The 287,422-nt window shown below is 51.4% G+C and overlaps 3 protein-coding genes and 1 long non-coding RNA gene across 6 annotated transcripts; 2 read left to right on the forward strand and 2 right to left on the reverse strand.

The window, feature by feature from the left end:
- Positions 1 to 16,775: 16,775 nt before the first annotated feature.
- B4GALT1 (beta-1,4-galactosyltransferase 1) lies at positions 16,776 to 74,194 on the reverse strand. The gene is made up of 6 exons (XM_048849746.2): positions 73,846 to 74,194; positions 39,500 to 39,735; positions 26,770 to 26,957; positions 25,213 to 25,335; positions 21,043 to 21,147; positions 16,776 to 20,300 (listed from the first exon to the last, which is right to left on the reverse strand). Exons 1-6 carry the CDS (start codon positions 74,105 to 74,107, stop codon positions 20,165 to 20,167), a joined length of 1,050 nt encoding a protein of 349 aa, XP_048705703.2. The 5' UTR covers positions 74,108 to 74,194; the 3' UTR covers positions 16,776 to 20,164.
- Positions 74,195 to 74,538: 344 nt separating this feature from the next.
- LOC142072247 (uncharacterized) lies at positions 74,539 to 124,268 on the forward strand. Of its 2 annotated transcripts, XR_012668695.1 has the most exons (4): positions 74,539 to 75,075; positions 121,870 to 121,907; positions 122,447 to 122,557; positions 124,083 to 124,268. It is a non-coding gene; the product is annotated as an uncharacterized LOC142072247 (long non-coding RNA). The 2 variants fall into 2 exon arrangements; XR_012668694.1 differs by lacking the exon at positions 121,870 to 121,907.
- Positions 124,269 to 139,631: 15,363 nt separating this feature from the next.
- HEMGN (hemogen) lies at positions 139,632 to 149,317 on the forward strand. Of its 2 annotated transcripts, none has more exons than XM_048849755.2 (4): positions 139,632 to 139,873; positions 143,985 to 144,075; positions 146,772 to 147,025; positions 149,110 to 149,317. In XM_048849755.2, the coding sequence occupies exons 1-4, from the start codon at positions 139,792 to 139,794 to the stop codon at positions 149,217 to 149,219; spliced, it is 537 nt and encodes a 178-aa protein (XP_048705712.2). In that variant the 5' UTR covers positions 139,632 to 139,791; the 3' UTR covers positions 149,220 to 149,317. The 2 variants fall into 2 exon arrangements, with proteins under 2 accessions (XP_048705712.2, XP_048705713.2); XM_048849756.2 differs by having other exon boundaries at positions 139,636 to 139,873; positions 143,985 to 144,063.
- A 44,349-nt stretch (positions 149,318 to 193,666) lies between these two features.
- Positions 193,667 to 195,244, reverse strand: FOXE1 (forkhead box E1). Its single transcript, XM_048849748.2, has one exon. It carries the CDS (start codon positions 195,149 to 195,151, stop codon positions 194,189 to 194,191), a length of 963 nt encoding a protein of 320 aa, XP_048705705.1. The 5' UTR covers positions 195,152 to 195,244; the 3' UTR covers positions 193,667 to 194,188.
- Between the last annotated feature and the right edge of the window lie 92,178 nt (positions 195,245 to 287,422).

The following is a 287,422-nucleotide window of genomic DNA, read 5'->3' on the forward strand; positions in this document are numbered from 1 at the left end:
TCCTTTTCTTTTTGTGGAGGCTCACAGTGAGCCTCTGAGGCTAGCGAAATCTGCCAGGAAACACGGGACCCACGGAGGCAAAGACAGAGCTTTGTCACACCCTACATTGGCCTGTTTACATAGCTGGACAGGTCTACCACAGCGTATTACACAATCCAAGCTCTTTTACAAACACAGATTAGTGACTCAGGTTGTATTGGCTGGTGTTTGTATTTTCTTTGATCTTGCATGAATGTCTAAGAAACGCGGAGAAGAGTGGTCATGCAGACAAAGCAACATACAAGACAGATGGAGTGACAGGATGACCAGGTGTCCGGTTTTCGACCGGCACACCTGGTCAAAAAGGGACCCTGGTGGCTCTGGTCAGTCGGTGGTGCTGCCCAGCTAGGACTGGCTAATCCCTACCTATTCTGAGACCGCGCTGCACCCCGGAAATGGCCAGCAGGTCCGGCCCCTAGGCAGGGGGTGGGGTGGTGGGTGGAGCCCACAGGGCTCTGCGCGCTGCCCTGCCCCAAGCACTGGCTCTGCACCGGTTCCCGGCCAATGGGGCATGAGGGGGGGGTACGGCGGGGGAGGTGGTGCCTGCGGGCGAGAGCAGAGTGCGACTCCCAGCCCAGAGCCCATTCCCTCCTGCACCCCAAACCCCTCAGCCCCAGCCCCACCCCAGAGCCCGCACCGCCAGCCCCAGGGGTGAACGTAAGTCTAGGGATTTACCGGTACGGGGCTGGGCTGGGGCTGGCTCTGGCCCTGGAAAGGGGTGGGGCCTCAGGCAGAAGGGGCGGGGCTGGGGGGGGTCAGAGCCATCCCCGGCCCACCCTGTACTGGTAAGTGCCTCCTTCTCCCTCCCCTCCTTCCCCCACTGAGGTAACAGCGGCAGCCGGGGGCTCTGGCAGCAGTTTAAAGGGCCTGGGGCTGTCGCGGCGGCCGGACCCCTGGGCCCTTTAAATCGTCCCTGGAGCCTCCTGGAGCCCTGGGGAAGCGGGGGCGGGGCTCCGGGGACGATTTAAAGGGCCCAGGGCTCAGCCACCACTTCCACCCTGGGCCCTTTAAATCGCCTCCCCAGCCCCGCCGCCGCTACCCCAGGGCTCTGGCAGCAACTTAAAGGGCCGGGGGTTCCAGCCGCTGCTGGGAGCCGCAGGCCCTTTAAATTGCACCGGGGGAAGCTGATCCACCCCGGTACGGCACACCGGCTCTTGCCGGTACGCCGTACCGAGGTGTACTGGCTTACTTTCACCTCTGGCCAGCCCTGAAACCCTCATTTCTGGCCCCATCCCGGAGTCCGTACCCCCACTTAGAGCCCTCCCTCCCTCCCACACCCTGCCCCAGCCCAGTGAAAGTGAGTGAGGGTAGGGGAGAGCAAGCCACTGAGGGAGGGGGAATGTAGTGGGGGGGGGCGGGCCTTGGGGAAGGGGCAGGGCTAGGGTGTTTGGTTTTGTGCAATTAGAAAGTTGGCAAGTGTGACACCCACACACTGAGAAGTTGGAATAAACATGGGAAACATGCTGGCCCAGTCACTTCTGAACAGGAAATTAGAAATGTACTTCGATCTGCCTGAAATGTGCTTTCATTTACTCCTTGGCCAAAGATCCCCATGACTTTGCCAAAAGGCTCATGGGCTTAGTTCGTGCTAGGTAAGATATATAGGCAGCTGGCACCAAAGCCTACTGAGTCCCTGCCAACTTGTGTGCTGGAAAATGTGATTAGTGAGACCTTGCACCTACATTTCCATTTGTGGATTCGCTGGCGCGTGCTCTGCGACTTTTGCAAATGCTGATCGTGTGCAACTGGGCAAATAAGGTTCCTGCTGTGTGCCATGACAAGCCTAGAGCGCTGCTACTCGAATCATTCGTTCTGTCTGAAGGTAGAACATATCCCACCTGCGTGTGCACGCCCTCCCTCTCCTCCCAGGACATGCTGCCATACAGAACTTATGAAAGCAAGAGGAAAGATTCCCACACCACTTGTGTAACCAAGCCGCACACACACCGAATGCTGAGTTTGGAATCTTAGTCCTGACCAGCACTGCCAGCCCCAGAGACATGCATCACAGCAGAGGGGAGCCTGCCTCTTGGGCCTGCCAGTGAGCAGTGCAAGGGCCCAGGGGGAAAGGGCCAGAGCCCTGCACCGAGAGCAACGAGAGGCTACAGGGAGCATCAATGGCAACACGCCTGGAGCCAGAAGCAGCAGCACCAGCAATCTCGTTGGGTGCATTGGAGCAGGGGGAGCTTGGTGCGGGGGAGGAGGGCAAGTCCCGTTGCAATGGGATTTGCAATGGACCCTGGAAGGCATTCAGCTACTAAGGTGATGGGCACAGAGTAAGAACCAGAACAGACTGGGCCCAGGCAAAGCTCTTGTTTGGGTCAGTGGGAGCAGGTGATTGGCGCTAGGGATGAGGATATTGCATCATTGGGGGCAGGCACCTCTCATCCCTGTGGAAAAGGCCAACCAAGATCTTAAGAGAGCTGTAAACACTGATGGATTAACAGGTCATAAAAAATGTATGAGGGGCCAGGAACCCAGCATGTGGACAGGAGCTAACTGAGATCTGCATTACCACTCCTGGGGTCTGGAAGAGTTCAGCCCTCTGGGTTAGGCATGGGAGACAGGAAAAGTTTTGTTCTTAACTGTGGGAGGAAAGCAGTGCTGGTAGCAACTCTGAATGTATGAAATAGTTGTTAAGGATCCCACAGTTGCAGTCCAGGGGGATCTGACCTAGGCCTGGTCTACACTATGGGGTTAGGTCGAATTTAGCCATCTTAGGTCGATTTAAAAATGACTGCGTCCACACAACCAACTCCGTTCCATTGACCTAAAGGGCTCTTAAAATTGACTTCTGAACTCCTCCCCGAGTACGAGGGGAGTAGCGCTAAATCGATCTTGCTGGGTCAAATTTGAGGTAGTGCAGACGCAAATCGATGGTATTGGCCTCCGGGAGCTATCCCAGAGTGCTCCATTGTGACCGCTCTGGACAGCACTTTGAACTCCAATGCACTAGCCAGGTACACAGGAAAAGCTCCGGGAACTTCTGAATTTCATTTCCTGTTTGGTCAGCGTGGTGAGCTCAGCAGCACAGGTGACCATGCCGTCCCCCCAGAATCGTAGCACGTAGAATGTTTCTAGGCTCCCCCTATCATCTCTGTCTCTGAGGTTATCGCAGATTACAAGGCGGAAAAAACGCACTCGCGATGACATGTTTTCCGAGCTCATGCAGTCCTCCCGCACGGATAGGGCACAGCTTAAAGCATGGAGGCATTCAGTGGCAAGGGCCAAGGAAAAAATTAAGTGAGCGCAAAAAGCGGAGGCAGGACACGATGCTGAGGCTAATGGGGGAGCAAAGGGACATGACAAAGCGTGTGTTGGAGATGCAGGAAAGCCAACAAGAGCACAGACCCCTGCTCTATCCACCGTATAACTGCCTACCCTCCTCCCCATGTTCCATAGTCCAAGAAAGCGTCACGGGGGAGGCTCCCAGCACCCAGCCACTCCACTTCAGAGGATGGCCCACGCATCACAAGGCTGTCAGCCTATAGTTGAACTGCTCCTCACTACTGTCCAGGCTTCATGAGCCGTGGGAGCAAGGGGTAGGCTGGGGTAGGTGCGACCACGTGGTGCTGCCGGCTGGGAGAGCATCCTGAGGCAGAAGCCTCCAGCTCACAAGATATTCCAGGCGGGCCTGAATCTCCATGAGACGAAACTTAAAGAAGAGAATGACCTGGAGTCTCTAGCTCCCATTCGGTGCTCTAAGAGGAGGATAGCCATGTCTGTCCAGGTGCCCCTGATCGACCTCACCGAGGTCTGCCAGGAGCACCCAGGAGACGTACGACAGCTATCAGTCCTACTGCACTGTCTGCCGTGAAGGCAAGGAGCTGCTGCTGTGTAGCAATGCAGTACCGCGTCTGCCAGCACCACCCAGGAGGTGTACGGTGAGCTGAGCGGGCTCCATGCTTGCCGTGATATGTCATTTGCACAGGTAACCCAAGAAAAAAGGCACGAAATGACTGTCTGCCGGTGCTTTCACGGAAGGAAGGAGGGAGGGGGGCCTGACAACATGTACCCAAAACCACCTGTGACAATGTTTTTGCCCTATCAGGCATTGGGAGCTTAACCCAGAATTCCAATGGGCAGCAGAGACTGCGGGAACTGTGGGATAGCTACCCACAGTGCAACACTCCTTAAGTCAATGCTAGCCACAGTAGTGAGGACACACTCTGCCGACTTAATTCGCTTAGTAGGGACACACACAATTGTCTGTATAAAATTGAATTTTAAAAATCGACTTCTATAAAATCAACCTAATTTCGTAGACATACCCCTAGATACTCATCTACAGTAAACTGCAAAACAATGGCTAGTGCTGCATAGAGTGGCCCAGTGGTTTGCCTGGTAGATTTCTCACAAAATGTATCCTCTTATGGACACTGAACGAACACTTGGGGGTTAAATAAAGGAGCAGGAGTGCGGTTTGTTCAATCTCTCTTCATAGGGGAGCGTGTCCAGGCCCTTGATCCGTCACCCCTCTCTGACCCCCTGTAACTCTGCACTGTGGAGAAGGGGTGCCCAAGCAGTGCTGCACACAATCCCCAGCCAAGGCCATATTGTTGATTGATGTGAAGACATTAGAACATTCGCGGGAGTATTCTCCAGCCCAGCCTAACCGAGCTGCCCCCAGTGACAGCCAGCTCCTTCCCCAGAGTGGACACGGACAAATAGATGCCAAGAGGGGTAGGGGGAGATCACCACTGTGCTGCTCCAGTTCCATGCCGGTGCCACTCCACTGACAGAACAGCTGCGTGGGGAGGGCGCCAGCCACCCAGCCTGCTGGCCCGGTACTAGGCATTGGCTGGCTGTGGGTTTGTCGTGACAACAATTGCTAACAGCACTTAATTACTAATAATTCTTACGAGGGGAGATCCGCCCAGGCTGCAGTATTTGAATGCTGGAGGCCAGGGCTGCCCTGAACTGGGGGACTGGTTTGAACCCCTTCTCTGGTTAGAATCAGAACTGGCCACAATTTTTAAAATTTCAGAATTTTAACATTTAGAAATTCAAAAAGAAATGGGATTTTTTGGGGGCAAAATTGTCACAATTTCCCCAAACCAACTTTACAGTGGGCTGGAAATTTACAGAGTTTTGATCTTTGAACACCTTCCCCAGGCCCTCAGACATTTTTCAGGGTGGGTTTTTTTTTGTTTTTGCAGCCTCCCTTCCCCTTTTGACACCCACCTCCAACCCAGCTCTGCTCCCCCCCAGCCATGCCACTGCCAAAACAAACATTGTTATCTGCACTACCAACCCGCCCACAGCAGAGGCCAACCTGTGCACATGACCAGTCTCTCCTTTCATTGAGTGCAACCCTCCCCACAGGCCCATGCCTGACCTTGGCTTGCCCTCCCTTGCTGTCCTGTGTCGGCGGCTATCAGGGTTGCCGGGGGAGAGGGTAGCTGGACAGCTGGTGTGGGACTCTCTGGGAGCTAACAGGACTTCTGTGGGGTAGCTGAATAGGGGTTATTAGGGGTTATTATTATTATGGAGGTACCAGGCTACAAAAAGAAAAGGAGGACTTGTGGCACCTTAGAGACTAACCAATTTGTTTGAGCATAAGCTTTCGTGAGCTACAGCTCACTTCATCAGATGCATGTAGTGGAAAATACAGTAGGAAGATTGTATATATATATATATATATATACACACACACACACACACAGAGAACACTGTAATGAGAGTGATCAGGTAAGGTGAGCTATTGCCAGCAGGAAACAAAAAAAAACATTTTGTAGTGATAATCAAGATGGGCCATTTCCAGCAGTTGACAAGAACCTGTGCGGAACAGTAGGGGGGAAAATAAACATGGGGAAATAGTTTTACTTTTTGTAATAACTCATCCACTCCCAGTCTTTATTCAAGCCTAAGTTAATTGTATCCAGTTTGCAAATTAACTCCAATTCAGCAGTCTCTCGTTGGAGCCTGTTTTTGAAGGTTTTTTGTTGTAATATTGCGACTTTTAGGTCTGTAATTGAGTGACCAGAGAGATTGAAGTGTTCTCCGACTGGTTTTTGAATGTTATAATTCTTGACATCTGATTTGTGTCCATTTATTCTTTTACGTAGAGACTGTCCAGTTTGCCCAGTGTACATGGCAGAGGGGCATTGCTGGCACATGATGGCATAGATCACATTGGTAGATGTGCAGGTGAACGAGCCTCTGATAGTGTGGCTGATGTTATTAGGCCCTATGATGGTGTCCCCTGAATAGATATGTGGACACAGTTGGCAACGGGCTTTGTTGCAAGGATAGGTTCCTGGGTTAGTGGTTCTGGTGTGTGGTATGTGGTTGCTGGTGAGTATTTGCTTAAGGTTGGGGGGCTGTCTGTAAGCAAGGATTGGCCTGTCTCCCAAGATCTGTGAGAGTGATGGGTCATCCTTCAGGATAGGTTGTAGATCCTTGATGATGCGTTGGAGAGGTTTTAGTTGGGGGCTGAAGGTGACGGCTAGTGGCGTTCTGTTATTTTCTTTGTTGGGCCTGTCCTGTAGTAGGTGACTTCTGGGAACTCTTCTGGCTCTGGCTCTGTCAATCTGTTTCTTCACTTCCGCAGGGGGTATTGTAGTTGTAAGAACGCTTGATAGAGATCTTGTAGGTGTTTGTCTCTGTCTGAGGGGTTGGAGCAAATGCGATTGTATCGTAGAGCTTGGCTGTAGACAATAGATCGTGTGGTGTGGTCTGGGAGTGGATGTGTCATTACACAAAGTAAAACTATTTACCTGTGTTTATTCCTCCCCCCTCCCCCCCCCCCCAACTGTTCCTCACACGTTCTTGTCAACTGCTGGAAATGGCCCACCTTGATTATCACTACCAAAGTTTTTTTTTTTCTCCTCTCCTGCTGGTAATAGCTCACCTTACCTGATCACTCTCATTACAGTGTGTATGGTAACACCCATTGTTTCATGTTCTCAATGTATATAAAATCCCCCTACTGTATTTTCCACTTTTATGCATCAGATGAAGTGAGCTCTAGCTCACGAAAGCTTATGCTCAAATACATTTGTTAGTCTCTGAGGTGCCAAAAGTCCTCCTTTTCTTTTTGTGGATACAGACTAACATGGCTGCTACTCTGAAACTTGTCATTATGTAAGGTGTACCTAGGGGCCTAAGCCTGGGTCGGGGGGGGGGGGGGTATCAGCATCACTAAGTCATAGCTGCTGCAGGGGGATTGGATCTATGGGAGGTACCAAAGCAGCTAGGAGAATGTTGGATCTGAGGCGGGGGTACCAAAGCAGCTGGGGGGTGTTGGGTCTGTCTGGGGGCTACCAAGGCTAAAAGGAATCACATGGCACACAGGTCTTGTGCAGGCCCCTGCCCAAAGAGCAGTCTGGACGTGAATCCTGGGTTCATGTACCAGGAGCCGCACACTCCCTGCATCACCTCACACATGAAACGCTCATGTCTGCACAAGCCCTGCCCTGCACGGTAGCCACCTAACCAATCCCTCAGCCACCTATACCGCTCTGTTCATCGATGCGCGGTATGGGGTACACATTGAATGGGGATACTTCGTTCAGTCGGCGAAAGTCATTACCGAATCTCGTGGTACCGTCAGGTTTAGGCTCTAGAACGATTGGACTGGACCACGGACCGTAAGATTCTTCAATAACCCCTAATTCTAACATTTTCTTTACTTCAGCCTTGATTTCTTCTCTTTTGGCTGCTGGGATTCGGTAGGGTCTCAATGTTACCTTGGCTCCGGGGATCGTGTGGATATGGTGATAGGTCTCAGTCATCCGCCCCGGTTTTGTAGAGAACACATCTCGGTTGTGATTAATCATGTCGTCTGCCTCAATCTTTGGATCGGCGTCAAGTCGGATGATATCCTCACTTGCTCGTGTAAGTTATCCTCCTGGGGAAGGGTCTCCTTCATGACTAAGCATGCCTCTCCATTGTGCCAAGGTTGTAGAAGATTGATGTGGTAAATTTGCTCTGGTTTCCGGCAGCCTCGCTGCTGCACCTTATAGTTCACCTCTCCCACGGCTTCGATCACTTCGTAGGGTCCTTGTCACTGGGCCAACAGTTTACTTTCTGCTGTGGGCACCAGGACCATCACCCGATCCCCTGGTTCGACCTGTCGAAGCTTTGCTTGGTGGTTATAATGGGTTTGTTGGGTCTCCTGTGCCTTCTCCAAGTGTTCCCATACAGTGGCCGTAACTCGGGCTATCCAATCCCTCATCTGCAGTACATGCTTGACTATGTTCCTTCTGGGATTTGGCTCCTCTTCCTATGCTTCTCCAGCTATATCCAATATGCCCCGGGGGTGGCGCCTGTATAGGAGTTCGAATGGAGAGAAACTCGTGGAGGCTTGCAGAACCTCCTGGATGGTGAACATGGGGTAAGGCAATAGGGTATCCCAATCTTTCCCATCCTGGCTCACCACTTTCCTGATCATGCCCTTGAGGGTCCTATTGAACCTTTCCACAAGGCCGTCTGTTTGCGGGTGGTATACTGAGGTCTTGTAGGGCTTGTACACGGAGCCATGAACAGAGATCTTTCATCAACTTGGACACTAAAGGTGTCCCTTGATCAGTCAATATCTCCTTGAGTAATCCAACCCGGCAAAGATCTGTACTAGCTCCTTAGCTATTGTCTTGGAAGCTGTGTTGCGTAGGGGAATGTCTTCCGGGTACTGGGTTGCATAGTCCAGTACAACAAGCACATGTTGGTGGCCCTGAGCGTCTTCTCTAGGGGCCCTACCAGGTCCATGGCTATGCATTCAAAAGGTCCCACCCGAAAGTCTCTCTCCTGGGACTAACCTGCCCGAGCTCCCAGAAGCTGGCTTGTGCTTCTTCCAATGGCTCGCTGCCGTCACAGCTGGGGATGGCCTCCAGCTCACCTTCTGGGGTGGAAGTTTCTCTGTTGGCTGCTTGCGTCCATCTGCCTACTAGGGCAGTCTTCTGACCCTGGGTCAGGATCCAGGTTCCCAAGGCCTTCACGGCCTTCCTCTCTTTTTTTGTCTTCTGGGTCTTTCGGGGGGCTGAGAACAGATCCTGAGAAATCTCAGCGAACATTGGGGGTTGACATTCCCCCGGTGATGATTCGCTGTCCTCAGAGTCCCCACCTCCCTTTAGCCTCTCCGAGGGGAGTAAATTATCAAACCCTGGATAGTCCCTCCCAATGACTACAGGATATGGGAGTTTAGGAACTACGCCCACGGTCACCTCAATGGGGTTCCACTGGGATGGTGGGGTAATGGCTCACGGCCCCATGCACGCACGTCACTGCTATGCGTTTGGCTTGTAGCAGCTGACTACTTTTTACCAGCTTACCCGATATGAGGGTGATAGCACTCCCAGAGTCCACAAGCACTGTAGTCTCTGCTCCGTTTATCCTCACTAGCCTGGTGTAATTATGCGGGGCTAAAGTGACCCCCGCGAGGTGGATAAGGGAGCACGGGACCTCCCAATCCCCCAAGTTACATTGCATAGGCTCCTCGGTGCTGGGACACTGTGCTGCTATGTGTCCCCACTGCCCACATGCATAACATCTATAATTGCTTCTAATCACTCCCCTATCCTGAGGGTTAGGGGGTTTAGTCCCAGGGTTCCCCCTACTCAGGCCAATCCCTTCCTTCTGGGGTCCCTGCTGGTTTTCACCCCCCCTTCCACCTAGGACTCCCTGGGGGTTTGGCTGCCCAACCTTCTAGGGTTGAGATCAGGTGCTTGCTTTGAAAGGGGCCTTCCTTGGGTAGTCGGGTCAGTTCCCTGGCTGTCATCTGTCTTTCTACCAGCATGATCATCTCATCGTAGGTGGATGGATCGTTCTGGCCTACCCATTTATGGAGATCTGGTGGCAGTCCCCGCATGTAACGGTCTATGACCAGCATCTCCAAAATCTCCTCCGGACAGCATGCCTCGGCCTGTAACCACTTTTGTGCAAGGTGTATGAGGTCGAATAGCTGGGACCTTGGGGGTTTGTTCTCCTGGTATTTCCACTCATGGAACCTCTGGGCCCGTAACACTGCCGTCACCCCTGATCGTGCTAGAATCTCTCCCTTCAGCCGGGTATAGTCAATGGCATCTGTGGCAGGCAAGTCAAAGTAGGCCTTCTGGGCCTCTCTGCACAAAAAAGGGGCGAGAATGCTGGCCCACTGCTCCTGGGGCCACGCCTCATGCTGAGCAGTCCTTTTGAATTAGAGGAGATATGCCTCTACGTCATCTTCTGACGTCATCTTTGGCAGACAACCAGTGGCCCTCAGAGTTCGCGTCCCGTCAGACCCCTGGGCCTGGGTGGTGAGGATCTTCAGCTGATCCACTACTTCTTGCAAGAGGGCACAGTCTTGGGTCACCTGGCCCATTAATAATTGATTGGTTTCCTGGTGTAGCTGCATAGACTCCTGTTGCGCCATTGCCTGAACCCGGGTGGCCTCCTGCTGGGCTGCCGTGGCTTGTACCAGAGCTCGGACCACCTCCTCCATTGTGGTACAAAACAAACAAAAAACCCAAAACCCCAGTGCACTTTTATTTTTCAAACCTCTTTCTTCCACCATGCTGTGAATGATGATCCCACTCCTGACACCAGTTGTGACAAAGCTCTGTCCTTGTCTCAGTGTGTCCCATGCTTCCTGGCAGATTTCACTAGCCTCAGAGGCTCACTGTGACTCTCCACGTAACCCTTCTCTCTCGAGAGGCAAGGGTCACAGCCTACTGAGCCAATTTCATCATAAGCCAGCAAGGGAGGTGAGGAGAAGCCACCCTCCCTCACACAGTCTCTGTTCTCTCTGAGTCTCAGTGATTAATTGGGGAGGGGAGGGGGGAGCCTGGGCCCGCCCTCTACTCCGGGCTCCAGCCCAGGAACCCTAATAGTAGCAGCTATGGTAGTTGACTTTTTGGAAATAGAACGTGTACAATTACCTGGGCCACTTCCCCACAGCAGCCCCCACTCAATATCTCCTTCACCGTTACCTCAGGGCCTCCTTTCTTTTGCCTGCTATGGTTTAAACTGCTTAGTTCTTCCAACAGCGCAACTTCCTCCTACAGCTCCTGACACACGCACCCAACTGACTAACTGGGAGGCTTTTAACTAGTTTCAGCCAGCCCCTAATTGGCTTCAGGTGTCCCAATGAACCTAGCTATTTTCCCTGCCTTCGGTAAAGATCTTAATTGGCCCCAGGTGTCTTAATTGACCTGGAGTAGCTACCATTTACTTATCCTGGTAACAGGGATTTTTTTAACCTGGGGCTAATATATCTGTCTCCCACTACTTTTCTATAGCCATCTGGGCTTGCCCCATCACAGTGGATAGAAAGCTCGCTAGATCATTGGGCTCAACAGGTAGTGTCAATGGCTCCATGTCTAGTTGGCAGCCGGTATCAAGTGGAGTACCCCAGAGGTCGGTTCTGGGGCTGTTTTTGTTCAACATCTTCATTAATGATCTGGATGATGAGCTGGATTGCACCCTCAGCAAGTTTGTGCATGACACTAAGCTGGGGGGAGAGGTAGATACGCTGGAGGGTAGGGATAGGGTCCAGAGTGACCTAGACAAATTGGAGGATTGGGCCAAAAGAAATCTGATGAGGTTCAACAAGGACAAGTGCAAGGTCCTGCACTTAAGACGGAAGAATCCCAGGCACTGCTATAAGCTGGGGCCTGACTGGTTAAGAGGCAGTTCTGCAGAAAAGGACCTGGGGATTACAGTGGATGAGAAGCTGGATATGAGTCAACAGTGTGCCCTTTTTGCCAAGAAGACTAATGACATATTGGGCTGCATTAGTAGGAGCATTGCCAGCAGATCAAGGGAAGTGATTATTCCCCTCTATTAGGCACTGGTAAGCCCACATCTGGAGTACTGCATCCAGTTTTGGTCCCGCCACTACGGAAAGGATGTGGACAAAATGTAGAGTGTCCAGCAGAGGGCAACAAAAATGATTAGGGGGCTGGGGCACATGACTTATGTGGAGAGGCTGAGGGAACTGGGCTTATTTAGTCTGCAGAAGAGAAGAGTGAGGAGAGATTTGATAGCTGCTTTCAACTACCTGAAAGGGGGTTCCAAAGAGGATGGAGCTCGGCTGTTCTCAGTGGTGGGAGATGACAGAACAAGAAGCAATGGTTTCAAGTTGCAGTGGGGAGGTCTAGGTTGGATATTAGGAAACATTATTTCACTAGGATGGTGGTGAAGCACTGGAATGGGTTACCTGGGGAGGTGGTGGAATCTCCATCCTGAGAGGTTTTTAAGCCCTGGCTTGACAAAGCCCTGGCTGGGATGATTTAGTTGGGGTTGGTCCTGCTTTGAGCAGGGGGTTGGACTAGATGACCTCTTGAGGTCTCTTTCAACCCTAATCTTCTATGACTCTATGCATGTCCGGTTGGAACTCCACTTAGCTGCCTTGCAAATGTCAAGTAGAGGTACTTCCTGAAGCAATGCCCCTGATGTCGCTTGTGCTCTTAGAGAATGAGCCCTCACCCCAGGAAGGGGAGGAACATGTGACAGCTGGTAGCAGTGTATATATTCCCAAGGAGTGGAGGGTAGCTGGAGTCCTTCAGAATGTGTAAGAACTCATCTGTCCACTCACTGAAAAGATGAGCTTCATAAGTCCTCTATGGTGTTTTGGACCGCCATGGGAAACCCTGAAGCATGTAGCCATGACTTACGGTGCATTACAATGGCCATTGCCATTGATCTTGATTATGCGTCCGCTGCATCAACAGCTGATTGAACTGCTGTTCTGGCTAGCAGGTTACCTTCAATGAGAGCTTGGAATTGGGCTCTGTCTTGCTGTGGCAGCACGTCTACAAAAATTGGTGAACTTGGAATAGTTCAGATAATTGTACTTAGCCAACAGCGCTTGATCGGTCGTTATACGTAACTGAAAGCTCGTGGATGTGAAGACCTTTCTTCCAAACAAGTCTTGTCAGAAAGGGTGGATTTTGATGGTTGTTGTCTAGATCTCTCCGTGGCAGTCTGGACAATCAGAAAGAGAGCGGTGTGGGATCGGTAAAAAGAAATTCTGCTCCCTTGGCTGGAACAAAATAGCATTTCTCTGCTCTCTTGGGATAGGGGACGTATGTGACGGGTGTATGCCAGACTGTTCTAGCAGGTTCCAGAACAGCTTCATTAACTGGAAGTGCTATTTGCCTGGATCAGAAATGACTGCCTAGGAAGGAGTACAGTGGAAAGGGATCTGGGGGTCATAGTGGATCACAAACTGAATAGTGGAACACTATTGCAAGAAAAAGCAAACATTATTCTGGGATGTATTAGCAGACGCATTGTAAGCAAGACATGAGAAGTAATTATTCCGCTCTACTCAGTGCTGATTAGGCCTCAGCTGGAGTATTGTGTCCACTTCTGGGTGCCACATTTCAGGAAAGATGTGAACAAATCGGAGAAAGTCCAAAGAAGAGCAACAAAAATGATTAAAGGTCCAGAAATCATGACCGATGAGGGAAGATTGAAAAAATTGGATTTGTTTAATCTGGAGAAGAGAACACTGAGGGGGGACAGGATAACCGTTTTCAAGTACATAAAAAGTTGTTACAAGGAGGAGGGAGAAAAATTGTTCTCAACTCTGAGGATAGGACAAGAAGCAATGGGCTTAAATTGCAGCAAGGGAGGTTTAGATTGGACATTAGAAAAAAACTTCCTGTCAGGGTGGTTAAGCACTGGAATAAATTGCCTAGGGAGGTTGTGAAATCTCCATCACTGGAAGTTTTTAAGAGCAGGTTGGACAAACACCAGGGATGGTCTAGATAATACTTAGTCCCGCCAAGAGTGCAGGGGACTGGACTAGATGACCTCTCGAGTTCCCTTCCAGTCCTATGGTTCTCTCCTTGGTGCAATCAGATGTTTTAACTGATCTGTGAAATCCTACACAGCTAGGATCCTGGCTGCAGGAGAACGTACCTCTCCCCTAGGGCATGTAAGATACTTGAACTACCAGGCCCAGCATTCTGTTTAGGGCTGTCAATTAATCGCAGTCAACTCTCATGATTAACTTAAAAATATCACGATTTAAAAAATTTAATTGCAATTAATCACATTGTTAACTAATAGAATACCAATTAACATTTATTAAATATTTTTGGATTTTTTTCTACCTTTTCAAATATATCGATTTCAGTTATAACACAGAATACAAAGTGTATGCTGCTCACTTTATAGAATTTATGATTTCAAATATTTTCACTGTAAAAGTGATAAACAAAAGAAATAGTATTTTTCAATTCACCTCATACAAGTACTGGAATGCAATCTCTATCATGAAAGTGCAGATTACAAACGTAGGTATTTTTGTTACATAACTGCACTCAAAAACAAACCAATGTAAAACTTTCGAGCCCACAAGTCCACTCAGTCCTACATCTTGTTCAGCCAGTCGCTCAGATAAACAAGTTTGTTTACATTTGCAGAAGATAATCCTGCCTGCTTCTGAATTGCAATGCACCTGAAAGCAAGAACAGGCGTTCACATGGCACTGTTGTAGCTAGAGTCACAAGATATTTACATGCTAGATATGCTAAAGATTCATATGCCTCTTCATACTTCATCCATTGTTCCAGAGGACATATTTTTTTAACAAGCAACGTAAGTATGGAAGTAACACATTCATTAAATTTGTGACTGAACTCCTTGGGGGGGGGGGGGGAGAATTATCTGTCCCCGGCTGTTTTACCCGCATTCTGCCATGTATTTCATGTTATAGCAGTCTCTGATGATGACCCAGCACATGTTGTTTGTTTTAAGAACACTTTCACTGCAAATTTGACAAAATTCAAAGAAGATACCAATGTGAAATTTGTAAGATAGCTACTGCACTCGCCCAAGGTTTAAGAATCTGAAGTGCCTTCCAAAATCCGAGAGGGACGAGGTGTGAAGCATGCTTTCAGAAATCTTAAAAGAGCAAGACTCTAATGCGGAAACTACAGAACCCAAACCGCTGAAAAAGAAAAATCAAGCTTCTGCTGGTGGCATCTGACTCAGATGATGAAAATGAACCTGCGTTGGTCCGCACTGCTTTGGATCATTACCAAGCAGAACCCGTCATCAGCATAGAAGCATGTCCTCTGGAATGGTGGTTGAAGCATGAAGGGACGTATGAATCTTTAGCGCATCTGGCATGCAAATATCTTGCAACACTGGCTACAACAGTGCCATGCAAACACCTGTTCTCGCTTTCAGGTGAAGTAATCAAGAAGCAGGCAGCATTATCTTCTGCAAATGTAAAGAAACTTGTTTATCTGAGCGATTGGCTGACCACGAAGTAGGACTGAGTGGACTTGCAGGCTCTAAAGTTTTATATTGTTTTATTTTTGAATGCAGGGTTTTTTGTACATAATTCTACATTTGTAAGTTCAGCTTTCATAGAATCATAGAATCATAGAATATAAGGGTTGGAAGGGACCCCAGAAGGTCATCTAGTCCAACCCCCTGCTCGAAGCAGGACCAATTCCCAGTTAAATCATCCCAGCCAGGGCTTTGTCAAGCCTGACCTTAAAAACCTCTAAGGAAGGAGATTCTACCACCTCCCTAGGTAACGCATTCCAGTGTTTCACCACCCTCTTAGTGAAAAAGTTTTTCCTAATATCCAATCTAAACCTCCCCCACTGCAACTTGAGACCATTACTCCTCGTTCTGTCATCTGCTACCATTGAGAACAGTCTAGAGCCATCCTCTTTGGAACCCCCTTTCAGGTAGTTGAAAGCAGCTATCAAATCCCCCCTCATTCTTCTCTTCTGCAGGCTAAACAATCCCAGCTCCCTCAGCCTCTCCTCATAACTCATGTGTTCCAGACCCCTAATCATTTTTGTTGCCCTTCGCTGGACTCTCTCCAATTTATCCACATCCTTCTTGAAGTGTGGGGCCCAAAACTGGACACAGTACTCCAGATGAGGCCTCACCAATGTCGAATAGAGGGGAACGATCACGTCCCTCGATCTGCTTGCTATGCCCCTACTTATACATCCCAAAATGCCATTGGCCTTCTTGGCAACAAGGGCACACTGCTGACTCATATCCAGCTTCTCGTCCACTGTCACCCCTAGGTCCTTTTCCGCAGAACTGCTGCCTAGCCATTCGGTCCCTAGTCTGTAGCTGTGCATTGGGTTCTTCCGTCCTAAGTGCAGGACCCTGCACTTATCCTTATTGAACCTCATCAGATTTCTTTTGGCCCAATCCTCCAATTTGTCTAGGTCCTTCTGTATCCTATCCCTCCCCTCCAGCGTATCTACCACTCCTCCCAGTTTAGTATCATCCGCAAATTTGCTGAGAGTGCAATCCACACCATCCTCCAGATCATTTATGAAGATATTGAACATGATAAAGAGATTGCCCTACAGTACTTGTTTGAGGTGAATTGAAAAATATTATTTCTTTTGTTTTTTACAGTGCAAATATTTGTAATAAAAATATAAAGTGAGCACTGTACACTTTGTATTCTGTGTTGTCACTGAAATCAATATATTTGAAAAGGTAGAAAATATCCAAAATATTTAAATAAATGGTATCTATTATTGTTTAATTGCACGATTAATTTTTTTTAATCGCTTGACAACCCTAATTCTGACTCCCAAACCTCCTCAGTGGAAGACCCTGCTTATAGGCCCAACAGAGCCCACAATAGGGTGCTGAAGGCTGCAAGGCCCATCCCTCACTCAGTCCATTACTGTTGGCAGGAGGAAGGGGGTAGAACCTGTGCAGAGGAGTTTAAACTGGAAACCCGGGGTGGCCTGCAACTGGACAGAGTAGCTATGGAAGAGACAGACAAAATACATTTCTTCAAGTAATATCACTACCTGTAAAGACTGAAAATACTTTATTTGACGTGGACGTGAACATGAACATAGGGACCTCAGCTTTTACATGTGGAAATAATACGAGTGATAAAAGTGCAAAGCAAAATCATTTATGGAAAACATTCTGAAAACCTCTACACAGTCCAGCAAATGAGCAAAGGCCACATGATAAAAGGCCACATAACAGAATGCTTAGTATTCTAAAAAACAATTGTTATGATGAAATTAGGTATCTGCATTTGTTTTATATCCGGTTATGTGTTTTAAATTTTGCCCATTTTACAGATGATCACTTCAGTGAGCGTTACCATCGACATCTGAATAGGACCCACCACAAACTAAGATTCAGTCAAAATTCATTTCTGAGTTACATATTTGTTTACTGCTAAGGTCCCTGAAAATCCTAGAGAGAATAATGACTGGATTTCATGGACTGGTCAAATTGAGAAGAAATTTCACAGTTAGATAGATGTACTTTGCATGAGAACTCACCCTGGTGAAATCCTGGCCCAGCACCACAGGGTTACACATATTAAGAAAGGAGGGGGAAGATTCTGTCTTTTAAAAACTTTTCTTAAATAGTTTACCGTTTTAAATATTAGTAAAGGAAAAGTAAATCAGCAGCCCATGGGAACTCGTAAGTGTCTGATATGATACATGCTGTTCTGTTTGTTCAAGGTTTCCTTCCCCTTTTCCTTTTAAGGCACATTTGTAGAAATCTCTAATGCTAACAGCCAGAACGTTACTACTTACATTAATTCCATTCTTTGAGATTTAAAATATGAAAGCTTTCTGTAGAAATTTTCCTGATCTTCATATATTAGTAAGGCAAAACAATCAAATGCAATATATTGTGTCTTTGCAAAGGTTGGGCAGCTAGAGGATTAAACAAATCTCTGAAGATTCAGATGTTTCAGTTGACAGGAGAAGGGGGCAGATGGGGGGTGTGTGTGTGGCGGGGGGAGAGACGCACAAAGATTCTGGGATTTTCCGAAGAGCCTCAGCTGAGTTTGGTTCCCATACTACCCTGGCATTCAGTGGGAGCTGAGGGCCACACTCCTTAGACTCCTCTGAAAATCCCAGGCCACGTTTGGCTACTAATCAATGCTGCTGCATGTGTGTGGGTTTTGCAGAGAGAAAATTAACCCAGATTCTGGAAGGGATCTAAGCTACATGCTACTGCATCTCTGCCAAGACATCAGTAACTTTGTAATGCAATTCCTAGCATGAGTACAATTACACCCAAGAGCAGGTGTTTGCAGGCTGGCTCTTAGGTGAGGATCCTGCAATGGCAGATCAGGTCTTAGTTCCAAACAATGCTGCCAAGAAGTGGTTCTCCCTCGTACTGATCAGAAGCCAGAGCTGTCCTGGTTAACTAAAGGTGTGATCGTATACAGATTTGGTGCACCTTGGTGTGTGGACACTCTCACATAGGTTTGGCTTGTGTTGGTAGGTGTACAGGTGTAAACTAAACCAACAGAGCCAGTTCCAAACAGGTAAGAGAGTGTCCACACTGGCTTCACTTTAACTTGTGTTGGTAGACAAGCCCTTACAAATCAGACTGAAGGGCAGGCACCCCCCCCAGGCACCCCATGGGGTTACTGGGGCTTCTGTCCATGACTTCAGCCATAGCCAGTGGCCAAAAAGCACATTTAAATAAAACAGCCCTCCCCCCCATCTTTAGATCAGCCCCTTCCTTCCTTGTGTAAAACAAATGGGACTTAAGCTCCACTTCTACTCTCCAGGTAAACACACCTAGATGCAGGAGTAACCCCGCAGGCCTGATCCAGAGCTCCTACTAACCCTCACACTGACTCCTGAGAGTTTTGGATCAGGCCCAATTAGCATAAGTCATTTTAGATTGAGCTGGCGGAAAGGTGGCAAAAAGTTCACAAACAATGCTGAGATGTCCATGCTTTGAGGTGAAATTCTGACCTGCTCTAAATGCCATAATGCTGAAGGGGTTTTCATCATGTCATAAAGCGGAAAGGCAAGGTATATAGGATGGCACTGTTGCCTATCTGCAGTTTAAAAATGCTGTGAACAAGAAAGTGTACACTCCTCAGTGGCTGCGGAAGTTACAAACGCGTAGGGACCTGGAACACTTTCTCACATCTTAGACACACTTTTAGCATAGGCTTCAGATCAGCAAAGTAAGCCTGATCTTTACTGTCCTGTCAGTATTAAAGCATTAAAGAACGCAAGAGATTTCATGGACAAATACGTAGCGCAAACTTAATCCATGGCTCACACATCATGAAGCACCATAAGAACCTGTCATTGTGATAACAGACTATTTTTAAGCCTCATTTAACAATTATGCTACATCCTAGTTTAATCAAGGTATTAACATACGTCTCTTTTAAAAACCAAATTTCTCTCACTGCATCTTAAAATATCACAAAACAAAAGGAACAGTGAATTCAAGTTTTATGTACAACAGTAAGAAAAATGCATTTTGTTTTTGTGAAATTTATATGGTATTTAAATGGTGCGAAAAGCTCTTACGAAAGTAAACAAATGTCAGTAAATTTTAATTAAAAAGACTATAGTTTCAGCCCATAATTACAACCAATTTGCCTTTATTAAAAATAGAATGCATCTGGCACTGCTCTATCGAGCAAGAGACATCTTTCCATGCAGGTCACCTGGAGACAGCACTTCTTGCACCAATCATCATATTTACACCGTCCTGGGCAGCTCCCACCAAGCCTAAATGTCCTGTCTATACAGCGCTCGCTGGAGGGCTGGGGCCTTATTAAAATCTCCTCTGAAATAATAAAAGCTGTTGCTGTTACAGATTTTGTAAGATCAATTTTTCCAAAACTTGCTCTGCATAAAATTAAAGAAAAAAGTGTTTGTTTTGGTTGACATGAGACAAGACTAAATGATACTGGCCTCCACTAACAAAAAGTCGAAGACGAAGTATAAACGTGTACAATTTTAGCAGCATTTTCCAGTCCTTCATAAAGTAACAACAGCGAAGAATTTAACGCGGTGTTCTCGTCTACCTAATTTAACATATGGAAGAAATAATACGGGTAGTAATTGCTGATTCATCATTTGTTTGTGAACAATAACATTTGAATAAAATATTTGTGTGGGGAGCACTGCAGCGAATACATAATATCCAGAGTTTTCTGGCAATGTAAATATTTACAACTCTTATTTACAGTTTCCAAACTTACAAAAATACCGTAGAGCTAGAAAGTTGTGTAAAGCCGAGTTTGGGATTAAGAAGTCTCACTTGTCCAGCAGACCGGGAAAAACTTTGCATAGCTGAATGCGGCCTTCTTGTTCATTCTGACTGTAGTAAAAAACAGTACATATAAAAATCCTACGGATCAGATATCCCTGGTAGCTTCTAAGTCTTCACGTCTGCCTCTTCAACACTATTTCTTTGGTGAGCCAACATCCACTGTGATTTTTGTATACAGTGGGTATTTATCCGTTTTCACTACCTTGTATGACAGCGTATTTAAGCCATCAGAATTCATGGTCTCCCTTGTGTGAGCAATTCTGTCAAACCTGTGAAAATAAAAGGATGCAATATTGTAATATTAACGTTGTAATGACTTTGAATTGCAAGCAGTATATTGCACCCACCCGCATCACAGCTCAATGGCCACAAGAAAGGATTAAAACAGGGGTGACCAAACTTTATGGCTTGCGAGCCACATGCAGCTCTTTTAGAATTAAAGTGCAGCTCACAGCGTCCCCTATGCCCCCCCACCCCATTCTCCACCTACCAGACTGGGGGAGGGAAAGCTTGGGGCTTCTGCCCTGCTGTGGTGGGGCTAGAGGCTTCTGCCCAGTGGGGAGAGGGGTCTCAGGGCTTCAGCCCCGCTGGGCACACCTGCCATGGCTCAGGGCTTCAGCAGGAGCAGGGCTGAAACCCTGAGCCCTGGCAGGACCTTTCTGTAGGACTGAAGCCCCAGACCCTCTCCTTCCCACAGGGGTGAAGCCCCGAGCTGGCAGGTGCATCCCGGCACTCGAATTTCTGAAGATGGTCATATGCGGCTTGGAGGGTCAGTAAGTTTGGCCACCCCTGGATTGAAATAATCAAAGTGTACAAAGTTAATCCTGCATCTGGATAGCCCAGCACGTTCCATCAGGTTAGGTACAATAACTGTGTGAACACTCGGCCCACTGAGTAAAGTAACTTATGTGATCAGACCTCTACATAGTAAGGGGAAAGCGGGATAATCCGGAACTATCAGCCTTGAGAGCATGTCTAACGTGTCAAGAAGGTGAAGTGAGATGGACACACCTCTGAGGGTTGGGTTCATTTTTATGGTCTCTTGAATGGCGAATCATTCGGCACTTCCCAATTACAGCATCTGGGCGAGATATTCTCATACCTTTAAAAACCAGCCTGTGAAAGTAAACAAATCAAGAGGCTGCTATTATTCCTAATAAGTACCTGAGTACCCAGTTAAAGCCACTTCTACCTAAAGCTTTCTTTTTTTGGCCCAAAAATGCAGATTCAGGGCAACCAAAACATTTCACAAATTTGTGCCAATTGTTTCAGTCAGAGAAAAAGAAAAACAGTTCTGGAAATGTCAAAATGAATGTCATGAATGGTCACTGGGTGAGAGAGAGAGACCCTAAAGCCCCACAGTGTCCTTGAGCCCAGGCTCCAGCCCGAGGCCAGAATCTACCCAGCAATGAAAGAGCCCCACAGCCTGAGCCCCACGAGCCTGAGTCGGCTGACACGGGCCAGCCACGGGTGTCTAGTTGCTTTGTAGATGTGCCCTCTGAGTACCTTTCCCAGATCTGAAGAGGAGCTCTGTGTGACTCGAAGGCTTGTCTCCCCCCAACAGAAGCTGATCCAATAAAAGATATTCCCTCCCTCTCCTTGTTTGAAATTAAACACTTTGTGTGACCCAATACAAGGTCTTCTGACTGATTCACTTAAAATTCCAAAAAATGTTGGTTTTGGGTTGACCCAAAACAATTTTTTCCCCCAGTTTTTTGGAACTGGCAGTGAACTGAAAAACTCCATCGTCCGCACATTTCTGCTGATCCAATGGTAAAGCTTCCTGAGCCAAAGCAACGGCCCAGGTCACTTCCAACTCTGCCATTTGCAATCCCGCTGATCAGGCAACGCCGTGAGAAAGCGGAAAGGTTTGAACCAAGCTGCAGTGCTGCCTGCTAGATTCACGCAGAAGACGAATTTGCAGTATGGGGTTAACGATACCGTCTCTCTCCTTGCAGAAGGAAGTTAAATTGTGGTGTGTTTGTGTGTGTGTGGGGGGGTCCTTAAATGCCATTTAGCAGGGTCGGCAGCCACACTATTCTTTAGTTTGGGCCACCCACTGACAACTGCCTTCTTAGCTGCCAAAACTACTCCCCGTCCAGATGGCGCAACAGCATCTCTGCAGAAGTGCCCCAGGCGGTCAGTACTGGAACTCTGCTCTTACCCTCTGGCCTCCTATTCTGAACTCCTACACCCGGCTAACGCCTACGGGTTCAATCCTGTAGGGTGCCAAGTGCTGTCAGCTCCCACAGACTCCAGAGGAAGTTGGGGATGCTCAGCACCCCATAGGATCCACCCGTCTCCATTTCTTCCCACCTTAACTGGCTCTCCATTACCTTCCCACAGCACTCTCTCACTTGTCTGTTCCACCCGTACTATTCCGTACACACACACACCTACAGGATGCTCCTGATTTGCCAAAACCCAACTGCCATCTGAACAGAACGCCATTGCGTTATCTGAATCCCATCTTCGGTCCCCAGCGGGGAACAACGCACATCCGGAGAACGGAGCAGAGACCCTGGCTGTGGGGGAGGCCACGCTGCTGAAGAATGATTCTTGCGGCCACTCAGCCCCGCTCTCATGGGAAGGAGTGAGCGGGGCCGTGACTGCAGAGGGGCTCCCTGCTGCTCATGCCCTTTCCATTATCCAAACTCCCAATTACCTGAATAAAATTGGAGTCCCCCGTGCTGCTCGAATAATCGGGAGTGTGCTGCGATTGTTTGAAACTCCCAGAACTAGTGCTCCAGCCTTTAACTCTGCATCTTATGAAATCGGAGCGTGGGACTAAAGCTGGTTTGTTTCTGCCCATCCTTGGGGGCTGGGGGAAGTTTTGTGGTTAGACACTATGTGCAATACGTAGATATAGTTTTACACCTTCTGGTGGAAGATATTCTGTGCTCCTACCAAAATGGTGGGAAAGTGCTTTCAAGCTGTAAAGTGTTCTGGCAACCTAAGTATTACCAGTGTAGCCTAAATGCAGCTCACCTTTACTCGGGTACCATTGAATGTGACAGACAGGGCTCAAATGAATTTATTTATGCTCAGATAAATTGGTTAGTCTCTAAGTGCCACAAGTCCTCCTTTTCTTTTTGTGAATACAGACTAACACGGCTGTTACTCTGAAACCAGACAGGGCTCTTGCCACTCAGGAAATGTGACCCTAGAGCAAGCTTTTCTAACACTGGTCAGCTGGCCCTTTCCTGTGTTCTCTTTGCTGTTCCTACATTGAGTCAAAAGCTACAGAAAATTTTAACTCTCAGGGTAGTTCAGCTCTGGAACAGGCTTCAGAGGGAGGTGGTGGAATCCCCAGCACTGGAAGTGTTTAAGAACAGGCTGGACAAACACCTCTCAGGGTTGGTCCTGCCTCAGTGCAGGGACTGGATTTGGTGACCTCCTGAGGTCCCTTCCGGCCCAATGTTTCCATGATTCTATGATTTCAGATTTTATACCACTGCCTCCCTCTCCCTTTTCTAATGCTCTCTAGCTCTTCTGTAACAGGTTCCAGCCACAGATGTCGGAGCATTTTACAAAGGGAATATAATTTTCCTTTAAGCAGGTGACATCATGCAAAGTTGGTTTTGCTTTTTTTAAACAGGTAAACCCTAACATTTACAGATGTCTCAGCCAACACGTGTGTGAAGTTGTTTCATAAACTCAGGGAAAGTATAAAAGCCTATTACAAGGCCAAGGGGTAGAGAAACATTTCAGATTAAACAGAGATTAGCAAAACCTTTCATGTATGAACTGAAAAATCAAAACACCGGAGATTTCCAAACCCTACTGGTCTGCTCTCAGCGTGGAAAAAAATTGTAAAAAATAAGCACAAGCTGCACTGTGCAAATAGCTCCCTGGGCTGGTTTCCAGGGTATTTTACGCTCATTCCTGGAATTTTTAGGGTTCTATTTTACACTTTACTATTTTGCAGCTGCTTACATTTTGCTGACAGACACCGTTCCCTGTGAACTGGAACTGCAAGATTCCACACTGGGCCGGGTTTCAGATCGACTGTGTTCCTATCATGCAGGTGAGGTTCCTCACTTCTCCCACATGCAGAGAACTTGCCATGGCATGCTGAACAGACCCCCCAAGCCAGTGCCCTGCAGCTCTTCTCCCCACCCCACCTTGAGCTGTAGAGAGTTTCCTGACCGAGTGACTTGGGGGTTGGATTGAGGTGCCTCTCTGCAGGAAGCCTGGCCTTCCCAGCTCCCCTGTCCCCAGCACTGGGTAGGAATCACCGAACATAGCAAGTGAGGAGAAAACAGATTCTGGAAGACAGAAGGAATCTTGCTGCTGCTGACCCATGGCCCTGGCCTCTCTCAGGCCTCACACCGAGATCAGCACCACCAGCAAACTGCTCAGAGAGCTCAGAGCACCCCTCTGCCACTGGGTGCTGGCTGCTCCTCCCTGCCCCAGCTTGCTTTGGCTGGGAGCCAGCACAAACAGTGAGCAGGGCGCCCCATGCTCCAGGGCCTCCCTTGGCTGCAGACCCACACAGCACCAGGTTGGAGCTCTGCATTTGTATCAGCCTGCACCGTGACAGTTCCTCTGGATGAGGAGGGGAAATGAACACGGGCACTGTCAGCGCGGCTATCTGGGTGTGTGCATGAAGGGCAGCTCCAGCTCCCAGCTCACCTTCTCCGACTTGCTGTGAAATCAGAACCCTGCACCAGAGGGGAGACTCCATCACCACCTCCACTTCCCTACGAGGGCTGTGCTGCAGGGGCAGAGATGGCGAAGAGCTAATGGCTGTGGTGGGCAGCAAACACAGCCCTAGCCAGCAAGGAGCTCCGTGCAGCCCCTCAACCCACCCCAACCATAGGACACGGGAGCTGGAATGGACGGATGCTCCCAGCTAGCGTCTCCCCAGGAGGATTCCTGAAGAGCTCTTCCGCTGGAAGTGCTATTTACAGCAGACACACTCCTCACTCCTCTCTGGCCACTCCAATGCACCTCTGGCGAGGCCCTGCCCACAGAGTGAGAGAAGAGGGAAAGCTCTAGCATGCCGGGCTGCAGACACAGCGCCAGCGAAAGCCAGCGGCTTTAAGCATTGCTCGAGGGGGTCATAAGTCCCACACAGACAGGGAGAACAGCGCTGAGGGCCAAGGCTAGCAGAGGCTTCTAGCTGCACAGCAACAGTGGCAGGAAATCTGGCCAAGCACGTTCCAGCTTGGGTCTTACCTGTTATAAATGTCGTCATCTTCGCCACCCCAGCCCCAGTAATTATTAGGAAATCCATTGATTTTTATGAATTGCTCCTTGCTTAAAGCAGACACACCTCCGAAATACTGATTGTAGGGTAAACTGCAAGGGGGAAAAGAGCTTTGTTAGTGCACCAGGCTTGTTACTGAGAAGCCAGGGCCAGACGGTGCCATCAGACACAGCCCTGAGCAAAGGGGTGCATACACGGCACCGCTCGACCTACTCCCACAGACACTGTGACTCCCAGCTTCTGCTTGGTCTCCCAGGGTAGGGCTAGTGATGATGCTGGCCTGGATCAGCAGTAAGTTACTACCCCATGCCTAGCCCTCACTCGACCACCCTGGCCAGTGAGTCTGGCTGTGGGGGTCACGGCCCCATCCCCCCTGCTCCAGGGAGCAGTCAGTGGCTGAGTAGCCTGGCTCACTCCTATGGATCTGGAGAAAAGGTGCAAGAGCCCATGAAGGGTATATTGGCAGCGTTTGTACAGCGTAGCCCAGTCAAAAGCAATGTCCTCTAGGGCCCAGGGGCAGGGCTCCAAATGGGCTTGTTATAACCAAGTTTAGAACAGGCTTCCAAGGGCAGTATTTAAAAACGAGCCTTTGCCCGTTTCCTAACAAGGTCTGCTAAAAGGCACATTCTCCCTGCAGGGTGAATAAGCAGACGGCTGGGGTGATGGTGGCTAGGAAGAGGCATATCCCTGGAATAACTAGCAGGACTGGACTGGGGAGGGGAGGGGAGGGAATGGGGGCTGTCACTGGAATGACTAGCAGGGCTGGATGTGTGTGTGTTCATACATTAGGTGGAGCACAGACAAATTTAGCGTTTCTTTTTTGGTGCCGTCTTCCCTGATCTCACCCACCATAACCACAATGCCTCATCCCATATGTTAATGCCTGAAAATTCTACCATGCAGCCATTTCTAGGTGCAAATATCCACAGGGCTTCCCTGCCACACAGGTCATGATGAATAAGCTGATATGGCCAAGATGATCAGATCCTTGTCCCCAAGAGCAGGCATGGTGACTGCTGGCCTGCGAGGAACACACTCTCCTCACAGCAGAGTGTTACTGAGATTTTCCAATATCCCAGGGGTAGCCATTCTGGAAAACCTCCTGGCCCAGAAATCCTGACAAACTTTGCTACCACAATGCTAAATACAGAGGGCCAAATTCACCCGGGACTTAGGCAGGAGCAATCCCACTGCCTTAAATGGAGGCAGACTGGTGTTTACTGGTTGCTTTAATTGATACGGGATAAGATCAGCAGCTACCGGATGAGTACAAAAAAATCTGAAAAAGATCACCTTCTATTTTTTCTACTCCTGTGACTGATATTTGAAAACTTTTAAGAACAGTTACCTAATCTCTCCTGCAGACAAACCTTTTGTTCCACCTACACTGTGACAAATTGCAGCCAGGAGTGATTTTTCCAGGCCTTCAATATGAGGTTTATACTGGAGATGGTGCCACTCTGCCATAGGCATGGAAGGCTAAAATACAGATGAGTAACAAACGGTCCATTGAAAAGAGCTCTCACCGAAATCCAAACTTATCCATCGATACAGAAAGGTGCCGTGGCTGGCTGTAACACTTGTAGATGTTCCTGTCGTCCATTGGAATTAGGTCTACATCACTAAATACAAAGCAATCATAGTCATATTCTTTCAAAGCTTCTTCAAAGCCTACGTTCAGAAGTTTAGCACGATTAAAGGTTTCTTCTCCATCCTAATTTAAAACAAATAAAAACAATTAAGCACCTTAAGGCGGTTAGTATACACTGTCCATTTCTTACCTGTTACCAAAGCGTCACACTGGACCTCCACTGCCACCAACAGAGTCAAAGTCCCCCTGAGCCCTCACAGCGTGGTTGATGGAATATGACTAGCGCTACAATCCATCTACGGAGCTGGACACTGATGCCCCAAAACTTCTTTGCCCAAATACTGTATTTTCTGGGCAGCTGAATCTAAGTGTAGCAGTTCACAGACATGAGGGAAAGCTGAAATGGTAGACAACAGAATAACCAGAGTTGGACAACACTCCATTCGTCCTACCAGTTACTGATACATGAGCTCCTAGAAGCACAGGTCATCCCCACTTCACTCTCTACACCATCCCATCGCATAGGTGAACCCCATCAACCTTGTGTGGGTATTAGAGGGAAGGTGATCTATGAAATCTCCCTAGCTCTGCACCGGACACTGCCTTCATGTACAGAATGTCACCCAGCAGAGGTATCTTGTGGTATCTCAAATTAAACAAGTGACCTTCCTTTCTGGGGTTCAGCTTGTGCTAAAAACCCTCCTCAGGGGAGAAGTTTGGGCAGAATCTCAGAAAAGCTCCTCTTGGTTTGAGTGGGAGGAGGTGTCTTGGGAAAAGACTAATGGTTCTAGAAGCACATGAAAGAACAACCTACCTAGATAGCTACTAGGGTGTGAAACCTCTCCCCAGGCCTTGGAGGTGCTTCTGCCCTCTGGTGAAGACTGGGTGACCAAAGGGGGTGAGAGGAAGGATGGCTTTGTGGTGAAGACACTGGGTTCTCTCCTGGCTCTCCCCTATGGGACCCTGGGCACATCCCCAAAGCCAACTCAGCCAAGCACTTATTCACGTGCTACCTCTGAGCACACACATGGGCTTGATGAGAGTGAGCCATGCGCGTAAAGCGAAGTGCTCTGCTGGAGAGGGATCAGCACATTCGTAAGTGCTGTGTGACGTGGGGCTGACAGGCCGTGTCTACATAAGGAGCGTGCTGCCAGCCTAGGAATACCGGTATGCTGTGCTGGCCAAATGCCCCTAGCGTGGAGACAGCTATACCGGCAAAGCTACTTTTGTACTGGTTATGGCAAAAGCCAAACAAGCTACGCTGGTTTGCCGGTATAACTGTGTCTGCACATGGGGCTTCTGCTGGCCAGGGATCACTCCCCTTCACATCCCTGACCAATGGATGTGTGCTGGCAGGAGTCGGTAGCGTAGAGCTGGCCTTAGCAAGCACACCCTATCGAGGGGACCAGCAAAGTATCTCCTGACAGTGCCGCTCAGGGGCACCGTCAGGAGAATACCACCAGCGCTTGGCACGATGGCAATTCGCACCTGGCAAAAGCCTGTACAATACAGCAGACAGCTCCTTCAGCGGGGGTCTAAACCTGGACACCAGCTGGGGTGGGAGCCTCTGGCACTGCCCCACACGTTACCTCCATCCATCTCAGAGTCTGGGGAGACGACTGCTTGGCTACACACACAAGCATCACTTCCACAAGAACAGAAGTGACTCAGAAACTGGGACTTGGTTCCTAAGTCACTTAGACACTTTTGAAACTATTATGCACCATTCTTACATATCCCCTGTTTGAGGGTAAGGTTTGTTGTTCCTCATAAAGGGCCTGATCCTGCACCACTGGCTTGGAGCCCAAAACCTGTAAGGGGAACAGGCAAAAGGAGCAATGGGCGGCAGAAGTGACCCACCCCTGAAGACGACTGAAAGTTTTGCCATTCTGGAAAGAGCCTTGGACCCTTAGAATACTATCAGTCAAAGAGGTCCAGACAGTGGCCACACCCCAACCCCTTCTCTCCTGGGTTCCAGTGAATTCCCCCATGCACTTGGCTATTACCGCAAAGCTAAGGGCATCTGCAGCTTTGCTGAAAGTCATTTACCTCCATCTACAGGGCAGCAAGCATCAACCACAGAGCAGCACGTCTGGAACGCAGGTTGAGCCTGTGCTGAGGAACAAGGAACGGAAGCTTAAAGGTTCCCAGTTTACTCTCCGATTGGCCCCTCTGCTTGGCTAATAAATAATCTGCCCGGTAAATCATTAATCCGAACGGGATAATGGATCTGGCTCTTAGGAACCATGTTTCATTCACTAAATCCTGCAGCTACTTTAGTCGTGCAAAACTGAAGGACAGTTACACAGGTACAGGCCTGGGTTTTTCACAAGCATTGGCCTCTCTGAGCTCCCCCTAAAGTCAACGGCGTGCACTGGCCTGCGTGACTGCCGTGGGAGCCGTTACCATCGACTTCGCTGAGGAGCCAACTCAAGCTAAGTCAACGGGAGGCTTCCTGAACCTGAAATACCAGCTGCCGGTTTCACTGATTTCACAAAGTTCGTTTCTAAGCCAGGTTAGTTAAATGCAATTTTCTCACGAAGACAAGGCCTAACAGGTAGACCCCAACCATGCAAAAGTGGTTCTGCCGATCCTTGAGCAACAGAAAGTGAACTGAGCGTGGAGGGTGGGATGGGGTAGGGGAAGGGTAGAGAAGTGCATTAAGCAGCAGTGAGGTACTTCTGTCATCTAATTTAGAGATTAAAAACAAATCAGATACAAATAGGAAATGGAATCCAAATAAATGGAAGGGCTGAGCTCTAGCCACAGACGCAGACATCCTCTTAAAGAGGGACTGCCTGGCCAGGTGAGAGTCAGACACCAGTTCAGAGGGCTGTGTATTTGCCAGGAGGCTGTCACTCCAGTGCTGTGCAAGGAGTTGCTTAGGATCGCTGCAGGATAAAATGCCTAAAAACCACTCCCATCTCGGGGGCCAGCTTATCATTGCTCAAGCTGTTTCTGATGGTTATGTCATAGATGGAGAACTCCATTTTTCCTACACTTTCTTCACTGTTCCAGTAATGAACTAGGTGAAGAAGGCCTCTCACTCGGATTTATGCTCCCTAAGCCTTTATTTTTAGGAGCAACTTCAACCACCAACCTCCAACTTCCTGCAATTCTTACATGGCAGTCCAGTTCGAGGCCTTTTGAGTTAGATTTAGGACCCTTATCAACTCAGGGTGTTTTTTAAGTCACTCTCCAGAGTAAGGGTTTAGGAAACAAGCTGTTGATTGAACTGAAAACAGAGATTGCTGCCTGGCTGGGACACAGAAGTTCTCAACCGGGTCAGACCACCCTCACCACTGCAAGCTTGAACTGCCATCTGCTCAGCTGGACAAGCACATCCATGCCCAGGACACAGACAACAAGCATTTAATCCATTTGGTGTTTTCCCTCTATGCTTTATGCCTAGACCCTCTCGATGTCGATTCAGACGGGTCTGTGGACCCTAGAGGCAGTGGCGGTTTCTCTGATGAGACTGTTATTACAGCCAGACTCCTCCGACTCAGACACAGCCCTTGGCTTTGCTGCAGCTTGGAGGACTGCAGGGGTCCTTGCGGCAGCACGCGCAGGCTGTGATCCACAGAGCCCTAGAAGGCTAAAATGCACTTGTACATGGTCCATGGAGAGTTCTCTAGGCACATGGTGCTGGGTCCTCGTTTCCAGTGGCTAAAATCTACCCAGCCCTTTCCTGGTGGGATGGGTCCCTCCCATAGGCAACTGCTGTACTTGCCACAAGGACGTTGTATGACTGCGAATGGAAGGGGGGCTGTGTGAGCATCAATGGGAGGGGAAGCTGTTCCCAAGACACGATCCCTGGTATGGAAAAGCTTCTGAACCCCTGCCCCAGCAAGGACACAGCCAGGGCGATACAGCTGCGATCAGAACAGGAAGGAGTACACAGAGGTTTTTTGTTTATTTGTTGTTAAAAAGGGCTGTGCGTTTCTTAACTGGTGACAATTTAGAAGCACCGTCAGGGCTGGAGTAACAGATTTAAATTTCCCAGTATCCCATGAGCTGCTGAAGGGTTTAGCCTCAAACTAATCCCAACGCTTTCAAAAGGAAAAATACAGAAGTAGGAAATTCACTGAGTTTTGTACTCTCTCTCCTGATTTATTTTTGGTGATGGTGGTGGGACGAGGCTTGGTAAAAGCAGAATAATAAAAAAAAAAACAGGGCCAGATTCTAATACCCTTTCTCTGGTTTAGTATCCCCTTGCTCTAGGAGTGCTCTCGTTGGCTTCAATGGTACCATTCAGTGTAACAAAGGCTACCAAAGCTGGGCCCTGAATCTGTACTAAATGAATAAATAATATCCTCTTCCTCCTGGCAAAAGAAACCTCCCCCCCAGGGGAATGCTACTGTGCCCTGGGCTCAGCCAGGTGCTGCTGTGTAGCTAGCTTCCACGCACGGTGTGTTTGCAACGTGTCTGTGTGGGGCTCCGTTAGCCCCACTGAGATCTCGCTTCCAGCCGTAGCACGGTCCATTACTTCTGACGTTTCAGCAGGTGGCAAACAGATGGCACTCTTGCTAACGTTACCATTTTTGCTTATTTATTTGCCTGTCCTCTGGGTATGCAAACCCCTTCAGGTCCGAAGGACGACAGGCAGTGAACACCCGTGCAGAATGTGTCACCATGCAAACCTCAAGGGGATTGTCTTTCCCCTTTTCCCTGCATGAGTGAACGGACCATCCCAGCGGGTCTCAGCAGCACACAAGGCAGATTCACAGCCAGGCAGGTGGTAACCCTTCCTATACAGGGCAGAAAGCTGGCAGCCTTATGCAAATAAAGACTTCCCCTTCTTCATCACCCTAGGACTTAGAACTTGCCCAGCCAAACTGAATAAGAAGTGCTGTCCGTGTTAATGGCCCGTCAATTAACACGAGAGAGGCAAATCTGTACCAAGAGAATCCCTCAGACGGTAGAGTGGTCATTCACATGGTGGGGACTGAGGCCACAAACAGAAGAGTTAGAGAAGAAATCCCTTTTGCTTCTGTGACTCAGCTACCCCCAGACAAACCGCTTGACACTTGATCTAGCTGTGGCTTATAGAGACTGCACTGAAGGATCTGTAGCCATTAGTCTCACCCGTGGAGGCTGGAATGCTAATCCTGTGGGGCCTGCCAAATAGCTAACTTCCACAGCAACACACATGCCTCCTGTGCAGGCACTAGGATGGAGACACCATGCCAGAAGAGAACCTGGCGCTTTCACTGGGAAGGAAATATGGCCCAACTGGACCATGTGCATTAGTCTACCACAACCGTTGAGGCTCTACCTTCTACATGGAGACCACTAACAAAGGAGCAGCAGTAAGCTCTCGCTGAGGAAGGGGCAAGTGTAGATAGACCCTAAGGGCCCTGTAGATGTCCAGAGAACACCTTCGCTTCTTTGTCACTTCAGGAAGAAGAGCACCCTGTAATTAACGTGGGCAACTCTGCCATCCCTGTCATAGCAGAGGGAAGGAAAGGAGTCCCCAGAAAACTCCTCTTCCCTGCTCGGCGGCAGGTTGGAAGCCTATCTAGCTCGGAGAGGAGAGTGTAGTCAGACTAGACTCAGCCCGGTAGCGTTCCAAGGGAGCAGCTCTGCTGGAGAAACTGGAGTGACCTGCTCTGAACGTCTTAGAGGCAAGCTGTGATCTGAAGCTCCTGGAGGGGCCCAAGGGCAGGGAGGCCAGCCTCTGTCCCACAGGCTCCGAAGGCTGTTGCCAACTGCGAGCCTGGCGGGAGCCTTCGGAGGAAAGCAACAGGAGGCTTCATTTTGTTTAGAAAAACCTCTTCTAAGCCAGGAGATGCCGACTGCCCGTGACACCGGCCAGCAGCGGCACTGAAAGTATGCAGAGCCATCAGACCCTGGGAAGGAACCAGCAACCCCCTGTGGGAAGTGAACTGAGGCATAATTGCCATCTTCAGCTTCTGATGTCTACTGAAAGTAGGAAGCATATGTACATCCAGGTTCAAGTTTCTGCGCAGAACCCCCTTCTGGGGTACGTCTACACTAGACACTACACCCAGGTTCTGACTCAGGTTTGAGCCCAAGCCCCGACTTCTGTCCACACACCAATCAGTCTGACTCGGGTCAGCAAGCACTCAAGACCCAAGTCCTAGAACCCTGCTGGGGAGGGGCAGGGGTGTCAGTGCCCAAGGACTGCTGTGATTTGGGTCCAAGCCCTGTGCTTTTGCAGCTTGGACACAGCTCAAGCTGCAGACCTGAGTCAGAAGGGCTGCACAACTGAGAGACCTGGGTCTAGCAACTGTAAATGCAGCTTTGCAATGCAGTGGCTCAAGTGCAGGCTTGGAAACACAAGAGCTGTGCAGTGTAGACGTGCTCTAGAGCTCCGAGATGGCAGCACCTCTGGGAGAGGGTAAGGCTCTGGGCACCGGGCTTACTGCAGGGGTGAGAGACCCCCTCAGTGTTGCGGGGGGCTTGCCTGTGTTAAACATTAACGTTGGGGGGTTTAGAGAAGTCTTGGGGATTTGGACATCCAATCCCACTGGCCATCTGTGGCGTTTGGACGCCTAGCCCCTTTGGCACCTCTGGAAATCCAGCCTACCATCTCTGCTGACTCCCCAGGAGCACCCGGCAGGATTCCACAGACCCCCCCACGCAGCAGCTTACTCCTCACACGAAGGGACCAGTGGAAGCCTCCAAACACATCTGAAACCCACCTCCTTTGGGTTTGGAGGCAGGTTTCAGAGGGGGAAGGCTAACATACACTTCACCTACTGCTCCCTTCTCATCGCTCCAAGCCCGAGGTGTCAGCCTGGGGAGTGCAGGATACTCTCGTCCCTGAACACCAAAGCAGAATGATCGCCACGTTACCAAGGGTGCTTCTTCACCAGCCGCACAGGGAGAGACATTCTGGACCGGACTGTGACAGGCCTGCTTGCGTGTAAGCGTCTGTGGGATCAAGGCGTTAATGCTCAGGTAGCCTAACTCCCAAAGAGACATAAGAACGGCCACACTGGGTCAGACCAATAGCCCATCCAGCCCAGTCTCCTGTCTACCAACAGTGGCTGGTGCCAGGTGCCCCAGAGGGAATGAACAGACAGGGAATCATTAAGTGATCCATCCCGTTGCCCATTCCCAGCTTCTGGCAGTCAGAGGCTAGGGACACCCACAGCATGGAGTTGTGTCCCTGCCAATCCTGGCTAATAGCCATTGATGGACCTATCCTCCATGAACTGATCTAGTTCTTTTCTGAACTCTCTTATAGTCTTGGCTTTCATAACATTCTCTGGCAACGAGTTCCGGAGGTTGACTGTGCGTTGTGTGAAGAAATACTTCCTTCTGTTTGTTTTAAATCTGCTGCTAATTAATTTCATTGGGTGACCCCTAGTTCTTGTGTTAAGTGAAGGGGTAAATAACATTTTCTATTCACTTTCTCCACACCAGTCATGATTTTACAGACCTCTGTCATATCCCCCGCTTAGCTGTCTGTTTTCTAAACTGAACGGTCCCAGTCTATTTAATCTCTCCTCATACGGAAGCTGTTCCATATCCTTAATCATTTCTGTTGATTCCCATTCCTGAACCTTTTTCAGTTCCAGTATACCTTTGTTGAGATGGGGCGACCACATCTGCATGCAGTATTCAAGGTGTGGGCGTACCGTGGATCTATATAGAGGGAATATGATATTGTCTGTCTTATTATCTATCCCTTTCTTAATGATTCCCATCATTCTGTTCACTTTGTTGACTGCCGCTGCACACTGAGCTGATGTTTTCAGAGAACTATCCACAGTGACTCCCAGACACTTCTTTGGAAGCCCCAGTCTAAATCTACATGTATTTGATTATTTCTCTAGGAGTACTGAAGCATCCAGCGTGTTTCTAGTCCACACCATATGTTACTCACTAGGAATATCATCTCCTCAGCCCTTGGTGCCAGGCAGCCAGCAGCAGCCACAACATTGCTGCAGTGAGTAAAATAGATTCCTTAACAGAAAAACACCAGGAACAGAGCGTGGCACAGAAATGTCCATTATTTGACTAGCAGCTGAGTGCACCATCGGCAGGATGCAGGGAACGGAGTGCCGTGGACACGTACAGGCCACACAGCTGTCAGCTGCTTTCCAGATCGAAGGTCAGAAGATAAACTCAGTTAAACTGGAATAACCAACTGCCGTGGGTGCCTTACACAACTGCCTTCCAGCACACATTCAAAGGAGAGAAATTGCTGTTGCTCCCAACCACAGGTGATGGCTGTTCTGAGCAGCCTCCTCACAGGAGAGTCTCTTCATTATTTTTCTTCTCGGTACCCATAGGAGAGAACAGAAAGCTCCTTTTCACAACAGCATCTGCCTCTGCTGTACACTAACCCACAAGCAGAGTGACCCAGCAAACTGGCAAACAGGAGCTAGGCAGCATTTCTATTGATTCTTTCTAAAATAGCCCAGCAGCTCCATCCTGCCCTATGAGATAACATGTAAAAACACAACACCCACACACGAGCAGAGTCAGATATCACACAATGTACCACACATGCAGTCACAGGACATAGCCAGAGCCAGTGGGAAATTGCTGGAAAAACAACTTAAATTTGCAGGGAATTTTCTAATCCTCCCCAATCCCTCTACCCACTTTAGGGTGAATGTGTTAGCTCAGTAAAGCAGCAACAAGGGGTAACGGTGGCTGTAGTTACACTCAGCAGCCAAGTCAAGTGAGGGCTCTAGGAGGCGAAGGCTGGTTCAGTGGCTGAGGTGCTAACCTGGGACTCAGGAGACCCAGCTTCAATCCCCTGCTCTGCCACACACTCCTGGTGTGACCACAGGGAAGTTCCTCATCTATAGCAATGGGGATAACAGTACTGCCCTTCCTCCCGGAGGGGGGATAAACTGAGTATACTGACTGGGAGGAGCCAAGTAGTGGGGCAGGAGAATTACATATGGAACAAGTATGCAGAGTTCCCATCCTGGAGAGAGTGACTGAGGTGACACCCAAACTGGTCACTTGAGTTTTACCTGCAAAGAATTTGCCCCAGTGTTTTTAAAGACTGCCTAATCCCAGGAATGTGGGCACCAAAGGAGGAAAGTGCTTTCAGGGGGTTACATGAAATGGATGGTCATCTCACTCACAGGCCTACTGGTGCATTCTACAACTCCTGGAGTGCCTACCCCATAATGCCCCGGGGCTTTCTAAACATGAGGTATGGCATTGTGGGATGTAGTCTGGAGAACCAGATAAGCTGGTGGGGTAATGACACATGTGGCTTCCATTGTTGATTGGGCTAGGTCAGGTAGACCTGACCTGAAGACCTCACCCCAGGTGTTGCAACACACTATGACCAGTGCTTGTAGATTACATGGCAAGACTGTTGTGTGTAGATGCAAAACATCAGACGGACCTTGCAAGCTCCAGCTCTCCTAATCAATTGTTCATTGTAAGATCTTTTTTATCTCCCACAGGCAAGGCACAGCTGCACGTTTATTTATCCATTTTAATAGATGTTGGCATGTGGATGGCCCAAATTAAGTTCACACTTCATTGAGGTGAACAGGCCAAAGGTCAGGGTCACAAGTGTGTTGACGGTATATGTTCCACTGAAGACAGGTAATTGCCTCATTAACTGGGATTGGCAAAAATGTATCCATTTACATTGGGAGCAGTTTAAAAAAAGACGAGATTTAAAAAAAACAATAGACCATAAAACTGCTGCTCTGCATTTTCCATCCCCGCTCCAGTTTTCCACTGGCTCTGGTTATACCCCGGACACTTTACAAATACCGTTTTTCTGACTTCAGTCCAACATTAATCTGGTGCATTTCAGACAGCCAAGAATTGAATGGTGAAGATGCAATGGATTCATGCCTGAATTGCATTGCACTGAAAGGAAGAAGTTTGACATTACCAGTGCAGCAGCAGTAAGGGTCAGCGCTCCTCTCTCTTTCTATGAGATGCAGAGTACAGAAGAGCACGTAGCTGGAGTGCAAGAAGCAGATCACACAGTAATTTTCCTTGCTTCAGTGACTGCTTTGCTATAGACACGATTAACAAGTAAAGATAAAATTTCCTCACTAGAAGGAAAAAAAAAGAAGAAAAAAAAAGGAAGGATGGATGCAAAGGGAAGGACAGACAAGAAAGAGAGAAAAGCAATTGTCAAGACAGCAGAGAAATAAGAACGTTTTTTCCTCCTCTACTTCTGTCAAAGCACCCACATTTCTGTAACCGCCCCCGACACAGCTTTCCCCTCGCCCCCTCGTGGCGTAGTGCACGGACAGTTCTCTGTGTTATGGGCATAATGGTTCAGAGACGTGCAGATCATGTTGAGACTTGTTCACGTTTAGACTTCAGCACAGGAGAAGGCAAACATTTTAGCTGAAAATTAGGTCACGTCAGTTACTACTGCTAATCACTGCCCTGCTGTAAAGGAGAGACTTGCAGAGCATGAACTGCACCTCTCTCGGGTTTGTATACTCAGTATATTGGCACGATGTCTGTTTAACTCTTCGCGAAGGGGGCATATTTTAAAAGACTGACTAGCTAATTTATGTGCAGGTTAATTTTAGAGCATATGTGAAATGCCCTATGGTATAGTTCAGTCCCCATGACCGGGCAGTGCTCGCCTTCGTTGCCAGGGACACTAACCATTGGAGATTAGTTCCAGTGGTGCTATCATCACTGTGATGTGGATATCTGCTCACTAGCAACTAGCCCAAGACCACAAGTCATTTTTCAAAGGCCTCTGAAAAGCTATCATGTGATATAAGATAATTACAATGAGCAGTAACCACTGCTATGTGCGTAGGACTGAAATCCCATATTTTAAACAAGATACTGAACACGCTAATACAAAAAATAAATTAACATATGAAGCTTAGAGCAACCCGTGACCATTTATTAGAAACGACCACACACCACTAACTTATGACTTTCCAAGTTATGCAAATGCACCCAACTTGTGAAACTAACAGGTTGGATGAAAGGAGCATTCTGGCTGATGAAAGTACATAATGCAGAGGCAACCAGCTTCATCCCCACCCCACACTAGTATCACTATATGGGCAAACAAAATATATGCATGTACGCAGTGCATCCTTAGTGCAATAAAATACCAACTTCACGAGCTAGGGATGGCTGGGTATTTACGCCACCATTTGAGAGAGGCGTGTGGTCTTGCACGGCTCAGTCTGGAGAGCTGCACTCTAAACTGCCATTTATGCTATACTGCAAAGGGGATCTGCGGAGCAACTTCAGGGATAACATTTAGTATAGTTAGCTGAGCATGTTATTACCGGTTGTAGAAAAGCTGACTCAGTCACCAGTATGGTCTGATTTTCAAGCATGTTACATATATATACAAAAATGATTTGAGGGGAATTAATGACAGTTCATTATTTTAGCTTGGATCATAATCTGTTATTTGCAGTTGCATAGCAGCTGTAAATAGAACGCTCTGCCATCACAGAAACATGAACAAAGTCATAGCAAGCCCAGCAGGTAAGTATTAACACTCCTTAGGTCAGTATCTATCCTTATTTCAAATGCACAGCAATCCATTGCTTGAGGCATGGAGAAAAGTTCAAACCTTTCTGCTGCACCTGCACACACCAACTGACGTTGACTTTAGAGATCATCCATTGTTTCTTGCAGTGTTGTTGTAGCCAGGTTGGTCCCAGAGTATTAGAGAGACAAGGTGAGTGAGGTAAAGCTGATCCAGCAAAAGATGAAAGCTTATGCTCCAATACGTCTGTTAGTCTATATGGTACCCCAGGACTCTTTGCCGCTTTACAGATCCAAACTAACACAGCGACGCCCTCTGATGCTTCACCCACCTTGTCTCTCTTGACTCTAGAAACAGTTATGCTCCAGGGAGTGTGCTGCCTTTCAGCATCGCACAGGGCTGGGATCAAAAACTAGACAGAGACGCCGTGTTAATATCTATGTGCCAGATCTCAGAGACACTTCACTGGCACCCTTCAGCGCGAGAGAGGTGCCCTTTCATCACAACTAATGCATTTTTCTCAACTTCTTTAAGCTTCTCAATGTGTGCACGATAGCCAATCTATTTTTGAATCATGGCATATGCTCAAGCCAGTCGTGTTGTTTGGAGAGGGACATAGGCAGGGCTAAAAGGCAAATATATTGGAAGTAACACCAGTAATTTTTTTCTATTCCATTTACTTGAAATGGACAATTATTTGTCTACATCTATAAGAGATCTATGTTCTAGCCACACGCAGGACAGTTAGTTCACTGTTCCTATTGCTGTTACTGGAGGTTATCTGGGTATCTGGCTTGCATCATACAGGCAGTCAGACTAGGGATCTAATGATCCCTTCTGGCCTTGGACTCTAAGACTGAAAGTCCTGCACAAGCTGGCGATAAGTGTGTCCTGGTGGAAATAAGATGAGGCTGTATTACTGAAAGTTCTCCTCAAAGAGTCTACTTAAGCAGAAGTTACTCACAAGGCATTTGCCTAACTTGAGAAGTGGATCTCAGTTCACCATGGAGAAGAATTTTACTAAAGCTATAAAAGTAACTAGCACAAGTGTTTGGATTTGTTCGCAGATTATGCAGTAAAGGTTCCTGACTCTTCACTCTTTCATTTTGCGCATTAATCTTCTCAACCAGCAAGCTGGTTACTGGGTATAAGCCAACTGCACCTTTGCACGGGAGTACTGTAGCCATTATTCTGCAAACGTATGCATGTCCCAAGTCCTTACCTGATTGATGACATACACGCCATAGTCAAGCTGTTGCCTTTGAAGGATTGGGTGGAGATAATACAGCCAGTACTTCAGATGCTCATCACGGTTCCTGAATGGTATGATAATTGCTACTTTCTGAAGTGCTTTACAGTCTTTTGGAACATACCGGCCTCCTTCTCTCACTTCAGGGTTTATCTTCTCAACTTCCTCAAGATTCACAGGCTGGGAAAATTCCACACGCAGTGCACCACCTGGAAAGGACCAGGACAGACAGTGAGTTTGCAGATTCCAAAAGGCCCACACAATTCCCTGTAAAGGTTTGAAGAAACACAGTTCTTTTATTACCAAGGATGGGGATATGGTTGGGTTTGGATCTGAATAAAATCCTATGGACATGAAAAACTGCCCCCTTAACCAAGCACATCAAAACCAGCTGCACAATACAGGAGCAGTGTGAGACCCAGCCCCACTCAGGGAAGACTCACACTTCAATGTGCTTTGGATCAGGCCTCAAATTTGTATCTAATATTTACTGGGTCTGAAAGTCCTCAGACCTACCATAGGTCACTGGCTCCTGCATGGAGTAACAACCCAGCATGCACTCTGCAACACTCCACTTAATCGCTACCCCAGTGCGGGTCTTACATGATTTAAAAATAATCTCCTTACTCCAAGGACTAACCATATGCAAAACTAACAAAACCCCCTTTTAGCTTAGAATGCCCACAGAGCAACTGAAAGTACACCCACCTTTAAAGTTCCTGTTCTAGAAACATTAAACAAAGCCATATTTGCATTCAGGCTGGCACCTCCAGCGCATGGTTTCAGTGGAATAGGTTTGGAAAGTGCCATGGTAGTCTGCCCTGAAGCAGGGCTTTCAAACCGAGAGGCTCATAGGCAAACATGGCTATCGTATTAGCATTACTTCAAATAAGGCCACACATGGCTCAGAATGGCAGCTGAACCCCACTATGGCGCAAGCTGAACCCCATGGGAACAAGCCAGTCACAGAGGGCATGACGCCCACGGCAGGGGTTGGTCAAGGGCTTTGAATGAAAGTGAGTGTGTGCGGGGGGGGGAAGAGAGAGAGACACGTGACTGAGACTGGGTAATCGCTAATGAAGAAAAGTATCCCGACGACAAAAGCCAGGCTGCAGGCTCTGCCAGTCGCCCCTTGCCAGGGTATTGTGCCCTCCTCAGCACAGAGGCCCGTCCTGGGACTGAGGCTGACCCCTCAGCCCTGGGGAAAACTCCGTCAGCTCAACTGCTGCAGACCCTGGCCTGCCCTTTTCTGCACTGTGACGTTACCATAGTCCAGCAGGATTTTGAACCATTGGGTTTGCCAGAATGCTGCTCACCAAGACATTGCAGCCAGCGCAGAAAAGGACCCATCATGTTCAGTGTTATGCCAGTTACACCCTAACGTGCGGCCAAGTCTGGGCTACACCTGAGCCCAGACAAGGCCTCAGACACGCAACACAGCAATGGTGTCGTCAAAACGGTGGGGTGGGGGCACCAGCCAAGTCTGCAGCCGCATACTGGAGAAGCATGGATTATTTTTCATCAGGCGGTTTCTCAGTAGCAGCTCTCTGCTCTGAGACAGTCCTGCCCAGTCAAAAACAGATGCAGGAGAAATCCGGGAACCTCTCAAAAGCGTGAGAGCAGCCCAGGGCGTGGGAGCCCCTGGGAACAGAGGCCAAAGTCTCTTGGGGGCTGCCCTGGAACCCTCAGAGCGGTGTTCTTTGACAGGAGCACCTGGCAGTCCTAAACTAAGGCGCAGAGCACTGTGCTCTGAGTGTCAGTAGGGTGTTTGAGTTAAAGGAAGAATTCGGAAAATGTCAGCTCTTCCGTCGGACAGCGTAAACACACCGCGGAATGGGGCTCAGCTTTAGCTAAACACTACTGGCATGTCCTTCAATTTAATCATTTAAAGGCCATCTGCACTTCATCCAAAGCACATAGGTTTTTTTGGAGAGATGTTAGTTTCAATTCACATTTGGATGAGCATAATACCAGACCTATGTACACACACACCCACCCCTTTTTCATCCCAAGATTTAATTTAATAAGTGAGAGCTCCATGCCCACGCTCACCAGCACGTGCTGCCACAGGGGAAAGCCCTCAGCGTGTGCACAGCTGGGGAAATTACTACAGACCAAAGCTCATCCTCACAAAGCATCTTCATTAGATGTATAGAGCATGACTGGTAAGGAGGAAGGGCGTGGTTTTAAGAGATAAATACAGATAAGTAGCTGTTAGAGTGAGTTTTGTCTATCTTTACATTAATGCACCATTCATGTATAGTGATATCATCACAATACGACTTTACTTCTGGCCTGTGGCCTTTTTCTTGCTTATTGAACTAGAAGGAGTTACTTCTGCTTCAGGCTATACTCCTACATCCAGTGCCATGGAAGGGGTGATGGGGTCAGGGTGGGGATTGTCAATACTCTCCATTAGCCAGTAAGGTCTCTGTAATAGGGCATCTCACCCCTTCAGGGCTGGGGTAGCCAACTGTCATTATACAGTGAGCCACACCTGGGAGAGAGCAGGGCACTGCCCTATAACAGAGGTCCCCAAACTGTGGGGTGTGCACCCATAGGAGGGCATGAATGTTCAGGGGGGCGTATCTGGGGCCCAGGCCAGCCCCCATGGGGGGCAGGGAGGGAGCACCACCTAGATCTGCTCTTGGCCCTGGCTGCCAGCCCCGCACTTGCCCCCACCCCCAGCTGTGGCCACAGCCTTGGCCTCCTTACCCCTGCCCCTGTGTGACGTTACACTCCATATTCTTCATAGAAATATTGTTATGATATGAATATGGCATAACTAAGATATGTTTTAGGTAATATGGGTCATGTGAGACATCATTGGAAAGGTTATGATTTACTGAATGTGTTTATCTAATTTGTACGCATGTATCCTTTCTGTATCTAAAATTGGGAATATTGGCTATGTAACAACAACAACAACTACTGTGTGTGTACTTGGGGAACACCCACCAGATAGCAGGCCATCAGCCTCGATGGGCCGTTAGAGAGAAACAATAAGACTTTGAAGATACTAATCTCTCTCCTTCCTGAAAAGCATCCTGGGATGTTGCTTTGATACTAGAAGGTCATGTGGTCATGTCACCTGGTACTAAACACCATCTTGGACTTCTAGTGATTTTCCACTATAAGGAGGGGGAGGTCAAGACTGGGAAATAAAAGGTTCCCGCCTTATGTAAATTCTATTTAAGGCTGGGGAGTTGATCTTGGTTCACTCTTCACTGAATCCCCATCCAAGATGGAAAGATCTGAGAAACAAAGACACGGGGGGGGGGGGGGGGGGAGGCTGGAAAAGGGATCTGGTCTGTGAATATGGTGTCTGAAGATTTAAGCTGCAAGCAGGGTAGCTAACCTTCAAAAATTTCTGCAACCTGCCCAAAAACAACATTTAGGGTGAGAAATTACTTTTTGAAACTAGTCTGTTTAACATTGTAAGCTTAGTATGTTGTTTTGTTCTGTTTGCTATCCCTTATAATCACTTAAAATCTGCCTTTTATAGTTAATAAAAACTTGTTTTTGTTTATTATAAAATCCAGTTTGTGCAATTTATAACGGGGGGGGGGCAAGAAGTTCTGCATATCTTCCTCCACATTAAGGGTGGGGGTGAATTTATGAGCTTAAGTTGCATAGATTTCTCTACAGTGCAAGACAATATTGTTTTGGGTGTACTTCCCAGAGGGGGAGCTGCATTTGAGTGCTGGGCAATTTCCTAGCTGAGTCTTCGCATAGAGGGCTGTTTGCAGACTGTGTGATTCTAGGGCTGGTGTGTCTCTACCTGTGGGTGTGTTGCCAGAGGCTGGAGAGCCTGATTCAGCAAAACAGAGCGAGGGAGTCCAGGCTGGTGGAGCAGGCAGGCTCAGTGAATTCCAAGTACATCAGGTGACACCCTGGAAGGGGGGTCCAACCCATCACACATCCCATCCTGGAGCCACAGCCCTGCTCCTGGCCCCAGTTCTGGAGGGAGGGGGCGGTACAAACAGGGGCAAGGGGACGTGAGGTAAAAAGTTTGGGGACCACTGCTCGCCCCTGCAGCAGGAGGCTGCAATGCAGCGGGGAAGCTCAGGAAATGGTAGAGAGACTACGGAGTGTGAAAGGTTCCTGCAGGAAGACCCTGAGACCAAGGGAGCTCTGAGAGAGGGGCTGCAGTCAATAGGAGGTTCCTGTTAGAGACCCTGACTGAAGTCAGGCCTATGCTACGCATCTACCTCGGTGTACCTACCTCCTTGCTCAGTGCTGTGAAAAATCCACCCCCCAAGCAACGTACTTACATCGACCTAATGCGTCATGCAGACAGTGCTATGTTGGCGGGAGGGCTTTTCCTGCTGATATAGTTACTCCACCTCCACGAAAGACAGTAGCTAAGCCTCTCATGGAGCTCCCCCGTCAGCTTCCAGTGTCTTCATCAAAGCGCTGTGCTGATGCAGCATTAATCGTGCAGACCTGCCCTGAGAGAAGGGGCTGGGCCTGCAAGGGCTGTGGACCAGAGGGCCGAAGAAGGCAGAGCTTCAGCCAGATAAAGCCTGAGAGATTTTGAACTGGGACCTAGGTCTGGGGTGCCCCCAAGTAAAGGGGGAGAGTGACTGAACTGGGTTGTGGCCTGGAGGGCCAGTGTGCAAATACTCAATCCCTGGGAGCCCAGGAGGGCAAAGTTGTAATTACTGTGGACTGAAAGTTAAGGGACCCAGAAGAGGTGAGAAATTGGAACAGGGCACCACAGAGTGACCTCCACCCAGGAGGCAGCTGGCCCCTCTACAGTCTCCTATTAGCAAGATGTCACTTACCTTTACAAAAGATACTACCGACCAACGACTAGAACACTGTGAAGCACGGTATGTAACTAAACTAAACCGTTTAGTGAAGAGCATGTTGTGACGAGAGATGACCTGCTGACAATGGGAGGGCAGGGGGCACAATTTAAAGGTTCAGCCAGTCCCAGAACAAGTCTCACACACACACACACCCCAGTTAGATCCTCCCCCCTTCCCCTCAGCTTCCCCTCCCAGAAAGCAGCGGCCCCTCCCTGCAGCTCCCAGCTGTTGCTCCTGCCTCTATCCACAGGGCGCAGCTCGGGGGCTCCAACAGCTGCAGCACAGAGAGAGGGCCCAGCCCCACCATATGACTGAGGGGGGCCAGCAAACACTGGCAGAAATCTGGGAGGACCCCCCATATTGCCTCTGTTGTGATGGTCTAACTTTGCTTTTTGTGCCTGTTCTCTTGCGCGCTAGTTCACCAAGTCCAGTCATTTACAATGGGTCTCCGAATTCCAAGTGAGGCTAATTGTTATATCACCAGTGCTTCCCACACAGAAAACACCAGCAGGCTTTACCTGTCCTCACCTGTTCGTCTGCAAGAATCAAAAACGGTCTCTACCCAAACCCCATTCTGCATCGTTGTGTTTAATAGAACATGACACACAGGCACGGCTTGATGTTTTCCCTTGCGTTTCCCTAAAATGTCTGGGAGGAGAGGGACAGTTAGTTTTCCAGGTTTAAGCGTGTGATTCTAAGAGCATGTCAGTACCAAAGGGCTCACTGGTATCAGGTAGTGCGTCTCAGCTGGCCTGACCAATTCAGGGTACCCCAACTCACTAGGACTATAATCTGAATTTAAAAAGGTGTCATGTAGTATGTAACTAGAAAAACTAATAACGCACTGATCTTCAATATTCTTGTGTGATATACGTACATGGTGTGTGTGTGTTAAGAGTTATGGACATACGCTGGAATGACGACTAAAGCGTGTTTAAGCCAGGCACGTCAGGGAGTTGGTCAACAGGTCTGCCCTAGACAAAGGAACATGTTTGCTTCTCTGACTAGCCTAGTCACCAGGCAAAGACAATAAAGGTCCACTTAGGTAAACCAAAAGCTATCGAGTTAACAAATGGGGGACCATGGCGTCTACACTCAGCAGTAGAGAGAAGAAAAGGAGTACTTGTGGCACCTTAGAGACTAACCAATTTATTTGAGCATGAGCTTTCGTGAGCTACAGCTCACTTCATCAGATGTATACATCACTTATACATCTGATGAAGTGAGCTGTAGCTCACGAAAGCTCATGCTCAAATAAATTGGTTAGTCTCTAAGGTGCCACAAGTACTCCTTTTCTTTTTGCGAATACAGACTAACACGGCTGTTCCTCTGAAACCTGTCAGTAGAGAGAAGCTTGATCTGAGTTTTACTTTTCAAAGAATCCATTGCAAAGGTTTCCTGATCTATCAAGACAGGGCAGCTGAACCTCAAGTACTAAGCAATTGAGTCAGTTGATTTGTCAGGCACTAATATTGTACACCAAGTGTATTGAGCGAGGCGATTTGTGAAAGCCCATCACACACTGGGATAGCAGTGTGAAATGTCTTTATTTAAACACTGCCTGAGGAATTACGGATACTCACTGGTATTAGGCGTTGCAGTCTATGACCAAACACAGGGAGAAACAGGCTTTCCCCCAGACAGGGAGAAGGCAACTACCTCCAATGAAATTAAGCAAAGAGTGACCAAAAACAAGGGAAGCCCTATTTACATATGAATCAGCAGGGGGATGGGAAGTCCACAGGAGGGGAAGAATAGCATGACATCATCCTGTCTCTTGTAACAAGGTCACTGAACTTTGGAAGATATACACAAGGACAGAAGCCATCTTCGGCATCCCTCACTAGATAGAAACAAGGGTACAGAGCTCTTGCAAGCTGAGAAAGATGGGTCTTTCAACCAAGGGATGGAAGGGTTCGGGTGGAGTCAATCTCTGAAAACTGAATATAGGTGAGAAACCAGCTTAGGCAAAGATCTTTCACCTTGGAAGAAAAGGGAAACCAGCACCTTGTACTTCTGTGGGTGGTCCCGACTGAGGGAAAGTCAGCCATGGCTGGGAAGAAGGAAGATTGGTGAGAGAAATCATCTTGAACAAAGTCTACTGTACCTTGCTAGATTGAGATCTGGTCTACACTACAGACTTACATCAGTATTACTATGTCATTCAGGGGTGAGGAAAATCTACCCCCCCGAATGACATAGTTATACTGACCTAACCCTCGGTGTAGACAGCCCTACGTCAACGGGAGAGCTTCTCCCTCCAACATAACTACTGCCTCACAGGCAGGTGGATTAACTTTGCCAACGGGAGAGAGCTTAGAGCATCGTCATGAAAGTGCGGCGGCTGCACGGGTGCAGCGTTTTAAGTGTAGACCTGCCCTAAGGGTTAGATGCATGCGTTCACTTCTGTTTCCTTGTGACCCTTTCTAACTTTGTTTTTACTTGGCACCACTTAACCTGTGTCTTACTGCTAATCCATTTGTTTTATTTTTACTATATACGAGCTCCGTGCAGTGTTTGCAGGGACGGGTGTATTTACCTCCGCTAAGTTAATAATCTGTAATGTACCTTTGTCTCTTTAAAGGAGTAACAAACTTTATTTTTCTCTAGCTGTCCAGGGCTGGACACTCCAGGTCACACAGTTCTGAGGAAATTCGGGACTGGGAGTGTGTTGGGATCACCCTGCTGGTGGAAGCCAGAGTGAGGCTGTAGACAGACTGCTGGGGTCAGAGCTGCTGAACCAGGGCTGACGAGCACACAGACACTCATGACCTGCACGCTGGTCAGCTGGCGGGGAGTGTCCCAGGCCGTCTGCTACATGAGCATTGCATTGTGAGCCACCAGGGCTGCAGGGCAAGAGGTGACAACATCTCACTGGTCTGGACTGCACTGTGAACTCCGAGACAAAGCAATTAATGATTAAGCTTTCAATATTTTAAGACTCATCTTACTTTGGCTATTTGAGGATCTTCTTATGAATTTCTCCCATTCTTTTCACACCTCTGTTCAGTTTGCCTCTCTATCACCCAGTTTCTCCAGTACATACTGCTGAAGCAAACTCCTTGAGCATGAGTGGAGCCTGCAGACTTGGGCTGGTTTATAGTTAAGCTTCTAGAATGAAAAGCAGCTTGTAACAAGAGTTAAAGAGTCCACCCCCAACAGGAGAAGCAGGAAGAAGGAGAGCAGGTGGCTACATGGCAAGTTTGTGTCAATACATGACAATACCCATGGGTGACTCAGTGACATCTTGGACAGGAGTCACCTTGTATTCTACTGCACCTCTCCTGGGTAAACTGTCTCTCCATATGCTCATAGTCATTCACGCCGAGTCTCTAAACAACGTGTACCCTCACATACTCGATGCATGCAAAATACCCAGATAACACTTACCCAGAAGTGGCTGTATTGCTTAATTGGCAGCTACATTTCCTTTTGTGACATCAGCCACAATGCACAGCTAAGCCTATGGGTAGGGGAAAAGGGGAATTCTAGTACAATCTTCTCATACTGACCGCATTCTCAGAATAGCTTCTGCCTCCAATCTCTTCTGCATAGTTTATTTGAACTCTTTCATTCAGTGTTACATAGAAACCATTTCATACATGATTCATTCTCTCTCTCTCACCCTCCCTCCCCATCTGACTAGCATAGATGCAGAATCCACCTCAGCCAGGGCCCAACCACTTCCCTTTCTCACACACTACTCTTTGTGGGCGTTTTCAGGGTTGCTCTCATGGATTCACCTACTCCACTCGGATGAAATGCGGAGAAATAAAGCAATCACAAGGTCGATACTAAGGAAATACCCAGCTATTTTCACTTAAAACTAGGTGGTATAGCAGGCTACAGATCATCCAGACATTTGGAAGAAGGTGGGGAGGGGAGATAAAACAAAGCCACTTAACCCACCCACTCCACCCCAAGAATCAATGCTGCACTGCGTCTTTCCTCGGTGTTTGGGTGGCCCTAATGCTGTGACGCTCCAGGAGTTGTAACTGGGATCCCCTGGCATTGCGAATCCCCGCAGCATATGGCCTGCTGCTAGGTCTCATCACAGGCCACAGAAGATCATTGTCCTCACCACCAGCACTTTTATTAGAGGTAACCGCATACGCCCCAGCTCTGCAAACCCATGAAGTCCAAATGTAAAACTAAACACACACATGGTGTTTGCAGGACTGGGGCCTTACGTGTGAATACACAGGAACAGCCGCCCACTGCTCATACAGAAAATATGTTTAAGATACAAACAAATCAGCCTCATCATGTAAACGTCCGTATGCATTTTAAGGGCCACCCTGATTTCTTAGTGGACTGATATCATACCTGGGTCTTAACACCTGGCAAGGGCTAAGTTCCCTGTAAGCTGCACATCTGCCAATTACGCCCTGCGCAGGGGCTCAGGGCTGCAGCGGGAAGAGATGCCCCTCCCCCAGCCCAGACCTGCCGCGGTGGGGAGACGCACCCCTCTCCACCGGACGCCAGCCCCAGTGCGGACGTGCCCCGGACTTGCCGTGCACAGGGGAGAGGAGCCCCTCCTTTGGCCCAGCCCAGCCCCACCATGGGTGAGAGGGCTGGGGGGAGTCCTCTCTCCCCACCGCAGCCTGCCCCCCAAACCCCTCATTCCTGGCCCCACCCCAGACCCTGCACCCCAACCCTCTGCCCCAGCCCTGAGCTCCCTCCCACACCCTGAACCTCCCATCCTCAGCCCCACCCCAGAGCCTTCACCCCTAGCTGGAGCCCTCACCCCCCTGCACCCAACTCTCTTCCCCAGCCCTGAGCCCCCTCCCACACCCCAAACCCTCATCACCCCACCCCAGAGCCTGCACCCTCAGCCAGAGCCCTCACTCCCCAACCCTCTGAACCCCTTGGCCCCACCCCCACCACATGAATTTTGTTCTGTGCACGGATATGAAGGTCACGTATCACACCTCACCTCCATATTGGTGCACAGAACAAAATTCATTCTGCACATGGACATAAAAAATTAGAGGAAACACTGGATAAGTGCCATTTCAAAACCCTCCAAACCCTTCTGAACAGTCCAAGGCTTTTAGGGTATGTGATCAAACACTCGTGGCTGGCCCGGGCCAGCCAACTTGGGCTTGTGGGGCTTGGGCTACCAGGCTGTTGAAGTGCGGTGCAGATGCTCAGGATTGAGCCTGGGCCCGAACTTCTGCACTGCAGTTACATAGCCCTGCAGCCTGGGCCAGCCGCGGGCTTTCAAAGGCAGCACAGCCATCCCCATAGACATCTGTGCTCGCCTCACAGACAGTCTGGCCAAGCCGCAAGGCAATGCAGGAAACAAACCTGAGAAGAGAGGCCCCATCAGGAGTGGAGGCACATCCCCTCCACGCGTTTGGGGAAGGGGTTGGAAGAGGCGGGGCAGGGCCTCATGGAAGGGGTGGAGTGGGCACGGGGCTGGGGGCAGCGCTGGGGGACGTCAGTGATGCAGCCCTCGGGCCAATGTACTCGTTCTCACGCGGCCCTTGTGATCATTTGAGTTTGAGACCCCTGGTCTAGGAAGTCTTACCAACTGCCATGCTGAGACCTAAATCCCCCCAGAGACTTCTCCTGGGCATCCTTCCGACTAGGGAATTTTCAGTGATTCCCAGTTCCATTTTTCAGATATTCAGATATTTAGCTAAAGACTTTGATCTCTTAGGCTGCTAAGAATGAGCCAGCTTCTCCCTTCGCATCACCCAGCAAGGCAGAGAAGCCACACCCCTCTTCCGCGAGGCTCCCTCCTCCAGACCATGCAGGGGAGCAGACAGCCCCCAAGGTCAGTGATGCCTGGGCTCTATATTCCTGAATTTCCCAGAGACTCTGTGCAGGCATCTCTTCTGGTTCAACAGTACTCACGTGCTGGGACTCTCAACATTATACGAGGCTTCATGTTAACTTGTCAATATACTGAGAATTATACTCTGTAAAATGCAACAAACACGGTATTTACAAGAGCTGCAGAAAAGGATACCGCTTGACATGAACGAATCACATTAAAACGCCGTGAGGAAGCCGTACAGGAGCAGATGTGGTCTGAAGAGCTGGTTTGGTTGTACTAGTTGCTGAGCAACAGGAAGTGACTTTTCAAATAGGGTGAAAGGTGAGGCTTGTGCAAAAGAACAGAGACATAGTGGCCGAGATGCACTTTGCAAAATACAGCCGGTGTCTACAGGGAGAGTTGTGAATTGCAGCACACACCAAAGAACTGTGTTCTGCCTGCCCAATGTGGATGGTGCTGGTGTGAACTAAGGGATACCTAGCATGCATTAATGTAGTCCTCTTTCCAACCTTTTAGTTCATGCCAGCAGTGTCCACATGGGCAGTCAGTGTGCAATTCTCACCCTGGTAGTTCCTCACTGTGGAGCAGTGTAGAGAAGCCCTAAGTGTGCTGTGCTGACCCAAAGCAGGTGGCATGAACTGCTCACCTGTGTAAGGGAGCTGGGAATGGGTCTGCAATGAGAGGTTGAGGATGTGGGCTGAGCAGGTCTGGGCCAGGAACCCTAGAGCAGGTGGCAGAGGCTTGAGCTAACTCTGTTCTCTTACTGTTCAGGTCTGTACTGTAAAGCCAAACCCCAGGTAGAGGAGTTTGGACTCTACATAGTGTGTAGACCTTGTTCTAAAGCAGACTGGGAAATGCCTTCCCCCAGAACCCATGCCATTTGTATTATCTTTATGACATTCTTAACATTTGTTGATAGCAAGCACTAGAGATTTAAGGTACATTAACCCAGGTGATTAGTGCCAGGTCTAAGTTACACCCTAGCCTTGGTGTGAGTGGCCACACAGCAAAGCCCTGCCCTGGTGCTTTACTCACTTGCGTGTGTCATCAGGACCTCTGGGGGAATCAGTCATGCTGCATTGCTTCCCAATGCATTTTTTGTTTGCTGCACCTTACACTTGGTCATTTTCCATTCAGTTGCGTTTCAAAGGCAGTAGTTTCTAGACAGTAAACTGTACAAGTATCAGCCCCAATGTAGCAAAGATGGTCAAAAGTTACAGACAAGGAAACCAGAAAAAGAAAAGCACAATTGTTATAGGACAAACTAAAACAACCTGTAACCCTAATGAGAAAAAGCAAAGAGTCTGGTATACTATTTCTGAAGAATAATTTGGAACTATTTTTGTTGTTTAAAACATTTACCCACCCCCATCATCCTCAAGGAAAATAAATCCACGATATTTAGGAAAACTGGCAATGCCTGTTTAGGAGGGTCAAGAGTTGTGCGACCTTCAGCTACATATTTTATTCCAGTACCCAAGATAGTTTGTGTCTAGGAAGTTAAGTATATTAGTTGTATCCTAGTGCTCAAAAGATGGATAAAAATCCATCAATCTTCTTTAAAAAAAACTGATTTTAGAAGTTACATTAAATACATTTTTCTTTTTAAAAATAAACCTATTTAAAATTAAAATGATGACAACCTAAGTTAAGGCCTAGGTTTACTATAAACTATTAAAATAATTTAAATAAAAATAATACTCAAGCAGCATATATTTGCTGAGCAAGTTTTAAAGAAAGTCAAAACACTGAACTGATGGACATCACTGGCTCAGCACAATCTGGTTCCAAATGCTTAAGTGCTAAACCAGCTTTTGACAGCAGTATTCTCTCTGCACTTGCAGAAGAGGCTATTTTCATTTCTATTTATTCAGCTAGTTCAGTTCCACAACTCTCTCATTCAAAGTTGAGAAACCAACTGGGAGTTGAAAAAGCAGGAAAGCTGGTTTTCCACTTCCAATCTCTGAAATAAAACATGGTGTGAGAGTATGAGATCAACTAGTTCTAAAACCTTGGAGGACATGGGAACCAAACAAACAGTTCAATTCATTCACTACAGTTAATACTTCCTGTGTTTAATAAATCAGTTAGTTTAAATACAAGACATGTTTTCATACTTACTTATTTTACTTATTTATATTATCCAGCACATTTAAGGTAGTTGTATTTAATAAAAAAGAAACTTAAAATGCTGTTTTTGTGTATTTTGATTGAATTCTAGTGTCTATCCAAATGTAACTTGACACAAATCGCAAGTAAAAGATTATCATCTAGTAAATAAAAAAAAGTGTAGTTCATCATTTTCTAACATGAGTATCTGAATAAAGGCATGTTAAGCTACATAACTACTTCAATAAAATGTGTATAGATATAATATATCCTCTTGGTTAGCACAAGAAAGTACAACATTTAGTGTCAAAGCTATGCTTAGCCGCAAAGGGACTTGTTTTAATCGTTCCCAACCAATGAGAATCAACCTTGCTTCAGGAAAAAGAACTAAAAAGTACAAATGCAATACAAGATTAACAATTTCCTAATTTAAATCCTGATTCAAATTAGTGATTTAAATCAATCCACCCTTATTGCTCAGATACCCAGATGTTTGCTACTTGCAGGAGCTCTTTAGAAAATTAGGGTAGTTTTGTTTCATTATTTAAGTGGCCAATAATCTGTCATGACTTGAAATTCAGCAGGAGACTGGGAATCTAATGCCCCCTTCACTACCCTTTGCTTCCCATTTCTCTTTCCCTGCCACCCACTGATATAGTGGCATAGAGCCCAAAGCTGGGGCTGAACACTGTCTGGAAAAGGCATCTGCCAAAGGATTCTGTCAGACCTGCTCACCCCGGAAGGGGAGACCAGGCTGGACAAAGATCATCACAGAGCGAGCAGCAAGCAGCAAGGGGGCTCCAGACGAAGCCAGAACTAATTCCCAGACCCATCCACAAGGAGGTGCACTAATAGCAAGCAGCAACCCTGTTACACCAACAAGACACCGAAATCCCCGTGGCTCGCTGTCTTACTGACTCCCGCCTGGGGCTGCATCCACGGCTCCCTGCCAACGGCCCCCTAACCTACGCCCTCGCCAGGCTCAGGGAGAAACGGCTCATGCCGACGTAAAATGCAAAAACAGTGAAGCAGATGCACAATTCTTGCTCTTGCCCTTGATGATGCAAGGAAGGTTTCATTTATAGATCTGAAGTATCAGATTCCTCTTTGGTTTGCTGTTCATCTCTAAGGAAGCAGCACGTACGGCAAGTCCTGCTGGAGGGACCTGACCTGCCTGGCAGGCATAGGCCCACTGCGCACGCTTGGACAGATAACCCTTCCCGCTGTAATGCCCCAATACTGCAGCTAGATCCCCGCCCCCACAGGGGCACTGCAGATCTGGTTGCAGGATCAGGGCCTAACACAAGAGCCCCTTTTTGTGCTGCAGTGAGACTGCTGATGTTTAACCTACGCTAAGCCAGCTACATAACTACTTCAATAAAATGTGTATAGATACATACACATCTCCGCTCCGCTGAGAATGCACATGATGTGTTAGGCCACGTCTACACTGCAACTTCCATCGTTAAAACTTCTGTCGCTCAGAGGTGTGAAAAACAGCCCCCCCCCGAACGACAAAAGTTTTAATGACGAAAATGGTGCGGACAGCGCTTCGTTGGCGGAAGATGATCTCCCTCGACGAGGCCACCGCCCCGCACTGGGGGTGGTTTTATTTTGTCTCTAGGAGAGCTCTCTCCCGGCGACAAAGAGCGACTATCCTGCACCCCTTCCAACGGCACACCGTAATGGCACAGCCGGGCCGTCGTAAGGTGCGCAGTGTAGACGTAGCTGTTGTCCTGTGGGAATGCGTGCTGTTTGCTCTCTGCTGGCGAAGGGGCTAGGGGAGGTGGAGTGGCTTATAAGGGAATGAGAGGAAAAAATGCTGAATACGCCAGGGAAATGTGAAAATCCATACTATGTGGAAAAACAACAAAAGGGTATATCTGAGTCGTGGCTAACGTATCTTTGCACATAACTCCCCGTCCACCCTGAACTGTTCCATGAATTGACAGATTAGTCAGTAAACCAGCCTTGCAGACAAACCTGTCAAACCATTTTCAGAAAACAGAGACAGCAGGTGCATTTGAATGCCTTATTTGGACTAGATCATTTCAGGTTAGGTTAAGCGTTCATAGGAGGTTCTCAGAAGCGTCTGAATTTAGAACGCAACAACTGCTGGCTTACAGGTAACAGGGACTAGAGCATGGGGGGAAATCAGAGGGGGGAACCCCCCTTACTGCACAGGAGAGTGGCTGTTACCAGATGCAGAGAAACTCAACTGCTGAAAGGCAGACTCACAGCAGGCAGGCTGAATTCAGGAGACGTCACAGAGGGAAGTCATTTAATGTGTGGGGAAAACAGAAATGGCAGAAGCAAAATGAATTGTGGGTAATTGTCAATATTCTGTTTCGCTGTTTCACAAAATTAGTTGATGGAAAAATAACAAAACACCCATTCAAACAAAAAGCCCGCAACTGGCATGTCGTTCAGTTGGGCTTGAAATACTGACCGCGGTGTTATTTCTATAAGAAGGCGCTTTTGGCAGGAGAAGAAAAGGGTTTCCTCTTCGACCTGCAGCTAGGAGATGCAGGTGGGTCATCCGAAGAGTTCTTGTGTCAGCCTAGCTTCTGCCTCTTGAGGGGCTGGGTTTACTACAGCCCTTACCAAGACCCCTTTCCCCACCGTAGCAAGTGTCTGCTACACCACGGCACTACCGTGGTAGAGGTGCAGCTGCAGCCCCTGCAGTGTAGACATACTGCAGCTCCAGGGCTTCTGCTGCGGCTCTCAGGTCCCACGAGCAGCCGTGGGATTGAAACAGGCCAGAGACAGCCGGTAGGGAGCTCGCAGCCGCTGCTGTGCATCAGTGACAGCCAGCTGCACAGACCTGATAACTCTGAAAACTACTAACTACCTTGTCTCTACTCGGATTGCATCTCCAGTTAGCGGACTCCAGATCAGAGCATGGCTTTTTTTTGTAATGAAGACAAGGTCTCAAAGTAAGCTTGTGGCTGTCAGCTCGTGAAGGCCAGTTCTGGCATTCCCATTTTCTCTACAAAGACATAAGAATCAGAAAGGCCCAAGGGGATTTCACCCCCCTCAAACTGCAGGTCTGGTCACACTGCAAAAAAAACCAAACAAACCCCAAATCAAACAAACAAACAAGAGCAAGTCCCCGTGTCTGCAGACCTGGGCTCATGGGGCTTACGCTACGGGTTTAAAACCAGCAGCGTAGATGCTCCTGTCCGATGTGGGGGTGGGTGTCAGAGCCCAAGCATGAACATTTATCTATACGGCTGTTTTAGATGCAGAGCACAAGCCCGGATTCGCTACCATGGATCTTGTTTTGCGGATTAGATGTACTCTGCAAGACCTGGGTAAATGATTCTGGCCTAGCGCTGCAACAAGCATGTTTGATACTTTTCTGCACTACTTCAGGAAGCTGTGCAGGACACCGAAAAGGGGAATAAGACGCGCACAACACGAGTTATTCTCTCCCTGCGGAGGCCTGAGGATGCACTGCATTTCCTGACTTTACCCTGCCTTTCCCTGACCTCCCAACTTGCAGCCATAAGGACTGGATGAGCCTGGCTTCAGAGCTGGTCAATGCTGCACTCCGTAAGTGGGTGGAGGGGCCTCTGCTGACTGGCAGACAGCCCTGCTCACCAAGGGGCCAGGAATGCTGTTCCCAGCTGGCTTTGTACCCCTTCGTAGGATCACCAGTGTGTTACTAATCGACTCTGTGGCTGGGTCCCATGTGCTTACAAGTCAATGGGTCTGGGTAGAGTCTAGTCACTCTTTCCAGCTCTGGGTCTCTAGGAAGCGCTCCCAGCCTCAGACCTTGTCTGATGCTCTTCCCTGGGACATGGGGTGCCACTGTGAGACCTCTGAAGGCCCTCCACACATTTCCCCAGAGCTCCGCCTAGGCTGTGGGCACTCTGGGCTTCTCATTTAACCCTTCTGGCAGGAAAGCAAGACACACAGGCTTCGCAGAGAATTTCTCAGCCACATTCACTTTACCCTTAAAGCTTTCTAGAGTTACAAATCTTTGAAAACAGCCCACGTCCTGAGATGCCCCCTCCCCTAGTCCGATCTAACCTCTCCTGTGTATTCATGGCTCACCAGCGTTTCAGACTGGGCAGGATCCCTTCTGCATGTGGCGATGGCTCGTCCCCTACACATATAGCAGAACTCTGCTCTTGAACAGGGCCCCCGTCTTTGAGCCACATGCACTAGTCATGCTGGCCCCTTCCTATCCCCCTGTGAGCTCCTGTGTAGAAAACCCATTGTTCCACAAGGCTGGACTAGTAGTTAAGAGACAACTGAAATTCATGGCCCCAGATTGGGGTCTTGATGGCTTCTCAGTGATTGTCCCAAACACCTTTCTGGACAGGGCAGTTGTCTGGAATGCAGCAGTACAATGTGTAGAGGCTTGTGCAGTCAGCATGCCCAGCATTGCCACGTATAATACCAGATGGAATTTGCATTTTGACACAGGCACATCCCACTCTGCCACAGATGCTACCTCTGCAGCACCCGGTTGTATTAATTTAGATGGACTAAAGGGGCCTAGAGTTCACATGACACTGAAATGACCCAGCGTTAAACAAGGTTCTGGGTTTGGTGTACAGAGACCTCAGCTTGCTTAGCAGCATGGCACACACACCATAAACAACCCTTAGCTCTTTTTGAACGATACAGAAAAGAAGGAAAGCGTTAAAGCCTTTGGAATGTAAAGTATTAAATAAAGCTTCCATTTGAGCAACTGGAAAGAGGGTTTTAAAAGGAACTCCCCCACAGCCCCACGTGGCAGTCTCTGAGATGGTATGATGGATGGTAATACGTACACTTTGGAAGGAAAAGAGAAGAAGTTAGCTGAGGAGGGCCGGAACTGTTGCTGTTGAAGTCTGATTCTACTTTTTTACAAGACAAAAGATAAACACACGAAAGGGGAGAGAAAAGAACTCCAAAGAGAGAAGATGCAGCTTGTGTCTCTGGTGCTGACTCACACATGCAACCTCATTGCTGGGAAAACACAGGCATAGCACTCAGTCTTATCAAGGTCTGGCAACACTGCAGTTAAAACTCCGTGGCTGGCCCATGCCCGATGACTGAGGCTTACAGGGCTCCGGCTATGGGGCTGTTTCCCTGCAGCGTAGATTTCTGGCCTCAGAGCACAGCCCCTGCTCTGGGACCCTTCCAGCTTGCAGGGTCCTAGAGTCCAGGCTCCAACCTGAGCCCGGAAGTCTACAGTGCAAGGAAACGGCCCCACAGTCCAAATCAGCTGGCACGGGCCAGTTGCAGGTGTTTAATTGCAGTGTAGACATATCCTCCAAGTCCTGGCAAACTTGTACCAGCATCAGGCTGTTTAGGGGGTTGCTTTTAGCTGCCTCTTTGTGGTCACAGGCTCACAGCACTGTTGCAAACAGGCTTGGCTGACTAAGCCAGACTTTTATTAGACAGAAGGAAAAAGAAGAGGGATAAAAAAGAAGAAATGAAGTGGGAAAGGAGGAGGGCACCTGGGGGAAGTGGAAGAGAAGAGGAGGTTTTGACAAAGTCTCACATCCCAGGTGGTAACTGGGATTTAGCCAGAGCTAGTGGAGGTGGGGATGTTATCTAGGTCCCTCTCTCTGGCCTGCTCAGGTCAGGAGATCTCTCAAGATCAGCTTGATGAAGACTCAGATATGTTACGGTAGAACCCAAGGTCACAGGAGAATACAGAGATCGTGGCCTTCATCCTCCTCCACTCATTTCCTCCTAACATTTATTTTTCTTTTGCTTCTTTTTAAAAAGGCCTGTAGAATGGGAGTGATGGATGGAACAGCGCATCCCCTCATTATTTTGTTGACCAGTGAGACCAACACATCAATTTTGGGTCACTGATTTCCGGTCCCACACTTGTTTTGTTTGTTTGCTGGGCATGATCAGGTGGCTTTTTTTGTTTGCACTCATTTAGTCTGTCTCCCTTTCGCACCTTTCCCCAATACCATTTATTCTAGGTTACGGTGACACTTTATGAAAAGGAAGACTAAGAAAAGGAGGACTTGTGGCACCTTAGAGACTAACCAATTTATTTGAGCATAAGCTTTCGTGAGCTACAGCTCACTTCATCGGAGCTCACAAAAGCTTATGCTCAAACAAATTGGTTAGTCTCTAAGGTGCCACAAGTACTCCTTTTCTTTTTGTAAATACAGACTAACACGGCTGTTACTCTGAAACCTGAGTTTATGAACTTTCACTTTGTCCGTCCGCCCCCACCCCCGCCCCTGCCGAGTTACAATTAGAGGAAATTTGTAGGTCCAATTGTGACAATAACCCCCAGTCATGCCCCCAGAACCAGCCCGCTGGCGGTCATTATGAAAATAACAAAGCCTGTAACTTGCCAATCATCATCAAATTAGGACATTCTGGGATGAAAAAGAAGTCTGAAAACAGGAAAAGCCAAGGATTTAATCAATCAAGAGTCTCCTGTCTCTGAATACAGTATTTGGGACACTGCACAACCTCCATCTGTCTTTAACCATAAACTGGGCATGCAGCCCAGAGAAACCAGCCATTCCCTCATAAAAACTGGCAAGAAGAACAAGTACATTGCAAAGCACTAGATATAGGAGATGGAAAACTTTCCCTTCCTTCCTCTGCTGTGTGTCACAGTCTGCAGTATTGTGTGAGGAATAGCTGGACCCTAGGAACCGACACTAACATTTTCACTTTAGCTTGCAAGTCTAAATATAGTTTGTATTGTTCAAAGAAAAGGAGGACTTGTGGCACCTTAGAGACTAACCAATTTGTTTGAGCATGAGCTTTCGTGAGCTACAGCTCACTTCATCGGATGCATATTATAGCTCACGAAAGCTTATGCTCAAACAAATTGGTTGGTCTCTGGGGTGCCACAAGTACTCCTTTTCTTTTTGCGAATACAGACTAACACGGCTGTTACTCTGAAACCTGTATTGTTCAAGACTCTTATTTTAACCAGATTACAGGGATATAATGACTTATACCAGGCTGCATGTTTTATCACTGACTGGGCTTGCTGACTGCCTGCTCCTAAAGCCTGTGATTTAAAATTAAAACATGTCCCATTAACAAAGCTACACACCGAACAGCAGGTGCCAGCTGAACTCACGCCTTTTCTCCCACTTAAATGACTAACTCTTCAGAGTTGTGGGCTATTAGCGATGGTGATGGTGAGTGGGGGAGGGAGACATATGAGTAAGGCGTAATGTGAAATATACCCTGAGGACAAAATTCTGTCTTCATTTACACCTGTGTAATTCCACGAAAAGGCACAAATCAGAGCAGAAACTGGTCCCAAGCGTCTTTGCGCTTATTGTTACACCCACTGCTGGTTTTCTCTGCCATTCCTACTTTTGCAATGACTACCTTTTACTCTTTTCTAACAGCTAACACACAGGGTGTGTCAGAAAGGCAGAGGCAACCCAGAGCTGCCATGACTCCTAACTTCCTCCTTGTAAAATGACAGGTTTTGTAAAATGAAGTGAGCTGTAGCTCACGAAAGCTCATGCTCAAATAAATTGGTTAGTCTCTAAGGTGCCACAAGTACTCCTTTTCTTTTTCCTCCTTGTAGTCTCACTCAGCCCCATATTCAGCCAGCAGGCCCACTCTGACCCTGCCATAAAGGGAACACGCTGCAATTTGCAAGCTTTGCTTTGTCGCTCTCCTTGTGCACAGGGGGAAGAGACAGGGGGGAATGGAGGCAATGTCCTGTTTGAAAGAAAAAGCAGCGTGCCAGCAAGCTAGAGGTGCCATTTAGTCGGTATTTTACCCAACAAAAGTGCCTTCTTAAACCCTTAAAACCATGGTTTCTGTTTTCACAGGCTGGAGAGCTGGTTTGCCCTAGACGTACTGCTCAGCACCAGCATGGCTACTGCCGGCCACTGACTTTTGTTGCCGTTCCACCGGGGCTCCAACAACGGAAGCTCAGCCAGGACCCACTGGCAGGTTAGCCAGACACCAGAGCACCGACAACATCCCAGCTGCCCTCTAAACTGGAACCCAATTAGGCCTGGTCTGAACGACTGCGGCCAGAGCTGCCCTCAGAGAATGAGTCATCTGGCATTTCTTAGTCCCCAGTTCTGTAACGGAGCGCACCCACTTGCAGGCCCACTGAGGTCAGCGGGGCTCTGCCTGGCACACCAGTGTGTACAGAAACAACCCACTACAGTATCGGGGCCTTCCGCTGTAGGCTCTTCAGGCCATGGCCTGGGTTTTCAGCAGGTATTCGCATAGCGCCTAGCACTATCGGGCCCTGCTCCCCAGCTGGCCCCTCTCGGCACTAGTGCAGTAAAAAGCATGATGAACACCACTACATAACAGTATCCAGTCTGGCTGACTAGTTCATTGTACACATGCATGCCTTCAGTTCCACCACGGCTGCAGCACAAACAAACTCAAGGGCCTTGATGTTGTTTTTATTTATTTTAATTGCAAAGCCTAAAGATGAGTCACTGATTGTCTCTTGTGCAGCCACCACAAATCCCACACACGCATGTCACAAAGCAGAAACTATGTCACAACATGGCTCTCCTCCTGGATCTCAGCCTGGATTCCTCCAACGCACATGGCAGGGTTAGGACTTGTAATGAAATAATCTCTTTTCATCCTGATAACTTTATAACAGAAATGTACTGAAAGTAACAGTTTCTGATGGTGTAAAAATGACTGAATTCCTATCAGCTGATTTACCATGTGGAACAAACAGCTCCTAAGCGCAACTTATCAGCACTAACCTAGAACAATCGCCATTTCTAAACCCAGTTTGGAAGGCAGGTGTAGCCAGAGATAGGAACATTTTAGAGCAAGGGGCCATGGTGCCAACACAACTTCCTCACTACATTATAAACACAGTAAAGTCACATTTTTGGACACAAGGAATTTTCACCTCCCTGTCAATGTAAAAAAACAAGTAACTTTGGCAAATGAGGACTTCCATTGTGCCAGCCATAAATCACCAGAATGCCCAAAGCAAAGTAGGCAGAGATCTTCTAATGTGCGTAATTGTATTAAAGGGCTTTTCATTTATTTATTTTAATCAACGGCTTACGTCGTGGATAGATCGGTAGCATATAAAAGAATAACCTACGTTAGGGACTTCTGGCCCCAAAAGACAAAGTGTCTATTTTATGATGAGTTATCCTAACACAGACTATTCTCCCCAAGGATCTTATCACCCCCTCTGCCCCCTTTCTTTTGAGGGGAGTGGGGAAGGACAAACTCATAATAATCTCACCAAACCATCCAAACACAAGAGTCCTAGAAGGAGAGGAGAGGAGAGGAGAGGAGAGAGCAGGGTGGATAAAAATCAAAGATTTTAAAAAAAAAAAGTTGGAATTTTTAATTTAAATCGGATTTTTTTGATAAAATGCTTTTGGAGGAAAAAACTTCTCTAAAGATAGTTTTAATTAAGATACATTAGAGCTCAAAGATATCTCATCACGGAATAGGGATTATAAATTCTAATTCTATAGTATGAGACAATATATTCATGTAATGTTTAAGAAAAGTTTTGTAAATGAGTTCCAATAGTTTATGGATTAGGGACCCAATCTGATGGGGTACCAGGGGCTTCTGTACAGATTATTTAGGTTAATCTATCTACCCAATAGGACTCAGTGCTCAGTCCAGAAGTTACCATCAGAGATGCTTAATTTCACAGTTCTCAAACTGTGGATTTGTGTCTCCAGAGATAACATGCTTTTTAACAGCAAAAATGTTTTTAAATAAATCAATTAATAATATATAGAGGTGAGAAACAACAGACCTCAACCCTATTGTCCCTCTGCAAATTTGTGTACACAGAGTCAATCCCTTACCTCTCTCTGAAAGTGTAGTTTCAAAAAGTTCAATGAATAGAAGATTGTAGTGGGCGGAATAGATCTGGACAAGGAGAAGAAGTCTGGAGATAAATGTGAGAAGGGAGGGACAGGCAGTAGAAACAAAAGTGAAACTGTTTGAGCAGCATATTCCAGAAGTCTTGAGGTCTTTGTGAGTGTAGCCTTCATTGATCGGAGATCTACCATACCATTCTCTCACTAGAAAGGAAAACCTATAATGGCAGCAGGCCGTAAACGAGACCCAGTTTGGGAATATTTTAATGAAGTTCCCCTACCGGTGGGTAACACAGGCATGCGTGCAAAATGCAAACAGTGCAACAAAGAAACGCAAAAGGCCTCGTTGCCCGAATGAAACAACATCATGAGAAGTGTTCCTTCTCAGGAGGAAGCTGCATTGAAGATGATGAAAGGAACATGTCTGAACATGCAGGATCTTCAACTCGGTAAACTTTTTTATTTCATACTTCTTTCTTAAGGACTGCCTGTCTTCCTTCCGGACTATTCTTGAATTCTCATGTTTGACCAAAAAATATAGTTGTTACTCTATGGTACTGTCATTTCAGATGCAGCTGTGATAAAAAATAAATAGGTGAAATCGTCAGATCTTCCTTTTACAATTTCACCTTTAAAGCACTGCTGAGTGTCAGTGAATGCAATGAGTAATACTAAATGAGTAGTATGGTAATAATAATTAACTGCATTAACTTATTTTGTTTAGGAGAATCCATCCTCAACATACAGGATTCTGAAGACTATCCACCTTCAAGATCACCATCATTTTCTATAGTTTCAGAGTTATCTGCCAATGACAGTGTTTCAGTGACATCATGTATGTCACGTAGCCACAGTGTATCACCTGTAGCAGAAAGAAAAAAAACCCTCCATCATCCAGAAACAACCATAGATAAGTTTGTGATAAGAACCAGCAGATTATGAAAAGAGGTAATTGATGAAAAAATTGCCCGGATTGTTTATGCAACAAACTCTCCTTTCCGTATGATTGAGAACCCACACTTCATTAACATGGTTCAGTCATTAACACCAGGATACAGTCCACCCAACGGAGCAGATGTCGCAGGCAAATCGCTGGATAAAGTGTATGAAAGAGAAATTGAGCAGTGTGCAAAAGGTCTTGAGGGTAAAATTGTTAACCTGAGTCTTGATGGGTTGAGCAATGTCCACAATGATCCTGTTGTATGTGGTTGTGTGACAACAGAAGAAGGGAATGTCTTCCTTACAGAAACAATTGCTATAACAGGAAATGCACACACAGCAGAATACGGACAAGAAGTAGCAGTAAAAGCTATAACAAACTGTGAAAAAAAAATTCAAATGTCTAGTACGCAGCTTGGTCACAAACAATGCTGCACATGTATCCAAGATGAGAGGAAATTATTTAGAAGAGAGTCCCAAGCTAACAACATACGGTTGCATTGCTCATTTGATGCACCTCCTAGCCAAAGACTTCAGTGTTCCAGAAATAAAGGCTAATGTTGTTGAAATTGCAAAATACATCTGTAACAATCACTTTGCAGCAGCAGCTGCTCTGAAAAAAGTGGAAGGAACCAAGTTAACTCTCCCACAAGACGTGAGATGGAACTCAGTAGTGGACTGTTCTGAACATTATATCAAGAACTGGCCTAATCGGATGACAGTTTGTGAACAAAAGCTTGAAAAAACAGATGGCCCTGTCACAGCCAAAGTGCTCAACATTGGGCTTAAGAGAAATGTTGAACACACGCTGAGTATCCTGAAGCCTATTTCTGTAGCCTCGAACAAAATGCAGGGAAATCGCTGGTTTATTGCTGATGCTGTTGAAATCTGGAAGGAACCGAGTGAGATCTTAAAAAGAGAAATCTGCAATGACAGAGTTAAATTACAAGCATTAAAAAACGAATGGGACATGCACTATCTCCAGTTCATTTTCTTGCAAATGAACATCATTACTCAATACTCGGTACCAGGGTCAAACCTGAACTGCTGAAGAAGGGAGTTGGCTATGACATGGACACCCAGCAACCATCCCTCCATAATGCCAACTGTCATAAACATCAGAGCTAAGGGTGAACCATTCAAGAAATATATGTGAACTGGTGGAAGTCACTTAAGCACTTGGATTCAGAGATTGTTGAAGTGATGATCTCACTTTTAACAGCAATAGCTTCTGCTCCTGGTGTAGAAAAAATATTTTCTTCCTTTGTACTAATTCATTCCAAATTGAGAAATCATTTGGGACCTGAAAAAGCAGGAAAGCTTGTTTTCCTTTTCCAGATTATGAACAAACAGGAAAATGAAGGTGAAGATGACTGAGTTAGCTGCAGAAGCCAACATTTTAAGTTTCTCGTGTATATCTGGCTGACAGAGTCGATTTCATTTTTTTTTAAATATTTCATGTAACTATTTTAGTTCAAAGCAATTTTAACAAAAACAAACCTGATTTTAAAAAACTTGAATGTTTAACTAAATTCAAAAATTCATATGCTTGTTTTGTTAAAATATTATATGTTTGCCGTTGAAGAAAAAAATCCAGAATATATAACATTGTTGTTTTAGTTAAATAAAACAATTTAAATGTCTGTCTGGTGATGTTCTCCTCCTAATACAGCATGGCAAGAAAATCCTCCAAATATGAATGATTAACCTGTTGAATTGGAGATCACTCACCTCCCAATGACTTCACAAATATCTGCTTCAATTACCTTTGGTAAATGAAATAACCAAACAATCATTCGTTTTCTGATATAGCTGTAAAACTAAGCTGAAAAGTTTCAAAATAAATCACTTTAAAAATGTATAGTGTGTACCTTCTAAAAATAAAACCTAACATCTCTGAGTTGTGAAGAATATGCATTAAGGTTGTAACCACCAACAAGAAAACACTTTAATGTAGAAATCCATGATTAAATCGAGTCTTCCTGACTAGTGATTTAAATCATGATTCAAATCAAATCCACCCTGGCAGAGAGCAATTTGTTTTTCCTGATTATTGCAAATGGCTATATTGGATCGAGGTCTGGTCGTGCTTATGCTGATGTGCTTATCTCTCAGTTATAGTGACCAAACTTTGCAAATTTGTAGTGATACTCAGCTGCACAGTGAAAGCTTTCCCTAATCCTTGCTTGCCAAATTTAGGTCAGTGATTCTCGCATGCAGCCACCAGGGTCTTTTTTTGTAGCCACAGCTTCCTGGGAAGTGATGCGGGGGGGGAAGGGGCAAAGCAGTGGGCCCTCCCCCAGGGTTGCCGGGGGGGGGTTGTACCCTCCTCCCCGCCAACCCAAAAGCTGGAGGAGCAGGCAGCTGGTGAAGTTCCCCACTTTCCTGGGGACGGTGGGGCTCAGGCTTTAGGCTTCAGCCATGACATGTGGGAGGAAGGGAGGCTCTGGCCACAGGGCTTCAGGCTCTGACCCTGGTCCCTGGCTGTGTGGCTTCCGGCTCTGGCCCCAGACTCACACACACAAAGCATCACCCCCGACCCCCACTGCCTCTTCCGGCCCCCAGCTTTGGTCATGTGGTGGTGGTGGTGGGCTCCAGTCACCAGCTGCAGGGCTTCGGGCTCTGGACCTGGTCCCCAGCTGCATGGCGGTGGGCTCTGCCCCAGGTTAACACCTCTCTCCCCAATATCGCCCTTGCCCCTCCCCCCCCCAACTCCCTTGGCCACTCACCACCCACCCACCCATCGCCCCTGACTCCCATTGCCTCCCTTCCCACCTCCCCATCAGGTCTTAATTTGTCCCTAGGCTTGTGTAAGTCTGCTGTGAAAAGTAATATTAACAAATATCACTTTTCACAACAACAGACGTACTAGTTAGCAAGTCTAAAAAAAAAAAAAGGCAAAAGAAAAAACAAAAAAGGCAAGAACATCCAAAGCACCTTATTTGTGTTCCTATTCTGTTTCAGTCCAGTAAAGAATTTTTTATTATTGAGTCTGCAAAAAAACCAAAAAACCCTACATAAATAAATCAGAATGATTTGGACCTGCATATGTGCATATTTATTTGTTTTTCCTAAAGTTAATTAAGTATTTCAGGAAAAACTGTCATTGCAAGAGCAGGTGGTCGTGCTTGGAGGCCACCAAAACATTTGTTTAGAAACCCTGACTTCAGCTATGTTTAGACAGTGCCCCAGCAGGGGCTACAGGGGGTTTGAATTGCACAGCGTACCCAAGAGTGGCTCTCTTAGGGGAGACCATGCTGCATTGGCACAGCTGCACCGCTTCAGTGAAGATACGTCTACACTGATGGGAGGGCATCTCCCATCCAGGTACTCCACCTCCACGAGAGGCAGTAGCTATATCAACGGGAGATGCCCTCCCTCGACATAGAGCCGTCTACACTGGGGATTAGGTAAGTACAACTGTACAGATCAAGCCTAAGGGTATGTTCACACAAGGATCCCGCCCCCCTGCAATTCACACATGGTAGTCCATGCTGCAGCAAAGTGTAAACATGGCCTAAGTTTGACAAGCAAGAAGTAGGGAAAGCTTTTCACCCTGGCCTCCCTCCTCCAAATACCACAGAACAATGGCTAATTGCTACCAAGTGACCAATATTAGTTGAAACAATAGTAAAGAATAAAATTGTCAGACACAGAAGAACATAAATTGTTGCACAAAAGTCAACATGGTTTCTGTAAAGGGAGATCATGTCTTACTAATCTATTAGAGTTCTTTGAGGGGGTCAACAAACATGTGGACAAGGAGGATCCAGTGGACATAGTGTACTTAGATTTCCAGAAAACCTTTCACAAGGTCCCTCACCAAAGGCTCTTACATAAATTAAGTTGTCATGGGATAACAGGGAAGATCCTTTTATGGATTGAGAACCGGTTAAAAGACAGGGAACAAAGGGTAAATTTTCAGAATGGAGAGGGGTAACTAGTGGTGTTGCCCAATCATAGAATCATAGAATATCAGGGTTGGAAGGGACCTCAGGAGGTCATCTAGTCCAACCCCCTGCTCAAAGCAGGACCAATCCCCAATTAAATCATCCCAGCCAGGGCTTTGTCAAGCCTGACCTTAAAAACTTCTAAGGAAGGAGATTCTACCACCTCCCTAGGTAACGCATTCCAGTGTTTCACCACCCTCCTAGTGAAAAAGTTTTTCCTAATATCCAACCTAAACCTCCCCCACTGCAACTTGAGACCATTACTCCTTGTCCTGTCCTCTTCCACCACTGAGAATAGTCTAGAACCATCCTCTCTGGAACCACCTCTCAGGTAGTTGAAAGCAGCTATCAAATCCCCCCTCATTCTTCTCTTCTGCAGACTAAACAATCCCAGTTCCCTCAGCCTCTCCTCATAAGTCACGTGATCCAGACCCCTAATCATTTTTGTTGCCCTTCGCTGGACTCTCTCCAATTTATCCACGTCCTGCTTGTAGTGTGGGGCCCAAAGCTGGACACAGTACTCCAGATGAGGCCTCACCAATGTCGAATAGAGGGGAACGATCACGTCCCTCGATCTGCTCGCTATGCCCCTACTTATACATCCCAAAATGCCATTGGCTTTCTTGGCAACAAGGGCACACTGCTGACTCATATCCACCATGCCCAAGGGTCAGTCCTAGGACCAATCCTATTCAACTTATTCATAAATGATCTGGAGAAGGGGGTAAACAGTGAGGTGGCAAAGTTTGCAGATGATACTAAACTGCTCAAGATAGTTAAGACCAAAGCAGACTGTGAAGAACTTCAAAAAGATCTCACAAAACTAAGTGATTGGGCAACAAAATGGCAAATTTCTGAGTAGCAGCCATGTTAGTCTGTGGCAAATGAAATTTAATGTGGATAAATGTAAAGTAATGCACATTGGAAAAAATAACCCTAACTATACATACAATATGATGAGGGCTAATTTAGCTACAACTAATCAGGAGAAAGATCTTGGAGTCATCGTGAATAGTTCTCTGAAGACATCCATGCAGTGTGCAGTGGCAGTCAAAAAAGCAAACGGGATGTTAGGAATCATTTAAAAAGGGACAGAGAATAAGACGGAGAATATCTTATTGCCCTTATATAAATCCATGGTACGCACGCATCTTGAATACTGCGTACAGATGTGGTTCCCTCATCTCAAAAAACATATACTGGCATTAGAAAAGGTTCAGAAAAGAGCAATTAAAATGATGAGGGGTTTGGAACGGGTCCCCTATGAGGAGAGATTAAAGAGGCCAGGACTTTTAGCTTGGAAAAGAAGAGACTCGGGGGGATATGATAGAGGTCTATAAAATCATGAGTAGTGTGGAGAAAGTGAATAAGAAAAAGTTATTTACTTGTTCCCATAATATAAGAACTAGGGGCCACCAAATGAAATTAATGGGTAGCAGGTTTAAAAGAAATAAAAGGAAGTTCTTTGTCACTCAGCACACAGTCCACCTGTGGAACTCCTTGCCTGAGGAGGTTGTGAAGGCTAGGACTATAACAGGGTTTAAAAGAGAACTGGATAAATTCATGGAGGTTAAGTCCATTAACGGCTATTAGCCAGGATGGGTAAGGAATGGTGTCCCTAGCCTCTGTTTGTCAGAGGGTGGAGATGGATGGCAGGAGAGAGATCACTTGATCATTACCTGTTAGGTTCACTCCCTCTGGGGCACCTGGCATTGGCCACTGTTGGTAGACAGGATACGGGGCTGGATGGACCTTTGGTCTGACCCAGTCTGGCCTTTCTTATGTTCTTAATATTTAAACAGGTAGGAAGAATTCCAGCCACCCATGAGCCACCAGGATCTTTGGTCTCTGTCCCTGGCTACACTACAGCCTTTAGAGCGGTGGTTCTCCAACTTTTGTACTGGTGACCTCTTTCACATGGCACACCTCTGAGTGCTACCCCCCCCCTTATAAATTAAAAACACTTTTTTATACATTAAACACCATTATAAATGCTGGAGGCAAAGCGGGGTTTGGGGTGGAGGCTGACACCTCGCGACCCCCCATGTAATAGCCCCGTGACCCCCAAGGGGTCCCAACCCCCAGTTTGAGAACCCCTGTAGTAAATAACGGTTTAAAAACATGCAGCCACAGGCCATTGTACATCAGTACCGCACACACTTCAGCTTAAAACTGTGAAGCTGTAGCACGGATAACCCGTACGTCACAACCAGGCAAGTCTTTCCAGGTAATCCCACAATTCACATCACACGCCCTACCGCCCCGCCACACTGTATATATACAAAGTGGCTACTTCCTAAGAGGGAAGCAAGCAGATTTAGTAAGTTGCAGTGAATATGGAGTACAAACTAGTATTTTTAAAAAGTGGACTAAAATGGCTGACAATTCAGCTTCCTGGTTCAGGCAGGGAAAAGAGTGCAACGAATCATGAGGTACTCTCTTTCCTGTCTCAGGATTCGACGCATTTGAAAGCATTTGACCTGCTCCTTCGAGGGGCAATGGAAAGCTCCGATAGTCATGCTAGGTTAAAATGCTTAGCTATGTAGTTCAAATAGTGTAAAGTTAAGCCATTTTCCAGAAGGATTCTGATTTGTGCTTTTTGTGGTGACAGGACATTAGCACAGTACTGGCCACACAACTGGTTTCTATAATGATGAAGAGAAAGTGAAAGACCTGCAACAAAAAACAAAACAAAGCACTGAACACAGTTCCTTTTAGTGACCTCAAAACCACCTCCAAACCAGTCATTTGTTATGCAGATGTGTTGATCCATAAACAGCCTCTCACTTAGCAGGTTTCAGAGGAATAGCCGTGTTAGTCTGTATTCGCAAAAAGAAAAGGAGTACTTGTGGCACCTTAGAGACTAACCAATTTATTTGAGCATGAGCTTTCGTGAGCTACAGCTCACTTCATCAGATGTATACCGTGGAAACTGCAGCAGACTTTATATACACACAGAGAATATGAAACAATACCTCCTCCCACCCCACTGTCCTGCTGGTAATAGCTTATCTAAAGTGATCAACAGGTGGGCCATTTCCAGCACAAATCCAGGTTTTCTCACCCTCCACCCCCCCACACAAATTCACTCTCCTGCTGGTGCTAGCCCATCCAAAGTGACAACTCTTTACATAATCAAGTCGGGCTATTTCCTGCATAGATCCAGGTTTTCTCACATCCCCCCCACCCCCATACACACACAAACTCACTCTCCTGCTGGTAATAGCTCATCTAAACTGACCACTCTCCAAGTTTAAATCCAAGTTAAACCAGAACATCTGGGGGGGGGGGGGTAGGAAAAAACAAGAGGAAACAGGCTACCTTGCATAATGACTTAGCCACTCCCAGTCTCTATTTAAGCCTAAATTAATAGTATCCAATTTGCAAATGAATTCCAATTCAGCAGTTTCTCGCTGGAGTCTGGATTTGAAGTTTTTTTGTTTTAAGATAGCGACCTTCATGTCTGTGATTGCGTGACCAGAGAGATTGAAGTGTTCTCCGACTGGTTTATGAATGTTATAATTCTTGACATCTGATTTGTGTCCATTTATTCTTTTACGTAGAGACTGTCCAGTTTGACCAATGTACATGGCAGAGGGGCATTGCTAGCACATGATGGCATATATCACATTGGTGGATGTGCAGGTGAACGAGCCTCTGATAGTGTGGCTGATGTTATTAGGCCCTGTGATGGTGTCCCCTGAATAGATATGTGGGCACAATTGGCAACGGGCTTTGTTGCAAGGATAAGTTCCTGGGTTAGTGGTTCTGTTGTGTGGTATGTGGTTGTTGGTAAGTATTTGCTTCAGGTTGCGGGGCTGTCTGTAGGCAAGGACTGGCCTGTCTCCCAAGACTTGGTCAGCTCAGAACTTCCCTGAGAGTTGCATATGTTGAAAACCACATGAAGCTTCTCAAAAGCATTTTAAAAAATCTCTCGTTAAAAAGAGCCCTTATGTAAACATAACGCACTAGTAACAGGCCAGGTTCTCTTTCTAATCTTCTCATCCCAAATGCCTATGGTTACCCAGTTGTAATACATAATCATCTAAAAGGCACTACAAGGTCAATGTATCAAGCTTCATTATTTAAGTTTCAAATAGTTTCTGGCCTCTAGCAGCAGCTGTTAACAAATAACAAGTTGCCAGAAACCCAAGGATAGCAGAGAGAATTCAAATTTTTCTTATCTTACACTAATATGCAAAGTAACGGAGACGTACAGCTGTCCCCGAACAACGGGATGTATTAGAACATCACTGGGCCACAATCCTGCAAACCTATAGATACACAAACAACTTTATGGCAGATTAACCAGTATTAGAAGTCAGAGTAGGGTGATCAGACGTCAAGATCTTAGGTGCTTATATAGGCACCTATTCTTCCCCCATCCTTCCGTCTCGGTTTTTCACACTTGCTATCTGGTCACCCTAAGTCAGAGGCACACTAATACTGCCTCACAAGTGTGACTATGTTCATTCTGATCATTGTTGCCTGAATGTATTTATTTATGATAGCACGTCATAACATGTATTTGTAGAATTCCATGCTGCCCACAATGCGGTAAATGCTGTCCAAACAAATACACCAATTATAGAAGTTCCAAAGTCATAGTCATACAAGAACTATTTAATCTTTGCTGAGAAGCTGGGTGAGAACACTGTTTTTTGGTGAAAACTATCAGGTTTTTAATGGATTAGTACAGTGGTTCCCAAACTTATTCCACCGCTTGTGCAGGGAAAGCCCCTGGCGGGCCGGGCCGGTTTGTTTACCTGCCCAGTCTGCAGGTTCAGCCGATCGCGGCTCCCAGGGGCCGCAGTTCGCCGCTCCAGGCCAATGGGAGCTGCTGGAAGCGGCGGCCAGTATGTCCCTCGGCCCGCGCCGCTTCCCGCAGCTCCCTCTGGCCTGGAGCAGCGAATCGTGGCCACTGGGAGCCGCGATCGGCCGAAACTGCGGATGCGGCAGGTAAACAAACCGGCCCGGCCTGCCAGGCGCTTTTCCCTGCACAAGCGGCGGAACAAGTTTGGGAACCGCTGGAATAGTAGATAGAGAATTAGCTAGAATCTACTGAAACTGGTGAAAGGGAACAATCAAGAAATAACACTCTTTTGGAAAACAAACAAACAAACAAGCCACCACGTTCCCCCCCACCCCACCCAAGTCCCCAAACAAAAAACCACAACAGTCCTAAGAATTGTGGCTCTGTAATAGGAAACTGAATAGTAACCCTAGCAGTGTGATGGTGAAACACTAAGTACAAGACTAAGTAAAATATTTATAAGTCTGAGAGGAAAAAATACTCTATTTTTAAAGTCTCTCTCTCTCTCACCAGCATCTCATTAAGACTACCATGAAGAATCCTGGTAACGTATGTATAAATATAAGTCATTCATAATTTTTTTAAATTGCTCTCTTCTCAGCAGCACACAATTGTTACTGAAAGAGTATTTGGAGCCAATGACTTCTCTAATGTGTAAATATTACTTTTTCCAAAATTATTCTATTTTTGTAGTTTTCAATAAAATGCCTGTTCTGACTACAAAGGGCCCCAACTTCCAGGACAGTGGGTAAGACCCTGTCTACACTACAGGTTAGAATGGTGTAAGCAGGTGAGGGGTATAACCCTGTCAGAGCCAGGTGCCCGACAGTTGTATCAGTAGCATAGACAGCTCTTAATCAGAAGGTAAAGAACCAAGAAATGGGTCACGCAAAGCAGGGAAACAATCTTTAGTTCTCCTCAGCACCACCCATAACTTCCTATTATCTGAAAATTAAATAAGCAAGGTAGCATTTAATATGCAATTAGACTAGCCCTAGTAATCTATATTATGATATGCTGCCTTTCTCCAGTGAGATGAAAGAAACGCGATCTCCACTGTGGGTAAACAGCTTTCAATGAGTTTAGGTAACTGAAGTGAGCTAAAATGGTTACAACTAAACTTCAGGGAAGACAGGAATAAATTGGTTAGTCTCTAAGGTGCCACAAGTCCTCCTTTTCTTTTTACAGGAGGAACAGGCACTGGAAGGAACATTTGGGAATAGGCTGCAGCCACTCAGACAAGCTGGGCTCAGGATGGCTCCCAGGACCCAGGGCTTTGTTTGGAGCAGTTAACTTTGGTTTGGGTGGAACAGTGAAAGGCCTAACACGGTTATTTATTCCTTTACATACATGTTCATGAACCCTATTTTAAGGAGTTTTTCCAACATAAGCTTGATATGGATTCATATATTTGTCTTACTGTGCTCTACTGACACTAGTAAATATTTAACGCAAGCTCGGCTCACTTTAGCCTCTGGGATGTTACATTTTAAACACAGACGGAGGACTGGAGAAGGCGATCTGGTGCTCCCCGATTAGGTTTTTGCGTGGCCGCACTGGGGTATTGCGGGAGATGAACAGGACAAGCTGTACCATGGGCAATTTCAGACAACAGAGGCAATAAATGTGGCTCTCAGCGGGTGAAAAACGTGTGTAGACCTCCTGGAACAGACCATGGGCCGTCTCTCCCGCTGGGCGCCCGGAGGCAGGCGGGCGAGACAAGGTGGGCTTTGGGGAGTTTGCTGAACTTCGCCCGGCTCTGCCTGTATGTATAAAAGGGGAACTCCGGCAAGACGGGGTCTGGAGCGGAGACCGGAATGGGGGGGAAGCGGCGCGCTGGGTGATCAGACTAATTCCAAAGCAGATTCCCCCCGTTTCCCCGCTTCGAAGACAAAAGGACTCACGACCCTCGCGCTCCCAGCAGCGGGCACGGCAGCTGGCGGCCAGGGTCGCCGCGCACAGGCTGCCCCCGGCCAGCGCTCTAGCGTTACCCAGGCGGGCCGGGCTGCCGGCGTCCCAGATCCCGGGGCGCGGCAGAGGGGGCGGCAGCTCCCTTGGGACCGGCGGCGGAGACGGGCGAGGCCAGCGAGCGGCGCACGCAGGGCCCCGGGGGGCGCTTACCCAGCAGCGGGGACGGGTCGGGGCAGTCCGGCGGCGGCCCGGGCTGGGCGCGGGAGCGGTTGGCCGGCCCGGGGCTGCGCGGCGGCGGCCCGGGGCTGCGCGGCGGCGGCTCGGGGCTGCGCGGCGGGCGCAGGGCGCTGCTGCCCGCCAGGTAGTAGAGCAGCGTGGCCGAGAGGTGCAGGGCGCAGAAGAAGACGAGCAGGCGGCAGGTCCGCTGCAGCGAGGTGCCGGGCAGGGCCGCGCCGCCCTGCGCCTCCTTCATCCCGGCGCGCTCAGCCGCGCGGGCGCATCCCCGGCTCTGCGCTGCGCTGCGCTGCGCTCCGGCCCGCCTCCCGCGAGTCCCGCTGCTGGGGCCTGGCGGGCCGGGCTCCGCCCCTGCGGCGGAGGAAGGGGCTGGGCTGGGCTGGGGCGGAGCGAGCCGAGCGGCGGGCCGGGCTCGCCCTGGGCGCCTGGCCCCGTCCTGGCCCGGGGGCGGCCGCAGCCCCCAGTGGGAGCTCGGCCCTGGGACCCAGCGCGCCCCGATGCGGAGGGGCTGGGTGGGCCCGGTCTCGGGAGGAGTCTTCCCCGCTTGCTCGGCCCCTACTGTCCACACCGCCCAGCCCGCCCGGGGGGAGGGTTGCAATGGTGCTGGCGGCGATGGGGGGCTGGAACCGGGTGTGACATCTCCGGGGGGGCTGCTGCCGTGTCCGGGGGGGCAGGGGCTAGGCAGTGGCAGAGGTGAAGGGGGGACCTAACCTGAGCAGGCTTGAGGAGATGGTGACAGGCAGGGCATGACCTCCAGGGCTTCTGGGGGCCTGTGCCACCCCTGGCCTCCAGGCGAGAGGCTGGGGGTCAGGAGCGCACTGAGGATGTGGCCAGTGGCAGAGGAGAGGGTCGGAGGTGGAGCTGTGTTTGCCCCTGGCCCCAGAGATGCACTGTTTCCTCTGAGGCCTGCTCCGCGCTGGAAAACTAGTTTGGCTCAGCTCGTCCCCGGGGTGTGAAAAACCCACCCCCCGAGCAGCATAGTTAAACTGACCCAAGTCCCCGTGTAGGCAGCGCTGGGGTGACGGACGGATTCTTCCATCAACCCGGCTGCCGCTCCCTGCGGAGGAGGGTTCCCCAGGCCAGCGGGGCCCCCTCCCCCCCACGCCGGTGGTGCCCGCACTGAAGCACGATGGTCCTGCAGCATCTGAAGGGCAGACCAGTCTGAGACACGGAGGTGGAGCCACCAATGAGGGCATCCAGATACAGGTACAGCGGGATGCCGGCAACAGGGGCATGTGGCACTGACAGTTAAAAGCAGAGAGCTGGGGGCTGGGCGGGGGAAGGCGGGAAGAAGAAGTGGAGAGAGCAGAGTGCTGACCCTTGTGGGCAGGCGAATGGTCAGTGCAGAGGCAGAAGAGACCCCAGGACAGCAGAGAGCCGGATACCTGCTTAGGGATGAAGGCAGCCAGGGTGAGGGAATGGGCCAGTGTCCCCAACCGTGGTGGGAAGGAGTTCGTTCACTGCACACAGACGAGTAGGGTGCAAGTGAAACCCTTCTGGAAATGTATTGGTGGGTGAGAGAGCCCAGTTGCTTTGCCTAGGGTCTTTATTGCATTAATAATGCCTGACCCTGACACAGTGCGTCTCATCAGTGCAGCTCAAATCACTTCACAGAGGAGAGCGGCGTCGCCGTCCCCGTCGCGCAGTCGGGGAAACGGGGGCGCGGAGGAGAGCGGCGTCCCTGTCCCCATCGCGCAGTCGAGGAAACGGGGGCGCGGAGGAGAGCGGCGTCCCTGTCCCCGTCGCGCAGTCGGGGAAACGGGGGCGCGTAGGAGAGCGGCGTCCCCGTCCCCGTCGCGCAGTCGAGGAAACGGGGGCGCGGAGGAGAGCGGCGTCCCCGTCCCCGTCGCGCAGTCGGGGAAACGGGGGCGCGGAGGAGAGCGGCGTCGCCGTCCCCGTCGTGCAGTCGGGGAAACGGGGGTGCGGAGGAGAGCGGCGTCCCCGTCCCCGTCGCGCAGTCGAGGAAACGGGGGCACGGAGGAGAGCGGCGTCGCCGTCCCCGTTATACAGTCGGGGAAACGGGGGCGCGGAGGAGAGCGGCGTCCCCGTCCCCGTCGCGCAGTCGGGGAAACGGGGGCGCGGAGGAGAGCGGCGTCCCCGTCCCCGTCGCGCAGTCGGGGAAACGGGGGCGCGGAGGAGAGCGGCGTCGCCGTCCCCGTCGCGCAGTCGGGGAAACGGGGGTGCGGAGGAGAGCGGCGTCCCCGTCCCCGTCGCGCAGTCGAGGAAACGGGGGCGCGGAGGAGAGCGGCGTCGCCGTCCCCGTTATACAGTCGGGGAAACGGGGGCGCGGAGGAGAGCGGCGTCCCTGTACCCGTCGCGCAGTCGGGGAGACGGGGGCGCGGAGGAGAGCGGCGTCCCCGTCGCGCAGTCGAGGAAACGGGGGCGCGGAGGAGAGTGGCGTCGCCGTCCCCGTCGCGCAGTCGAGGAAACGGGGGCGCGGAGGTGTGACGAAGTGGGACTGTTCTTAATGTTTCCTCTGAATAGTGTGGGGGTGCCTCAGTTTTCCCTAGGCAGTTCTTAAGTATCTAGGGGGTGGAGTAAGGGTGTATGATCATTGCAGAGCCCTAGAGGGCATGTGTGTGCAGGAGTCTGGACACAGAGAATGGCCGACACCCTGTTTCCTGGCAACTAATGGCCTGGGCCCTTCCCCCCCTGCAAGGTGAGAGCTGAAGGGTTGGAGAACAAAGGAATCAGGTGACCACCTGGCCCGGGAAAGGAACAAAGCCCAGAGGAGGAGGGGCTGGAGGGGGTTTCAGTTTGGGGCTGGCTGGGACATGGAGTGAAGTGCAGACGTGGTTGTCTGGCTCACTACCCCCCAAAATGGACCCAGCTGAGGGGTCCCGTTCTCTGCACCTGCAAGCTCTGTTTTAGACCATGTTCCTGTCGTCTAATAAACCTTCTGTTTTACTGGCTGGCTGAGAGTCACGTCTGACTGCGAAGTTGGGGTGCAGGACCCTCTGGCTTCCCCAGGAGCCCCGCCTGAGCGGACTCGCTGTGGGAAGCGCACGGAGGGGCAGAGGATGCTGAATGCTCCGAGGTCAGACCCAGGAAGGTGGAAGCTGTGTGAGCTGCGTGTCCTGAAGACAGGCTGCTCACAGAAAGGCGACTGCCCCAGAGTCCTGACTGGCTTCATGGGGAGCAGTTCCAGAGCATCGCCCAGGGACTCCGTGACAGGAGGAGAGCGGCGTCCCCGTCCCCGTCGCGCAGTCGGGGAAACGGGGGCGCGGAGGAGAGCGGCGTCCCCGTCCCCGTCGCGCAGTCGGGGAAACGGGGGCGCGGAGGAGAGCGGCGTCCCCGTCCCCGTCGCGCAGTCGAGGAAACGGGGGCGCGGAGGAGAGCGGCGTCCCCGTCCCCGTCGCGCAGTCGGGGAAACGGGGGCGCGGAGGAGAGCGGCGTCGCCGTCCCCGTCGCGCAGTCGGGGAAACGGGGGCGCGGAGGAGAGCGGCGTCGCCGTCCCCGTCGCGCAGTCGGGGAAACGGGGGCGCGGAGGAGAGCGGCGTCCCTGTCCCCGTCGCGCAGTCGAGGAAACGGGGGCGCGGAGGAGAGCGGCGTCCCTGTCCCCGTCGCGCAGTCGGGGAAACGGGGGCGCGGAGGAGAGCGGCGTCCCCGTCCCCGTCGCGCAGTCGAGGAAACGGGGGCGCGGAGGAGAGCGGCGTCCCCGTCCCCGTCGCGCAGTCGGGGAAACGGGGGCGCGGAGGAGAGCGGCGTCCCCGTCCCCGTCGCGCAGTCGGGGAAACGGGGGCGCGGAGGAGAGCGGCGTCGCCGTCCCCGTCGTGCAGTCGGGGAAACGGGGGTGCGGAGGAGAGCGGCGTCCCCGTCCCCGTCGCGCAGTCGAGGAAACGGGGGCACGGAGGAGAGCGGCGTCGCCGTCCCCGTTATACAGTCGGGGAAACGGGGGCGCGGAGGAGAGCGGCGTCCCCGTCCCCGTCGCGCAGTCGGGGAAACGGGGGCGCGGAGGAGAGCGGCGTCGCCGTCCCCGTCGCGCAGTCGGGGAAACGGGGGTGCGGAGGAGAGCGGCGTCCCCGTCCCCGTCGCGCAGTCGAGGAAACGGGGGCGCGGAGGAGAGCGGCGTCGCCGTCCCCGTTATACAGTCGGGGAAACGGGGGCGCGGAGGAGAGCGGCGTCCCTGTACCCGTCGCGCAGTCGGGGAAACGGGGGCGCGGAGGAGAGCGGCGTCCCCGTCGCGCAGTCGAGGAAACGGGGGCGCGGAGGAGAGTGGCGTCGCCGTCCCCGTCGCGCAGTCGAGGAAACGGGGGCGCGGAGGAGAGCGGCGTCCCCGTCCCCGTCGCGCAGTCGGGGAAACGGGGGCGCGGAGGAGAGCGGCGTCCCCGTCCCCGTCGCGCAGTCGAGGAAACGGGGGCGCGGAGGAGAGCGGCGTCCCTGTCCCCGTCGCGCAGTCGAGGAAACGGGGGCGCGGAGGAGAGCGGCGTCGCCGTCCCCGTCGCGCAGTCGAGGAAACGGGGGCGCGGAGGAGAGCGGCGTCGCCGTCCCCGTCGCGCAGTCGGGGAAACGGGGGCGCGGAGGAGAGCGGCGTCCCCGTCCCCGTCGCGCAGTCGGGGAAACGGGGGCGCGGAGGAGAGCGGCGTCCCCGTCCCCGTCGCGCAGTCGGGGAAACGGGGGCGCGGAGGAGAGCGGCGTCGCCGTCCCCGTCGCGCAGTCGGGGAAACGGGGGCGCGGAGGAGAGCGGCTTCGCCGTCCCCGTCGCGCAGTCGGGGAAACGGGGGCGCGGAGGAGAGCGGCGTCGCCGTCCCCGTCGCGCAGTCGGGGAAACGGGGGCGCGGAGGAGAGCGGCGTCGCCGTCCCCGTCGCGCAGTCGGGGAAACGGGGGCGCGGAGGAGAGCGGCGTCCCCGTCCCCGTCGCGCAGTCGAGGAAACGGGGGCGCGGAGGAGAGCGGCGTCCCCGTCCCCGTCGCGCAGTCGGGGAAACGGGGGCGCGGAGGAGAGCGGCGTCGCCGTCCCCGTCGCGCAGTCGGGGAAACGGGGGCGCGGAGGAGAGCGGCGTCGCCGTCCCCGTCGCGCAGTCGGGGAAACGGGGGCGCGGAGGAGAGCGGCGTCCCCGTCCCCGTCGCGCAGTCGGGGAAACGGGGGCGCGGAGGAGAGCGGCGTCCCCGTCCCCGTCGCGCAGTCGGGGAAACGGGGGCGCGGAGGAGAGCGGCGTCGCCGTCCCCGTCGCGCAGTCGGGGAAACGGGGGCGCGGAGGAGAGCGGCTTCGCCGTCCCCGTCGCGCAGTCGGGGAAACGGGGGCGCGGAGGAGAGCGGCGTCGCCGTCCCCGTCGCGCAGTCGGGGAAACGGGGGCGCGGAGGAGAGCGGCGTCGCCGTCCCCGTCGCGCAGTCGGGGAAACGGGGGCGCGGAGGAGAGCGGCGTCCCCGTCCCCGTCGCGCAGTCGGGGAAACGGGGGCGCGGAGGAGAGCGGCGTCCCCGTCGCGCAGTCGGGGAAACGGGGGCGCGGAGGAGAGCGGCGTCCCCGTCCCCGTCGCGCAGTCGGGGAAACGGGGGCGCGGAGGAGAGCGGCGTCCCCGTCCCCGTCGCGCAGTCGGGGAAATGGGGGCGCGGAGGAGAGCGGCGTCGCCGTCCCCGTCGCGCAGTCGGGGAAATGGGGGCGCGGAGGAGAGCGGCGTCTCTGTCCCCGTCGCGCAGTCGGGGAAACGGGGGCGCGGAGGAGAGCGGCGTCGCCGTCCCCGTCGCGCAGTCGGGGAAACGGGGGCGCGGAGGAGAGCGGCGTCTCTGTCCCCGTCGCGCAGTCGGGGAAACGGGGGCGCGGAGGAGAGCGGCGTCGCCGTCCCCGTTATACAGTCGGGGAAACGGGGGCGCGGAGGAGAGCGGCGTCTCTGTCCCCGTCGCGCAGTCGGGGAAACGGGGGCGCGGAGGAGAGCGGCGTCCCTGTCCCCGTCGCGCAGTCGGGGAAACGGGGGCGCGGAGGAGAGCGGCGTCCCTGTCCCCGTCGCGCAGTCGGGGAAACGGGGGCGCGGAGGAGAGCGGCGTCCCCGTCCCCGTGGTGCAGTCGGGGAAACGGGGGCGCGGAGGAGAGCGGCGTCCCCGTCCCCGTGGTGCAGTCGGGGAAACGGGAGCGCGGAGGAGAGCGGCGTCCCTGTCCCCGTCGCGCAGTCGAGGAAACGGGGGCGCGGAGGAGAGCGGCGTCCCCGTCCCCGTGGTGCAGTCGGGGAAACGGGGGCGCGGAGGAGAGCGGCGTTCCCGTCCCCGTCGCGCAGTCGAGGAAACGGGGGCGCTGAGGAGAGCGGCGTCGCCGACCCCGTCGTGCAGTTGGGAAAACGGGGGCGCGGAGGAGAGCGGCGTCGCCGTCCCCGTTATACAGTCGGGGAAACGGGGGCGCGGAGGAGAGCGGCGTCTCTGTCCCCGTCGCGCAGTCGGGGAAACGGGGGCGCGGAGGAGAGCGGCGTCGCCGTCCCCGTTATACAGTCGGGGAAACGGGGGCGCGGAGGAGAGCGGCGTCTCTGTCCCCGTCGCGCAGTCGGGGAAACGGGGGCGCGGAGGAGAGCGGCGTCCCCGTCCCCGTCGCGCAGTCGGGGAAACGGGGGCGCGGAGGAGAGCGGCGTCCCCGTCGCGCAGTCGGGGAAACGGGGGCGCGCAGGAGAGCGGCGTCGCCGTCCCCGTCGCGCAGTCGGGGAAACGGGGGCGCGGAGGAGAGCGGCGTCCCCGTCCCCGTGGTGCAGTCGGGGAAACGGGGGCGCGGAGGAGAGCGGCGTCGCCGTCCCCGTGGTGCAGTCGGGGAAACGGGGGCGCGGAGGAGAGCGGCGTCCCCGTCCCCGTGGTGCAGTCGGGGAAACGGGAGCGCGGAGGAGAGCGGCGTCCCTGTCCCCGTCGCGCAGTCGAGGAAACGGGGGCGCGGAGGAGAGCGGCGTCCCCGTCCCCGTGGTGCAGTCGGGGAAACGGGGGCGCGGAGGAGAGCGGCGTCGCCGTCCCCGTCGCGCAGTCGGGGAAACGGGGGCGCGGAGGAGAGCGGCGTCGCCGTCCCCGTCGCGCAGTCGGGGAAACGGGGGCGCGGAGGAGAGCGGCGTCTCTGTCCCCGTCGCGCAGTCGGGGAAACGGGGGCGCGGAGGAGAGCGGCGTCCCCGTCGCGCAGTCGGGGAAACGGGGGCGCGGAGGAGAGCGGCGTCCCTGTCCCCGTCGCGCAGTCGGGGAAACGGGGGCGCGGAGGAGAGCGGCGTCCCCGTCCCCGTGGTGCAGTCGGGGAAACGGGGGCGCGGAGGAGAGCGGCGTCCCCGTCCCCGTGGTGCAGTCGGGGAAACGGGGGCGCGGAGGAGAGCGGCGTCCCCGTCCCCGTCGCGCAGTTGGGGAAACGGGGGCGCGGAGGGGAGGTTGTTTCAGGTGAACAGGGATACATAGTGGCAGGTGAAAGAGAGTTGGGAAAGCGCAGGGAAATCAGATAACAAAGGGCGCAAGGGCGTGGAGATGGGCTCAAGCAATAGGGCAAAGAAGAGGTCAAGAGAGGCAGTGTCTTCCTTAAAGCACTGAGTAAGGTCAGGAAGTGGTAGGAAGGAGGCCAGCGTGGGAGGCGGGTTGCAGTGCTTTGGGGAAGAGAGGTGGTCAGATAGAGCAGGGGTTCTCAGACTTCACTGCACCATGACAACAGATATCACGACCAGACTCCAGAAGGGGGGACTGAAGCCTGAACCTGCCCAAGCCCTCCACCCTAGTCGGGGGTGGGGGGCAAAGCTGATCAGGCAGGAGGCCTGTAATCGGAGTCCCGCTGCCCAGGGCTGAAGCCCTTGGGCTTTGGCCCCAGGTGGTGGGACTCGGGCTTTGGCTTTGGCCCCGGGCCCCAGCAAGTTTAAGTCTGCCCTGGTGATCCCATTAAAATGGGGTTGCGACTCACTTTGGGGTCCTGACCCACAGTTTGAGAGCCACTGATACAGAGTAATAGACCCCAAAGCCAGAAGGGAACCACTGTGATCTGTATTGTTTATTATTGTAGCACCTAGGAGCCCTAGTCATGGCCCAGGACCCCACTGTGCTGGGCACTGCACAAATCCAGAACAGAATGACAGTCCTTGCCCCAAGTCTGATCAGATCGGAGCTCATGTAGACTTGTTTAAACTCTGTAATTTGTAGGTGTTTGTTCCCGAATGGCTGCTTCAGGACATTTCATTTTCTGTGGGGTCCCCCTCCCAAGTCCCCATATTTCTGTCTTTGCACCCCACCCTCAAAGACTCCTTCCAGGTGAGAAGAGCAGATGCAGCTCCTACTGGAACAAGCCAACCCCTTCTTCATCACTTGGAGTAGCTCTGCAACCAGGGCACTCACCTGGCTGGAAAATGGGCGTTTGCAATAAAGCTTGACAATTCTGAAATTTATTTTTGTCTACAAATTTCAAAAATGAATTTTTTTTTAAAGTAGAACTTTTCCAGTGTCAATTCTCTCTCCCCAGTTCTCCATTTGTCCCCCCTTTCTTCTTTCCATTTTGCCATTGAAAAGGGGAAACAGAAGGAAAAGGGGAAAAAGAAAACCAGAATAACAAACTGCACATTTTTAATATTGGGGATTTGTTAAAAGAACAAATTCTTGGAAAAATATTTTTTACATGAAAATTTCAGTTTTAGAAAAAAGATCACTTAAAAATGAGAACAATAATTGTTTGAAATATTTCACCAGCTGTGTTGAGCACGCCAGCCCAGCTAGAGCTGGGTGATTTTTTTTTTTTTGGATGAACAGTTTACTTGCAGTTTCAGTCAAGCTGAAAATTATTGGTTAATTTGATATGAATCCGCTGAATAGTTTTAGCCGGAAAAAAAAAGGGAGTGCCCAACCTACCTGGCACTAGAGTGATTCTCATGCCTTCTGTAGCCAAATGACTATTCACTGTCATTCGTTGTGGCAATTCATAGTCATTCACATTCAAGTACCTGCTCCACCACGGGAAAGCGGATTTAAGATTCTGTGGTCGTTCTTTATTCAAAACCCAGTGCTCAGAACAGTAAGTCATTTTATGCCTTCCATTTTTAGGTAAAAATGGATGGCATGAAATGCCCCAGTGATTGTAAAATGCCTCAACAATTCTCACTTCATGTAGGTTCTCAATATTTTCTCTCCTTGATATTGATGCGTTTCATGTTTACACACTTAGATTTTCATCACAAGTTATATGAACAGATTACTCAGCCTGATCTTCTTTCGCAAGACCCTATGACTTATGATAAATTACCCCTCTGTATCTGTTTTAGGAGGAAGTTGCTTTATGTGACAAAAACAATATTGATGTAGGCTTTCTGAGTCAAATGGGGTCATTTTGTAGCAAAGCTCCACTTTATGGAATCCTCTACAAGTTTTAGACAGCATTGGTGCCTCTTGCTTCACTTTTGACTTGTCTAAGGATCACACAGGAAAAACGAGGAGTCCTTGTGGCACCTTGGAGACTAACATGGCTACCACCCTGAAACCTGGCACCTCTATTGGGCATGGTCAAAGGCAAGGGGAGCTGTGGCATGGGCAGGTCTGACAACTCCTGTGTTTTCTGTCCAAAGGGCATTCACTTACTCCTGACAGCCGTGCTTTGGTGAGCCAGCGTTTCTGCACTGTTTCCTTTATCTCCCTCAAAGCAAAGGAGGCTGTTCGGGGTGCATTCAGGGCCCGGGCCTGTACCCATTGCAGTCAGTGACAATGCTTCCCGATGGCATAGTCCTGCCTGTTCATTTCACTGAGTCTGGAAACTAATGAAATAGAAACACAGACAGCTGACTTCTGAAATTGGACTGTGGCTGTTTTCAGCTAATCCTGTGGAACGGAGAGCTGTGTTACTCAGATGCAGTAAAGATAATGTTACACCCACAACACATAATGTACACTTGGAAGCTGTCTGTGTGATCAGATTTAACCCTTCTAATGTGTTTGGTCTATCTGACCCTAATGCTCACAACAATGTAAAGAAAATGTTTTACGCCAACACCCGTGCCTCTTCTCAGGTAGGATGAAGTCAATCTTTCCCCATTAGTTTTATCATCCTACCTGTTGTGGGTTTTGTGTAAGAAAAAAAAAATCCCTAAAAAGGTCATGGGGTAAATTAGACCCCAAATTAATTATGCAGTATTCCAGCATCAGATTGTTTTTACTTTGAGGCTGCAGTTATGATAGGATCACATGAATCTTTCAGTATGGTCTTTAGCATCATAGTTTCAGTGGGGTTTTTTTTTTAAAGCACCAAAAGTGTCGCGGGGTCTGTAAGATCCCAGATGACATTTGCGTCATGTATCAGCACAACTGTCCAGCAAACAGGGTATCTTTGACAATAACACTGTGAAATTGATTTTCAGGGAAGCTCATGGTTGCTAGGAACAGTTTCTGGATAAGCCATAATTGTCAGATACATTTTCTGACAAGCTCACACTTGACAGACTCTGTTGCTCACTGCATGTCTCAGTGCATAGATTGTTTGGATTTTGTTGAACCGCACATGGCATAATAGTAGTTAAGCACTGGAATAAATTGCCTAGGGAGGTGGTGGAGTCTCTGTCATTGGAGATGTTTAAGAGCAGGTTAGACAAACACCTGTCAGGGACGGTCTAGATAATACTTAGTCCTGCCGTGAGTGCGGAGGGCTGGACTAGATACCTCTCGAGGTCCCTTCCAGCTCTATGATTCCGTGAGTCTATTATTATAAATCTCTGAGTAAGAAATGGATGTTTCTCAGGGGCCTGGGTAGAGAAATGGTGAAACCACTGGTGCAGGAAAGGAACATTGCCGTCTTGCCTCAGGCTTCGAGGGAAGCAGCATCTAGTGTGCTGGGTACTAATCCAGAGCCTAAGAAATGAGCAAGATGTTACATCTGTTCCAAAGAAAGACACAGAAAAACACATGAAAAATATGTGAAGTGTAAAATCTTTGTATGTTTAGAGCAGAGGTGGGCAAACTACGGGCCATGTCCGGCCCACGGGACCATCCTGCCCGGCCCCTGAGCTCCCGGCTGGGGAGGCTCGTCCCTGGCCCCTCCCCTGCTGTCCCCCCGCCACAGGCAGGCAGGGCTCTGGCCCACCGCTCCTGTCGGGCAGTGGGGGGAGCGCAGCTGGCTCCTGCGGGGCTGCGAGCTCCTGCTGCTCTTAACAGCATGATCAGGGAGTGGGGGGTCCCGGGGGGCAGTCAGGGGACGGGGGACGGGGAGGGTTGGGAGTGGAGTCCCGGGGGTGTGGATAGGGGTCAGGGACAGGGAGCAGGGGGGTTGCATAGGGGGTGGGGTCCAGGAAGGGGTGGTCAGGGGGGATAAGGAGCAGGGGGGGTTGGATGGGTTGGGGGTTCTGGGGGGGGCAGTCAGGGGACGGGGAACAGGGAGGGTTGGGAGTGGAGTCCCGGGGGTGTGGATAGGGGTCGGGGACAGGGAGCAGGGGGGTTGCATAGGGGGTGGGGTCCAGGAAGGGGTGGTCAGGGGGGATAAGGAGCAGGGGGGGTTGGATGGGTTGGGGGTTCTGAGGGGGGCAGTCAGGGGACGGGGGACAGGGAGGGTTGGGAGTGGAGTCCCGGGGGTGTGGATAGGGGTCGGGGACAGGGAGCAGGGGGGTTGCATAGGGGGTGGGGTCCAGGAAGGGGTGGTCAGGGGGGATAAGGAGCAGGGGGGGTTGGATGGGTTGGGGGTTCTGAGGGGGGCAGTCAGGGGACGGGGGACGGGGAGGGTTGGGAGTGGAGTCCCGGGGGTGTGGATAGGGGTCGGGGACAGGGAGCAGGGGGGTTGCATAGGGGGTGGGGTCCAGGAAGGGGTGGTCAGGGGGGATAAGGAGCAGGGGGGGTTGGATGGGTTGGGGGTTCTGAGGGGGGCAGTCGGGGGATGGGGAGGGTTGGGAGTGGAGTCCCGGGGGTGTGGATAGGGGTCGGGGACAGGGAGCAGGGGGGGTTGCATAGGGGGTGGGGTCCAGGAAGGGGTGGTCAGGGGGGATAAGGAGCAGGGGGGGTTGGATGGGTTGGGGGTTCTGAGGGGGGCAGTCAGGGGACGGGGGACGGGGAGGGTTGGGAGTGGAGTCCCGGGGGTGTGGATAGGGGTCAGGGACAGGGAGCAGGGGGGTTGCATAGGGGGTGGGGTCCAGGAAGGGGTGGTCAGGGGGGATAAGGAGCAGGGGGGGGTTGGATGGGTTGGGGGTTCTGAGGGGGGCAGTCAGGGGACGGGGAACAGGGAGGGTTGGGAGTGGAGTCCCGGGGGTGTGGATAGGGGTCGGGGACAGGGAGCAGGGGGGGTTGCATAGGGGGTGGGGTCCAGGAAGGGGTGGTCAGGGGGGATAAGGAGCAGGGGGGGTTGGATGGGGTGGGGGTTCTGGGAGGGGCAGTCAGGTGGTGGGAAGTGGGAGGGGGCGGGGTCCAGGCTGTTTGGGAAGGCACAGCCTTTCCTACCTGGCCCTCGATACGGTTTTGCACCCCGATGTGGCCCTCAAGCCAAAAAGTTTGCCCACCCCTGGTTTAGAGCATATCACCTATTCCTCCATTGGTTCAAAGCAGTAAGCCATTTACTGCCGCTTGGCTGCTTCCAGTCTCCGTGACCTCTGAGCGACGGAGTTTACAATTGCGGTCAGAGCGATCAGGGTTGCAGGGAGCGGGCCATCGTGGGACAGCTTCCGGAGGACCGTTAGTGCTGACGCAGGCCATGCAGTGTCTACGCGTGCACTGTGTCAACCTCAGTAGGTCTACACCAGGGGTCTCCAACCTTTATATGCCCAAGATCTCTTTCTGCATCAATCCCAGATCTTCCCCGCCCCTTCCCCGAGGCCCCGCCCCTTCCCCCCTCCTCACTCCATCCCCCCCACCTCCGTCACTCGCTCTCCCCCACCTTCACTCACTTTCACCGGGCTGGGATAGGGGGTTGGGAGTTGGGAGGGGGTGGGCTCTGGGCTGGCGCCGAGGGGTTCACGATGTGGGAGGGGGCTCTGGGCTGAGCCTGGGGCTTGGGGTCGGGGTGCAGGAGGGGGTTTGGGGTGCTGGCTCTGGGAGGGGGCTCAGGGCTGGGGTTGGGGTGCAGGAGGGGGTTTGGGGTGCTGGCTCTGGAAGGGGGCTCAGGGCTGGGGTCGGGGTGCAGGAGGGGGTTTGGGGTGCTGGCTCTGGGAGGGGGCTCAGGGCTGGGGTTGGGGTGCAGGAGGGGGTTGGGGTGCTGGCTCTGGGAGGGGGCTCAGGGCTGGGGTCGGGGTGCAGGAGGGGGTTTGGGGTGCTGGCTCTGGAAGGGGGCTCAGGGCTGGGGTCGGGGTGCAGGAGGGGGTTTGGGGTGCTGGCTCTGGGAGGGGGCTCAGGGCTGGGGTTGGGGTGCAGGAGGGGGTTTGGGGTGCTGGCTCTGGAAGGGGGCTCAGGGCTGGGGTCGGGGTGCAGGAGGGGGTTTGGGGTGCTGGCTCTGGGAGGGGGCTCAGGGCTGGGGGTTGGGGTGCAGGAGAGGGTTGGGGTGCTGGCTCTGGGAGGGGGCTCAGGGCTGGGGTCGGAGTGCAGGAGGGGGTTTGGGGTGCTGGCTCTGGAAGGGGGCTCAGGGCTGGGGTCGGGGTGCAGGAGGGGGTTTGGGGTGCTGGCTCTGGGAGGGGGCTCAGGGCTGGGGGTTGGGGTGCAGGGTGGGTGCTGCTCAGGCTAAGACGGCTCCCTGCCAACCCTGGCTCCACACCGCTCCTGGAAGGGGCCAATGCGCCTCTGCGGGGGTGGGTGGTTCCGCCCACTGCCCCTCTCTTCAAGCACCGCCCCTGCAGCTCTCCCACCCAATGGGAGCCATGGGGGTGGTGCTTGCAGGCAGGAGCAGCACACAGAAGGAGGCACCTGCCCCCCTGCCTGCAGGGCCGCTCTGGCCGCTTCTGGGAGCGGCATGGGGCCGGGGTAGGGAGTCTGCCTTAGCAGCCGCCGATTAAGTGGGAGATCCTCTAGGATCGTCGATTGTGATTGACTGGCTGGTGACCACTGGTCTGCACCATTTAAGAAGGTGGTTTTACTGCATTGCTGTAATAAGGCGCTTATGTCTGCAAATTTTAGTGTAGGCACATTCCCAGATATGTTGACACAAGGCAACTTATGCTGACCTAACTTTGCAGTGCAGACCAGGCCCAAGGTTTAATGATCTGGAAAAACATGATTTGACAGAATGTACTACAGCAAGGAGGCAAAATGTCTCTTAATCAGTATTTCTAAGCTGATTTGATATTTTAAATGTACTCTTAAGCCTTCATAAAGTAATCATTCCAGATTACTACATCTTGAACTCACTGAAACAAAGACATTATTTTAAATTAATCAGTCACAGAGGTTTAGTGTGTTCGTAACAATGTTTACTGCTTTTAAAAAAAGGGGACACTAATTTACTTTGTGTGATCTCCATAACAATAGACATGTTTAAGAAATTTCATCAATTTTAAAAAATATGTTTCCAAAGATTTGAGGCATAACAAAGGATTTTATATCTTACTAGAAACTGATTTTGCTGGAGGGTTCTCTTAAAACTAGTTCATCAGATAGTCAGAAGTAAAGAAAGGGAAACTCTTTGTCCAGCTGTCTGGAAGGAAAGGGGTGTTGTCCCTTTAAGGGCTCTCTTTAACAGGGCAGGAGGGGGTGAAGGGAGAAAGGGATGGACAGAAAGGACACAAAGACTTTGGAAGCAAGTTTTTTCTACTATAATAATTAAAATTAAAATGTGTATTTTAGATGCGGGTGGTCTTTTGAAGGATTTATTTAAAAAATTATATGTCTGAAGATCCAAGCACTACAATAACGCACAACTGTTTTGCAGTAAATTCAGAAACTGACAGTATATACCTGGGGGTTGGCAAATGCCTGTTAAAGGGCTTCATTACCACTTGATAGGTTTCAGAGTAACAGCCGTGTTAGTCTGTATTCGCAAAAAGAAAAGGAGTACTTTTGGCACCTTAGAGACTAACCAATTTATTGCCATTACCACTTGAGTGGCTCTTTAACAGTTTCAATGTTGTGCTAATAGGGCTGGCAGGCTGGAGGCTTTTTCTCTTTTAAGTTATTAGATCCTCTCTGGAGTAAGAGTCACCAGGCTGCAGCAGCCAGCTGTGGGAGCCTGCAGGAAGGGTCAGAACAGGGATAGGAAGAGGCCGGGATGGGTGGGGGGGGAAGGGGGGTGTGGATGTGGACACTAAGACCCAGGGGTGCCCCAAATTTTCTGGTGCCCTATGCAGCTGTGTATGCTGCTTATGCTTAAGGACGGCCCTGTTACCATCCCATTCGTGTCTTACAGGAGGTAGGCGTGTTCCTGTACCGTCTCTTGGGAATGTATTTATGCAGTTACTTGAGAGATCTGGCTGTTCTTGTATCATCCTCTCCAGTCAGAAATGTCTTACTTGGTTAGCCAGTGCCATTGGTGACACTTCTCTGCCAAGGCCAGGCCTAGGCTGATTCACAGCCTTTGGTTCATGCTGTTAGTTATGCCTAGGGATCCAGCAGAGCCTACGTTCTAGTCCCCTGAGTGGCAGAGGTTCTAACAGGTTAGCTATAAATAATACATTAACCCTATATAACCATCTACTCCTGGGGGAATTCCGCACCACAAAATTAAAAGTTCTGTGCACAATATTTTAAAATTCTGCAAAATTTTGAATATTTTATTTGTCAAAATCACACAATATAATCATACCAGTTTCAATTATTTTGGTAGTTTATTTCAAAATACCTGTCAGCAAGTATGTCTGTAATAATACAGACAACGAAAAAGATTCAGCGAATGATTTTGACAAATAAATTCCTTACCAGTCATGTTAATACAGAAATCTGAGACATAGTTCATTTAAACAATATGGAACCGTATTTCCTGCACCCCTTAGAAACAGTACAAAGACTTACGGGAGTCGGGGGGTAATGGAGGAGCTGAGGGAGAGGGAAGTAGTTGCTGGGAAGGACCCTGGGAGTGAACCTGGAGGGTTGTTGGGTGTGGGTGGGAGAAGAATGGAACAGGTTTTTTTGGGGGGAGGGATTGTTAGGGAGTTGGGGAGCCTCCCCCATACAGACCCTGGCTGACCTCTAGCCTCTCCCATTCAGTCAGGCACATCTGCCCCTGTCCCTGTGTGTCCTTGCACCCCCACTCAGCCAACCCCAATTCCCAATCCCATGTGTCCCTGCATCCCTTGTCCCCAGGTGTTCCTGCACCCCCATTCCCATTCATCCCCTGCCCCAGTCTGTCCCCTCCATTAGCCCTTCTGAACCCCAGGCTATGTGACACCCCCCCCCCCCCGCCAGCAACCTTGTGTGCTCCACTCTGTCCCCTCCCATACCCCATGCCTCCTAACCTGGCCCTGCAGACAGGCCACTGTGAGGAACGCAGATGGCTGCTACTGCTGGTGAGCGGTGAGCCAGCTCCTCTCTGTTCTGGTGACACAGCAGCACCTGGTGGATGAAAGGCATAACTGCAGCGCCTCTCCAGCAGAATGTATTTTCTGCAGAGAAAAAATATCTGCAAGGAACATGAATTCTGCACATGCACCATGGTGCAAAATTCCCTCAGGGTAACCTTCACACCACCAAACTACGTACCTGCCTTGCCAGTGGTTCCTTCGGGCAGGTCTGACTTTCCAGACTGTTTTGATGATGGAGAATTTGGGGGGGAATGTTCATCTTGGATAGGAATTAACCTGTCCATAAGGGTCTGCTCTTGTGCCAGCTGGAGCCTCATTGTCCTTCATGCTGCCTCAAGGAGCTGAAATAGCAACAGACAATGTTCTGCTGAGACAACAGGCAGCTTCCCTGTGGTGGCAGGCATGTTCAACCCAGAATAGCCTTGTGGTTTGGATCTGCAGTGCTACAGATGCCAAGGGGGAAGCTGGTACGGAAGTTTGCAGCTGCAGGCTGCAGACTTCCTGTTGTGCATAGACCTGCCAAATATTTGGTGTGTAAGGTGTTTCCAGCCAGTGATATGACATCCACAATATCAGTGGTATCTGACACTGCCCCACACATGTATCAACCCTGTTTGTTTATGGGATAATGTATTAAGTGGTTTCCAGGCTTTCCAGCAAGTGTGTTCCCTGTCCCAAGGAGCTTACACGCCAGCCCTTCTCCTTCCCTCTCAACCCTCGTATCCCAGCCTGCCTCTCCTGCTGCTGATCGCTGAGAGCAGCAGTCCATCCCCTGAGACCAGATTTAGCACCAGGAGCATATAAAACATGCCCGGGAAATGCTTGCACCTAGCTACTATTGCTCAGGACAGGGTTATCTGTAGGACGAGCAGAAAGCATTCAGCTCAGAATGGAGGATTATGGCAATATGGTTCCATAAAGAAACATCGCTTGGGGCTCAAACCTTCTCCAGATAAAACTACCCCATGTCCTTTGTTTGGCTGGGTTACTTGGGCTAACTGGGTCTCTTCATTTTTTCTCTATGGTGTTGGTTTTCAGCCCTGAGGTGAGAGTGTGACAGTGTGAGTGTGAAGAAGGAAACAAGAAATAGATGACAGTACCAGACATAGTTGACAGCTTGAACTCCCAGTCAGACACCTGCCCACCTCTGTTGAAGGGAAATGGGCACTTCCTGAGTAATGAAATGTGCTTTTATGTGGGACTGCTTCTCTGTACGGCTCTCCATAAAAACTCAGTAGTCATTAATAGAAATAGGAATTAAAGTCGGAAAGGAGACTGAAGAGGAATAAGAATTATTTTTTTTATTGATTAAAACTGATAAAGTCAGAACCATTCCCCAGTTCTCTGTCCCTTTAGTGACTGTCCCAGCTCTGTGTTCATGGAGACTGGGGCCCACTCTGACCCCCGTTCTGACTTCTTGGAGCTGCTCTGATGATGGCTAGAGACAGTAAAAGGACAAGGAGAATACCCCAAGCCCAGGAACAATGAAGGCTGACATAAGCAGGAGCTACGCAGTCTCCCACGCAACCAGATTAGAAATAAGGTGCACATTTTACAGCTAGGATGATTAACTATTGGTACAAGGGACAGGGTGGATTCTCTATCACCAAGGCTGGACATCTGTGTAACAGATAACGTCTGGCTGAGCTAGAGGGTAGGGCCTTCATGCAGGAATCACTGGTAAAATTCGCTGTTCTCTTCAAGCCTTCAATTCTATAAAACTATGAAAATATGTTTTTTAGAGGAAAATATGTTGTCTGCTATGAAACCAAACTCCAGAGACAGAGCGGTCTCCTGGTCCATAATGAAAGCCTGCAGCAACTAATGAGGCATGGGCTGTTTCCTGGATCCCTCTGGCTATCTGGAAGTGCTGGTATTTCAGGATGATCTGAACCCACTGTTTATTCAAGTCAAATCCACGATCTCAGCCTGGGTAACTGCAAACAGAGTGCTACTCTGACTTTCCCAACTTGTATCTCTGGCCTGTCTCACCCATGCCAGAGCTAGTGGTCAGTCCATAAAAAGAACAGGAGTCCTTGTGGCACCTTAGAGACTAAGAAATTTATTTGGGCTTAAGCTTTCGTGGGCTAAAACCCACTTCATCGGATGCATGTAGTGGAAAATACAGTAGAATCATAGAATATCAGGGTGGGAAGGGACCTGAGGAGGTCATCTAGTCCAACCCCCTGCTCAAAGCAGGGCCAATCCCCAATATTCACCCCAGATCCCTAAATGGCCCCCTCAAGGATTGAACTCACAACCCTGGGGTTAGCAGGCCAATGCTCAAACCACTGAGCTCTCCCTCCCCCTGGTAGGAAGATATATATATACACAGAGAACATGAAAAAATATATATATATCTTCCTACTGTATTTTCCACTGCATGCATCCGATGAAGTGGGTTATAGCCCATGAAGGCTTATGCCCAAATAAGTTTGTTAGTCTCTAAGGTGCCACAAGGACTCCTCGTTCTTTTTTGCTGATACAGACTAACACGGCTGCCCCTCTAAAATCTGGTCTGTCCATGTGACTCATCAGCCTTGGGGGTAGCTGATAGAAAAAATTACCTAGCAGGTTGTAAAAGTAGGCAAGCACCTTGAACAACCTCTCCTACAGCTGCAGATTTAATAGTTAAGATGTTTTTTAGGTAATTATTAGTGTGGGAGGGAAAGAAACACCTCTGAGTTTTGGAAGACATCATCAGGGACAACACAGTTGGCTTGTTTCATCTCGATCTGCACAAAGGCGAGGCCTTTGTCTCTCTGGGAAAGGTTAGACAAAGCACTTTTTTGGCATGGTGATGATGGGTATTCAACCTGTGTGAATATAGAATTCCTAGGCCTTGTCAGCACTGGAAATTTCCCCAATTTCACTCATCAGCAGCCAGCTGCAGGTTTGCTGCTCTAATTCAAACTCCTGGTGTAGACAGGTAAACCACTATTCGCATCAGCGCAGCGAGAAAACAGGTGCTCTGGTGACTGGAGAAGGCTGGGGGTTCTCAACAGCATGAGGGATTCCTGCCCCTTGAAGGGACCAGTGGGCTTGACATTTTCAAGATGTGCTTTGTTGAGCATAAACTTGGTGAAATTGTTTCTCCACACTTTGTGGTGAAGGCCACAGTGTGGAATCAAAGGACCAGCAGTGGTAGCTCTTGGCAGAAGGCTCTGGTATAAAGAGCCAAATCCTGCTTGCTTTCCCCACTTGAACTGTTCCACCAAGCCGGGAAAGCACTCCGGCGAGGAAGGTGAGCAGGTCTTGGGCCTGTGCAAAGTCAATTGAAATGAATGGGACTGTTTCCACTGACTTCCCTGCAGCGTGGAACATTCCCTTGTTCTGTGCACACGGGGACCCATATGGAAATGTACCTCCTCTTGGCTGTGTCTGTTTCCTTGTCTCCTGGCAATGTTGTGGGGGGGAGTTATTGAAGGGGTTTTAACATCATCTGCTGTACCAGCTGATGGTAGGTTTGTGGGGATGGTCAGGTACTCACAGTGCTGAGCTCACTGTACCCTCAAAGAACAGTGTTGCATGTTAGAGCCACAGTGGAGAAGCATGAGCTCAGGATTTGAGGGGTCAGCTGAATCTCTGTGAACAAAGGAGGAAGTGTGGGGCTGGCAAGCTTGTTGTGTGATTCTCCGACAATGTATGTGAAACACCTCTGAACACACATTTCTGGTCTGTGTGGGAGGCCTTTGCTGAGCATCCTGGGGACACTATGGTACAGATTTCCCCCTGGTGTAAACTATTCCCCCCCCACTATTACAGCCCCACTATTTTCTTGCTTCCCCCGGGGCTGACCCTGACCCCGGGAGCCCCAGCTGAACAAAACCAATCAACCAACATTTTCATGTGGGTTTTGTGGTTATTTAGGGTTTTAGTTCCTGTTGCAACAAAAAGAAAACAAGGCGGCTAAGTCTCTGGCCAGAGTTCCCTTCAGATAGCTTAATAGCCACTTAGACCCAAAGTCAGAAAGAGCACCCCAGAGCAATGCTTCCCCCTCTGGAGCTTCTAGGCAGTACAGCCTCCTGAGAAGGGCAAGACCTATGTAAACAGCCTTTAATTGGCTGGCGGGGTAACGAGGCCCACCTGCTTCCACTAGCCACACCCCGGCAGGCAAAGTTCTCTGTCTCCTCTCAGCCCAGACAGGCCAGGAAGAGAAGAACTCTCGCCCACTTGCTATTCAGGCAGTCCAGACGCACAGGACCTGGAGACACATCAGCAGGGGATGTGTCGTGCTAATTGGGCCTACAAATTCACCCTAATTAATACAACGGGCACAAAGGTGGTCACGCCTCATCTTGTTCTTTGGCTTAGTGTTTGCTAAGCCCTAACTGGTTTTGGTAATCCAAGTATAGAACTTAGATACACAGGTGACGGGCATTTCTAGAATGGCTATCAATAGAAACCAAACCCCTCCGGGGGGGTAGAGCCTTGCAGCCTGACCCGAACCTGAACGCTGATGTAGATAACCCACCTCTTTGCACTGCAGTAGTTAGGGGGATGGAAGCATTCTTCCGTCAGCCTAGCCACATCTATGGGGCCCTTAGGTCGGTGTGACTGTGACATTCAGGGGGTTGAAATTTTCATGCCCCTGAGTAATGTAGTTAGGTAGAGCTAAATTTTACGTGTAGACCAGGACTCAATCTAGCAGTAACAGGCATAACAAGATCCAACAGCTGGAAGTCAAAGCTGGGAAAATCCAGACTAGAAATAGGGTGCCCATTTTTAACACAGGGTCACTAACCACTGGAACCTAGCTATGTGGCGGATTCTCCCTCACTGGGTGTCTTTTTATGGAGATTGGATTGTCATTTTTTTAAAAAAATCTGCTCTAGCTCAACCAGAAATGATGGGCTGGATACAGGCACGACTGGGCGACATTCTCTGCAGGTTTGTAATGGTTCCTTCTGGTTTCCAGGATTCACAGACTATTCAAAGAGTTTATGTTGCTCGGAGTTGCTAGGGGTTTACTTTGGTGGAGGAGTCAGGGTGGGTTCAGAATGTTTCCCCATCAGTGCCAGAATGGCTTGTTCTGCCCATTGCTGTGTCCTGAATCTGTGCTTTAGTTCTGTAGGCAGCAGGTTTGACCAGTTAATGGATCTATCACTGGTTCCTTTAACATAACCCTTGTGGTTTCCTCTGTGCTCCTCTGTGAACAGGGATAGTCCCAGCCCCTGCCCGCCCAGAGTGATACAGTGGTGGATTCACTGGCCCATATAATGCTAAGTCCCTGACTCACCCCTCACTTCCTGCTGCCAGCTCAGAACACACGCCTGGCTGATTGGTGGGGGTTTTGAACAGAGATTTAATAACTAATAAACAATAACTTGCAGTGATGGAGCTTCCCTCCCCCGGAGTTGAGCATCTGAGGCGATGGGTGTCGCCCCCTCTGTTTACACGTGAGGAAGCTGAGGCACACAGAGGCTCAGGGCACTGCCCAAGGTCGCACAGCTTCCTACCGCTGTGCCCTGTGCATCTCCTCGCAGTGCTTGGCTGCCCCCAAGGCCCTAATCCAAAGCCCCCTTAAGGCACTGGGAGTCTTTCCATTGATTTCAATGGGCTTTGGACCAAGCCCTATTATTGATCCTGGGGGTCACAAACTGGAGTCAGGGGCTGTGACCCTGACTGAAGCAGTAGCCCTGAGGGGGATGAAATGGCCAAGCCGCCTCACTACGGTTTTCAGCCTGAAACCTCAAGGTGGCAATTTAAATGTCAGCGACTCTGTCAGCAGAAGCACCCAGCGAATGCCTGCACTGCCTCCCAGAACATCAACCCCAGCCGCCAAAACCTGGTACCTTTGTCTCTGATAGCTGTTCCCAGCCTACAGAGAAATCCTTTTGTTAAAACCACGAACGCCTCTGCCTCCAGGCAAAGGGACAGAAAAAACTCTGACGAGGCTTGACAAAGCCCTGGCTGGGGTGATTTTGTTGGGGATTGGTCCTGCTTTGAGCAGGGGGTTGGACTAGATGACCTCCTGAGGTCCCTTCCAACCCTGATATTCTATGAGTCTACGAACTCTTCGTAAATCATTCCAGTGGTTGATTATTCACTGTTAAATATTTACACTTACTGGGCACAGCTGAGGAATCAGCCCCAAGTTTAAGTATATACGAGACACATTGCTTTTCCCAGCTCCCAAGAGATAAGCACAAGGCCTTCCCTATAAAGGGAGCTGTAAGTAGATCAGAGTATGCACAGCTGTGCTGGAATCGCTGTGTCTGTCACAATGCTGGGGGCCCTTACAGCTTTGTTCCTTCTCCTTGCTCAGGGCGGTAAGTCTGCTCCTGGTGCCCAGCCCATGTTTAGTGTGATATCTGTAGCTATGCTTGAAAGCAATGCTTTTAAATTAACGTGGACTGGAAGACTGCAATGGAGAAACCCAGCAGAGGCTAACTCAACTTCCCCCAGCAGACTGAGCAGCAAACATACTGTCTTACCGCTGGACCATCGCGTTGGCCTGTGCTCTATCCACCAGTGGACACAAGAGAAAATCTGCTGGGAACTTTGGGTACTTTCAGACACACTTTCAGCATGTGTAGAATTTTAGGTATAGCTGGATTTCTGGGTTGGGGGCTTTCCAGACATTCAACAAGGGATGTTCCCTCCCCTGAGGAGCTCACAGTCTGAGACAGACAAACAGGCAGACTGGCAGACAGATGTTAGGGGAAGGGGAACAATTAGGGATTTTTTTATACAGGTCAAGGAAATTCACTGTAGTTGTCTGGCAGAAGTGGATCTCCATGGGTGGTGGGTTTAAGAAGCAAGGAGAGGCGAAGCCTTTGCAAACAGGATGCAGCCCACCTCCTTTGGAACGTTGCCACCGAAAGGGGACCAGGGCTGCAGCCCCGCCCACGCTGCACCCCAAGGCCCTCCTCCCACCCGTTCTCTTCCCCTGTGGCCCCGCCTATTCTCCTCCTCTTCCCGCCTCGTCCCCCTGAGATCCTGCCCTCATTCCGCCTCCCCCCCGAGGGCCCCTCTGCTCCCGCCTCTCCGCCTCCCCCCCCCCGGGACCCCCGGTGCTCCCGCCTCTCCGCCTCCCCTCCCGGGACCCCTGCTGCTCCCGCCTCTCCGCCTCTCCCCCTGGGACCCCCGCTGCTCCCATCTCTCCGCCTCCTCCCCCCCGGGGGCCCCGCTGCTCCCGCCTCTCCGCCTCCTCCCCCCCGGGGGCCCCGCTGCTCCCGCTTCTCTGCCTTCGCCCCCCAGGGGCCCCGCTGCTCCTGCCTCCCCGCCTCCCCCCTGGGACCCCCGCTGCTCCCGCATCTCCACCTCCCCCCCCGGGCTCCCCCGCTGCTCCCGCCTCTCCGGGAGTCCAGGCCCTGCACCCCTCTTCCTGGGATCCACTGAGACTCTCAGCCAGCCAGTAAAACAGAAGGTTTATTGGACAACAGGAACACAGTCCACAACAGAGCTTGTGGGTACAACCAGGACCCCTCAATCACGTCCTTCTGGGGGAGCAGGGAGCTTAGACCCCAGCCCTGGGGTTCCCTGTGTTCCTCCCCCCAGCCTCCAAACTGCCAACTAAACTCACCCCGCAGGTTCCCTGCTGCAGCCTCTGTTCACATTCCTGGGCAGAGGTGTCACCTCCCCCTCCCCCTCCTGGCTCAGGTGACAGGCTCTCAGGTCTCCCATCCCCAGGGCACATTCCCAGGTCAACACTCCCCCCTCCCTGCTGAGTCACATCGTCACATCTCTCCCCCCTTCGAGACTGAACTGAGCGGGGTCACTGTGACCAGTGACCTGGGGAAGTTCGGGGCCCCCTCTCCGGGACAGCGCATCCGCTATCAGGTTGGCACTTCCCTTCACGTGGACCACGTCCATGTCGTAATCCTGCAGGAGCAGGCTCCATCTCAGGAGCTTGGCGTTGGCTCCTTTCATCTGGTGCAGCCAGGTCAGGGGCGAGTGGTCGGTGTACACGGTGAAGTGCCGCCCGAAGAGATAGGGCTCTAGTTTCTTGAGGGCCCACACCATGGCCAGGCACTCCTTCTCGATGGCCGCGTAGTGTTGCTCCCGGGGTAGCAACTTCTTGCTCAGGTACACGATGGGGTGTCTCTCCCCCTTTTCATCCTCCTGCATTAACACCGCCCCCAGTCCCGTGTCGGAGGCGTCGGTGAACACCACAAAGGGCTTGTCAAAGTCTGGGTTTGCCAGAACTGGGCCACTGACCAGAGCCTCCTTCAGCGCCCGGAAAGCCTCCTGGCACTGCTCGGTCCAGACCACCTTGTCTGGCTTCCCCTTCTTGCATAGCTCAGTGATGGGGGTGGCTATGGCGCTAAAGTGAGGCACAAATCTTCGGTAGTATCCTGCCATCCCAATAAAGGCTTGGACCTGCTTTTTGGTGTGGGGAGCGGGCCAGTCTCTGATCACCTCCACCTTGGCTGGTTCCGGCTTTAGGCGGCCGCTCCCCACCCGATGGCCCAGGTAAGACACTTCCGCCATCCCCACCTTGCACTTCTCCGCTTTTACAGTCAGCCCAGCCCCCTGGAGTCGGTCCAGCACTTGTCTAACCTGGGACACATGGTCCTCCCAGGTCTGGCTAAAGACACAGATGTCATCAATATATGCCACGGCAAAACTCTCCATCCCCCTCAGGAGCTGGTCCACTAGGCGCTGGAAGGTGGCCGGCGCTCCCTTGAGGCCGAAAGGCAGGGTCAGGAACTCATAGAGCCCCAGAGGGGTGATAAAGGCCGATTTCAGCCGGGCATCTGCATCCAGCGGCACTTGCCAGTAGCCCTTTGTAAGGTCCATGGTGGTAAGGTACCGAGCTCCTCCCAGCTTGTCTAGGAGCTCATCAGGCCTGGGCATGGGGTAGGCATCAGATACTGTGATGGCATTGAGCTTCCGATAGTCCACGCAGAACCGGACCGACCCATCCTTTTTGGGGACCAGCACCACCGGCGAGGCCCAAGGGCTGGCAGATGGCTGGATCACCCCCAAAGCCAGCATGTCCCGGACCTCTCTTTCCAGGTCCTGAGCAGTTTTCCCTGTGACTCGGAAGGGGGAGCATCTTATCGGCGGGTGCGACCCTGTCTGCACCCGGTGGACAGTCAGATTAGTGCGTCCAGGCTGGTTGGAAAACAGCTGTCGGTACGGATGCAGCACCTCCCTGACCTCAGCTTGCTGGGCAGGGGTTAGCTGATCCGAGAGGGGAATTGTTTCCAGGGGGGAACCAGCTCTGGTCCCAGGGAATAGATCTACTAAAGGGTCATCTCCCTGCTCTTCCCACTGTCCACACACGGCAAACACCACATTCCCCCTGGCATAATATGGCTTCATCATATTCACATGGTACACCCGGCGGTGGTGCGCCCGGTTCGACAGCTCCACCACATAGTTTACCTCATTGAGCTGCTTGACGACCTTGAAAGGGCCCTCCCAGGCGGCCTGTAGTTTGTTCTTTCTCACTGGGATGAGAACCATCACCGGATCCCCGGTGGCGTAGGCACGGGCCCTTGCCGTGCGGTCATACCAGACCTTCTGCTTCTTCTGGGCTCTGGCCAGATTCTCCCTGGCCAGGCCCATGAGTTCAGCAAGTCTCTCTCGGAAGATCAGGACATACTCCACCACTGACTCTCCATCGGGAGTGGCCTTCCCCTCCCACTCGTCTCTCATCAGGTCCAGGGGGCCCCTCACCCTCCTTCCATATAACAGTTCGAAAGGCGAAAATCCGGTAGACTCCTGTGGCACCTCCCTGTACGCGAACAGCAGGTGAGGTAAGTACTTGTCCCAATCCTGCGGGTGCTGGTTCATAAAGGTTTTCAGCATCATCTTTAGCGTCCCGTTAAACCTCTCCACCAGCCCGTTGGACTGGGGGTGATAAGCTGAGGCCCAGTCGTGCCGGACCCCACATTTCTCCCACAAGCACCGGAGCAGGGCCGACATGAAGTTGGAGCCTTGGTCTGTCAAGACTTCCTTGGGGAACCCCACTCGGCTGAAAATGGTCAGGAGCGCATCGGCCACGGTGTCTGCTTCAATGGAAGCTAAGGGCACTGCCTCGGGGTAGCGGGTGGCAAAATCTACCACCACCAGAATGTATTTCTTCCCCGACCGGGTCGTCCTGCTGAGAGGCCCCACGATGTCCATGGCCACCTTCTGGAAAGGCTCCTCTATGATGGGCAAAGGTCTCAAAGCCGCTTTCCCCTTGTCCCGGGCCTTCCCCACCCTCTGACAGGGGTCACAGGATCGGCAATACTGCCGGACCGTGGTAAAGACCCCGGGCCAGTAAAAGTTCTGTAGCAACCTCTGCCGGGTGCGCCGGATTCCCTGGTGCCCTGCGAGGGGGATGTCATGGGCCAGGGACAGGAGCTTGCGGCGATACTTCTGGGGGACCAGCAGCTGCCTCCTGACCCCACAGGACTCTACTTCCCTTGTGGGAGCCCATTCTCGGTATAGGAACCCCTTCTCCCACAGGAACCTCTCCTGGCAGCCTCTCCTCATGGTCCGTACCACCCTGAGGTCGGCCAGGTCCCTGAGCTTCCGCAAGGAGGGATCTTTCCTCAACTCGGCCTGGAACTCAGCAGCTGGGGAAGGGATGGGGACCGGTTCCCCCTCAGTGGCCAGGTCTGAGGCCTCAGCCTCTCTGAGCCGTGCCCCTCGGCCCTCCCTTCCCACCAGGGTAGGGTCCTGCGCCTCCGGTGCGGTACCCTCCCCGAGGTCAGGGAGCAGTGGCCCTCGCCGGCTCTGGCTACGGGTCACAACCAGGGCGGTCTGGGGCTTGCTTGGCCAGTCCTCTAGGTCTCCCCCCATCAAAACTTCAGTGGGCAAATGGTGGTGTACCCCCACATCCTTGTGGCCCTCCTTGGCCCCCCATTTCAGGTGTACCCTTGCCACGGGCACCTTAAATGGGGTCCCACCCACCCCTGTCAGGGTCAGGTAGGTGTTGGGCACCACCCGATCTGGGGCCACCACCTCGGGCCGGGCCAGCGTCACCTCCGCACCCGTATCCCAGTATCCATTGACCTTCCTCCCATCCACCTCCAGGGGAACAAGGCACTCTCTCCGGAGGGACAGCCCCGCGCCCACCCTGTAAACTGAGCGCCCTGAGTCCAGAGCCTCCAGCCCTCTGGTGGAGCTGGCCTGGGGTACTCTTCCCTCCGGGGCAGGTGGTAAACTGGCAGCCCCCCTTGCCTGAGTCGTCTGCCCCTCGTCCAGCTGGGTCCCTACCCAGTTAACCCTGGGTAGGTTGGGTCTGCTCAGTTTGTCCCTGAGCCCAGGGCACTGGGACCGTACGTGGCCTCTCTGGCCACAGTGATAGCAGCTCAGGTCACGTTGGTCCCCTCGAGCGGGTCGGAGGGGCCCGACGCCAGGCGTTCCCCTTGGGAGGGGGTTCTCCCTATTTCCCCGCTGGGAGGCCCCCTGGTGACTCTCTCTCTGCATCGGGGGGGGCCTGTTCTTTTGGGACTCCTCCCGGCTACCCCCTGACCGACTGTTCACAAACTCGTCGGCCAGCTGCCCTGCGTGCTGGGGGTTCTCGAGCTTTTTGTCCACCAACCACAGCCTCAGGTCGGAAGGGCACTGTTCATACAGCTGCTCCAGTACAATTAGGTCAAGCAGGTCCTCTTTAGCTCGGGCCCCCGCTGTCCACTTGCGGGCATACCCCTGCATCCGGTTGGCCAGTTGTAGGTAGGTGACCTCAGGCGTTTTACGCTGACTCCGGAACCTTCTCCGGTACATCTCGGGGGTCAGCCCAAACTCACGGAGCAGGGCCTGTTTGAACAGTTCATAGTCCCCTGCCTCCGGCCCTGTCATCCGGCTGTACACCTCCACGGCTTTGGGGTCCAGTAAGGGGGTGAGAAACTGGAGCCTGTCTGCAGGGTCAACCCTGTGCAGCTCACAGGCATTCTCAAAGGCCGTCAGGAAGCTATCTATGTCCTCCCCCTCCTTACGCTGGGCCAGGAAGCACTTATCAAAGCTCCTTGCAGTCTTGGGTCCCCCCTCACTCACCACAGCCGGGGCCCCACTGCTCTTCAGCCTGGCCAGCTCCAGTTCATGCTGTCTTTGTTTCTCCTTCTCCTGGCGCTCCCTCTCCTTCTCCTGACGCTCCCTCTCCTTCTCCTGACGCTCCCTCTCCTTCTCCTGACGCTCATGTTGACGTTGTTTCTCCTTCTCCTCCTGCTCATGTTGACGTTGTTTCTCCTTCTCCTCCTGCTCATGTTGACGTTGTTTTTCATGATCCTCCAGCTCCCTCATTTTCATCTCCCTCTCCCATTCCAGCCGCCTCCGCTCCAGGGATGGGGAGCTCCGCCGGGAGGATCCCCTGCTGGGTGCTGGGGTCAGGGTGCCCTCGGTATTCGCTGGGCTTCCCCCAACCCCTCCCCCAGACATAGGTAGGAAGGGTCTCGGGATGTCCTCGGCAGCAGTCTGACCCCTCCCAGCCCGGTCAGGCCCCAGGGCCCACGCTGCGTCTGCCGGGCGGCTCCCCTCAGGGATAGGGATCGGGTCATCCAAGCGATCCCTCTCCTCCAACTGGGCAATCAGTTGTTCCTTGGTGGACCTCCCGATGCGCAGCCCCCTCTGCCTGCACAGCTCCACCAGGTCACTCTTAAGGCGTTTAGCGTACATCTCCCTGCTGGCCACTCGCAGGCCGGGCAGCTTCCCACGGTTTCCAGGAAAAGCCCTTAGTGTGCCAGTCCTTCTTGAGGTCACCACCTCTTTGCCAGGGTCGAGCTGCAGACTCCTCCGCCCCTGGGACTGCTCGCTGCAATCCCCCGGGGGACCCTGTTACTGCAAAAGTCTCTCTCTCTGGTCACACATTCCCAGGGGTTAACCGCCCCCCGAAACCGTCTCTGAATCTTCAGCACGCCTGGTCCCCGTCAATTCCCCTTCGTTTTACTGTTCCCCAGTCACTTACTGCAGGAAGCGCCGTTCACGGGGTGCAGTAGATCCCACCGCTGCCACCAGTTGTCACGGAGTGTGGGGGAGTCCAGGCCCTGCACCCCTCTTCCTGGGATCCACTGAGACTCTCAGCCAGCCAGTAAAACAGAAGGTTTATTGGACAACAGGAACACAGTCCACAACAGAGCTTGTGGGTACAACCAGGACCCCTCAATCACGTCCTTCTGGGGGAGCAGGGAGCTTAGACCCCAGCCCTGGGGTTCCCTGTGTTCCTCCCCCCAGCCTCCAAACTGCCAACTAAACTCACCCCGCAGGTTCCCTGCTGCAGCCTCTGTTCACATTCCTGGGCAGAGGTGTCACCTCCCCCTCCCCCTCCTGGCTCAGGTGACAGGCTCTCAGGTCTCCCATCCCCAGGGCACATTCCCAGGTCAACACTCCCCCCTCCCTGCTGAGTCACATCGTCACACCTCCCCCCCCGGGCTCCCCCGCTGCTCCCGCCTCTCCGCCTCCCCACCCGGGGGCCCCGCTGCTCCCGCCTCTCTGCCTCTCCCCCTGGGACCCCCGCTGCTGCCATCTCTCTGCCTCCCCCCCCCGGGGGCCCCGCTGCTCCCGCCTCTCTGCCTCCCCCCCCCGGGGGCCCCGCTGCTCCCGCCTCTCTGCCTCCCCCCCCGGGGGCCCCGCTGCTCCCGCCTCTCCGCCTCCCCCCCCGAGGGGCCCCGCTGCTCCTGCCTCCCCGCCTCCCCCCCGGGACCCCCGCTGCTCCCGCATCTCCGCCTCCCCACCCGGGGGCCCCGCTGCTCCCGCCTCTCCGCCTCCCCACCCGGGGGCCCCGCTGCTCCCGCCTCTCTGCCTCTCCCCCTGGGACCCCCGCTGCTCCCGCCTCTCCGCCTCCCCCACCAGGGGCCCCACTGCTCCCGCCTCTCCGCCTCCCCCCCCGAGGGCCCCGCTGCTCCTGCCTCTCCGCCTCCCCTCCCGGGACCCCCGCTGCTCCCGCCTCTCCGCCTCTCCCCCTGGGACCCCCGCTGCTCCCGCCTCTCCGCCTCCTCCCCCGGGACCCCCACTGCTCCCGCCTCTCCGCCTCCCCCCCCAGGGCCCCACTGCTTCCGCCTCCCCCCCCCGAGGGCCCCCGCTGCTCCCACCTCTCCGCCTCCCCCCCGGGAACCCTCACTGCTCCCGCCTCTCCGCCTCCTCCCCCAGGACCCCCACTGCTCCCGCCTCTCCGCCTCCCCCCCTGGGACCCCCACTGCTCCCACCTCTCCGCCTCCCCCCCCAGGGCCCCACTGCTCCCGCCTCTCCGCCTCCCCCCCCCGAGGGTCCCCGCTGCTCCCACCTCTCCGCCTGCCCCCCGGGAACCCTCACTGCTCCCGCCTCTCCGCCTCCTCCCCCAGGACCCCCACTGCTCCCGCCTCTCCGCCTCCCCCCCCGGGACCCCCACTGCTCCCACCTCTCCGCCTCCCCCCCCAGGACCCCCGCTGCTCCCGCCTCTCCGCCTCTCCCCCCGGGACCCCCGCTGCTCCCGCCTCTCCGCCTCTCCCTCCGGGACCCCCGCTGCTCCCGCCTCTCCGCCTCTCCCCCCGGGACCCCCACTGCTCCCGCCTCTCCGCCTCCCCCCCCGGGACCCCCGCTGCTCCCGCCTCTCCGCCTCTCCCCCCGGGACCCCCGCTGCTCCCGCCTCTCCGCCTCTCCCCCCGGGACCCCCGCTGCTCCCGCCTCTCCGCTTCTCCCCCCGGGACCCCCACTGCTCCCACCTCTCCGCCTCCCCCCCCAGCAACCCCACTGCTCCCACCTCTCTGCCTCCCTCCCCGGGACCCCCGCTGCTCCCGCCTCTCCGCCTCTCCCCCCGGGACCCCCGCTGCTCCCGCCTCTCCGCCTCTCCCCCCGGGACCCCCACTGCTCCCGCCTCTCCGCCTCCCCTCCCAGGAACCCTCACTGCTCCCGCCTCTCCGCCTCCTCCCCCGGGACCCCCACTGCTCCCGCCTCTCCGCCTCCCCTCCGGGGGAACCCACTGCTCCCGCCTCTCCGCCTCCTCCCCTGGGACCTCCACTGCTCCCGCCTCTCTGCCTCCTCCCCCGGGGGCCCCACTGCTCCCGCCTCTCCGCCTCCCCCCCCGGGACCCCCACTGCTCCCTCCTCTCCGCCTCCTCCCCCGAGAGAAGAGCAGGCCAGGGGGTCTTGGGGGTGGAGAGGCATGAGCAGAGGGTGCGGGGGCCTGGAGAAGGAGGCACTAGAGGCGTGTGCAGCTGGCAGGGGGTCTCGAGAGAGGGGTGAAGAGTCATGGGTGGAGGGGGATGTGGGGGGGCCTTGGGGTGGAGAGGTGTGAGCAGCTGGTGGGAGGGGCCTTGGGGGAGTGGCAGAGAGTCATGGGCAGAGTAGGGTGGGGGGGTCTCAGGGAGGAGAGGAGCAGGCTGGGGGTCTCGGGGGCACAGAGGAGTGAGAGGCAGGTGGGGGGGGCCTTGGAGGAGGGGGCCCAGCGGGAGCAGGGCTTGGGGCAGAGTGGGGGTGAAGTGAGGACGGGGCCTCAGGGGGAGGAGGCCGAGTGGGGGTGAGCCTTGAGGTGGAGCAGGGGGCAGGGTCCCAGTCCAGGCACTGGTGCCCCCCCAGGAGCTTCTGGCACTCATGCCCAGCCTCCACAAATGCGGAAGTCACATGCCTACGGGGACCGGTCCTGAAAGATTTGCATGTGGACGAGGCTGGTCATCATGAATGGGCTGAGTGAGGCGGACCATGCACAAGGGCCAGGTGCACAGTCTCAGGGGGTCACACTGTGCCCAGGGCCCTGCTGAGGGGGATGTACCAGCTTGGGAAAGAGACGACTAAGGGGGGATAGGATCGAGGTGTGGAGAAAGTAAATAAGGAAGTGTTATTTACTTCTTCTCATAACATAAGAACTAGGGGACACCCAATGAAATTAATAGGCAGCAGGTTTAAAACAAACAAAAAGAAGTGTTTCTTCACTCAACGCACAGTCAGCCTGTGGAAGTCCTTCCCAGAGGATGTTGTGAAGGTCAAAACTATAACAGGGTACAAAAAAGAACTAGATACGTTCATGGAGAATGGGTTCATCAATGGCTACTAGCCAGGCTGGGCAGGGAGGGTGTCCCTTGCTTCTGTTTGCCAGAAGCTGGGAATGGGCGACAGGGGATGGATGACTTGATGCTATCTGTTCTGTTCATTCCCTCTGGGGCACCTGGCACAGGCCACTGTTGGCAGACAGGAGACTGGGCTGGATGGACCTTTGCTCTGACTCAGGCTGGCCGTTCTTATGCTATCACGCACAGGGGCCATGCGGATGGGCTCCGGGGGGTGTACTGTGCCCCATGGCAATGAGAGAGGCTCGGGGGGGCACACTGTGCTCAGCTGCCATGTGGACAGGTTCAGTGGGCCAAACCCTGCTCAGGGCCTGTCTTGACTTCTTGTGCACTGTAGGTCGCGGGGTTGCTCCTAGCAGGTCAGGCTTCTGTGTCAGATGGAGGATGACTGCGGGGGGCACTTCTCCGAGGGAGACACCCCCCACGCCTGCACTGGAAGATCCTTCAATGGACTGAGGGGGGCTTAAATCAGATCTTGTGCACACAGCACCACCTCGTGGTGAAAGAGTACCGCACAGATTAGCGTTCCCTTACTTCTCCCCCTTTAGCTTCTACGTTTCTGCCAATTTCAGTATTTACACTGTCTCCGCTATCTTTGTAGATCAGTAGGTAGCAGTCTGTTAAGTGTCTCTGGATCATACTGGTTTTTTAATTACATAATCCGAATGCATAACAACTTGGAGGCCAGGAAGATGGGCTCAGGGGGACGTACCAGGAACGGGGCCAGGCAGACAGGCTGATGGGGACGTACCGTGCACGGGGGCCAGGCGGACGGGCTATGGCAGCCATACCATGCACAGGGGCCAGGCGGACAGGCTGTGAGAGCCATACCGTGCACGGGGGTCAGGCGGACGGGCTATGGGAGCCATACCGTGCACAGGGGCCAGGCATACGGGCTATGGCAGCCATACCGTGCACGGGGGCCAGGCGTACGGGCTATGGGAGCCATACCGTGCACAGGGGCCAGGCGTACGGGCTATGACAGCCATACCGTGCACGGGGGCCAGGCGGACGGGCTATGGGAGCCATACCGTGCACGGGGGTCAGGCGGACGGGCTATGGGAGCCATACCGTGCACAGGGGCCAGGCGTACGGGCTATGGGAGCCATACCGTGCACGGGGGCCAGGCGTACGGGCTATGGGAGCCATACCGTGCACGGGGGCCAGGCGGACGGGCTATGGCAGCCATACCGTGCACGGGGGCCAGGCGGACGGGCTATGGGAGCCATACCATGCACGGGGGTCAGGCGGACGGGCTATGGGAGCCATACCATGCACAGGGGCCAGGCGTACGGGCTATGGGAGCCATACCGTACACGGGGGCCAGGCATACGGGCTATGGCAGCCATACCGTACACAGGGGCCAGGCGGACGGGCTATGGAAGCCATACCGTGCACAGGGGCCAGGCGGACGGGCTATGGGAGCCATACCGTGCACGGGGGTCAGGCGGACGGGCTATGGCAGCCATACCGTGCACAGGGGCCAGGCGTACGGGCTATGGGAGCCATACCGTGCACAGGAGCCAGGCGTACGGGCTATGGCAGCCATACCGTGCACGGGGGCCAGGCGGACGGGCTATGGGAGCCATACCGTGCACGGGGGCCAGGCGTACGGGCTATGGCAGCCATACCGTGCGCGGGGGCCAGGCGTACGGGCTATGGGAGCCATACCGTGCACGGGGGCCAGGCGTACGGGCTATGGGAGCCATACCGTGCACGGGGGCCAGGCGTACGGGCTATGGCAGCCATACCGTGCACGGGGGCCAGGCGTACGGGCTATGGGAGCCATACCATGCACAGGGGCCAGGCGGACGGGCTATGGGAGCCATACCGTGCACGGGGGTCAGGCGGACGGGCTATGGCAGCCATACCGTGCACAGGGGCCAGGCGTACGGGCTATGGGAGCCATACCGTGCACAGGGGCCAGGCGTACGGGCTATGGGAGCCATACCGTGCACCGGGGCCAGGCGTACGGGCTATGGGAGCCATACCGTGCACGGGGGCCAGGCGGACGGGCTATGGCAGCCATACCGTGCACGGGGGCCAGGCGGACGGGCTATGGGAGCCATACCGTGCACGGGGGTCAGGCGGACGGGCTATGGGAGCCATACCGTGCACAGGGGCCAGGCGTACGGGCTATGGGAGCCATACCGTGCACGGGGGCCAGGTGTACGGGCTATGGGAGCCATACCGTGCACGGGGGCCAGGCAGACGGGCTATGGGAGCCATACCGTGCACGGGGGCCAGGCGGACGGGCTATGGCAGCCATACCGTGCACGGGGGCCAGGCGGACGGGCTATGGGAGCCATACCGTGCACGGGGGTCAGGCGGACGGGCTATGGGAGCCATACCATGCACGGGGGCCAGGCGTACGGGCTATGGGAGCCATACCGTACACGGGGGCCAGGCATACGGGCTATGGCAGCCATACCGTACACAGGGGCCAGGCGGACGGGCTATGGAAGCCATACCGTGCACAGGGGCCAGGCGGACGGGCTATGGGAGCCATACCGTGCACGGGGGTCAGGCGGACGGGCTATGGCAGCCATACCGTGCACAGGGGCCAGGCGGACGGGCTATGGGAGCCATACCGTGCACAGGAGCCAGGCGTACGGGCTATGGCAGCCATACCGTGCACGGGGCCCAGGCGGACGGGCTATGGGAGCCATACCGTGCACGGGGGCCAGGCGTACGGGCTATGGCAGCCATACCGTGCGCGGGGGCCAGGCGTACGGGCTATGGGAGCCATACCGTGCACGGGGGCCAGGCGTACGGGCTATGGCAGCCATACCGTGCACGGGGGCCAGGCGTACGGGCTATGGGAGCCATACCATGCACAGGGGCTAGGCGGACGGGCTATGGGAGCCATACCGTGCACGGGGGTCAGGCGGACGGGCTATGGCAGCCATACCGTGCACAGGGGCCAGGCGTACGGGCTATGGGAGCCATACCGTGCACCGGGGCCAGGCGGACGGGCTATGCGAGCCATACCGTGCACGGGGGCCAGGCGGACGGGCTATGGCAGCCATACCGTGCACGGGGGCCAGGCGGACGGGCTATGGGAGCCATACCGTGCACGGGGGCCAGGCGTACGGGCTATGGGAGCCATACCGTGCACGGGGGCCAGGCGGACGGGCTATGGCAGCCATACCGTGCACGGGGGCCAGGCGGACGGGCTATGGGAGCCATACCGTGCACGGGGGCCAGGCGGACGGGCTATGGGAGCCATACCGTGCACGGGGGCCAGGCGGACGGGCTATGAGAGCCATACCGTGCACGGGGGCCAGGCGGACGGGCTATGGGAGCCATACCGTGCACGGGGGCCAGGCGTACGGGCTATGGCAGCCATACCGTGCACGGGGGTCAGGCGGACGGGCTATGGGAGCCATACCGTGCACGGGGGCCAGGCGGACGGGCTATGAGAGCCATACCGTGCACGGGGGCCAGGCGGACGGGCCATGGCAGCCATACCGTGCACGGGGGACAGGCATACGGGCCATGGGAGCCATACCGTGCACGGGGGCCAGGCGGACGGGCTATGGGAGCCATACCGTGCACGGGGGCCAGGCGGACGGGCTATGGGAGCCATACCGTGCACGGGGGCCAGGCGGACGGGCTATGAGAGCCATACCGTGCACGGGGGCCAGGCGTACGGGCTATGGCAGGCATACCGTGCACGGGGGACAGGCATACGGGCCATGGGAGCCATACCGTGCACGGGGGCCAGGCGGACGGGCTATGGGAGCCATACCGTGCACGGGGGACAGGCATACGGGCCATGGGAGCCATACCGTGCACGGGGGCCAGGCGGACGGGCTATGGGAGCCATACCGTGCACAGGGGTCAGGCGGACGGGCTATGGGAGCCATACCGTGCACAGGGGCCAGGCGGACGGGCTATGGGAGCCATACCATGCACGGGGGCCAGGCGTACGGGCTATGGGAGCCATACCGTGCACGGGGGTCAGGCGGACGGGCTATGGGAGCCATACCGTGCACGGGGGCCAGGCGGACGGGCTATGGCAGCCATACCGTGCACGGGGGCCAGGCGGACGGGCTATGGGAGCCATACCGTGCACGGGGGCCAGGCGTACGGGCTATGGGAGCCATACCGTGCACGGGGGCCAGGCATACGGGCTATGGGAGCCATACCGTGCACAGGGGCCAGGCGTACGGGCTATGGGAGCCATACCGTGCACGGGGGTCAGGCATACGGGCTATGAGAGCCATACCGTGCACGGGGGCCAGGCGTACGGGCTATGGCAGCCATACCGTGCACGGGGGCCAGGCGGACGGGCTATGGCAGCCATACCGTGCACGGGGGCCAGGCATACGGGCTATGGGAGCCATACCGTGCACAGGGGTCAGGCATACGGGCTATGAGAGCCATACCGTGCACGGGGGCCAGGCGGACGGGCTATGGGAGCCATACCGTGCACAGGGGTCAGGCATACGGGCTATGAGAGCCATACCGTGCACAGGGGCCAGGCGGACGGGCTATGGGAGCCATACCGTGCACGGGGGCCAGGCGGACGGGCTATGGGAGCCATACCGTGCACAGGGGTCAGGCATACGGGCTATGGGAGCCATACGTGCACAGGGGCCAGGCGGACGGGCTATGGCAGCCATACCGTGCACGGGGGCCAGGCATACGGGCTATAAGAGCCATACCGTGCACGGGGGCCAGGCGGACGGGCTATGGGAGCCATACCGTGCACGGGGGCCAGGCGGACGGGCTATGAGAGCCATACCGTGCACGGGGGCCAGGCGGACGGGCCATGGCAGCCATACCGTGCACGGGGGACAGGCATACGGGCCATGGGAGCCATACCGTGCACGGGGGCCAGGCGGACGGGCTATGGGAGCCATACCGTGCACGGGGGCCAGGCGGACGGGCTATGGGAGCCATACCGTGCACGGGGGCCAGGCGGACGGGCTATGAGAGCCATACCGTGCACGGGGGCCAGGCATACGGGCTATGGCAGGCATACCGTGCACGGGGGACAGGCATACGGGCCATGGGAGCCATACCGTGCACGGGGGCCAGGCGGACGGGCTATGGGAGCCATACCGTGCACGGGGGACAGGCATACGGGCCATGGGAGCCATACCGTGCACGGGGGCCAGGCGGACGGGCTATGGGAGCCATACCGTGCACAGGGGTCAGGCGGACGGGCTATGGGAGCCATACCGTGCACAGGGGCCAGGCGGACGGGCTATGGGAGCCATACCATGCACGGGGGCCAGGCGTACGGGCTATGGGAGCCATACCGTGCACGGGGGTCAGGCGGACGGGCTATGGGAGCCATACCGTGCACGGGGGCCAGGCGGACGGGCTATGGCAGCCATACCGTGCACGGGGGCCAGGCGGACGGGCTATGGGAGCCATACCGTGCACGGGGGCCAGGCGTACGGGCTATGGGAGCCATACCGTGCACGGGGGCCAGGCATACGGGCTATGGGAGCCATACCGTGCACAGGGGCCAGGCGTACGGGCTATGGGAGCCATACCGTGCACGGGGGTCAGGCATACGGGCTATGAGAGCCATACCGTGCACAGGGGCCAGGCGTACGGGCTATGGCAGCCATACCGTGCACGGGGGCCAGGCGGACGGGCTATGGCAGCCATACCGTGCACGGGGGCCAGGCATACGGGCTATGGGAGCCATACCGTGCACAGGGGTCAGGCATACGGGCTATGAGAGCCATACCGTGCACGGGGGCCAGGCGGACGGGCTATGGGAGCCATACCGTGCACAGGGGTCAGGCATACGGGCTATGAGAGCCATACCGTGCACAGGGGCCAGGCGGACGGGCTATGGGAGCCATACCGTGCACGGGGGCCAGGCGGACGGGCTATGGGAGCCATACCGTGCACAGGGGTCAGGCATACGGGCTATGGGAGCCATACGTGCACAGGGGCCAGGCGGACGGGCTATGGCAGCCATACCGTGCACGGGGGCCAGGCATACGGGCTATAAGAGCCATACCGTGCACGGGGGCCAGGCGGACGGGCTATGGGAGCCATACCGTGCACGGGGGCCAGGCGGACGGGCTATGGGAGCCATACCGTGCACGGGGGCCAGGCGGACGGGCTATGGGAGCCATACCGTGCACGGGGGCCAGGCGTACGGGCTATGGGAGCCATACCGTGCACGGGGGTCAGGCGTACGGGCTATGGGAGCCATACCGTGCACGGGGGTCAGGCGTACGGGCTATGGGAGCCATACCGTGCACGGGGGTCAGGCGGACGGGCTATGGCAGCCATACCGTGCACGGGGGCCAGGCATACGGGCTATGGGAGCCATACCGTGCACGGGGGCCAGGCATACGGGCTATGGCAGCCATACCGTGCACAGGGGCCAGGCGTACGGGCTATGGGAGCCATACCGTGCACGGGGGCCAGGCATACGGGCTATGGGAGCCATACCGTGCACGGGGGCCAGGCGGACGGGCTATGGGAGCCATACCGTGCACGGGGGCCAGGCATACAGGCTATGGGAGCCATACCGTGCACGGGGGTCAGGCGGACGGGCTATGGGAGCCATACCGTGCACGGGGGCCAGGCGGACGGGCTATGGGAGCCATACCGTGCACGGGGGTCAGGCGGACGGGCTATGGCAGCCATACCGTGCACAGGGGCCAGGCGGACGGGCTATGGGAGCCATACCATGCACGGGGGCCAGGCATACGGGCTATGGCAGTCATACCGTGCACGGGGGCCAGGCGGACGGGCTATGGGAGCCATACCGTGCACGGGGGCCAGGCATACGGGCTATGGGAGCCATACCGTGCACAGGGGTCAGGTGGACGGGCTATGGCAGCCATACCGTGCACAGGGGCCAGGCATACGGGCTATGGGAGCCATACCGTGCACGGGCGCCAGGTGGACGGGCTATGGCAGCCATACCGTGCACGGGGGCCAGGCATACGGGCTATGGGAGCCATACCGTGCACGGGGGCCAGGCGGACGGGCTATGGGAGCCATACCGTGCACGGGGGCCAGGCATACGGGCTATGGGAGCCATACCGTGCACGGGGGGCAGGCGGACGGGCTATGGGAGCCATACCGTGCACGGGGGCCAGGCGGACGGGCTATGGCAGCCATACCGTGCACGGGGGTCAGGCGGACGGGCTATGGGAGCCATACCGTGCACGGGGGTCAGGCGGACGGGCTATGGGAGCCATACCGTGCACGGGGGTCAGGCGGACGGGCTATGGCAGCCATACCGTGCACGGGGGCCAGGCGGACGGGCTATGGCAGCCATACCGTGCACAGGGGCCAGGCATACGGGCTATGGGAGCCATACCGTGCACGGGGGTCAGGCGGACGGGCTATGGGAGCCATACCGTGCACGGGGGTCAGGCGGACGGGCTATGGGAGCCATACCGTGCACGGGGGCCAGGCATACGGGCTATGGGAGCCATACCGTGCACGGGGGCCAGGCGTACGGGCTATGGGAGCCATACCGTGCACGGGGGCCAGGCGTACGGGCTATGGGAGCCATACCGTGCACGGGGGTCAGGCGTACGGGCTATGGGAGCCATACCGTGCACAGGGGTCAGGCATACGGGCTATGAGAGCCATACCGTGCACGGGGGCCAGGCGGACGGGCTATGGGAGCCATACCGTGCACAGGGGTCAGGCATACGGGCTATGAGAGCCATACCGTGCACAGGGGCCAGGCGGACGGGCTATGGGAGCCATACCGTGCACGGGGGCCAGGCGGACGGGCTATGGGAGCCATACCGTGCACAGGGGTCAGGCATACGGGCTATGGGAGCCATACGTGCACAGGGGCCAGGCGGACGGGCTATGGCAGCCATACCGTGCACGGGGGCCAGGCATACGGGCTATAAGAGCCATACCGTGCACGGGGGCCAGGCGGACGGGCTATGGGAGCCATACCGTGCACGGGGGCCAGGCGGACGGGCTATGGGAGCCATACCGTGCACGGGGGCCAGGCGGACGGGCTATGGGAGCCATACCGTGCACGGGGGCCAGGCGTACGGGCTATGGGAGCCATACCGTGCACGGGGGTCAGGCGTACGGGCTATGGGAGCCATACCGTGCACGGGGGTCAGGCGTACGGGCTATGGGAGCCATACCGTGCACGGGGGTCAGGCGGACGGGCTATGGGAGCCATACCGTGCACAGGGGTCAGGCGGACGGGCTATGGCAGCCATACCGTGCACGGGGGCCAGGCATACGGGCTATGGGAGCCATACCGTGCACGGGGGCCAGGCGTACGGGCTATGGCAGCCATACCGTGCACAGGGGCCAGGCGGACGGGCTATGGGAGCCATACCGTGCACGGGGGCCAGGCATACGGGCTATGGGAGCCATACCGTGCACGGGGGTCAGGCGGTCGGGCTATGGGAGCCATACCGTGCACGGGGGCCAGGCGGACGGGCTATGGGAGCCATACCGTGCACGGGGGCCAGGCGGACGGGCTATGGGAGCCATACCGTGCACGGGGGTCAGGCATACGGGCTATGAGAGCCATACCGTGCACAGGGGCCAGGCGTACGGGCTATGGCAGCCATACCGTGCACGGGGGCCAGGCGGACGGGCTATGGCAGCCATACCGTGCACGGGGGCCAGGCATACGGGCTATGGGAGCCATACGTGCACAGGGGCCAGGCGGACGGGCTATGGCAGCCATACCGTGCACGGGGGCCAGGCATACGGGCTATAAGAGCCATACCGTGCACGGGGGCCAGGCGGACGGGCTATGGGAGCCATACCGTGCACGGGGGCCAGGCGGACGGGCTATGGGAGCCATACCGTGCACGGGGGCCAGGCGGACGGGCTATGGGAGCCATACCGTGCACGGGGGCCAGGCGTACGGGCTATGGGAGCCATACCGTGCACGGGGGTCAGGCGTACGGGCTATGGGAGCCATACCGTGCACGGGGGTCAGGCGTACGGGCTATGGGAGCCATACCGTGCACGGGGGTCAGGCGTACGGGCTATGGGAGCCATACCGTGCACGGGGGTCAGGCGGACGGGCTATGGCAGCCATACCGTGCACGGGGGCCAGGCATACGGGCTATGGGAGCCATACCGTGCACGGGGGCCAGGCGTACGGGCTATGGCAGCCATACCGTGCACAGGGGCCAGGCGTACGGGCTATGGGAGCCATACCGTGCACGGGGGCCAGGCATACGGGCTATGGGAGCCATACCGTGCACGGGGGCCAGGCGGACGGGCTATGGGAGCCATACCGTGCACGGGGGCCAGGCATACAGGCTATGGGAGCCATACCGTGCACGGGGGTCAGGCGGACGGGCTATGGGAGCCATACCGTGCACGGGGGCCAGGCGGACGGGCTATGGGAGCCATACCGTGCACGGGGGCCAGGCGGACGGGCTATGGCAGCCATACCGTGCACAGGGGCCAGGCGGACGGGCTATGGGAGCCATACCATGCACGGGGGCCAGGCATACGGGCTATGGCAGCCATACCGTGCACGGGGGCCAGGCGGACGGGCTATGGGAGCCATACCGTGCACGGGGGCCAGGCATACGAGCTATGGGAGCCATACCGTGCACAGGGGTCAGGTGGACGGGCTATGGCAGCCATACCGTGCACAGGGGCCAAGCATACGGGCTATGGGAGCCATACCGTGCACGGGGGCCAGGTGGACGGGCTATGGCAGCCATACCGTGCACGGGGGCCAGGCATACGGGCTATGGGAGCCATACCGTGCACGGGGGCCAGGCGGACGGGCTATGGGAGCCATACCGTGCACGGGGGCCAGGCGGACGGGCTATGGGAGCCATACCGTGCACGGGGGGCAGGCGGACGGGCTATGGGAGCCATACCGTGCATGGGGGCCAGGCGGACGGGCTATGGCAGCCATACCGTGCACGGGGGTCAGGCGGACGGGCTATGGGAGCCATACCGTGCACGGGGGTCAGGCGGACGGGCTATGGGAGCCATACCGTGCACGGGGGTCAGGCGGACGGGCTATGGCAGCCATACCGTGCACGGGGGCCAGGCGGACGGGCTATGGCAGCCATACCGTGCACGGGGGCCAGGCATACGGGCTATGGGAGCCATACCGTGCACGGGGGTCAGGCGGACGGGCTATGGGAGCCATACCGTGCACGGGGGTCAGGCGGACGGGCTATGGGAGCCATACCGTGCACGGGGGCCAGGCATACGGGCTATGGGAGCCATACCGTGCACAGGGGCCAGGCGTACGGGCTATGGGAGCCATACCGTGCACGGGGGCCAGGCATACGGGCTATGGGAGCCATACTGTGCACAGGGGTCAGGCATACGGGCTATGGGAGCCATACCGTGCATGGGGGCCAGGCGGACGGGCTATGGCAGCCATACCGTGCACAGGGGCCAGGCGTACGGGCTATGGCAGCCATACCGTGCACGGGGGCCAGGCGGACGGGCTATGGCAGCCATACCATGCACGGGGGCCAGGCATACGGGCTATGGGAGCCATACCGTGCACAGGGGTCAGGCATACGGGCTATGAGAGCCATACCGTGCACGGGGGCCAGGCGGACGGGCTATGGGAGCCATACCGTGCACAGGGGTCAGGCATACGGGCTATGAGAGCCATACCGTGCACAGGGGCCAGGCGGACGGGCTATGGGAGCCATACCGTGCACGGGGGTCAGGCGTACGGGCTATGGGAGCCATACCGTGCACGGGGGTCAGGCGGACGGGCTATGGGAGCCATACCGTGCACGGGGGTCAGGCGGACGGGCTATGGCAGCCATACCGTGCACGGGGGCCAGGCATACGGGCTATGGGAGCCATACCGTGCACGGGGGCCAGGCGTACGGGCTATGGCAGCCATACCGTGCACAGGGGCCAGGCGGACGGGCTATGGGAGCCATACCGTGCACGGGGGCCAGGCATACGGGCTATGGGAGCCATACCGTGCACGGGGGTCAGGCGGACGGGCTATGGGAGCCATACCGTGCACGGGGGCCAGGCGGACGGGCTATGGGAGCCATACCGTGCACGGGGGCCAGGCGGACGGGCTATGGGAGCCATACCGTGCACGGGGGTCAGGCGTACGGGCTATGGGAGCCATACCGTGCACGGGGGCCAGGCGTACGGGCTATGGGAGCCATACCGTGCACGGGGGCCAGGCGGACGGGCTATGGGAGCTATACCGTGCACGGGGGTCAGGCGGACGGGCTATGGCAGCCATACCGTGCCCGGGGGCCAGGCATACGGGCTATGGGAGCCATACCGTGCACGGGGGCCAGGCGGACGGGCTATGGGAGCCATACCGTGCACGGGGGCCAGGCATACGGGCTATGGGAGCCATACCGTGCACGGGGGTCAGGCGGACGGGCTATGGGAGCCATACCGTGCACGGGGGCCAGGCGGACGGGCTATGGGAGCCATACCGTGCACGGGGGCCAGGCGGACGGGCTATGGGAGCCATACCGTGCACGGGGGTCAGGCGTACGGGCTATGGGAGCCATACCGTGCACGGGGGCCAGGCGTACGGGCTATGGGAGCCATACCGTGCACGGGGGCCAGGCGGACGGGCTATGGGAGCTATACCGTGCACGGGGGTCAGGCGGACGGGCTATGGCAGCCATACCGTGCACGGGGGCCAGGCATACGGGCTATGGGAGCCATACCGTGCACGGGGGCCAGGCGGACGGGCTATGGGAGCCATACCGTGCACGGGGGCCAGGCATACGGGCTATGGGAGCCATACCGTGCACGGGGGCCAGGCGTACGGGCTATGGCAGCCATACCGTGCACGGGGGCCAGGCATACGGGCTATGAGAGCCATACCATGCACGGGGGCCAGGCGGACGGGCTATGGGAGTCATACCGTGCACAGGGGTCAGGCGTACGGGCTATCGCAACCATACCATGCACGGGGGCCAGGCGTATGGGCCATGGGAGCCATACCATGCACAGGGGCCAGGCGGACGGGCTCATGGGGATGTACCCTGAATAGGCTTAGAAGCAGGTGGTGAGTGGCTGGCTCTTGGTGGTTGAGGTGAGAATGTCAGAGGAGCAGAGGGATCAGGGCAACTTGGCACTTGACACAGAGGAACAGGCAGGGAGTGGGACAAGGACGAGCATCACACCAGTGTGGCAGCAGAGGGCACTGTGGAGGCATTTGGATTTCTCCTGGAGCTAAAGTTTGTAGAACTCCTATTAGCAGAGAGGGAGGGGAAGATCCAGGGAGTGGGGTATGGGCACCACTTTAAAAAAATTGTCAGCTGAAATTTGTGATTTTCAGGGCCTGCTGTAGGAAGTATGCTAGGTCTCTAGCCCCATATGCCAGGGGAGGTTGAGCCCTCTATGCCACTTGCCATGTGTGGCACAATAGGATTGCAGGGCCTGGCGCACTGCCCTGGGGCCAGTCTGAGGCGGATGTCATGTCACTGAACTCAGCAGTAACTCAGTGTAGAACTGGGGTAATGTGGGGGATCAGGCCTGGAATGATCTGTTTGTCAGCTCCTAGTTGGGCTGTTCCTGTTGCTTAAGAACATAAGATACTGGGTCCATCTAGGTCCTGTACTCTGACAGTGGCCAATGCCAGGTGCTTCAGAGGGAATTAATAGAAGAGTGATCTATCCCCTGTCGTCCAGTCCCAGCTTGTGGCAGTCAGAGACTAGGGACACCCAGAGCATGAGTTTGTGTCCCTGGCCATCTTGGCTAATAGCCATTGATGAACCTATTTTCTATGAACTTATCTTGTTCTTTTTTTAACCCAGTTATACTTTTGGCTTTTACAACATCCCCTGGCAACCAGTTCCACAGGTTGACTGTGCGTTGTGTGAAGAAATACTTCCTTCTGTTTGTTTTAAACCTGCTGCCTATTCATTTTATTGGGTGACCTCTAGTTCTTGTGTTAGGTGAAGGGGTAAATAACACTGCCCTGGTTACTTTCTCTGCACCTGTCATGATTTTATCGACTTTTATCAGATCCCCCCAAAGTCGTCTCTTTTCTAAGCTGAGCAGCCCCAGTCTGTTTAACCTCTCCTCCTAGGGAAGCTGCTCCAGACCCTTAATCATTTTTGTTGCCCTTCTCTATCCTTTTTCCAATTCTAATACATCTTTTTTGAGATGGGGTGACCAGAGCTGCACGCAGTATTCAAGGTGTGGGCGTACCAGGGATTTATACAGTGGTGATATTTCCTGTCTCATTCTCTCTTCCTTTCCTAGCGGTTCCCAACAGTCTGTTCGCTGTTCTGACGGCCGCTGCGCACTGAGCAGATGTTTTTAGAGCATTTAGCATCCGTGTGGTGCTGAGAAGGTGCCCAGCACCTTTGAGACCAGGGCGGGAGACACAGCACCAGCCTCAAGTCACTGGGCTCGCAGCCGAGCACAGCAGCTGAAGAGCACTTGCTGGTGGGGAGGATTCTGCCGAGAGCGGGTTTAAAGGAGAGCTCTAAGGGCGAAGGGAGAGTGGGCCCAGTAATGGGAAGTCCTTGGCTTTGTTTACTGGCTAGTTAGAACAAAGGTTAAAAAATGCAAGTGGCTATGTCTGCCCGTGGCCCTGTAGCCGCGCAGCTATTACTGGCCCTGGGGTGGCCGTTATTGTGTTAGTCTAGAGGGTGATTTGTGTCTTAGTTGCAGTGGTGACCATGACGTGCTTAGCACTTTCCAAACCCACTGGCTCTGAGGAGCTCACAGTCTATGGGCAGGCAGGCAGGGAGGCTGAGTTTGTGGGACAGGGAACCGAAAGTGGCGGTGTGGGAGCGCCGGCAGGAAGGCTGCGGGATGGAGTCTGAGCCGTGAGCCGAACCAGAACCGAACTGGAACCGGAGAAGCAGTCCAAACTGGTGTTTTTACGTGATCTGGACCCGAACCTGACCCATACTTTTGTCCTGCCTCCTGAACCGGACTGGAACTGAAACACATTAGGGCTATGGATTCAAACAAAGGTTCTGTTATTCACCTTATAAAACCAGCCGACAGAGTAACAAATGGGCCTGGGATTGCTACCAGACAGGCCCAGCCTGGTCTAGTGAGAGGAGCATGAGGACAGGGGGAGGCCAGCCTACAAGAGGAAGGGGAGAGGGGAAGTTTGGGACCCAGCAGGGGCCCCAGAGATAGAGGGACCATCTCGGAGACTCTCCCCGGTGGGCTGCTCCCTGGCCCCTTCAAGCCCAAGGGCAGAGATAAAGGCTGCCCAGCCCTTCTCCCCTTAGCCCCCTGCCCCTAGCCCCTAGGAAGCTCCTCCCTCCATCTGGCCCACATGTGGCAGGGCCACGCTCCAAACCCACTCCCCACTGAAGTGAGCTGCAGGTCTCAGTCCCAACCCCCTCCCACCCGCCCGGTGCACTGCCTGATCCCCACCCCACCCGGAGCTGTTCTTTCTCTTCCCCCACCCGGCTCACGGTGGCAGGCTCAGATTAGAGCAAAGCTCAGCGGGTAGTGATCAATGGCTCCATGTCTAGTTGGCAGCTGGTATCAAGCAAAGCGCCCCAGGGGTTGGTCCTGGGGCCGATTTTGTTCAACATCTTTATTAATGATCTGGATGATGGGATTAATTACACCCTCAGCAAGTTTGCAGATGATACTAAAATGAGGGGAGAGGTAGATACACTGGAGGGTAGGGATAGGATCCAGAGTGACTTAGACAAATTAGAGGATTGGGCCAAAAGAAATCTGATGAGATTCAACAAGGACAAGGGCAGAGTCCTGCCCTTAGGACGGAAGAATCCCAGGCACCGCTACAGACTAGGGACCGAATGGCTAGGCAGCAGTTCTGCGGAAAAGGACCTAGGGGTGACAGTGGACGAGAAGCTGGATATGAGTCAGCAGTGTGCCCTTGTTGCCAAGAAGGCCAATGGCACTTTGGGATGTATAAGTAGGGGCATTGCCAGCAGATCGAGGGACGTGATCGTCCCCCTCTATTCGGCACTGGTGAGGCCTCATCTGGAGTACTGTGTCCAGTTTTGGCCTCCCCACTAAAGAAGGACAAATTGGAGGGAAACAAAAATGATTAGGGGGCTGGGGCACATGACGTATGAGGAGAGGCTGAGGGAACTGGGGTTATGTAGTTTACAGAAGAGAAGAGTGAGGGGGGATTTGATAGCAGCCTTCAACTACCTGAAGGGGGTGCCAAGGAGGATGGAGCTTGGCTGTTCTCAGTGGTGGCAGATGAGAGAACAAGGAGTAATGGTCTCAAGTTCCAGTGGGGGAGGTCTAGGTTGGATATCAGGAAACATTATTTCACTAGGAGGGTGGGGAAGCACTGGAAGGGGTTACCTAGGGAGGTGGTGGAATGTCCTTCCTTAGGGGTTTTTAAGCATCCCTTGGCTGGGATGATTTAGCTGGGGTTGGGCCTGCTTTGAGCAGGGGGTTGGACTAGATGACCTCCTGAGGTCCCTTCCAACCCTGATCTTCTACGATTCTGTCTGGGAGGCAGCGGGGTATACTTCTGCTGCAGTGACGGCTCTCCGGGGCGCTGCTGGCCCTGCCCTGTGGCCTCAGTGAGCAGAGCAGCAGAGAGAGAGAAGGGGGTGGGGGCGAGGAGAGCAGGAATGAATTTACTTCTCCGAAGGTTGAAAGTTGATTGGACCCAGTTGGGGACAGTAATTGAAGGGTTAATTTTTGAGCGTGGCTTGGAGCAGGACTGAACCCGAAGGCACGGAGGCGAGCGGACTCGCTGGGTCTGAGCTCGCGCTCTGCTCCGAGGGGTGGCGAGCTTTCCCCTCGGGCGCTCGCTAGCGTGGCTCTCTCCCCGGTGCCTGGCCCGGTCCCCGCTCTCGGTGAGCGAGACCAGTCTGTCCATTACACTGGTGGCCCTTGGCTCCTCCGCGTCCTGCTCTTGGTTCCATGGGGCTCCTTTCCCTTTCAGGGGCAGGGCCTCAGGAGGAAGGAGGGGTTCCGAGAGTGGTAAGTAGGATCCTGCTGTTCTCGTCTGCCTTGCTCGTGTACGGCCAAGCGCTAGCCAACGCGCTGGGCAGGGCAGTGGGGAGAGAGCGTGCACAGGGGCCCTCTGCCACGGGGCTGTGGGGAGAACAAGGGCGGCTAGCACTGCCAGCCCTACGTGCGGAGAGAGGACCCGGGCAGAGCTGAAAGCACAAGAAGACACAAGCGAGGGGGTTCAGGAAGGGAGGAGGGCTCCCCGTCCAGGCTGCCCCATCAGTTCAGTTCATTCAGCCCCCACCCTGCCACCACCATTCACTTTTCCCACTGCAGACACCGTTCATGCTGCCCATCCCCCAATTAGTTCCAGCTACCCTGCTGATGCAGGACCCCCTGCCAGAGCTCAGGCACTCAGCCATCCCAGGGAATCCCCACGGGGATCGGGAATAATTCTGAGCCACATCCCTGGCACAGTGGAGGCTGTCACCAGCACAGGGGCTCCCTGATTGCTGCAACACTAACATGGCAGGAATTAGATCACTGCTGTTTGGCTTCTGTCTTTCCAGCCGGCATGTGAGCACGCTGCCCTGGACCAGCGTGCCCCTTGAATTACAGGCCTGTCTGCGGGACTGATGGAAACCCTACAGCAGCGAGTGCCTTCTCTGCAACAGGCGAAGGTAAGGTCACGCCCAGGCTATTGCTCACGCACAGCTGATTACATGGTGGTGCGGAGAGTGCTTTGCCTTAGGATGTCAGGGCTGAGAAGGAGGCAGGGTTCACGGGCTGTCCCAACCCAACGTAAAGGCAAACGGTGATGTTCCCGAGTGGCTCCAGAGTCAGGGGGCCTCTCTAGCACACGGGCAGTTTCATCTCTTGATGGTAGATTGTGACTCAGGTAAGAACCCCCCTTTGTACCCTATCCAGGCTGCCGGGTCCAGTCACATAGGAGCCAGTGGGGCTGCTCCCTCCCGCTCTCTCCCCCTGGGCTGGGTGGGCTCCAGCCCTCTCTCACTTGCCCAAGTAGCTGAGCTGGACCAGTCTCTGCAGATAACGGGAGCATCAGCAGGGAGTCTGGGGCTGCTCCTGGGGCAGCTGGCACACGGCCCCTCACTCTGGGCCATGCCCAGAATCAATTCTAGCCCCTTGCACTGATGCACTTCCTCACACACACAGCATTATCGCACGACACTCTGACCCTGTGCGTTAATCCAGGGCTCTCGCGGACTCCAGCCAGCTCAGCTGGGCTGGACCCTAGCAAATCAGAACAGCCCCACCATGAGAGGGGAGGAAGAGACTTCCTACCTGGCCCCAGTGACATTGCACTTTTCTGACTGAATTAAGGAAAAACCCTTGGGCTGGATTTTTAAATAAATTAGCAAAATCCACATACTGCCTTGTGCTTGGATTGCCCTTTGCAGTTACCACAATCGGATGCCTTGTCAGTTAGACATTGGCACACGGGTAGACATTGTACCTCATCCGCCTGATAGTGGCCTTCACCAGGAGGGAAATTGCGCTTTCTGAAATGGTCAGCTTGCCAGAATGTTTTCAGAGCGGAGTGAGTCCCACTGCAGTTTCCTTGTATTTCTCACTCCAATATTTTTCTACGGTCTCACTGGGCCAGATTCTGCCCTGGTTTACATCCCATGGAAGTCAACAGCAAACAGACTTGGCTTCGCCAGTTTTGAACAGGATGTCAGCAATTTGACTGATTTCTATGTAATCAGACACACAAAAAGCGCCATTGTATGCTTAATTTGTACATTAAATTAGCAGCATTAACTCTTCAAATTGGATAATTGTGCATACAAATAACCAATTATGCACAGTGGGGTGGGAGGAGGTATTGTTTCATATTCTCTGTGTATATATAAAGTCTGCTACAGTTTCCACGGTATGCATCTGATGAAGTGAGCTGTAGCTCACGAAAGCTCATGCTCAAATAAATTGGTTAGTCTCTAAGGTGCCACAAGTACTCCTTTTCTTTTTGCGAATACAGACTAACACGGCTGTTACTCTGAAACCTGCTTACTATGCTAATTCTGTATGCAGTTTAGATGTGTAATAATGCACACATTTTGAATGGAAAATTGAACAGTTTTTAGAAAATCAACCCTTTTTCTATTTGCTAGACAAAAATCCTAAATGTCACCTAAGGAATATTTTCTAAAACTCTTATTTTCTTATCTTCTGGTATTCTAGATTAACCAGGCAAGATATCCAGATTGTGAAGGATGAAATATGTTAATATTTGGAGCCCTCCAGGACACCTTATGAACCACAAGAAAGCTCCGTAATTGATGCTCTACTCTCTAAGTTGATTCAAAAGTACAAATAACGATAATTTCAGCTTGTTATTCTGAATAATAAAATTAGCATAGGAAGCATTCACAAGAAGCATTCTTATTTGAAACATTTAATTTTATGTACTGGAAAGACACACATGATCTCCTCAAGAATAGGGTGACCAGATAGCAAGTGTGAAAAATTGGGACGGGGGTGGGGTGGGGGTAATAGGAGACCATATAAAACAAGGTCCCAAATATCGGGACTGTCCCTATAAAATTGGGACATCTGGTCACCCTACCCGAGAAGACCAATTAAAGTAAGTTCTTGTCTCAGATTCACGATGTGGATCTCTTAGCCATCATATGAATTGTTTTCTTCCCATGTTCTGTTGCTAAGAGGGCCACAAGAGGAACTAGCCCAGAATACAGAGGGCGTTGAGATCCAAGCATGGGAGGCACTACAGAAATACCAATTCTTGTTCCGTGGAATGCAGTACAGTTCTGCAGTGTGTCAAAGACAGAGGAATGCTAGTAAGGGTGTAATAGGAGAATTTGGCCTTAAGTGGGCTTTTTTCCTTTTGCTAGGGGCCACCCCCATTGGTGGAAATTATATATAGTAACAATGCTTTGTAGGTAATAATTAAAGCACCTTTCAGCCAAGGATCTCAAACTGCTTTACAAACTTCAGTCGACCCTTATGACACCCCAGGAGGTAGGTATCACCATTCGACAGCTGGTGACAAGGAGAGGGCGATTGACAAGCACCAAGTAGCACATCAAGTCAGCAGGAGAGCCAGGAACAAAGGCCATAACCCCCTGATTCCCTGTCCTCTGCTCAAAGCATGAGGCAACACAGCATTCCCAAAGTGAAACAACTCTCCCACAGCCGCTTGTGCACTGAAGTGTTCCTGCAATCACTCTTGCTTGCTGCTGAGAGGTTGCAGAATAAAATGATCCATTTACAATAGCGATGGGCCCAAGCATCAAATTTCACCTTGAGTCAGTGTTGAGATTTGAATGCTCCTGGGTGTAGGGGGTTTGAATTTGGGGCTTTGGCTGTGGCCTGTCTTTAATTGAACACCACTCAGAATGAAAACACACACACTCTCTCCCTCCTGTACCTACTGGTCTCACTACACTTTCTGCATCACTTTCCCCTCTCCCTCCCAATTGCGGGTGCTCGGACCTCAATCTGTACCCAGAGCAAAATAAACCCATGTCACAAGGCTGCGATGTCATTCTAAACTGCTATGTGGCTGTCACTGCACGAGAGGCCTGGCCAAGAGCTCCCTGCAACCAACGGAAAGGCTTGCGTTGCCCTCCATGGGGTTTGCACCATGGGAAAGGTCAGAGGACAGCCGTAGGGCAGTGGTATGTTATTTATTGTCTATATTACCTGAGCGCCTAGGAGCCCCACTCCTGGAGCAGCGCAGAGCAACGTGCCATGTGCTGTGCAAAGACAGGCTCTGCCTCAAAGAGCTGACAGTGTAAGAATAAGACAAGCCAATGGATGCCTACAGCCAGCCCAGTGGGGAGCACAAGGAGACAGTAGTGGCCAGTATGATGGGCCATGGTCTCAGCACAGCTGCAAGCAGCCTAGGACGGCTAAGACTATAGTTAGGCCCCAATGCGGTGCTGCCCCATCAAAGGCTCCCTGGTGTGAACTGTGGGTTCAGGTTCCTGGCGTAAAAGCCTTCACGCTACCTATGGCAGAGCTCCCTAGGCAGACCCAGGAAGGGCCGGCGTGCTGGCTGTAGGGGTGTTGTCGGACAGGCTCGAGTCTTTTCTTTCAGGGGATCCTATTACAGCTTTGAAAGCACAAGGGGTGACTCCAACCCATCAGTTAGCTCCTGAACTGCAAGGGACTGTGCCAGCCAAAAGCAAATGGGGCAGCAGAGAGGGAGGGAGAGGGGTGATGAGTCCTCTTGGAGACTGCCAGGAAGACTCCATGTTGTATCTGCTGACAAACCCCCCAGCCTGGGGGAGTGGGGCCTACAGTCAGGGAGAAGGGGGAACTTCTTCCCACAGACTCTGGTGGTCTGCTGGGCAGGGGCGGAGAGGGACTTCTGCTCACCTTGACTCCGTGTGTGTGGAACAACCAGTGCCCCAGTGGGGTGGAGGATCAAGACCCTGGCCCTAGAGAAGCTGAGGGTTAGGCCACCAGCGTCCCCAAGCCCTGATCTCTGGAGTGGTGGGGTGGAGAAAAGAATTGGGCTATGGGGGAGGTTTGAAGAAGTGCCCTGGCCTGACACTTTTGCTGTTGAAAGCCGTACATGGCTGAGCACTGCTTCACAGGGAGGCAGCCCAGCCTTAGTTCTCCCTTTGGGCCGAAGGCTGGCTGCTGGTCATACATCCAGGGTGTGGGGAAGCTCAACCCCCACTTGTTGGGGCAGCCAACTCTGGGGGTGAGGAGAGGAGAGGGACACCACACACACCCTAGAACTAGATGGGCGTGGGAGGATCAGGTCTCAAGTTTACACCCAAAAGTTCTGGGATCCCAAGGGGCATGTGAGAGTGTAACACTGACACACCCCAGTCATCGGCAGGTGGGACTGAACCTGGGGTCTCTGGAGCTTAGTGCATGACCCTCTACACCATGAGCTGAGCTAACTGTTAGCTAAGGCTGTAGCTGACTCATTAATTGCTCCGTAACTGGTCTCGGTGCCACTAGATGGGACAGAACCCCACACCCAGGAGGTGTGTTGTGTGAGCACCAGCCCCTCAGCTCTAAAGAGAGCAATGACACACGATGGTTGTCAGGTGATGCTGTACGGCTGAAGACTGCCTGCTGGCTCGCTAGCAGAATGCTTGTTATACACACAGGTGAAATGTGAGCTAATGGCAGATGCGCCATTCAGGGACTAACCCTATCCAGGCAAGAGGACCGTGGGGTCCCTAAGGATGCCTGCCCAGCACCTAGTTACACTGATTTCTGTGTGCCAGACATGGCACTTTGCTGCACTAGCCAGGACAAACCTTACTGAATTCAGGTAAAACTGATTGAATTAAGTTTAAGTAGCTTAGGCGTTCAGTGTAATCAAAATGTGAATGGTTGTGTGCTGGTGTGGGATCGTATGGAACATCTGTGGGGGGAGACATGGCCAACGTAACCCTTGGGAAGTGCTATGAGCTGCAAGGAACAGCTGAACCACTGTGAAGGTTTAAAGTTCAGTGAGCGTCCCAGGATGTGGCTAGGGGGAGGTGTGTGCAAATGTAACTCCTCCAGGTATCCAAGAATGCTGCCTTCTGCCGCTTCGCCCTGAGGATGGGCCCTTTTGTCCTGTTCCATGAGGACAGAGCAGTGGCCCTGGTGGTATAAAGAAGTGACTCACAGATTCATGGAGTATGTGTTCTGAGCCAAGATGGTTATGAACCTGTAACCACAGGAGACCCCTGGGTGGGGTTTGAAGGCCTTTCTCGGGCCAGAGCCCTTGCTGGCATTGGGGTGATCATTGGTGAGCACATTAGCAGGTGTGTAGGTTCTTTTATTGTGCGTAACATGTTTTCTCTAGAATACTTTCACCCTATGACTAAATGTGCTTGCTTAGGCAGAGCCGTTTGGTGCCTTAGCACTGTGGCAGTTACGCGGGGGAGGAGGCAAAGCAGGCCGGCTTAGGCTATCTGGCTTGCTGGTCACTCACAGTGCAGGCAGGGAGCTGTGCAGCCTGGAATTACCTGGGTGAGGAGGAAGAGAGAGACAGATCTCCACCCAAGAGAGAACAGCTGAGAAGCCTGATGCCTAGTGTAGGTGCCCTTGCCAGACTGCAGGGGGGAATACAGGTGCAGTTGCCCTGAACTGTGACAATTCACACCCTGAGCTGGCAAAGCAGGGCTAGATTAAGGCAATCTGGGCCCTAAACACCATGCCAGTGTCTTCCCTGCCCCCCCACCCACACACCCAGGCTCTACCTCTTTAGCCCTACTCCATGCCTAGTCCTGGTGAAGAGAAAATAGATAAGGAAGTGTTGTTTACTACTTCTCATAACACAAGAACTAGGGGTTGGTTACCCAATGAAATTAATAGGCAGCAGGTTTAAAACAAATAAAAGGAAGTATTTCTTCACACAACGCACAGTCACCCTGTGGAACTCCTTGCCAGAGGATGTTGTGAAGGCTAAGACCATAACAGGGTTCAAAAAAGAACTAGATAAATTCATGGAAGATCGGTCTATCGATGGCGATTAGCCAGGATGGACAGGGATGGTGTTCCTAGCCTCTGTTTGCCAGAAGTTGGGAATGGGCGACAGGGGATGGATCACTCAGTGATTACCTGATCTGTTCATTCCCTCTAGGGGACCTGGCATTGGCCTTGTCGGCAGACAGGATACTGGGCTAGATGGACCTTTGGTCTGACCCAGTAGGGCTGTTCTTATGTCCTACCACCACACCATATCCTCCTTGGTGTGAGGGTCTCATTCCCGCCCAGAGAGACAGAGGCAGTGGCATGGGGCCTCCTTCTCACCCCAGTGTGGCAGGAGGGCCACCCCAGTAGTTACCCTACCAATCAGGATGCAGCTGCTTAAGTGTGTGTGTGGGGGGGGGGCAGGAGATGCTGCTGCAGTCACAAAATCATAGAATATCAGGGTTGGAAGGGACCTCAGGAGGCCATCTAGTCCCACCCCCTGCTCAAAGCAGGACCAAGCCCCAACTAAATCATCCCAGCCAGGGCTTTGTCAAGCCAGGCCTTAAAAACCTCTAAGGAAGGAGATTTCACCACCTCCCTAGGTAACCCGTTCCAATGCTTCACCACCCTCCTAATGGAAAAGTTTTTCCCAATATCCAACCTAAACCTCCCCCACTGCAACTTGAGACCATTACTCCTCGTTCTGTCATCTGCTACCACTCAGAACAGTCTAGATCCATCCTCTTTGGAACCCCCTTTCAGGTAGTCGAAAGCAGCTATCAAATCCACCCTCATTCTTCTCTTCCATAGACTAAACAATCCCAGTTCCCTCAGCCTCTCCTCATAAGTCATGTGTTCCAGTCCCCTAATCATTTTTGTTGCCCTCCGCTGGACGCTTTCCAATTTTTCCACATCCTTCTTGTAGTGTGGGGCCCAAAACTGGACACGGTACTCCAGATGAGGCCTAACCAATGCCGAATAGAGGGGAATTATCACGTCCCTCGATCTGCTGGCAATGCTCCTATTTATAAAGCCCAAAATGCCATTAGCCTTCCTGGCAACAAGGGCACACTGTTGACTCATATTCAGCTTCTCGTCCACTGTAATCCCCAGGTCCTTTTCTGCAGAACTGCTGATGAGCCATTCGGTCCCGAGTCTGTAGCGGTGCATTGGGTTCTTCCGTCCTAAGTGCAGGACTCTGCACTTGTCCTTGTTGAACCGCATCAGATTTCCTTTGGCCCAATCCTCTAATTTGTCTAGGTCCCTCTGTATCCTATCCCTAGCCTCCAGCATATCTACCTCTCCTCCCAGTTTAGTGTCATCTGCAAACTTGCTGAGGGTGCAATCCACGCCGTCCTCCAGATCATTTATGAAGATATTGAACAAAACCGGCCCCAGGACCAACCCTTGGGGCACTCTGCTTGATACCGGCTGCCAACTAGACATGGAGCCATTGATCACTACCCGTTGAGCCCGACAATCTAGCCAGCTTTCTATCCACCCTGTAGTCCATTCATCCAGCCCATACTTCTTTAACTTGCTGGCAAGAATGCTGTGGGAGACTGTATCAAAAGCTTTGCTAAAGTCAAGGAATAACACATCCACTGCTTTCCCCTCATCCACAGAGGCAGTTATCTCGTCATAGAAGGCAATTAGATTAGTCAGGCATGACTTGCCCTTGGTGAATCCATGCTGACTGTTCCTGATCACCTTCCTCTCCTCTCAGTGCTTCAAAATTGATTCCTTGAGGAGCTGCTCCATGATTTTTCCAGGGTCTGAGGTGAGGCTGACTGGCCTGTGGTTCCCCGGATCCTCCTTCGTCCCTCCATCATCCTCTCCTGCCTCCCAGCGACTCTTGTTGGGTGGCTGGGCCCCCAAGTCGGTGGAGGGGCATGCTATTGGACTCTTGCAGCTAGTCAAAGGCTCAGGGGTGGAAAGGTTTTTATCGCCTGGGTTTGCAATGTCATCCGGTAACATTTTGCGGAGCCAAGGCTCGTTTATCATGCTTCCGCAGGCTGCAGGAGAACGAGCACATCCCCCCATGCACGAAAAGGAAGCCCAGGCAGGCCCGAATACGAGCCTCTCGGTTACTCAGCAGTTTTCCAACACAGACTATTCCAGAGCCTTCAGTCACACCTCAGCTGCTGGCCAGCACAGCCAGCCCCGCAAACTGTTGAACGCGATTATTCTGACAGGAACCCACAGATACCGCTTCTCCGTATACCGTCCTGTATGTGGGGCCCCGAGGCAGAGCTTCCCTACTGCTACATTTTCAGCAGGGCTGCTTTAGACTAGAATACCACCACCGCTGCTGTGTCGGCCCTCAGAAGGTATTGGGCCACCTAACTCCCATCGAAATAAATAGGCGTTGGGCACCTCAGTGCCCGTCAGGATTGGGGCTGAGGGCTTGCATGACCCCACTGCAAGGAAGAGGCCTGAGCCTGCACCCATTGCAGCCAATGTTGACTAATGTCGGGGGCTTTGGACCAGGCCCCTGTGACTAGGGCAATGGCCAGGAAGCATCATGCTTGACTCAGGGTTAGGGGAACAGAGAAATCCCTCGTGTGTGTCGTGTGATCTCCCTGTCTTTCACTTGGGACCCCCCATCAGGCCCACGTGCCATTCATCTTCCCTTGCTGGTGCCATTTGGGATGGGTCTCCTTGGGTGCATGCTGCACACACCTGCCCTTCTGTTCCTACTGTGCCAGCTAGTTCCTAGGCATGTCTGTGACAGGCCTCATCAGGGCACTCGCAGTGCCCGGGGCTCCTCGGGCATTGGTTCTCACCTCTAGCCAACAGGGTGCCCCTTTTCTTCCGTGCACCCCCCCTGAAGCAACACAAAGGGGCTAGATGTGAGGCACTGGGGAATCCCTGGTGCACAGACATCCTCTTGAAACACCTGGGGATTCCTGCCCTCTTTTCCAGATTTCATATCACCCTAAAACCAGACACAGACCCTGTGAAACAAGACCCAGCCCTCACCCCCACATCCCTCCAGCTGACCCTGCGCCCTGCTCCCGGCCCTCCGCTCCCCAACCCTGTACCTAGGGCTTGGGTCCCGGCCACTGCTCCCAAGCCTGCTCCTGGGGCCCCGCACCCGGCCCTGCATGTGGGGTCCCGGCTGCCAGCCTCTGCCCAGGGTTCCACTCCTGGCTCCACACCCGCCCCCGGCTGTGGCCACAGCCCCAGCCCCCTGACCTCTGTCTGGGTCCCCCCATCCCAGAGACACGGCCCTACTCCCAGCCTCCGCTTGGGGGCAGGGGGGCGCGGACAGGGTAAAGGTGCCGCCTTTGAGCACACCCAAGGCTAAAAATGTTCCATTGCCACTGCACTTGGGCACCCACCCTGGAGGGGGCGGAGAAGAGGTACGCTGTCCCTGCAAAGGGGTCTGAGCTTCTGTCCCCTCACCCCCCCTTTCAATTTCCTCATCTCACAGGCAGCCATGGAGTGAGCCTGATAACACCATGCATGCTCCACCCCGGTGGACAAAGAAGGCAAGCAACTGGAGTTTTATCGCCCACCACTGACACAATGATTCAGAACTCCTCAGTTCTTCCATCAGCAGCCCTATGAGCCTCTCACAAATAACAGAAAACACAACGGCCCCCTTCTCTAGGTTCATCTCCACAGCCTTTAGCATCTCATACTCAGTCTTCGCAGAAGTGATATCTCTGAGTGCATCTAGAGAGCCACCAACCACCTTGCCTCATGCCACACGCCCATCTCACCCCCTTCAGGGGGCACCTAGCACTCTTCTTACCAGTTTGGAGTGCAGTGATGGGCAAGTGGGTCCTGGATGTCATTCAACATGGCCCTACGATCGAGTTCACAATGCTACCTCACTCATGTCCCCTGGCCACACCTCAGGGACCACTCTCAGGGCAGCGTCCTTGTGATGTTGCACTCCATATGATTTTATGAAAATATGCTAATCATAGAAACATAGAATATCAGGGTTGGACCTCAGGAGGTCATCTAGTCCAACCCCCTGCTCAAAGCAGGACCAAGCCCCAATTAAATCATCCCAGCCAGGGCTTTGTCAAGCCTGACCTTAAAAACCTCTAAGGAAGGAGATTCCACCACCTCCCTAGGTAACCCGTTCCAATGCTTCACCACCCTCTTAGTGGAAAAGTTTTTCCCAATATCCAACCTAAACCTCCCCCACTGCAACTTGAGACCATTACTCCTCGTTCTGTCATCTGCTACCACTGAGAACAGTCTAGATCCATCCTCTTTGGAACCCCCCTTCAGGTAGTTGAAAGCAGCTATCAAATCCCCCTTCATTCTTCTCTTCCGCAGACTAAACAATCCCAGTTCCCTCAGCCTCTCCTCATAAGTCATGTGTTCCAGTCCCCTAATCATTTTTGTTGTCCTCCGCTGATGCTTTCCAGTTTTTCCACATCCTTCTTGTAGTGTGGGGCCCAAAACTGGACACAGTACTCCAGATGAGGCCTCACCGATGCCGAATAGAAGGGAATGATCATGTCCCTCGATCTGCTGGCAATGCCCCTACTTATACAGCCCAAAATGCCGTTAGACTTCTTGGCAACAAGGGCACACTGTTGACTCATATCCAGCTTCTCATCCACTGTAACCCTTAGGTCCTTTTTCTGCAGAACTGCTGACGAGCCATTCGGTCCCGAGTCTGTAGCGGTGCATGGGATTCTTCCTTCCTAAATGCAGGACTCTGCACTTGTCCTTGTTGAACCTCATCAGATTTCTTTTGGCCCATTCCTCTAATTTGCCCAGGTCCCTCTGTATCTATCCCTACCCTCCAACGAACCTCTCTCTCCTCCCAGTTTAGTGTCATCTGCAAACTTGCTGAGGATGCAATCCACGGCATTCTCCAAATCATTAATAAGATATTGAACAAAACCAGCCCCAGGACCGACCCTTGGGGCACTTCACTTGATACCGGCTCCCAACTAGACATGGAACCATTGATCACTACCCGTTGAGCTCGATGATCTAATGAGTGTGAATATAATGTAACTGGAATATGCTTCATGCAAAAGATCTCTTGTAAGGTATCATTACAAAGCTTATAATCTATTGAGTGTGGTCATCCAATTTGTATGAATGTATTGTTCTTGTATCTGAAAATAGAAATATGAAATATAACTCTGAGGTCCTATTGTAATTATGCAAAGTGTGGGCCATTAATGGTGATTTGGAATCTTAGTGACTCTCATTAACCAGGACAATTGACTGTTAAATGGCTCTGTTTAGTTGCAAGTCTTTCTGTGAGTCAGGCTGGGAAGAATGAAGGCTTGGGGTCTCATAGGACATGTGACCATGTCACCTGGTACTGGAATCCATCTTAAATCTGATGCTTTTCCATTTAGAAGGAGGGGTGGTGACCTAGAGAGACAAAAGATTCCCGCCTTGTGCCAAAGCTCTTAAAGGGGGTGGAACAGAACAAATGAGGCTGCAGTCATGAGAAATCCCCTAACTACCACCTGAGCTAACAAGAACTGTACCAGGGGAAATGATTGGGCCCAGACTAGAAAGGAGCCTAGTCTGCGAAAGAAGCTTATTGGAACATCTCTGAGGGTGAGATTTTATCTGTATTCAGTTTTCTACTGTATTAGGCTTGGACTTGCGGGTTTTTGTTTTATTTTGCTTGGTAACTTACTTTGTTCTGTCCGTTATTACTTGGAGCCACTTAAATCCTACCTTTTATATTTAATAAAAACACTTTTTGCTTATTAATTAATCCACAGTAAGTAATTAATATGTGGGGGAGCAAACAGCTGTGCATATCTCTCTATCAGTGTTATAGAGGGCCGACAATTTATGAGTTTACCCTGTATAAGCTTTATACAGAGTAAAATGGATTTATTTAGGGTTTGATCCCATTGGGAGCTGGGTATCTGGGTGCTAGAGACAGGAGCACTTCTTAAGCTGTTTTCAGTTAAGTCTGCAGCTTTGGGGGACATGGTTCAGACCTGGGTCTGTGTTTGCAGCAGGCTAGGGTGTCTGGCTCAACAAGGCAGGGTTCCGGAGTCCCAAGCTGGCATAAAAAACGGGCTCAGAGGTAGTCCCAGAACATCAGGTGGCAGTCCCAAGGGGGTTTCTGTGACCCAACCCATCACAGTCCTCACCTTAGAAGTGGACTCCCTGCTGCAAAGCTGAGTGATAGAACCTGCTCCTACAACCTATCAGGGTGCAGGGTTCTATTCCAGCTAGTTCCCAAAAAGAAGGGTGGGTGGAGACCGATCTTAGACCTCAGTCATCTCAACCACTTCATATGCAAGCCAAAGTTTAGTATGGTCGCCCTAGCAACTGTCATAACTTTGCTTGAAAAAAGGCATGTGGTTTAGAATCATAGAATATCAGGGTTGGAAGGGACCCCAGAAGGTCATCTAGTCCAACCCCCTGCTCAAAGCAGGACCAATTCCCAGTTAAATCATCCCAGCCAGGGCTTTGTCAAGCCTGACCTTAAAAACCTCTAAGGAAGGAGATTCTACCACCTCCCTAGGTAACGCATTCCAGTGTTTCACCACCCTCTTAGTGAAAAAGTTTTTCCTAATATCCAATCTAAACCTCCCCCACTGCAGCTTGAGACCATTACTCCTCGTTCTGTCATCTGATACCATTGAGAACAGTCTAGAGCCATCCTCTTTGGAACCCCCTTTCAGGTAGTTGAAAGCAGCTATCAAATCCCCCCTCATTCTTCTCTTCTGCAGACTAAACAATCCCAGCTCCCTCAGCCTCTCCTCATAAGTCATGTGTTCTAGACCCCTAATCATTTTTGTTGCCCTTTGCTGGACTCTCTCCAATTTATCCACATCCTTCTTGTAGTGTGGGGCCCAAAACTGGACACAGTACTCCAGATGAGGCCTCACCAATGTCGAATAGAGGGGAACGATCACGTCCCTCGATCTGCTCGCTATGCCCCTACTTATACATCCCAAAATGCCATTGGCCTTCTTGGCAACAAGGGCACACTGCTGACTCATATCCAGCTTCTCGTCCACTGTCACCCCTAGGTCCTTTTCCGCAGAACTGCTGCCTAGCCATTCGGCCCCTAGTCTGTAGCGGTGCATTGGGTTCTTCCGTCCTAAGTGCAGGACCCTGCACTTATCCTTATTGAACCTCATCAGATTTCTTTTGGCCCAATCCTCCAATTTGTCTAGGTCCTTCTGTATCCTATCCCTCCCCTCCAGCATTTCTACCACTCCTCCCAGTTTAGTATCATCCGCAAATTTGCTGAGAGTGCAATCTACACCATCCTCCAGATCATTTATGAAGATATTGAACAAAACCGGCCCCAGGACCGACCCCTGGGGCACTCCACTTGACACCGGCTGCCAACTAGACTTGGAGCCATTGATCACTACCCGTTGAGCCCGACAATCTAGCTAGCTTTCTACCCACCTTATAGTGCATTCATCCAGCCCATACTTCCTTAACTTGCTGACAAGAATACTGTGGGAGACCGTGTCAAAAGCTTTGCTAAAGTCAAGAAACAATACATCCACTGCTTTCCCTTCATCCACAGAACCAGTAATCTCATCATAAAAGGCGATTAGATTAGTCAGGCATGACCTTCCCTTGGTGAATCCATGCGGGCTGTTCCTGATCACTTTCCTCTCATGCAAGTGCTTCAGGATTGATTCTTTGAGGACCTGCTCCATGATTTTTCCAGGGACTGAGGTGAGGCTGACTGGCCTGTAGTTCCCAGGATCCTCCTTCTTCCCTTTTTTAAAGATTGGCACTACATTAGCCTTTTTCCAGTCATCCGGGACTTCCCCCGTTCGCCACGAGTTTTCAAAGATAATGGCCAATGGCTCTGCAATCACAGCCGCCAATTCCTTCAGCACTCTCGGATGCAACTCGTCCGGCCCCATGGACTTGTGCACGTCCAGCTTTTCTAAATAGTCCCTAACCATCTCTATCTCCACAGAGGGCTGGCCATCTCTTCCCCATTTTGTGATGCCCAGCGCAGCAGTCTGGGAGCTGACCTTGTTAGTGAAAACAGAGGCAAAAAAAGCATTGAGTACATTAGCTTTTTCCACATCCTCTGTCACTAGGTTGCCTCCCTCATTCAGTAAGGGGCCCACACTTTCCTTGGCTTTCTTCTTGTTGCCAACATACCTGAAGAAACCCTTCTTGTTACTCTTGACATCTCTTGCTAGCTGCAGCTCCAGGTGTGATTTGGCCCTCCTGATATCATTCCTACATGCCCGAGCAATATTTTTATACTCTTCCCTGGTCATATGTCCAACCTTCCACTTCTTGTAAGCTTCTTTTTTATGTTTAAGATCCGCTAGGATTTCACCATTAAGCCAAGCTGGTCGCCTGCCATATTTACTATTCTTTCGACTCATCGGGATGGTTTGTCCCTGTAACCTCAACAGGGATTCCTTGAAATACAGCCAGCTCTCCTGGACTCCTTTCCCCTTCAAGTTAGTCCCCCAGGGGATCCTGGCCATCCGTTCCCTGAGGGAGTCGAAGTCTGCTTTCCTGAAGTCCAGGGTCCGTATCCTGCTGCTTACCTTTCTTCCCTGCGTCAGGATCCTGAACTCAACCAACTCATGGTCACTGCCTCCCAGATTCCCATCCACTTTTGCTTCCCCCACTAATTCTACCCGGTTTGTGAGCAGCAGGTCAAGAAAAGCGCCCCCCCTAGTTGGCTCCTCTAGCACTTGCACCAGGAAATTGTCCCCTACGCTTTCCAAAAACTTCCTGGATTGTCTATGCACCGCTGTATTGCTCTCCCAGCAGATATCAGGAAAATTAAAGTCACCCATGAGAATCAGGGCATGCGATCTAGTAGCTTCCGTGAGCTGCCGGAGGAAAGCCTCATCTACCTCATCCCCCTGGTCCGGTGGTCTATAGCAGACTCCCACCACTACATCACTCTTGTTGCTCACACTTCTAAACTTAATCCAGAGACACTCAGGTTTTTCTACAGTTTCGTACCGGAGCTCTGAGCAGTCATACTGCTCCCTTACATACAGTGCTACTCCTCCACCTTTTCTGCCCTGCCTGTCCTTCCTGAACAGTTTATAACCATCCATGACAGTACTCCAGTTATGTGAGTTATCCCACCAAGTCTCTGTTATTCCAATCACGTCATAGTTCCTTGACATCACCAGGACCTCCAGTTCTCCCTGCTTGTTTCCAAGGCTTTGTGCATTCGTATATAAGCACTTGGGATAACCTGTTGATCGCCCCTCATTCCCAGTATGAGGCAGGAGCCCTCCCCTCACAGACATTCCTGCCTGTGCTTCCTCCCGGTATCCCGCTTTCCCACTTACCTCAGGGCTTTGGTCTCCTTCCCCCGGTGAACCTAGTTTAAAGCCCTCCTCACTAGGTTAGCCAGCCTGCTGGCAAAGATGCTCTTCCCTCTCTTCGTAAGATGGAGCCCGTCTCTGGCCAGCACTCCTCCTTCATGGAACACCATCCCATGGTCAAAGAATCCAAAGCCTTCTCTCCGACACCACCTGCATAGCCATTCGTTGACTTCGACGATTCGACGGTCCCTACCCAGGCCTTTTCCTTCCACAGGAAGGATGGACAAGAACACCACTTGCGCCTCCAACTCCTTTATCCTTCTTCCCAGAGCCACGTAGTCCGCAGTGATCCGCTCAAGGTCATTCTTGGCAGTATCATTGGTGCCCACGTGGAGAAGCAGGAAGGGGTAGCGATCCGAGGGCTTGATGAGTCTCGGCAGTCTCTCCGTCACATCACGAATCCTAGCCCCTGGCAAGCAGCAGACTTCTCGGTTTTCCCGGTCAGGGCGGCAGATAGATGACTCAGTCCCCCGGAGGAGAGAGTCCCCGACCACCACCACCCGCCTTCTCCTCTTGGGAGTGGTGGTCGTGGAACCCCCAACCTCAGGACATCACATCTCATGCCTTCCAACCAGCGGAGTCTCCTTCTGCTTTCTCGCCCCAGACATATCATTTGGTCCACTCTCCGCAACGGTACCTGTGGAGAGAACATGAAAGCGGTTTACAGCTCTTGATGTGCAGGATGCATACTTTCACATGGATATCCAGACTATCCACAGGCATTTGAGCTTCATGGCAGAAACTCAACACTTCCAATACATGGTTCTACCTTTCGGCTTCACCGCTGCTCCACGGGTCTTCACCAAAGTTCCCTCGGTAGTGGTGGCCTACCTTCAGCACCAAGGGGTCCTTATATTCCCTTATCGCAGCAACTGGCTGATAGCAGCATGATTCAAAGAGGAGGCTCAATCCTCAATCTCCAGTCAAGCTGCTCACACTCTTCGCCTCCCTAAGGATGAGCATAAACATCAGAAAATTGACTTTGGATCCCAAACAGTCCCTAGAATTCATTGGGGCCCACATCAATGTAGTCTTCGCACGGGCCTATCTACCAGAGCACAGGTTCCAGAGACCGTACAAGAACGGATGGTCTCCACCGCCAGTTCTTCTGTTCCAGCCAGGGCTTACCTTCCCCTTCTTGGCCTCACAGTGGCCTGCACATATGTTACCGCCTTTGTTCATCTTCACTTTCGTTGCCTACAACTGTGGCTCCAGAGGGCCTGTTCTCCCATGCACCATACCGTGGACTTCCTACTGACAGTTCCCCCCCCCCCCCCCCGGGTCTCTCCTCTCTCCAATGGCAGATGGACCCAGGTCAGGTCTGCACTGGGGTACCATTCCTCCCGTCCTCTGCACATGCCTAAGTGTTTTGCTGGGTTGGGGCCTTGGTATTGCAAGTAAGAGGACTAACATGATCTGATTAAGGGCAAGACTGGGAAGGACTGCTTAAAATGCAGCACCGAGGGCACAGAAGGGTGTGCACGGTGCCTGCTGAGCGGGTGTCACCAACATTCTCACAAAGCGGGCCGCGGACTGGGAGAGACACTCCACGCACAGGCTTGTGGAGAACTGACAGCTCAGAAAGCAGGAACTGCCTGGGAGGCCATGCCCAGCCACAAAAGTCTTTCCCTGGGGGCAAAGCTGGTTGTCTTTACATGCTCTACCCCGAAGATTGGAGATGCACCAGTGTCCTCTGAAAGTGAAGTTCACCCCTGTGCTGAAGGCCTATGGCCACTTATGTCCCACTTAAGACCTCAAACGAGAGCCCTCTGCCTGGGGCAATGCCTCCTTTGTGTTGGGCTTGCTGCCATTTGATGTGAGAGGCAGAAGGGCAAGTAGAAGGGACTGCTTAGTTCCCTCCCCACACCTTATTAAACAAGAGGGTCTCTACACACAACAGCATCAGCCGCTCTTAACTTCCTGTTTGAGGAGCACCAGTCGTGAAGAAGCACACTAATGTTCCTTTGCAGCAAGACGACAGGACATGAGCCCAGGCTCCCCCAGCTCTGTGACATGATAAGAAGAACAGCAGTACCAGACCAGTGGCCAGGCCAGATAAGCCATGTTGCGTGGGCGGGCTGTGTTTTTCTCTAACTACTCCTTTTGCAGTATGTAGCCTAACTCCTGAGGCCCTTACTGCACAGCTAAGCTGCTTTTTAGTTAAAACCCAGAACCCCAGCAACAAACAGCAAAGAAAAATGGAGGGCTTAGAAAAGGACCATCCTTACTCGGAATCTTCCCAGCAGCCTCCACCAGCCAGAGAGGAACACACTGAGCCAGGTAACATTACCAAGTTAATGTCATGAGTGGTGGAACGGGAGCTTGTTATAGTCTAATGCGTCACTAGATTTCTTAGCAGAAAGGAGATAAAATTGCATACTAATAGCATACCAAAAAAGATTTAAATGATCAAAACTATGTATGTAAGCTACAGTAGATGCTTGGTATACAGAGTATGGAAGAAACAGATGATTGCCCTGCACAAAACAACAGTCAGGTTATTTTTCTCATTGTTGCAAAGGGGACAAGCATTTGGAAATGCTTCTCAGAACGGTCAGAATCCTGTGCCATTACAAATACCCAGTAGGGCTATATAGAATTTTATGCCTCTTTGATCTGGACTTTACTGTGTGTATCAGTGTTCTTTTGTTAAAGAATATGGGCATTTTGCATCAGGTTTCTGTCCTGTGAGTGAGATGGTTAATGCAAAGCACTGCCATGTGCTGTGAAACCCATCTAAGTTATTGCTTTTACCTGCACACAGGTCTTGGAATCAGGTGTGTAGTGAAACCTCTGCAGGGGGAGGGTTTGCAAGCATGCAGCTGAAATCAGAGATACCAGGGTATTTTAAGCAACAAGACATTTTGCCATTCCAGTTTAAACAGGCCTCTCACAAGCAATAGGGGGACTTCATACACCAGACTTCAAATGCCAACATCTGGGGACTGTGGATAATAGAATGCATGCAAACCCTCGTCAGTCTGCTTATCAGCCGTTCAGTCCTCTCTTAGAGCAACAAAAGATGGGCTGGAGGTCTTGGACTGATTAGTCAAAAACAACTTGCTTAGGCTGGTGTGTAAAGGTGGCACAGGTTTTATTACACTTAGCCTAGAATATTTTTCTCAGTTTGTTTCTCAGCAAGTTTTGACAGTCTCTTAGCTCGCAAAAAGAAATAAGGAATTGATCTCGGTTACACATGCAAAGTATAACATGCATCACCAGCTAAATGCATCCTGGTTTAATAACCATCAGTGAATTCATCCCGTCAGCCCTGCGAGCGTCCTTCTACCATTCGACATAACCAGTCTTCTCAGCAAATCTCCTGCTGCTTTACTATTTGGCAGACAACAGGTTATCCACTGATCACTGAAAGCCATGGCATGTCCCTAAAGTAATTCCTTTGGAGGGGCATTGTTATTAGGGATTGTCAATATGGCATTTTATACATTTAGAAGGGGATATTTCACAACGTTCATGTGCTGAGAATTAACGGCAGCCTCTGCCCTTGTATACGACGATCAGGCTACGGCACACACCCCTTACTACATATTGTCCTCTTTCTATTACACATTTTGAATCACATTGTGATCTCCCACCCCTTCCGTATCGTCTGTTTGGATTGTGAGCTTCTCATGGATGGGGACTGTCTCTTACTGGGTCTCTCTGGGGCCCAGCATGAGGAGGCATTCAGGCATTACTGTAGTAATGGTAATTCTGGACCCTGGTGCTCAGCTCAGGGTGGGATCCAAAGCACGTGAAAGCAGCATTCCCAGAGTTAATTTCCCATTATTCCCTCCTGTTCAGAGATACTGATCCAGAGAAGGCTATTCTTGGCTTAGCACACCAGCTGGGCAGTCAAGAGATGCTGGCTCTATTCCCAGAATAGTCAGATTCCTTGTGACCAAGTCACTTTGCCTCAGTTTCTCCATTTGGTGATAACAGCCCTTCTTGGTTCTCCCAGGGCTTGTTTGGGAAGCTTAATGCATTAATGTGCTTTGAGGCTGTTGGCTGGAAGGTGTAATTATTTAGAACAGTTGTCTGTCTTTAGTTTAGTGTGTATTCAGGAATGCTATTGTGTAGGTCTGTTTGAAATTATGAAAGTCACAACTCATTTATTCTTTTAAAATGTATATTGCATGCCTCATTCCTTACTCCTGACTTCACACCGTCCCTTGCTAGAGATGCATTTTTTCCTGCCTGCATGGCACATCTGCTGCTCTGAGTCTCAGCAAAGGAGTATGCTAGCAGCTCTGCCATGAGCCTTGTTTGTGTTGCACTCGCAGATGAGGCATAGGGAGGGAGAATCAAGGCATGTACATTCGGACCAAGTTACCACAACTTGGTGACTCGGTGTTCCTAGTGGGCAGATGTCCGTACCACAAGGATAACTTTGGGGCTGGGGGTTAGGAGATTGGGGTGGAAATCCTGGCCCCAGTGAAGTCAATAGGAGTTTTGCCATGGACAGCAGGCATTAGGGTTTCAGCCCTGAATTCTGTCCCCAGATCTACCACTGGCCAGCCATGTGACACTGGGCAAGTCACTGAGCCCAAAACCACTAGACCACAGGGGCAGTGAGGAGTAACTCATGAATGGGTGATGTGCCCGGCCCTGTGCCCACTGGAGCCTTTCACACAGGGTTTAACTGGGGTCTTGTGCTGGGCCCTGCACAGTGGGGAATTGTGTCCTCCTTTCTGCAAACAGCCTTCAGCCCATGGAGTCACTCTGGGTGCATCTACAGTGCAATCAGACCCTGCAGCTGGCCCGTGCCAGCTGACTCAGGCTGGCTTGGGCTGCGGGCTGTTTCATCGTGGTGTAGACATTCAGGTTCAGGCTGCAGCCGGAGCTCTGAGACGGTCCCATCTTGCAGGGTCCTAGAACCCAGACTCCAGACCAAACCTAAACATCACAATGACATAGCCCCTTTGCTTGAGCCAGCTGGCATGGGCCAGCCAGTGCAGGTGTCTAATCGCAGTGCAGACATACCCTGTGTCTGTCATTATTCCCTGCAGTGAGTGCTCAGCCCTGTCGGACAGAAATGTTCCTGTTCCCTGACTGGCTGAAACTCATTAGGCCTCAGTCCTGCCAGGTGCCAAGCACTCCGGCCCCGTGCCAACAAAGCCCAGGAACTCACTCCTGACTGAGCCTCTCCCTGCCCCCATCAGGACTGCTCGCCCACTGAGCATTCTGAGTGCGTTCCCGTACTGCCAGATCCGGGCCAGGGTGCATCGCCTCTCGCAGGATCTGGCCCTTCCACAGGAGAGGAGCTGTGAGAAGAGCCACGTGTGAGCACCTACTGCAGATTGTCAGATAGGGATCCCTGACTCCTCTCACTAGTAGATCTCAAAGAACTTTGTAGAGGAGGTCAGCGTCATTACTGACAGGAAGTAAGAATGGCCACACTGGGTCAGACCAAAGGTCCATCTAGCCTTGGATCCTGTTTTCCGACAGTGGCCAGTGCCAGGTGCCCCAAAGGGAATGAACAGAACAGGCAATCAGCTAGTGATCCATCCTCTGTCGTCTACTCCCAGCTTTGGCAGCCAGAGGCTAGGGACACCCAGAGCATGGGATTACATCCCTGACCACCTGGCTAATAGCCACCGATGGACCTACCCTCCACGAACTTCTCATTCTTTTTTGAATGCAGTTCAAAGAGACTTCCCCAGGGTCATCCAGCAGCCAGTTGCAGAGCTGGGATTAGAATGCAGGTCTGATGAGTCCCAGGCCACCAGTGTGTATCCACTAGGCCACAATGAATACTCCGTGTAGGTAGAACAGGGTAAACCTTGGGATTCATGAATACCTGGCAGTTCTCCAAGTACAGATGAGCAATACATACATGAGCCTTCAAATAGCAGCAAATTCAACTCAGAGGGAGGTAACGCCACATGTCCAGGCCCACTCAGAGCCAAGGGAGCCAAGGGTGAGACTAACTAACAGACAAGGGAAGGGAGAGACCGAATGTCACCCTGCCAATCCAATGGGCTTTGGGTTAACAGCCTGCAGGCTTTCCAACTAGCTGCTATGCAATGATTTAATGGGAGACAATGTTCTGGATGCAGGACCCACTGCTGCCAGGTGGGAGCTATTGTCCAAGAAGCTGGGCATGTCCAGTCCATCCCCAAAGCCCATCTGCTTTCATTAAGGTGTTATTTGCAGCATGAAGGATGTGATCACTTGCCCCTTATCTGTGGCCTCTAGTGCACTTCTGTCCCGGGTGTTATTTACATGATAGCTCGCTGTCTGGCTGAGGTGACTCCCTTCCACTAGCAGGCCCCACCCCAGGGTGCTCCCACTCGACTCACCTTGCTGTGTCCCTGTCATCGCCAGGAAGACTTATCACAGGTTAGTCTTCAGTCATGGCACCACATTTACACTTGGTCTGTTCTTGTAGGGGCCATCACACGCCGCCTGAGAGACCGAGAGCTGCTGAGGAAAAGGAAAGCGGAGGCACAGGAGAAAGATACTGTCCAGTGGGTTCTGGGGTAAATTATACTTACACCCTGGGGAAATTTTATCTTAGCGACAGGGAAGCACCCCTTGTATACAGGGAATGGCCACCTGCCACACTGTGACTTGGACTATGTGCTCACATAGGGGTGGGTGGCAGAAGAACCCCTTTGCACTGTTATGGGGAGTCCCCTCTGGCAGAGCGGGAAGTGGGCAGAGCCTGGGGTCTGATCCAGCACAGCTGAGCTGGTGCTGGGTGAGAGAGATGAGCCCCCACTGAGAGCTGCAGGGCTGTAACTCTCCTCCAAGGGCTACTCGTGGGATGCCACCTACACACCACCCCGGCTCAGGGTGGGGCCCCGAAGGCCAAGTCGTCTAGCCCTGTCCCTTTGAACATGTGCAGTGGTAAGTGCAATGAACGCCGCTACGCACTACTGCCCAGGGGAGGAGCACAAGTAAAGAAAGGACCCACAGATCCAAATCTTCTGCTGGTCAAACATTCACACGTCCTGGTGAGCTCAGGGATCACTGACAGAGCACATGGGGGAAAGCCAACCCGCTGGCCAACGCAGCCATGGGGTTTTACCGAGGGTGCTGCATACAGTAGGGCTCCAGATCATGCCATACGAGCAATGGGGCTATTCTGCAGCAGGTGGCCAGGCTGGTGGACAGAAAGTAAAGGGTCTCAATACTAGTCCCAGGCTCCCTCATGCAGACATCCCCCCACCAACCCCCAAAGACAGCCCTAGTCCCCTGCCAGCCCCCAGGTAGGACTTGATACACATCAGCCTCCTCATCTACCCTCTAGCCCCCACTGACCCAGACACCCCAGCACCATCCCCACCTCCTCTGGTGCCCCAGACACCCTCCAGCCTACCCACCCCTCCACCTGCCCCCGCCTCAGAGCTTCCAAGTGGTGTGCAGCTCCATGTCCTATCTCCCACCACTGCTCCAGGCAGAGCGTGTTGACCGTAAGCTGGCACTTATTGTGATATGCAGATTGTGCATATGCAAAGTAGCTCATTAAATAATTTGCATAAATGGTCAGACATGGCACCACACAAAACTTGGCAGCTGTGGGAGACCTTGGGCAGGAAGGAGAAATTGTGATTCGGGGTGGGTGAGAGTCACGCTGCCTCTCAGGGCTGCTCCTGCTCCTTTGCTCTGGACTGGGCCATCTAGCCCTATCTCCGGTGACCACACCATCGCAGCTCACGGCACCTGCCCCTGTTTTCCCTTGCTGTGGCCCAGCAAGGGCACCCACTGTAGGCTCCCAACTTCCCAGCCATCTTTCTCCCTCCTGACCAGACTGCACAGCTCCCTGCCTACACTGGGAGAGCCCCAGCCGTCTGGCGGCCTATGCAGCCTGCTTGACTTTTCTCCTCAGAGATGGCAAACAGGGTAGTTGCCATAGTTAAGTTACTACACGGCTCTGCCTAAGCAAGCACATTTATTCTTAAGGTGAAAGCATGCCAGAGAAAACAGGAAAACAGGAAAAGAACATACACACATGCCAGTGAGCTCACCAGAGATCACCTTGACTCCAGCAAGTCCTTCAAACCCCACTGAAGGATTTTCCTGCGGTCAGAACTTCACCCCAGCTTCAACTCAGAACAAGCCCTCTCAGTCTTATGCTGTCTCAGTAGGCTAAATTCCTTCCAACTTCTCCCTAAGGACTGGGGGCCCCTTGGGACCAGAGATCTGGTCCATTTACTGGTTCAGGAAGAAGGCCCCGAGTCAGTTTAAACTCAGGATATTTAACCTGAAGTCCTTTCTTTGGCTGCTGGTCCCTGGAGAATCCAGCTTGAACCAGTATGTGTAAGCCTCTCTCCAGTTGGTGGTACTGCTCTGGAGGTGTGATTTTGCCTACTCACCTCCCATGGTTAGTTCCTGGAGGGCTGTGATTCCCCCTCCCCCATGGAATTACAGACAATCCCTGGCCCACATGGATACATAAATGTAATTCAATAAGATTTGTCCAGGATATTGCCCTGTCTCACACACTATCTCTCAGTTCACTTCTAAGATCTGAACAGCTGTTCCCAACATTCCATCATGGCTTCAGGCCCCGCTCAGAAGGGGCTAAGCCCTGGACCCACCTAGGCAGAGGCTTCAGGCAAGCCCCTGTGTCAGACTGCTGGCAAGACACTTGGCTTTAGGCGTGAGCCCCTATTACCCAGGCAAGCTCAGAATTCACCAGCTGTGTGCATCAATCCATAGGGAAGGCTGTGCCGGCCACGGTGCGTTATTTTCCCAGGCAGTGATTTCTCACCCAGAATAGCAAGTTTGCCCACTTCTAGGTTACAGAGACAAAGGGGAGAGGCACTAAGGCCCAGGCCAGGTCTAGCGACAGACTTTGGCCAGCGCGGCTCTGTGTGGCCTGCGAGGGATGCAGCTGTGCCAGCCAAAGCCCCTAGTGCTGCCAGCTATAGCAGCAGAAGTGCACTTCTGGCAGTAGAGTTTGGGGTGCGTGGGCCGGGGGAGAAGAGGAGTGGCTGGAATAAGCTGCACCAGCGCTGAGGGCTACTGGCCTAGCTGTGTCCACAGCAGGAGCTCTTTGCTCGCAGAGCACAGCAGTACAGCTACACCGACAAAGCGCTCTGCACAGGGGAACCCACCGCCCAGCTCCCACTGACAGTGCCTGGCAGCTGGGGGCTTCCCTCTCCTTTGTGCCCGCGAGGGCTGTCCCCTGGTTCATGGCGCTGTGCGAGACGCTGTACTGTTCCGACAGAGAGCGGGGAAAGAGCAAAGGGCCAAAGAGGGGCCGAGGAGCTGGAAGAAGAAGAGGCCAACAGCAGGATACAGAGCCGGAGCCTCAGCCTGAAGTGCAAGAGGAGGTGGAGAAGGAACCCCCAGAGAAAGCACAGGGATCTCCAGGGCACCATGAGGAGGAGCCCGCCTTATCTGTGGCTCAAGAGCTGTCTGGTGGGACTCAGCAGGAGGCCGTGGAGGGCCCCCCAGTTGAGGATACTCTGCATCCAGTAGGTAAGTGGTTAGAGACCCTCTGGGATCATAGATTATCAGGGTTGGAAGGGACCTGAGGAGGTCATTTAGTCCAACCCCCTGCTCAAAGCAGGTCCAATCCCTAATTTTTGCCCCAGATCCCTAAGTGGCCCCCTCAAGGATTGAACTCACAACCCTGGGGCTAGCAGGCCAATGCTCAAACCACTGAGCTCTCCCTCCCCCTTCAGATCAGAGCACTAGGTGCATCCTTTGGGAGCAGAGGAACTGTCCAGCCAGGCAATGGAGCAGTGACTCAGCAGCATCGGGTCTTTGCCTCTGGCTAGCTGCAGAGCCTCTTCCCTGCTCAAGCCTGCATTTGTACACAGCAGTGACAAAGCTGCAGCAAGCTCCTGGCATCCCGCTTGCTGAGCCAGTCTGTTCCAAATGGCAGCCCCTGGGAAGGCCCTGCTTCCCTGGCCACAAGGCGGGAGTGGAGCTGATGGCTCTGTCTAGGCCTTTGGGGAATTTCCCCACCCTTCAGGTCTCCCCAACAGGGATGTCCCAGACAGTCAGTGCAGAGCTGAGCCGAGACGGGGACTGGGCAACAAGAAGGGGATCCCGCCGAGTCCAGTCCCAAGAGGAACCCATTCATCACCAGTGCAGTCTGGAAATGGCAGGTGTGGAGATTCTGGGGCCCCAGGCTTCTCCCCATAGGTGCCCCGTGGGACAGCTACAGAGATGACAGTGTCCCTGTATTACCTGGGCCCCTTCCTGGCTCACAAGGAACTCACTGGGACTTAGGGCTGTTGATATCAGGCCCTTCATATTTATTCCACAGGGGGCTACCTGGAGATTTGAGCTGAAATTCCTAGAATAGGCTATGGGATTTGGGTGCCCATTTCCCATTGACATTGATAGAAACTGAACATCCACCTCCCCTAGGGGCTTTGAAACCATCCCCTTAGGGCCAGCGTGTCAGAGGTGCTGGGTGCCTGCTACGCCCATCAACTTCCATTGGAGCCCAGAAGCCCTGAGTGCCCAATCCTGCATCAAGATCCCATGTGCCTTCACAGGCCCCCACTGACCTCCCAGGTCTCTGTGCGGGGGCAGGAGTCCCCCCATGCAGAGCTCATTGCAGGCTGGGCCCATGCACGTAACCCTTCTATACAAAGGAGATGTCTATGTATCCAGAGGCCAGCATCTTATCTGCCACTGCTATGCAGGGTCACCCACCCACACATTTAAATATCTTGAGTCAGGCCCCCCAAATCAGTGCACATAGAAACAAAAAGGTGTCATGGGATTCACCCACCCTTGGAGCACCTCCACCAGGTTGCTCTGGGAATTAGCTAGTTCCAGATCTGATACTCCCTCCTGTTGGTTCCTTGGCCCATGGTCTCCCTCTTTCTCTGGCACACAGGACGCTGCTTCTTCAGGACTCAGTCCTCCGGTCAGGTCACTATAGTCCCCCCCTTCCAGGGTAACAAAAGATCTCCCAACAGCAGTCCTAGGGAGTCAGAGCTCCACTGCCTGGTCCATGCCACTTCCCTAGTAGCTGGCAGGAGAACCTGGGTCCATCCTGCATACCTGCAACTGTGGTCTGCCTTCCCTCAGACCCTGTTGCTCTTTTCCTGGACACCTTCCTACTTCTGATCTTGACCTTCTGGTTCCCCCAATTTCTGGGTTTGCCAGTCCAAACCCCCTCCTCCCAGGCAGTAACTGTAGATTAAACCCCATAGCCCCAAACACGCATCCCCTCTCCCAGAACAGGACTACAGACTACTTTCCCCACAGCCCCCTTTCTGCTGCCAACTTCCTGGCTTTATTAACCCGGCCCAGCTCCTCCCCCAGCAGGACTTCATCAGCAATTAGGCTTTAGCAGTCCCTGGCTTTCCTCCAGAAGCAACTTAATTGGCCTAATTTACCCCTTCAGGCTTTGTGTGTGGAGGACACCCCCTCACAAAGGGATAGGAACCTTTCTTTCTTTCTTTCTTTCTTTCTTTCTTTCTTTCTTTCTTAATAAAAGCTGAGTTTCTCAAGTGATCACATGATTCCAGCAGCTGGGGAGTTAAGGAAAATACTGTGACACTCAACATGGAAATGGCTTTGCTCTTTCTCTTTTACAGAGCATGGGGAAGTGCCAAAGTCAGAAGAAGCAGGAATATCAGAGGCTTTGAATATCCCCCTGGAAAATGACCACACAGATAATGGATACTGCCCCTCAGTTTTATTTTGATCTTTTTTTCCTTCCCATTGCTTTGGTCAAAGTCCAAGCACTGTAGAATGATTTAGATCTGCTATTCCTGTGTGAGAAATAAAAACTAAACACTTACACCATCGTCTACCATCACTGGTATTTTGCCTACCTAGGAATACTGGGGAAATCTGTTCATTCCCCTCCCCCTCCCCAGATATTATACCTCTAAAACTCAGCAGCTGCGTGCTCAGGACTATACCACAGACCTTGGGGATTCTCCTCCAGCCCCCTGCCCTGACCCGATTCCCTGTGCTGCTCTTCCCCAGCAGCCCCTACTCCCGCGGAAGGCCAGAGGTTTCCATGGCAGAGCCCATTTCTGGATTGGGCCTTGCAATGTAGACTTAGATCTCAGGCAGCACTGAGGAGCCCGTTCTTTATCCAGCTTTCCAGCTGCTGCTGAATGGGTAACTACAGCTTGGCTTCACATGACTCTCCCAGACAGATCCAGGAGATGGGAGCTGCCTGAGTTTCATCGAATGCCCCCGGCAGCTGTGGTATTCCTCTCTAGCGGTAACGAATCTTAGGCCTTTCCGAAGTCTCGTCACCTTGATCTATATTTTGTACTTTTCCTTCGTGGCCCCTCATCTGCTCCCCACAGCCCCTTCACGGACTATGAGGGTGGGAAGCTGTGTTGCACTTTCACCTTTCACTTGTCAAACTCACTCAGACACTCCCTCTTTAGCTGCTTTGCACAAACCGTGGACCTTGGACATGGCTTCCTGTGTCGACAGCGCTGGGAGCACACAGATAGGGCCAGGAAAAGGACAAGGAATGCACTGAAGGTGCAGGTGGAGCCATGCAGGGTTGGTCTGAGATCCCTCTACCCTGGCAGGACAAAGAGAGCTTAGTGGGCCCAGAGGATTGACTCCATACACCTAGCAGCCGAGTGATTAGCACGGATCAGGCCCTTGCATTTAGCTTAGCAGAACTATGGCCTGTTTCCACTGGGCATGGATCTTTTACTAAATTAATCAAAACATTTGCTGTGCGAAGAGACCTAGTTGTGCAAATGTGTTTCCTTGTATTCCCCTCTCTGTCCTCTTGCACTGCCAGCAACCGCTTTACAATCCCCTGGCTCCTGAACCCCAGTATGACAATATCGCCACGGTGCTAGGGTGGAGCTGACGAGAAGTTCGAAAGCAGAAGCCAAGTGGCTGATCCTGATCATTTCCAACCGAAAGCTCCCACTTTGCCATCACATCACTGAGTGCGGTCGATGGCTAGCCACAGACTGCGGTTAGAAAGGAGCACACTTTCCCCTTGGCACACTGCCTTATTAATGGAGTCGCCTGGTGAGATAACTCTGGTACAATCCTTGCTTATCTGTAAGAGTCAGATGCGTCAGGTTTCTTTCCACCTAGCCGAGGGTAATATTTTTGCTTTGACATGTGTGCCCAAAGCTGATGGGAGCTAGGATGTGCAATGCAGGACACAGTCTCTTGCATTCGCCATATAAGGGATCTTGTTTCACAAAACTCCTGTTGGAAATGCCAAGAAGCCATTACCTAGCACAGCCCTGATGTCAGACACCCCCTGAGAGCTTTCTGACGTCCCTGCAGATTGCAGAAGAACATGCTTCTCCTCTAGAGTGATTAAAATGAGAGTGCTACAGAGAGAGAGACATCACTAAAAACAACAGTCCCAGTCCTACCGGGCCATTTAGGTCCCACAGTGCCATGTGAGAGTTTAGCTGGCCTGGGCTGCATGGCTCAGGGGGTTGTACCAGGCTGGCACTAGTATAGGATACGGACCTGTTACCCTGAATCGTTGGTTCTCTCCAGCCCAGCTATGTGGTGACATAAAGATGCTCTAGCTGATGGCTGTTTGGCGACTTGTGTGACGTGTGTTAGTGGTGTGGTGCCATGTTGTTTGTGAACAGATGGCTCCGCGGAGCAGAGCCCAAGGCAGGATTGGCAAGGCTGCTGAGCTTCCTGAGAGAGGGGCTCCCTTCAGCTCAGACTGGGGGCCAAGCACACGGGGGTGGGGGCAATGCGCTGGCCGTACTGTACCTGTGCAGAGCTGGAGAGACCTGGAGCAGTAGCGACACTGAACCCGCTATCAGCAAAATCTTGCTTTGAACAGGTGCTCTAGTGCGTTGCTGTGAGCAGTGCGTTCCCAGGCAGGAGCTAAGGTTACTAGGGGAGGAAAGTCCATGTCGCCAGGGAGCACTGGGCTGGGACCCTGGAGAGCAGCAGTCAGGCCCTTGCTCTGCCGCTGACATTCTCTCTGCCTCAGCATCCCAGCTGTGCCAGAGGGATGATGGTGCTTGACCTCAATGGGAGTTACGTGCCCCGTCTGCTTAGCCGCCTAGTGGGGTCTTCAGAAGCCCCTCTCTGCATCTTCAGTGTCTACAACCCTTTGGACTCTGGCCCATAGCCCTGTGCAGACAGACAGTACCCCGTGCAATGGGGCTGGAGTCCGGCTGGGTTGGACTATACTACAGAGCATCCCAGCCAGGCTGGGCTCACCCCTTAGCACTGAAATCCTCCGCCACTGGACTTGGTGCAGGAGGCTGCAGTGCAAACCAGCCCCCCACAAGAGCAGCAGGAGAGAGGACTTCATGGCTGTAATTAAATTATTTACTAGTTCCATACCAGACAGTTTTAGGAAGTGACAGAACACATATTGTCCTTTAATTATCTGTCATGAGGAAGCCTTTTCTCTTAACTGTTACATTAATTATTAACAATGATTTACAGTCTGGCTCTAAAATGTTCACCTCCTATGTAGGTTGTGTAGACAACTGCTTTCACCTAGTCAGTAAACAGGATTATCTTGCTTTGGCTTGTTCTGACATGTCACTATAAAATCTTTGTTGATTTTCTGTTCAGAGAATCCTCATTAATCTAGCTGTAAATGCCGGGTCAAAGAAGAGTGATTGGGCTATAAGCAAACACAAAGAAAACAATGGCAAAGGCAAAGAGACTGGAGTTAGTCATTTGATATAGTTCAAAATTTCCCCCTCCTTAAAAGTCCCTTGTGAAAGCCAGCAGCATGTCCAGGATCAGACATCAGGAATTCATCTTCCCGTTATTTTACACCTCTCATGCTCCACAGCGGTCAGTGAGTGACACAAGCCATCAAAACTGGGGACAAGTGACCAAGAGCGGAATACCTTCCTTTGATCCAGCAGTATTTTGAATGATAAAGCCTGTCTTGCAGGATGTTCGCTCACTGTGTGAATTAAATAAGCCATTTTAAAAGACAGCGCACAGGGGAAAATGCCATCGCGGGCAACTATTAGCCCCTCCCCGGGCAACAGAAGGGTTTAGACCTTCACATCCGAGCACAGACCTCTGTGACTGGAGCTCAAGGAACAATTTGTTTCTAGTCTGGGTCACTCCCTATCGGGGGAGTGCACACACTTTGCCAGTGAAGTGCATACCCGACTGCTGCACAGAAGGAGGATGTAGGAGCTCAGGAATCCTGAGCTCTAGTCCTGGCTGTCTGGGAGAGGAGTGTGACCTAGTGGTTAGAACAGTGGAGGGTTAGAGGAAGGGTAGCCCAGCACATAGATTTGGCACAACCTTTCTGCCAGGTTGAGTGAGTGAGTCTTGCATGCTTCCCAGGGGAGACCTTTGTTCTACGAGCAAGGAGCCTTGTACCTCATTTGTTAAAGGGGGCGGGGAGGGCACAGGCGCCAACTTCTAGTGGTGCCGGAGGGTGCTCAACGCCCCTGTACCTCCTGCCCCACCCCCATTCCAACCCCTTCCCCAAATCCCCGCCCCGGCCCCGCCCCCTCCAGCCCTCATTCCAACCCCTTCCCCAAATCCCTGCCCCGGCCCCGCCCCCTCCAGCCCTCATTCCAACCCCTTCCCCAAATCCCCGCCCCGGCCCCGCCCCCTCCAGCCCTCATTCCAACCCCTTCCCCAAATCCCCGCCCCAACTCCACCCCCTCCAGCCCTCATTCCAACCCTTTCCCCAAATCCCCGCCCCGGCCCCGCCCCCTCCAGCCCTCATTCCAACCCCTTCCCCAAATCACCGCCCCGGCCCCGCCCCCTCCAGCCCTCTTTCCAACCCCTTCCCCAAATCCCCACCCCGCCCCCGCCCCCTCCAGCCCTCATTCTAACCCCTTCCCCAAATCCCCACCCCAACTCCGCCCCCTCCAGCCCTCATTCCAACCCCTTCCCCAAATCCCCGCCCCGGCCCCGCCCCCTCCAGCCCTCATTCTAACCCCTTCCCCAAATCCCCGCCCCGGCCCCGCCCCCTCCAGCCCTCATTCTAACCCCTTCCCCAAATCCCCGCCCCAACTCCGCCCCCTCCAGCCCTCATTCTAACCCCTTCCCCAAATCCCCGCCCCAACTCCACCCCCTCCAGCCCTCATTCCAACCCCTTCCCCAAATCCCCGCCCCAACTCCGCCCCCTCCAGCCCTCATTCTAACCCCTTCCCCAAATCCCCGCCCCGGCCCCGCCCCCTCCAGCCCTCATTCCAACCCCTTCCCCAAATCCCCGCCCCAACTCCGCCCCCTCCAGCCCTCATTCCAACCCCTTCCCCAAATCCCCGCCCCAACTCCGCCCCCTCCAGCCCTCATTCCAACCCCTTCCCCAAATCCCCGCCCTGGCCCCGCCCCCTCCAGCCCTCATTCCAACCCCTTCCCCAAATCCCCGCCCCGGCCCCGCCTCTGCCCCTGAGTGCACCACGTTCCCGCTCCTCCCCCTCCCTCCTGGAGCTGGCTACAGCTGTTTAGCAGCGGCCAGGGCTGGGAGGTAGGCGGAGGAGCGGGGACGCGGCGCACTGTGGGGGGGAGGAGGTGGAGGCGGTGGAGGAGGAGGTGAGGTGGGGCGGGGCGGAGAGCTTGGCTGGCAGAGCACCCACTAATTTTTCCCTATGGGTGCTCCAGCCCCGGAGCACCCATGGAGTTGGCACCTATGGGGGAGCAGAAGATACTTAACTGCGTGCTGAGTTATGGTGTGAAGCCTTGCTCACTAATAAGGACTTTGAAACACACAGCAGTCAGCAGAGGTGAGACCAGAATGGTCTCCAGGCCTGAGGGTATTTGGATGGGATGTCCGCTGAGTGCTAATGGACTTGGTGGAACAGACTGATTCTATTCATAGGAGGCATGTCCCACAGAATCTGAGATCTCTGAGAGCTCTGAATAAACACACAATACCTGCTGCCAATTTTTATGCTGATAAAATACCACAACGTGTTCATGTCATTAGTCAAGATGTTCCTTCACTGTAATTTAAAACTTTATATGCAATTGCTTTAGGAACTGCAAGAAAAATATCTGTAGCAGTGAGTTCAAACGCCTTTCCCAAGACGTTGTTTGTAAAGGTGTATGTTATTTTGTAGAAAAAATATATTTTTGTTAATAACTAACAACTGCAATGTTGCCAGTTGTGATTTCATTATGAGAACAGTGAGACTGGATGTTCTTCATCAAGCACCAGCTCCTTAAGTCATTTTATTTTCTGAAAATCACATTCTTGTTTTTTTAAAGTAAGTTTCTCGCCCTATGGTTGTAGAGAAAAGCTTGAACCCAGGGCCCCAATGTACACTGCAGCTTCCAAAACCAGACGGCAAATAGCAAGAACCCAGATTTCTTTTTTTTTTTTAAATCTCTTGATTTTCATCTGGTCCCCTGATTCTCAGCACCTGAGTTCGGCACGGCTTCCGCTAGCAGTGCCCAGGGCTGCGGGGCACGTTCACCACAGCACAGGCTCCACACCACGCGCAGCAGCTTGGAGCCGGAGCAGTGCACAGGCCCTACCATGGCATCAAGGAGACTGACACGGCACATCATCGCTCTGTATGGGCACCTCGGCATGGGTGAGCGCCAGCCTCTGACTGGGGCAGGTCAGGGGAACTGCAGCCACATACTGCTCTGCCTGCCGGCACTAAATGGCAGGAAATCTTGGACTCGGGAACGATTCCTAGCCCTGGCGTTATGCTGGTGGCAGGAGGGGAGTGTGGGCTGGGCACAGATGGGGCAGAGTGCTCAGGGCCATGATGCACTGTATCTGGGGGCTCTGGTAGATGTGGGTGGCAGGGGGGATAGACTGGTGCACACGCCATTGCCTGGTGCCTTCACCAGCCTGCTCCTGGAGCAGGGCTAAGTGTGTGCACACGTGGAGCCCCCAGAGACCGATGGGTGGAGCAAGGAGACAGTGGGAGGAGCAGATCTGCACCAGGTCACTGGGGGCCTCCCAGCCCCAGATCACCAAAGCCCCAGGATGAGCCCAGGGCAGGAGACGGTGGTGGCACATGCAGGCTCCTGCATGTAGCTGTCTCTAGAGGACAGTGAGCGGGAGAGGTGCCCTGCAGCCCACCCACCCACCCCCACACGACAGCCCTGGCCAGAATCCAAACTGCAGGCAGCCCCCCAAAACCTGATCCCCTGCCTCCCGTCCCACTGAGCATGCAACCCCCTGACACCCCTGCTTAACCCACAGGCGCCTCCTCCTGCCTCCCCCGCCCCGTGTCTCTGTGCTCTCAGGGGTCATGCCACTCAAGCTAGGGAGCTCCAGCACAAGCAGTGACCAGCATAGGCTCCACCGCCCAGCCCAGCGCCTCCCCCTGAGAGCCCGCGGGCTGGAACCACTGCAGGAGGGCAGCAGAGAAGCCCCATCTCCTGAGACTTCAGCCCGCGGGGTGCAGCGAAGGAGGACACTGCACAGGGATGGACTCTTACTCTGCTGCCCTGCCCAAGACAGTGGGGCTGATAAAGGCACTAGGCTGGTGTCCAGCTTGGTGACAGCCGAAGGGTGGGACAGGCAGCTTAGGGGCACAGTGAAGCTCAGCAGCAGCTGCTGGAAATGGGAGGTGGAATGCACATGGGCACACACACATACACATGCACACCCCCCGGCCAAGATTCTCAAAAGTGACTGGTGGTTTGGGGTGCCGCTCCCTGAGAGGCTTTGGCCTCCCCAGGTCTGAAACGAACTCTTGCTCTTCCCCGTGGAAGGAGGCTGGGGTTTGGAACCAGGCTACTGCTGCCTGCTCGCTAAGGTGGGTACATATGGACAGGGATTTACCATGCCCCCTCCATTCCTAGCACCTTTCATGGTACAGACCTGCTGAGAACACAGCTCCCATAATCCTAACTGCTGGAACGGTCCACTCAAGTCTTGCTGCCCAGTTCCCTCCCACACAAGGGCTTGGCCCTTCCTGGGGCAAACAAGGGCAGCGGAAGGACTGGGCTGAGAGAGGCTTGTTTGAGGACATGCAGACAGCCTTTGCCACAGTAAAATCCCACAGCAGAAATACTTCCTGACAGAACACTTTCTATACATCCGGCTGGACACACTGGCTGCTCCAGAACAGCCCGGCTCCCTTCTGAATTAACTGCTGGGGGGGAGAGGGGTGTCTGCAGCCTGTGTGCAGTCTGGGGGTGCTTTGGTACTACTCATGTCACATGGCACGCAAGGAAGGAAGTAAAAAGAAAAGGAGGACTTGTGGCACCTTAGAGACGAACCAATTTATTTGAGCATGAGCTTTCGTGAGCTACAGCTCACTTCATCGGATGCAAGCTGTAGCTCACGAAAGCTCATGCTCAAATAAATTGGTTAGTCTCTAAGATGCCACAAGTCCTCCTTTTCTTTTTGCGAATACAGACTAACACGGCTGCTACTCTGAAAGGAAGGAAGTGCCCTTCAAAATGTCTGTCTCTTGCAGTATTGCATAATACTGGTCAGCGCTATGAGACACCCACTCCAACCTCTTGCTCTGAATTAGTGAATGCGTTTGGCACCCACGCCAGCAGCGACACCTCGTGGTAACACCAATAATTGTGATAGTAAGTCCCCAAGTTTGAGTTCATACAACTAAAACACCGTGTTTGCAACAACCTTGCAGTCGCTATTGGTACGACACAGCCATCCCTTAAAGAGCTACTCAGAGCACAGCTTGCCATAGTAATAAAAATATTGCTCGGGGATGCAGGAGTGAAATCAGGAAGGCCAAATCACACCTGGAGTTGCAGCTAGCAAGAGACGTTAAGAAAAGGAGGACTTGTGGCACCTTAGAGACGAACCAATTTATTTGAGCGTAAGCTTTCGTGAGCTACAGCTCACTTCATCGGATGCGTACTGTGGAAAGTGTAGAAGATCTTTTTATACACACAAAGCATGAAAAAATACCTCCCCCCACCCCACTCTCCTGCTGGTAATAGCTTATGTAAAGTGATCACTCTCCTTACAATTGTGGGGTGGGGGGAGAGAAAACCTTTTGTAGTGATAAACACCCATTTTTTCATGGTCTGTGGGTATAAAAACATCCTCACTGCATTTTCAACTTTTATGCATCCGATGAAGTGAGCTGTAGCTCACGAAAGCTTATGCTCAAATAAATTGGTTAGTCTCTAAGGTGCCACAAGTCCTCCTTTTCTTTTTGCGAATACAGACTAACATGGCTGTTACTCTGAAAAGAGATGTTAAGAGTAACAAGAAGGGTTTCTTCAGGTATGTTAGCAACAAGAAGACAGTCAAGGAAAGTGTGGGCCCCTTAATGAATGAGGGGAGGCAACCTAGGGACAGAGGATGTGGAAAAAGCTAATGTACTCAATGCTTTTTTTGCCTCTATCTTCACGAACAAGGTCAGCTCCCAGACTGCTGCACTGGGCAGCACAGCATGGGTAGGAGGTGACCAGCCCACTGTGGAGAAAGAAGTGGTTCAGGACTATTTAGAAAAGCTGGACGAGCACAAGTCCATGGGGCCGGATGTGCTGCATCCAAGAGTGCTAAAGGAGTTGGCGGATGTGATTGCAGAGCCATTGGCCATTATCTTTGAAAACTCATGGCGATCCGGGGAAGTCCCGGACGACTGGAAAAAGGCTAATGTAGTGCCCATCTTTAAAAAAGGGAAGGAGGATCCTGGGAACTACAGGCCAATCACCCTCACCTAAGTCCCTGGAAAAATCATGGAGCAGGTCCTCAAGGAATCAATTTTGAAGCACTTAGAGGAGAGGAAAGTGATCAGGAACAGTCAGCATGGATTCACCAAGGGCAAGTCATGCCTGACTAATCTAATTGCCTTCTATGACGAGATAACTGGCTCTGTGGATGAAGGGAAAGCGGTGGACGTGTTGTTCCTTGACTTTAGCAAAGCTTTTGACACTGTCTCCCACAGTATTCTTGTCAGTAAGTTAAAGAAGTATGGGCTGGATGAATGGACTATAAGGTGGACAGAAAGTTGGCTAGATTGTCGGGCTCAACGGGTAGTGATCAATGGCTCCATGTCTAGTTGGCAGCCGGTATCAAGTGGAGTGCCCCAAGGGTTGGTCCTCCGGCTGATTTTGTTCAATATCTTCATAAATGATCTGGAGGATGGTGTAGATTGCACCCTCAGCAAGTTTGCAGATGACACTAAACTGGGAGGAGAGGTAGATACACTGGAGGTTAGAGATAGGATACACAGGGACCTAGACAAATTAGAGGATTGGGCCAAAGGAAATCTGATGCGGTTCAACAAGGACAAGTGCAGAGTCCTGCACTTAGGACGGAAGAATCCCATGCACCGCTACAGACTAGGGACCGAATGGCTCGGCAGCAGTTCTGCAGAAAAGGACCTAGGGGTGACAGTGGACGAGAAGCTGGATATGAGTCAACAGTGTGCCCTTGTTGCCAAGAAGGCCAATGGCATTTTGGGATGTATAAGTAGGGGCATTGCCAGCAGATCGAGGGACGTGATCGTTTCCCTCTATTTGACATTGGTGAGGCCTCATCTGGAGTACTGTGTCCAGTTTTGGGCCCCACGCTACAAGAAGGATGTGGAAAAACTGGAAAATGTCCAGCGGAGGGCAACAAAAATGATTAGGGGACTGGAACACATGAGTTATGTGGAGAGGCTGAGGGAACTGGGATTGTTTAGTCTGCAGAAGAGAAGAATGAGGGAGGTTTGATAGCTGCTTTCAACTACCTGAAGGGGGGTTCCAAAGAGGATGGATCTAGACTGTTCTCAGTGGTAGCTGATGACAGAACAAGGAGTAATGGTCTCAAGTTGCAGTGGGGGAGGTTTAGGTTGGATATTAGGAAAAACTTTTTCACTCGGAGGGTGATGAAACACTGGAATGCGTTACCTAGGGAGGTGGTGGAATCTCCTTCCTTAGATATTTTTAAGGTCAGGCTTGACAAAGCCCTGGCTGGGATGATTTAATTGGGGATTGGTCCTGCTTTGAGCAGGGGGTTGGACTAGATGACCTCCTGAGGTCCCTTCCAAACCCTGATATTCTATGATTCTATGATTTGACAATGTGAGAGATTCTGGGCAATGTGAATGTTCCTAGTATTCTGTGCTTTTAGCTAGCTGTGCCCCTATTTTGAGGGGGGGTGGGGGAAGAGGCTATGGGGCGTTTGCTCATAGTTAAGGGTGGTCTCACTGATATACTTGGTCCATGTGCTGCTTTTTATGCCAGCTTGGTGCTGCTCCTGGTATGGCACATTGAATCTTGGCAGGAAACTCTAGTGAATTCAGCTACACTAACTGGCCTGAGTGGCTGTGTACATATGGACCCATGGTGCCCATGCTCCACCAATATTCAGAGCACGAGGGCCTGGCTCCACCAATGTTCAGGCCGGGCCTCTCCCCTGGCCCCGCCTCTGTGTGCTTCCCGCAGAGCGTCCCTCACCGGCTGCTGGCTGGCTCCTTCCACACTGCGCCCACCAGAGCCACTCCACCGCTCCGGCTACAAGGGAGTGGGGTGGGCTGAGGCGGCTGCTGATGCAGTCAGTGGAGGAAGGAGGCACATGAGACGTGATGGCAGCCCTCCCCCGAGCCCTGACCCTTCACCAGTCAGGCCACTCGCTGACAGGGAGCATCCTCTTCCTCCACCAGGGCCGGTGGAGAGAGGCCCTAGGAGCACATGCGGTGAGGTGCGGGGTGAGCGTGTTGTCAGCAGCAGCCCACCGACAGCTATTCTGGGCCCCAGGACAGATCAATCAAGGGACCCCCTGCCCGCCTCCCTCCGTCAGGGCCACAAGGCCCCCTGCCCAGAGAAGCCCCGAGTGCTGCCCTCCTCTCCCCCCCGCCAGAGGAGCCCTGGGCCTGCCACAGTCCCATCCCCCACCTGCCTGGAGGAGCCCCAGGGCAGCGACAGCTGGACTAGGTGACCAGATAGAAAGTGTGAAAAATCAGGACGGGGTGGGGAGTAATAGGTGCTTACATAAGGAAAAGCCGCCAAAATTGGGACTGTTCCTATAAAATCGGGGCATTTGGTCACCGTAAGCTGTGTCAACCTGCTCTGGGGAAAAGCTGCAGCATCTCTTGATTCAAAGACCCTTTTGATTCACCAAGGGCAAGTCATGCCCAACCAACCTGATTGCCTTCCATGATGAGATAACTGGCTCTGTGGATATGGGAAAGGGGTGGCCATGATATACCTTGATTTTGGAAAAGGTTTTGATACGGTCTCCCACAGTATTCTTGCCAGCAAGTTAAAAAAGTATGGATTGAATGAATGGACTATAAGGTGGATAGAAAGCTGGCTAGATCGTCGGGCTCAACGGGTAGTGATCAATGGCTCCATGTCTAGTTGGCAGCCGGTATCAAGTGGAGTGCCCCAGGGGTCGGTCCTGGGGCCGGTTTTGTTCAAATTCTTCATCAATGATCTGGATGATGGGATTAATTGCACCCTCAGCAAGTTGGCAGATGACACTAAACTGGGGGGAGAGGTAGATATGCTGGAGGGTAGGGATAGGGTCCAAAGTGACCTAGACAAATTAGAGGAATGGACCAAAAGAAATCTGATGAGGTTCAACATGGACAAGTGCAGAGTCCTGCACTTAGGATGGAAGAATCCCATGCACCGCTACAGGCTGGGGACTGACTGGCTAAGAGGCAGTTCAGCAAAAACGGACCTGGGGATTACAGTGGACGAGAAGCTGGATATGAGTCAGCAGAGTGCCCTTGTTGTCAAGAAGTCCAACGGCATATTGGGCTGTATTAGTAGGAGCATTGCCAGCAGATGGAGGGAAGTGATTATTCCCCTCTACTCTACACTGGTGAGGCCACACCTGGAGTATTGCGTCCCCTCACTACAAAAGGGATGTGGACAAACTGGAGAGAGTCCAGCGGAGGGCAACAAAAATGATTAGGGGGCTGGGGCACATGACGTATGAGGAGAGGCTGAGGGAACTGGGCTTATTTAGTCTACAGAAGAGAAGAATGAGGGGGGGATTTGATAGCAGCCTTCAACTACTTGAAGGGGGGTGCCAAGGAGGATGGAGGTCAGCTGTTCTCAGCCGTGGCAGATGACAGAACAAGAAGCAATGGTCTCAAGTTGCAGTGGGGGAGGTCTAGGCTGGATATTGGGAAACACTATTTTGCTAGGAGGGTGGTGAAGCACTGGAATGTGTTACCTAGGGAGGTAGTGGAATCTCCATCCTTAGCGGTTTTTAAGGCCTGGCTTGACAAAGTCTTGGGTGGGACAATTTAGTTGGGGATTGGCCCTGCTTTGAGCAGGGGGTTGGACTAGATACCTCCTGAGGTTTCCTCCAACCCTGATCTTCGATGATTCTATTTTCCATGCAGGTTTCGGGGTGGCTGAGGCAGTGGTATTTCCAACTCCGCTGCTCCAGAACCTGCACGGGGCATATCAAAGCATCTTTGAATTAAGAGACGCTTTTCCCCAGAACAGGAAGAGCTACCTTGGCAGCGGCCAGGGCCCCTGGACTCTTTTAAATCGCCCAGGCCCCTGGGCAATTGCCCCCTTTACCTCCCACACCCAATTGGCGGGCCTGGCTGGCGGGAAGAAGGGGAACCCTCCCCCAGAGTTCACTGCTGCCGGCGGGGAGAAGGCTGGGGGAGTCCTCCTCTGGCCCCAGCCCTGAGGCAGCCTGCCTGCACCCCAAACTCCTCACCCCCCTCACATTGTACAATATAGGGAATCTGTTTCCAGTCCATTTTTACATTATTTTTAAATATATATATCCGCTTACAAGGCAATGGAGGGGGGGCAGGACTTGGACCCGTTCTGGGCACCACCAAAAATTATACAAACTTGGCGCCCATGGCTGTGTCAAGGAGGCGGGGCACGCACCTCGAGTGCCTCTGAGCGGCAGGGTGCAGTTCCACACGCCGTTCTCACCCGGGTGCCCCACGAAGGCTCTGGCCCACCTCGGCTGGTATTCAGCAGCTTAGGCCCCTGGCCGAGTGAACCCTTCTCGGGGACTAAAGAGCCCGATAGAGAAACAGTCTATTTGCCATCACTCGCATCACCCAGACCCAGGCCCTTTAAATTCAGCTCTTTGTTCGGGCTCCCAAATAAGCCCTGTCCCGTTCTTGGGGTTGGCAGCACCCTGCCTGCGGCTGGTAGGGGAACCTGGGCCCGCTCGCGCCTCCGGGCTCCAGCCCGGGGACCCTGGGCACAGCCGCCGCGCTCGGCGATCTCCGTCCCTTGGCGACGATATCCCCGGGCCTCTTCCTGCCAGCCCTCTGCTCTCCAGACCAGCCTCCGCACCAGCCCCCCCGGCTCCTGCTCCCTCTGCCCGCCAGCCACGAGGGCGCCCGCCTCCCGCCTCCGAGAGCGCTGGCCCCTTCCGCCAGCCGGCACCGGCCTGCCCCCGCCAGCGGGGCCCGGATGGGCTGTTGCTAGCCCCTCTAGCCCTTGGAAGACCAGATCCCCGTGGTTTCCAAAATGGCTGCTCAGGAGAGTCCTCTCTAGGCACGCTTGGAGGACCCACCTTCACTGCTCTTTTCTCTCCACGTGCCGCTTTTTGGGGTTGAATGTAACAGGCCCGCAGGGATGCCATGACCCACAGGCCTCGAACCCGGGTCCACAGGAGCAGCCGTGCTGCAGCCCTCCACCTGCTGACCCAGGATCCATGAAGCCCAGCCCCAGTTTGAGGCTCCACCCCCGACACCCCATTGCCGTTTTAGGAAGCTGTCTGAACAAGGCTCTCGGCATCCCATGGATGCTGGGCGGGCTCCGTTTCCCTGTCCTCACAAAGAGATCTCTAGGGACCCTCAGGGCAACCACATCCCATCTCCTCATGGCACTGCCCCAGCAGAAACTCAGGCAAGGGGCGGTACAAAAACTCCTTCGGGGTGACGTGCATGCTGAGGGACAGGGAGAGGCTGTACGTGTCCTCGGCCCTTGCACAGGCTGTGCTGAGAGTAGAAAGGCTCCTTGTGCCCTCCTGTCCTGCACGTGTGGGCCAGGGGCAGGGACAGTCTGGCCATAAGTGTCTGGAGTTTTCTAAACTCTTTGACTCAGCGGGTGGGGTCTCAGCCCTACCAGTCAGCACAGGTGGGGAGAGGTGCAAAGCTGGCTCCAAGCCACTTTGGGAGCTTCCCAGTCATGAGGCCATTTTGTGCTGCATAAGTAGAGCGGCCTCGGGGCTGCTCTGTATTATAGTACTTGCCAGTGGCCTGCAGTATGCTGGGCCTGGGGAGAGAGTGTAGGATTTGCTACAGCAGCTTTATGCTAGCTGGGGATTTACCCACGCCAGGGGAACCCTCAGCCCCAGCTGTCTGTTTAGGTCAGGTCTGTGTCATGTGATGTAACTATGAAATCTTTGCAGACAGATGCACAAGGATTCTGTGTATTTGTACAAACAATAGGAAGTGGAGATCAGTGAGGGGGTCTGTTGTGCTTTGCTAGCTAATCCAGTCTTCTCTTTATGCACGTTTGCATCATAGTCACCACCCTCACTGCCTTGCTGCTCCAGGCATTTGTTAATTGGTTTTCTCTTCTTAATACAAACCACAAACCAAGCCAAGATGAAGCCACTAGCTAATCATGTATTCTCTGGCTTGCTATTTTAGCCCGCAGCCATCAGATGGCAGTAGTAGAACTCTCCAACGATCACTAACCCTGTCTTACTAGGGCCTGGTCTACACCTAAAACGTAGGTCAACCTAGCTATGTCCTTCACCCCCTTGAGAAATGTAGTCAAGCCAACCTAAGCCCCAGTGTAGACACAATTAAGTCAATGGAGGAATTCTTACATCGACTGCTCTTGCCTCTTGAGGGGTGGATTCACTACAGCGATGCAAACCCCCCACCCGCCGTCGCTGTAGTAGGGGTCCACACGACCAGCAGCGTATCCCTGGAACGCTTTGGAAGAGGGCTGTAGAATATCTCTGTGACACTTCCCAGGGTCCCCAGGCACCACGCCACCCACTGCCCTTAGCGGGAAGCAGTCTTGTCTGTGCCTACTGTGGTTCAGCTCCCTGAAACCACCAGCCTCTGTCCCCACAAACCTGGCTTCCAGTGCTCTGCAGGCCGCACTCTCTGCATGCAAGCTAACACTAGGTACACACCAAGCCGGGTCCTCAGAGCACTCCCTTCAGGGCCCAGCCTGTCAGCAGACACTCACAGTAATTACCAGGTAAGCTGTGCCCAAGTACACACAGCTTGACTGGAACAACTCAGGGTCAGACTCTTTATAACAGCACAGCACTGGAATCTGCTTATCGTGAAAACAACTATGAGTTTATTAACAAAGATTAAGGTTTAAGAGCTACTGAGAAAGGATAATGAGTGGAAAGAGAAGTGGTTCCACATATAACACAAAACAGAAAATGCAGACCTACATCTATTACTAATGGCATCATTCCTATTTTATAAAGTAGATTTTTTCCCAAGGATTCAGGTTTTGACAGAGCAGCTGGTTCTCAGTCAAAATTAGGATCCAAGTTTTCATTAATATCCCCATGCCCTACAAGAGGCTTTTTGCTTCTCCTCTCCACTAGATTTACAGCTTATTACAACAATCTCTAACCCATTAACCCCCCTTTTTGTCCTATGGCTGCACAGGCATTAACGGGGCCACTCTACCTTGACTGGTCCCTTCGACTATACGCTAAGTTCTCACGCTAAACAATGTGTTCCACTTGGCCTTTAGCTGTGACACTTGGAGTAACTTTCCCTGACCTGAAGAGGAGCTCTGTGTGACTCAAAAGCTTCTCTCTCTCCCCAACAAAAGTTGGTCCAATAAAAGATATTCCCACATCCACCCTGTCTCTCTAATATCCTGGGACCGACACGGCTACAACACCACTGCATACAAGGTTTTCTTTACTTTATCAAAACCTTCCTGACAAGCCTTTGCCCAAACAATTTTGTTTGGGTCTGGCTTTTTGCACAAGTCTGTGATTGCAGACACAATATTACTAAACCTACATGCCAATCTCTGGTAATAGTTAACCAAACCTATGAAAGACTGGACTTGATTTTTGTTCTGGAGTATGGGCCAGTTAACAAAGCTTCTACTTTCAAGGAGAAATTTGGCCACCCCCACACCCAGTATCCTACGTAAGGAACTTTGGCAGCTTCCATTTTGCACTTTGACACCTTTATAGTGAGACAGACGTCTTTGAGTTTTGTTAAGCATGGAATTACTATCCAGAGATTTGACAGTATAGTTTGCTTCATTTAAGATTTTTACTTCACTTGATTCTATGCTTTCTTTCACATATAGTGCCACTCCCCCACGACCTGTTCTGTCCTTCCAATATATTTTGTATCCTGGTATCACTGTGTCTCATTGATTATCCTCATTCCACCAAGTTTCTGTGGTACCTATTATATCACTATCCTCATTTAATACAAAGCACTCTCGTTCACTCAATCTTATTATTTAGACTTCTAGCATTTGTATAAAAGCACTTTAAAAATTTGTCACTTTTTAGCTGTCTGCCATAACATGATGTAAGTGAATGGGACTCTTTTTCATTTGACTGTTTCTCATCAGAGCCTACCCGTATTTTATCATCTTCCATCCTCTCCTCCTTACAAGGACATAGAGAATCTCCATTAATAGAACCTCCCCTAAGGGATGTCTCTGTCCGAACCTCATGCTCCTCCGCCCTTATCGGCTTTCCTCCAGCCCTTAGTTTAAAAACTGCTCTATGACCTTTTTAATTTTAAGTGCCAGAATTCTGGCTCCATTTTGGTGGAGCCCATCCTTCCTGTATAGGCTGCCCCTTTCCCAAAAGTTTCCCACAGTTCCCAAATGGTTTTTATGATATCACCACAAATTGCTACATATTGCAATATCAACAATATTAAGTCCATGCAAAGTCTTGTAATCTGTTTAACACTTGATTAATGAGCCTCTGCAAAGTGATTCCTGCATTAATGAACCCAAAAGGTAACACTTTGTACTCACAAAGTCCCATATCAGTAATGGAAAATACCTTTAGACAGCAAAGCATGGAGAAAATCTACTTTCAATAGCCTTTAACCAACCTAGGTATTTTGCCTTGCCTAAAGTATCTAACATATCGATTCTGGGCATAGGATAGTTGTCAGGTACTGTGACAGCATTAAGCTTTCTATAATCAACACAAAACCTTATAGTCCCAGCTCCCGTAGGAATCATAACAACTAGTGAGGCACAGGAACTGTCCAATTCTAATATATCTCCATTTCCAACATACTGTGTATTTCTTTACAAACCTGCTCCCTCATTTCTTCAGTGGTTTGGGAGGCTCTACTCGGGGCAGGCTGAGGTCCCAGTACCAATGAGAGACCACCTTCTGAGTCAACCTGGCATGCTAGAGACAGAGCCGGATTAACTTTTTGTGGGCCCGGCACCAAACATATTTGTGGGCCCCCATGTGGTTGTGATGGGCCCCTTCCAAGTGTGAGCCCAGCGTGACAGCACCATTGATGGCATAGTAAATGTGGTGTTGCCAGGATGGGAATGAAAACATTTATTCAAAAACAAAATAAGATATTTGAAGCCACACTGAGACCTCCACTCAGCCCATAGAGAACAAACTGGACTAACATCAGTGTACCCAGAACACCACTGAATTTGGTTTGTGTGGGAGGCGGGTTGTTTGTTAGTTTTGTCTTTTTTCTTTAAACACTCAGGGCCTGCTTGGGGCCCTGAACACAAGTGCTTAATTAGGACACTTATGAGCTATATTAAGCCTGGACGAAGCAGTAAGTGGTGTTACACCTGCATCTCCCCACCACCACCTCCTCATTCCAAAGTTATGTTTTATAAATACATTTTTTGAAAGCTGCATTTTCTACTTTGGTACAATAATGTTTACAAAACTTTGGGGCGGAGTGTGGGGAGGAAAATTGCTGGTGCCCATCTTTTGCAGGGAGAAAGGGCCACTGAGAGACACACACTTTACCACGAACGCCACCACAATCCAGGCTCAAGCTCCTACCCCAAACTTCACACCTGGCCACTCCCTCCCGTCCCTCCTACTGTCCCCATCCCACACAACTAACTCCCTAACAAAGGCTCTCCTCAATCTCCCTGCTACTGCCCCCCCACCCACTTTCACCCTAGGGCAGTCACCTCCCTCTCTTCTACTACCCCCCCCACACAAATACACTGAGCCAACCCCCACCTTCAAGCCACTCTCCCCTCCTTCCCTCTGCCCCTTGCCCCACCTTAACACCCTGCTTCTCCTACACCCTCCACACAGAGTCACCCCAGCTCCCCCATCGCACCCTGACTTGCCCCACAACTGCCCCTTTCCCCCAACACTGGGCTGCGCCCCCTTCCCTCCCCGGAGGGCAGGGGGATGTTTCTGGGCATTCCCATGGGCAGGGGGCATGGCAACCAGCACTGACAGGCCCCGTTGTCCCCGCTCCCCTGCTCCCAGGGACCCCAGACAACCCCCCCCCCCGGGGTCGAGACAGTGCCCAGGGGCTGCCCCCAGCTCCCCCCGCCCCAGGAGAGGAGGGGAGACTCGGGGGGGGGGAGCCAGGAGCTCCAAGGGGGAGGGGGTGCAGCGGGATGAGCGCCAGGAACCTCTCCCTGCACCAGGCCATCGCCTTGCGGGGGGTTTCTTTTTGGTCCGCTCTACCCACTTCCGCTGGGGCGGCTGGTAGCGTGGTGCGGGGCATGCTGGGACTCGTAGTGCAGCTGACCGCACAGGTCCCAGGGCCCGAGCGGAACACAGCGGCCAGCACACCCTGCAACACCCAGTCCCTGCTGCACCTGCGCACTGAACCTGAGGGGTTCGGCGGGCGCTGGGGAGTTGCTGGGCTGTGGCCCAGGCTGGATTAACCCTTTGTGGGCCCCTTCCCAGTGTGGGCCTGGCGCCCCGGCACCACCGGAACCACTGTAAACCCGGCACTGGCTCGAGAAGTCCTGCTTGTTTCTTTGCGGCACAGCCGACATGCCTGCCCTTTCCGTCTGTGTGAACTCTGCACGATCACACTGCTCTCTCCTGGGGAGCCCTTATGGCAGTCAGCCAACGGCTCGAGGCGGGTGCGCTCTCAGAACCCTCCTGCATGCAACACATCGTATTTACAATGGCTTCTCTGTCGGGAGAGGCTTTCAGCCCATTGACGTGTGTCATAAATTTAAAGGGAAGGGTAACCACCTTTCTGTGTACAGGGTTAAGAAGCTCAGCTAACCTGGCTGGCACCTGAGCCAAAATGACCAATGAAGGGACAAGAGACTTTCAAATCTGGAGGGGTGGGAATCAAAGGGTTCGTCTGTCTGTGTGATACCTTTGCCAGGAACAGATCAAGGATGCAAGCCCTCCAACTCCAGTAAAGTTAGTAAGTAATCTAGCCAGAAAATGCATTAGGTTTTCTTTGTTTTGGCTTGTGAAATTCGCTGTGCTGGAGGGAATGTATATTCCTGTTTTTGTGTCTTTTTGTAACTTGAGGTTTTGCTGAGAGGGATTCTCTATGTTCTGTAAAAAGAAAAGGAGTACTCCTTTTCTTTTTGCAAATACAGACTAACATGGCTGCTACTCTGAAACCTGTCTCTGTGTTCTGTGTTCACCTGTACAAATTGGTAAGGATTCTTATCAAGCCTTCCCCAGGAAAGGAGGTGTAGGGCTTGGGGGGATATTTTGGGGGAAGACGTCTCCAAGTGGGCTCTTTCCCTGTTCTTTGTTCAAAACACTTGGTGGTGGCAGCATAGGGTTCAAGGCAAAGTTTGTACCTTGGGGAAGTTTTTAATCTAAGCTGGTAAGAATATGCTTTGGGGGTCTTTCATGCAGGTCCCCACATCTGTACCCTAGAGTTCAGAGTGGGGAAGGAACCTTGACAAGTTCAGTGGACTGAAGAGTGTCAAAAGGCCTTTAACCAGCTTAAAGCGACACTCATGTCTCACCCAGTCCTAAGGGCCCCAGACTTTGACAATCTGTTCCTAGTAACCACAGATGTGTCTGAGCGTGGTGTGGGAGCAGTTTTAATGCAGGAAGGACCGGATCAAGAGTTCCATTCTGTCGTGTTTCTCAGGAAGAAACTATCAGAGAGGGAAAGCCTCTGGTCAATCAGTGAAAAGGAATGCTACACCATCGTCTACGCACTGGAAAAACTATGCCCATACGTTTGGGGACGGCGTTTCCACCTGCAAACAGACCATGGTGCGCTGAAGTGGCTTCACACCGTCAAGGACAATAACAAAAAACTCCTTCAATGGAGTTTAGCTCTCCAAGATTTTGATTTTGAAATACAGCACATTTCAGGAATGTCTAACAAAGTGGCTGATGCACTCTCCTGTGAAAGTTTCCCAGAATCAACTGGTTAAAATCATCCTTGAAATGTGGGAAATATTGTTAGTTTTTATATAGTCAGTAGTATATTTAGAGGTGTATGTGTCTTATTAACTCTGTTTTCTCCTAGAGCTCCAGGAAGAAATCACAGCCAGTGTGGAACCAGCTGTCCAACACTATCTGTGATTTGGGGGGGGGTGTCATAAATATAAAGGGAAGGGTATCCACCTTTCTGTATACAGTGCTATAAAATCCCTCTTGGCCAGAGGCAAAGTCCTTTTACCTGTAAAGGGTTAAGAAGCTCGGGTAACCTGGCTGGCACCTGACCCAAAATGACCAATGAGGGGACTAGATACTTTAAAATCTGGAGGGGGGGGAGGCTTTTGTCTGTCTGTGTGATACCTTTGCCAGGAACAGATCAAGGATGCAAGCCTCGAACTCCGGTAAAGTTAGTAAGTAATCTAGCTAGAAAATGCGTTAGGTTTTCTTTGTTTTGGCTTGTGAAATTCGCTGTGCTGGAGGGAATGTATTGTCAAGGTTCCTTCCCCACTCTGAACTCTAGGGTACAGATGTGGGGACCTGCATGAAAACCCCCTAAGCTTTTTTTACCAGCTTAGGTTAAAACTTCCCCAAGGTACAAACTATTTTACCTTTTGCCCTTGGACTTTATCGCTGCCACCACCAAGCGTCTAACAAATATATAACCGGGAAAGAGCCCACTTGGAAATGTCTTTCCCCCCAAAATCCTCCCCAAACCCTACACCCCTTTCCTGGGGAAGGCTTGATAAAAATCCTCACCAATTTGTATAGGTGAACACAGACCCAAACCCTTGGATCTTAAGAACAATGAAAAAGCAATCAGGTTCTTAAAAGAAGAATTTTAATTGAAGAAAAAGTAAAAGAATCACCTCTGTAAAATCAGGATGGTAAATACCTTACAGGGTAATCAGATTCAAAACCTAGAGAATCCCTCTAGGCAAAACCTTAAGTTACAAAAAGACACAAAAACAGTAATATACATTCCATTCAGCACAGCTTATTTTCTCAGCCATTTAAACAAAACAGAATCTAACACATATCTAGCTAGATTACTTACTAAGTTCTAAGACTCCATTCCTTTTCTGTTCCCAGCAAAAGCATCACTCAGACAGAGAGAGCCTTTGTTTCTCCCCCCTCCAGTTTTGAAAATATCTTGTCTCCTCATTGGTCATTTTGGTCAGGTACCAGCGAGGTTATCCTAGCTTCTTAACCCTTTACAGGTGAAAGGGTTTTTCCTCTGGCCAGGAGGGATTTTAAAGGTGTTTACCCTTCCCTTTATATTTATAACATGTGTATTCCTGGGTTTGTGTCTTTTTGTAACTTAAGGATTTGCCTAGAGGGATTCTCTATGTTTTGAATCTGACTACCGGTAAGATTATCTTCCTTTCTGATCTTACAGAGTTGTTCTCTTATCTTTTTTGTTCTTGTAATAAAGTTCTGTTTTTTAAGAATCTGATTGGGTTTTTTGGGTGTTAAAAATCCAAGGCTGGTCTGTGCTCATCTTGTTTATTCTCAAGCCTCCCCAGGAAAGGGGGTGTAAAGGCTTGGGGGGGATACTTTCTTTGCATTTTGTCAAACCGGCTGTGAAATTGTTCTTAAAATGAACATGTGCTGGGTCATCATCTGAGACTGCTGTAACACGAAGTATATGGCAGAATGCAGGTAAAACAGAACAGGAGACAGACAATTCTCCCCCAAGGAGTTCAGTCACAAATTTAATTAACGCATTATTTTTTTAACAAGCATCATTAGCATGGAAGCATGTCCTCTGGAATGGTGGCCAAAGCATGAAGGGGCATATGAATGTTTAGCATACCTGGCATGTAAATACCTCGCAACGCCGGCTACAAAAGTGCCAGGCGAACACCTGTTCTCACTTTCAGGTGACATTGTAATTAAGAAGCAGGCAGCAGTATTTCCCATAAATGTAAACAAACTTGTTTGTCTGAGCAATTGGCTGAACAAGATGTAGGACTGAGTGGACTTGTAGGCTGTAAAGTTTTACACTGTTTTGTTTTTGAGTGCAGTTATGTAACAAAAAAATCTACATTTGTAAATTAAGCTTTTACAATAAAGAGATTGCGCCACAGTACCTGTATGAGGTGAATTGAATAATACTATTTCTTTTATCATTTTATAATGCAAATACAGTAACTCCCCACTTAACGTCCTCTCGCTTAACGTTGTTTCGATCTTACGTCCCTGCTCCATTACAGAATATGCTCTTTAAAGTTGTGCAATGCTCCCCTATAACATCCACTGCTTTGTCCACGGCTGGCAGCCCCCTACGTGCCTGCTATGTCCACGGCTGGCAGCCCCCAACGTGCCCCCTCTTGCTCCCCCCAGCCTCCTGAATGCTGTAAGGAGGCAGGGGAGGGAGGGGGGAGGCTGCACACCCTGTCCTCACTCCTCCCCCCAGCCTCGTGAATGCCACAAGACAGTTGATTGCCGCGGGCAGGAGCGGGGGGAACAGGGGGAAGGCGCTGATCCATGGGTCCACCGGTGGGCGAAAGGAACTGGCAGGGGGGCGTAGGGGAGCTGATAGGGGGGCTGCCAGCCTGTTTAATACCTGTATTAAATTGCTTGTTTAAAATTGTTTAAATTGTGTATAATGCCTTTTGTCTGGCAAAAAAAAATTTCCCTGGAACCTGACCCCCCCTCCCCCCCATTTACATGAATTCTTATGGGGAAATTGGATTCGCTTAACATCGTTTCGCTTAAAGTCACATTTTTCAGGAACATAACTACAGCGTTAAGTGAGGAGTTTCTGTATTTGTAATAAAAATAATAATATAAAGTGAGCACTGTACACTTTGTATTCTGTGTTGTCATAGAAACCAATATGTTTGAAAATGTAGAAAAACATCCAAAAATATTTAATAAATTTCAGTTTGTATTCTATTGTTTAACAGTGCTATTAAGCACGATTAATGTTTGTTTAGTTAATCGCGTGAATTAACTGCGATTAATCAAGAGGCCTAGGTATAAGGTTTACAGCCTAAGTAGCGGTAGTTACTTAGTAAGTTAGGATAAGTGAGTAAACTAAAGTGACTATAAGTCACAAGATGGCATTAGAAGTGTTGCAAATGGCTGACAGGTAACCACAAGAAGACAGTTTGTACCAGTTTAGGGTATTTTTGGAGGGGAATATTAGCAGATGTTTAATTGCAAGTAACTATGGTAATCCAATTGATGTATATGTTAACGATCTTAACCTAATGAATACACTAATCTAGAGGATAAGGACACCCCAACAGTATGAGGGTGAGGAAGTGAAGATATGGTAAGGAGGGAAGAGCAATGTATACATCTGCGTGAGGGACATCGAGGCCTATAAAACATCTGGTCTCTAGTACAGCCTTTGGAGTTCTTCACTGGCAATGCTGTAGCCAGCCTAGGATCTGACTCAACCTCTAGAGCTCCCCAAGGATAGTGCGAGGACAGATGTGTAATGGTGTGGGTTGCTCTCACAGAGTTGTGTTACCTCACTTTACTTGTTTGGATTGTTTGATTTATTGGCCTGATCACTGTAAAAATAAAACTTTTAGTTACTTCCCTGAGCGTGACTGTTGTTGTGGCTGTGTCCCCCCGGGCTCCCTCAGCAGTAATTCTGATAACACTGGCCTTGATCTTAGGACAAGAGGCTACCAGATTACAGACTGTTAATTGGGGAAACCAAATTAATACCTTACTCAATAGATCAGGCAGCACGGGAATTGTGATCATACCTGTTATGGAGTGGAGCGTAGGGGGTCTGACCTAGTGGGCAGAGCAGGCATCCAGGGTGGGGAATGAAACCAAGGGTCAGCACCGGAGTCTCCTGCCAGTTACCGGAGCCAGGCGTCAAGCCAGAGACAGAGTCAGAACTAGGACTCGCAACACATGACTGGAGGCGAGGGGTAAGGGCAGGAACTGGAGGAGAGGCAAGGATCAAGCACAGAGCAGGAGCATGGTGGGAACAGGAGCAAAGGAGGGGGTGAGGCAGAAACCAGGAGTGAAGCAGGAACAGGGTTGGGTGCGGGAGGCAGGCGCAAGCAGGGTCTGATGCAGCCACCACAGGAAACCACCGTGTTGCTCAGATAAACTTCCTGTGCCTCCTTCTGGCTTGGTTGCAAAAGGTAAGAGAGGCTTCTGGCACACCTGCAAGCTCTATTTGACCGTTAGGGCTAACCCAGGCTAAGTGGCTGGGGATCTCCTGCTTATGCCTAGAAATACCTTGCATCCCACCCCAGAATTCTAGCAGCACAGAGATCCTTAATTCCTTTGGTCTGCGGTTTTTATCCCCTTCCTGCCATGTGCTCATACTCAGTGGATGAGAGGGGTCCTCTTGCATGACTCATGTTCGGGGAGGTGAGCAGAACAACAATAAGAGTCTTTAGTCCTTTTGCTGATGGTTTCTCACTCCAGATGGAGGGAGTTTGCGGTTGTAAGCCGCACCCCTAGCCTGTCTGGTATCGATGGCTCTCCGCTTTCGGGAGGGGCGTAACAATTTTTGCAGAAGAGCACTCTTCACGCTCATTAATGTCCCTCTCCTGCATGGCAATTCAGATAGTCACAGACGCTCACATGACACCCACTCCAATATTACATGACCACATGGAACACAGGTATTACAAGTGAGATTAATTCATGCAGCAACTCCCAACTCTCAATAGAGCCTATCACGAAACGCTCGATAATACCTGTTTTATCAGTATGAACCCACGAGTGAGCCAGGCAGATTCCTGCTCTGCATCTGTCAGTGTCCAGCTGAGACAGGGGGACCTTGGCATGAGCTGGCACCTGGCCTGCTGGTGTCACAGGTCTATCCAAGGTCACACAAGGAGCCTGTGGTAGAACCAGGAACTGAATCCAATCTCCTGAATCCCAGTGCAGTGCTCAAAACCATCAGCGTATGGATGGACAGCTGCCAGCACCTTTGCTGGGTGGTACCTGCTGGCGCACATCCAGTGACATTCCTGGAGTTGTGTTTTCTCACTCGCAGGATAATTACTTCAATTCCTCTAAAACACATTTGCTAAAAAGCATTTCTGTTCAAGTGCATGACTCATCCGTCCTCCTGCCTTGTGGAGGGGTTAAGGAAGGTTGTTTATATTAATTGAAGCCAGTTTGTTATTAAGTGGGAAAAAAAGTTTAGACCTTCTGTTTCTTGTCAGTATATCTGCTCAATTGCAGGCCCAGGCAGGCCTCCCCTGGGAAAGGCAAAGCTCCTCTCCCTTGCACGAGGTCATGTATTCCTGCTGGGCTGAGGCAAGATTCTCTAGCAATTCTACCCGGCTCTGTGTTCAGAGGAGCGAGCAGGCTAGTACTGTGACAGCAGGGGGGAAGGGTGCTTGCTTTTTAGCTTCTAGTTTTATTAATTTGCACTCAGAGGCAATTTGTCACCAAGCAAAAATGTAATTAATGCTGGAGTTCAGGGGGATGCCTCATTTTCCTGGGCCTGATCCCGCACTTACTGTCGTCAGCGGGAGCTTTGCCAGAGAGCTCAAAGGGCGCAGGCTCCGGCCCCCCGGTGCCTTAGCAGTGTGTCCTTGTAAAATGTGCATACGCTCCTGTTGCACGTCCACAGGTGTGGCGCATGCGGGACACAACACCTGCATTTTCTCTTGCAGGCAAAAAGCAGAAGTAAAGGCACAGATGCAGGACTTGCCTCTGCCTCTAGAGGTTGCAATGGCAATTTAGGCAACAATTATTATTTTTTAATGTGGCCCTTAGAATCAGATCCTGCGTTGGACCTAGGTTAACCCATAAAAACCACAGGTATGTTGACTGTAAGATTCTTGGGGCGGGGGCCATGGTACCATATGTGTTTGTACAGTACCTAGCACAGCAGCTGATGGATCCTGGTTCAGGCCTCTAGCTGCTACTCTGACATAATTCTTTAATGCTAATGCATATAAACTGGGCAGGGGCATGCCATCGATGTATGCAACACATGCATTGCATGGCCCAGAATTAAAACATGGCTCACCTGGCAGCCTGCAGGCCAGATTGAACCCCTTGGATGATTCCCTCTGGCCCCCGAAGGCATATGCAGGATGCCATTTCGTGGAACATCACTGAACAGGCATGCAAGCGTTGAACTGAATACCTCAGGTTTTAATGGGGCCTTGCCATTATGTAAGTACAGAAGGGAGCATCTCTTTCTGCACGACTCAACAATTCAATAATTATTATTGAGACATTATGCTGCTGTACATTCTGGCAGTTGATTAGATTAAACGCACTACAGATGTTTAACCTAGTTCTTTGAGGTTTGCATTTGGATACCATGCATTTACTAAAACTCCACATGTGCAGATAAGATCAATTAGACTATAGCTGTATGGAAACATTGTTGAGTTCTTCAGGTGAGTTGATCTGCTGCATTTCTGCATGAAAGACTAAAAAGCCATGCAAGTGCAGGGCTGAATACACAAGGCATGCAAGTGCGGGGCGGAATACACAAGGCAGGCAAGTGCGGGGCGGAATACACAAGCCATGTAAGTGCAAGGTGGAATACACAAGGCAGGCAAGTGCAAGGTGAAATACACAAGGCATGCAAGTGCGGGGCGGAGTACACAAGGCATGCAAGTACAAGGTAGAATACATAAGGCAGGCAAGTGTGGGGCTGAATCATCCGTGACAGAACAGAGCTATTTTTTATTGGCCACCTACAAAGTTGCTGCCTGCCTTACTAGCAATGTCACCGCACGCCCCTGAGGATGAAGCACTAGGCTACTAATTTGCACTGATTTGCTGTTATGCAAATTAGGGATTATTTGGTGGTCCTGATATGGAATGGAGACTTTCTGGGAGATCCTTGTTTCTTCCAGTTTGTATTCCCAACAGTCTTGAGGAAGATAAGAATAGTTCTCTGAAAACGGAGGCCCTGCTCCTGCAAACACTTACACAAATGCTTCACCTTCACCTACCGTGTTGGAAGTCACTAAGGCACTCACACGAATAGCCACGTGTGTGCAGGCTCGGGGCCTTAGGGTCTGTCTACAGTGCAGTAAAAGGCCCACGGCACAGCTGCAGCTGATCCAGGTCACCTGACGGGGGCTCGCAGGGCTATGAAATTGCTGTATGGGTGTTTGGCTCCAGCTGCAAGTGCGGCTCTGAGACCCTGCAAGGGGGGAGGGCTTCAGAGGCTGGGCTCCAGCCAGAGCCCAAACATCCGCATCGGAATTGTATAGCCCTGCTGGAGCCCCACAAGGCCGAGTCAGCTGACCGGGGCTTTGAGACCCAGGGCTGCTGGGTGTTTATCACAGTGTAGACATCCCCAGAGCGATATTCTTCTACTGACAGGGTATTTGGAGGGGACTGAGCACATGCTGCTGCCACTCACTGTGCTTTTCTTCTACATTACATGATGCTAATTGTGTCTGCTCAGCTCAGGATGTTGAACCTAAGGGTAGCTTACGCAGGCAAATGAGTGATGTGGCTTGGATCTCTCAATCACACAGAAACAAGCAAACCCTAAGAGGGGAGATGAATATTTGTCCCAAATGGTAAGCAATTGGTCACTTTCCTTTTAGTTAGTTTGGGTTTCCAGGTAATCTTGGCGTATTAAAGAAGTATGGGCTGGATGAATGCACTATAAGGTGGGTAGAAAGTTGGCTAGATTGTCGGGCTCAGCGGGTAGTGATCAATGGCTCCATGTCTAGTTGGCAGCCGGTGTCAAGTGGAGTGCCCCAAGGGTCGGTCCTGGGGCCGGTTTTGTTCAATATCTTCATAAATGATCTGGAGGATGGTGTGGATTGCACTCTCAGCAAATTTGCGGATGACACTAAACTGGGAGGAGTGGTAGATATGCTGGAGGGCAGGGATAGGATACATAGGGTCCTAGACAAATTGGAGGATTGGGCCAAAAGAAATCTGATGAGGTTCAATAAGGATAAGTGCAGGGTCCTGCAGTTAGGACGGAAGAACCCAATGCACAGCTACAGACTAGGATCCGAATGGCTCGGCAGCAGTTCTGCCGAAAAGGACCTAGGGGTGACAGTGGACGAGAAGCTGGATATGAGCCAGCAGTGTGCCCTTGTTGCCAAGAAGGCCAATAGCATTTTGGGATGTATAAGTAGGGGCATAGCGAGCAGATCGAGGGACGTGATCGTCCCCCTCTATTCGACATTGGTGAGGCCTCATCTGGAGTACTGTGTCCAGTTTTGGGCCCCACACTACAAGAAGGATGTGGATAAATTGGAGAGAGTCCAGTGAAGGGCAACAAAAATGATTAGGGGTCTGGAACACATGACTTATGAGGAGAGGCTGAGGGAACTGGGATTGTTTAGTCTGCAGAAGAGAAGAATGAGGGGGGATTTGATAGCTGCTTTCAACTACCTGAGAGGTGGTTCCAGAGAGGATGGTTCTAGACTGTTCTCAGTGGTAGAAGAGGACAGGACAAGGAGTAATGGTCTCAAGTTGCAGTGGGGGAGGTTTAGGTTGGATATTAGGAAAAATGTTTTCACTAGGAGGGTGGTGAAACACTGGAATGCGTTACCTAGGGAGGTGGTAGAATCTCCTTCCTTACAAGTTTTTAAGGTCAGGCTTGACAAAGCCCTGGCTGGGACGATTTAATTGGGCATTGGTCCTGCTTTGAGCAGGGGGTTGGACTAGATGACCTTCTGTGGTCCCTTCCAACCCTGATATTCTATGATTCTATGATTTTCTGTTCAGCTCAGCTCATGGAATTAGGAATTTCCTTCTGCAGGGTAGAGACACAACACGATTCTCAGGGGAGGCTGCCACAATTCCTGTGCCCCACCTCTCTGCCAGACAAGGAAAAAGGACCTGGGGAGCAACTCAGAAGTTGCCTAATAAGGATGCACTTACCTAGCACGGAGCAGAATTTTACCCTTATTTAACAACTTAGTTAAGCAGGTCCGAGGCTGCAGGACATGTTGGCAAATAGAAATTCAGGGTATATCTCCCTATGTGCTCCAAGTGAACAGAATAATAAGAAATGCTGTCTGACTGCAGATGTGTAACCCGGGGGAAAGCTTGATTAGTTCAACTGGCATAAACCCCACCTCACTCTGTCTCGACGTGGCACAGTGCAGAGACACTGAGCGCTGAGTTGATGCACACACACTCACACAGATCCATGTGGACACACACATGTTCTCTCACATACACACACCTCGGCGTGCACACAAACACGCTCACCTATACATGCATGTGTATACACAATCCACATGCACACACACACACACACAAACATTTTACCTTTGCTAAACTTCCTCTTGGTTCCAAGTGTCACCACTGCCGTGAACTGTCCCTTCAGACTTGTGCTGTCCCATCTGTTCAGAGCGAGGCCAGGCCCGTTGTTTCCAAAAGCCAAGTTGCCGCAGTCAGTGCTCTGGGGCAGATTCCCTGGCTGACCTGCCCCCTTTGCGCTGCCCAGGTGCTGCAGAAACCCCCTGCACAGGCCCCTGCGTGGGATTCTGCCTGCGTAGGGAAGTCCCCACCGACGTAGCTGGGCCCTACATGTCCTTCCCTGCAGCTCCTGGCGCCAGAGGCATACTGGGCATGTCATAACCGTACAGCTAAGGGCAGCCTAGACTTCCTCCTTACCTGTAAGGGTTTAAGAAGTCAAATAACCTGGTTGGCACCTGACCAAAAGGACCAATGGGGAAAGAAGATACTTTCAAATCCTGGGGGGGAGGGCTTTGTTTGTGCTCTTTGGTTGTGTGTTCTCTGGGGAAGCAGAGAAGCATCAGGTCAGAAAACTCCTTCTCCTAAAATCATACTAAAATGAGTCTCAATAGTGCAAAAAGAGTAAGTAAATAAGACAAGGTGCGTTAGATTACCTTTTGTTTTCAATTTGTGAATTTTCCCTTTGCTAGAGGGAGATTTATCCCTGTTTTTTGTAACTTTAAAAGTTTTGCCTAGAGGGGAATCCTCTGTGTTTTGAATCTGATTACCCTGTAAAGGATTACCTTCCATCCTGATTTTACAGAGGTGCTTCTTTTCCTTTTTTTTCTTTATAATAAAGTTCTGTTTTTTAAGAATCTGGTTTACCTGTTTGGTTGGTATATTATTCTCAAGCCTTCCCAGGAAGGGGGTGTAGGGCTTGGGGGGATATTTTGGGGGAATAGGAATTCCAAGTGGTTCTTTCCCTGGTTCTTTGTCTAAATCACTTTCTGGTGGCAGAGTGGTAGGATCATTTTGAACCAAAAGCACAGTAGGATTTTAAAAGGACAATTTTTCCCCCCTTTTGGCTGCTTGGAAAGCAGGGAGGTGATTTTTTTTTAAGCTCAGGTTTCAGAGTAACAGCTGTGTTAGTCTGTATTCGCAAAAAGAAAAGGAGTACTTGTGGCACCTTAGAGACTAACCAATTTATTTGAGCATGAGCTTTCGTGAGCTACAGCTCACTTCATCGGATGCATACCGTGGAAACTGCAGAAGACATTATATACACACAGAGACCATGAAACAATACCTCCTCCCACCCCACTGTCCTGCTGGTAATAGCTTATCTAAAGTGATCATCAAGTTGGGCCATTTCCAGCACAAATCCAGGTTTTCTCACCCTCTGTCCACCCCCCCCCCCCAAACTCACTCTCCTGCTGGTAATAGCCCATCCAAAGTGACCACTCTCTTCACAATGTGTATGATAATCAAGGTGGGTCATTTTCTGCACAAATCCAGGTTCTCTCACTCCCTCACCCCCCTCCAAAAACCACACACACAAACTCACTCTCCTGCTGGTAATAGCTTATCCAAAGTGACCACTCTCCCTACAATGTGCATGATAATCAAGGTGGGCCATTTCCAGCACAAATCTAGGTTCTCTCACCCCCCCACCCCCATACACAAACAAACTCACTCTCCTGCTGGTAATAGCTCATCCAAAGTGACCACTCTCCCTACAATGTGTATGATAATCAAGGTGGGCCATTTCCAGCACAAATCCAGGCTTTCTCACCCCCCCCCACTCCCCGCGGGGGAACACACACACACACACAAACTCACTCTCCTGCCGGCAATAGCTCATCCAAACTGACCACTCTCCAAGTTTAAATCCAAGTTTAACCAGAACGTCGGGGGAGGGGGGTAGAAAAAAACAAGGGGAAATAGGCTACCTTGCATAATGACTTAGCCACTCCCAGTCTCTATTTAAGCCTAAATTAATAGTATCCAATTTGCAAATGAATTCCAAATTCAGCAGTTTCTCGCTGGAGTCTGGATTTGAAGTTTTTTTGTTTTAAGATAGCGACCTTCATGTCTGTGATTGCGTGACCAGAGAGATTGAAGTGTTCTCCGACTGGTTTATGAATGTTATAATTCTTGACATCTGATTTGTGTCCATTTATTCTTTTACGTAGAGATTGTCCAGTTTGACCAATGTACATGGCAGAGGGGCATTGCTGGCACATGATGGCATATATCACATTGGTGGATGTGCAGGTGAACGAGCCTCTGATAGTGTGGTTGATGTTATTAGGCCCTTTGATGGTGTCCCCTGAATAGATATGTAGGCACAGTTGGCAACGGGCTTTGTTGCAAGGATAGGTTCCTGGGTTAGTGGTTCTGTTGTGTGGTATGTGGTTGCTGGTGAGTATTTGCTTCAGGTTGGGGGGCTGTCTGTAGGCAAGGACTGGCCTGTCTCCCAAGATTTGTGAGAGTGTTGGGTCATCCTTCAGGATAGGTTGTAGATCCTTAATAATGCAATGGAGGGGTTTTAGTTGGGGGCTGAAGGTGATGGCTAGTGGCGTTCTGTTATTTTCTTTGTTAGGCCTGTCCTGTAGTAGGTAACTTCTGGGAACTCTTCTGGCTCTATCAATCTGTTTCTTCACTTCCGCAGGTGGGTATTGTAGTTGTAAGAACGCTTGATAGAGATCTTGTAGGTGTTTGTCTCTGTCTGAGGGGTTGGAGCAAATGCGGTTGTATCGCAGAGCTTGGCTGTAGACGATGGATCTTGTGGTGTGGTGTGGTGTGGTGTCATCTACAGCCAAGCTCTGCGATACAACCACATTTGCTCCAACCCCTCAGACAGAGACAAACACCTACAAGATCTCTATCAAGCATTCTTACAACTACAATACCCACCCGCGGAAGTGAAGAAACAGACTGACAGAGCCAGAAGAGTACCCAGAAGTCACCTACTCCAGGACAGGCCCAACAAAGAAAGTAATAGAACGCCACTCGCCGTCACCTTCAGCCCTCAACTAAAACCTCTCCAGCGCATCATCAAGAATCTACAACCTATCCTGAAGGACGATCCATCACTCTCACAGATTTTGGGAGACAGGCCAGTCCTTGCCTACAGACAGCCCCCCAACCTGAAGCAAATACTCACCAGCAACCACATACCACACAACAGAACCACTAACCCAGAAACCTGTCCTTGCAACAAAGCCCATTGCCAACTGTGCCCACATATTGTTGGATCATATTAAAGAACTTCTGTATTAAAATCACAAATGAGTTTGATTCCCCATAGTTTAAATTCCAGGGTATTACTAATTAAGAGCTCTCTTGGTTTTTGGTACTGTTTCTCTCCCTCTATGTGTGAAACTTGCAAGCTGCTAATTGTGTTAGTACATTCTAAGACAGAGTCTATTCTCAAAGCAATTCACAGAGAGAGAGACTCAAAGCAATACTCTAACAACAGAAACAGCATCCAGAGACTCCCCACCCTTTTGTTGTATTAACAATTGTGATTAAAATAGAGATAGAGGATTTATGTGGATGGATGCTTGGTGTGGATAATAACTGAATGATCAGGGAGGTGCCAGCCTAAGAATCCAGTGTCCATCGGCTGAAGAAGGCGTCAAGTGGAAATAACCAGAGGACCCCCCCGGAGGGCAGACTGGAATCCACCCAACAGCCTCAAGAATGGGAGAACCAAAGAACAAGATAACATCTTGGAGCCGTCAGGAATGTGCTATCTGCTGATTGATTCAGCAACAGCATGATGAAGCAATTCCCATAGACTGGCATAGGAAGAAATTCCTATAAAAATAGACTCTAAAAAGTGAGAACTTTGGGGTCTGATTCTGCAAACCAACTTCCAGGAGCATCAGATGAGCATCTGACAAGGCCCTGCTCCCTCCTCATGTCCAGGCCACCTGGCCAGTGGCTTGGCATGAGCAACTCTAAGGCTGGTAACTATGATAACAACCTTGCAGAACCTGTGTGTGTGTGTGTGTGTGTGTGTGTGTGTGTGTGAATGAATGTGAGAATAAATTTGAGATTGAATGGAATGTTATAACTATAACTAACTGCTTACTATGATTCTTTCTGTATTCACAGTAAATGTGGTATTTTGCCTTTTTCCCTTTAATAAGATCCTGCTGGTTTTTATTTTATTGGTACAACAATATCTATTCAGGGGACACCATCAAAGGGCCTAATAACATCAGCCACACTATCAGAGGCTCGTTCACCTGCACATCCACCAGTGTGATATATGCCATCATGTGCCAGCAATGCCCCTCTGCCATGTACATTGGTCAAACTGGACAATCTCTACGTAAAAGAATAAATGGACACAAATCAGATGTCAAGAATTATAACATTCATAAACCAGTCGGAGAACACTTCAATCTCTCTGGTCACGCAATCACAGACATGAAGGTCGCTATCTTAAAACAAAAAAACTTCAAATCCAGACTCCAGCGAGAAACTGCTGAATTGGAATTCATTTGCAAATTGGATACTATTAATTTAGGCTTAAATAGAGACTGGGAGTGGCTAAGTCATTATGCAAGGTAGCCTATTTCCCCTTGTTTTTTTCTACCCCCCTCCCCCGACGTTCTGGTTAAACTTGGATTTAAACTTGGAGAGTGGTCAGTTTGGATGAGCTATTGCCGGCAGGAGAGTGTGTGTGTGTGTGTGTGTGTGTGTGTTTCCGGGTGTGGGGGGTGAGAAAACCGGGATTTGTGCTGGAAATGGCCCACCTTGATTATCATGCACATTGTAGGGAGAGTGGTCACTTTGGATGAGCTATTACCAGCAGGAGAGTGAGTTTGTGTGTGTGGTTTTTGGATGGGGGTGAGAGAACCTGGATTTGTGCAGGAAATGGCCCACTTGATTATCATGCACATTGTAGGGAGAGTGGTCACTTTGAATGGGCTATCACCAGCAGGAGAGTGAGTTTGTGTGTGGGGGGGTGGAGGGTGAGAAAACCTGGATTTGTGCTGGAAATGGCCCAACTTGATGATCACTTTAGATAAGCTATTACCAGCAGGACAGTGGGGTGAGAGGAGGTATTGTTTCATGGTCTCTGTGTGTATATAATGTCTTCTGCAGTTTCCACGGTATGCATCCGATGAAGTGAGCTGTAGCTCACGAAAGCTCATGCTCAAATAAATTGGTTAGTCTCTAAGGTGCCACAAGTACTCCTTTTCTTTTTTTAAGCTGTGAGCACCTGGAGGTTTTTTACTCTGCCTGAGTTCACTTCCTGCAGGGGAATTCACAAGTGTTTTTTTTTTCTTTCTGACTCTCAGGTATAGCTAGAGTTAAGCACAAGAAAGCAGAAAAATGACTACCAGTGAAGCAGCGAATAAACTAGAGCTGGCTAGACTGGAAGCACAAGAGAAAGAAAACGAACATAAGAGAAGGATTGGAATTAAGAGAACTAGAAATAAATGCACAGGAGGCTGCCCACAAGAGAACTATGGAGGCAGAAGAAGCTGCCCACAAGAGAGTCCTGGAGTCACAAGGAAGAGAGAGGAAGCATGAACTGGAGTTAGAGATGGCAAGGGCTAAGCAAAATATACCAGACAACCCTAGCAATCCTTCTCCAGGTACCGCTTCCCATCCCAGAAAGTTCCCCACCTACAAGGCAGGCGATGATACTGAGGCCTTCTTAGAAAACTTCAAAAGGGCCTGCCTTGGGTCCAGCATCTATACAGACCAGTACATGGTAGAGCTGAGGCCTCAGCTCAGTGGACCCTTAGCCGAGGTGGCGGCTGAAATGCCGAAGGAACACATGAATGGTTATGAACTTTTTAAAAAACAGGCCAGAATCAGAATGGGACGAACACCCAAGCCTGCCTGTCAGCAGTTCAGAGCCCTAAAGTGGAAACCAGATGTGCATCTTGCCAACACGCCTACTACACTGTGAAACATTGGGATGCCTGGATATCAGGAGCAAGCATTAAATATCTGGAAGATCTTTCTTTCCTAATGCAAATGGAGCAGTTCTCAGAGGGTGTTCCTGAGGAAATAGAAAGGTACATCCTAGATGGAAGCCCAAAACTGTAATCGAGGCGGGAAAGATTGGAGCCAAATGGGTGGAGGTGGCAGAAAAGAAAAAAAACTGGTCGCAGTTGAACCAGATATCAGAAGGGGCAACCCGAAACAAAACCCTATCACCGGGGGCCACCCAAGGCCCCACCTACATCCCAAGGAAAACCCCAGACACCTTATCGTCCCACCACACCGTTCTCCAGCAACCCACCTCGCCCCAGTGACCCGTCAGCTGGGCGATGTTTTAAATGTAATGAGCTGGGGCATTTGAAGCCCAACTGCCCCAAGAACCCCAACAGATTACAGTTCATTGCACTGGGGTCCCACCAAAGGTCCGCAGGCCCAGATGTCTCCCAGGTACCCTCAGAGCAAAGGGAAACTGTGAGTGTGGGCGGGAAGAAGGTCACCACGTCGAGGGACACTGGAGCACAGGTGTCAGCTATCCACCAGTCCTTAGTGGACCCCAAATTCATCAACCCAGAGGCCCAAGTGATGATTCAACCCTTCATGTCAAACTCTTTAAACTTGCCTACAGTCGAGTTGCCTGTCCGGTACAAGGGCTGGTCATGTATGTGAACTTTTGCAGTCTATGATGATTATCCCATCCCCATGCTGCTGGGGGAAGACTTGGCCAGCCAGGTAAAGCTGGCCAAGAGGGTGGGAATGGTCACCCGCAGCCAGGCTAAGCCAGCTTCCACACCTATCCCTGTTCCTAATCCTTCCACCAGGGCCCCGTCTGTGTTACTAGAGACCCAGATGGAGGTGGTGGAACTGGATCCCCTGCCAACGGCTGCAACGGCCGTAGTAGATCCAGTCCCAGAGACCCAGCCAGAGCCAGTCCCAAAACCGGAACTGGCGAAGCAATCAGCACCAGAACCATTGCCAGCACTGAGTCCAGCGCTTGCAACCCCGTCTTCAGCTCCAACACCAGAAGGCACCACCGAGCCTGCCCTGGCAACAGCAGCCGATAACCCTACACAGGAGACTCAGCCGGAGCCTGAACCCCAACATAGTGTCCCAGCGGCGAGCGGTTCAGAGTCAATGGAAACAGCCCCATCACCTGCATCACTTCCCGAGGGACCAAGCCCAAGTCCACAATCCAGTGAGGAACTGATGTCTCCAGCATCAAGGGAACAGTTGCAGGCCAAACAGGAAGCAGATGAAAGCTTCCAGAGAGCTTGGATGGCAGCATGGAGCAACCCACCACCTCTCAGCTCTTCTAACCGAAAGAGGACTTTTATACAAGGAAACTCTTTCTGGTGGGCACCAGGAAGACTGGCATCCTCAGAGACAGTTGGTAGTTCCAACTAAGTACCAGGTAAAGCTATTAAGCTTAGCCCATGATCATCCTAATGGTCATGCTGGGGTGAACAGGACCAAAGACCGTTTGGGGGGGGTCATTCCACTGGGAGGGAATGGGCAAGGACATTTCTACTTATGTCCGGTCTTGTGAGGTGTGCCAAAGAGTGCGAAAACCCCAAGACCAGGTCAAAGCCCCTCTCCAGCCACTCCCCATCATTGATGTTCCATTTCAGCGAGTAGCTGTGGATATTCTGGGTCCTTTTCCGAAAAAGACACCCAGAGGAAAGCAGTACATACTGACTTTCATGGATTTTGCCACCCGATGGCCGGAAGCAGTAGCTCTAAGCAAGACCAGGGCTAAAAGTGTGTGCTAGGCACTAACAGATATTTTTGCCAGGGTAGGCTGGCTCTCCGACATCCTTACAGATTTGGAAACTAATTTCCTGACAGGGACCATGAAAAGCCTGTGAAAAGCTCATGGGGTGAACCCCTTGGTTGCCACCCCTTACCACCATCAAACAAATGGCTTGGTGGAGAAGTTTAATGGAACTTTGGGGGCCATGATACATAAATTTATAAGTTTCAGAGTAGCAGCCGTGTTAGTCTGTATTCGCAAAAAGAAAAGGAGTACTTGTAGCACCTTAGAGACTAACCAATTTATTTGAGCATGAGCTTTCGTGAGCTACAGTATGCATCCGACGAAGTGAGCTGTAGCTCACAAAAGCTCATGCTCAAATAAATTGGTTAGTCTCTAAGGTGCCACAAGTACTTCTTTTCTTTTTATAAATTTATAAATGAGCACTCCAATGATTGGGACCTAGTGTTGCAGCAGTTGCTCTTTGCCTACAGAGCTGTACCACATCCCAGTTTAGGGTTTTCACCATTTGAACTTGTGTATGGCCGCGACGTTAAGGGGCCATTGCAGTTGGTGAAGCAGCAATGGGAGGGGTTTACGCCTTCTCTAGGCACTAACATTCTGGACTTTGTAAACAACCTACAAAACACCCTCCGAACCTCTTTAGCCCCTGCTAGAGAAAACCTAAAAGATGCTCAAAAAGAGCAAAAAGCCTGGTATGATAAACATGCCAGAGAGCATTCCTTCAAAGTAGGGGACCAGATCATGGTCTTGAAGGCGCTCCAGGCCCATAAAATGGAAGCGTCGTGGGAAGGGCCATTCATGGTCCAGGAGCGCCTGGGAGCTGTTAATTATCTCATAGCATTCCCCACCGAAAGCCGAAAGTGTACCATGTTAATTCTCTAAAGCCTTTTTATTCCAGAGAATTAAAGGTTTGTCAGTTTACAGCCCAGGGAGGAGATGACGCTGAGTGGCCTGAAGGTGTCTACTGCGAAGGGAAAAGTGCTGGTGGCGTGGAAGAGATGAACCTCTCCATGACCCTTGGGTGTATACAGCGACAGCAGATCCAGGAGCTGTGCACTAGCTATGCGCTGATGTTCTCAGCCACCCCAGGACTGACTGAATGGGCATACCACTCCATTGACACAGGGAATGCTCGCCCAATTAAAGTCCAACCTTACCGGGTGTCTCCTCAAGCTAAAACTGCTATAGAACGGGAGATCCAGGACATGCTACAGATGGGGGTAATCCGCCCCTCTGGCAGTGCATGGGCATCTCCAGTGGTTCTAGTTCCCAAACCAGATGGGGAAATACGTTTTTGCGTGGACTACCGTAAGTTAAATGCTGTGACTCGCCCAGACAACTATCCAATGCCACGCACAGATGAACTATTGGAGAAACTGGGATGGGCCCAGTTCATCTCTACCTTGGACTTAACCAAGGGGTACTGGCAGGTACCGCTGGATGAATGTGCTAAGGAAAGGTCAGCCTTCATCACACATGTAGGGCTGTATGAATTTAATGGATTCCCTTTCGGGCTGAGAAATGCACCCGCCACCTTCTAGAAACTTATAGATAGGCAACTGCAGATTCTTCCAATCCTGCTAGGAGACTATCTTGACGACGTGGCCATATTTTCTGACTCATGGGCAGAATACCTGGAGCATCTCAGGAAGGTCTTCGAGTGTATACGAGAGGCAGGATTAATTGTTAAGGCTAAAAACTTGTCAAATAAGCCTAAACAGAGTGACTTACCTTGGACACCAGGTGGGTCAAGAAACTATCAACCCCCTACAGGCCAGAGCGAATGCTATCCAAAAGTGGCCCATCCCAAAGTCAAAGAAACAGGTCCAATCCTTCTTAGGCTTGGCCAGATATTACAGGCGATTTGTACTGCAATACAGCCAGATCGCTGCCCCACTGACCAACCTAACCAGAAAGAAACAGCCAAATGCAGTTCAGTGGACTGAAGAATGTCAGAAGGCCTTTAACCAGCTTAAAGCGACATTTATGTCTGACCCTGTGCTCAGGCCCCCAGACTTTGACAAACCGTTCCTAGTAACCACAGATGCATCCGAGCGTGGTGTGGGAGCAGTTTTAATGCAGGAAGGACCGGATCAAGAGTTCCATCCTGCCGTGTTTCTCAGCAAAACGCTGTCTGAGAAGGAAAGCCACTGGTCAATCAGCGAAAAGGAATGCTACACCATCGTCTACGCGCTGGAAAAACTACGCCCATACGTTTGGGGACGGCGTTTCCACCTGCAAACAGACCATGCTGCGCTGAAGTGGCTTCACACCGTCAAGGACAATAACAAAAAACTTCTTTGGTGGAGTTTAGCTCGCCAAGATTTTGATTTCGACATACAACACATCTCAGGAGCTTCTAACAAGGTGGCTGATGCACTCTCCCGTGAAAGTTTCCCAGAATCCACTGGTTAAAATTGTCCTTGAAACGTGGAAATTATTGTTAGTTTTTATGTAATCAGTAGTCTATCCAGAGGTGCATGCATCTTATTAACTCTGTTTTCTCCTAGAGCTCCAGGAAGAAATCACAGACAGTGTGACACAGGCTGTCCAGCACCATCTGTGATTTGGGGGGTCTGTCATAACCATACAGCTAAGGGTAGCCTAGAATTCCTCCTTGCTCGTAAGGGGTTAAGAAGCTCAGATAACCTGGTTGACACCTGACCAAAAGGACCAATGGGGAAAAAAGATACTTTCAAATCTGGGGGGGAGGGGGAAGACATTGTTTGTGCTCTTTGGTTGTGTGTTCTCTGGGGAAGCAGAGAAGCATCAGGTCAGAAAACTTCTCCTAAAATCATACTAAAATGAGTCTCAATAGTGCAAAAAAGAGTAAGTAAATAAGGCAAGATGCGTTAGATTATCTTTTGGTTTTAGCTTGTGAATTTTCCCTGTGCTAAGTGGGAGGTTTATCCCTGTTTTTTGTAACTTTAAATTTTTGCCTAGAGGGGAATCCTCTGTGTTTCGAATCTGATTACCCTGTAAAGTTACCTTCCATCCTGATTTTACAGAAGTGCTTCTTTTACTTTTTTTCCCTTTATAATAAAGTTCTGTTTTTTAAGAATCTGGTTAACCTGTTTGGTTGGTATATTATTCTCAAGCCTTCCCAGGAAGGGGGTGTAGGGCTTGGGGGGATATTTTGGGGGAATAGGAATTCCAAGTGGTCCTTTCCCTAATTCTTTGTCTAAATCACTTTCTGGTGGCAGCATACCGTCCAAGGACAAAGGATTTGTGCCTTGGGGATGTTTTTAACCTAAGCTGCTAGAAATAAGTTTAGGGGGTCTTTCATGCGAGTGCTCACATCTGTACCCTAGAGTTCAGAGTGGGGAGGGAACCCGAACAGGGCAGGAGGAGGAGGCCTGGAGTGCGCTGTGCTCAGCTGTCTCCAGATGGCAGGTGGCCCCTGGCCAGCTGGAGTAAGTTAGAGCAGCCCCTGGCTCAAGCCCAGTCTGGGCAGAGAACCGGGGAGTGTAGCTGTCTGTTTGCTCTCAGCTTCTCTTTCCCACTGCTCTGGGCTGCCCAGAGCGGTTGTGTGGGGAAGGGGAGCCAGCCTGCACTCGGGGTAGGCTCAGGCAGAGCCCGTGGAGCTCCTGTGTCCTGCTCTCCCAGAGGTTTCTGAAGCCCAGTGGGAGCAGACCATGGGGCAGCCAGCTTCTTTCTGCTCCTCTAGGGCAGGGCAACAGGCAGCCAGTGGGGGCGCCAGTGAGCAGTTGCAGCAGGCCAGGGCCCACCTTTGCTCAGTGGGGCGGGGCTCTCCCCAGAGCTCCCCACCCAGGGCTGCAGGGCAGCGTGGGAGGCCCCTCCTGGCACTCCACAGTGACAGGGCGGATGCCAGTGGGCATGGCACCAGTTCATGGGCACATACCCAAGGGCCACAACCTTCAGCCTCCAGCGCCACCAGGGGTCCCCTTGGCAGGTTGGCCCCTTGTTTTATAACCGCAAGACTTTGGTTATAAGTCTGATCCAACCAAACCCAGCTTTCTAAAGCCCTTGGGCCAGATCCTTAGCTGGTGTAAATGGGCACAGTGCAGTTGACTTTACTGGAATCACACTCGTGGAGCCTGGGGCCTTTTAATGCAAAACTAAGGCAATTTACAGACAGGTGCAAGTGGGGCTCACGGGAGCTGAAAAACCTTTCCAATGTTTCCAACAATCCAAAGTACCCAAAGTGAAGGCTCTCATCATCATATGTACCCAATGAACAGTCCATGGCCTGGCCTGGCATGCGGGGTCTGTCCGAAATGGCGATTCTCTTTCAGCCTGGGTTTAATTACCAACCAATCACAAACTCAGCAGAGTGGCTGAAGCAGCAGGCCCCTGGAAGGATGCTGCTGTGATGCTAAGCAGTGCCAAGGGGTTCACTCCTTCTGAGCCCAGCCTTCCTGACTTCATTAAACCCTCTTGGCCGAATTCTTCCCCTTCCTTCCACCCCGGCAGCCCACAGTGTAACTGGCCCCAGGATTCAGACCTCCCTCGGTTTCATTCAGATTTGCGCCCCCAGAAGCCACAGGATTCACCTGCAGCCCGGCCTACTGCCCCGCATGTCAATGGGAGGATCGCCACGGGCTGCAGCCCTGACACGCCGGTGAGGGGGGTCACGGGAATGCCCTGCTGGCACAGAGACAGAGACAGACTTTCATTTCACTGCCAATTTCCGTTGACTGGAAAGTACATAATCATTTCAGGCCAAACGAAACGTTTTGTTCAACCCAACCCAAAACGTTTTGCTTCAATTTTGAGCATTTGAAAAGGTTGTTGACTTTTTAAAATAGAATTAAAAGAAACATTTAACTGGAGCCTTTCTGAACCAGAAACCAGAAATAGCGTCCCAAAATGTCAAACACCAAACGTTTTGATTTATTTTGTAAACATTTTTAAAATTATTTTTGACCAAAATGATTTGGCAAAACTGAGAACTTCCGGGAATACTGCCAGGCTGCCCCAGCTGGGGCGGTGGGGTTTGGTTTTGTTTGTTTGGTTGTTTTTTTGTTTTTTGTTTGGTTGTTTTTTTGAAAAACAAACAGTTTTGTACAAAAAGTTTGCCCCTCTCTCTAGCTAGTAGCGTACTCGGCTTCTAGCGAGAGTTTTTCCTGAGTCAGAACCATACAATTCAGATGCCACTGAGTGGCCGCGTTTCCCTATTGTAAGTGAAAAAGCATGGTACGTAGCCACGCTGTTTGCTTCCCGTCTCCTCCTGCGGCTTTGCGTTCCGCCGGGTTTGAAACCCGTCCGGCTGCCCTAGCCCACGGGAGTTCCAGCGGGGGGCGCACTTCCCGCCGGTGCTGGCATCAGCCCTAGCAGGGATGCAGTGACAGCGGTCGGGCGTGGCTCATGTCCTGAGCCGGAATTTCAGCAGCTCTCGCTCCTTGGGATCAACTGTACCGGGATTTCAAACCCCTTCCCCTTCAGCGTCCCGAAGGTATCCCACAACTCCCACGCAAATTCAACACACTTGATCCGCGATGGCTGAGTGGCCTGTATTTGTCTGACTATACTACAGACGGTCAGGATTTTGCTTGTATAAATATTAGGGTAAATCCAGGTAAGGAACCTTCTTCTCTCTTTCGGAGGGCTGGGTTTTCTCCGACAGATTATACTATATTGTTACGTTTCTAGCAGTGAAGCATTTCAAATATGGGTACGATTTTCAAGCGTGGCGGGGACCCACTGTGATGCGCGGTAAAGGGGGCTGATTTTCAGAGCACCGCGGAGCGCTTGCTCTCTGAACTTCAGCGACTCCGGCTGGGCAGGCAGAAAACATCATTTTCAGATAAAAATTTCCCAAACCAGAAAAGGGCTGGATCCAGCACTCGTTGCTCAGGTGAGTAATCCTTGCTCAGGGAGTTATGGTATTCATGTCAATGGGCCTACTCCAGTGAGTAAGAGTTTTGTGGGGTGGGGTCCATAATCTGCCCGCATCCCTTGTGCACTCAAATGATCACCCACTGAACTCAAGGGGCGCGTTGGGTGCAGGACACACAGTACACGTCCCTCTTAGAGCAAGAGCCTGGCGTCAGCGGGACTGCTCAGCTGAACAGAGTAACTCCGCTGCGCACCTAGGACCAGGATCAGGCCCTTAGACATCCAGCTGTGTGGGGCGGAGAGCAATTTGCTGCCAGCTCCTAAAGACTGGGGGCTGTACATAGTCATCACAAATACTCATTGGCATTTCCAAACAGCGCGTTGCTGCCCCAGACATTGCAAACCAGCAGGCTAGTGCTAGATGCTGGGGACAATTCGGGGGAAGCCCCCCAAAACCAATTGACCGGTGTGGGCTTGCGGCAAAATGAACGAGGGCAATACAAAAACAGAGCCGCAGCCTGGCCCGGCGGGCAGCGCCCGACAGTCTAATCCTGACGGTGACCCCGGGAAGTCTCTTCCCCACTCTGGGCCTCGCTTTCCTTCCCCTATCTGTGAAGGGAAAGTGCTCCTGGCATCTCCCCCCGGCTGGACACTCGGACCCATTCCGGCTGGGTGGCTTTTTTCAATTTAACTTAGGCCCCTTCCCACACAACAAAGTAAACGGAAACCGCACTTTTACACCTTACTAAGCGCACCCATCTGGGGGTGACACCTGTATAGCGGCATCGTTTTAATTCACCTCCCTTAGTTTGCACCAGTAGGCCTTCCCCATGTAGACACGGCAGCGAGTTCTGGGGGGGGGTGTCTCTGTGTAGTGTAGCCCAACCGGTCTGTGCAGCGCCGAGCGCAAAGGTGCGCCACTCACTGAGGCAAACAACCAGTCCGTCTGGGCTGCCCCTCCAAATAGCGCTGAGTGAGTAAAACCCTGTTTCCAAAAGGCTGATTTCAGTGGGCTTTGCCTCCGGCCTGATTTCCCATTCACTAACCGGACTGGAGGGCAGAAGGCTGTCTGCGGTCAGGGTACAGGATCTCACGAACTTAATCCGGGAGATTAATCAAACCCAGAGTGATCTGATCGCACAGCGGCTCTGGAAACTCGCTCGGCCCCTGCCCTGGAAGGAGCGGAGCGGAAAGCTGGCCTGGGGCACGCGTGACTAATGAGGGAGAGGTCACAAATTAGCTCAGGGGATGGGGAGGTTAAGCTACTTGCCTAAAACCAGGGAAGACAAGTGGACAACTTGGCTTTAAAGATGAAAACCCCAGGCGATGCTGCCGGCAGAGCCATTTATTGCAGTGACATGTCCAAGGCCATTAGGAACAGAACCGCTGACCCTCCCGCCCCCCTCTTTGGGATCCGAAGGAAACGGGAGTCAAGGGACCGATGAGTCCGGGCCAGAAGGACTTTATGGTTCATGCGGAATTGGGTCTTCTGCAGGCACAGCTGGGATCCCTCTCCCTTTTCGGTGCTGCCCTGCACCCCGCAGGGCCCCGGCGGGAAGCGAGGACAGGGAGAGGCAGGCGATGTGGGGAACAGCCCCGCGCCCCATGGCTCCCCACGCCGGGCGAGTCCAGGAGCACAGTTCTGGGCGCACGCAAAGGGGAACAACGCTGACTACTCGCCTTGTCCTGGGCCGCGGCCGGGGGCTTCGGTCTCAGTGTCCCGCCCCGCCCCGCGGCCCGGGCTAGCCATGGCCCCGAGGGGACCCCGTGGAGCCCATGGGGCCGGCTCCCTGCCGCAGGGGACGCTGCTCCACACTCCCGGGGGCGCGGCTCTGTCCCTCCGGCGGCCGCTCCAGCGCCAGCCCGGGCCCCCTCACATGGCCGGGACGAACCTCTCCACGGCGCCGGGGTAGGGCGCATGGCGCAGGTAGGCGCCGGGGCCGCCCAGCTGCGCGCCGGGGCTGTAGCCGTGGGCCAGCGCCGGGCAGGGTCCGGGGGACATGCGGCCGTAGAAGTCCCGGCTGTCGCCGCCGAGCTGGGGCGAGGCGGACAGGGCCAGGCGGCCGGGCGGGTACAGCTGGCCGCTGCCCTGCGCGTAGGGCCCCTGGGTGAGCGGCAGCGGCGCGCCGGGGCCCGGGTACGGGTAGGGGCCGGGGCCCCCGGCGCAGCCCGGGCTGGCGTAGGCGGCTCCAGCGAAGGCGCAGGAGCTGGCGGGGGCCGGGGCCAGCTCGGGGCTGAGCGGGCGGGCCGGCTGCGGGGCGAGCTGGGCGCCGGGCGGGCCCCCGAGGCCGAAGAGGCGGCGCGGGGCGGGCGGCGCGGCGGGGTAGCAGGCGGCGGGGGCGCCGAAGGCCCCGTCGGGCGCGGCGCCCGGGTAGGTGGAGAGGTCGCTGCGCTTGAAGCGCTTCCTCCGGCGCAGGAAGCTGCCGCTCTCGAACATGCGGCGGGCCGCCGGGTCCAGCGCCCAGTAGTTGCCCTTGCCCGGGCGGCCCGGCTCCCGCGGCACCTTGACGAAGCAGTCGTTGAGCGTCAGGTTGTGGCGGATGCTGTTCTGCCACTTTTGCGGCCCGTCGCGGTAGAAGGGGAAGCGCTCGGTGATGAAGCGGTAGATGCCGCCCAGCGTGAGCCGCTGCTCCGGGGCGTGCGCGATGGCCATGGCGATGAGCGCGATGTAGCTGTACGGGGGCTTGCCCCGCTGTGCCGGCCGCTTCCGCCGCCGGCCGGCGCCCCGCGGCCCCGCCTCGGGGGGCCCCGGCTGCGCCTTCGCCGGGGGCATGATCAGGAGACCGGGCTCGGCTGGGCTGGCCCCGCACAGGGGCTGCTGGCTCTCCGCCGTCATCCCCGGCGGGCGCCTGCCCCTGGCGCCCCAGCTGCGCCCGGGGGGCTCCCGAAGCCGGCGCGCTCAGTCCAGGAGGGGCGCGGGCACTCACTGCTGATGGGCGCGGCGGAGGCTCGGTGCCCGGGCCGCCCGGGGCAGGGAGGACGGTGACTCCAGACCCAGGGCTGCGGGAGCCGCTGCCCCCATCACCATGAACTTGTGCCCGGCTGGCCGCTGGGCAGGGAGCCCGGGGCGGAGGGGCGCCGCTGCACTAGGGGTATGCCATGGCCGCAGCCCCCGGCGCGCAGGTACCGCCGCCGGCCCGGCAAAGGAGGCGTGTGGGCGGGGAACTCCCTCCTTTTATGTCTCCTGCTGAGCCGCGACCTCCGGCTCCTTCTGCGCCTGCAGTACCTGGCAGCCGGCACTCCCACCTGCCCGGGCCTCCGCCCCCAGCGCCTTAAAGAGACAGGCTGGTCCCGGGCCCAGCCTCCCTGACGCACCTGCAGGAAGGCGCTGCCCTGCCCAGCGCCCTGGCAGCCGGGGGGATGCCCGAGCCCTTCCCGCACCTTCCCAGGTAACGCCTGACTCCGGAATGGGCGCGGCGCAGGACAGGAGCCGGCAGCCCGCAAAGCAGATCACCTGCCACGCCGGCTCCTGCCAAGCCCGGAGCTGGGCCCATGCCCGCGCTCAGGCTCGGGAGCCCCGTGGACAGCTGCGCTCTGGAGAAGCGCTGGAGCGTGGCCAGGCGGGGTTGGCGCGTAGCTCTCTGCTGGGTCAGCGCAAAGCGCCAGGAGAGGGGCGCCCTGGGCTGGGGAGAGGCACCTGGAGCCCGCCCGGCGCCAGGACATCGTGCCCAGGGCTCCCCCACTGCTCTGGCAGCGCCTCCCGAGAGTGGGGCCCCGGGGCTGTAACCCTGAAATAGCGCCTTGTGTCCTGGAGCGCAGTCCCCGAACCGTCCGGGGTTTGCACCGCCGGGGATCGGACCCCTACAATCGGCCTCGGATCCCCTGCGGCCGGCGCCTCCTTGGAGAGAGGGGCCCGAGCGTTCTCCTGGGTTTGCGCAGCGCCTGGCACAGCGGGGGCCCCGCGGCCAATCACAACAGCTGCGTGAACAGAGCATGAATGATAATCGCCTGGATGCGCGTTTCTGAAGCGCCCCTCACTCGGCTCAGGGCCCCACCGGCAGGTAGCGGTAAAACTCTGCCGGCGCCATAAGAACCGCGGCGAGCGAATCACACAGCAACGAAATCCGCGTCCGCTCCAGGCCCCCCCGATCTGATTCGTTTGGTGCTGGGCTGGGACCTGTGCGGAGTAGGAGGAGCGCAAAACTGCGGAAAAGCGGGGCCGAACCCGTGTCCAAGCAGGGAGAACGGTTTAAGATCGACACGAGGAGCAGGCTGGTCGTGTTCAAACGGATTCCCTGTGCTCAGTGCATTTCGATTGCAATGAGTTAAAGTGACCAGAGCCTAAACTTTTCTGTCTGCAGGCCATAACCTATTTCATGCAGTGCTGAAATGCCCCGTATATATATGCCGTCTGGGGGGGGGGGCGGGGGGGGAGTGTACAGGGCTATCTCTCACTCCTGCGCACAGCGGATGTAGGCACCAGAGAGAGGAGCTGGGTGAGGAATGATCTTTTATTGAACCAGCCTACTCCTCAGAACTTTTGTTCTGTTCTAGTCTTGTTAATTAGCAGATATTGCTCCAATCCCGGATATTACCTCACCCACCCTGTCTCTCTGATGTCACAGAGTCACAGAAGATCAGGGTTGGAAGGGACCTCAGGAGGTCATCTAGTCCCACCCCCTGCTCAAAGCCAGACCAACCCCAACTAAATCATCCCAGCCAAGGAAGGAGATTCCACCACCTCCCTAGGTAACCCCTTCCAGTGCTTCACCACCCTCCTAGTGAAATAGTGTTTCCTAATATCCAACCTAAACCTCCCCCACTGCAACTTGAGACCATTACTCCTTGTTCTGTCATCTGCCACCGCTCCTGTCTCCAGCTCCATGCTCTTACCTCACATTTTAGACTTGCGGCCAGGACATCTGGGTTTGGATCCCGGTTTTCGCACCATTTTATCGGGTTTTGCACTTTCTCGGAGATTTGCCAACCTGTGGCTTTTAGTGACTTCTCCCTAGTAAATTAAATATGAAAAATAAGGCACAGGCGCCATCCCCTGCGGTGTATTTTAAAACCCCAGGTAATGAACCAGAGAACAACCCCGACCGAACACGCCCCTTCCTTTTATGCTTTCAAAAGACAGACAGTCCGGTCCAACTCTGCGGTGTGAACACATGCAAAGCCCGACCCCAGCCCTACCTCTGCTCCTCCGATTTCCCAGCGCTGCGTGTGTGCCTCTTCCTTGTTAACAAGACGGTGACATTAACACACCCCCGGGGCACGGTGCTGTACAGTACCGGAGGAGGAAGCTATTCCCAACGAAACTGAAGCAACGTGGCTTTGGGGATGCCAACGGGGAGGCTCTGTATCTTCGCACACAAACGCACCGTGTATCAGGTTCCTTCCGCAGAGCGTGCTGGGCTGCGGATGGATTCTGATCATTATGAATTAGGGACAAGAATAAATACTGCCCTGCGAGGTGACATCCGTTTGTTGGTGGGGGGTTGGTTTTCTTTCCAGCATTGCAAACACATTTTTCAAGTGGAGAGCAGGAGAAAGGCAGGCAGCCTGCTTCCCCCCTTGCCCTCCCCCGCCCAGCAAAATCAGTCCCTGTTGGTGCCACCTGCCATAAACGCTTGGGGTATCCAAAGGAGCCACCAAGCCCCAGGGCAAAGCCGGGGGCAGACCCTGAGCGGGTGGGAAAGGGGGGTGTGATTCTGGGCGGCAAACCGCCGCCTTCCACTCACAGGAACAACGCAGATATGAAGGGCCTGATCCTACAGACCCAGGACAGTCACTGTTTCAGTACACTATAATCTAGATCTCGCCCAAACCTGTAAACAGTGCCCTGGATCCAGCACCTTTAGAGCTGACAACATTCTGACAACACAATATTCTCTGTGTGTATATAAAGTCTGCTGCAGTTTCCACAGTAAACATCTGATGAAGTGAGCTGTAGCTCACGAAAGCTCATGCTCAAATAAATTGGTTAGTCTCTAAGGTGCCACAAGTACTCCTTTTCTTTTTGCGAATACAGACTAACACGGCTGTTCCTCTGAAACCTAACATTAGAACCTTCCCTCTACAGATCCTTGTTGGTTCCTGCCCACCGGGCTGTATGAGGGATGGAGTCTGTAGAAGAGAAGAGTGAGGGGGGATTTGATAGCTGCCTTCAACTACCTGAAGGGGGGTTGCAAAGAGGATGGAGCTCAGCTGGCCTCAGCGGTGGCAAATGACAGGACAAGGAGTAATGGTCTCAAGTTGCAGTGGGGGAGGTCTCCGTTGGATATTAGGAAACACTATTTCACTAGGAGGGTGGTGAAGCACTGGAATGGGTTACCTCCAGAAGTGGTAAAATCTCCATCCTTAAAAACCTCTAAGGTCAGGCTTGACAAAGCCCTGGCTGGGATGATTTAGTTGGGGCTTGGTCCTGCTTTGAGCAGGGGGTTGGACTAGATGACCTCCTGAGGTCCCTTCCAACGGATATTCTATGATTCCAGGGTGAGGCTGTAGTGAAAACAGCTCCTGATCCATGCACAGCCCCCAGGCTCGGCCTGAAGGTAGGCAGGGGAGGTTTGTGTTTTGCCAGCAAAGGGAAAGGGTTGCAGGCTAAAACCCAGGTGCGGTTCCGATTTCCAACCCTGAGCGTTCGCATGTACTGAGAAAGGAGGGACACTGCCCAAGGAACTAGTTTAATTCCAATTCTTCAAGACCTGCTCCCGTCCGATTGCCCCTTCCCCGCAGCGCCGCGTGTCCAGAGCAGCGTTCTGCGTCCCCGGTGCCTCTGTGCGCAAGAGCGCGCCGCGTTCGCACGGACAGCGCCCAATGCTCCGGTTCGACTGGGGAGCTGTAGAAAGGGTCCTCGCAGAGCCTGGCCGATTCCAGTGATTCCGTTAGTGTCTTTGCCATTCACAGGCAGAGAGAGTCAGTTGTCAGCTGCTCTCAGCCCAGGCCCATGGCTCCCACGCCAGACACGGCTGCAGTTTAGCTCAGTGGGCAGAATGGCTCGGCTCTCTCGGGTTCAGCTTTTGGATTTTCTCAGCCAGCTGAAAGAAAGGGAGTACTTGTGGCACCTTAGAGACTGTTCAACCGCAGGCTGACTGTCGGGCTCTCCCTGTGCCCCGCTTGCACTGCCTCGCCCGCACCCTAGGGAATCGCCCCAGCCAGCCTGCGCGCCTGCAAACCAAACCCCGCTCCTAAAGCACCCGGGCACCTGCTCCCCGCGGGGAGCCAGGCGCTAAGCCCGGCGCTCGGTGCGCGCAGGAGGTAGGGAACAGCAGCCCGGCACTTCGGAGCTGAGGAAGCCAGGTTTCGCGCACTGTCCAAGCCCCGCCATCATGGGGACTGACAGCAGGCAGGAGAGAAGCGCCGCCAAAGCCTGGAATGAAAGTGGTCTGGCCCTGCGTGAGGGCTAGCGGTGTAATCCCGCGGCCGGGCTGGGAGGCCTGGAGCGGGGCGCGCTCTCCCCTGGCGCTGGGGTGGGGCACAGGCAGGTTATTTTGCCTGTTTGCATTTGGCGGCTCAGTAAGTTACACGTGAGTGTTTCTTCACAGCTACAGTAACAGCGTTTCCAGTCTTCCAAGGCGAGTAAATAACAGTTCTAGAGCGAGCAGGGAGAAGAGAACCTAGAACCCGAGGGAGGACGGAGTTAGCTTCGCTCGTGTCCCCCTGGGAAGGACGAACGCGCTTCTCGCAGTGGGTAGCCTGGACATCACTTGGAGATGCTGTGTCCTCTGGGATCACAGCAGGAATGGCAGAAATTCCAGGAGGAAATGGGTTATGTGTAGCCCCGTAACATGAGGACAATCACAGTAACACAGTCTGCTGCTGACCTGTAGCCTCGGAGACCCTGGCTCCTGTTTTAAAAGGCAGTTAGGTCCCGGGGAAGGACTGGAATAACGCACCTTCCTCATGCCACCAGCGATTTGCTGCTGTGGCGGTCACTCGCTTTGCCACAAGCTAGAATTGACTCTAGCAGCGCGGGGACAAGACACCTGGGGGACCTGTGCTGGGGCCAATGCCGCAGCCTGCAGCCAGAACTGCTGACCACAGAGACTTGACGAAAGGCACCATTAGACAAAGGAGGAAGAGCTCTGCCCGCTCTCAGAGCCCATCTTTGCAAGGTTGGCAGTTAGGGAAAAAACCCAGCAATTCATAACTTTTAAGTGGAGCAAATCTGATACGGGAATCCTTGAGCAAGATTAAATATGGGACCCTGCCAGGTGATTTGACAAAGTCACTGGTAAGAATATAATGGCACATGAAAGGTTAATATTTCAGTGAGCCTTGTGTATTCCCAAAGTTGTGTATGCAATTGCACACCTACATTCATTCATGCATTCACCACAGCTGTATACCCAAATGGCTAGACACCCACATACTCATTTGGTATAAACCAATTGCTACTCAGATTGTAGATCTTTGAGGCATTGACAGTCTTTTTGTTCTGTCTCTGTACAGCTCCTAGCACAATGAGGATGGTCCATGGCTAGAGCTCTTAGAGACAACAACACAAACCACAACACAAACAATGATAAATAATAATCAAGTACACACAGTTTCAAGAACTCTGCATGCAATTACAGTAATTGCACATGGAAAAGTGGTGCTGTTTTGCATGAATTCTTACACATGCTTCTGGGCCTCTCTCTACTGAAAATCTGGGTCTGAAAAGTCCATCCAAACTTTCTGATTCCAGAAAGCGCCCAGATATTATCCTAGAGTATCCAACATCTCCCTCCTTGTTCTGCTGAAATTTAAGGACAAAACTACCATTGACGTCAATTGTCAGCCCAAATGTATGCAGGAAGCTCTCCGGTACCTTTGAAACACCTGACACTGATGTGCCCTGCTGCCCACCATGATCATGTAGGGCCCAATGCTGAGCACACTAAAGTCAAAGGCAACATGCCATTGCCTTCCATGGGAGCAAGATCAAGTCCTTAGGTGGCTCATTTAACCGTAACATTATAACTTTGTATATAGGGCAGCTTCCTTTCCTTTGGAATATAAAACACCCAGAGACAAATAGGAGTTGATCTTTGTGTTCTGCGGGCGCATCAGTTAGGATCTGCCTTCTGCCTTTTGCATAGCTGGGTGCGTAGATAAACGTGGCTTTGGGCAGGGGTTCTCTGTCACTGCTTCTGGGAAATGTGGTCAATGTTTCATTCATACCCAGGCCCAGCAGTGTCTTTTGCTGTGTCTATCACATGTCTCTTCTTGGCTGGCTAAGTCTAAGGATCCAGCCCTGTGTAGAGCAGAACTTCCCTTTGTTCTAAGCCCATTGCATTTTCATTTCACACTGTGTCCCCTTCTCCTCGACCAGATTTTTAGCTGAATCCTGCCGGCATGTAGGTAGAAAAAGGGCATTGGCCGCACTACACTGGGGTTTGGCTGCCAGGGCACAGGCCGCAATGAGCACTCAAGAAAGTTCTAGGAGAGCTGGCTGGCTGCTGTGCCCTGCATAATAGATCCCTCTCCCCAAGGGGGATGTGGTTTTTGAAGCATGGTAATTGGTCGCCCTCAGCTTCTAGTGAGAACTGCACGCTGTCATCACTGGCAAATGCCAGCTCTCTGCCACTGGTCAGAGAGATAGCAAAGCCCCGGCATGTTGCCCTGAGGTATCCTGTAGGATCTTGTCCTGAGCTGCAGGACACTCTGCTCCTGCTCCCTATGGTCATTATGGGCAGGATTTGGGCCATAAACAGAGCAGGCTGGACACTGCAAAAATGGCATTCGCCAACTGCCATTCACATTAGGAAAGCTAAGCTGTGTTCCTACCCCTCCTTATTCACTGCCCATGGGAACAGAATTGGGTTGGCACAAATGTCTGGCTGGTCTTTGCATGAACAGTCACGTGTGGAGAAGGGTGTTCCTGGACATTCAGGAATATGTGCTCAGTTCACTACTGTCATTGTCCAGTCAGGGAGCAAAAATACCACCACATGACTCAGCGGTAAACACACATATGCATACACCAGCCACCCACCCCTCCACCCCTCCATAGTTACTTGGCGGGCTGTTGCAGTTGGACATAGCCAGAGATAGGAGAGAAAAGGCCGGGACATCAAGATGCGACGTCTTTCTAAAGGATCTGCTCTAGCTCAGCAGTAAGTTCTGAGGCTGATGCAGGAATCAGTGGGTGAGGATCTTAGGCCTTAAAATCTGTCAAACAATAAAGGGGGTGCAACTGGTTGCAACCCGAGGATTGGGCCCTTATTTAAAAAAAAATCTTGTCTCTCCTCCACGGTAATTGTATTGGGGGAAGAGATTAATTTTTTAAAAAGAGAACAAAAAGACAGATGCTTTTAGCTATCCCTCAACTGCACTAGGTCTATTGACTTAACAAACAGGATGAACAATCTGTTGTTGATTAAAGAATTGGAGGTCATTTTTTTAATGTGACAGAAAGTGTGCTAAATTTGGATCAGTGTTGGCCACAATAAACACACTAGCGTATTTAATTCTGCCTCTTTGACAAATAAAGTTTTGAAAAATTAATCTGGGTCAACATTTTTCCATCCAAATTTCTCAGTTTAAATTATGTGTGTGCCAAGATCTGCAGTCCTCAACTGAGCAAACCTGGAACTGACTTTCAGGATCAGGCCCCGCAGAATTTAGCCATATGTGTCTGCCCTACTGGCTGTCATTCCCCAGCCTCTGCAGAGGGGTGCTCGTTAGTTCTACTACATGTAAATGAATAATTCTAGCCAGAACGACACACTTTTGGAACTCCTAGACATAATTTCCACACATGGAAAGGTTCTAACCTCTTTGGGTCCGATTTCCCTTACACTATTCCCATTTTACAAGCGAGGACATTGAGATCCACGGAGTTACGTGGGTGTGAATCTGCGGTAACCTGGTGGGGAGTCAGGCTCCATATTTGCTATTGAGGGTTTTAAAAAAAATTGCTTAGAATCTAAAATGTCACAGACTCTCCTGTCCCTTTGCTGTCTACCAATAGTGGCTACAAATATGGACCCACAGAGGGCAAATCCTGCTCCTCTCACCCTCTCAAGCAGGCTCAGTGAGGAAGAAAATCCATCCTAGTGCACAACCTAAGCCCTGCCTCAGGGCTGTGGGAGGAGAGCGCCATAGCGTTAGCAGCCCTGAGCATGGAAAGCCTTGTTCGCTGTGTAAGATGGCTACATGTAGGCCAGCACAAAGGACTGTGATGGGAACAGGCTGGAAGCTGGTTCACAGGATGCCCATTTGTCTGCATCCGGTGGCTTTAGCACCTTGTACAAATGATGCCGAGTCTGCCCGGTGTGTGTGTGTGCCCGTATTCGGGGGTGTTTGGCCGTGTGGAGGCCCAGAGCCTGGCTCTGGGTAGGTCAGGTGGATTTCACCTCAAGAACCGCCTCCCCCCTTCCTCTCTGCCCAGAACCTGATTGCTTGGTCTCTGTGTGGGTGAAATGGCCTTCACTCTGAGGCAATACACTGAGAGAGGTTTGGCATCATGATTAGTAATAGTGCATACTAATCCTTCATTAGTCCTAGACAACACACCATTCATCCATTATCCTGGTAACGCAAATCACCACGTTTAAGCAGCAGATTAAATTTATTAAACACCTATGGAAACTCACAACCAGTGATTGCTTTATCTATGACTACGAAAGACGCTGAATAACAAAACAGGATGGGCAGCATAAATAGGAGCTAAGGAATCAACACATCTCTCAGCCCTAGAGTGATGTCCCTTTATTGAGAGGAACCCACTGAGTGTAGATTTAACACTAGGTTTTGTCTTCTGTTAATATAGTTTTTACCACTGAACAGTGACAAGGGCAGGGTCTTGCCAAGTGTTGCTATTTTGCGAACAGCAGCTATGCAAATCCACCATGCCCATTAAAAAGGAAGACCTGACTCTGGCAGGGAATAGGCAAAGCATTTTAATGCTCTCTTTGGAAGCTGAAAGTTGCTTGCTATGCTTGATTGCAGACCTGGTGAGTTTTGCATCACTGCTGTTCCACCCACATCACTATATGTCAGCTCCTCATGAAAATCCCCAGGCCGGCATCTTTGAATAGCTCCTAGGCTGCCAGCATGAGAACAGGATCTTTATATTTTGCCTATCAAATCACCAATTTGGTCTGTCTGTTTACAGGTTAGTAAAGTGTAATTCCATAATAATACTAACAAATCAGTGATCCAGTCCAGCTTTGCTTGGAAGTTCTGCCTGGCTTGAGCACCGTAGCTGAAATTCACTACTTCGCAGAGAGCCTGTACCAGCCTATACGCCATTTCAGTCCCGCTTAGCGGGGCAAAGAACATTGCAATAACAGAGCTTAACAAAGGCTATTGATAGATACCCTTGGACCCAACTTTACACAGTGAGACAGCATTCATAATCCATCTCCTTATGCTCCCAGGGGGTTGTTAGACCAGAACAATACCCTTTGGATTACAAGATCCGTCAGCCACTTTCCAGAGACTGATGGACTGTCTGCTGAAAGAGCATCTAGGAATCTGTGCTGCAAACCATGATGGTTTTCAGGAAGGCTTGGAAGGAACCTCTGGAGCACTTATGAGCAGCATTTCAAGAGGTGCTAATGACAGGTGTGAGTATGGACCCAAACAGACATTGCTAAGGGTACAGAGAAATAAAATCTCTCGGGTATTTTCATGGATCAGAAAGAAAAGGCAATGACCCAGGCAATGATGGAGGCTAAATCTCCTACGAACAAGAGAATAGAGAAGTCTTTATAGGGCTTCCTCCACCTCACAAACAAGGAACACCCCCAGGCCATTTTCAGAGCAACTTTTCAGAGAAGAGCCCCCCACTTGAACACTTACATAACACTTTATATTTTCAAAGCACTTTACAAACTTCAATTTATCTAAGTGTATTGAACTGACAGAGGCTAAGATGCTGTTAGTTGATGGATTTGATAGTAAATATCTCAGGAGACTTACCTAAGGCCTTTAGATAGCAGACTTTAGATGAGAGACTTGGGAATGGGAAGACAAGTTCTAAACCCGTCTCAGGGTCAGCTCCATCATATACATGCAGAGAAGCCGGATCCTAACAGCAAGTATTGACTGGAGGCCAGATGGAAGAAAACACGGTGGAAGCCAAAGTTGGATAGATTTCTCAGTGACACAATGAAGGCAGAAACTGATTGGAATGAGAGGTGAACAGAAGTAAGATAATCAGTATGGCCAACCTCAAAAGTTTGAGTTAGGCCCTTCACAAAACCATGAGAGTGGCCCAACAATTATAAGATTTTATTTTAAAACAATGAAATCATGTTCGTTGTCTTTCGATTTTTGAAAAAAAAAAGAAAAAACCCTCCCACCCCCTGCTTGTGTGAGACCATTCCAGAGCAGCCGGCTCTGGCAGATTTGTACCCAGGAAGGAGACTTTGGCTCTGGCCTCAGGAGCTCTCTCATTAGCAACACCCTGAGGGATCCAGTCCCTCATCGGCACTAATCTTATTTGAGATTAAGACTGCTTTCTGGACATTTAAATGTACTAAACCAAGTTCCAAGCTTTGTTAGCCCTACCTCAATTAACATTGTGCCCCAGAGTTCCATATTTGCCCTTTCCTCCAGCCCTGCATCAACCTTGCCCATGTCGCCCCATGTTAGTCTTGCATGGCACCAGCCCCACATCTGCTGCCCCCTGTAGCTATAGTCCCACCAGGCCTGAAGTTGCAGGGAGGGAGGGGAGGAGGGAGCAGACTGACCCATTGCTCACAGGAGGGGAAGGAGGAAGGGAGCCACCCTGAGCTGCTGAGCTCTTTCTGCTCCCTCCTCCCCTCCTTTGAAAATGGCATCCGCTGCTCCCTGCCCTACCTAAAAACATGTCAGTCCTGAGGGTAGAGGAGATCTCTCTGTTTGCCTCCTGCTGTAGCTCTGATTGGCTGCCTTCCCCCGCTTTCCCACCTCCAGGGAAAGAAAAGCCAATTAGAGGGGAGTTCTTGGAAATTCTGAAAATTGCCGGTAGGCTGAAGCTTTCCCATGGGGTGGAGAGAGCCCTGCAGGAGGGGCTGAGTTGGAAGTTCTGTGTTCAGAATAATCTTGGCTCACATCAATAGCTATGATATGAGACAGTCTCCGAGGAAACGTCCTTAGTTCCCCCTCTTCCTTCAAGACACCTTGGGGACCTCCCAGATTCTGTTCAGGGCCGGATTTCCAAATCGGCATGTCTAGGGGCGCTGATGTTCTAGGGGCTCCTTACCTCTCCAAAACTGTGTGCAACAGAAGGTCAGCTGTAGGCAGGGGGGGTGCTGAAGATCCTGTCCCTAGGGGCCCGTAAGGTGTAAATCTGTCCCTGATTCTGATAGTCTTATTTGGAGACTGATTCTGAGGCAACTTAAACCATGGGTCCTCATATACAATCAGCTGACAATGTCGAAACCCCGGTCATCTACATATCACACCAGCTGGAAGGCTAAGTAGATATCAGGATGGAAACTTTGTGCCCCACACCAATTGTTTTTTCTCATAACGTCGACTCAAAGTAATAGAAATTAGACACTTCACCCCTACATTCTGCTCCCTTGTGCATATGCATTGAGATACAGCCATTAATTAACATACACAATTATTTCTGCCAGTTCCTTGCCTCATTTACTGCACAGGGTGAATGGGTTATAATGAATGAAGCTAAGAGTATGTAATGAATGGGGCAGGGATCCCTGGCTCATTCTGGGCCAAATTCTGTTTGCAATTACAACTGTGTAGGGCAAATGGCACCCTGTGTGAACCTGTATTTTGGCACCCTTCCGCTGGCTGCACCTACCCATAGTGGTGTGCAGTGCCGTTCCACACAGAGGAATCCTCCCCCAAGGACTGGGTCAGAGCCAGGGGATTCTGGATCTCGAACTGGGCTCTCTCCTTCCTCCTCCCCTCCCAAGCTCCTGCTCTGCCGTGGTATGTAGCGGCCCCCCACCCACCCACCGTCACCCATCCCCTAGGTCAGTGGTTCTCAAACTTTTATACTGATGGCCCCTTTCACACAGCAAGCCTCTGAGGGTGACCCCCCCTTATAAATTAAAAATTATATATTTAACACCATTATAAATGCTGGAGGCAAAGGGGGGGTTGGGGTGGAGGCTGACAGCTCGCAACCCCCATGTAATAACCTCGCGACCCCCTGAGGGGTCCCGACCCCCACTTTGAGAACCCCTGCCCTAGGTGAGTGGGCACAGGGACACACCTTGGGACAGATTCTGTGCGGGAGGATGGAGGGGGAAGATCTCCTGGGAGGAGGCAGGGAGGCATTACCCCAGCTCTCGGCTTGGGAAGCTGCTTCTACCTTGCTGCCATCTGGGCTGGAGCAGGTGAGAGATGTGAGTGGACAGGGCGGGGCAGGGCACAGGACTACCTGCTAGCTCCCGCTTGCCTTTGGGCATGTCTCAGGAAGGGAGCAGGGATGTGCGGGCACATGCAGCCCCTGGCAGGCAGCCTGAGTGCACAGCAGCGGGAGAAGCCACAGTGGGGAGCCTCACAGCAACTCTGCAATCCTGCGTCTCCTGAAACCCCTGGAGCTGGGCTGGGCTGGGCATAGCAGCCCCCTTCCTTGCTCCCTGCATGAGACCCCGGCAGCTTGTGCCACACTCCGGGGAGCCAAAGGAGCCACGACCACCATTGCTGTGACTGCCACGGTGAGTTAACGCCCTGTTGACCACGGTGCCCCCTGATCACAGAGCCCTGGGAGGTCGCCCACCCGTAAGGCAAGCCCTGCACCCATGTAAATCCACGGTCTGAAATTACACCAGTGTATTTGGGAGCAAAATGTTCCTTTCACAGGTTGGATGGTACACAAACTGATCAGCAAAGATAAGAACACTTTATTACTAATACCAGTTTTACAAATAATAATAATTTGAATTATTAAAATAATTGGTTTTATAATGAAAAGGAGGACTTGTGGCACCTTAGAGACTAACCAATTTATTTGAGCATGAGCTTTCGTGAGCTACAGCTCACTTCATCGGATGCATACCGTGGAAACTGCAGCAGACTTTATATACACACAGAGACCATGAAACAATACCTCCTCCCACCCCACTGTCCTGCTGGTAATAGCTTATCTAAAGTGATCATCAAGTTGGGCCATTTCCAGCACAAATCCAGGTTTTCTCACCCTCCACCCCCCCCACACAAATTCACTCTCCTGCTGGTGATAGCCCACCCAAAGTGACAACTCTCTACACAATGTGCATGATAATCAAGTTGGGCCATTTCCTGCACAAATCCAGGTTCTCTCACCCCCTCACCCCCCTCCCAAAAACCACACACACAAACTCACTATCCTGCTGCAGTTTCCACAGTATGCATCCGATGAAGTGAGCTGTAGCTCACGAAAGCTCATGCTCAATAAATTGGTTAGTCTCTAAGGTGCCACAAGTCCTCCTGTTCTTTTTGCGAATACAGACTAACACGGCTGTTACTCTGAAACCTGGTTTTATAATGAGAATTTAATTTAATTTTCACAGAAAAAATAAATTATAATTTTGGTATGGGCAACCTTAATTCTGGCATTTCCTGACTTTTGGGTGCTTGACTTTGCCACCTAAATAATGTTCTTTTAACACAGTTTGTTGTGCGTACAATATGCAATTTTATATTTAAAAGTTCATTAGAATATTGCAATTAAAAAATCACCAAAATCTTTGAATGTCAGGAAACAAACTTCACTCGGCCCACACCCATGACCACCTGGCACCTCCCAGCAAAGTCCTGGGACACATCACCAGCATAGCACAACTCTGCTACACTTCTGCTGTGACCAAGGTGTCGCCACTTAGCTATCTCACGCTCTGGCTACCTAGGTGCAAACCACCCACGCTTTCCATATTCGCCAGCTACGGAACCGAAGCGTCTCCTGCACTTCACCCTCCTGTTTCTGAACCAGACACTGCATCTTGCTTTCTTTCCATGCTCCACAGGCAGGCCAAAAACCAGGCCGTATCCCTTCTTCTGCCAAGAGATTGCAACACATTCATATAATACCCTCCCCGTCACTCTTTCTGTTCCACATCAGTTCACTGTAAACCTGCCTTGTCCTGCCTTAATTTACAGACTAGAGATGCCACAATCTTAATCCCACTTTAGCAAACGCTGGGGAGCGACTAAAGGTTTTCGCTCTCCAAGCACTTCTCAGCAGCATGACGGTGCTCCCCCAGTAATGTGTTAGGGTTTAATGCTAGTGCCCACCACCGCGGTCTCTGAGCACCCTCTCGATTGGCAGTGCTGTTCTAAATGGGCTTCCTGGAGCCTGTGGCTCTTCTCCCCTTGGGGTTAAAGGAAACTGCTTGGGGGAGGGACGGTGTGTGATGGTGTGGGCAGCACGACGCAGAGCGCACTTGCAAATGTCACACTGCTCATGATGGAAAAGCATTACCAGGGAGGCAGGCTGAAAGATATTGGTTAGGGACTTCAAGCCCATTGAACTAAAAATAGCTGGAATTACAAAGACAGAATATGCTAAATAGCCCCTTTAGGTATTTTGAAAACAAAATTTAAAACAGAAATGGTTAGAGCTTGTTGGAAAATGGGGAATAAAAACCGTGAAAACTTTCACAAACAGTTCATTTCAATTTTTGTGTAAAAATTGTGGTTTTGTCACCATTTTCTGGCCAGCTCTATAAATACTGGGATATGATGGACAAATCCCACCATCCTTACTGGAGCAGAGCTCCCATGGAAGTCAGTTTGCTTAAGTAAGGACCACATCATTTGGTCCTAAACGAGGAAAAGTGGTTATTGCACATGCTCAGTAACTATTCTTCTTTTGACCAACTGTACAGCTTCTTGGCCAGGTCTTCATCTGGCATCCCTCTCTTGATATTGGCCTTCAACACTGGTTCTCCACTTGTAAGGTAACTCCCTTCTCTTCATGTGCCAATATATATTTATGCCTGTATCTGTAATTTTCACTCCATGCAACTGATGAAGGGGGCTTTTTACCCACGAAAGCTTATGCCCCAATAAATCTGTTAGTCTTTAAGGTGCCACCGGTCTCCTTATTGTTTTTGAGGACTTCTATTGAAGCCAATGGATCTGTAACAATTTATGCCAGCAGAGAATCTGCCTCTTTACTTTTAGTATGCACATGCTCTATATGTGTATAATCCAATTAGTACATGTTTTAGAAAGAGTTCTTCAGTGTGTTGGGTACATTTTTAAATAGCAAGGAGAATTTTAAGAGACTGACTGTCTGCCTTAATTTTGAACATCCCCATTTTATCAGTTCTATTGTCACTCCTTCATTTCATTAGGATTTAAACATCTTTTCATTTTTGATATTTGTCTCTCAAAGACTGCATCATATTTTTTGGTGTAGAGCAAGAAAATGCATTGTTAAGCAGGTTTATTGCTATAGTAGGGATCTGTTGCCGTGAGCTTCACCATGTGGTTCACATATGAGTTCCAGTCTGGTCATTTCACATCCGTCATAGCAAAGAAATAGGGAAATGACCCAAGAACGCAGGCAAAATTATTTCTAAAAATACCAGCTGGTCAGATCTCATTCTTCTCACCTGGCTTCAGTAGTTTTGCTTATTCAGGTTATGTTTCTTTCAGTGCAAATCATAGATTTGCCAGATGATAGACCATTATTCACAATTATTTCTTCCAGCAATAATTTATTTAGGAACTCATAACTGTTACTTGTAGTGCAATTGTCATCCACAAAAATGGGACCTTGTAATATCAGGGTACAAAATATATGGGAATGACAGAGTAGGTGGGGGCATGATACTTTATAGAACCATAGAACTGGAAGGGACCTCGAGAGGTCTCTAGTCCAGTCCCCTGCCTCATGGCAGGAGTAAGTATTATCTAGAACATTCCCGACAGGTGTTTGTCCAACCTGCTCTTAAAAATCTCCAATGATGGAGATTCCACAACCTCCCTAGGCAATTTACTCTAGTGCTTAACCGCCCTGACTGTTAGGAATTTTTTCCTAATGTCCAACCTAAACCTCCCTTGCTGCAATTTAAGCCCATTGCTTCCTGTCCTATCCTCAGAGGTTAAGAAGAACAATTCTTCTCCCTCCTCCTTGTAACATCCTTTTATGTACTTGAAAATTGTTATCATGTCCCCTTTCAGTCTTCTCTTTTCCAGACTAAACAAACCCAGTTTTTTCAATCTTCCCTCAGAGGTCATGTTTTCTAGACCTTTAATCATTTTTGTTGCTCTTCTCTGGACTTTCTCCAATTTGTCCACATCTTTCCTGAAATGTGGCACTCAGAACTGGACACAATACTCCAGTTGAGGCCTAATCAACATGGAGTAGAGCGGAAGAATTACTTTTTGTGTCTTGCTTACAACACTCCTCCTGATAATACATCCCAGAATGATGTTCGCTTTTTTTTGCAACAGTGTTACATTGTTGACTCATATTTAGCTTTTGTGATCCACTATGACCCCCAGCTCCCTTTCTGCAGTACTCCTTCCTAGGCAGTCATTTCCTATTTTGTATGTGTGCAACTGATTGTTCCTTCCTAAGTGGAGTACTTTGCATTTGTCCTTATTGCATTTAATCCTGTTTACTTCACATCATTTCTCCAGTTTGTCCAGATCATTTTGAATTTTAATCCTAACCCCTCCCAGCTTGGCATAGTCCACAAACTTTGTAAGTGTACTCTCTATGCCATTATCTAAATCATTGATGAAGATATTGAACAGAACGAGACCCAGAACTGATCTCTGTGGGACCCCTCTCATTATGCCCTTCCAGCATGACTGTGAATCACTGATAACTACTCTCTGGGAATAGTTTTCCAACTAGTTTTGCACCCACCTCATAGTATTTCACTATATGTGAAAGAAAGCATAGCGTCAAATACAGTAAAAATGTTAAATGAATCAACGGGATGCAGAGATTTCTAGACACCATTAATGACTGCTTGTTGGAGCAGCTAGTCCTGGAACCCAAAAGGGGAGGCAATTCTTGATTTAATTCTCAGCGGAGCACAGGGTGTGGTCCAAGAGGTGAATATAAATGAACCGCTTGGTAATAGTGACCCTAATGTAATTCAATTTAACTTCCTTGGGGAGTGGGAGGGGGAGGAATACCGAAGAAGCCCACTATGGTAGGATTTAATTTCGAAAAGGAGAACTACACAAAAATGAAGCTAGTTAAATGGAAATGCCTGCAAGCTGCATGGAGACTTTTTAAAAACCATCATAATAGAGGTTCAAATTCAATGTATACCCAACATTTAGAAACAGAATAAGAAGACCAAAAAAATGCCACCATGGCTGAACAACGGAGTGAAAGGCAGTGAGAGGCAAAAAGGCATCCTTTAAAAATTGGAAGTCAAATTCTATTGAGGAAAATATAAAGGAGAATAAACTCCGGAAAGTCAAATGCAAAAGTATAATTAGGAAGGCCTGAAAAAAATGTGAAGAACAACGTGCAAAAGACACAAAAACTAACAGCAATTTTTTGTAAGTACATCAGAAGCAGGAAGCCGGTTAAACAAGCAGTGGGGCCGTTGGACGGTCGAGGGGCTAAAGGAGCACTCAAGGAAGACAAGGCCATTGTGGAGATGCTAAATGAATTCTTTGCATCAGTCTTCACTGTAGTGGATGTGAGGGAGATTTCCACACCTGAGCCATTCTCATTAGGTGACAAATCTGAGGAACTGTCCCAGGCGGTGGTGTGAGTAGAGGAAGTTTTGGAACAAATTGATAAATTAAATAGTAATAAATCACAGGACCAGGTGGGATTCACCCAAGAGTTCTGAAGGAACTCAAATGTGAAATTGCAGAACTACTAACTGTGGTATGTAACATATCACTTAAATCAGCTTCTGTACCAGGTGACTGGAGGATAGTTAATGTGACGCTAATATTTTAAAAAGGCTCCAGAGGTCATTCTGGCAATTACCGGCCAGAAAACCTAAGTTCAGGACCAGGCAAATTTGTTGAAACTATAGTAAAGAACAGAATTATCAGACACATAGATGAACACATTTTGTTGGGGGAAGAGTCAATATGGCTTTTGTGAAGGGAAATCATGCCCCACTAATCTATTAGAATACTTTGAGGTTGTCAACAAACATGTGGACAAGGGGGATCCAGTGGATATAGTCATCTTAGACTTTCAGAAAGCCTTTGACAAGGTCCCTCACAAAAGGCTCTTAAGCAAAGTAAGCAGTCATGGGACAAGAGGGAAGGTCCTCTCATGGATCAGTAACTTGTTAAAAGACAGGAAACAAAGGGTAGGAATAAACGGTCAGCTTTCAGAATGGAGAGAGGTAAGTAGGGGTGTCTCCCAGGGATCTATACTGGGACCAGTGCTGTTCAATATAGTCATAAATGATCTGGGAAAAGGGGTAAACAGGGAGGTGGCAAAATTACAGACAATACAAAACTACTCAAGATAGTTGAGTCCAAAGCAGACTGTGAAGAGTTACAAAGGGATCTCACAAAACTGGGTGACTGGGCAACAAAATGGCAGATGAAACTCAATGCTGACAAATGCAAAGTAATACATATTGGAAAACATAATCCCAAGTATACGTATAAAATGATGGGGTCCAAATTAGCTGTTACCATTCAAGAAAGAGATCTTGGAGTCATTGTGGATAGTTCTCTGAAAACGTCCACTCCATGTGCAGCGGGAGTAAAAAAAGCGAACGGAAGGTTGGGAATCATTAAGAAAGGGACCGATAATAAGACAGAAAATATCTTGTTGCCTCTCTATAAATGCATGGTTCCCCCCCCCCACCCCCGAATATCGCACGCAGTTCTAGTTACTCAATCTCAAAAAAGATATTAGAAATGGAAACAAAAGGCAACAAAAATGATGAGGGGTATGGAACATCTTCCATATGAGGAGAGATTAAAAAGACTGGAACTTTTCAGTTTGGAAAAGAGATGACTAAGGGGGAGCGTGACAGAGTCTGCTCACTGCAGCTGGTACCTCGTCCTGGCTGTCCTAGCGATTAGGTCTACCAGGCATTGCACCCTCCTCTGGAAGTGTCATCTCCCACCCTATCTTGCCCTGTGGCCCCTCTTGCTCCAGGAACTGCAGCTACTCTTCATGACTTGGTCCTCCGGCTGGATTACCCTTCCAGGGGTAACAAAGTCTTTCCTGAACAAATCATACCAGTCAGTCAGCTGTCCTCTGCCTGGTCTGTGCCACATCCCCAGTGCCCGGGCCCACCTCCTACTCCAACTCAGGGACCCTCTGATCAGAAAGCCTAGGCCTGCACTGACCTGCCTTGCTCGTTTCCCTTTGCACTTTTCCCTACTTTCCTGGCTTCCCCCATTTCTGGGCTCACCAGCCTCCCATCTCCTTCCTCTCAGGGAGTGACTACAGCCAGGGAACAGACAGCAGAAAGGGGCTGCAGCCCCTCTCTGCTGTCTGTTCCCTGGCTTTATGGCAGTCCTGCCTGTTCCTGCCCAGCTGAGCCTGTTCCCAATCAATCCCCCGCTCCCTGGCTCCTCCTCCAGGTACAGTCTGTGGAGTTAATTGGACCACTTAGCCACCTTAACCCCTTCCAGTCCTCTGTGGGGTATATATCCCATCACAGGGAGATATAAGGGTCTATAAAATCATGAATCGTGTGGAGAAGGTAAATAAGAAAGCTTTATTTTATCCCCTTCGTGTATCACAAAAAACAGGGATCACCTAATGAAATTAATAGGCAGCAGATTTAAAACGAATATAAGGAAGTACTTCACACAATGGCCAGTCAACCTGTGGAACTCATTGACAGGGATGATGTGAAGGCCAAAAGTATAAGTGGTTTAAAAAAACAATTGGAAAAATTCATGGAGGACAGGTCCATCAGTGGCTATTAATCAAGATGGTCAGGGACTTAATCCCCATGCTCTGGGTGTCCCTAGACCTCTGATTACCAGATGCTAAGACTGGATGACAGGGGATGGATCACTTCATTATTGCCCTGTTCTGTTCATTATTGCCCTCTGAAGCATCTGGCACTGTCCACTGCTGGAAGACAGGACATTGGGTAGGTGGACCATTGGTTTGACCCAATATGTCCATTCTTATGTTCTTAATAACAAAATTTGCTCGAAGAAAGGGAAGAATTTTGAAGTTGTAGCTTTTTGAGAACTCAACCTTCCTTCCGCATCTCTTGTTTTCTTTGCATTCAGCTGGGCAGTAGCAGTAATCCGGGGTTTTTTCCATGAAATTTCTTAGTTATCTTTAAAAATTAAGAAAGGAAAATATAGGAAACAAAAAGTAAACAAATACATTTTTAACACAATTATTTGAATGGCAATCTGTACCAGAAATGCATTATTCACTGTCCTTTATTCTCTTATATGAAATGTTTCTGTCATTCAGTCTGGGAACGGAGATGCATTCGTGATTCAGTTCCATAGATTATTTTAAAGAGTAATTGCTATAGACTCCCTGCTGGTTTAATGCTTCCTTAATGCTCTCGGACTTTTCCATAAAGGCATGCATGGGGTACATCTGCTGCTTGAGCGATACTGGGCAAATGTGGGGTGTCCTCATTAGGTGTGTTTATACGTGTAGTGTGTGTGTAAGAGGAGCTGGCCCCAGCTGCAGCACTATGGAGTTATACAATGGTGCTGCTGGATTCCACACTGCAATAGGAGGTGCCCAAATCTTGCCCCTTGCACAGCAGCTCAGGGGGTTCCCCCGCAAATCTCACCCTCACCGTGCACAAGAAAAACGTCATCAGTTCTGCAGCACCTTAAGGCCCCTTTAACCTTGGTGCTAAGTATTCGGTACTTGACGCCCCCTCTGGGACCATAAAAGCCAGGTACCTGCAGAGTTTTTAATCCTTGGCACATTACTGCTTAAAGATTTCAGTGCAGATAAACCTGAGGCTTCGTGCAGTGTGATTTGCATCCAGGGAAGTCTCTGTCACACAAAGGGCTAAATTCTGCCCTGGCCACTGGGTGGAGAGGGAGGGCGTGGAGAGTGGTGTCCATGAGAGACTGATTCAGGGCACAGACTGCTGTTCCTTCAGGCTGGACCCGAAGGCACCAGTGGGAGCACTAAGGGGTTAACAGTGGGCAGAGTGCAGGGGGTTATGAGGTGCAGGGGCGAGAGCTAAGCTGCAGACAGTACCAGAGCAGTGCTAAGCTCTGAAGAGGACGAGGAGCCCAGAGGGAGAGAAGTGCCCAATGCCCACTGGCATTCGCTGGCAATTGGGTGTCAGAGGCCCTGAAGGAGGCACCCAGCACCCACTGATGCTTGCTGGGAGTTGGGTCTCTGATGGCCTGAGGCCCCTGTGAAAATCACAGCCCATGTGCCTCCTTCTTCTCTGCCTGTCCCATGCCCACCTCCCACCAGGAAAAGGGCTGGGAAGGGAGAGAGCAGAGAGTTCCTCTTCCTCCTTTCCCACCCCATCCCATGTCCAGGGGCCATGCAGAACTGGCCCTGTGATGAAGGACGAAGGATGATCTGAGAGAGAACCCGTGATGTCTTCTCCATACGTGCACACACACAGACAGACACACACAACACACACACACACAGACTGTACACACAGCTATGCATACCGCACACACACTATACACCCCCCCAAAATGTACCCAGTCACCCACTAGCCACCTACCCAAACTAGACACACAGAGAAACTACACACATAGCCACACACCATGTACACCACACACAAACACAACCTATAGACACACACCTAAACTATACACACAGCCACGCACACAGACTGTAAACACAGAGAAGAGAGAGACTGTAGACACACAAACTATACACAGTCACACACACATACACTCACACGTGTTGCAATAACTGGGCCTATAAATTTACCCTAATTGTGATTTTAACTGTAAAAAAGGAGTAAAAATGTATAAAATGTTACAATAACCTACAACAACAAATGTTGCTGAGAAAAGGTATGAAAGGGAGACCAAAAAACTGAATTAGCCAAAGGAAAAAGTCTCCTGGTATAACTCAAGGATTGTGTTGAGGTCATGATGGTAAACCAAGGAAGCGTGAGATCAGAAATCAGTGAGCCAAAATTGGTGTGTTGGAAAGGAGGCCTAATTGGTGGACAAAATAATGATAGGTTGTTCCACCCACCACTCCCCTTGTGGGCCCTCAAAGAGAGAGACTTTGTGGAGAAAAAATGGTTACTGGAGCAAGCTTCACCATCACGGCAGCTACCCCAATATTCTTCATCCAAATCCTGAGGGATGTCCTGACCAGACCAGGCCAGAGAGAGGGACCCAGATGATATTGACATCACCGGCAGCTCCAGCTGAACGCCAACCATCACCTGGGACGTGTGTGAGATTTTGTTTCCCCCCACATCCCAACATGTCCTTTTCCTTCCTTCCCTTATTTCTTCTTTCCAACTTCTTTCCTTTTGCCTTCTGTCTCATTAGGATACGCCAAGACTGCGTATTTTGTAACGCTGCTGTAGGCCTGTGCCCAGGGAGGCAGCTACCAGTAATGCCCTAAACAGCCCAGTGCTGGTAGAAGTTTGTCATGTCTGGTCTCGGCGTGCCTGCTCAGACCCAGTGCCATTCCTGTGTTTATCCAGCAAGGAGGCTGCAAGTGAGAGTCAGCACCAGAGACAGATGCTGCTTTTTCTGTCTTTGCTGTTCTTTTCTCTCCCCTCGTGTGTGTGTTTGTCTTGTTTTGTTTTCTAGGAAACAGGATCGGACTTTAATAACACCAGCACCAATGACAGCTCCAGCCCAGCTCCCCTAACTTCTCTTCTGCCCACAAAGGACAGCTATCAAAATCCTTAAAACTGACTCAGAGGCTGCCAAACAAAGGGGTTTTTCCTTCTAAAAACTCTCTCCAGTTCCTGGGGAAGGGAAGAAAGAGGGCTGTTGTAAAGTATTAAGTCGGGCTTTCATGTGTACATGTGAAAGGCTTTAGCTGTTTTTCCTTCTTTTCTAAATCTTCAATAAAAGGATTTGTAATGGTGTGTTTCCCATGGCACTAACGCAGGCTAACGTCTCTGTATGCCAAGCCCCAGACCTTGTTGAATGCTGTTTAATGTTGGACAGTGACTGGGTGGTGTGAACACCTTTGGGCCACACGTTCCCTCTAAATTAATACAACACACTACAAACACATGACTAATCGTACATATCCAACACACCCATTCGGGCTCACCACACTATCCATGGGCCCACACTATTCAGATACGTTTGCATACACATGCACACGCTATACACAAACACAAATACACATGTACATACCCTATACATATATGTACACACACAGACACAGAGTTGGTCAAATTGCTCAGAGCTTTGGCTGCATGTTGAGTTCTGGGCACTTTGGGCATCCACCCTTTATTTAGATGTGTAAGCAGGAACCAAGCTTTTGGGGGAGCCCAGCCCTGTATGCAGCATGTTCGGGTGCGTGCCAGGCCACAGACTTGGCAGCAGAGAGCCCAACACCTTTGGCCAGTTAGTATCGGGAGAAATCCCGAAGGTAGCATGAAGTCTCCATTGCCGTAGGACTAATATTAGAATTGCTGTGCAAAAGGCAATCAGCCACACGCTGCCAGCAGGGCTGTGCAACAGCCAGGCAAGCCAGTGGCAGGAAGAGGCTTTTCTTTACTGGCTGGAGGCATTGGGGTGGTCCCTGCTCTGAGCAGGAGGTGTTTTGTTCCTGTCACTTGTTTGGGGAGTGTCAATTCTTTCTCCAAAACTAGTCTGGGCAACACCACCCAGGAGGTCTGCGAAGGAAGAGTTAATCCTGGGGGAATGACTCATTTTGGCTCTGGGATTGGCAGAAGGAGGCGCTGGGGATGAGAAGTTCAGGTAAAACAAAGGGGAACGGAGGCTGTAGTAAAACTCTGTGGTTTGGAGATTGACAGTAACTGCTGCACAATCAACGTTTGAAAAACCCAACGAGTTGCCGCTCCCGGAGGTGGTTTTATTAAGCGGACAGGAGAGCTCTCTGCCATTAGCACGGAGAGTCTTCAAGAGACGCACTGTAGCGGCCCAACTGCACGGGTGCGGCTGCAGCACGGCTGGTGTAGACCACTGCTTGTCAGCGCACAGGAACGGAGACCCCTTTTCGCAGAAACAGCTCAGACACTTAGATTCGTCCATGGCATTGAAACAATGGTCACGTAAGCCAAGTCTGCTCCCAGAAGGCTGGAAGGCCCAGGGACTCTGAGGTGCTTTGGCACCTATCCGTCTCCTCAGGCTCCTAACTCCACTCTTTAGGCACCAGGGACATTTTCAAAACCGCCACTCGGCTGCCACCTAACTCCGTAGGTTCCTAAGTCCCTGCTGGTCAGCGTTTGCCATGCAGATGCTGTCTCGCCGCAAACAAGCAGCTCAGAAGCCTCGCTCCAGCCCCAGCCTGGGAGGCCCCGAAGTGGGACTCTCCAACCCTGCGGGTGAATGCCCAGCTCAGCAGTGGGGCCCGATCCTGTCGGTGTGCTGAGCACCCCTGACAGCTGTCAGGCCCCAGCAGGAGGGCAGGACGCAGGCCACCAATGGGGGGAGCAGCACAGCACAGGCACGAGACAGCTGGGGGACCACGGACAAGTACGGCAAGCCTGAGAGGGGCACAGGTGCTGGAATTAGAGGGGCTGGGGAGGTTGGCTTGACGTGGTTTCCATCATATATAGATTTTACAGTTGGGGTCAGTGGCTCTCGGTACCCCCACTGTACACACTGCTCCAGCAGCCCTGGGAGAGATCTTGAGCGTGAGCGGGGGGGGGGGGGTGTTTCAGTGGGCAGGGGCTACCTAAGCGCCTAACTCCAGGAGAGGGTTCACAGCAGAGGACCCTGAGCAGCGGGAGGGGCCTCTCTCTTGTCCCCACCGTTAACCTTTGGCCGTGATGAAAACGGGTCATTTAATCCTGCTCTTTGCTCTCTGTCTCCCAGTCAGTTTTTTATCCGTGCCAATGGTTTGCTTCTCTCCCCTCTCCCCAGCCTCCCCCGCCCCCTCCCGGCTATGCAGCTTCTGTAGCAGCCTTATGTGCTGGACCTTGGCCAGGGCTTTTTTGAATCTAAATAAATTATGCCCTCTGGTTCTCCTTTTCTCCACTGCTTCAGTGACGTGTTCAAAGAATTCTCAGAGGCAGGTGAGGCATGATTTTCCTGTGCAGAATCCACGCCGGTTGGACCCTATCCAACCATTCCAAGTGTTTGGTTAGTCTATGTTGGAGATCATTTCAATGAATGTAACAGGTACAGATTGAAGGTTTATTGGGCTATAACTCCATGGATCACCCCTTGAGTCTGTTTTAAATATAGGAACAACCTTTGCTCCCCTCTAATCCTCTGCCACAGTCATTGTGTTTAATAAGAGATTGCATATTTTTGCATATTTTTGTTAAATATCTAAGGTCCTTCAGAAGGCTGGGCGGTAACCCCGCTGGGCCTGGCAACCTCTCGCTTTATAGACCATCAGTTTGTTCCAACACCTCTTCTTCTGATCTTTCAATCTCTGAAAATACTTCACGTTCATCACCAGGAAAAAGGGAGGTCCAGGGTAGGCGTCTGCCCCGTATCATCTGTGGCGAGGACGAACTCAGAGATATCATTTAGCATCTCAGCAATGTCCTTACTAGCCTTGATTTTAAAAAACATTTTAGGAAACTGTTCTCCTCTCTGATCCACACTCTGAATCCCATGCTCTGAAATTACTTCACACAATATCCCTGTAAGGTGGGTAAGTACATATGATTATTATCCCTGCTTTAGACATTTAGGTGGGAAAACCAAGGCAGAGAAGTTAAGTGACTTGCCCAGGGACACACAGGGAGTCATTGTCAGAACCACAATTAGCATTCCAGAAATACCTACCTTGCCCTCCTCAGCTCAGACCTGAGACCTTGCTTCTCTGTGTAGCAGAACTCCTGTAAGGCCTTGCTTCAGAGGCTGGTGTAACAGGAGCTCTGCTCTTTCTCTCGATAAAAATGCCAGCACTTTGACCCAGGCCCTCACAGGCATTTAGGTGTTGCTCCACTTAGCCTTGCAATGCGTGTCCCTGAGGTGCTCTGCTGCTGAGTGAAACTCTCAGCCCTGAACTCAGCACCTAGGCTCCCCACACAATGCATGGGCAGTGAGGGGCCTAGGCCAGGGGCCCTCAGAGGCCAAAGCTGAGCAGGGAGCTGCCTAAGCCAGCCAGGAGGGGAACGGCAAGGAGATGAGCAGGAAGGGACACCCTGGTGTACTGGGCTGATAGGCCAAAGACGGGCACCTCCCTCTGCTCAGGCTCGTCAGCCATGAACCCTCCCTCATACTTCACTACGTTCCCCTGCATCCCCAGCGGCCATTTGTTCTGGTGCAGTGCTGCCCTCCTGCTGCCTGCCCCGCCAGCAGGGCCCACTCCAGGTGTGCTCTGAGCACAGCTCACACCTGGATGCTGACAGGCCACACAACAGGAGGGCTGGATGCAGGCCACCCATCCAAGGCATCTGCTATAGCGGGCATCCTCCACCTTGCTCTGCAGCACCTGGCAATGGCCATGGCCAGACAAGAACCTGGGCGAGATGGAGCTCGGGTCCCATCCAGTCTGGCAATTCCCATGTTCCCATTAGTGAGATTTTTCAAAAGCCTTGGCACCTAACTCCTATTGATGGCAATGGGAGTTAGGCACCTAATCTGCTGAGGTGCTTTTGAAAATCACACTCGGTGTTCCTACATTTGCAGCTTCCTGCCCCATTGATAGCTGCTGGGAAAGGGCACTGGCCCGCAGGAAGATCCAGACCCTCCAGACAGTAAGATGGAAAAGCACAGGGCAAGACAGGTGAGAGACCACCAGAGAAATGTTTTTTCTGAGACAGTCAGGGCAGTCCCAGCACCAAACATCTAAAACGGCGATACTCAGACCTCAGGCGATACTCAGACCTCAGGAGCCAAATTAGCGCTCAACATTACCCAAAAGAGCCACAGAAGGGTGAATTCATTGGCTCATTTGCCATAGATTCAGAATGGCAGGGGACACAGTTAGTTGACTAATCTGTCACATTCTCACAGCAAAATGACTGACCCAGGGTTATTATTTTATCAACTACAATTGGTTAATACCATCGTAACAGCGTCCTGATTGGTTAATAATTAAATCACACCGTGTTGTAATATCATGTGCTGCAAAGAGCTGCAGGAGACACGTTATAGAGCCCCTTGTGGCTCACGAGCCACAGTCTGAGTATCACTGCTCCAAAATCACATTGGTCAAAACTGGGTCATGCCCCCCAACACTTATGCATCATATTGTCAATTCTCTCACCACTCTGAAACTCAGTACACAGACTCGCTCAGTGATTTTCCCCGTGGCATTTGACTAGGCGAGGATATACCAGACGGTGACCGGCAGCTGACCCTCCAAAGGCTCTGTATATTCGGCAGGGGTTGTAGGGCAAGAATCATGCGGTTTGCCTCTCGAAGAGAGGAGGAAGGAATGGTTTTGCTCTCTATTTGATAGAAGCCTTGGGTGATGTGAGTTGGGCTGTAAGTGGCTGATCACACACATAGTCCTAAGTACCATGATTGCCCATGGGCTGTTTTCTCTGACAACGGTGACCACCGACACATTCTCCTGCTGATTGTACCCAGAGGAAGTGTAGCACTCCTGGCAAGTTCACCCCGTGCCATCTGAAACCACTGACGTCTCCAACCCTGAAAAACCGAATTGATCATCATAGTTCTGACAGCACCATCCTGGCTTGCCACTGCCACTGGGCTGCAGTCACACAACGAGAGACCCACTCCATGCTGCCTTCTGGGGGACTTGCCTCGGCTCTGGGTGGTGACGGAGGGCACAGGGCCGAAGACCTGGGGGTAAGTCTGCACTGCAGCTGCGAGCATGCCCCCCAGCGCAGGTGAACAGACACGCTAGCTCTGCGCAAGCTAGCTCGCTAAAAATAGCAGCGTGGCCGTCGTGGCTGGGGGCAGCCGCCCGAGTACGGACCAGGGCGTCAGGCAGGCTTGGACGTAGGTGACGAGCCCGAGCCGCGGCCTGTGCACAAAACCCGCGGAGCTAGTTTAGGCCCAGAGCTCGCTTGGACAGAGCTGGCGTGCGTCTGCCCCCCCGGCTCCCCGCTGCAGCGTAGACACACCCTGCCTGACCTGAGCCAACCAAGGGACGGCAAAATAATTGTCCCAAAAAGCGCTACCTGCCATGACTTCTGGGTGATATAAAACAGAATTTAGACAGAAAACGACGACATCAATGACAGCCAATCACAAGCCTCCCTTTTGTGCCAAACCACCTTCTGCCCAGCCCTCTCTCCATTCAGAACACCAGGGCCGCATCACTGCCATGGCACGTACTGGACGGACTGGATTTTTAAGAAAAATGGATTTCATCTCGGTACATCTGGGCCTCACCTTGCCAGCTCTTTCCTAATCTGGCCAGCTGCTCAAAAGAGCTGTCAGTGGAGCTGTTAAAACTAGCTTGTGAGTCATCATTACTCTTCATCCATATCCCACCAAGACCATGGGCGGCAACAGGAAACTCCACGGCTCGTTCTTTTTGTACATACCCATGTCAAAGAAACGGACGCTTGGCAGCACAGCGGCGGCAGCTTGCTTGAGGCACTGACTTGGGCAAGGCTTGGGAGCGGGCAGGCGGGTACGAGAGAGAGCAGTCTGGCACCTATTCCGCCCTCACACATGCTCTGTCTCTCCACGGCCCTGTCCCAGACCCGAGGAAGAGCTCTGTGTAGCTCCTATGCTTGTCTCTCTCGCCAAGAGAAGCTGGTCCAGTAAAAGGTATTCCCTCCCCGGCCTTCCCTCTCTCTGTCACCTCGGTTTTTCAGGCAAGTGAGGACGGAGGATGACATCCTGGCCCCAGCGAAGTCAACAGGCGTTTTGCCACTGATGATAATGCACCTGAAAAATCAAACCTAAAACCTCACATCTCACTCTCTAAGTGTCTCCTGATGATCTTCCAGTTCTTCCTGCTTTAGGCGTGCTCCTCCTTTCATGGACCTTCGGCTGACTCCTTGGCTTTCTTTTCACACTATTGTATATGCAGTGTAGTTGTAGTCGTGTAGGTCCCAGGATTTTAGAGGAGACAAGGTGGGTGAAGTCATATCTATTATTGGACAAACATCTGTACCTTGCCCAGACTCGTTCAAAAGCTCGTCTCTCTTACCAACACAAGTTGGTCCAATACAAGGTATTACCTCACCCACTTTGTCACACTATTCTATAGATGGAGAACTATGTCTTAAGTGATTATTCAAGGGACTGACAACAATTTGCTGCTGAACCGAGGTGCTCTCCGGCCACAGGTGGGACAGTGGGTGAGATTTTTCAGAGCAGTTTTGGCATTTTAGACGTGTGTTTTCCATTCAGATGTACACTATATGCTGCTTTGAAAATCTCAGCCAGGCTGTGGATTCTCTGGGTGGCCTCTTGGGGCAGGTGGTTACCTAAAACTGGTGACCTTGGAGCTACTGGCATCTACTGCATAACAAATAAGGGAGCCATCCTTCCTCCTTCCCATGTGACACATGAGGTAAGGCCAGGGGTGAGGAAAGAGGGCAGATCTCACAGGGTTCCTCCATGCACAGCTATTTTCCAGCAAGGTCATGACCAGGGCATAGCCAGGGTGCAGGTAAACACAATGCTAACACTGTAGTGCCCACACACAACATGGCTGCCAGCTGTGGTTTATAACTGCTCATAACCAAGCTCGTACACGGCTGTTGCTCAACCTAGTTACAGAAACCGTTATACCACAGTGCAGACAAGGACACACATCCACGTCACGCTCTGCACTCCTCCCAGCTCCCTCTCTCCAGGAAGCAAGGGCACAGGGAACTGCACCATGCACTCTGTCTCCCTTGAGCCATCCCTTCCAGAGCGCTGCCTGCATAAACAGTGGGATCAGGCTGGTTTCTCTTGGCCAGTTTCTGCTGCAGCTACTGCAACATGCATCTGATTGGCAGCACCCAGTTTCATTAGGCAGCTGAGCTGTTAAGCTAGCTACTGCCCCCCGGTGCCATGGAGACCCCGTTAGAGTGATCAGACACTGCAGTAAGGAACATGCTTGGGTCTGTGGCCAGGAGACTATCCAGAGTTCCTGCTGGAGGTACCAGCATGTGTATCATTAGATTTCAGCCAGACTCACTGAACCCAGATAAAGAATGCTGCTCGAGAATCAAGGCATCGCAAGGCTGAGACAGCCAGGTGTAGGAGCATTATCCAAAGCCCTTGGGTGTGTGGGTACCTGCCTGTAATCTCAGCCATGATTCCTAGCAAACACCCAAATGTGCACATTAGCCACCTGCTGTGACAGGGAGACCATCAACAGCATCGCGCAGAGCAAGGTCATGGGGATGGTCAAGGGGACAGGAGAGTGCGCTGCCTTCTGAGGGCCAAGACATAAGACATCATGCTAAAACTGGATAGGCTTTTGAGGTCAACAGGAAAGGATCCATTGTTGGTTGTTCATATTGGCACTAATGACACTGTATTGCAGGATATCTCACGGATAGTAGATGAATTCAGGAAACTCGGAAGTGTGCTGAAGAAGAATGTCTAAGCAATCTTCTCTGAGACCCTTCCTGTCCCATGAGCAAAGGAAGACAGAAGGCAGAAGATTCTGGAAGTAAATCCCTGGCTAGATAAGTGGTATAGAGTGGAGAGTTTGGGTTTTGTGGAAATTTGTCCACCTTCTATGGAGGGAGGGTCTGGACAGTTTGAACGGCCTCTACCTCTAGAAGGGGGACCAATCTTCTCAGGGACAGGCTGACTAGAGTAGTCTGGAGGACATTAAACTAATAACAAAAAGGGAGTGGGGGAAGAGGGAAGATCGGAGCACTCAGCACAAAATCGAGATGTTGAAAACAAAATTAATTAAAGAAAGCAAAGGATATGAAGAGAAAAGATTCTTGAATTGCCTATTCACCAGTGCTTGGAGCCTGGGTAACAAACTAGGGACTTAGAACTGCTCATTTATAAGCATAAATTTGATCTAGTGCTATTATTGAAACCTGGTGGGATGACTTCTGTGATTGGAATGTTCAGCTCAATGGTTATAACTTATTTAGGAAGGATTAAGTGGGCACAAGGGGAGAGGGAATGGCACTCTATGGCAGAAATGGCATTACCTGTTTCTGAATCACTGATAACTCAGTAGAAAATATCTTGAATGGATACGGCTCAGTGTCCTAGCAGACAGAGCACACAATGGGGTATTAGTTGGTGTCTGCTACAGACCACAAACCACACTAGGGAACGGGATGACCAGCTCCCTATGCACCTATCTGTAAAGCGTAGGGGAAAGGCTGTGTTATCATGCGGGATTTCAATGTGAGTGACATCTGCTGAAGGTCTCATGCTGCGTATGGATATAAGGCCACTGTAATAGCAAGCCCAGCTCTATCATCTGATCGGGGCTCAGAAACAATGTCCTGTGCCTTAGGGGAGTGGCCACCTACCACACATAGTAAATATTCAGGGCGCAGTTTGTAAGAAATCCATTGGCTAAGAAGCTATTCCGTGAACACCTATGAACAATGGCTACCTTCAGTGGGAACCAAGATCAATCTGAAAACAGCTCACTAAACAGAAGTGGGACAAACTTCATGACAGACTTCATGATAGCTGCTTTCAACTACCTGAAAGGGGGTTCCAAAGAGGATGGATCTAGACTGTTCTCAGTGGTAGCAGAGAATAGGACAAGGAGTAATGGTCTCAAGTTGCAGTGGGGGAGGTTTAGGTTGGATATTAGGAAAAACTTTTTCACTAGGAGGGTGGTGAAGCACTGGAATGGGTTACCTAGGGAGGTGGTGGAATCTCCTTCCTTAGAGGTTTTTAAGGTCAGGCTTGACAAAGCCCTGGCTGGGATGATTTAGCTGGGGATTGGTCCTGCTTTGAGCAGGGGGTTGGACTAGATGACCTCCTGAGGTCCCTTCCCACCCTGAGATTCTGTGATTCTAAACAGCTCAACCATCTTTGGTCAGTAGGAAGATTGATATTGAGTACATTTTCACAAATGCCTAAGGTGTTTAGGTGCCTGAAGGTTTGGGGAGCACCACCACCCTACAGTCTGAGCACAGCTGCCATTGTGTCTTGGGAGCCTGGTTTTCTGATCTGTTTAGCCATCCCTATAGCAATGGCAGATGGCTGTAAGGCAGGGATCAGGAACCTTTGACCCGCAGCCAGTCAGAGAAATCGGCTCGCGGGATGGGACGGTTTGTTTACCTGCAGCGTCTGTTCCAGGCCAACGGGGGCTGTGGGAAGTGGCGGCCAGCACATCCCTTGGCCCACGCCGCTTCCCGCAGCTCCCATTGGGAGTGGAAGCCAGTGGGAGCTGCAATCGGCACAACCTGTGGACGTCCCAGCCTGCCAGCGGATTTCCCTGACAGGCCGCATGCCAAAGGTTGCCGGTCCCTGATGTAAGGCCTGCTGTTTCTGGGAGCAGGCAGAAGAGCCTACGCTGCACCATATACTGGAAACTGAGGCAGTCATTGTGGGTGGAGCTAGCTGCTAGAGTTTGAGTGTCAGTGAAGTTTGTGATTTCTTGGCTGGCAAGTTCTACCCACTGCTGGCTTCTGTCCCTAGAGGCTTAGGCTCCTTTGTTGCAGACTTTGCAAAAGGGCAAGAAACTCCCACCCACTACCCTGCATCTCCACACCCTGGGGAAACGCTGCAATATTTGATCTGAGATTTCTTGACCTCTTGAGAATGAGGTCGTGGCCTGGGAGGAATCAGACCTTGGGTGATGATTCAGACCCTGGTTTACCAATAGTCCCATTACATGTGTTTACACATATCACTATCCAACCCGTCCCTGACTTGGGCGAGTGCTGCCACTTTCATTTTTTAAAAAAATGTGACCCCTATTTCCTGGCTTTGGTGACACACCAAGTCTCTGCCACTGTGGCTTTGCTATATGATGGGATGCATGTATTTATGGATCCCAGTTCTACTTCCTAAACTCACACAGAAGAGTCCTTTACTCTGTGACTAGTCCTATTGGTTACAGTGGGACTGCTCACAGCGTATGGGGTCAAACCACAAAAGGACATAGGTGTTGCAATGCTCAGGGTATGTCTACAATACGAAATTAGGTCGAATTTATAGAAGTCGGTTTTTTAGAAATCGGTTTTATATATTCGAGTGTGTGTGTCCCCACAGAAAATGCTCTAAGTGCATTAAGTGCATTAACTCGGCGGAGCGCTTCCACAGTACCGAGGCTAGAGTCGACTTCCGGAGCGTTGCACTGTGGGTAGCTATCCCACAGTTCCCACAGTCTCCGCTGCCCATTGGAATTCTGGGTTGAGATCCCAATGCCTGATGGGGCGAAAACATTGTCGCGGGTGGTTCTGGGTACATATCGTCAGGCTCCCGTTCTCTCCCTCCCTCCGTGAAAGCAGCAGCAGACAATCGTTTCAAACCTTTTTTCCTGAGTTACCTGTGCAGACGCCATACCATGGCAAGCATGGAGCCTGCTCAGGTAACCGTCACCCTATGTCTCCTGGGTGCTGGCAGACGCGGTACTGCATTGCTACACAGCAGCAGCAATCCCTTGCCTTCTGGCAGCAGACGGTGTAATATGACTGGTAGCCGTCCTCGTCATGTCCGAGTGCTCCTGGCCATGTTGGCCAGGAGTGCCTGGGCAGACATGGGTACAGGGACTACATTAGAAGTGACTTGACCAGGTCATTCTCTTTAGTCCTGCAGTCAGTCCTGTTGAACCGTCTTATGGTGAGCAGGCAGGTGATACGGATTGCTAGCAGTCCTACTGTACCATCTTCTGCCGGACAGGCAAGAGATGAGGATGGCTAGCAGTCCTATTGTACCATCTTCTGCCGAGCAGCCATGAGATGTGGATGGCTTGCAGTCCTTCTGCACCGCCTGCTGCCAGCCAAAGATGTAAAAGCTAGATGGAGTGGATCAAAACAAGAAATAGACCAGATTTGTTTTGTACTCATTTGCTTCCCCCCCTCCCCCGTCTAGGGGACTCATTCCTCTAGGTCACGCTGCAGTCACTCACAGAGAAGGTGCAGCGAGGTAAATCTAGCCATGTATCAATCAGAGGCCAGACCAACCTGCTTGTTCCAATAAGAACAATAACTTAGGTGCACCATTTCTTATTGGAACCCTCCGTGAAGTCCTGCCTGAAATACTCCTTGATGTAAAGCCACCCCCTTTGTTGATTTTAGCTCCCTGAAGCCAACCCTGTAAGCCATGTCGTCAGTTGCCCCTCCCTCTGTCAGAGCAACAGCAGACAATCGTTCCGCACCTTTTTTCTGTGCGGACGCCATACCAAGGCAAGCATGGAGGCCGCTCAGCTCACTTTGGCAATTAGGAGCACATTAAACACCACACACATTATCCAGAAGTATATGCAGCACCAGAACCTGGCAGAGCGATACCGGGCGAGGAGGCGACGTCAGCGCAGTCACGTGAGTGATCAGGACATGGACACAGATTTCTCTGAAAGCATGGGCCTTGCCAATGCATGCATCATGGTGCTAATGGGGCAGGTTCATGCCGTGGAACGCCGATTCTGGGCTTGGGAAACAAGCACTGACTGGTGGGACCGCATAGTGTTGCAGGTCTGGGACGATTCCCAGTGGCTGCGAAACTTTCGCATGCGTAAGGGCACTTTCATGGAACTTTGTGACTTGCTTTCCCCTGCCCTGAGGCTCATGAATACCAAGATGAGAGCAGCCCTCACAGTTGAGAAGCGAGTGGCGATAGCCCTGTGGAAGCTTGCAACGCCAGACAGCTACCGGTCAGTTGGGAATCAATTTGGAGTGGGCAAATCTACTGTGGGGGCTGCTGTGATGCAAGTAGCCCACGCAATCAAAGATCTGCTGCTATCAAGGGTCGTGACCCTGGGAAATGTGCAGGTCATAGTGGATGGCTTTGCTGCAATGGGATTCCCTAACTGTGGTGGGGCCATAGACGGAACCCATATCCCTATCTTGGCACCGGAGCACCAAGCCGCCGAGTACATAAACCGCAAGGGGTACTTTTCAATAGTGCTGCAAGCACTGGTGGATCACAAGGGACGTTTCACCAACATCAACGTGGGATGGCCGGGAAAGGTACATGACGCTCGCATCTTCAGGAACTCTGGTCTGTTTCAAATGCTGCAGGAAGGGACTTTATTCCCAGACCAGAAAATAACTGTTGGGGACGTTGAAATGCCTTTAGTTATCCTTGGGGACCCAGCCTACCCCTTAATGCCATGGCTCATGAAGCCGTACACAGGCAGCCTGGACAGTAGTCAGGAGCTGTTCAACTACAGGCTGAGCAAGTGCAGAATGGTGGTAGAATGTGCATTTGGATGTTTAAAGGTGCGCTGGCGCAGTTTACTGACTCGCTTAGACCTCAGCGAAACCAATATTCCCACTGTTATTACTACTTGCTGTGTGCTCCACAATATCTGTGAGAGTAAGGGGGAGACGTTTATGGTGGGGTGGGAGGTTGAGGCAAATCGTCTGGCTGCTGGTTACGTGCAGCCAGACACCAGGGCGGTTAGAAGAGTACAGGAGGGCACGGTACGCATCAGAGAAGCTTTGAAAACCAGTTTCATGACTGGCCAGGCTATGGTGTGAAAGTTCTGTTTGTTTCTCCCTGATGAAACTCCCCGCCCCTTGGTTCACTCTACTTCCCTGTAAGCTAACCACCCTCCCCTCCTCCCTTCGATCACCACTTGCAGAGGCAATAAAGTCATTGTTGCTTCACATTCATGCATTCTTTATTCATTCATCACACAAATAGGGGGATGACTACCAAGGTAGCCCAGGAGGGGTGGTGGAGGAGGGAAGGAAAATGCCACACAGCACTTTAAAAGTTTACAACTTTAAAATTTATTGAATGCCAGCCTTCTGTTTTTTGGGCAATCCTCTGAGGCGGAGTGGCTGGTTGGCCGGTGGCCCCCCCACCGCGTTCTTGGGCGTCTGGGTGTGGAGGCTATGGAACTTGGGGAGGAGGGCGGTTGGTTACAGAGGGGCAGCAGTGGCAGTCTGTGCTCCAGCTGCCTTTGCTGCAGCTCAACCATACACTGGAGCATACTGGTTTGGTCCTCCAGCAGCCTCAGCATTGAATCCTGCCCCCTCTCATCACGCTGCCACCACATTTGAGCTTCAGCCCTGTCTTCAGCCCGCCACTTACTCTCTTCCCGCCACTTACTCTCTTCAGCCCGCCACCTCTCCTCCTGGTCATTTTGTGCTTTCCTGCACTCTGACATTATTTGCCTCCACGCATTCATCTGTGCTCTGTCAGTGTGGGAGGACAGCATGAGCTCAGAGAACATTTCATTGCGAGTGCGTTTTTTTTCTTTCTAATCTTCACTAGCCTCTGGGAAGGAGAAGATCCTGTGATCATTGAAACACATGCAGCTGGTGGAGAAAAAAAAAGGGACAGCGGTATTTAAAAAGACACATTTTATAAAACAGTGGCTACACTCTTTCAGGGTAAACCTTGCTGTTAACATTACATACATAGCACATGTGCTTTCTTTACAAGGTCGCATTTTGCCTCCCCCCACCGCGTGGCTACCCCCTCAACCCTCCCCCCTCCCCGTGGCTAACAGCGGGGAACATTTCTGTCCAGCCACAGGCAAACAGCTCAGCAGGAACAGGCACCTCTGAGTGTCCCCTGAAGAAAAGCACTCTATTTCAACCAGGTGACCATGAATGATATCACTCTCCTGAGGATAACACAGAGAGATAAAGAACGGATGTTGTTTGAACGCCAGCAAACATACACTGCAATGCTTTGTTGTACAATGATTCCCGAGTACGTGTTACTGGCCTGGAGTGGTAAAGTGTCCTACCATGAAGGACGCAATAAGGCTTCCCTCCCCAGAAACCTTTTGCAAAGGCTTTGGGAGTATATCCAGGAGAGCCACGAATGCCAGGGCAAAGTAATTCTTTCACATGCTTGCTTTTAAACCATGTATAGTATTTTAAAAGGTACACTCACCGGAGGTCCCTTCTCCACCTGCCGGGTCCAGGAGGCAGCCTTGGGTGGGTTCGGGGGGTACTGGCTCCAGGTCCAGGGTGAGAAACAGTTCCTGGCTGTCGGGAAAACTGGTTTCTCCGCTTGCTTGCTGTGAGCTATCTACAACCTCATCATCATCATCTTCTTCTTCGTCCCCAAAACCTGCTTCCGTGTTGCCTCCATCTCCATTGAAGGAGTCAAACAACACGGCTGGGGTAGTGGTGGCTGAACTTTCTAAAATGGCATGCAGCTCATCATAGAAGCGGCATGTCATAGAATCATAGAATCATAGAATATCAGGGTTGGAAGGGACCTCAGGAGGTCATCTAGTCCAACCCCCTGCTCAAAGCAGGACCAATCCCCAATTAAATCATCCCAGCCAGGGCTTTGTCAAGCCTGACCTTAAAAACTTGTAAGGAAGGAGATTCTACCACCTCCCTAGGTAACGCATTCCAGTGTTTCACCAACCTCCTAGTGAAAAAGTTTTTCCTAATATCCAACCTAAACCTCCCCCACTGCAACTGGAGTCCATTACTCCTTGTCCTGTCCTCTTCTACCACTGAGAATAGTCTAGAACCATCCTCTTTGGAACCACCTCTCAGGTAATTGAAAGCAGCTATCAAATCCCCCCTCATTCTTCTCTTCTGCAGACTAAACAATCCCAGTTCCCTCAGCCTCTCCTCATAAGTCATGTGTTCCAGACCCCTAATCATTTTTGTTGCCCTTCGCTGGACTCTCTCCAATTTATCCACATCCTTCTTGTAGTGTGGGGCCCAAAACTGGACACAGTACTCCAGATGAGGCCTAACCAATGTCGAATAGAGGGGAGCGATCACGTCCCTCGATCTGCTTGCTATGCCCCTACTTATACATCCCAAAATGCCATTGGCCTTCTTGGCAACAAGGGCACACTGCTGACTCATATCCAGCTTCTCGTCCACTGTCACCCCTAGGTCCTTTTCCGCAGAACTGCTGCCGAGCCATTCGGTCCCTAGTCTGTAGCAGTGCATTGGATTCTTCCGTCCTAAGTGCACTTATTCTTGTTGAACCTCATCAGATTTCTTTTGGCCCAATCCTCCAATTTGTCTAGGTCCCTCTGTATCCTATCCCTACCTGCCACCATATCTACCACTCCTCCTAGTTTAGTATCATCCGCAAATTTGCTGAGAGTGCAATCCACACCGTCCTCCAGATCATTTATGAAAATATTGAACAAAACTGGCCCCAGGACCGACCCTTGGGGCACTCCACTTGACACCGGCTGCCAACTAGACATGGAGCCATTGATAACTACCCGTTGAGCCCGACAATCTAGCCAACTTTCTACCCACCTTATAGTGCATTCATCCAGCCCATACTTCTTTAACTTGCTGACAAGAATATTGTGGGAGACCGTGTCAAAAGCTTTGCTAAAGTCAAGAAACAATACATCCACTGCTTTCCCTTCATCCACAGAACCAGTAATCTCATCATAGAAGGCGATTAGATTAGTCAGGCATGACCTTCCCTTGGTGAATCCATGCTGGCTGTTCCTGATCACTTTCCTCTCATGTAAGTGCTTCAGGATAGATTCCTTGAGGACCTGCTCCATGATTTTTCCGGGGACTGAGGTGAGGCTGACTGGCCTGTAGTTCCCAGGATCCTCCTTCTTCCCTTATTTAAAGATGGGCACTACATTAGCCTTTTTCCAGTCATCCAGGACTTCCCCCGTTCGCCACGAGTTTTCAAAGATAATGGCAAATGGCTCTGCAATCACAGCTGCCAATTCCTTTAGCACTCTCAGATGCAACGCATCCGGCCCCATGGACTTGTGCACGTCCAGCTTTTCTAAATAGTCCCTAAATGTTTGGGGCTCTGACCCGGAGCGGCCATTCGCCTCTCTGGTTTTCTGGTAGGCTTGCCTCAGCTCCTTAAGTTTCACGCGGCACTACTTCAGGTCCCTGTTATGGCCTCTGTCCTTCATGCCCTGGGAGATTTTGACAAAGGTTTTGGGATTTCGAAAACTGGAGCAGAGTTCTGATAGCACGGATTCCTCTCCCCATACAGCGATCAGATCCTGTACCTCCCGTTCGGTCCATGCTGGAGCTCTTTTGCAATGCTGGGACTCCATCATGGTCACCTCTGCTGATGAGCTCTGCATGGTCACCTGCAGCTTGCGACGCTGGCCAAACAGGAAATGAGATTCAAAAGTTCGTGGTTCTTTTCCTGTCTACCTGGCCAGTGCATCTGAGTTGAGAGTGCTGTCCAGAGCGGTCACAATGGAGCACTCTGGCATAGCTCCCGGAGGCCAATACCGTCGAATTGTGTCCACAGTACCCCAAATTCAACCCGGCAAGGCCGATTTAAGCACTAATCCACTTGTCAGGGGTGGAGTAAGGAAATCGATTTTAAGAGCCCTTTAAGTCGAAATGAAGGGCTTCATCATGTGGACGGGTGCAGGTTTACATCGATTTCACGCTGCTAAATTCGACCTAAACTCCTAGTGTAGACCAGGGCTCAGAGTTGCAGCATGTACCGTTTAGGCATCTAGCCACTCAGCGGAATCCGCAGCCCCCAGCTAGATGCCCAGGCTCCCTGTGCAATGCATGGGGAGAGACAGCCTCCTATAGGAGCCAGCAATCTGAGCAGGGAGCTGCCTAAGATAGCCGGTAGGATCTGCTGAGGAGAGGGGTGTGGCCTAAGCCCAGCCCCTCGAAGAGAATTAGGGTGCAGGGAGGCTGGTGTTGGTGTCTCTTATAACCTTTAGTCCTGTGGTTACGGCACTCACCTGAGATGGGGAGAGCGAGGTTCAATTTCTCTTTCTCTCCCAGAAGTGCCCTACCACAGGGCTGTTCTGGGGTGGATCTCTCTTCGTCTCGTCTATAGAAGCTGTTCCACTGTGTACAAATAATGAAATCTTCCCTGGGCCAGTGACAGAGTGAGTGACTGTAGAGCACTGGAGGTGGGAGATCCAGGGAGATATTTATATTCAGTGGCCCAGCTTCGATCCTGGAAAGGGACGTGCATTGATAGCAGGGGCTGAGCATGCTTGGCTCCCATTACACACGGTGGCAGCTGCAGGCAGGTGCTTTGCACTATGCAGGATCAAGCCTATTTTTAGGAGTGACACCTAGATTCATAGAAGGTAAGGCCAGCGGGGAGCATTGTGATCAGCTAGTCCGACTCCCGTAGAACTCAGGCCAGAGACCCTCACCCACTGACTTGTAAATCCAGCCCAGAACTGCCTTCCGGCTGGGGGAGGGAGAGCAGATCTCTTACAAAGATATCCAGTCTTGATTTAAATGCTACAAGTAACAGAGACTATGCCCCAACCCTTGGAAAGTTGTTCCAATGTTTAATTACTTGGTTAAAAAATTACACCTTATTTCTAATCTGAATTTGTCTAGTTTCAGCATCCAGCCATGGATTTTGTTCTCCTCTTTTCTGTTAGATTAAAGAGCTTTCCGTTCTCAGGAACCTGCTCTCCACCTTGGTACTTATAGCCCATGATCTGTCACCCCTTAACCTTCTCTTTGTTATGCTACATAGATTGAGGTAGGTTCTCCAGCCCTCAATGTAGCTTTTCTCTGAATCCTTTCCAATCTACCAGCGTCCTTCCTGAAGTGTGGACACAAGAACTACCGGTAATGGTCTCACCCCTGCCTTATACAGAAGTGATACCGTCTCCCTACTCCTACTTTGATTGCCCTGCCTACACATTGCCCTGCCTACGCATCCACAGGTCACATTTGCTCTGTTGAATATGACCTCCCAGTGTGATGCAGTAGCTGGTCATGTTCAACAGGTGACCCACCATTACCCCTCTGCCCCCAACTCCTTTTCAGAGTCGCCACTTTTCAAAATGCAGCCCCCACTCCTATAAGTGTGACCTACTTTCTCATGAGCCCAGTTTATGAAGCAATCCAGATTGGTATGTCCTTATTATTTACCACTCCACCAGTTTCGTATCATGCATAAACTTTACTAGCAATGATGTTATATTTTCTTTCAGATCATTGATAACAATGTTGAATTGCATCAAGCCAAGAACAGATCTCTGTAAGACTTCACTAGAAACACCCATTGGACGATGATTCTCCAATTTGGACGATGATTCTCCAATGACTACTTGAGATCTATCATTTAGCCTGTGTGGCAAAATACCTTGTTCGCTTCTGTAGGCTCAGTCCTTTTTAGCCTTGGAGACTCAGGTTTGGGGCAAGACAAATCCTTATAGGTGGCACAGGGTCCAGCTACTCCTCTCCTCAGTCAGTCCCTTGTGCTTGTTTTCCTTCCCTTTTGGGGAGCGAGTGCAGCCTCCCTACTGGGAAGGTCTGGTGTCTTGCTGCAAACAGCCTACTGGCAACTTCCCTGCTCCCCTCACTCTCCCCCTCCTACTACCCAGGGGAGGGTTTAAAAAGGTCCCAAGTAGTTGGAGTCATCTGAACCTAATTGGTTCCCTAGCAACCCCTTTTCCAGCCGAACTTTATTGCCCTGTGGTTCTCTCTCCTCAGCGGATAGGGAGGGGCCTTTTAATCTCCTGGGACTAATTACTACCCCCCTTTTGTAGCTCTTTGTCCTGGGTTTGCCACATCAGTTTATAACCATCTCACACATCGTGCACTGAGTTTTGCTTGTCTGTTGAAAGTGGTGTGCAGGTTTCCTTTGAGGCTGAGGACTGATAGGTCAGATATAGAGTGATCGCTTTGCGAAAAGTGTTCACCCACAGGTGAGATGGTGGTTTTGTCTTTTATCATTTTCCTGTGTGAGTTTATGTGAGAGAGAGCATAGTGATTGTCTGGTTTTACCCACGTAGTTATTAGGGCATTGAGCACCCTGGATGAGGTACACCACATATTGTGATTGGTATGTGTAGGATCCATGGATCTTGAAAGGTATGTCTTGGGAGGTGTTAATCATTGTTGCAGTGGAAATATGTCTGCAGGTTTTGCATCTGTTGTTCTAGAAAGGTGTTGTGCTGTTTTGAGTTGGTGTGTCTTGGTCCACAAAACCAATGATTTACATCAGTGATATTTTCATCCTCTGGACAGACGACTAAACTCCCTCATACATTTTCACCACAACTTCAACAACCACCCCTCATCCATTCAACTTTCTGGAACACTCCCACACCAGCATCAGCTTCCTGGACAACATGATCAGCTTCAACAATGGAACCCTACAGGCAACAATATGCAAGAAACCCACGGATCAACACATCTACCTTCACAGAGCCATGAGCCACCCCAAATACATCAAAAAGTCTTGTCTACAGCCAGCCACTCATATCACAGAAGAGGCTCTGAACAGAAAGTCCAGGATACACACCTTAACACACTCAAAACCACCTTCACCAAACAAGGACACTCCACCAGAGAAATGAGCCATTCAGATACCCCAAGAGAACCTGCTTTGATACAGAAATAACCCTCCCCCTTCTGACCGCGCTCCCTTTGTGGTCACCTACAACCCCACACTGGAACCCATACAGGGTATCAGACAACTACAACCCATACATGATGGGGACCACATTCCAAAAGAAATCTTTCCCAACCCCCCATTTCTGGCCTTCAAACAACTGCCCAACCTCATCATTAGAAGCAAGATCTCCCCAGACAAGACACAACAACTTCAAGTAGCACCAGACTCTGACAGAAAAACAGATGCAAAACCTGCAGACATATCTCCAAGGCCGCAATCGTCAATATCCCCCACAACACCAATGGATCCTTCACATGTCCATCCCAACATGTGGTGTACCTCATCCAGTGCACTCAATCCTCCAGTAACAACTATGTGGATGAAACCTGTCTGGATTCATCCACATAGCAGGAGTGTTGTAAGCAAGACATGAGAAGTAATTCTTCCTCTCTATTCTGCACTGATATGGCCTCAGCTGCAGTATTGCGTCCAGTTCTGGGAGCCACATTTCAGGAAAGATGTGGACAAATTGGAGAAGGTCCAGAGAAGAGCAACAAAAAATGATTAAAGGTCTAGAAAACATGACCTATGATTGAAAAATTTTGGGTTTGTTTAGTCTGCAGAAGAGAAGACTGAGTGGGAGACATAATAGTTTTCAAATACATAAAAGGTTGTTAAAAGGAAGAGGGCGAAAAATTGTTCTCCCATGGACAGGACAAGAAGCAATGGGCTTAAATTGCAGCAAAGAAGGTTTAGGCTGGACATTAGCAAAAACTTCCCGTCAGGGTGGTTAAGCACTGGAATAAATTGCATAAGGACAGAGGTGAAGCGTGGGAGGGGGGCAGGCGAGGTCCTGTGTCCTCCCAGATTTCTGTGAGTGTCGATCTGCCCTAGCAGAGCTGGATGGACCATCTCATCTCACCATGCAGGGCATCTGGAAAGCTGGGGGAAGGGGACAGGAGGAAGATAGTGGGGGGTGGAAAGGAACCCATGAGTGAGGGAAACAAAGCAGGATCTCACTTTTTTCAGACAGGGTCATCGTTGGTGCAGCGATGATGGTCAGGCTTCCCCACAGGTGCGCTGAACTCTGGTGTCATGGTGATACAGTGCTCCTTGAGGCTCTCCAGCAAAGGACAGAGACTCTGGACTGAAGCAGAGGCCTATTGGCCTTTCCCCCAGGAATCTCCCAGGCACCCCCCTCCATTTGAGCCCCCTTTCCAAAGTACCATTTTAAGGACCCCAAGGTGAGACTAATGGGTGGAACAGCCCAACCCCATGTTATTTTGTCCATCAATTAGGCCTTGTTTCCGACATATCAGTTCTGGTGCACTATTTCCAGTGCCACCTTCCTCTAGTTCACCAGACATGATCTCACCATCTCAGTCCTTGGGTGGGCTCAGGAGGCTCGCCCAGTCTGTGACCCCATTAGCATGGTCTGTTATAGGGAAATGGAGCATTTCATAAGCTGTCACCCACTTTCCAGAATTGAGCTCACCCCTGGGGGCTGCCTGCCTGGTCTCAATTGCTATGACAATAGCCACACCCTATGCTGGAGCACATTTACACAATCCACTCCTCAAACATCATGAAACAAGCAGGTTCCCAAGTGCCCTGGTCTGCCTCAGGGTGATTCAGACAGAAACGGGGCCAAGGCTGCCCTGTACATTGTTCACCCAGCTCTGACCAGACCCCAACTCCCCAGTAACCATGGCTGTACATCCTCCACACCCCATCTTTCCCCACATCCATTGGGCTCAGTTCCCTCTGACCTGCCCCCTCTACCCCATTCATCCCCTCAGAGCTGGGAAGAGATGACACTTGTAGCCTCCCTCTCCGCAGTGTAGCCAATGCTAATGGCTTCCCCAGTAAGGAACTGCTGACATGACACCTTTCTCCCAGCCAGTCCCGAAGAGCTGCCTATTCCTGATAGTCAGGGGTGGCATATCCCTACGTTTCCTCTCCAATAGCCCAGAGAGGGTAGGCAAAGCAACAAAGCCCACTCACCAATCCCACCCCTCCTCCCAGGGTTCTCCCCTGCTGGGATGTAATTACTGATATGCCCCTGGTCTTTCCTATGATGCAGGCAGTGGTAGATAAGCACATGCATACCCTGCACTGTGCATGCCTGAACGAGACCCCTCCCTCAGTCACTGAGCTGTAGATCCAAACTCTGACTCAACTTTCATCAGAGTTATGAAAAAGTCCAGGCCACGTTTGTTTTCTGCTGCTGCGCCTTTTCATTTCCCTAATTCTCATCCACACAGACCCTTGGCTGAGATTATGCAGGATACTCACCTGGGAGCATAGCAGTTCTTTCTCAAGCCCATTGAGTCACACTCAGCAACGCACCTAAAAGCTAGTTTCCTTTTTCCAACTCTGCTGAGGCTCGTGTGGCTGCTCTCAATCTAGGAGTCACACCTTCTTCTCCCACCACCCAGCATAAAGGAAGTGGAGTTTTCTGCAGCTCCGACCTAATCAAATGCTTTTTGCCACTCAGGTATCACAAGAACAGCTACCCAGGTAAAGGTCAGACACACCATAAGCTTAGCCCTAAAGGAATCGCAATGCCACTAACGTACCTGAAGACAAATGGAAAAGTCTCACCAAACATCTGGACCTTGTCTGCCAATCATGAGTCTCACGCCATCTCCTGGGAACTTTGCAGCGATGTTCTGGAGTTCAGCACCCAGGCGTGACAGTGAGAGACGTGTGTGCACATGAACATGGCACTCCAGAGGAGGTCGCAGCATTCAAACCAACATGCTGGGTGCATTCCTTTACATTTCAGGTTGTGCATGTGAATCAGTGCCTGGGCATGGAGATTTGGGGCCAGGTACCACCCTCACACCAGTGAAAAGCTGGGAAGTTTCCACTGGAGTTTAGGGTTTTACTCTGGACACCAACATAACAGACAGCAGAGGACCAGGCTGTGACTAGCCCCAGTGTGGATGCCACCCCTGCAGCCCTTCCCCTCTCCTGAGTGCCAAGCCCACTCCTGGATAGCCTGGGCTCCAGTACAGACTGGGAGGGGAGGGACTGCGCCTGCCCATGGGGGGCAAGGAGGGATGGTGAGGAGGCAGGGCCACAGCCAGTGCCTGCCCACGGAGGTGAGCTCCCTCGCCCACATGGAGCCTGCCCCTAGTGTATCAGGTGCTAGCAACTCAGAACCTTCCACCCACTTATACGGGGGGCAACATTTCCACCCACTACCCAGGCATACGTGACCTACAGGGTGCAGGGCACTAGAGAATCAGGCACACGATGGGCACAATGGTCGGCTCCACACTGCCCCCCACGGGCCCATGCCTTACATGCACAGCTGAGCCAGAAACCGGTCCAATCCAGTTGCTAATTGCAGTACAGTGGCTGGGGCTTGAATTTGCCTCCTCTCCCCCCACACAATACCTCCCGGGAACCACAAGGGGAGGAATCAGCACTGGTCATTACACTGGTACCTTCTCATCTCACCACGTGACCCGATGGATCCTGGGCTGCACCATTATCTCTGTATATCTTCACATACTTGGCACTTAACACATCTCCCGAGTCGTCAGCCCTTCCTTGGGATCACTCTAGCTGTGGCCTCAAGGCACTGCTTTCTATAATGGAGAGGCCTTGGGAGAACCACTGGCTAATCTGGACTTCTCTGTTTCTCTCTCCTGATCGTTTCTCCAGCTTGCACTGTCGTCACCCGGGCGATATACAGGCCGCAGGTATATTAGCAGGATATATTCAGGATATATACAGGCCGCAGGTATATTAGCAGGATATATTCAGGATATATACAGGCCGCAGGTATATTAGCAGGATATATTCAGCTCCACAATGGCTCTATAACAGCTCTTTCCAAAACCTCGCCCCTAAATGTTCTTTGGAGCCTGAATTAGCTATTTTCGGTGCTGAGACCTTGTATACCACTTCCCCGCTTTTACTGCGAAGATATAAACCAGGGGATTTAGGAGGAAAATGACGACATCGCTTTCACTGTTGCCAATTAGCATGGCTGCCCTTGGGCCAGCACATCACATGGGGAGGTAAGAGGCAATCTGAACTCTGGGGCCCAGAGCCACAGTTGGTGTAAATTGGTGTCAGACCACTGGTTTCAGTGGCGTGAGGCCCATTTACACCAGCAGAGGATCTGGCCCTGAAGTTCCCTGAAAGTTTAAATCAGAACGGAACCACACGCTCTGTGAACCCTGCAATGCATGCTCCTTTGGCATCCATTCTTCAGCACCAGCACAGAAAGTACAGTGGGGGTGTTTAAGGGGTAGTGGGTATGTGGCTATCAACCAGAGCAGGAAGAGGAAGTCACCTTTTCCACAGGAGGGGATTTGCTTGTCTTCCTGGCTGTATTACCTGCCGGCAACTCACCCCTCAAGGTCAGTGAAGAGAAACATTCCAGAGACATCTAGGCCAGGAGAGAGGAGCAGGCTCAGTCTCACTTGCTAGGCCCCTTTTTGCCTTTGTTGTTCGTGTGCTTGTGCTCTCCCCTGGGCTGTGACAAGAGGGCAGGGGCATGCCCACGCTGAGCACCACACTGCATTAACTCTTGAAGGAGGTATTGTCCCTGGGCAGCCATCTCCTCCTTCCTTCTCTCCACTTGGATGGGCTGCACTCTCCAGCATCTTGAAGCACTTAAGTGTAGACCCAAGCCTCCTCCTTGTCATAACACACCAGGGTCAGAATTTCTTTAGTAGGCCCCTGCCGGAGGGGGAGAGCTGGCGGAGTCTGACACTGACAGCAGCTTTTGGCAGTCAGTGAAGCATGCAGATCTTTGGAACTCTTGCTTTCCAATTTGCTTCCCTCCTGAGAGGCAGTGTAGCCCAGCAGGGCCCTGAGCCGGGGGCTCCCCTCTTCTGGAACAGAGTGCAAGACACAGCTCTTTTGAGGCCATTGCCAATACAGGCAGTTTCAGACTAGCCAGTGAGATTGTTCCTCTGCAGATATGTTTTCAGAGGGACCCACGGAAATGCATTCCAGCCGATGAGTGGAGAAAGCTTCTATTCCTGATCATTCTCATATGACCAGATTCAGCCCCCATTCAAGTCAGTGGAAAACCTGTCATTGGCTGTATCAGGCCCTTTGTCATTCCAAAGAGGTCCATCTGTTTGCTCGATGTCTCCTTCTTCCTGCATCCTGCACCCCCACATAAGGCAATGGGCAAAACCCAAGAGGAAACATTATGCTCTCTCATCTGAGGTTCTTGGCCAGACCAGAGCTTTCCCCCGACTGAACTATCAGCGGCTGGAGCTAGTGGAATCTAAGAGACTTTACCAGTGGTAGGATCAAGCGGGTTAAGACTGTGCAAAGACAGGGTGCCCGAGAGGCCTGACTCAGACAGCTGTGGCCAGGAGTCTCTTGCAAGGCAATGATTGCGTCACACAGGGTATAAGGCTAGAGCATTTTTTATTTTTCCAGGCTTATTTATCCCACTCCCCCCAGCCCTGTGCTCTTGTACTGTGGCTGCAGGAATGAGGGCAAGCGGTCTTGTACAGATACCGAGAACGTGCAGACAATTCAGTATTTCTAGATATTGCAGTTAAAATAATATTCACCATGCCAGGCAGAAAATGCTTCATTTGTCTGTTTCCTGAACATCCTCACCTGCAAGAGAAGCAGTGGAGCCCCCGAGAGCCGTCAGCACACAAACCCCTCCTCACGACTGGATCCTAGGGCACGGCCGCTCTGAGGAGACTTGAAAGGCGAGCTAGTCACGCGTGCTGCCCATACATGTCTACCCAGGATTCCGGCTCCCCTCGGCAGCCTAACCCAGGTACTTTTTGTCAGGTTTGTTGAAACAAGTACAGCTGAGGATCAACTGTTGCAGAATTCCCTGAGTTTCAGTCATGCTAACCTTGGGTTACTGACATATATTTTGCAGGACTCTTGCCAGGTTTGGTTCACTGGTGAAGCAGATAGGTGCAGTGAGAAAAGTGCTGTTTGCCTCTTGTGTGCCAGTCCTGTGCACCTTTGATGAACTGCTGTCATTTTCTGTGAAGGCTCTGCTTCAAAATTCTCTTTTTAATTAACATACACCTGCCATCTGTGAAAAGAACTACACAACTTTTCACTGAGTTCAAAACATAGATCTTCCCAATGGACAATGTCCACCTAAAAGATATTTAAATCACTGCTGTCTCTCTCTCATTCATTAAAAAAAGTGAAAATTAATAAGTATCCTACTCAGTAGAAATAAATTCCAAATAACCCAAAGGAGGGATACTTTGTGGTGGAAACTGGAGTCGCTCTTTCAACCCAACCCGATAGGTCTAGAGGAAGAGCAAAGTATAGTTTGCACCAGTGAGATTTCACACAGCAGGGCCTTTCTTTACACAAACAAAATGGTAAACTCTGAGGAAGTACTTTCCACGCTGTTTTGTGATGTGCGGAGCACAACCCAGTATATGTAAAAATCATAAATGATAATTCCACAGTGCAAAACAGCCCAGGATGCTACTGACTTTGAGAAACCAGGGCGGAGCAAACAGGTGTTGTGTGGTGAGCGTTTCTGAGCTGTAAATGCTGAAGTCCATGGAGATGCACAAGTTACATCAGGCTTTCAATGTGGTCCACTATTCTGTAACCCCCGTAGCCCCTGAACAGAGGCAGAAGGGGACCCATTGCAGGGGCAGGTATGATTCATACGTAGGCCAACCCTTAAGATAAAAATCTCAGCAAGTATTTGACATCAACAGAGAGAGTGTCCTGCCACTAACTGTGATGTTACAGAAGATCTGTTCTCTCATTTCCCAGAAATCTGTATGCCGCTCCCCCCACCAATAACTCCGTCCCATCCAGCTGTTCTTCATCGTCGTCTATTCAGTGATATTTCCAGCTCCTGACAAGATGCAGTCTCGTGTGTTTCACTGCTACACAGCCTTCTGCAGCTGTCCCAAAATATGGCCTCTACTAAAACAATTGGAGAGATTCATTAACTTTGTAACTCCATTTGACCTTGATGGGAAACACCGGAACAAAGCACTTGGATGGATACAAAGACAACCCCCGAAGACCAGGGCAGGGCAAGGCAGAAACTGATGGGGAGCAGGCTGAACCCCACCACCCAGAGATGGGGGTGCCGGAGGAAAGCGAGGACCAGCTAAGCCTACAGGCCAAGTGGATGCGCATGTCAGCCTTTAAAAACCCTTCTTCCTTGCTGTGCTTTGTTCCTGCTGTTGAGACTAAATACTCTGTTCTAAAAGGCTGGTTTGGGTCACTGCGATCCACAGGTCACAGCTCCTAGAAAAGCAGACTTTTTACATGGCCAAACCATTTGGGCCTGCTTAGTAATCATGGGTGGCACACTGAGGGCTGCAGCCCAGGGACATGCTCAGCAAATGGGAGAATTGTGGGGTTTCACCCTAGGCCAGGGGAAGGCACAGGGCCTGTCACCTGAAGGGGTGCTCTCAGGAAGGAGCCAAGAGCTCACTGCACCCTGTAGCCATGAGAGCAGAGATTACACTGACATCAAGCAGCCAGATTCTCAGCTGGTGTGAGCTGAGCTAGCTGCCCAGAAGTCACTTCATGCAGATTTGCACCAGCTAAGGCTGAGCCAGGTAGTGTTCTCCCTGCATTGGGGCTGCAGGTCCATGCCTGCACTTATTTGCACTCAACTGTGCCCATGGCAGCATTAGGGATTATCTTTGCGTGCTCGTGGAACGTAACTACTATGACAGTAGCGTCCAGGGGCCAGCTGCAATGTGGTGGGCAAGGTACTAAACAGAGACATGAAGGGACTTGCCAGAGGTCACAGACAACGCCATTGATGGAGCTGGGACAAGAATATAGATCTCCTGGCTCCCAGTCCAGTGCCCGATCAACTGGGCCATCCTGCCTCTCCACGCAGTGTGCACATAGGTCCATAGCAGTTTTGGCTTGAGGAGCCACCCGCTACGGTTGGGCTCTAAGTGGGCGAGCATTCTCTGTGTCAATGGAGTGGTATGCCCGTTCAGCCCGTCCTGGGGTGAGAACATCGGCGCCAAACTAGTGCACAGCTCCTGGATCTGGTGTCACTCCATACGTCCGAGAGTCATGGAGAGGTTCACCTCTTCCATGCCACCATCGCTTTTTCTTTCATAGTAGACACCTACGGGTTACTCAGCATCATATCTTCCCTGGGCTGTAAACTGAAAAACCGTTAGTTCTCTGAAATAAAAGGTCTTTAGAGAATTAACATGGTACACTTTAGGCTTTAGGTTTGAGGTGGGGAACGCTATGAGATAATTAACAGCTCCCAGGCACTCTTGGACCGTAAATGGCCCTCCCCACAATGCTTCCATCTTATGGGCCTGGAGCGCCTTCAAGACCATGACCTGGTCCCCTACTCTGAAGGAACGCTCTCTGGCATGTTTATCATACCAGTCCTTTTGTTCTTTTTGAGCATCTTTTAGGTTTTCTCTAGCAGGGGCTAAAGAGTCTCGGAGGTTGTTTACAAAGTCCAGAATGTTAGTTCCTGGCGAAGGTGTAAACCCCTCCCATTACTGCTTTACCAACTGTAATGGCCCCTTAACCTCACAGCCATACACAAGTTCAAATGGTGAAAAGCCCAAACTGGGATGTGGTACAGTCTGTAGGCAAAGAGCAACTGCTGCAACACTAGGTCCCAATCATTGGAGTGCTCATTTACAAATTTACGTACCATGGCCCCCAAAGTTCCATTAACTTCTCCACCAGGCCATTTGTTTGATGGTGGTAAGGGATGGCAACAAAGTGGCTCACCCCATGAGCTTCCCAAAGCCTTTTCATGGTCCCTGCCAGGAAATTAGTTCCTGAATCCGTGAGGATGTTGGAGGGCCAACCTACCCTGGCAAAAATGTCTGTTAATGCCTGGCACACACTTTTAGCCCTAGTGTTGCGTTGAGCTACTGCTTCTGGCCATCGGGTGGCAAAATCCATGAAAGTCAGTATGTACTGCTTTCCTCTGGCTGTCTTTTTCGGGAAAGGACTCAGAATATCCACAGCTACTCACTGAAATGGAACCTCAATTATGGGAAGTGGCTGGAGAGGGGCCTTGACCTGGTCTTGGGGTTTTCCCACTCTTTGGCACATCTCAAAGGTAGAAACGTCCTTGCCCATTCCCTCCCAGTGGAATGACCTCCCCAAACAGTCTTTGGTCCTGTTCACCCCAGCATGGCCACTAGGATGATCGTGGGCTAAGCTTAAGAGCTTTACCCTGTACCTAGTTGGAACTACCAACTGTCTTTGAGGATGACAGTCCTCCTGGTGCCCACTAGAAAGAGTTTCCTTGTATAAAAGTCCTCTTTATACAATAAACTGGGACCTATTAGAAGAGCTGAGAGGCTGTGGGTCGCTGGAGAAAGGGGTGGTGGGATGATAAGATGTCTGGGGTTTTCCTTGGGGTGTAGGTGGGGCCTTGGGCTGCCCCCAGTCGTAGGGTGTTGTCTTGGGTTGCCCCTTCTGATATCCGCTCCAACTGCTACTAGCTTTCTTCTTCTTCACCACCTCCACCCATTCGGTTCCGATCTCCTCCACCTCAATTACAGTTTTGGGCTTCCCATCTAGGATGTACCGTTCTGTTTCTTCAGGAACACCCTCTGAGATCTGCTCCATTTTCATTAGGAGAGACAGATCCTCCAGAGATTTAACACTTGCTCCTGATATCCAGGCATCCCAATTTTTAACAATGTGGTAGGCGTGTCAGGAAAATGCTACACCTGGTTTCCACCTTAGGGCTCTGAACCGCCGACGGGCATGTTCGGGTGTTAGCCCCATTCTAATTCTGGCCTTTAAAAAAAAAAAAGTCCGTAGTCATTCATGTGTTCTTTAGGCATTTCAGTTGCCACCTCTGCTAAGGGTCCACTGAGCTATGAACTCCACGCCACCGTATACTGGTCTGGAGGAATGTTGTACCCAAGGCAGGCCCTTACAAAATTTTCTAAGAAGGCCTCTGTATCATCGCCTACCTTGTATGTGGGGAATTTCTTGGCATGGGGAGCGGTACCTGGAGAAGGATTGTTAGGGTTACCTGGTAGACCCAGTTTAGCCCTTTTCTGAGCACTTTAGCTCTAACTCCATCTCCAAGCGCTTCGCCTCCTTTCTCTCTTCCCCCTACAACTCCAAGTGCTTTAATTCCATTTGTCTTTCATGTTCCTTTTGATTTTCTTCAGCCTCCAATCTGGCTAATTGCAGTTTTTTCTGGACCTCACTTTCAGTCATTTTTGCTAACCTTCCTGCCCTTACTGTAACCTAGCCCAAGAGCTATGGAAAAAAAAACACCCAGATTGTGAATTCTCTTGCTGTAGCTTAACTACTCTGCCTTTAGGCAAAGAAAAGAAGAAGAAGAAAAAGCTCCAGCTGCTCTCAGAAAAAAAAAAAGTGTCCTTTAGAAAACCTCCCTGGTTTTCATAGAATCCTAGAATATCAGGGTTGGAAGGGACCTCAGGAGGTCATCTAGTCCCACCCCCTGCTCAAAGCAGGACCAATCCCCAATTAAATCATCCCAGCCAGGGCCTTGTCAAGCCTGACCTTAAAAACTTCGAGCAAACTTTTCAAGCAGCCAAAAGGAAAATGTGTCCTTTTAAAATCCTGAGGTCTGTGCTTCTGGTTCAGAATGATCCCACTGCACTGCCACCATGTCAGGGTTTCCCCCCCCCCACTCTGAACTCTGGGGTACAGATGTGGGCACCCACATGAAAGACCCCCTAAGCGTATATTCTACCAGCTTAGGTTAAAAACTTCCCCAAGGCAAAAATTTCTTTCCTTCACCTTGGATGGTATTGCTGCCACCACCAAGTGATTTATACAAAAAATTCAGGGAAGGATCACTTGGAATCCCTATCCCCCCAAAATATCCCCCTCAAGCCCATTCACTGTGTTAGAATATAGCTATTCAGGCCTGTCTGTAAAGGCCTATACTTTAAGAATGTAGGTATATGTTTATCATTTAGCTAGTTATAGAGGTATAAAAGAAAGAATAAAAATCACTGTGGCAGTCTGAGGCCCTGTTCTTAAGCTAAGGCCTTTGGATAAGCAGCAGAGGCAGCCATAAGCTGGGAAGTGTATGGTCACATCCTCACATTTCAAACCAGTCATACTGAAATAAGGCAATCTGGAGCTGTTAGAAAGGTGATCTATCACCTCCAGATAAAGGGAAGAGCCTAGAAGATGTAAAAGGAAATTTAGTTTGATAGTTTTCTGTTTGGTAAGAACTCACTTATCCATAGACATAGTTGGGAAATCCTTATGTCTTTATAGATGTAGTTGTGAAATCCTCACTTCTGTATTGTTTTGTCATTATAGTTTCCACTTTGCTATTGTTTATTTGCATGGTCTCTGTCTGGTTCTGTGATTGTTTCTGTCTGCTGTATAATTAATTTTGCTGGGTGTAAACTAATTAAGGTGGTGGGATATAACTGGGTAGCTAATCATGTTACAATATGTTAGGATTGGTTAGGTAAATTTCAGTAAAATGATTGGTTAAGGTATAGCTGAGAATATTACTATATAATTTAGGGGCAAACAGGAAGTAAGCTGGGATTCGAAAATAAGGAAAAAGGAACTTGGATTTAAGCTTGCTGGAAGTTCACCCCAACAAACATTGAATTGTTTGCACCTTTGGACTTTGGGTATTGTTGCTTTAGGGTATTGTTGCACAGAGGTTCATGCAAGAAGGACCAGGGAAGTGGGAGGGTTAAGGAATAAGCCCTCTAACACACCCCCTTTCCTGGGGAGGCTTGAGAATAATATACCAAGCAATTGGTTAGCAATGCAAGCACAGACCAGACTCTTTGGCTTTAAGACACTGAAAATCAATCAGGTTCTTAAAAGAAGAACTTTATTATAAAGAAAAAGTAAAAGAATTACACCTGCAAAATCAGGATGGAAGGTAACTTTACAGGGTAATAAAAAGATTTAAAACACAGAGGACTCCCCTCTGGACTCAGATTCATAGTTACAAAAACAGGAATAAAAAAATCTTCGTAGCATAGGAAAATTCACAAGCCAAAACAAAAGATAACCTAATGCATTTCCTTGCCTTACGTACAATTTCTGTAATTTTACATGGATCATTCCAGTTACGTTTTCAGGAGATGTTGTACCTGCTTGGTCTCTCCCTCCAGCCGGAGAAGGAACAAACGAAGTGAGCCACAAACAAATTCTTCCCCCATCCCAGATTTGAAAGTATCTTCTTTCCTCATTGGTCTTCTGGTCAAGTGCCAACTAGGTGATTTGAGCTACTTAACCCCTTACAGGTAAATTGATTCAGTACAGCTGCTAAGGAGGGATTTTATGTGATCCTTTTCTTTATATTTATGACACAGACCAAGGTAGAGATCAAACTCTCTAGCTGTTCACAGATCCTGTGCAACCCAAAAACTAACACCACAGCAAGTTTTCCGAGGAGTCAAAACTTGCTCACACACTAGGAAAAAGGTGGGGAGGTTAGGGAAGTATGGAGTACACTGAGGCAGTGCCATCCTTTAAGGAACAGGTATCTGCTTTTCTTAGCGCAAAGCTGGGCACAGGTTGGAAGAAATGCCTCCGTCCTGGGACTGAGCATGGGGCCGCCATTGTTTTACTTGGGAGCAGCTGCTGGGCGGCAGGGGAGTGCCGATTCGAAACTCAAGCATCTTGCTGAACTGGGGTGACAGCACAGTTCACCAGCTGTAACAAATCGTTGGACGCAGAGCTGTGTCCGTAAAGTTACCATTGGCATGTTATGGGATCACATCGAAATCCTTTCATTGGCCCACAACAAACCTAATTCCACTTCTAATGCCCTTCAATGAGCAGCGATTGTAGAGAGCAGGAACAGGGATCATGGCTTATTCTTGCTACGCATAAAATGACATATTTGACATTCAGGTGCAATATATCAGATCCAGCTTTAGGAAATGGTGTAAATGTTCAGGATTTACTGGCAGGTCTTAGAGGGTTTCATGGGTTCTTTAGTTAAAAAAGAAGCTGTTTTTTGCATTTATTTTGGAGGGGAAGGCCCATGTGCCTTTTGAAGGTGAGAATCTTTCCTGCGGAGCAAGTGACACCCAAATGGCATTCCAAATCCCATTGGTGAACTCTCTGGGGGCAGTCCCAGCCCTAGTGAAGTCAATCTGAGTTTTGCATTGAATTTGATGCAGCCAGGATTTCATCCTCTGCCTGGTAAGCCACTTCTTCCCCCCCAGAAACCTGCTCAGCACCTTTGAAAATCAGGCTACTTATGTAGGTGCCCAGGGGCCCCCACCTGCCGCCTGTTGCTGGAAATCTTGGCCCACAGCACCAATCACTTGAGAGGCTTTTACACAGGAATAGTTAGTAAACTTCCCTTTATCATTGTAGAGCCAAGACCCTAGCCCAGACGCGCAATTACCCGTGCGTTAATCTGGATTTGAAAGGGACTGTTGGAGAAAGGATTACTTGTGCAAGGAAAGGGTGTGGGATTGGGCCCTAAGTCGACAGCTGACCAAAGAGAGCGCTCACCCGCCGGTATTTAGTCTGTGATTGTTTTGGCAGATGAAGGTGCTGCTATGTCTGAGAAACACTTTGGCTGGGAGGGCTAAACGCCTCCCTCCATGGCCGTCCCCCCTGAGATAAGCATGGCCTGAGCTGTTGATGCTGCAGGGGAGTTGTGCTGCACTAGCAGACAGTCCGTGGTTCATGGATTTCTAGGACAGAGAGGGTCCAGAAATCCAGGATCCATTTTTAAGTGGTTTCAGGGTCTTGTCTAGTGATAGAGTTGTCAGTTCTCCACGCTGCAGCTGAGTCTTGTGTCATCGAATTGCCTGCAGGAGTCAGGCAGGAATTCATATCTTGGTGGGTAGAAGAGGTCAAAGTACTGACCTCTGCTCAGAGCCTCTGAAAACCAGGCTGTCAGCCTGTAAGCCCTGCTTTGTGAAATTCTCTAGGTACTTTCTGGGGTCACTACCTTCCTCTGAATCACCAGGAACTGACCATCGCAGCAGACTGCATGTGTAATGCCAACAGACCCCCAGTCATCAGTGGGCAGGATTGAACCGGGAACCTCTGGAGCTTAGTGCATGAGCCTCCACAGCCTGAGCTAAAAGCCAACTGCCTCTTAGCTAAGGCTACAGAGCAGACTCATTTTCTCTGTCTCCCTAAGTGGTCTCGGTGCCACTAGATGGGACAGAACACCACACCCAGGAGATGTGTGGGTTACACATGGACCAGTCGTCTGATCTGCTATGGCAGTCCCTGTTTATCTAGGTAACCTACCAAAATGGAAAAGAAGACCAATCAGCGTCTCTTGACAAGAGGGGCAAAGGAGATGAGCTCTCGGACTGATGATGCACATGACTAGAAAGTCTGGTGGGCTGGAGGGCAGACAGGGAATGGAATTTGCTAGCACAGCTGGTTGGGAAACGGGATGTCCATCCCAATTCCCAAACTGGAACAAATTTTTTTTTTAAATTTTGACATTTACAATGGAATAAAAATTCAGAAATATATCACTTCAGAAACATCAAAGTGACCTGACTGAAACATTTCCTCAATGTCAAACAACATACAACAGTAAATAGTAGAGCTAAAATGTAATATTAAAAATTAAAAGTTTGGAAAGCTAAAGTAAAAGTCAAAACAAAATGCAATGCTAAAGTCAGAGTGAATCAGAACAAAAAAGTCAACATGAAATACTCCAATTGTTCTATATTCTTTTTATCAAAAATGCTATTGAACGCAACATGTTCCTGTGAAACATTTCAGTTTTGACAAATCAGCAATTTCGAATAGAGAGCTGTTCTGTTCAAACCGTTTTGATCAGCTCTGTTTGCTAGGTACCTTGGTGGTAGGTGCCAGAGAGTAACCTAAGAAAAATTCTTCAGAGAACTTAAAGCTTGGCTCATATGTAAATGAACTTTCCTTTAACCTGCCTGTTGTCCTGAATGTCCTATTGTGGGGGAAACTACACACTGTATTCTTTTTCTTCCCTGCTGCATAAGAATTCTGTGATGATGTATGGAAACTTGCAAGGAAATCCACCCATTGTATCCATCAGAGTTAGAAAGTTCATGTATTGTTGATCAGATAAAGGGTGTAAGTAGCACATAGGACATACAATAATAAAAACTAGCAAACAGCTTCTCTCATTAGAAAAGGTGAGTTTTAATGCTTTCATTATCTCAGGACAAAAAGCAAGCTACTGGAGTGGGTTTTGTATGGCAAAGACATCAGACGTTCCCAGCAGGCTGGGTGTTCTTTTGTCTGATATCATGACAAAGCCATACAGGGACTAATCCCTGGAGAATACCTGCTGAGGACTGACAGCCAGAAAGCATTTCCCTGCCCACCACTCTGAATGGGATGAATGGATTTCAGGGCCTTCCCTTAATCCTTCAGATACTGTACGGGCTGCAGGTTCTGGCTGCTGCAGCAGGGAGCAGAGGATGTTGCCTTCCAGGTTGTTGCAGGTGTGCAGCATGCTCTCTCTCTCTTGCTCTCTCTCACAGACACACACACACAGAATTGCTCTTGCCCTGGCTTAGGCAAATATTTCTAATGAAGAGTGTTGTGACTGGCTCTGAGGGCAGCCACCATTCACCACCCAACGCACAAAGACGTTTTCAGTATCAATACTGCCTCGTTCGTGCATTTTACTGGAAAACCCAAAACGTCAGTCTCTTGCCTCCTGTACTGCGAACAGACCTCAGGCCACAGACATGGGGCATTAGGGAATTGCCCATGGCACGAGGTGCAGGAAGCATTTCTTTCACTGTGCTCACAGGCAACATCACAAAGGGCTGCAGCCCCTCCTGTCTAAGGCTGGGGAAGGGCTGTCACGCCAGCTAGGTGGTCAGTTTTCAGAATGGAGAGAGGTAAGTAGTGGTGTCCCCCAAAGGATCTGTAGTGGGACCAGTGCTGTTCAATATAGTCATAAATGATCTGGGAAAAGGGGTAAACAGTGAGGTGGCAACATTTTCAGGAAATACAAAACTACTCAAGATAGTTAAGTCCAAAGCAGACTGTGAAGAGTTACAAAGGGATCTCACAAAACTGGGTGACAGGGCAACAAAATGGTGGATGAAATTCAATGTTGATAAGTGCAAAGTAATGCACACTGGAAAATGTAATCCCAACTATACATACAAAATGATGAGCTCTAAATTAGCTGTTTCCAGGTTCCTGAGTGGTGTCATCTTGGATAGGTCTCTGAAAACATCCATTTAATGTGCAGCATGAGTGAAAAAAAATAAAAAGCTAGCTAAATTTTAGGAACCATGAGGAAATGGATAGATAATAAGACAGAAAATATCATAATGCCTCTATATAAATCCCTGACACACCCATACCTTGAATGTTGCATGCAGATGTGGTCGCCTTATCTCAAAAAAGAGATATTAAAAATGGACAATGTACAGAGAAGGGCAACAAAAATGACGAGGGGCACGGAACAGCTTCCACATGAGGAGACATTAGAAAGACTGGCACTGTTCAGACTGGAAAAGAGACAACGGGCGGGGGGGTACGATAGAGGTCGATAGAATCGTGACAGGTGTGGAGAAAGTGACCAGGGCTGTGTTATATACCCCTTCACCTAACAGAAGAACCAGGGATCACCCAATGAAATTAATAGGAAACAGGTTTAACACACACAAAAGGAACTACTTCTTCACACAGCTGCACAGTCAGACTGTGGAACTTGTTGCCAGGGGATGTTGTGAAGGCCAAGACTATAACAGGGTTCAAAAAACAATTAGATCAGTTCATGGGGCAATGGCTATTGGCCAGGATGGGCAGGGGCACACCCCACACTCTGGGTGTCCCTAGCCTCTGATTGCCAGAAGCTGGGACTACACAACAGGGGACGGATCACTCGAAATTGCCCTGTTCTGCTAATTCCCTCTGAAGCATCTGGCACCAGCCAATGTCAGAAGACAGGATACTGGGCTGGATGGACCATTGGTCTGACCCAGTCTGGCCGTTGTTATGTTCCCCAAAAGACTAGAAACAAATATCATCTTACACCATAGACTCATACAGTTTAAGGCAAGCAGGGACCACCAGATCATGGAGTCTGACCTCCTGTACAGCACAGGCCACCAACACCACCCAGCACCCACACACTAAACCCAATAACTGCAATTACAGCCCTCAGGAGATTAGGCTATTATGTGCCGTAAGAGGGAGGGACTGAGGTGTACCAATGCCCAAAGCCCTTGCAATAGCAGGAAATTGGTTATGTGAGACATACCCAGATAATCCTGGCAAGTGATCCACACCCAGGGGCTGCAAAGGAAGGCAAAAAACCTCCAAGGTCACTGCCAGTCTGGCCTTGGGAGAAATTCCTTCCCAATCCCATCAGTAGCAACAGTTTGGTTCTTGCTCACAAGCTGAGAGTCTGCCACCAAAGCGCCTGAGAGAGAGAATGCTCAGTGCCACCTCAGAGCTCTGGCCCTCCCCAACCAGTGTTTCATCTCCAGCTGGGGCCACCCCTGATGCTTCAGAGGCAGGAGACAATAAATAAAAATCAAACTCCAACACACGTTTGAGGCGGGGTATCCCTTCCCGGCTCCTGTAGGTGGCTGGCTGAAGCATGAGATCAGCATGTCCAGGAGGGTACTAGATCTGGATTATTATACCCTAGGAAATGAGGCACATTCCAACATTGACGGGCTTTCCCACAGGGCAGTCCCCTCCTTTCTTTGTCAAAGGGGGCTCTCAGACAAGTCCCTCTGCTGATTGCAACGGCAGCAGAAAGGTGCAGGGAGAGAACAGCCTTTGCAGCCCCAAATCCCGCCCAGGGTTGCCTGTTGTGCCTTAAGGAGAAGTAGGAGCAGAGAGGTTATTTCACTTCTATATTTGGCACTGGTGCCACCACTGCCAGAATCCTGTGCCCAGTTCTGGTGCTCGCAGTTCAAGAAGGATGTTGGTAAATTGGGAAGGGTTCAGAGAAGAGCCACGAGAATGATTAAGAGATTAGAAAACCTGCCTTAGTGAGAGAGTCAAGGAGCTCAATCCGTTTAGTTTAGCAAAGAGAAGTTGAAGGGGAGACTTGATCTTAGTCTCTAAGTACCTAGATGGGGAACAGAAATTTGATGGTGGGCTCTTTAATCTACCCGACCAAGGTCTTACATGATCCTGGAATGGCTGGAAGTTGAAGATAGATGAATTCAGACTAGAAATAAGGTACACCTTTTTAACAGTGAGGACATCTGAACAATTTACCAAGGGTTGTGGTGGATTCTCTGTCACTGGAAATATTATAATTAGGGCTGTCAATTAATCAAAATTAACTCATGCAATTAACTCAAAAAATTAATCGTGATTCAAAAATTGTGTTTAATCGCAGTTTTAATCACATTGTTAAACAGTAGAATGCCAATTGAAATTTATTAAATATTTTAGTTGTTTTTTATATTTTCAAATATATTGATTTCAATCACAGCACAGAATACAAAGTGTACAGTGCTCACTTTATATTATTATTTTTCATTACAAATATTTGCACAATAAAACGGTAAAAGAAACAGTATTTTTCAATTCACCTCATACAAGTACTGTCATGCAATCTCTTTATCATGAAAGTTGAGCTTACAAATATAGAATATGTACAAAAAAACTGCACTCAGAAATAAAACAGTGTCAAACTTTAGAGCCTACATGTCCACTCAGTCCTAATTCTCGTTCAGCCAATTGCTAAAATCAAAATTTCTAGCCCTCATGGCTGCAGAGAAAGGCTTGACACCCTAAGGTTCTAAAACAGAAGACAAATAAAAAGAACCCAACTTCTTCTTTTAATCTCATGAGTTTTAAGCTAGACTCATGATTTTTGAATGCTTGGAATTGGCAATGCTGCGGGTGATCTCCCTACCAGGGGAAAGGGTACATATTTAATTTTGTATCTGTAGGTATATGGTCTATCTATTTAAGAGGGGCCTTAATCTGGAGTATCTTGTATGTGGTACCCTAGGTGACAGCGCCCATTGCCTATTACTGAACCCAGCTCTGATGGGAAATGGACCCTCTCCATCCCAAACACAACTTCACATGATTGCTTCCACTTGGCGGGTCTGCCCCTGGCATTCAAAGACGTGGGGGACAAACACACGCTAGTTCTGCTCAAGCTAACAATAGCAGCGTGACCATAGCAGCATGGCAGCAACTCAGACTAGCCATCTGAGTGCAATCCCACCTGAGCCCCGGGGATGTACTCGGCTCCTCACCGCAATAGTTCTCAGTAGCTTTTTAAAATGGCTGCATGGGTGCCAGGCTTCTTGGACAGCTCAAGAGGCTGAAACCAACCGAAAGACATCATTCATTAGCCAAAGGCAGAATCCAGCTCCTCCTAGATTTCCTTTGCTGTGTGACCCAGCTGGGGACAAGCAAAAAAAAAAAAAATAACCCCTCCTCACAGGGAAAGGATGAAAAATGCATCATACGCATCACCCTAAAATTCAGAGCTCAGATTGGGCACTTCAGTGTGCTCACTGAGAATGGTCTCTGAAGAGGTGGGGACTTGCAATGAATCGCCATAGATTTACAGTGCAGAGGACTCAGTCAATTAGTGACCACTGGAACAGTTGCTGGTGATGGGAGAAACCTCAAATGCTCGGCAGAGTCTCTCAACCTATCTTGTTGATAGAGGAAATCAACTCTTGCACAGCTTTTTAAAAAATCCCACTATCTTGGTAGGAGCAAATAGAGAATTCCTACCAGAAGAGGCTTATTGCCTTTGCCTGAGCTCATCCCTCGTGGAAACTGTATCTTGCTTCTCTGTGAAAGTCAGATTTTCTGATAGCCAACCTACAGTCCTGATTCACCTCCCCCTTGCCATAAGCCAGTGTGAAATCAGGAGTCACATCTGTGTAAGGAGGAGAATGAGGGCCTACATCTGCTGTGTTAATCTCATCAACGACCTGTCGCACCTCTGTCAAGTCCTGCAGCCAGCTCTTCTCCTAGAGATACATGATGGAAGCGTTTGTGCCCTCGTGAAATATTTGCCTTAACAAATGCAGCTGAAATCCCTCAAGCCGGCGCAGCTTCTGCTGCTTTAATGGGCATGTTTATTACGCAGTTGCTCGGTATGCTCTTGAGGCTCACACTGTATGTCAGTGCGGAAAACCAGTTTGATCAACTGCTGGCAGCAGAACCCAGCGTTCCGTACCACTGCACTTGTATGGAGCCAGTCAGACTTGACTAAGTACACAAAAAAGTGGATCCCACATTTCAGCAGCTCAAATCAGTGGGCAACAGAAAAATGTAGGTGCAGCAATTCCTCCCCCCCCCCCACACACAACTCTTCCTAATTAAGTCTAAAACCTGTGCCTGACAGACGAGCCCAGCCCAGCCCAGCCCAGCCCAGCCCATCTGCAGCCAGTCAGTGCATGCACTTGTCAAGAGAAGCCGGGGCAGCTTTCACTCTTTTGACAATAAATTCTGGTTATCAGTGGAAAGAATGAAAATGTGGCACTGAACGATCCAAACAGCCAGCAATCTAGAGGAAAGTCTGATCAAACCAGACACACGCAGCCCAGGCCCGATGTAGTGTAATTCCCAGTGTTAGTTCATGTCCACACTCTGAGGATGAAAGGTATGAGCTGGGCTCCCTTTACAGTGCACCTCTGATCCTCACCTTGTGTGGTGAGACTGCAGAACGCAAACATATGCATTGCACTGCAGGCTCTGGGCCTGATCCTAAACTGATGCAAATCAGCGACCTCCATTGACCTCAGTGTAGCCAGGTCAATCTCCCACAGCTGAGGATCTCGCCCGGCGTTTTCTCTGAACAACTTTCAGATCCAATGTGCTCAGAATCCGAGATTACAAGTGAAGTGAACTTTTGGGTGCGTCACTTGACACCTGACAAGGGCCTGAGTTTCAGAGGGTAGACGAGCAGCATTTCTGAAACATCAGGCACTTTTCTCAAGATGGGCCCCCCAAAATCACTTGTTGCTTTGGAGGATTCTCAGGCACATTCCCACGCCGGGAAACCCCACATCCCCGTGCGTCCTGGGAAAGCCAGCTGCGACAGAGGGACGAGGGGAGTATCTGGTATAAGCAGACTCTCGCATATGGACTGAGATACACCCTTTCGATCCACTAACGAGGGATAACCTGCCACACTGCCCAGGGGTTGCCTTTAGTTAGAAAGTCATTCAGTGGATAGATATATTCACATCAGGAAAGGAAGAGGCACTGGAACAAGAGAGGGCTAGAGACAAATTCTGCTGAGCCTGAGGGCACACACCATTTGGGGGTGTTTCTAGGGAAAAATCTGGTCATTTGTCCCCCTTTGCATTGAAATGGAGCCCACTGGTTAAAACAGAAGCGACTGCAAAATGGACACATTCTCAACTTATCTCACACATTGTCCAGCAGATTTAAAATAACCAATAGCTCAGGTGGTACCAAGGGGCCAGGGGCCAGGAGACTGGGTTGTAGGTAGCCAGACTTAGTGGCAGAGTCCAAATGACAGAGCCCAAGGTCAATGCGGAGTCAAAGATCAGGGCAGAAGGTCAGAACCAAAGTCCAGATGCCATAGCCAAGGGTCGAGACAGAGGCAGGCCCAGGAATCAGAGCTGAGGGTCAGACCCAGATCACCTGAAGAAGACAGGAGCAGGGCTGGCTCCCTTGGAGCAGGGGCAAGACTGGAACAAGGCTGGGTGCGGGCAGGTCTCGGCTGGAGCAGGGCTTGGAGGGAAGCAGAGAATCCACAGACGTGTGGGTTGGGGAGCCTCTGTTTGCCGTAGACAATCAGGTGGTTGTGCTGTGGCCCAGCCGCGCTCATTGGCTGCCTGGCAACAGGGCAGGCACAGCTGCAGGCCCTCATCCCTGGCCCCAGGCTTTGCCCAGAGCTGGCCGGCAGTGATTCTTTGGCAAAGGGGAGCTCTCCAGTGGCAGAATGGGCTCCTGTCCCGACGCCCCCTGCCCCAGCAGCCTAGAGCGTCTGGTCAGGAGGGAAAGCTCCCAGCAGAGCCTTGCTGCACTGAGCGTCCCTGACAGAAAGTCCGTTAGAGACCATGGCCCGGTGGAGTGAGGTTGAGCCACCTCATGTCCAGTCTGACTCATGCTGGGACCAGCGCAGAGCAGCCTGTGGGATCAGACCCCATAGCCTGCTCCCTGTCGCCACCCACCCTACTCCCATGTGCCAAGCGGGGCTCAGACATGGGGAATCTGGCCCCACGTCTGCCGCCAAAGCTGCCCTAGGCTCCCCGCTGGGTTTCGCTGTCCCTTAGTGGGTACAGCAGGGTCATCCCCAAGAACTGCACATTCTGGCCCCAATCCTGCCACTGCTACTCACTCCCTTCTGCTCCCCCTGTCATGAGGCAGGCAGGGGCCAGCCCAGTCTGCGGCAGGGCTGAGACCTGCTTCAGGGACCATTCTGCCAGCCGGGGATTATCCCATTCGTACTGGAGCCCTGCCCCAGGGCACTCCTTATGCTGGGCGATGGGGCCACTCGGGGATTCTCCTTACACCAGGGAATACACAACAGCCCCCTTAGGGCAGCTGACTGGCTGAGAGGGTATATTCACCATGGCATGAATGGGAATAGAGATTTTACATGGTTTCTTTTGCTACTGTCAGTGAAGAGCCTTTCCAATGTTGATATGCTCCAAGCTCTGAGCATGACACCCATGCACCGGAGTGGAGCAGCAGGTGCATGGCGCTTTGGAAACCCAGGCCACTTATTCAGGTGCTTAAAGTCTGGATTTAAAGACCTTCCCCACCCCGCATTTTGCAAATCTTGGCTAAATTGTTCCTGTGAGTTAATTATGCATGAGACATTTAAGCCAAAAGAAGATCATTTTATAAGACCGTTGAAGGCAGCGGAAAATAGCCGGGTAGAAGGGAAGCGCCATTTCTGTCTCAGCTGTCGCTAAACAAACTTCAGTGGATGTGGTGCTCAGTGATCAGGCTTGTGCAAGTCTCATTCGCTCTTTCTCGTGTAACCCTGAGCTAAGTATCAAAGCAAGCGGGGAGCACTGTTGTTCTCAGGCATTGTCCCTGCCCAGGGAGCGGCTGCTGGGCTTTAGGTCTGCATGTGTGTTTCAGGGTTATGATGATGTACGGGTTAGCAAAGTCAGTCATCCTGATTGCACTTTAGCAGCCGGCAGGGGTGTGCAGAGGACCTGTCACCTGCACCAGGCTCCTCCCAGGGCAGTCAGTACATCCCAGCAGCGGCCCCAGCACACAGCTTGGCTCACCAATTATTCTTAGCACCAAGTTCAGCAAAGGGAACCATTAAAAGTGAAACAATGAAGCAAATAGCACTGAAGTAGGGTCTAAACCGCACAGCACACAGATAGGTTCCAAACTGTTCAGAAGAGCTGTCTGTCTGTCTGTCTGTGGCTGCTGTGACAAAAGAGACACAGCTGAACACAACACGTACAAGGGCTCAGCCAGGCACTTTGCTGAGCCTGAGCAAAGGTTAGAATAAATAAATCCCAACCACTGGTCTCCTCTCCTCCCTTTTTCCCAGGCTCCTTCCCTTTCTTGTCACACGCCTCTACCCTAATTCTCTGCTTTATTAACATTCCTTGTTCTGAAAAGCTCCTGTCCATCCAGCCAGCCATGTGCTGGCCAGCCGTGGTCAAGCCTGTCTGTCTGATGCTACTTCCTGGCCAATTCTGGGCTCTGCCTCCTGGCCCGTTGTGCCACACACATGATGTAAAGAGACCAGTGCGTACCTGAATCCCACCTGGCAGAAGTCCCCAGGCAATGTAACCTACCTCACACCAGCATGGGGGCATGAGGCGTGCCTGGCGTGTCTTCTGGGCTGCGGGAGCATTGCACTGGTGGCACTGGGAGGCCACCATGTCCACAGCAACCCCTGGAGATGTTCTCACTAACAAGGCCCAGCTGACCCCAGAATTGTATCTTTGTCCTGACCACCCCCAGGTGACGCACAGCTCAGAGTTGGGGCCAGCCTTCCAGAATCCGGACACGCAGTACTAAATTCTCCCCCAAGGGCAGCCAAAGGAGATCCCAGCAAAGATGGGCCATGAATATTCTTATGGAGTGCTAAGGACACGAGCAAGTTAATGAAGATCAGTTCTGATATTAAAAGCCTCAAGCCTCCGAGTCTGGCCCCGTGCTGCCAAGGAGCTGCTGTCTCCTCCTGCTGCATGAGGGCTTCCTCTTTGGTGTGCTCGTCCTTTTTGAGGGGAGGGAGGCAGGCGTGATGCTGCCACAGGGTCCGCTCAGACCATGCTGCCAGACTGGAAGCTGCCAGTGCTAATGGGAGGCTGATGGCTCCTGGGACAGGGGCCCAGGGGTTGAAGCATCATGTGCATTGTGCTTTGTTGAGAAGCTGGTGAATTAGGAACCCTCCCTGCTTTATCTCAGCCCTGTTTGGGACCGTCACAGGTTCCCTCCTGTACCTCCAGCCAGTGTCTCCCTTCCACACACACATGCCATGACTGAGGTCGCAGGCCAATGTGCTGGCATTGCACAGGAGTGTGAGACTGGCTTGTGCGGGGAAGGGCCAAGAACATGATGCCTGCTTGGGCCCTGCCATTGGGAAGCCTGATGAAATAGGCCCCATACTTGCTTGAAGTTGGCCTGATTTTGAGGTTGAATGATGTGATTTGAGCATATAATGTAACTGTACCTCGGTACAACCCACATTACTTCTGTAGGTGCAGCCTGACGGCCTGTGTGCTCCGTCACTACCCTGGTGAATGTTGCATAATGCAGGATGTGTAGCTTTTTATCAAAACTAAATTAACAAAGGAAAAAAGGCCCTTTTACCACCCAGCCATTATCCGCACTGGCAAAACACCCAGGGTGTTGGACACCCAAGATGCCGATCCTCTGTCTTAGATGCCAGGCTGGTGTGCCTTGCTCACGTGCTCACTGTCACGCTGATGCCCACGTTTGAGGTAGGGAAGGAATTTCCCCCCAGGCTGATTGGCAGGGATCTTGGGGGAGGGAGGGGTTGCCTTCCCCTGCAGCATGGGGTGTGGGGCAGTCCCTACGACAGAGGTGGGAAAACTACGACCCCCGTCCCCCCCCCCGCTGTCCCCCTCCCCCGCAGCCTCACCTCGCCGCACCGCCAGCGCTCTGACTCACCGCTCCGGCCGGGCAGCGTGGCGGCGGGGCTGGCTCCGGCCGGGCAGCGTGGCGGCGGGGCTGGCTCCGGCCGGGCAGCGGGGCTGCGAGCGCCTGCTGCTCTGAGCGGCATGGAAAGGGGGCGGGGAGGGGTTGGATAAGGGGCAGGGACTCCCAGGGGGCAGTCAGGGGACAGGGAGCAGGGAGCAGTTGGATAGGTGTGGGAGTCCCGGGGAGCCTGAGAGGGTGTGTGTGTGGATAGGGGTCGGGGCAGTCAGGGGACAGGGAGCGGTGGGGGGCGGGGGCTGGATGGGTCAGGGGTTCTGGGGGGGCGGTCAGGGGACAGGGAGCGGTGGGGGGGCTGGATGGGTCAGGAGTTCTGGGGGGGCAGTCAGGGGACAGGGAGCGGTGGGGGGGGCTGGATGGGTCAGGCGTTCTGGGGGCGCGGTCAAGGGACAGGGAGCGGTGGGGGGGCTGGATGGGTCAGGGGTTCTGGGGGGGCAGTCGGGGACAGGGAATGGTGGGGGCTGGAGGGGTCAGGGGTTCTGGGGGGGCGGTCAGGGGACAGGGAGTGGTGGGGGGGCTGGATGGGTCAGGGGTTCTGGGGGGGCGGTCAGGGGACAGGGAGTGGTGGGGGGGCTGGATGGGTCAGGGGTTCTGGGGGGGCGGTCAGGGGACAGGGAGTGGTGGGGGGGCTGGATGGGTCAGGGGTTCTGGGGGGGCGGTCAGGGGACAGGGAGTGGTGGGGGGGCTGGATGGGTCAGGGGTTCTGGGGGGGCGGTCAGGGGACAGGGAGTGGTGGGGGGGCTGGATGGGTCAGGGGTTCTGGGAGGGGGCAGTCAGGGGACAGGGAACGGGATGGTTGGAGTCGTGGGGGTGGATAGGGGTCAGGGCAGTCAGGGGACAGGGAGCGGGGGGGGTTGGATGGGGGGGTGTCCCGGGGGGTGGTTAGGGGACAAGGAGCAGGGGAGGTTAGATGGGTCGGAGTCCTAAGGGGGGCGGGAAGTGGAAGGGAGCGGATAGGGGGCGGGGGCCAGGCTGTTTGGGGAGGCACGGCCTTCCCTACCCGGCCCTCCATACAGTTTAGCAACCCCGATGTGGCCCTTGGGCCAAAAAGTTTGCTCACCCCGTGCTACGATCATCTGGGTCTCTCTGACCTAATCAATACCCTCCAATGGCAGGGACACCTCGGTCCCTCCTGTTCTCTGCCTGTGGCTCACAATGGTTGGACTCCCAAGGCCTGAAATGCTGCAGTTTAACTGAAGGTGTTGGGCTCGGCACAGGGTTATCTGGGTGGGATTCTCTGGCCTGTGCTGAACAGGGGGTCAGACCTGATGGTCTAATTGCCCCTTCTGGCCTTGAACTCTGTGAAGCCATGTAACTGCCCTACCTACTCCCCTCATCACTTTTTCATCCTTGCCTTCCCAGAGCCAGAGTCATATCTGCTGGTGCAGGGTGGTGTAAATTATACCTCCTGGCCCCAGCTTTGCCTGCTGCACCCTAGAGGTTAAACACTTCCTGTCCTTCTGTGCTTCCTCCAGAGAGAGCAGCTCCAAGGGCTGCTAGCAACGTGCTGCCCGGGCTTTAACGGGAGGTGTCATAGGATCGTAGGACTGGGAGGGACCTCGAGAGGTCATCTAGTCCAGTCCCCTGCACTCATGGCAGGACTAAGTATTATCTAGACTATCACTGACAGGTGTTTGTCTTAAAAATCCCCAATATCGGAGATTCCACAACCTCCCTAGGCCATTTATTCCAGTGCTTCACCACTCTGAGAGTTTTCTAAAGCATTTCCCCAAGCCTGCGATGAACCGCGCCCCGTGCTGCAGGGCTCCCAGCACGGAGAGGTGAGGGGATGGGGAACCTATCTGGGAACTTTTTCAGATTTACACAAACTCTTTCTCACGCCCCAGGGAGCAGGCAGCACCACGCAGTGAGCTCGTTGCCAATACTGATTCCGCACTTGCTGCAATTCAAGATGGGCTGAGGAGATGCTGTTTAGACTCGGGTTTGGTGGTTTGAATCTGAGGCTCAGTCAGGGCTGTTAGCATGAGATTAGACCCATAATGGCAGAAATCACACAGGCTCAGTTGATCTTGCCTGACTTCTGTCATCTTGATTGTTGTAAATCTCAGGCAGTCGGCAATACCCACAAGATTTCTACCACCTTGGGCTACAAATGCAGGAGACCGGCTGTTCCTCTGAGAGCTGAGCCAAACCCAGACTGCCCTTCTGTTTCTGGGTCCCAAGTCTCAGAACCGAAATGGGCAGTGAAGAACTGGGATCGGAACCAGGGATCTGAATCAAACACTCCTTCCCAGCCCGACATTCCAGACTGCTCATATTTGAGGCTCTGGCCTCCCTCTGCTGGTAAGATTTATACTTTCTTTCTGAATCGGTAGTCGAAAGTGAAGAGTATTTGTGGGAGGTGGAGATCTGGGACTGTCGTCTTCAGGAATACCCACTAATTTGCTGCTAGCTGGTCCATTCTAAAGGCAAAATCTTTGCTCTGCACCCATATTTTTATGCATCCCAGGGATAAAACATCATCCCAGGCAGGGTGTCTGAGCACTATCCAGCGAGGGGATTAGAGGCCGAGAAAATCGCTCCAATCCTTCCTTTCCATTGCCTGGCAGAATTCTAGCAAATGTCTCCCAAGAGCGTCCTGCAGCACATCACTGAGCAGAGGCTGCTGAATCAGTGCATGCTGCATCCACAGGCTTCCCTACCTTGTCTGTAGGCAGCAATGGACCCTGTAGGCCTCCAGCAGAGGGGAGATGGCAGCCATTCTGTGCCATGGCAACCTCCATCTGGGGCACTGTTTGCATATGGGGGACAGTGCCAGATCTGGACCACCAGAAACCAGGGAGCCCTGTGATGAATCTGTCTGTATAGACGTACTCAGTGCAGGGTTGGCTCAGAAACATACCGAAGATGGGTAACTACTATCCGTTTCCTAATATGGAAATATTGAGTCCTTTTCGGTGGCGTGAGGGTTTAATACCCCTCTCCCCCAACACACACAGAGCGCTTCTGCCTGGAACAGAGCAGTTTGCACAGGAGTGGGGCCCTCACCGGGGGGGCCTTGTCTTCCCCAGGTGAGCTGGGAATCTGCTCCTGTCATGGCAGGAGTGTCTGAGGAGCAGCTTTCTATCAGTAAAACTACTTAGCTTTGCCAATTTGCAAAGTCTGGTATGGTTCCAATTGAACATGCATGGCCTGAGGTCAAAGAGTATCCTGCAGGAAGCATCCCATGGGGAGGTCTGACTCCAGTGCTGTGTGTGTAGGGCTTTTGGGTGACCACTGCACTGTCTCCACGAGAACTGCGTGCTCCCCAGCAAGTGGTTCCCTACCCGTGTCAGTTTATGGACCCCTTCATCAAGGACAGATCCTCCTGTGGATCATATCACCATAGGTGGACTTGATCACCACACATGGGAACTGGCCGGGTTCTGGAACCATTTTCTGGGGAAAGTTTTCCAGTAACACGCTGTGGCAAGCAGTGACACTCCAGGTGAGTAAGGTGTAACACTTCTGACATGTTCATGGGAAATTTCGCAGGATCATTTAACAGCCATTTTAAAAAAGTTCTGCCCTGTCCCTCAGGGACAACACGCCGGTGAAATAAAACTTGAAGTTTCTTTCAAACTCCTCAGAGGGACAGAAAACACTTGAAGGGTATGCTTGTGTTCATTTTAAGCAAAATGTGATTTAGAAGGTACATGTGCATAAAGAAGCATGCTGTGGTTCACCACCCTAGGAACATTCTAGAAAAGGCCAAGGGGAGGGGGCGAGCTCAGCATGTGGAGTGGAGAAGTATAAGCATGTGATGAACAAATCCATATGTAGAAAGGTTAAATGTGATTGGCTAGAGGTTTGTGTTATGTAACTTATGTGCTATAAACTAGCAATGGGAGGGGCTCCTTGCTGGAGGGACTCTGGCTGGTGTTTGGACCAGGGGCTCTCCCTCTGTGCGCATTGAATAAAGTCTTGTTGGGTCGGATTGGATCGGGGACCCTGGGTTCTGCCCGGCACCTGACTCATTTGCTTATTGCTGGGAACCACAAAATCCCAACACCCTCCGCAGCTTTTTGGTGTCTATAGACTGAGCTTCCCACGAGTCTAGTTGGAGACTGAATCTTGCAAATGTTCCCATACAACTGACAAAACATTATGCAGGTCGGGGCAGGGAGGAATCTGCAAATGGATCAAAGGTGGTGTAGGATAAATGCCTTTCATTGACACAGGTTGCTCTGTCATTGGCATTCCTGTTGCCATCTTATTTCCTCTTGTCTTGCTGGCATTATTAAGGGGTGCAGGGAGTCATTGGTGTGGGCTCTTTGGCTCCTGAGAGGAGACCACAGTGCCCAGTTGCTGGGGTGCATAAGTCTATTTTCACCAGGGATAGTTCCGAACACCTCACGCACCAGGCAAGTAAACAAGACAGGAGCACGGCCACAACTGAAGGACTTCCCCAAGAAAACCGAGGCACATGGCTCTCCTGCCATGTGGAATTCAGCTCTCTCCAGCATCACCACTACAGTGTCCTACTGTGACCTTTGCCAAAGCTGGCTGCCACGATCCTAGATGATCAATTCTTTCCCATTTCTTTGCAAAATTCCCCAAGGAGGGAAACACAGGAAGTGGCTCCTTATACACATAGTTTTTCACACCTCTCCTGTAGTGCCCTCGACATAAGAGAAGAGCCCAGCGGGACTGCATTAGATAGTTCCATGCCACTGCTAACTTCCTGAAAAGCTTTAATGACTTTCTCCAGCCATGTGATTTTATCAAATGTGCCCAGTGCCTCAAGCACAATGCTGCAAAACTGATCATTCTTCACTGTTTTTACGAGTTCAGTGGGGACCTGGTAGCATCCCTATGTGGCATTCTTGACTGGTACAGAACTGGCATAGTGGCTCCTTTCCCCTCCTGCCATTGGAAAGGGGGGTGGCCTGATGCCCCATGTTACCCTGATGCCCACCTACACTTTCATTCACTCCCTTGTGGGCCCTCCGCAGTTGGCACCAGTCCAAGCATGGGCCTGGATCAGTGGATTGCAAAGTGCTCAAAAGCCTGAGGCAGTTTTTAGAAAACCACTTGTAGTTACTGAACTGAGAACTGGCTAAAGTGGTCAAACCATCTACGGTAGGTTGAACTATGAAGAAGTAAGAAATTATTGAAGCCAACTTAACCAGGAGAGTTATATTTAGGACCCTTCATAATCCAATCCTCAAGTTACACCATTTGGGGGATGTTTTAAGGCTTTAGAGAAAACCAACATAAATAGACCTGAAATCAGTTTCCATCTGTTTCATTATTAATGACTATATTATGGTGGGTCCTGGAGGCCAGAGCCAAGATTGGGGTGCGGCACGTACCGTACGAGCCAGTCCCAGCTCTCAAAAGCTCACAATCTAAGTAGTCAAGACAGACAAACAGTGGGGAAAGAACGCACTGACCAAGAAGGGGAAGAGCAACTTTATACCCCAACTTGCCAACCTAGTTCGGAGGGCTTTAAAGCAGGTTCAGAGGGGTCAGGTGACAAATGCCCACAGGTAAGATTAAAAAAGGTGACCTTAACAGAGGGCTAGGAAGTATTAGCACATAGGCTAATTTATGACTTAATTGGCCTCACAGAGACTTGGTGGATTAAGTCTTATGACAGGAATATTGGTACAGGGAGGTCTAATTTGTTCAGGAAGGACAGACAAGGAAAAAGGGAGGCGGGGTTGCATTATTCATCAGGAATATATACACTTGTTCTGAGGTCCACAAAGAGGTAAGCAGCGGGACTGTTGAAGGTCTCTGGGTAAAGATAAGAAGGGAAAATGGGGGTGACAACATGGTGGGGGTCTATTGTAGACCAGCAAATCAGGAAGAGGAGGTTGATGAGGCATTTCTAGAACAAACAACACAAATATCCAAAACATAAGGCCTACTAGTAAGGGAGGGACTTTAACAACTCAGGCATCTGTTGCAAAAGTAATACAAAAAGAAAAGGAGTACTTGTGGCACCTTAGAGACTAACCAATTTATTTGAGCATGAGCTTTCGTGAGCTACAGCTCACTTCATCAGATGTAGCTCACGAAAGCTCATGCTCAAATAAATTGGTTAGTCTCTAAGGTGCCACAAGTACTCCTTTTCTTTTTGCGAATACAGACTAACACGGCTGTTCCTCTGAAAAGTAATACAGCAAAACACAAAATGTCCAACCATTTTTTGAAATGTATTGGGGAGAGATTTTGTTTCAGAAAGTGGAAGAAGTAACCAGGAGGACAGCCATTTTACACTTGATTCTGACCAACAGAGAACAATTGGTAGCAAATCTGGAGGTGGAAGGCATCTTTGGTGAAAGTGATCCTGAAATGATAGACTTCATGATTCTAAGGAAAGGAAGGAGAGCAGCGGAATAAAGACAATGGACTTCAAAAAAGCAGACTTTAACAAACTCCGAGAACTGGTAGGGAAGGTCCAATGGGAAGAAATTCTAAAAAATAAAGGAGTTCAGGAGGGCTGGCAGTTTCTCAAGGAGATAATATTAGAGGCACAACTGCAAACTGTCCTGATTCAAAGGAAAGACAGGAAGAATAGCAAGATGTCAATATGGCTCCATCAGGAGCTCTTTAATTACCTGAAAATCAAAAATCCTACAAAAAGTGGAAAGATGGATGAATTGCTAAAGACAAATACAGAAGAATAGCACAAGAATGTAGTAATAAAATCAGAAAGGCTAAGGCACAAAATGAGTTACACCTAGCAAGGGACATAAAAGGCAATAAGAAGAGGTTCTTTAAATACATTAATAGCAAGAGAAAGACAAAGGAAAGTGTAGGTCTTCTACTTAGCGGGAAAGGACAGCTAATTTGATAGCAACCTTCAAATACCTGAAGGGGGGTTCCAAAGTGGATGGAGCTCGGCTGTTCTCAGTGATGGCAGATGACAGAACAAGGAGCAATGGTCTCAAGTTGCAGCAGGGGAGGTCTAGGCTGGATATTAGGAAACACTATTTCACTAAGAGGGTGGTGAAGCACTGGAAGGGGTTACCTAGGGAGGTGCTGAAATCTCCATCCTTAGAAGTTTTTAAGGCCCAGCTTGACAAAGCCCTGGCTGATTTAGTTAGGGATTGGTCCTGCTTTGAGCAGAGGGTTGGACTAGATGGCCTCCTGAGGTCTCTTCCAACCCTAATCTTCTATGATTCTAATCACTGATGACATCATGAAGGCTGCAGGGTTTAATGCCTATTTTGCTTCTGACTTCACTAACAAGGTTAATGGTGACCAGATTAACAATAAAGGGGAAGGAACAGGTTAAAGAATCTTTAGACAGGTCAGAGGTATTCAAGTTGGCAGGGCCTGATGGAATTCATCCTGAGGTACTTAGGGAACTAGCAGAAGCAATCCCGTGACGGTTAACAATTATCTTTGAGAACTCTTGGAGAACAGGTGAAGTCCAAGAAGACTGAAGAAGGACAGACATAGCACATATCTTTAAAAAGAGGAAGAAAGAGGACCCAGGGAATTATAGACCAGTCGGCCTAACTTCGATACTTGGAAAGCTACTGGATCAAATTATTAAACAATCCATTTGTAAGCACCTGGAGGTTATAAGGAATAGCCAGCATGGATTTGTCAAGAACAAAATTTGCCACACCAATATAATTTCCTTCTTTAACAGAGTTACTGGCCTAGTGCATGGGGGGGAAGCAGTAGACGTGATATATTTTGATTTTAGTGAGGCTTTTGACAGAGTCCCTCATGACATTCTCATAAGCAAACTAGGGAAATGTGGTCTAGATGAAAATACTATAAAGTGGGTCCAAAACTAGTTGAAAGACTGTACTCAAATGATAGTTCTCAGAGCTCCACTGTCAAACTGGAAGAGTGTATCTAGCAAGGTTCTGCAGGGGGTCAGTCCTGGCTAGGGTGACCAGATGTTCTGATTTTAATGGGACAGTGCCGACTTTTGGGTATCTTTCTTAGATAGGCTCCTATTACCCCCTACCCCCGTCCCGATTTTTCACAATTGCTGTCTGGTCACCCCAGTCCTGGCTCTGGTACTAGTCAGTATTTTCAGTAATGACTTGGATAATGGAAGGGAGAGTATGCTTCTAAAATTTGTGGATGACGCCAAGCTGGGAGGGGTTGCAAGCACTTAGGAGGACAGGATTAGAATTCAAAACATGCTTGACAAACTGGAGAACTGGTCTGAAATCAACAAGATGAAATTCAATAAAGACAAGTATTACACTTAGGAAGGAAAAATCAAATGCACAGCTACAAAATGGGGAATAACTGGTGAGGCTAGGTTGTAGTGCTGCTGAAAAGGATCTGGGGGGTTAGAGTGAATCACAAATTGAAATATGAGTCAAAAATGTGAAGCAGTTGCAAAAAAGGTTAATGGCATTCTGGGGTGTATTAACAGTGTTGTATGTAAGACATGGGAGGTAATTGTCCTGCTCTACTTGGCACTGGTGAGGCCTCATTTGGAATCCTGTGTCCAATCCTGAGGAAAGATGTGGATAAATTGGAGAGTGCAAAGGAGAGGAACAGAAATGATCAAAAATTTAGAAAACCTGACCTATGAGGAAAGGGTAAAACAACTGGGACTATTTAGTCTTGAGAAAAGAAGGCCGGGGGCGGGAACTGACAACAGTCTTCCAATGTGTTCGGGGCTGTTCTGAAAAGGGCTGTGATGAATTGATCTCCCTGTCCATGGAAGGTAGGACAAGGCGTAATGGGCTTAATCTGCAGCAGAGGGAGATTTAGGTTCGATATCAGGAAAACTTTCTAACTCTAAGGATAGTTAAGTTCTGGAACAGGCTTCCAGGAGAGGATGCCAGGGATGGTTTAAGTTGACTTGGTCCTGTCTCAGCACAGGGGGCTGGACTTGATGACCTTGTGAGGTCCCTTCCAGCCCTATATTCCTGTGATTCTGTGATTCGACTGTTATCCCCATTCACAGATGGAGAATCAAGGCCTGGACCCACAAAAGGACTTGGGTATTGTGTTGCTGAGCGCTGCAATGCCTAGGAAATCACAGGAAGAACACTGAGACCCCCACAGCCCGAGTTCGGCACCTAGGCCTCCTGTGCAATGCACGGGGAAAGACAGGTACCTTAGAACGTGATTCACAAAAGCCAGCATGGGGAGCTGGCGAAGCTAGCCAATGGGAGATGCCGATGCCAGGGATGTGTGCTAAGCCCCGCCCCTGTCAGGGAGATGGGTGCCTGACTCGGGGCGGCCGGGAGGTGCTGATCTCTGCTAGCGCCCCGTGAACAGGCCCCAGCCGCCTGGAGTCTGGCGGCTCGGGCGCCTCAGGCATTTCCTGCAGGGATGAGTCAGGCGCCTGCCTGGCTCCCCCTGGAATGGGCGCAGGAGGAGGAGGTGCCACCTGGTGACTTTCAGACCAGTGGTCAGAGCGCTCAGCTGGGGTGTGGGAGACCCAGGCTCTATTCCCGCCTCTCTGCCAGAGTGGGAGACAGGGTCTGAAGAGCCTCTCTCACCTCTCAGCCGAGCGTGCGAAGCACTGGGCTCTGGGGTGTGCTGCTGTGGGGCTCCCTTTGTCGGTCTCCACTGCGGAGAACTACAAAAAGAGTGATTGGAGCAGGGAGAGTGGACCCTGGGCCTCCCACCGCCGAGGGGGTGCCCTGAGCACTGGGCTACAGAATCATTCTTGCTCTTGCTTGCCCAGTGGCTGTTTACACATTTGTCCACATTGGAACAGTCACTGGCTCACTAGTCCGTGGTTAGGGCACACACATGGGAGACCCCTGTTCAAAACCTCTCTCCCACTACGGCAGAGGGGGGAATTGAACCTGTGTCTCCCACATCCCCACTGAGTGCTCTAACCACTTACTTACAAGTGATCGGGTGGCGCCGCCTCCTCTGGACAGATTGTGCATGGGGCCCCGTCAAGCGCTTCACTTACTGCAGGAGGACTCCTTGTGCCACCTGGCCTGGTGTGGCAGCCGTCTGTCTCTCTGGTGCCCCTGCCAACGGTCGCCCTGTCACTGTAGTGGTGTCTCTTCCGTAACTGCACCCTCCGGTCAGGTCACAATATTTGTGTCCACCCCTTTTGGGGTAACAAAGTTCAACAAACAAAAGTCCAACCAGTAATTCCAAGGCCTTGTGTCAGGTCTCTGTCCCCTGACTCTGGCTCAAAGGTCATTGCATCCTTCCAGGCTCTGAATTATCTGAATTATCCTTATCCCCTTATATCAGAGGGCTTTAGGCCACCTTCCCTGTGGCTTGTGGGGAACCCAGGCCTTCCCTCTACACTGGGTGCCAGCCCTGGGACCCTGTAACAAGCGGCCAAGGTCTGCACAGTCCTACTCATTGCTTCAGTTCTCTTGGGATTCTTCCTCCCCAGCTTTTCTCAGGCTTTCTTCCCCACAATTTCTCTGGGTTGACCCTTCTTGCAGGACTAGGATCTGAGGGCCTATTTTCCTGCACAGGTTTCTTCCTCACCACCTCTGTGTTCCCAGGGAATCACTACACACTCCCTGCATGCAGCCCCCTTCTGCTACAAACTTCCCCACTTTTGCTAACCAGTCTGGGGCTTAGGTGCCTAAATAACTTTGTCGATCTGGGCCAAAGTGACAAGCCCAAGACCGCACAAAATGTCTATGAGAGCTAGGAATTGAAACTAATTCTCCTGAGTCCTAGTAATGTTCCTTAACGAAAAGACCCCACGATCTCCTTCCAATAGCATGCACACCCCACCGAAAGCTCTGTCTAAAGCATCTTTCAGGGATGGGTCCTGGCAATATTTAGCTTTCCTGTCTCTTGAATTATCATTTCACTGAAAGGAAAAACACTGGAAGCACTGCTGGTAAATCTTGTAATGAAATGAAGATTTGAAGAGATTCTTCTTTCATTAGCACCGAGCCTTAGGGAACAGAAGGAGCACTTGAGTGAGCTTAGTAAAACTTGAAGAACCTCTCCACTCATTCACTTACTAATATGAGACTAAAAAGACTCAAAAAAAAAAAGACAAAAACAAGACAAAAAAAACCCCAACAACAAGCCAAGACCCACTTTCCGCAGCCTCAGTTTTCAGCACACTTTAGGCTTTTGTAAAGCAAACTCGTGTTTGCTCAGCAGCTGAGTGCACTGAGACGGGATGCAGATGCATTCTCCAAGATTAGACTAACTCACATTACAAAATGCATGTTTGTACTGCTGGCCTCCCAGCCGAAGAGATGGATGGCTTTGTTCTGTGCCTTTAGCCAGCTGCAGAGATTCAAGAATGACCCTAACCAAACTGATTGACTAATGAGACTAATGTTATTACACTGGCAAAGATTCTTTTGAAAGGTTGGGGAGACATTCTTGCTGGGATAGAACTTCTCCGAGCATAGATTAATGTAAGAGATTAGTTCAGAGGCAGCACTGCTGGACATGGAAGGTGGGGAGCTTGGGGCTGCAGGTACAGTGTATTGAGTATTTTTGGGGCTAGTCAAACTCCAAACAAGGGGTATTCCCATATAAATTATTAACATTCCTGGAGATATGAGAAGTGCTACTTTTTCCCCAAGACAACACTGAATGGCTGAGATTGTCATGTCACTCTTAGGAGTTGTCCACCCAGATGCAGCATTTTTGGACATCAGAACAAGGCTGGAGTTCTCACACCTCTACTGCGGATAGTTTAGGGGTAATGAAACCATCTCCTGCCATAATATAGGAAGCCATACTTGATAGCTCACTAGAGGTCTTCAGGGCTAACGTTGTCAGGAGGGGATTAGAATTGATGAATGAACACTAATGATTCCATCAGCTGAACGATCCCATGAGGAGATGTAAAGAAACCTCAAAGGGAGTTGGTGGTTCCAGATTCCGTTTAGTTAGTTTGTTCCAGGGCTTGCTCAGCATGGCTGCAGGGGTCTGGGCCTTTTAAAATAAAATTATGCTCCATTTTAAGGGAGGCTGCAAGTCCTTTATGCTTTTACTGCCCTCTGTTAATGGCTATCTCCACCGGTGGTGCCAGCCCAGTGGCAGCTGCAAAGATCTTCAGGACTAGGAGTGTATAACATGATGATTTGTGCACCTATATTTGCCAAAGGGAGGAGGAGGAGGAAGGACCTCAAGAAATTATAGATGGAAAGGACCCATTAGTAGAGCTGGGCAGGAACTAGAATTTTCAGTTTGTGAGAAATTCCACCGTTTCTGAATTTGTTTTCATTCTGAATTGGAATGAAAATGAAGAATTTCAGAATTTCCCATGAAATAAAATTTTTGAAAACAATTTCATTTTGTGTCAATCAAAACGTATCATTTTAATAAAATCAAAACATTTCATTTCAATTTCAACTTTCTTATTTTTTCCTGTAACATAATATCAAAAACACCCCTGGAAATGAAAAGTCATTTCTCCACGAACACTCAAAATGTTCCATTCTGATACAGCCAGACCAGAAAGTTTTGATAATGCTTCATTTCAACTGTTTGGTCAAAAAAAAATTCCATTGAACTTCGCATGTTCTCATGGAATGTTTCAACTTTGAGGAATCTTCGTTTCCTGACCCAAAAAAAGAGTTCCATCTAAAACTTTCCAGCCAGCTCTCCCTGTTGGGTCACACACAGCATCTCGGCCATTACAGGGCTGCTCTGCACAGAACAGATACAAAATCCTGGGCTATGTGCAGCTTTTGTACCAAATTAAGCGTTTTGGTGTGGGATGGGATTTTCACCAAAATAATGAAATGACTAGAACCTCCAGTTAAAGGGCTCTCGCTCCACACAGGAATAAGCTCTACTGCTAGAAGCACCTTTATTCCGGGAGCCGAATCTGCCCTGGACAAGATTTCATTGCTGTGCGAGTAACTCTTGTGTGCAGACAAGCCTCACGAGTTGTTCGGTCCAGCTTTACCTGGGTGTGGTTTTGGTTAGTTCCAAAGTGCAGCTGCCCTCTCTTCAGTTGCTGCTTCTCTCTGACCTCCTTTCTTCAGTTCTGAAAACAAAACAAAAAATAGCAGCCAGCAACTAAATAAAGCTGCATTGCCCCATTCAAGGCCGCCCAGTGTGGCCTTGAATGGGGCAGTGAAGTCATCTCACCACCTTCAAGTTCCGCAAGGGGAAATTTCCCTCCTCTAATCTTAACGTTCTTTTGCCAGAAGCACGAACACACAGAAAACTGAACTTTGCCACCATTATTTGCATCCATTGTTCTATAAATGACAGATTTCGAAAGAGGTGGAGGGAAAAAACCAACCCAGAGGTTGTCAGTTGTGTAAAAGCATTCCTGCCTTCTTTTCAGTGTGGGTGGTCCACTTGGCAGTTACTATGGTTCCAACATAAATCAGCACAAAAGCAGATGAGTAATGTGTGTGCAAATGCAGCAGTCTAATTGCATTGTGCTTTTAAACCAGATTAGCCGAGTGATTCATCAGTATATTGAATGGTGTTTAATGCATGTATTTCACTAACTGGTGATCAGGTGAGAAGCAGTGCACTGATATCATTACTACCACAGAGTAACGAAGAAATGTAACTATTTAGCTCTTTAAAACAAAGGTGGGCATATCACCGACTGGTTTAATGGGCGACCTTGGGCAAATCACTTCACCTGCCCGTGTCTCTGTGTCCTGTAAAATGGGGACCTAATGATACTGACCTCCTTTGTAAAGCACTTTGAGAGCTAGGGGGTTTATTATTAACTGTTCATTATTAATTATTATTTTATAGAGGGGGGAACAGAAGCAAACAAATTCAGGCCAAACATTTCAGAAGTGCTCACTGATCTGGGATGCTTCAATTGCACCCAAAAGTTCACTGCCCAGTTTGAGATACTAGAGAGACAAGGTGGGTGAGACAGTATCTTTTATTGGACCAGCTTCTGCCGGGGAGAGAGAGCAGCTTTCGAGCCCCACAGAGCTGCTCTCTGGGTCTATGGCACCATCGCATACAATTTGAGATACCTCGAGTGTGATTTTCAGAGATGCTGATGTCATATGCTCCATAGTTGCGTCCTGCCTAGCTCAGCATGGCCCTGTCTGGGATGCAGCTCCTTGGCACTTCAACTATATACGTGCAAAATCACGCTATGTTGAAGCTGTGAATGTTCATTGCTCTGAAAATTAGGCAAAGGGTATCTAAAGCTGCGCCCCCAAAGCTGAGGTATCCAAACATAGTGACTTTTGAAAATATTGCTCTAAGTGACTTGCCCAAGGTCACCAAGTGAGTTACTAGCAAAGCTGGGAATAAACTACAAATCTTTCAACTGCCAGTCTTGGGTCCTCTCCACTGGACCACCCAACACAGAATCTAGGGTGTTTCCTTGACAATGGGAAATGCTGAAAGTCTATTGCTTTTGAAGACACCTACTCATTCTAACTCCCCCATACAAGAAATCATTACAATGAAGGCTTTATTATTAGGGTATTTATAGGTACGATGTAGGAAAAGTCTCCCCTTTTCCTCATTTTTTGGTGTCAAGTAAGGGGGCCACAACTGGCGTTATTACTCAGGCAGAGGAGAGCGTTGTTTGCATATGGACTACAGAATCAGGCCTTAGGTCTAATTTAATAAATCCTGGCATGCCTGTATTGAATAGAAAATGCACGTTGAAATGTAGACAATTTCCTTCCATGTTTTAATTAGTTTCCCTAGTAGATATTATAATAGCTCAGGTGCATTCACTGACAAATAATTGCACCCTCCAGTGGTGAAAGTGTAACCCTGATCATGCTTGCAAGTGTTAATCAAAATCTGTTTAGTTTAGTGGTTAATGTGCCGATGAAGTGAGCTGTAGCTCACGAAAGCTCATGCTCAAATAAATTGGTTAGTCTCTAAGGTGCCACAAGTCCTCCTTTTTTTTGTGCCTGCTTTGTAATTCAAAGAGGCTGAACTGAAAGGTGACTTAAAGACAGCATATATTTTTCGTTCTGTATCCATCAGATCACTACATTTTTAATATTACCTTTTCTTTATCATCCAAAAACTCTGCAATTAACAAAAATATTTTAATTCTTTTAATTGAAGAAAACAAAAATAATCTTAGCTTGCTGGTACTATTCTAGATATCCAGGGAAGTCCCACAGAGTCCTGTAGAGATCAAAGTAGGGACTGACTTGCCCTAGGGATCCATGTATGCAGATGACACTAAGGCCTGGTCTACACTACAAAGTTAGGTTGATAACTAGTTATTCATGTGTCTACACTAAAATGTGTCTCCCACCAATGCAAGTCGTCTGTTACAGTGATGCCGTAATACCCCCTCTTCAAGCGCCGCGGAGTTCCAGTCGACCTACTTAAGACAACACAGCATGAATGCAGATACGGCACCATTTGGGTCGACCCTAACAATCCTCCATCAGCTGTCCCACAATGCCCCTGTCCCTACAACAGTGACCGCTCTGTTCACAGTTTTGAACTCCACTACCCAAGGGTCACAGAAAATGGAAACCACCTCTTACCTCCCCCCCCTTAACAATCTCTGTGTGTTTCTGAAATGCCTTTTCCTGACTGCCCACCATGGCTAGCACACCTAGCAGCTCACTTTTGTTGCGTGCATCCAACTGACCAACCTGCCATGCCAGCTCCACACACATGCAGAGCTGCTCGACGCGTTCCTCGGGCTTGTGAAGAAGAGGCTGGTGCAAGCTCAGCTATGGAACAGCCTTGGAAACAGGGACATCTCTGAGCAGATTGCTGGCAAAGGGGCACAACTTGGATCAGCAGCAGCGTTGTGTGAAAGCAAAAGAGCTGAGCCAGGCATATCACAAAGTGAGGGAAGGCAACAAGAAATCTGGTGCTGCCTCGCGGACCTGCCCTTTTGCACGCTGCATGCCTTCCTTGGCAGTGTCCCCACCAGCACCCCGCAAATGACTGTGGATATTCCGGAGGAGCCCCAGACACAGACACCTGCCATGAACAGCAAAGATGGGAGGGACACAGAGTAGGACTCAAACTATGCTGTGAGCCAGAAACTGACTGAAAATCTGCAGGATCTAGCCTGTCCCACAGATGAGCCTGCTGACAAACAGGAAGGGAACTTGGGTAGGTGTGTACATACATTATACCTTGCAATGTTTTATGGTCTTTTCTTTCCCTTAGACCTCATCTCCCTCACTTCTGCTCTCCTCCCGCCGCCTTTGTTCCCCATTTAAAAATGGCCCCCAGCCCATCCACAAGTTGAGACAAAGGTATCGACTTTTTATTAGGTTTCAGAGTAGCAGCCATGTTAGTCTGTCTCTGCAAACAGAAAAGGAGTACTTGTGGCACCTTAGAGACTAACCAATTTATTTGAGCATAAGCTTTCGTGAGCTACAGCTCACTTCATTGGATGCATTCGGTGGAAAATACAGTGGGGAGATTTATATACACACAGAACATGAAACAATGGGTGTCACCATACACACTGTAAGGAGAGTGATCACTTAAGGTGAGCTATTACCAGCAGGAGAGAGGGGGGTGGGGGAGAAAACCTTTTGTAGTGATAATCAAGGTGGGCCATTTCCAGCAGTTAACAAGAACATCTGAGGAACAGTGCAGGGCACGGGGGGGGGGGGGGGTTGGGCGGAGAATAAACATGGGGAAATAGTTTTACTTTGTGTAATGACCCATCCACTCCCAGTCTCTATTCAAACCTGAGTTAATTGTATCCAGTTTGCAAATTAATTCCAATTCAGCCATCTCTCCTTGGAGTCTGTTTTTGAAGTCTTTTTGTTGTGATATTGCGACTTTTAGGTCTGTAACTTTTTATTACTTTACCGGTATAATGTTAGAAAATAAAAGCTTGGAGATGACGTTCTGTGAAGGGTTGTGTGGCAGCCCAGTTACACATTCCACAGCAGATCCGTGTCCTGTACTTGGGTAGAGGCCCAACAGAGCGACACCCGCTTCTCACTCTGCTGGCTTGTTGGACGAGGCGGGGACCATGTGGAATATTCTGTTTATCAGAACAGGGATGTCCCTTTCATCGTTTTGAGAGATCTTGATTCATCTTCCATGGAGATACTTAGAAATCCTCTCCTGAAGATTTCTAGGGATGGGCCGGTGCCATGTGGCCCGCCTCGAACCCCGGTTCAGTGCGGGGTGGTGGAGGGAAGATAGCAGCCCCTGGTGGGTCGGGACAGGGAAATACAAAGGCCGCTCCCTGGGGTCATCCTCTGGGAAATGGAAGGAGTTGGCCCTAGGGGTGGCAATGGCATCATGGAAGGTGGAGGGGATAAGGACGGTGTTGGCATCAGGGGCAGGGCAGGGCAGGGGTCAGGAGCAGAGTCGGGGAGAGGGACAGAGGCAGGATCTTTAGCCCCAGTAGCTGGGCCGCTGGGAGGTTGCCCCTCTTGGTTCAGCTCAGGGATCTGGGGGGTGGGAAGGGGGCCCTCAATGATGCCGGGCTCAGGCTCTTTGGCTGGTGTGGCAGCCACGGCATGAGGAGGCGGACAGTCTGCAGTGGGGTCCCCGCCTGGGAAGGAGGTCGGTTGCCCCTCACCCACGAGGGACACCCCATGGGACTCGGGTCCCGGCTGTGAGGCACTGGCTCAGCAGGCTCGGCGGCCGTCAGCAGGGTGTCACCTGTGGCCAGGCAGATGGAAGAGCCCAGGGGACCCTCGGAGGCGGGAGCAGAAGCAGCGGTTAGGGGGAGGGAGCATGGGGAAAGGGGGGCCGGGGTGAGGTCGCTCAGGTCGAGGCCAGCTGGCAGAGCGTCGTCCTCCCCCTGGGTGACCGGGGTCAGACCCAGGGCCTTGATCCCCTCATAGATGGAGGGGAGATCACCACCCACTACTCCGGGGTCCACCCCACCAGCGTCTGAAGCGACGCTTGTCTCAGGGCTCGCAGGGGCTTCAACTGTTAAGGGGGCAGGAGGGGCTCCATCGGGGGCCTCTGAGGGAGGGGACTCCAGTGGAGGGGCGGTACTGCCTTGCGGTGCTGCCACGTCTTCCCCAGCCGGTACCAGTGGACAAACTCCACCCGGGGTCAAGGCAGAGGGCTCGGCATCGGTGCCCCCCTTCCTGGTCTTCCGGGCGGCCTCTGCATCGGATGGGAGGAGCGGAGCTCGAGGCTTCCGCTTGCCTCGCTTCCCTGCACTAGGGCCCAGCCCTCCATGGCATCATCTGGGGGCTGGCTAGCAGGGGTCGGGTCAGGGGCGATGGCTCAGGGACTCGGGGGGGTAACGGTGGGGCAGCACGAGGGAGAGAAGATTCCCGCTGGGACGGGCCCTCCCCCATGCACCGAGCAAGCGTCAGGGGATCCAGCCAGTCTCCCCGGTCGTAGTACAGGAGGTCTCCGACTTTTGTGACTTCTGCCAGGACCAACCTCTGGTGCACCGAGGGGGACTCCGCCACCTGCACAGGGAGCTGGGGGTTGTGTAGCAGGGGCTCCACTCTTGTGGTCTTCCACTCCACTCTTGTGGTCTTCCACCCCCTCGAGCCATGCCCGAGTGTCACCAACAATTCCCTCCTCTGAAAGCACCCAACAAGAGGGGCAGGCTGTGGGGTGGACAATCCGGGGCGGGGGGGGCACGTGCACCCACGTGTGAAAGGACCCCTCTAAGGTGGTGGTGTCCGCAGCAGCAATGGCTGGGGCTGGGGTCCCTTACTCTCTCCCCCAATCAAAGGGTCAGACACAGGAACCAGGACGGGGACACCGAGGAGAGAACCTCGGACAGCGCCCACCGCTCCTCAAAAGCATCAAGGGAGTCGCTGGATGCCGCCCAGAGGAACTCCGCCCTGATACGTGAACGGACTGAGGATCGGAAAACGGCCCCACAGTCACAGGAAACTCCATCGGCCAACCACCTCTCTCTGGTTTTATAGATGGCCGTTTTAGCCAGGGCCAGGAGGAGGTTAACTAGGAGATCCCGCGACTTTGTGAGGCCATGGATGGGGAGTGCATAAATAAAAAGGTGAGGGGAAAAATGCAACCAAAAATGTAATAGGAGATTTGTGAGGAGCTGGAACAGGGCCTGCAGCCTGGCGCACTCCAAATATACGTGCGCCAGGGTTTCCCTCACACCACAAAAGGGACAAGTATCTGGGACGGGGGTGAACCACGCCAAGTACGTGCCCGTGCTCACAGCTCCGTGAAGGAGCCGCCAACTGATGTCTCCGACGGGCCTCGGAACCAAGGTGGAATAGAGGCTGGCCCACCGGGGCTGCTCACCCTCCAAAGGTGGCAGGAGGTCCCACCATTTTGTATCGGGGCGGGACACGAGGGTAACGGCGTGAAGGGTGTGGAGCACAAGCGTGTATAGATGTTTCCTTGGCGCGGTTTGGAAGCGTACCGGCTGCAGTTCATGCAGCTGGCTCGCAGTGAAGGGGTGAGAGGGTCAATTGGGTCTGTGGGGCAGGGGTCCAATGAAAAGGTCCGGCGGGCCTGGGGTAGAAGGTGGGTGGGGCATGCCCTCGAGCAGGACCCGGTCGAGGTAAGCTCGAGCAGCGGGCGGCAAAGCAGCCTTCACCTCCTGAAGTACGCGCCGGGGGGTACGAGGTCTGGAGAGCCCCATGCACCGGGTGAGCGTCAGGGGGTCCAGCCAGTCTCCCCGGTCGTAGTCCAGGAGGTCTCCGACTCTCGTGACTTCTGCCAGGATCAAGCTCTGGCGCACCGAGCGGGACTCTGCCGCCTGCACACGGAGCTGGGGGTTGTGTAGCAGGGGCTCCGCGAGGAGATCTTCTCCCACGGAGGCCGCCACAGACCTGGTCGCTGCGAACAGTTTCCAGGTCCGGAGAAGGTCCTGGTAGAAGACCGGCAGCCCGGAGAGGTCTCGCGGAAGACCCCTCGGATGGAGATAAACGAGCTGCCAGTCATATCGGAGCCCTCGGACGCAGCGCAGGAAGGCGGGCGCCAGTGTGCTCCACGCCAAACTGCCTGCACCATAGAGGAGCCTCTGTAGGGCCTGAGTGTGCAGACACTTCAGGCCCAGTCCTCCCTCCTGCAGGGGTAGATGGAGAACCCCTGCAGGGGCCCAGTGCAGTCCTGACCAAAAGAACTCCAGAATCCAGAACTCCAGAATCCAGGGCCGGGACCAGGGTGTTGAGCCGGTACCAGAGCGTGGACAGGACTAGTTGGTTAAGCACCAGCGCTCTCCCTCGAAGGGAGAGGCACCTGCAGGAAAACCACAGAGTACCCCCCCTCCCAAAGGAAGGAGAGCACCTGGCACCTGCGGAGACCCATCCTACAGCCTCGGGTGTTCAACGTTGTGATGGTGAGAGGTGCCATGAGGAGGGCTGGGGGGGATCCTCGCCGGCAGGGACTCTCGCGGCTCCCAACGGGCCGCGCAACAGTCCGTGACCTACCCCGTAGGTAAGTAAGGAGTCACGGAAGAGGCGGACCCGCTGGTAGGCCGCAGCAGCCTGCTTCCTGGTCCTTTTACCCTCCCCCATGAGGGCCCTCGCAGCCCGGAGGATTTGATGGAAGTTCCCCCATCGCTGGAGAGCAAGCTGCACCTTGTTACGGGAGCCACGGACGTCCTCAAGGAACTCCCGCAGCTCCTCTCGCAGCGTATGGGGGGCTGGGGTCACTAGCCCCCGGCTTTCCCCCAGAGGGACCACTGACACCGGAGCGTGATCAAAGGGAGAGCCAATTAAGGCAGACAGGCTAATTAGGACACCTGGAGCCAATTAAGAAGCTGCTAGAATCAATTAAGACAGGCAGGCTAATCAGGGCACCTGGTTTCAGAAGGAGCTCACTTCAGTCAGTGAGGGGTGTGCAAGGAGCTGAGAGTGAGAGGGCATGCTGCTGGAGGACTGAGGAGTACAGACGCTATCTGGCATCAGGAGAAAGGTCCTATGGTGAGGATAAAGAAGGTGTAGGGAGGAGGCCATGGGGAAGTAGCCCAGAGAGTTGTAGCTGTCACACAGGTGTTAGCGAAACACTGTAGACTGCTGTGATGCACAGGACCCTGAGCTGGAACCCAGAGTAGAGGGTGGGCCCGGGTTTCCCCCCAGCTCCCTATTGGATACAGGAGGTGTTTACCTGGACTGTGGGTCCCATCAGAGGGGAAGGTCCCTGGCCTGTCCCCTGACCCACTAGGTGGACCAGTAGAGACTGCGGGGATTGTTCTCCTTCCTTTTCCCCATGCTGGCCAGTGACGAGGTTAGCTGAGCGAGCAGCAGGTTTGAGCCACTAGCAAAAGTGGCCAAACTGAGGGCTACCGTGAATCTCTGAGGTGAGCAAATCTGCCAATAAATGCAGGACCCACCAAGGCAGAGGAGGAACTTTGTCACAACTGGTGTCAGGAGTGGGATTTGGTGCGCACACACAGAGGAAGAAGGAGGGTGTTTTTATTATTTAAAAAAAAAAGAGAGGGTATTTTTTTCCCCACCACAATGGAGGAGGGAGTGCGGGCACTGATACAAGCCACGGCTGCCCAGCAGGAGGCTCCCCGTGTCCAGGCAGCCGCCCAACAGGAGGCCGTGCGGCTGCAGCAAGAGGCTAATCGCCTGCTGATGGACCAGGCTGCTCAAGACCAGGCTATGTTGCGGGAACTGGTAAACCAGGTAAAGGCCCTTACAGAGCTGAACCGCGGCCATGATGGGATGCAGATTATGTGGGCCAGCAATTGGCTGCATAAAATGACGCGGGAGGATGATGTAAAGGCATACCTCCTGGCCTTTGAGAGGACAGCCCTGCGGGAGGCTTGGTCCCGAGAACAGTGGTCTGGCATCCTCGCTCCATTCCTGTGTGGGGAGGCCCAGAAGGCCTACTATGATTTGCCTGAAGAGGCTGCGGCAGACTACCCCCAGCTGAAAGCAGAGATCCTGGCCAGATCTGGGGTAACGACCGCAGTGCGGGCCCAGCAATATCATGAGTGGAGGTACCAGGAAAACAAAACCCTGCGGTCCCAATTATATGACCTCATCTATCTCTCATGAAAGTGGTTACTAACTGAGTCCCGGAGTCCGGAGGAGATACTAGAGGTTCTGGTCATCGATCGGTACATGAGAGGACTACTGCCAGACCTTCGCACCTGGGTAAGCCAGGACGAGCCCTCCCCCTACGACGAGGTTGTCGTGCTGGTAGAAAGGCGAAGGACGGCGAGGGAGCTGACCCGACCGGTTAAGGAAGAGGCACCCCGTGTTAAACTAGCAGCGCCAAGCCCCAGAGCTCGGGTGACTGGGCCGCCAGGAGGGCCCAGGTGGAAAAAGAGAGGGGCTGAAGGCCCCCCGGAGGCCATAAAGAGTCAGAGCAGTGAGGGGGAAGAGGATAATGTCATTGGACTCCCCAAACCAAGAGACAAGGAAATGCCTAGGGCCCCATACAGATGTTACACCTGCGGGCAGTGGGGACACATAGTTGCATAGGTGCCAACTCTGTGGGTTCTCCGGGGTAGAGCACCCATGGGGAAAAATTGGTGGGTGCTCTGCACCCACTGGCAGCTCTCCGCCCCCTGCCCCAGCTCCCCTCGGCCTCCGCCTCCTCCCCTGAGCACGCCGCCGCGTCCTGCTTCTCCCCCATCCTGCCCAGTGCTTGCGCCATGAAACAGCTGCTTTGTGCGGCAAGCACTGGGAGGGAGGGGGGAGGAGGAGGAACGTGGCGCGCTTGGGGAAGAGGCAGGGCCAGGGCGGCGATTTGGGGAGGGGTCCAATAGGGGCAGGGAGTCGGGGCAGGGCCAGGGGCGAGGAGGCGCGAGCACCCACTGGCGCCGACAAAAGTTGGCACCTGTGCATAGCTGCACAGTGTCCCAATGCCGAGGAGCCGATGCAGTGTAACCTGGGGAACTGGGCAGACCCATGCTCCCTAAGCCACCTGGTGGGGGTCGCACTAACCCCACATATGTACACCAGGCCAGTAACACTAAATGGGGCAGAGACCACCGCACTGATTGATTCGGGGAGTCCGATCACGCTTATTTCAGGGAAGCTTGTGAAATGTAGTCAGCGGCTGCAGGCAAAGCGCACCGGGGTGACATGCGTCCAGGGGACAGTTAGTTACTGCCCCACATCCTGGTAAAGGCTGAAATCCAGGGGAACACCACTGAGGTAGCAGCAGGTATAGTCCCTAAACTCCCACACCCGGTGCTCATAGGGAGGGACTTCCCAGGATTTGGAGACTTACTCCCAGTAGGGGGATTGGAGAAAGGGGGAAATCTTGAAGTTAGTGAGGCATCCACCGTAAACTGTCAACCCCCAATCTTCTCTGAAATATCCCCCGATTTGTTCTCTACTCCCAGGCAGGGTAGAAAGATGAAAAGGGAAAGAAGGGCAGCTAAGGCCTTGGGGACCCGGATCCTGGCCCAGGGACAGAGGGTCACCCTTGTGGGCAGGTGGACCAGGGTAGCTGGAAAAGAGGCTGCCCCAGAGGAGGAAGCGCCTGAGCCTGACCCCCACCCTAATGTCTCTGAACCAGGAGAGGCATCAGAGACTGGCCCCTAGAGCTCGGGCAGATTAGCCCCGGGAGAGAGGATTTTGGATGGGACCAGGCTGAAGACCCAAGGTACGACAACATTAGGAAGGAGCTGACTGAAATAGACGGGGTCCCCGTGGAAGGGAAAACCCAGGGACCAGGACCCTACTTCATGATGAAGAATCTCTTGTATTGCACCAGTACAGGGGCAGAAGGTACAGCAGCTTCTAGTACCTCAAAAACACCAGAATGCTGTATTAAGTCTGGCCCATAGTCATCTTTTTGGGGGGCATTTGGGGGTAGAGAAGACCCTGGCACGGGTCCTGCGACGATTCTTCTGGCCCGGAGTACACGGAGAAGTGCGGAGGTACTGTGCATCCTGCCCGGAGTGTCAGCTGCACAGTCCCTGTCCCCACTTGAGGGCACCTTTAGTACCCCGTCCCATCATAGAGGTCCCCTTCGAGCGAATAGCCATGGACCTAGTGGGGCCCCTGGAGAAGACAGCCCGGGGCCACCAATATATACTTGTTTTGGACTATGCTACTCGCTACCCAGAAGCCGCCCCCCTGCGGAACACGGCCTCTAAAATGATAGCTAAAAGGTTGGTGGGGATCTTTGCCTGAGTGGGGCTACCAACGGAGATATTAACAGACCAAGGTACCCCATTTATGTCGGAGCTAATGAAGGACCTCTGAACGCTACTCCATATACATACCCTGAGGACTTCAGACCCAGATCTGCAGACCGATGGGCTGGTAGAAAGGTTTAACCGAACCCTCCAGGCAATGATATGGTAAGGTGGTAAGTCGGGATGGGAAGGATTGGGACGCCCTACTACCTGACCTTATGTTCACCATCTGGGAGGTACCTCAGGCCCCAACTGGGTTTTCCCCCTTTGAGTTATTGTACGGGCGCCACCCCCATGACATACTAGATATCGCCAAAGAGATCTGGGAAGAGGAACCCAATGAGGGGAGAAATATAGAATCATAGAATCATAGAATATAAGGGTTGGAAGGGACCCCAGAAGGTCATCTAGTCCAACCCCCTGCTCGAAGCAGGACCAATTCCCAGTTAAATCATCCCAGCCAGGGCTTTGTCAAGCCTGACCTTAAAAACCTCTAAGGAAGGAGATTCTACCACCTCCCTAGGTAACGCATTCCAGTGTTTCACCACCCTCTTAGTGAAAAAGTTTTTCCTAATATCCAATCTAAACCTCCCCCACTGCAGCTTGAGACCATTACTCCTCGTTCTGTCATCTGCTACCATTGAGAACAGTCTAGAGCCATCCTCTTTGGAACCCCCTTTCAGGTAGTTGAAAGCAGCTATCAAATCCCCCCTCATTCTTCTCTTCTGCAGGCTAAACAATCCCAGCTCCCTCAGCCTCTCCTCATAAGTCATGTGTTCCAGACCCCTAATCATTTTTGTTGCCCTTCGCTGGACTCTCTCCAATTTATCCACATCCTTCTTGAAGTGTGGGGCCCAAAACTGGACACAGTACTCCAGATGAGGCCTCACCAATGTCGAATAGAGGGGAACGATCACGTCCCTCGATCTGCTCGCTATGCCCCTACTTATACATCCCAAAATGCCATTGGCCTTCTTGGCAACAAGGGCACACTGCTGACTCATATCCAGCTTCTCGTCCACTGTCACCCCTAGGTCCTTTTCCGCAGAA

The sequence above is a fragment of the Caretta caretta genome, chromosome 5 (genome assembly GCF_965140235.1).
Source record: "Caretta caretta isolate rCarCar2 chromosome 5, rCarCar1.hap1, whole genome shotgun sequence".
Classification (NCBI taxonomy): domain Eukaryota; kingdom Metazoa; phylum Chordata; order Testudines; family Cheloniidae; genus Caretta; species Caretta caretta.

Excerpts from the sequence above, each read along its gene's own strand:
- B4GALT1 (XM_048849746.2), bottom strand. The coding sequence starts at position 74,107 with ATGAAGGAGGCGCAGGGCGGCGCGGCCCTGCCCGGCACCTCGCTGCAG. Across the intron at positions 25,336-26,769 it reads ATGGATAAGTTTGGATTTCG|TTTACCCTACAATCAGTATT; the intron begins GTGAGAGCTCTT and ends TCCCCCTTGCAG. Across the intron at positions 21,148-25,212 it reads GATGACGACATTTATAACAG|GCTGGTTTTTAAAGGTATGA; the intron begins GTAAGACCCAAG and ends TTACTTTCACAG.
- HEMGN (XM_048849755.2), top strand. The coding sequence starts at position 139,792 with ATGGAGGGCTTAGAAAAGGACCATCCTTACTCGGAATCTTCCCAGCAG. Across the intron at positions 139,874-143,984 it reads AGAGGAACACACTGAGCCAG|GGGCCATCACACGCCGCCTG; the intron begins GTAACATTACCA and ends CTGTTCTTGTAG. Across the intron at positions 147,026-149,109 it reads GGATACTCTGCATCCAGTAG|AGCATGGGGAAGTGCCAAAG; the intron begins GTAAGTGGTTAG and ends TCTCTTTTACAG.
- FOXE1 (XM_048849748.2), bottom strand. The coding sequence starts at position 195,151 with ATGACGGCGGAGAGCCAGCAGCCCCTGTGCGGGGCCAGCCCAGCCGAG.